Here is a 277,781-nt window from a genome sequence, read left to right as displayed (position 1 = left end):
TCTGACAACTCAACAAAATCGAAGTTCAAGAGATCGTAGCAAAACTTACGTCTAAATGAAGCCCTCGTTGCGGTGATCGTGAATCTCAACTCGGAATGAAAATCTAACGGTCGGATCGAGCGAATCGAACGGAAAAAAAAGCTTGAAAATCGATTTTCATGGCTTCCGGGAGAGAGAAATAGAGAGAGAGAGAGTATGGAGGAAGGAGAGGTATGGGGTGAGGTGATGGGTCAACCAAGTTGATGATATTAATAATAAAACCCCATCTTTTGCATTTCAGTCCTTTATTTTTCCAATCTTGCAAAGTAACCCCCTGCTAAATATCAAAACGATCCTCAATCACTAAAAACCCTGATTATTTTGATTAAACTCAATTAATATAAAATCGGGGCATTACACACTCACAATCAGGTTAATTCAAAGAATAATAGTGTGTAAGTGTTTAGATCAAAATTCATAATCATTAAAAGCATCAATCAACAGTCCATAGGCTAAATTCTCGCAACTCTTCTCCACTAGTATATTGGGCAACTGAGACTCGGTCAATAGGACTTAATCAGCTTATAATGTAAGGCTTGGCTCATGGCTACAATTGAAGGAATAAGAATTCAAAAATAAGGTGTAATTTATATTTATGCTCTAATTACGACTCCTTTTCATTCACAATTTCACACTTTTTTTCACTTCAGTGATTTTTTCAATTTTTTCTCGGCTTATTTTTCACAACTCTTTCAACCACATTTTTTTTAACTACTACCTCTTTGATTTTCCCTTTTCAATTCTTCCACCACACCATTCCATTTTCACAAATAAAACTAGGAGCATATAACAATTTAGCATTCTAATTACTCCCTTAAAGATAGGAATTAGTGTATAGGCTATTCAGGTAGTCAATGTAGGACCTTGAAATAATGAAGAATAGGGGTTTAATCACACGTTTACACGCATGCCATTCGATTTTCAAAAAGCTCAAACAAGGTACAAAGGATAACATATTAATAGGTAGCTTGAAAGGCTCAAACGAATTCAGAAAAATCGCCTAAACCATTCCTAATCTCAGTTATGCCCGTATTTTGCCTTGAAGAGTGTCCGAACTTGTTCTAGACAAGTCTCAATCCACAATTAAATCATACAAAATCAATCAGTGCAAAAATAACAATCATCAGCAGTAAACGATGATTTTCCAACAAATTTCAGATTTTTTCGTACCTCAATGTACTAATATACGTGCAGCTCAACTGGGCAACTAAGGAAAAATTATTCAATAAAATTCAGGCCCAAAAATTTCAAAGAACGCCTCAATCATATCTATGTCTGTATGTCTAAAAATTCAGATTTAAGTATTAATCACAGAGTATATAGGAAATTGTTCATTCATATGGTTCCATTTTTTCAAAAATATTTGTCAGATAGGTAGACAATCATGGATTTCAGTTATAGCACAAAAATTTTTTGTTTCATCATTGTCCATGCATCCAATTATTTCTCGACTCCTTTTCAACTCAACTCAACAAAAATAACAACTAAACTCAACAAAAATTTATCTATGAAGCACACAATAAAATTCAACTACAATATCAACCAACCAACTAATTCAAACAAAATGATTCATCCCCCAAACTTAATATAATCATTGTCCCTAATGATTAAAAACAATAAAAGAACAAGGGACTCATACCTTCGACACCGAGCATCAGTACCCGGCATCATCATCATCATCATCTCCATGGAAAGAAGGTGCAGCAGCAGCAGCAGCATCAGGTGACCACTGTGGAGGAGGTGGGTAAGGCACAACAGTGGGAGGATAATTCTGGGCAAGAGCTGCAGTGAAGTCATGCATGTATGTCATTTGCGCTCACATCATCTTCCACTGCTTCTTCATCTGAGCAAGCACGGCCTTAGAATCATCACGAGTAGAATACTCAGTGGCCGGATGCGTCGGTAGTGACATAGGTCCTTCCAAATGGGAAGGTGCATGCTGGCTCAAAGTGTGGTATTGGCTCAGAGGGCTGCGGTGGTTCAGCTGCCTGTTTAGAAGTACTGGCCGCTTTATTCTTCTTGTCCCGTCTCAGTGCACCAGTAATTCTTATAAGACCTCGAATTGGAAGAATCTGCTCCGTATCATCCCACAAAACACCGGATAACCGGCAAAGTTGAGTAATCAAGGACGAGTGGGGTAAACTGATAGTCAAAGAACCCCTAACTGCAGCAATAATAGATTCCTGAATCACCCTCCCAGCATCAACAGATTTTTCAGTCACAATGCAGTACACAACACCAGCTCTAACCTTAGTCACATCGGATGTATGCCCAGATGGCAACATTCAGGCAGCCAAAAACTCATGCCAATTATTTGGTTCTCTTCTAAGAAAGATGGATGAAAATGTAACAGCTTCATCCTTCGCATTCCTCTTCCATTCCGCCCCATCCTGACACAAAGTTTGAAGTACAAGATTATCTGAAAATGGCTCATTCTTGAATATCTGATACTCATCCTCTTCAATGTCCAAGTCCGGCATGCCATACAGACTATTAATCGTACTCCTATCGAAAGCCAACAATTTTTCTCGAAGTCGGACTTTCAGATTAATATCTTTGACCATCAAATTTGCATAGAACTCATGAATCAACGATATAACAGCATCCGGCGGACTCCTGAAAAATGTCTCCCAACCTCTTCTCTCAGCTTCAAGTAACGCCAGAGCATCACACTCTCTCAAGTTCATTCCCCTTTCTTTGTGCATCCCTCTCTCCATTACATCAAAGCAATACTCCTCTGCTGTGGCATTCCAAAATTTTTGTCGATCATAAGAACCAACAGAGGACGAAGAAAATGATCCCTTTCCTTTGGTTTTCGGTGGCATTGTAACTCAATAATTCAAATCAAATCAAATTCCTCAGACAATGCACTAAACTCCAAATAATTCCAGCAACGTTCAAATACAACTTTAACCAAAGAAATTCAACAAACACTTGGTATTCATGAAGAAAATGATATCGAAATTCACTGCATCAAACGTACTTTAAACCACAGCTCAGACAACCCAATAGCCTCAAATCACAACATTTATCACGGCTCAAATGTAATAGATAAAATTTCAGCTTTTGTACCGTTCAAGAAGAAAATTTTCCAAATCCTCCAAGATTTCCCTGTTTCTGGACGAGCGTAGATGGAGCAAGAACGAATTATGGGAATCTCTGCCTTGTAATGAAGATCAAAATCCTAGAGATGGTGATATTTTGTTGAGTGGAAGATTTACGATGGCAAGATCGTGCGAGAGTGTGAGATTTAAACAGAGCCTGGAAACGAGCAGACTTGAGTGGAGTGGGCTTTTAAATCTCTGAAGATATGTTGCGCGATAGCGCTTGTGTGGGAGCACTTGAGATGCGTGATAGCGCTGTAAGTGAGCGTGATAGCGCTTGCTGTAGCGCTTTTAGAGTGCGCGATAGCGCTTAAGTCGTGCTCAATTGACGTAGCGCGATAGCGCATGGATGAACGCTGTTGGTGCATAAGTTAAGCGAAACATGTGCGTGGGCGCTCAAGAGGGGTAGCGCGGGCGTGCCTCTTGTTCGCAACTTTCTTCAGAATATGGCGCGGGCACTCGGATTAATGGGGCGGGCGCGCCGCTTCCTCGATTTGAGTTTCTGAAGCCTGAAAATAAATTTGAAAATTAAGAAAAATTACGCTTCAAAATTTGATAATAAAATACTTAAAAAAACTAAAAAATTAAATAAACTGAAAATAAAAACAAATAAAATAAAAGAAAATGCTTGGGTTTCCGCCCAAGTAGCGCTTGGTTTTAAGTCGCCAGCCCGACTTTCACCGGTGTTAGATATTCCCTTTCTCTTTTACTCGCCAAATAAATTCCACGAACAGCCTTTTAAATTTTGCATTCTTGTTCTTCGTGGCTTTCTTTGTTGATGAACTTGGCGCTTTACTCTTTGAATCAACCTCAAAATCAGCTCTTGGACAACTCTCCAACTTCACAACCGGTTCAATTAAGCACAATTCTTCGATGGGTGGATTAGGTGTCTTCATGAATAAGTGGAAAATCACTCTCTCGCCTTCCACACCCATAGATAATTCACCCTTCTTGACTTCGATCTTGGTATCCGCAGTGGCCAGGAATGGTCTCCCCAATATCAGTGGCATATTTGTATCCTCCATCATATCTAGCACAACAAAATCTGCAGGAAAAATAAATTTATCTATTTTTACTAGAACATCTTCAATAATTCCAAGCGGATATGTAATCGATCTATCAGCCAACTGCAATGCGATCATTGTGGGCTTTACCTCACCAAGTCCTAAGCTTTTGAAAACAGACAAAGGCATTAAATTAATGCTAGCTCCTAGATCGCAAAGTGCATTATTAAAATAAGATGAACCAATAGTGCAAGGAATAATAAAACTCCCTGGATCCTTAAGTTTCTGTGGCATCTTCTTTTGTAGCACCGCACTGCACTCTTCCATTAAATTCACCACCTCGTTCTCTAGCAGCCTCCTCTTCTTGGACATATCCTCCTTGATGAACTTCGCATAATTCGGAATTTGCTCCAAAGCTTCAGCAAAAGGGATGTTGATGTGAATTTTCTTGAAAATCTCCAAAATTTGGAGAACTGCTCATCCAACGCCTTCTTCTTGAACCTCTGCGGGAGGGAAGTGGAGGCTTGTACATCGGTTTTGGCTCAGTTTTAAGCTCCTTCTATTCGAATTTCTTCTCAAATATCTCCTCTTCAATAGCAGGTTCTTGGACTCCAACTTCTTTCCCACTCCTCAACTCGATGGCATTGCACTGCTCCTTGGAATTTACCTCAGTGTTTCTTAGAAACTGGCCTCTGTTATTATCCTTCAGTGCGTTCTCCAACTGCCCTATCCATGGATTGAAGTACATCACCCATGTTGGCCATATGCGTCTCCAAGCTGTCAAGGCGAGACTCAGTTCTCGCCATCCTCTTACCTGATTCCTGCACAAAGGTACTAACAACGTCCTCCAACGAAGGCTTACCCTCACCCTTAATTGTGTTGTATCCCAGAGGAGGATTCAACACATTGTTATTGTTAGCATAAGAAATATTTCATGATTACGCATACTAGGGTGATAAGTATTAGGGACAGGATTACCTCTGTAAGCTCCATAACCTCGGTAGCCATTAGGATTGATATAATTAACTTCTTCTAGGGTATATGATCCTTCAACTCCAGTTGAATCTGCAACATGAATCTTATTCAAAGAAGCTACCTGTGTAGTCAGTGCAGATAATTGAGCGGTGATGGATGTGAGAGGATCCACTGCATACACTCCAGCTGGCTTCTTGACTCCCATACGCTCAGATGGCCATTGAAAACTATTAACTGTCATCTGTTCCAGCATATCATAGGCTTGAGCGGGGTCCTTTGCAAAAATAGTACCTCCAGAAGCAGAATCCACGTTCATCCTCTTAGGTTCATTCAGTCCGTTGTAAAACCACTCGATCTGTTCCCAATATGCAAAATTGTGGTTAGGACAACGTCTAAGTAATTCTTTGTACCTTTCCCATGCCTAGCAGAGCTGTTCAGAATCCATTTTCCGGAAGGTGCCGATCTCTATCTTCAATTGGGTAGACTTGGCAGGTGGAAAGTACTTTGCAAAAAATTTTCTGCCATCCCCTCCCAAGTAGTGATGCTTCCAAGTGGCAGTGATTGCAACCAACTTCTAGCTTGATCCCTGAGAGAAAAAAGAAACAAGTGTAAGCGAATAATATCCTCAGACACACCATTAATTTTTGCCATATCAGTTATCTCCAAGAATGTGCGTAGGTGTAGGTGGGGATCAGCAGTGGCGCTCCCATTAAATTGGTTTTGTTGAACCATGTTGATCAACGCCGACTTCGATTCAAAATTATTGGCGTTAATGGTCCATCGAGCAATGCCAGAATAGTGAGCCTGGATCGTCGGCCTGAAGTGATCTCTGATTGGCACCAGAGGAGCTTGTTGTGCATCTTCTTCAGCCATGTTCCTTAATTCTTCTCTTCTAATTCTTCTTAAAGCACGCGCAGTGCGCTCGATCTCCGGATCAAAAAGTAGAGAATTCGCACTTTGAGATCGTCGCACAGACTGCAATTAAAAATAAGAAGAAATTAATTAGTAACTTAAAAATAAAATAAAAAAACTCTAAATTAAAATCTAGACTAATTGGTAACAAGACTAAAAAATAATCAAAATTTACTCCCCGGCAACGGCGCCAAAAAATTGTTGTGAATAATTCTCGCAAGCGTACGAGTGTCAAGTTTTAATATAGTGTATGAATCAAGTGTCGATCCCACAGGGAGTAAAATGAAAATATTCAGTGCTTGTAATTAAAATAGTCTAAACTTTATCTAGAAAAATAAAATCTCAGAATTTTGCAGAAAAATAAATAATCAAACGAGATTTAAAAGCACACACACAACTTTAAAAAATAATCAATCAGAGAAAATTGGTCTAGAGGTATAGATTTCACCTGGTTCAACAACAATCAATCCTAATTAATTAATCTTCATGAATTCCAGTCAATTAATAGCCAAGAACACTTAAGTTTATTATTTCCCTCTCCCGAGAAACAAATAATTTTTATCAACTACAATTCAATTCCAATATCCCTTTTAAGAATTTATCGCAGTGATCTATCACAAAACAATGTTCTTTTTAAAAGCTCTGTTAAAATTATACACTCTCTCGAGCTATATAAATAATTAACAGTGTAGTTTCTAATGGTCCTATTCAAAATCTCTTATCCCGAGTGCCAGATTTCAAATAAATATAACAAATCAATTATTGATCAGATAATTGAAAATACAATCAATTCTAGAAAAAACAATTAATCTAGAAGAAACTCAATTCAATAAAATAAAAAATTCATGAAAGTGTCTACACCAGGTTCCATCCGACCTCTAGACTCTAAACAATTAGTTCATAATAAAATTCTGAATAAAACAAAACATGTTAAAAAATCCAAACATATTCAGAATAAAATAAATAAAAGATAAAAGAAACAAATTCGTCGTCGACTCCGTGTCCGGTCGATCGATCTCCGTGTTCGTTCTTCAATTAAAAGCTCAGAAATCCTTCCAGAAATCTCACAATCAAGCCCTTTCTCTGATTTGTACTTGTATTGTGTGTGTGGCGGCTCCCTTTCTCTCAGACTCAGATTTCTTTTTATACCGTTCAAGAAAAAGCCCACTCAAAAATAGCCCATAAAATACTTGCCTGAAATAATAAAAACACTCAGATTCGCGATCGGGGCGGGCGCTCAAATAGCGGCGCGGGCGCGCCTTAAGTTCGCTAAATTAATTCCCAAACTCTCCAGACTTTAGCGCGATTGCTCTTGCCCTCTTCTTCATCAGCGCTTCTTTAAGCGCTAACCATTAAGGCCCACTTAAGAATGCCCATTTAGCCCTTCTCGATCTTTTCTTCTCCTGACTTCTTTTCTTTCTTCTTTTATCAATTCTCTTTTTTTTTTTAATTCTTTTAATTCCTTTCTCCTCTCAACTTCTTATTTTTCTTCTCTTTTCCAAATAAAATCAATAAGTCTCTGCAACCACAAAAATAACAAAACTCCGCATAAATCTGCTCGAAACAAACAAGTAACAATTAAAATCATATATAAATTAAGTGTATAAAATACACTTATCAATACAACCGACTAAACAAATTTGATTATACAACTCAATCAAAATAATTAAGCCTAAAGGCAAATAAAAACCTACAGCTAATCCTGTTGTCTTCACTGGTCGCTGGTCTCTCCAAGCTACTAGGCGCACTACCTGCACCTGCATCTGCCCCGTCGAATGGGGTGTCTACACATACAGAAAATACTGTATGTGAGCGACGATGCTCAATACGAAAGTACGGGTAAACATACAAACATGATGCATCCAAATGAATATGACTGGGTATCCATATCTGGGATAACTGTATACATACTGCTCAAAAATTGGTTCCTAGTACATGAGTAGTAACACTTGAGGAATCAAACCCCTGGTCACACCTCTCATTCCTACCAGACGTGGACCGTGTTCTTTGGATTCCAGTGCCGGCTAACCCATCGGTCACGGGGCGCTCGGCATCAACCATCCAAATAGGGCTGAGCGACCCTACATGACTCATCTCAAAATATGTATAGGCTCAATATGATGTGAACATGATGCATAATAATCCATGAAAAACATAGCACATAAATGCAACACATAAGCAACCCGCTGGCTATCTCAGTCAGTACTTACGTACCTTACTATAGGTAGTCCTAGCAGTCCCACTCTAGGTTTCAAGCCTATCAACAGCTCTACAATGAAAATATCGATGCATAAATATTTAAGCTATAAAAGCCTTAACTAAGCTATTGCATACTCCTAAATATTTTAAGGATACCATAGCTATACCTGCGTCCGTCGTCAGCCCTCTGATGACGATTGCCTCAAAACTTAGGCACAGCTTTGCTACTAGCCCGGTAGCTCCTAGCCACTTTCGGATCGCCAATAGGATGCCTAGAAAGCCTAGAAATAGCCTAAAAGGACTAAGAAGCAAGAGGAAGAGAGGAATTGGTGCACTGAGAAATGATTTCGGCTGCCCCTTATATAGACAACGATCAGACCGTCCGATCACACGTTTGGAGCCTCCGATCTTGATCGGAGCGACCAAACTCCCTCAACCAACCACATGTCTATATTCTAGAGGATGCCTTCCGACACAAGATCAGAACCTCCGATCCACCTTTGGAGCATCCGAAGTCCCATTAGCGATGTCATCAATGACGTATTATTCTTGGACAGCTGGCCATGCAAGATCGAATCCTCCGAACTGAGTTCGGACCGTCTGAAATCTTCAGAGATTCCGATCCAAGTAACTTGGCTCGGTTCTTAGTTCGGATCGTCCGATCCCTCGGAAAATTCTCGGTTATTTCGAGTGTTCTGGATCCATTTCAGGACTTCGTTAATCCATCTGGAATTTCCTTAATCAGGTTTTAGTTAATTTAAACATGATCATTGGATTAATTACAAATAAATCCTTAATTCCGGATATGGTTCACTACATTCTCCCCCATCCTTAAAAGATTTTGTCCTCGAAATCTAGGGTAATTCCCAAGAACATACTAAAGATCGTTACTTGCGCGCCTGGTCGAATGGCTTTCGTCACACTCAAAATTGTTGTCACAATCCATGCAAGCTCCATTAATGTCGAGCCGCATTATAATCCCCAAACTCCTTATATGGCTCTTGCAGAAACTGAAAACCACTGCGCTACTTGACAAAAGTCAAACTTCTTTGGAACTAATGTATCGCAAAACTGATATGTCTTCTGTCCTTAAGGTGCATTCCTTAGAGATTCTTCTGTTGAGCTGACACTCGCAACTTTTTGGCACTGATCTCGTAATAATTGACCACGAGAAACTAGAACATAAATTCCTGCTTGCTCAAGATCACCATCCTGAGAAAAATCTTACACAGACGAATCCTAAGTCGAAACCTAACTTGTTCGCGACATTCTTTGAATCACTGACTAAAACCCAACCATCTATCGGTTCCAAAAGCTCTCATTGTAGAATACCCATCCCAACACCATCTTGATATAGCAACTAGTGAATCTCTCCTCAATAGAATTCAGTTCACATAAGGTTTATACTTTAACGTAACTGCTTATCAAGATTTCTAGACTGGTTCGTCCTTCCCATGCTCCTCTGAAGCAAAGAAGGGCTTTTAAAGCGATAATAGGAACTCAGACCACCAAAATTATTACTAATCACAGTTCACGTTCTCAGTATAAATCATCACTGCGCTCTGAAGAAAAGTATCATCACTTGCCAATCATGACACTAAGTCATCTCTTAACCATTGGCCTGTGAAGCCATACGCATACGTCGCAACGGTAATCATCGCATCTCTGATGAAATACATCATCTCGAACACAGGTTACTCACCTATGAATTTCAATCGATGGATTAGTCAAATTTCTCTATAAAATTCAGTTATCTATGGACATCCTCCTGATAGTTATACATACTGGCAATCGTTGTACACACATCAAGACTAAGGAAAGCTCCCACCAAATGCTCGACTGGAACAAACATTCCACAGTACACCGACATATGGAAATGCTTCCTATCCCGTCTCAAAATAGACAGTCATTTTCACCTGGTATAACTCATCTCGAAGTCTTTGATGAAACCATCATCGCTAATTCTATCTTTGCGAGATCTGACCAACTGCTTTGAAAGGAAACTAGTCCCAACGGGTTCAATATTCTCACTAACTCATGTTCTTGCTGAAACGCATCAGCCGTGACATGAAATGGAAAGGACAAAGATTCTTGACGAACACGTCACTCCTGGCACTAGCGTAATCCATCTAGTTACCAAGGACTTCAAAGAATACTCCTAGAGTTAACAGGATCGGAATAATCTTCACAACACATCGTGTATCTGACTTTTGTCTATTGCTGAAACACAATAACCTTGACAATTAGTCCTCAATCTTTAGACAAGATGCATTGTCCTTAATTTATTCTAGTATTTCAATGGCACAACACATAAGAATATTATGGGAAGATTAGTGGAAACAATCTTGATAGACTCTGAAAACCAAGTCTCAGTTATTATATCATACCACGATCAGAAAACTAATGTTCACTCGCTAATGTCTATCATAATCCTCAATTCTTGTTAGATCTCAACCCAACGGTATACTAAAATGTCATCACTGGAACACTTCATTAAATGTTCAGTTGGCAGTCTTAGAAAATTATTATCTAAAAGTAACATGGATTAAACACTTGATCTTTTCCTTTCTCAACCTGAGTATATTATTTCTAATATTAAGAAATAGTTTTAGATCAATTTTGGCTTGTTCCTAACAAGAAAACACAATCCTTGGAAACTACCCATTTCCCTGGCTTGTTCCTACTTCAAGTTATCACCTAACTTGACCATACAAGTCAATTTGCAATCATCCTCGATTAGCAGCAATCCCAAAAGATCCATCTCTGGAAATCCTAGAGATTCTCAATTTACCCAAATCGCCGACTAATCTGAGAATGTACCAAGTACTCATCTCCTAAGCACTAAGAGACGAAATACTATCCCATGTATTTCTCGATTTGCTGTATTCTAAATATCATTGATTGGATTCAACTTATCGATCTCGTCGATCTACTATGGCTCACACTTAGCTGGTCAGTGATAGTCGAATTAGACAACCACTGATTATCGAAACCTACATGGCTCGATCAATAACCTTGACTCAGCTGCTGACCGCTTAATTTTGTATTTACTAGCAAGTGCACTAGGTCAAGTAATAGTAAGTGGACAGAGAATCCAAGTATCGATCCCACAGGGAACGTCGTCAATTCTCAAAAATTAATTATTTTACTTAATCTAGACAAAGTCATAAAAACAATTTGACTTAAATAAAATAAGAATTTAAAGTAAAAACTTCTTAAGAAATAAGAATTAAAATAGTTTAAAGAAAAATTTAATTAAAACGAGGCAACCAAGACACACGTAGGTACCGAACAAATCATGTAACATGTAGCCGATTCAGGACTCAGATTTAATCTTAAATTACGGTGAATTCTCCTAACTTGTTCAAATGTCTATTTCTAGAACAATCAAACCTATTCTAATATTGACGGATTAATTTTTCGTAATTCTAATCAAATTCAAATGCATGAAGAACTGTGAGAATTCAATTTTCACCTAAAACCACACACTAAAACCAAATACTATTTCTAGTCGGTTTTACCATATGTCAATTATTAGAGTGATCGAAATCAATTCCTCCTCTGTCGACTTGAAATCTATTAACATGCAAGTGAACAATTGGCCAGATCATTCACAAGACAAATATAAATCTAATAATAAATAATATAATACCAAATATGAAAAATCCCAAACAAACATCCAAATTTTATACATAGATTTGTTCGGCCCAATCACGCTGTATTGGTTGAAGAAAATCTACTCAATAATTGAAAACAATAATTCAAAAATAAAAAGAAGAGGAAAAGAAAAGAAAAGAAAAGAAAAGAGAAATCTTCTCTCCCAAGCTTGTAGCCGCCTCTCTTGTGTTGCGCACGTTATGGAACCCCAAATCTGATGGAAAATTCGCTATATAAATGTCCAAGAATCCCCAAAAAATAATATCCATCCCGAGCAAGAGTTTCCAAAATTACAAATTCGATACGTGCATCTCGCTCGAGCGGTAACAATGTGCGCTTGAGCGAGCACTACTCTGCCCCGAGGATTTTTGATCACGTCTTTCTCGCTCGAGCGAGCATAAATTGCGCTCGAGCGAGTGCTTTTCTGCCCCGATAATTCTTTTCCGCATAGCCAATCCGCAGCTATGCAGCTTTCTTGCGCGATAGCGCTTAATCTTGCGCTATACATCAGTGTTTGAAGTGCTTCTAAGAGCTCTTCTTTAGCGTGATATCACTTCTTCTAGAGCCCTTTGTTAGAGCGATAGCACTAGTTTAGAGTTGTTCGTTAGAGCTCTTCGTTAGCAGCTCTGCTATTTAGCACTTGAAAGTCTTCTTCTTTCTTTTATTTTCTCTGAACTCTTTTGATTTCCATTTTTCCTACAAATAAAACTCAGAGAGTGAAATACATATGAATGGAATAAAATACATAAAAACAAACAAAACAATATGAATGCACACAAAATAGACATAAAAATATCACGAAATAATGCATACAAAATTCACTTATCAACACTCCCATACTTAACTCTTGCTCGCCCTCGAGCAAGACATATGACACAACAAAAACATAGGAAAAATTCATGGGAATTAGCCTCCGAGAAGTCACATGCACCAGATAAAATCACACATGCTCTCGATTTTCAATAATACACCATCGGTTTAGCGTGAACGTGTGTGTGTGCCATGTTATTCCAGTTACATGCAACTTAACAAGAATCTGTTTTACGACTGCTTAGCGACCTATGACATATCAGTGTATATTTCACAATCAAGTGTCTCTTCCTCTCAACAACCTCTAACACAAAACACCTCCCTTGAGATAAATTATGCCCCTCCGGATTTTAAATCCGATTTTTCTTATGCCCCAATAATTACCCGCAAACTTAGTTATAACTAGGATAGGATTAGAATTTCAATCCCCTAGTCTATAGCCCGGATGGAGCCACAATCCCATTGAACCCGCAAAATTAGCCATGGAAAAAAGATTAGGATTTCAATCATTTTCCAAGCCCGGATGGAATTGTTATTTTATTTATTTCAAATTTTAGATTTTTAAGTTTTTACCCTCATTTAATCCGCATACTTAGCCAAGAACAAATGAATTAGTATTTCAATTACTTGCTCATGACCCGGATGGAGTTAAATTTGTTTTCAAAAATTCATATCAATTAAAAATTTTCAAAAATTTTTTTGCGTCCAAGATCATAAGTGTAATGTCAGAAAATCATTGAAATTCAAAGGACAAAATCAAGATCACTAAACACCTAACGCCATGCAATGGTCAAACAAACACAAACATCATTAATGATATCGCTACACTTCACTGGTCTAACATGCGTGCTTAAAAATATTCACAGTTCAACCTACGGTTTCACATGTCAAGTCAAGAGAAAAAACAAAAAAATTTCACAAAATTCAACACTTCATATTCATCATTGGCTCCTATTCATCATCCTACTCAACAAACACGCACACAACAAAAAAATGATCTATAAGCAAATAATTTAACACACTACGAATGTAACACAAACATGCATAAAATAAAATAAACTAGTCTACCCCCCCACCCCCCCCACCCCCCATACTTATCCAAAGCATTGCCCTCAATGCTTCAGAACAATGAACAGAATGCAAAGACGAAAATAAACACAATGAAAACAAAAATAACACTCCCGTTTCTTCTTGCAGTAACACTTGGGGTGATAGCAACATACTAGGTATATCTGTCAGGCACGGAATACTTGAATGGAAAAGAAGCAAAAATAAAATAAAAATAAACATAAAACAAAAATAAAATAAAGAGCAAGGGAAAGAACATTGGGTTTGTGACGCCCGGGGCTGAGGAGGCGGGGAGTGATTGTCGGTGCCAAGAGGTTGCACGGACAATGAGTGGCTCCTGGTAGGCTTCAAGGCGGAGGGAGACATGGATGAAACGATCCAATTCCGGAATAAGAGGGATTCTGAGACTGTGTAGGTATGGGACTGCATAGTTGAGGAGGACTTAAAAAGATTTCATATGTACTACTCATATCAATAAGGTACATCTTCTTTTCGGGAGCTCATCACATAAAATCTCCAAAGTTAAGCGTTCTTGAATTGGGGCAAGTATAGGATGGGTGACCTCCTGGAAAGTTTCTCAGGGTGCATGTGAGTGAGGACATAAGACGTTGGTAAGACTCATCTTGATACAGTGGGTCGTTACAAATGATATAAAAGCCAAACTCTCTTAGTACGGTATGGTTCGGGGACGAACCAAACGACAGTTGGTGGGCATGTGATGCCCGGGGCTGAGGAGGCGGGGAGTGATCGTTGGTTCCAAGAGGTTGCACGAACAATAAGGGGCTCCTGGTAGGATTCAAGGCGGAGGGAGACATGGATGAATAGATCCCGTGCCGAAATGAGAGGGATTCTAAGACTGTGTAGGTATGGGACTGCATAGTTGAGGAGGACTTAAAAAGATTTCATATGTACTACTCATATCAAGAAGGTGAATCTTATTTTTGGGAGCTCATTACATAAAAACTTCAAAGTTAAGCATGCTTGACTTGTGTAAATTATAGGATGGGTGACCACCTAGGAAGTTTATCAGGGTGCATGTGAGTGAGGATATAAGCACGTTGGAAAGACTCGTCTTGATACAGTGGGTCGTTACAGGGTTGCCTCCCAGTCAGCGCTAAGTTTATAGTCTACATTCCGACTATCCAGTAGCAGCCATCAAAGAGCGGCTGCCGCCCATAGTAAGAATCATACGGCTCTATGTATGGGTCTTGATTTCATAGGCCCTCAATATTGGCGTGATATATGCAATTTAAGCTTGTCGGTCCAGCAATACTCTTCATGAATTGATTAGTTTGGAAGGAGACTCCGAGTCTAGGCTGAAGCTCATGGAGGATGCAATATCGTGGAGTTGGCGTCAATGGCAAGAATGGATCTTCTAGTGGTGTATATGTAAAAACCATTGACGAATTCAAGTCTTCCACATTGAATGTTTCTTTCTCCTCCACTGGCACCTTTGGCTCCTCTTCGCATGAAGATTCCTCAAACAATGTTTGCTCCTGATCTGGTGTAGTGACTTTATTCTCTTGACAGATCTCAAAAAATGTTTCTATAATAAGCACAATTTGTTTATCCAAAAGACTCAAATACTTGATGCGGCTTTCTAAGAACTTATTTATCTCTGTCTATTGTCGCATGATGTTCTCCAACTTAACCACATGACCATCAGAATGCCCTATACACTCTTCTTGATGCTTATATGGTTGGTTCACAAAATTTTTGGAGTTGAATTCTGGAGGATATTGGTGACTCCAACCCTGAAGTGAAGGATCATAATGCTAATGGTAGTCGAAATCTGCCATATCATTTAACAAGTACATAGAACCGTCGTAATATCTGTGAAAAAAGTGACTTCCAGTTGCCAAAGCTCCATAATCTACCCAAATTCTTGTTGGCTAATCCAAACCACAATAGAAAATCTGAGTTAGCGTGTAGTTTGAAAAATCAAGGTACCGAAATCTGTCTGCCAAATAATTGAATCTCCCCCAAGCAACATAGAATGGCTTCGAGTATTGCTGGCCAAAACTTGTTAATACCCGTCGATGATTCATCTTCAAGTACCTCACAATTAAAAGAGAATAAAATTAAAATTAAAAATTAAGAAAAGGAACGAAAAGATAGAAAAAAAATGTCTAGTCTCAAGCAAATAATCTATCCTAATTTTAGTGACCCTGCATTGAACCACCTACTAACTGGCAACTATGGCATGCATTAAACTTAAATAAACCATAAATACTTTAAACAAAGAAAAACGTGCGGAAACATAACCCATAATTTTACACAACAACGTAGTACAAAAAATCAAGGCTTAATACTGTAGTGATACAACCATATTGAAATAACTTAAAGTAAACATTATACAGCTACAACAAATTCCTGCTGTATAAACCCCTGAAAAGCTCCGGCTCCCCTAGTCCTACCTCGAACCACAAGCCCCGTCCATCCTGTGACCCGCCCCATGGAATGGGGTGTCCAAGATAACAACTAGGACGTGAGCGCTAATGCCTAGTACATAAACATGATTAAACATATGTATATGATGCATGCAACCGTGATTACTAGTAAAGGGTCATCTTATAAGTCATGCTCTGTACAGGTGCCACATGAGTGCTGTAACCTCGCAGATCAACCTCTGGGTACAACCATACTCATCTAGAACACCAGATTAGTCAGACATACATGTCCCCGCCGTCGCGATACTTCAATGACAGACTAACAAGTATAGAGCTGAGCGGCTCTATAGTCAGGTATAATAAGGTATAGGCTCAACGTGTATATGCACATGACATATGAATATGGAAAGCGATAAATCATATATCATGCCATATAATAATGCCAAATAAATGCAACACATAAACATGTATACTCGCTGAAAATCTCAGTCTATGTGTATGTACCTCTAGGCTAGTTCAATTCTAGTAGTATCCTAGGTTCCAAGACTATATTAAAAAGTTCACCATATCACTACGCAAGTTTTATAAGCCTTAACTAAGCTAATAAATACTCCCAAAACTTAAATAGATTATCGGATCATACCTTCGTCCGTAGTTAGCCCTTTGGAGATGCAAGTCCTGAATCACTATAACCATGCCTTGGTTATTTCAGAACCTTATTAAGTAGCGATAGGACCCTCTAATGTATATCTCACACTATAAAACTGGAAGAAGGAAACTCAGAATTCGTATCTAAAAATGACACGAATGAGCCCTATTTAAAGCCTTCACAATCGGTCAAGTTCGGATCCTCCGAACTCGGGTTTGGATCGTTCGATTCAGCTCCTGGCTTGCATGCGTGGCGCGTTGAGTTCGGACCATCCGATCGCCACTTTGGATCGTCTTAAGTGTCATATGCTTGACACATGTAAAATCCATGGCTAAGTCATCCTGCCTGGCTAAACTGAGGGAATTCGGACCATCCGATCACAACTTCGGATCGTCCGAACGTGCCTTCCATCCGAAGTCAACTTGGCCCTCTTTGGAGCTCCCGGACTACATAGTTCGGATCGTCCGATGTCCCATTCGGACCGTCCGAACTGGCCCAAATAATGGATGCCCAATTATTAACTCTGAAGCCCGATCAAGTCTTGGAATTGGTTAATTACTAACCCTTAATCTTGATTATCATATTATTATCTTAAAATAAAATCTGGGTTACTATATTCTCTCCAACTTTAGATATTTCGTTCGCGAAATAAAATATAAAGAAAAATTAAGATAACAATATGAAACAAAAACCATGTTTTATTACAGAAACATTAATTACATCATTACATGATAATCAAAAGTACAAATGAAACAACTCAGGATATTCTGCTCGCATACGGCTCTCTGTTCCCCAAGTTGCTTCTTCTATGCCTCGACGTTGCCACTGTACCATCACTAGACGCTTAGTTACTGTAGTGACCCTTACCTGGATCACCAACTAAATAGAACTTAGGCATGTATTTAACTTAATTAAATGGATATCAGAATAAAACTACGAAAACCATAAACATTATACAATCCCAAGTAAAAGAATCTATAAATACCCAAATATTATACAACCAGATCGAACAACTATATTAATCCAAATAACAACAGAAATAAACCTAGACGAAGCTCCAGCTGGCCAACCACTGCCTAGCCCCTCTTGGAACCACCCGCCTCGTCCAATCGCAAACCTGCCCCATGGAATAGGGTGTCCAGAAACACAGAGTACGAGACGTGAGCATAAAACGCTCAGTACGAGAGTATGAGTATACATGCATGCAAAGTGAACTCCCTATAAACTCATCAAGGATCAGATAACAGAGACAGACCGGGCCCTGGTATTTAGCTCGCTGTGCCGTCGCTTCAGGAGGTGGCTCCCATACCATAATACGAGTGGATATGCCAGACCCAAATCGATGGAAGTCCAACCACTAACAGAATAGGGAAAAACACTACTAACAGGCATCTCGAAGGAGATAGCTCAGTATGCAAATGAATGCAGCATAATCAATGAAATATAAACCATGCGGTCACATAATACATGCATACTCAGTCAGGATATCTCGAATAGTACTTCCGTACCTCAAATCAGTGCAAGCTCTACCAACTCTAGGTCCACGCCTATAGTCTGCTCTACACTGCCAAATGATACTACTATCATTATAGTGCTCTAAAAGCCTTAACTAAGCTATAGCATACTCCTAAATATTTATAGGAAGCAAAAGCTATAACTTCGTCCGTCGTTAGCCCTTTGATATCGATGCCTCCAGAACTTGGGCACAACTCCGCTACGACTATCGAACGCCTCGACGACTTCCGGGTCAAGCCTAGGAAGGCTAGAACAACTCGAATATGACTAGAGGAGAGAGGAAATTCGGAATCGGCAATTGAAAATGAATTCTCGGCCTTTTATTTATAGACAATGATCGGAACGTCTGAACCTCGATCGGAACGTCCGATCCTAACATCGGAGCTTCCGAAGATCCTGATCTGCCACGTGTCAAAATATCACTTGTTGACTTCGGATAGGGGTGATCGGAGCTTCCGATCCAACCACACGTAATGCCTGACGTAATACCATCGGAGCTTCCGATCCTGTTCGGAGCTTCCGAACTCTACCCAAGTAATTATGATTAATTCATTAATTACTGATTTTGGTTACGGGCTACTACATGAAATAGTGGGTGCCCGGATAGCCAACTTGTGGCTAAGGGCTTTTATGACTCTTTGTGTAAACAATCTTTGTTTAATATAATTTACATTTTATTAATGGCAATGACTTTATCTTTCTTCATATTGTTATATTGTGATATACTATTGTTGTTTTGATAAAGACTTTGAATATACTATAGTGTATGTAAGATGTGGTAGTACATGGGGATGACTATCATGAAACACATCTTATAGTCACTGTATATTCTAAACAGTTCCTAGTCGATTGAGCCGTCCGAAAATAAGAATAAGGATCGCTCGAGTTTGAGACTAGCATTTGCGATGCAGAGTACCGCGTTTCATTGGTAGGGAACATAGAGATGTTCGAAGCATGCAAATGGATATTCATATGGTGAATGATCGAACTACCCTATTCGGACTTTCCAAGTGGTTATCACTTATCGAGTGGATAAAGTCCGCGTTTTTGGTTGTACACCATTAGTCCTTATTACTTGAAACATCATTGAGACTCTATATGCTAGTACTGTGCTTTGACTCATTTACCGACTCTATGGGGGTCATCAGGTGTCGGGATTGGGTACAGTTACGACGCATATAGGAGTCGATGCTTTGTTGTCAAGGATTCACCACATACTTGCGAGTGTGGATATCCTATGCGATCTGAGGAGATATTAGTGTGACGAATCTCTGGACAGAGTACATGATGTGTTTTAGGTTACTTGGTGTTCCTAGTAACACATGCGATGTCACTAATAGATCTCCAAGATGTTATGCATAGTTATCGAATCTCGAACGACTCTCGATATACCAATGGTTGTTGATTCGATCGGGATATATGGTTGAAGGGATCGTACTATACGCTAACCAAAATCTACTGGTTCTTGCAGGCATTATCAGTAATACCTAGGGAATCATGGGGCGATGTTGCAAGACGCTCTTACCATGATTCGTTGGGTAAGTCGGAAATTGTTGTTCCGAGTCACAAGGAGTTGTGAGCCCACGGCTAGCTGTATTCCTGAACCATTGAGGGTTACACAAGTAATGGATTACTAAAACCCCGTAGAGATAGTTAAATTTAAAGAGTTAAATTTAATGAAAGAGAAATTGGATTTCTCAACTAAAGGGAGTGAAATTTCCTAAAATGACATAGTGATGGGCATTTTTGGAAATCACTGAATTCGGATTCAGAAAAAATTATCTTGGCTCTAAAAGATGCAGAAATGGTTTTTGTGCACATTGGTGAAATCAGTTTATCAATAGGAGTCACGATGAATTTTATATTAATTTCTATAACAACGGGTTTGGCTTGTTGGGCTTAAGTTATGGATTGTGGGCTTTAAGGAGTTAGAGTCCTGATACAATTATAACTAAAAATTATCTATAAATAGAGGTGTTGGGTTCGAAAATCAAACACTTTGTGTCTTATGATTTTCGAAATTACACTCTAAATATTCTAAGGGTTTTTCGAAATCCTTGTCCCTCCAGGAGAAAATTCAGACTTGTGATTTTTGTGAAAAATTACAATTCTGAATTAACAGATCATATCTGTTTATTCTCTACGCAAAACTTTTGATTGATTTCTAGTGCAGTCAATCAGAGGGTTTCTGTTTTCTGTTCGTGGACCTTATTCCGGTGATTGATCGTGACGCCATCGGTTCCCGGGATATACAAGAAGAGCAGATTAAATTCTGTTGGTGTCCATAATCTCGCTTCGAGATTGGAGGTAAAATATTTTATTAATTATTATTTATTTTACTTGTGTGATTTAATCGTTAAACGTTTTGATACCCATGATATGAAATTGTTTCATATCAAAGAAAAATAAAATTTTTAAACTTCCGCTGCACCGGGTATCGATTCAATTGATCTGAACACGGTTTTACAACAGTGGTATCAGAGCCAGGTTGCTTAGATCAAACGATTAAATTAATCGATTGTACAAAAATTTTTGGCCTCGGGTGTTTGAAACAAAACATATTTTTAAAAATCAAAAATTTTATTTTTCTGACGGGCAAGAAAAAGGGCAGCGATCCAGGGCAGCGCTCGGCACTGCCCAATAGGCAGCGGCGGGCTGCCCAGCCCGCGCCCGGTCAGGGCACGGGCTGCCCAGGATTGTCCCGGGCAGCCCGGAAAAATTAAAAATTGATTTTTGAAAATTTTGAATTTTTGAAATTCTAGTGTTTGATCCGATCGAAAAATGTTTTTGATAAGATCACGAGGCATCGGATCGAATTGTTCGAGTCCGAAATTTTTAAAATTGATTTTTGGATAAATTTGAATTTTTGGAAAATTTAAATATTTTATCCGTTAAATTGAATTTTGAAAATTGATTATTTTGGTACAATTGATGATAAGATGTGATCTTATGGATGGATAAGATAAAATATGATTTTATCTTTTAAATTATGATGCCACAGCATGTTTATCCAATTATTTAAATTTTGAATTTAAAATTGGATAATGGGATGATCGATTGCCATAACCAATTTTGTAGGTGTATGTTAGGAATTTACATTTGTCTTATTGTTGTTGGTGTTTATTAATGGGTTTGGTTTATAGCCCAATATGATTGTCATATGTAATAAAAGTGGGCCTGGTTTATGGCCCGTTCCCACCCCTAAAAATGTATCTCATATTTATCATCGAAATATATTGTAAATTTATTAGACTTAGTGGGAGACAAAGATTTGAAGAAATGGTGGGCCCAGCAGACAATAAAGACTGAAGAAATGTAAATTGGAAGCTCAACGTAATAGGATTGCATTGCATACCTGCATATTACCTAGGATTGGACTTAGACTCGTGATTGGCAACCACGGGTCGAATAGATAATGGGATCGATCATCCTTAAATAATATATGATATTATTGATGTATGCATGTTTAGAACAAATTGTATGAATCCCGCAAGCATACATAAAAATGAATGATGAGACAAATTTTCAAAATTAAAAATTCCTCATTTTAAATATGATTTAAAATTTATATCAAGATTAATAAAAGGGAATTTAAATATTGTTTAAATTTTCCTACCTTCTATCAACGATCAATGTATGAGATGCTACCCGCGGATATGGTCCGGCTCATATTATTGGGGGGGCCCGTTCGTCGGAAAACTGTACATTGGATCGACAAATGTTGTAAGTTGGGTGGAACTCCCATGGGATCGGCTCATATTATTGGGGGATCCACATGGCGACCGTCCATCACAACTTAATATTGATGGGTCATCTTGACATGTCACAATAAACGGCGTCATATTATTGGGCCCTTATTGGACATGAGGTAAATACATGGGGGTTACTTTGGAAGTAATTGGGCTCTACCTTTTGAAAATTATGGTTGGCTGATATTATTCGGGACTATGATTTGTCAATTGGACTCCATGTTCTCACTAAGGAAAAAGTTTTCCGTTTTCACTAGAGGGTGGTGAAATCGTTAAAATAGTGGGAGTGTAATTCATAAAATTAAAATTCGCCATATTTTATGTCTTAGTAAATTAATTAAACAATCACTGATTATTGTCTGTTTCCTTTTCAGTATATTGTTACAATGAATTCGCGTAATCCACTATTTGCAATTCTCGAACAAAACAAACTCACTGGCGCAAACTATACGGAATGGTTCCGTAAGTTAAAGATTATTCTCACTTCGGAAAAGGCTTTCTACGTGTTAGAGAAGCCGCCCCCGAAGGAAGCCCCGGCTAATACAAGTCCGGAAGAGTTGGCCAAACTTGATTTATGGTGGGACCATGATATCAAGGCCAAATGCTACATGCAGGCTTCGATGTCTGATGAACTCCAGAGGCGATTTGAGGATGCCGTGAATGCTGCTGATATTCACAAAGCACTCGAGGAGCTATTTGGAGCTCAGTCAAGGTCGGAGAGGTATGCCACTGTCAGAGAGCTCATGACAAGCCGCATGCGAGAGCGGACTTCTGTCCGTGAGCATGGGGTGCGCATGATTGGGCTCATTGAAAAGTTGGTAACACTCGACTTGACTTTGGAGCATGAACTCAGCTCGGACTTGTTACTCCTTTCACTTCCTTCATCGTATGACGGTTTTGTGGTGAACTTCAACATGAACAAGATAGAGGCCACCCTTGAAGAGATGGTCAATATGCTTATCACATATGAAGCCACACTAAAGAAGGATAAACCGGTACTCTTGGTTGGGTCCTCTTCTAACTCGAAGAAGGGGCCAAGTGGAAAGGGTAAGAAGCGTTCTGCCCCGCCCAAGAAGAGTGTACCGAATAAGAAGGGGAAGGCCAAGGTTTCATATGAGAAGAAGGATGAAAACGTTTGCCATTACTGCAAGAAGCCCGGTCATTGGAAACGTAACTACAAGGAATACCTCGATCAGTTGCGAACTGAAAAGGGTATGTTTTACATTGAAATAAATGTTTCTCTTAATACTTCTTCTTGGGTATTGGATACCGGATGTGGATCTCACATTTGCAATGATTTTCAGGTGATGACAAGAAGTCGTAAGCTAAGGATGGGTGAGACCCAACTGAGACTCGGGAATGGTTCAAGAGTCGAAGCCAAAGCGATAGGAGACATTTATTTAATTTTGCAAAACAATTTTAAGTTATTTTTGAGAGATGTTTTGTATGTTTCTGATCTGGTCAAAAACATTATTTCTATTTCTATGCTTGATAGAGATGGTTATTCTTGCAATTTTGTGAATGGGATTTGCAATATTTACAAGAATGAATGTTTGATTGGAAATGGACAACTTTAAAACGATCTATATAACTTAAAATTAAAAGACGTTTCAATGAATTATGTCGATAAACCGGTAACAACAAATAAAAGGAAAAACGATAGTCAAAACCCGGCAAATCTTTGGCATGCTAGGCTAGGTCATATTTCCTCAAGGAGGATGAACAAGCTAGTGGGAGAGGGCATGTTTGATATGTCTGATATTAACTCTCTACCTACTTGTGAATCCTGACTGAAAGGAAAAATAACTAAATCTCCATTCAAGGGGAAACCTGAGCGTAGTCAAAATCTGTTGGATTTGATCCATACAGATGTTTGTGGTCCATTTAGAATTGGTACTCAATTTGGCCACACCTACTTCATTACCTTTACTGATGATTATTCAAGGTATGGGTATTTATATTTAATGAAATATAAGTCTGAAGCATTTGAAAAGTTCAAAGAATTCAAGGCTGAAGTAGAAAACAAACTAGGCAAAAGTGTTAAGGCACTTCGATCGGATCGTGGTGGAGAATACTTAAGTGCCGAGTTTTTGGACTATCTAAAAGAGAATGGGATTCTCTCTCAGTGGACTCCTCCTATGACACCACAGCTGAATGGTGTTTCGGAGCGTCATAATAGAACCTTGTTGGACATGGTTCGATCCATGATGAGCTTCACTGAGCTCCCACCATTGTTTTGGGGCTACGCGCTTGAAACAGCGGTTTTGTTGTTGAACAACGTTCACACTAAAGCAGTAGATAAAACACCATACGAGTTATGGAATGGCAAAGCTCCTAAGTATTCGTACTTGAGGATTTGGGGATGTCCTGCTTACGTGAAGCAGACAGTGGGAGATAAGTTGGATAGTCGATCCATCTTATGTTATTTTGTGGGGTATCCGAAGAATTCAATCGGATATTATTTCTATCATCCTGCTGAAACAAAGGTGTTTGTTTCAAGGAATGCCACCTTCTTGGAGAAGGAATTCTTATTGGATAAGAAAGGAAAGATTATGGAACTCGAAGAAATTCGAGAAGAACCCGAAATACAAATTAACGATCCTACACCTCAAGAATCATCACAAGACACGCCTATTGCTAGAAGATCCGAGAGGACTTTTAGGCCTCCTGTTAGATATGGTCTTCTTCTTGAATGGGATCAAAGTGAACCCGATGTTGGATATGATCCAAGAAACTTCAAGGAAGCAATTTCTGATGCGGATTCTAATTTATGGCTTGAAGCAATGCAGTCGGAAATAGACTCGATGCATTCAAACCATGTTTGGTCTTTAGTAGATCCTCCTGATGGAATTGTTCCAATAGGATGTAAATGGATTTACAAAAGAAAACTTGGGCCTGATGGCAAGGTGTTGACCTATAAGGCACGATTGGTTGCAAAAGGTTATACTCAAAGACAAGGAGTTGACTATGATGAAACCTTTTCACCAGTCGCAATGTTCAAGTCCATAAGAATCCTAATTTCCATAGCAGCATGGTATGACTATGAGATATGGCAAATGGATGTGAATACTACATTTCTTAATGGAAACATTAAGGAAGAAATCTATATGATGCAGCCTGAAGGATTCACCTCCATGGGAAGCGAGCATAAGGTATGCAAGCTTCAGAGATCAATTTATGGTCTAAAACAAGCATCAAGAAGTTGGAACCAGAAATTTGATGAAACAATAAAGGATTTTGGTTTCATCAAGAACCCGGAGGAACCATGCGTGTACAAGAAAGTAGTTAAGGATGCGGTAACATTCTTAGTACTTTATGTTGATGACATCCTACTCATTGGGAATGACGTAGGGATGTTGCAGTCAACAAAGATATGGTTATCAGGTAGATTCTCGATGAAGGATTTGGGTGAGACATCCTATATTCTAGGGATACAGATCTATAGAGATGGATCTAAGAGAATGATAGGACTCACTCAAGCAACCTACATCGACACTATATTGAAAAGTTTTTCAATGGATGAGTCCAAGAGAGGACATCTACCTATGTGTCATGGAGTTTCTCTATCCAAGTCTATGTGTCCCAAGACTGACGAAGAGATAGAGAAAATGACACATATACCATATGCGTCAGCCATAGGTAGTATCATGTATGGGATGATATCTACTATACCGGATGTGGCCTATGCTCTGAGCGTCACGAGCAGATATCAAGCAAATCCAGGTCAAATGCATTGGAAAGCCGTGAAGGATATTCTTAAGTACTTGAGAAGAACTAAGAATATATTCATGGTTTATGGTGGAAGAGAATTGAATTTGGAAGGCTACACCGACTCTAGCTTCCAAAGTGACGTGGATGACTCGAAATCAACCTCTGGATTTGTATTCGTGCTCAATGGCGGTGCTGTCTCTTGGAAGAGTTCCAAGCAAGACACCACAGCGGATTCCACCACTGAGGCAGAATACATTGCAGCATCAGCTGCTGCTAAAGAGGCGGTTTGGATGAGGAAATTCATCCAAGAGTTGGGTGTGATTCCAGAATCTGTTGGTCCAGTCCCGGTGTACTGCGACAACACTGGTGCCGTTGCTCAGGCAAAGGAACCAAGGTCTCATCAAAGATCCAAACACATACTGAGGAAATACCTCATCATCCGGGAGATCGTGGAAAGAGGAGACATTACAGTCGAGAGAGTGGACTCTACAGACAATATCGCTGATCCGCTTACGAAGCCCTTGCCAGGACCATTGTTTGACAAACATAGCGAAGCAATGGGATTACGTAATATGACTAGTTGGCTTTAGGGCAAGTGGGAGATTGAAAGAGTGGGTGCCCGGATAGCCAACTTGTGGCTAAGGGCTTTTATGACTCTTTGTGTAAACAATCTTTGTTTAATATAATTTACATTTTATTAATGGCAATGACTTTATCTTTCTTCATATTGTTATATTGTGATATACTATTGTTGTTTTGATAAAGACCTTGAATATACTATAGTGTATGTAAGATGTGGTAGTACATGGGGATGACTATCATGAAACACATCTTATAGTCACTGTATATTCTAAACAGTTCCTAGTCAATTGAGCCATCCGAAAATAAGGATAAGGATCGCTCGAGTTTGAGACTAGCATTTGCGATGCAGAGTACCACGTTTCATTGGTAGGGAACATAGAGATGTTCGAAGCATGCAAATGGATATTCATATGATGAATGATCGAACTACCCTATTCGGACTTTCCAAGTGGTTATCACTTATCGAGTGGATAAAGTCCGCGTTTTTGGTTGTACACCAGTAGTCCTTATTACTTGAAACATCATTTAGACTCTATATGCTAGTACTGTGCTTTGACTCGTTTACCGACTCTATGGGGGTCATCAGGTGTCGGGATTGGGTATAGTTACGACGCATATAGGGGTCGATGCTTTGTTGTCAAGGATTCACCACATACTTGCGAGTGTGGATATCCTATGCGATCTGAGGAGATATTAGTGTGACAAATCTCTGGCCAGAGTACATGATGTGTTTTAGGTTACTTGGTGTTCCTAGTAACACATGCGATGTCACTAATAGATCTCCAAGATGTTATGCATAGTTATCGAATCTCGAACGACTCTCGATATACCAATGGTTGTTGATTCGATTGGGATATATGGTTGAAGGGATCGTACTGTACGCTAACAAAAATCTACTGGTTCTTGCAAGCACTATCAGTAATACCTAGGGAATCATGGGGCGATGTTGCTAGACGCTCTTACCATGATTCATTGGGTAAGTCAAAAATTATTGTTCCAAGTCACAACGAGTTGTGAGCCCACGGCTAGCTGTATTCCTGAACCATTGAGGGTTACACAAGTAATGGATTACTAAAACCCCGTAGAGATAGTTAAATTTAAAGAGTTAAATTTAATGAAAGAGAAATTGGATTTCTCAACTAAAGGGAGTGGAATTTCCTAAAATGACATAGTGATGGGCATTTTTGGAAATCCCTGAATTCGGATTCAGAAAAAATTATATTGAATCTAAAAGATACAGAAATGGTTTCTGTGCACATTGGTGAAATCAGTTTATCAATCGGAGTCACGATGAATTTTATATTAATTTCTATAACAACGGGCTTGGCTTGTTGGGCTTAAGTTATGGATTGTGGGATTTAAGGAGTTAGAGTCCTGATACAATTATAACTAGAAATTATCTATAAATAGAGGTGTTGGGTTCGAAAATCAAACACTTTGTGTCTTATGATTTTTGAAATTACACTCTAAATATTCTAAGGGTTTTTCGAAATCCTTGTCCCTCCCGGAGAAAATTCAGACTTGTGATTTTTGTGAAAAATTACAATTCTGAATTAACAGATCATATCTGTTTATTCTCTACGCAAAACTTCTGATTGATTTCTAGTGCAGTCAATCAGAGGGTTTCTGTTTTCTGTTCGTGGACCTTATTCCGGTGATTGATCGTGACGCCATCGGTTCTCGGGATATACAAGAAGAGCAGATTAAATTCTGTTGGTGTCCATAATCTCGCTTCGAGATTGGAGGTAAAATATTTTATTAATTATTATTTATTTTACTTGTGTGATTTAATCGTTAAACGTTTTGATACCCATGATATGAAATTGTTTCATATCAAAGAAAAATAAAATTTTTAAACTTCCGCTGCACCGGGTATCAATTCTAATTGATCTGAACACCGGTTTACCAACACTACATTCTCCCCCCCTTAAGATATTTCGTCCTCGAAATTAGATCTTAAGTACTAAATGTAATATAGAAATCAGAAACATTCTTTATTCAAATCAAACATTTACAGAGTTTGCAACTGAATACAACTTAAAGAATGAAATCAAATCAACTCAGGATGGTCTTCACGCATCCTGTCCTCAAGCTCCCAAGTAGCTTGCTCAGTGCCTTGGCGCTGCCACTGAACTAAAGCCAAAGGAATGAATTTGTTCCGCAAAACCTTATCCTTATAATCCAGGATACGAATAGGTTTCTCAACATAAGTCAAATCCTTGCTTACCTGAACCTCAGACCACTGCAAAATATGACACTCATCCGCCACATACCGTCGCAACAGAGATACGTGGAACACGTCGTGAATACCGGAAAGATGCGGTGGCAAGGCTAGTCGATAAGCCAAATCGCCAATGCTCTCCAAGATCTCAAACGGACCGATAAACCTGGGAGACAACTTGCCCTTAAGGCCAAATATGAGAATCTTGCGAAAAGGTGACACTCTCAGAAACACTTTCTCCCGGACATCGAACTGCAAAGTCCTACGCTTAGTGTTAGCATAGCTGGCCTGACGATCCTGTGCAGTCTTAATCCGTTTCTTGATCTGATCAACAATGTCTATCGCCTGCTGGATAAACTCCGGTCCCTCAGCCTGTCTCTCCCCCACTTCTTCCCAGAAGAGTGGAGTACGACAACGTCGCCCATACAACGCCTCAAAAGGTGTCATCCCAATGCTAGTATGATAGCTGTTGTTGTACGCGAACTCGATCAATGGCTAATGATCCTGCCAGGCTGAACCAAAATCCATGACGCACGCTCTAAGCATATCCTCCAAAGTACGGATAGTGCGCTCTAACTGACCATCAGTCTCCGGATGATAGGCAGTACTCAAACTGAGAGTAGTACCCATCGCACGCTGAACACTCCCCAGAATCTAGAAGTAAACCTGGGGTCCCAATCGCTGATAATGCTCACAGGCACTCCATGAAGTCGAACGATCTCCTGAATGTACAAGCGAGCCATACGATCCACATTTTACTCCCGGCTATAGGCAATGAAATGCGTTGACTTGGTGAGTCGTTCCACCACAACCCAAATAGCATCACAGTTCCTCGGGGATAACGACAAATGGGTCACAAAGTCCATTGTGATAAACTCCCATTTCCATTCAGGAATAGGCAGACTGTGAAGCAATCCTCCAGGTCGTCGGTGCTCTGCCTTGACCTGTTGACACACCAAACATCTCGAAACAAACTGATAAACACTGCGTTTCATTCCCTTCCACCAGAAATGAGTACGTAGATCCTTGTACATCTTGTTGCTCCCAGGATGAATACTCAACTTAGTGCGATGTGCCTGAGACAAAATCTCCTCTCGCAACTCTTCATCCTGCGGAATCACAAGCCTACCAGACAAACATAGAAAGCCATCTGACTGATAATGAAATCCAGACGAGCTACCCTCGTTAGCTAAACGAGCTAAATGCTGGGTCTTTGAATCAGACATCTGAGCTTCTCGAATCCGCGAATACAAAGCTGGCACAGATAATATCGCAAACATCTGGATACTCTGCATATCTTTCTTATGCTTGAAGGTATATCCCGAAGTACAACAGTCACTGATTGCACTAGACATCGAACAAGTCTGAAGTGCGGATAGTCGCACCTTGCGACTCAAAGCATCAGCGGTGAGATTAGCAGCTCCCGGATGGTACTTAATCTCGCAATCATAGTCCTTAAGCAAGTCCATCCAACGTCTCTGCCTCATGTTCAACTCCGCCTGAGTGAACAAATACTTGAGACTCTTATGGTCGGTGAAGATCTCAAATTTCTCGCCATACAGATAATGATGCCAGATCTTCAAAGCAAACACAATGGCTGCTAACTCCAAATCATGGACTGGGTAGTTGTCCTCGTGAAGCTTCAGCTGTCTAGAAGCGTATGCGATCACATGCCCATTCTGAGTCAGGACACAACCTAACCACTGAAGAGAAGCATCAGTGTACACCACATACCCTCCAGATCCTGACGGTAATGCCAACACTGGCGCAGAAGTCAACCGCCGTCGAAGCTCACAAAAATTCTCCTTACATTCGGAGGACCACTCGAAATCCACACCCTTGCGGGTAAGCTGCGTCAAAGGTCGAGCTAGTTGAGAAAAGTTCAGAATGAAGCGACGATAATACCCTGCTAGACCCAAAAAGCTACGGATCTCAGCAACTATCGTCAAACGCGACCAATTAAGTACCGCTTCAATCTTGCTTGGATCAACAGAAATCCCCTCCCTGGATATTATATGGCCAAGAAAGACCACTCGATCCATCCAAAACTCACACTTGCTTAGCTTGGCGTACAACCGCTCATCTCGAAGAGTCTGCAGTACCAACCGCAAGTGAGAAACATGATCTTCCGTATTACGCAAATACACCAAGATGTCGTCAATGAATACAACGACAAACTTGTCCAAATACTCCCTGAAGACGCGGTTCATCAGATCCATGAACATAGCCGGCGCATTAGTCAAACCAAATGGCATCACTAGGAACTCGTAATGCCCATAGCGAGTACGGAATGCAGTCTTGGCTACGTCCTGATCACGGACTCTCAACTGATGATACCCAGATCTCAAGTCAATCTTGGAGTAAACTGACGTGCCCTGCAGCTGATCAAACAAGTCATCAATACGAGGCAACGGATACTTGTTCTTCACAGTGACTCGATTCAGCTGCCGATAGTCAATGCACAGCCGCATCGACCCATACTTCTTCTTTACAAAAAGAACAGGAGCTCCCCAAGTAGATACACTAGGACGAATGTACCCCTTGTCCAAAAGATCCTGTAGCTGATTTTTCAATTCACGCATCTCTGACGGAGCCAGACGATACGGTGCTCGAGAAATAGGCGAAGTACCCGACATCAACTCTATGCCAAACTCGACTTCCGTAGCAGGAGGAAAACCCGGAATCTCATCAGGAAAAACATATGGGAATTCATCCACAACAGGAATACTCTCTATCCCAATGCTCTCAGCGGACAAATCAACTGCATAGATAAGGTAGCCTTCCCCGCCAGACTCTAGAGCTCGACAGGCTCTCAAAGCTGATACCAAAGGCATTGGAGGTCGCGCTCCCTCACCATAGAAAAACCAGCTCTCACTCCCTTCCGGATGAAAGCATACTAATCTCTGATAGCAGTCCACTAAAGCTCGATAGGTAGTCAACATATCTATTCCCAGAATGCAATCAAAGTCATCCATCGCCAGGACCATGAGATTCGCTAACAGAATGTTCCCTTCGAACTCTAAAGGGCAACCCATCACTAGACGCTTAGCCAAAGCAGATTGACCCGTCGGAGTAGAAACAGACATCACTACGTCTAGTGCAATACATGGTAACTTATGCCTCTTAACAAAATGTGCAAAAATGAAGGAATGAGATGCACTAGTGTCAATAAGTACAAGAGCAGGTATACCATAAAGCAGAAATGTACCTGCGATGACTTTCTCATTCTCCTCCACCGCCTAATCATGTCTCAGGGAAAACACCTAGCCAGAAGCTCGTGGCTTCAAATGAGAACTACCAGCAGGCTGTCCCTGCGTCCTCTGCTAAACGGTAGCTTGAGAACCAGATCCTGAACCAGAACCAGAACCTCCTCTCCCAGATAGAGGACAATCCCTCCGGATATGACCAGTCTCTCCACAACGGAAACAAGCTCCAGAAGCTCTATGGAAATGGTCGGATGGATGGTTCTTCCCACAGTGATCACACTTTCCCTTCTTACCGAAACGGACAACACCTCCAGAACCAGAGGAAGAAGTAGATCCACACTTCTTGAAAGATTGGGCATGGGGACCCAAAGAACTAGCAGGCCTCGACTGAGGGAAAGACCTATTCCGTCGAATGCTATCCTCCGCCTGGTGACAACGGCTCACCAAACCCTCGTAGGACATGTCGTCGCCAACCGCCACACGGTCATGGATCTCAGGGTTAAGGCCCTGAAGGAACAGATTATACTTCATCCCAGAGCTGTCAGCAATCTCGGGGCAATAGGATAGCAGACCAAAGAACTTTTTCTGATACTCATCAATAGACATGGCTCCCTGTCGCAGACTCAGTAGCTCACCTGCCTTCGACTGACGGAGTGCAGGAGGAAAATACAGATTCTGAAAAGCTGTGCGGAACTCGGCCCAGGTGGCCACTCCTCTCGCCGCAATAAAGGGTGCAGAAGTAAACCTCCACCACCTATGGGCTCGCCCATCCAAAAGATAGCCAAGGGTCTCCATCTTCTGCACCTCGGTGCAGTGGTAAGTCTGAAAAGTCATCTCCATACGGTCTAACCAGTTCTCCGCATCCTCCGAAGACTCACCTCCAACAAGGGGCTTAGGACCCATCTGCAGAAATTGTCGTACAGTGAAATGATCCTCATCACGACGACGATGATGACGGTCCCGACGACGCTCACGATCGTCATCTCCCCAGCGTCCACCTCCACTACCATGGCTACTCTGGTCATCGTAGTTTGCCATCTACAAAAGCACCTCACGGTTACCTTATGCAGAGTCTAAATCCTAAGAATACTATGCATGCTATGATACCATAAATGTAGTGACCCTTACCTGGATCACCTACTAAACAGAACATAGGCATGCAATTAACTTAATTAAATGGATATCAGAATAAAACTGCGGAAACCATAAACATTATACAATCCCAAGTAAAGGAATCTGTAAATACCCAAATATTATACAACCAGATCGAACAACTGTATTAATCCAAATAACAACATAAATAAACCTAGACGAAGCTCCAGCTGGCCAACCACTGCCTAGCCCCTCTTGGAACCACCCGCCTCGTCCAATCGCAAACCTGCCCCATGGAATAGGATGTCCAGAAACACAGAGTACGAGACGTGAGCATAAAATGCTCAGTACGAGAGTATGAGTATACATGCATGCAAAGTGAACTCCCTATAAACTCGAGGTCAAGGATCAGATAGCAGAGACAGACCGGGCCCTGGTATGTAGCATGTTGTGCCGTCGCTTCAGGAGGTGGCTCCCATACCATAATACGAGTGGATATGCCAAACCCAAATCGAAGGAAGTCCAACCACTAACAGAATAGGGAAAAACCCTACTAACAGACATCTCGAAGGAGATAGCTCAGTATGCAAATGAATGCAGCATAATCAATGACATATAAACCATGCGGTCACATAATACATGCATACTCAGTCAGGATATCTCGAACAGTACTTCCGTACCTCAAATCAGTGCAAGCTCTACCAACTCTAGGTCCACGCCTATAGTCTGCTCTACACTGCCAAATGATACTACTATCATTATAGTGCTCTAAAAGCCTTAACTAAGCTATAGCATAATCCTAAATATTTATAGGAAGCAAAAGCTATACCTTCGTCCGTCGTTAGCCCTTTGATGTCGATGCCTCCAAAACTTGGGCACAACTCCGCTACGACTATCGAACACCTCGACGACTCCCGGGTCAAGCCTAGGAAAGCTAGAACAACTCGAATATGACTAGAGGAGAGAGGAAATCCGGAATTGGCAATTGAAAATGAATTCTCGGCCTTCTATTTATAGACAACGATCGGAGCCTCCGATCATCGATCGGAACGTCCGAACCTCGATCGGAACGTCCGATCCTGAAATCGGAGCTTCCGAAGATCCTGATCTGCCATGTGTCAAAATATCACTTGTTGACTTCGAATAGGGGTGATCGGAGCTTCCGATCCAACCACATTTCATGCCTGACGTAATACCATCGGAGCTTCCGATCCTGCATCGGAGCTTCCGAACTCACCTTCGGAGCTTCCGAACTCTACCCAAGTAATTATGATTAATTCCTTAATTACTGATTTTGGTTACGGGCTACTACAGTTACTACCTCCTGCTCCAGCGGAGTAGATACAACTAAATCCATCTGCCTAATAATGGAATACATATGTATTAATCCCATTGGCTAGATGTTCCAAACGCTGAGTCTTAACATCAGATATCTGAGCATCTCTAATCCAAGAATACAATGCTGGCTCAGATAAAATAGTATACAAACGAATCTCATTTCTTCCTTTCTTGTGCTTGAGCATAAACTCAGTGAACAAAATTCCTAAATCGTGTGAGATAATTCACTAGTATGAAGTGCAGTAAGTCTAACCTGCCAACTCAAGGCATCAACAGTAAGATTAGCAGAACATGGATGATACTTAATCTCGCAATCATAGACTTTTAGTAAGTCCATCCAGCGTCTCTATCGCATATTCAACTCCTCTTGAGTGAATAAATATTTCAGACTCTTGTGATCCGTGAATATCTCAAACTTCTCGCCATAAAGATAATGCCTCCAAATCTTGAGAGCAAATACAATGGAGGCTTACTCGAGATCATGTATCGGATAATTCACCTCATGCATCTTCAGCTGTCTAGAAGCATAGGCTATAACATGCCCACTCTGTGTCAACACGCATCGTAGTCCCTGACCAGATGAATCAGTGTAGACAATATAACCTCTCGATCCAGAAGGTAGAGCTAGGACAGGTGTAGAAGTAAGACGTCTACGCAGCTTGTGAAATGAATCCTCACAGTCCGAGTACCATGTGAAGGCAATATCTTTCCGCGTAAGCTGTGTCAAAGTCCTGGCCAACTGTGCAAAATTCTCGATGAATCGACGGTAATAACCAGCTAGACCCAAAAAACTTCGAATCTCAGCAACCGTCATCGGACGAGACCAGTTCAGCACTGCCTCTATCTTACTTGGATCCACATATATTTCTTCACTTGAAATTACATGACTGAGAAACACTATTCGATCAAGCCAAAATTTACACTTGCTCAATTTTTCATGCAGCTTCTTCTCTCGTAATGTCTGTAAAACAATCCTCAGATGTTGTTCATGATCATTCCTGTCATGAGAATAGAACAGAATATCATCAATGAAAACGATGACGAATCTATCCAGATACTCCCGAAACACTTGATTCATCATATTAATAAAGACTGCTGGGGTATTCGTCAAACCGAAGGGCATAACCAGAAATTCATAATGCCCGTATCTGGTCCTGAAAGCAGTCGTAGCAATATCTGAATCTCTCACCCTCAGCTGGTGATATCCAGATCTCAGATCTATCTTAGAATAGATGGAAGTACCTTGTAATTGATCGAACATATCATCAATACGCGGAAAAGGATACTAATTCTTGATGGTGACACGATTCAACTGCATGTAATCAATACACAATCGCACGATCCATCCTTCTTCTTCACAAACAAAGCAGGTGCTCCCCACGGAGAAACACTCGGACAAATATATCCTTTATCAAGCAAATCCTGCAACTGCTGTTTCAATTCCCTCATCTCTGACGGCTCCAGATGATAAGATGCTCGGGATATAGGTGTCGTTCCTGGTATTAAATCAGTACAAAATTCCAGCTCACGAACCGGAGGAAAAACAGGAATTTCATTAGGGATTACATCAGGAAACTCACTGACAACCAATAACTGATCAATACTCGGACTACTTGTGGACATATCAACTCTATAAATGAGGTAGCCCTCCCCACCTGACTCTAAGACATGACATTCCCTCAGAGCCGACACAAGTGGCATCGGAGGCCGTGCTCCCTCTCCATAGAAATACCAGCTTTCACCCTCATCCGGATGAAACTGTACCATACGCTGATAACAATCCACAGTAGCGTGATACAAAGTCAGGACATATATTCCCAAAATATAGTCAAAATCTTCCATCGCAAAGATCATCAGATTAGCCGATAACACATGGACCTCAAACTCTATAATGCAACCCATCACTCTCATCGATATGGGGACTGTAAGGTATCAGATCAATGAATCGCTGCTGATACTCATCAATATTCATAGATCCCTGCCTCAGCGTAAGCAAATCCATAGATCGTGCTTGACGGACAGCTGGACAAAAATATAATTTCTGAAACAGCTGACGAAAATCCTCCCAAGTCACCCGTCCTCTCTCAATACGCGCCTGAGCTGCATTGGCATCCCACCATAAGAGTGCACATCCATCTAGAACAAACTCTAGAACCTCCATCTTCTTCTCCTCTGTACACTCGAAAGCACGAAAAGCACTCTAAATTCTGAACATCCAGTTCCTCACTTCCTCAGGATTCTCGCCACCCAACAAGGGTTTTGGTGCTATCTGCAGAATTTTATTGATTGTATAGCGATGTCTACCCTCCTGAGGATGATGTCAATCCTCATGATGATGGCGATGGTGACGATGCTGATGACCACCTCCCTGGCCAACACTAACATGACTCTCGTTACCTCCACCAGCCATTATCTGAAAAGATTTGCACATTGAAATCCCAAATGCGCAAAATCACTCACAAATTGGCTAAAAATCCCAAGTACTATACCCAAAATCTATGCATGCTTTGATACCAAAAATGTAGTGACCCTGCATTGAATCACCTACTAACTGTCAACTATGGCATGCATTAAACTTAATTAAAGCATAAATACTTAAACAAAGAAAAACGTGCGGAAACATAACACATAATTTTACATAACAGCTTAGTACAAAAGTTCAAGGCTTAATACTGTAGTGATACAACCATATTGAAATAACTTAAAGTAATCATTATACAGCTATAACAAATTCCTGTTGTATCAACCCCTGAAAAGCTCCGGCTCCCCTAGTCCTGCCTCGAATAACCAGCCCCGTCCATCCTGCAACCTTCCCCATAGAATGGGGTGTCCAAGAAAACAACTAGGACGTGAGCGCTAACGTCCACTACATAAACATGAGTAAACATATGTATGTGATGCATGCAACCGTGATGACTGGTAAAGGGTCATCTAATAAGTCATGCTCAGTAAAGGCGCCACATGAGTGATGTAACCTCGCGGATCAACCTCTGGGTACAACCATACACGTCTAGAACACCAGAGTAGTCAGACATACATGTCCCCACCATCGCGGTACTCTCAGTGACATACTAAAAAGTATAGAGCAAAGCGGCTCTATAATCAGGTATAACAAGGTATAGACTCAACATGTATATGCACATGACATATGAATATGGAAAACGATAAATCATATTTCATGCCAAATAATAATGCCAAATAAATGCAACACATAAACATGTATACTCGCTGGCAATATCAGTCAATGTGTACGTACCTCTAGGCTAGTTCAAGTCTAGTAGGATCCTAGGTTCCAAGCCTATATTCAAAAGTTCACCATATCACTACGCAAGTTCTATAAGCCTTAACTAAGCTAATAAATAATCCCAAAACTTAAATAGATTTCTGGACCATACGTTCGTCCGTAGTTAGCCCTTTAGAGATGCTAGTCCTGAATGACTATAACCACGCCTTGGTTATTTCAGAACCTTATTAAGTACCGATAGGTCCCTCTAGTGTATATCTCACACTATAAAACTGGAAGAAGGAAACTTGGAATTTGTATCTGAAAATGACACGAATGAGCCCTATTTATAGCCTTCAAAATTGGTCAAGTTCAGATCCTCCGAACTCAGGTTCGGATCGTCCGATCCAGCTCCTTGCTTGAATGCGTGACACGTCAAGTTTGGACTGTCCATTCGCCACTTCGGATCATTCAAAGTATCCTATTCTTGACACGTGTAAAATCAATGGCTAAGTCATCCTGCCTGGCTGGACTAAGGGAGTTCGTACCATCCGATCACCACTTCGGATCTTCCAAATGTGTCTTCCATCCGAAGTCAACTTGGCCCTCTTCGAAGCACCCGGACTGCATAGTTCGGATCGTCCGATGTCCCGTTTGGACCGTCCAAACTGGCCTAAATATTGGAAGCCCAATTCATAACTTTGAAGCCCGATAAAGTCCTGGAATTGGTTAATTACTAAACCTTAATCATAATTATCATATTATTATCTTAAAATAAAATCTGGGTTACTATACTAATATTAACCAAATAGTCCCCGGCAACGGCGCCAAAAACTTGGGCGCTTAATTTGAGATTTACTAGCAAGTGCACTAGGTCAAGTAATAGTATGTGGACATAGAGTCCAAGTATCGATCCCACAGGGACTGTCGTCAATTCTCAACAATTAACTATTTTACTTAATCTAGAAAAAATCATAAAAAGCAATTTTAATTAAATAAAATTAGAATTTAAAATAAAAACTTCTTAATAAATAAGAATTAAAATAGTTGAAAGTAAAATATAATTAAAACGAGGCAACCAAGACACAAGTAGGTACCGAACAAATCATGTAACATGTAGCCGATTCAGGACTGAGATTTAATCTTAAATTATAGTAAATTCTCCTGACTTGTTCAAATGTTTATTTCTAGAACAATCAAATCTATTCAAATATTGACGGATTAATTTTTTGTAATTCTAATCAAATTCAAATGCATGAAGAACTGTGAGAATTTAGTTTTCACCTAAAACCGCACACTGAAACTGAATACTATTTCTAGTCGGTTTGACCATATGTCAATTATTAGAGTGATCGAAATCAATTCCTCCTCTGTCGACTTGGAATCAATTAACATGCATGCGAACAATTTGCCAGATCATTCACAAGACAAATATAAATCTAATAATCAATAATATAAAACAAAATATGAAAAATCTCAAACAAACATCCAAATTTTTTACATAGATTTGTTCGGCCCAATCACGTCGTCTTGGTTGAAGAAAATCTACTCAATAATTGAAATAATAATTCAAAAATAAAAAGAAGAAGAAAAGATAAGAGAAATCTTCTCTACCAAGCTTGTAGTCGCCTCTCTTGTGTTGTGCACGTTCTGGAATCCCTAATCTGATGGAAAATTTGCTATTTAAATGTCCAAGAATCCCCAAAATATAATATCCATCCCGAGCAAGATTTTCCAAAATTACAAATTTTGTACGTGCGTCTCGCTCGAGCGGCAACAATGTGCGCTCGAGCAAGCACTACTCTGCCCCGAGGATTTCTGATCACATCTTTCTTGCTCGAGCGAGCATAACTTGTGCTCGAGCGAGTGCTTTTCTGCCCCGATAATTCTTTTCCGCATAGCCAATCCGCAGTTGCGCAGCTTTCTTGCGCGATAGCACTTTACCTTAGCGTGATAGCGCTTAATCTTGCGCTATACATCAGTGTTTGAAGAACTTCTAAGCGCTCTTCTTTAGCGCGATATCACTTATACTAGGGCCCTTCGTTAGAGCGATAGCACTAGTTTTGAGATGTTCGTTAGAGCTCTTCGTTAGCAGTTATGCTCTTTAGCGCTTCAAAGTTGGTAACGCTTAGTCGTACCACGCCCAAATTAACCCAACTCATTTCAACTAAATAAACATGTAGTAGCGAGAGTAGGGATCATTTCCACTTGAGATAAGTAGAAATTTATTGTTTTCTTAAAAATACTAAAATAAATAAAAGGGGATTTTGAGCTTTGAAATTAACTACTAAAGATTTAAATCAATTTAAAATTCTATTTTATCAACTATCATGCAAAATTAAATTATGAGAAATCAATCAATTAACAAGCCTTGGTATCGGTCGACTACACTCTTGAAATTATTCATTCGATCATCGATTCTCTAAAAATAATTAATTAACATTTGAATATTCATCATTGAAAACTTAATTCCTATCTCACCTTAATTTTAGTTAATTAGACACAAGCGTTCTAAATTATCCTTAACCAATGAATTAACCAAAATACAAGTGATTAAGATTTAAATCCAAAGTAGCATTCAAAACTAGTGAAATTGATGAAGCTTAACAACACAATCACAAGCGGTTGTATTTAATCTAGTCAATTGTTGTTACTACGAATTAACAAATTCACAAGCGGAAAATATCAATCGTAGTTGCTTTGCAAATTAGTTGATTCAAACAATTACGGATTTGAATTCTAATTTAACAGTAGATTGTATAGCGAAATCCTAGGGGGATCAATCCAAAAATCTCACATACAAGCATGAAATAATCCAAAACAACTTTTCATACTCAAATAAAAATAAAACAATGAAAATCTGAATCTCACAAGATGAATAAACTTCAAAGGGTTTGTCTTCCTCTACCAAGGATTAAAACATAGAAAAATTGAAGAAGAGATTAAATCTAAGAAAAAGGAAGATAAAAACTAGTCGCCAGATGTCTTCTCACGTACTTTGTCGTCCAAAGATCCCCTCATCTGATGTTTTATCTTCTATTTATATGGCTTGGAAATCCCACGAAATAAAGCCCAAAAATTCAAGGATTTTAATTCCCGAAAATTCCTATTTCTGAGTCTGTGCGATGCCTCGCTCGATCGGTTAAATGTTTCGGATCGACCGAGCAAATTTCTGTCCAAAAAAAATATTTTTTCAGCCTAGATCTTGCTCGATTGGTAAAAAATTACGGATCGAGCGAGCATGTTTCTGTCCAGCGCGCAGCGTTTTAAAAAATTTCATATCTGGAAATCTAGCCGTCGGATCGAGCCAAAAATTGGACAGCAGTTTCAAAACATCTTGAATTCAATGTGAACGGTGGAGATCGGATTTTGATCTCTCTAACATTAAAAATTAATTTTTGACCATTGCTGCTCCGTAATTCATTCTTGCGGCTATTCTCCTACTCCAAAATCTTCCTTTTTTTTGCCCTTTTCTTTCATCCTTTGCTCCATTTATTCTTTTTAACTTCATAAAATCACATACACTGAATAGGAACTATAAAATGAATTTAATCAATCAAAACGCACCTAATCCTCACAATTTAATCCAAGTAAATATAAGAAAATGTCGACATATCAAACTCCCCCATACTTAAACTTTTGCTCGCCCTCGAGCAAGTCATGCAAAAACAATATGAACACAAAAACATAAGCAAAGATGAATCATGAACATCACAGTCTCATAGAAGTTCCCACATACAAAACCAAATTACGAATACTCTCGATTTTCCATAATACACCATCAGTCAAGGGTGAACGTGCGTGTGTGTCATGTTATTCCAGCTACATGCAACTTCAAAAGACAGTTTCAAGACTGTTCTTCGACCTATGACACTTCAGTGTGACTATCATTATCAAGAGCTCCTTCGTCCCAACAATCCCTAAACAAAAACACGAATTTGTTGAGATTTATTACGCACCTTCGGATTTTGCACCCGATTTTCTTAAGCCCCAATAATTATCCGCAAACTTAGCTAAAAGTAAGATAGGATTCGAATTTTAATCCCCTCTTCTATAGCCCGGATGAAACTACAATCCCATTAGGTCCGCAAACTTAGCCATGGAAAAGTGATTAGAATTTCAATCGATTTCCAGGCCCGGATGGAATTTTTAATGATTTCCAAAAATTTTAAACTTTTAACCCCATTTATTTCGCTTACTTAGTCAAGAACAAGGAGACTAGGATTTCAATCCCTTGTTCATAACCCGGATGGAGCCAAATTTATTTTTCTCAAAAAATTTCATTAAAAAATTTTAATAGGTGCGCCCAAGATCGTACATGGAATGTCATAAAAATAATTAGAACTCAAAAGACACTATCAAGATCAACAAACAAGAATGCACACAAAATAGACATAAAATATCACGAAATAATGCATACAAAATGCACTTATCAGCTGCCACAAGTGAACTATTCCAAACACTTGGAATCGAATTAACTGCATCGGATATCTTACATCCATTTCTGGCGGTGTCAGATAACAGTTTAAAAATAGTCTATTAGCACAAGTCCTGCGCTATCCAAGAACTACTAACCGCTGTCGTGTCCACTAAAAGCGATCACCAAGGCGAACTAAACCCAAGAATATTTCGCGATCTATCAACCTAGATCATTTCCATCCCATGGAAAATCCTATGTTTAGTCTCGGAAGTCATCAGACGATACTTTGCGCAATCACTGGTAGAAATCCGACTACCTACTAGATCCATTGTCTAGTAATATCTCCTAGGTCAAACCTATCTGCTCAGAGCACTCACTCGTCAAGAAAATTCCTCCAAGACTGGTTCCGTTAGCAGAAAAACCCAAACCAATATCTCTGACAAAAGCCAAAGGATATCTAAGCCACCGATACTAAATCCTGTATCTATCCATATCAAGGTCATAACCCATCATGACTGTTACCAAAACTCTAAATTGAGTAGCCTTCCCACCGCCACCTCCTAAAGCACAAAGGCTTCCAGGTACATCGGCATAGGGTCGCGCCTCCTCACGTCTACTCCTGGTAATAATCCACAACTCTTCGTATTACTCGACACGACACCCTGATGAAAACCCATCATCACAAGGTCTAAACCTAAAGAGGTCAACGCAGTTAGTTGTTCTAAGGAAAACAACCTAGAATAATACTCATGTCTCCTGATGAATCACCTCATCACTGACACTAACCATAGTCAATCATAGGAAAACACCTAGACTAACCACATGTCAAGAAGTTACAATTGGCTTGCTCGAAACCTATGAGTTTCAACATTTGAACACTAATCAACTAATCATTGGATTAATCTCACAATAATACCTGTATTATCGTTTCAAATTATGTACAATTTCTTTATTACAATTCCATGTAATACAAATTCAGTATCCAAAATACAATGAAAAATGTACATCTAATAACTTGAAATGATACAACCAATGTATGATGATTCATTACAACTGAAATACTATTTACAACAACACAGTATTAAATCATCGTACTTGATCTTGATTTTGAGCATCAAGTTTCTCATTGACACGTGCATCAATGCTAGCATACTCCTGACCAGTCTCGTTGACACGACCCTTACACTACTTTAAATAATAATGCTATAAAATGCGGATTTTAAGAAAAATTAAAATTTAAAAAATTAAAAAAAAATTCATGACCTATTTGTTTATATGAAAACCCACTGTCAAAGACAACAAACAAAATAAAATAATACGACCAACAATACTAAATAACTAGACCGAGAAAGGAACGATAATCAAAGGAAAAGATTCGGCACTTCGAACTTCAAAAGATTAAGCAATTTCATATTTACATGCCTACAAATAATTCTATAAATCCATACAACATAATGAAAGTCCTTAAAATTTTTAAAGTAAACTTTTGCGAAAGACTAGCATAGGTCTGAGCGATGTGTCGTGCCCGCATCGCAGTCCACTCGATAGTCTTGCCCATCGATCTCTACAATAATCGCACCTGCACCAAGTAGATTTAGTGAGCCTAGGGGCCGAAAAAGAATATGGGAGAAATAACGAGTAATATATACATACATGCACACGCAAGTAAAAATAACTTGTACTAAAAATACTTTTGTTTTATGCCCTTACATTAAACAAAAATTTCTAAACAGAAAAAGAACATGAATATAACATATGCATGGCTAAGTCTGACATAATCATTGTAACTAAATAATCTGTACTGAAACATGGTCATAAATGATTTGAACTATAACTGTGAACTTAGATCCTTGAATTGTGACTCTGGTTTCGATCTAGATCATGGCTGCAGTGCACTATGCCGCAAGAAAGTCAGGATATCTCCCAAACCGTCTTGCCAATGTTTGGTATGGGAAGCCAAGATTTCTCTCAGCCCGTCCATACACGTCAGGTGTTAAAGGAAGCCAGAACGTCTCCTAGCCCGTCCATGCACGTCTTTCTGAGGTCACAACCAACTCACTTCGTTCAAAATATTTTCTTTCCTTCTTGATTCATGGACTTAGCACGCATATGTAGATGTAATGTACTTGAAAATATTTACTCAATGATCATGCAAAAGACTCAAACATGGATGACCGGGATGGTGATTTTGGAAGCAAAACAAGGATAGGATTCTAAACCATAGATTTGCTCTTAGGACATTCCGAGCGGTTCGCTCGTAAAACTTACAACTCACTCAATTCTTATTCAAAAGGATTTCGCTTGAAACCACAACTCCGTGAAACTTAGAACAAAATATAGAAGTCATCCTCGGGGTATTATTCTTATCCAATCATTTTATAAAAATTCATTTTCGGCCAGCAAGCTTACAATACAAAAATGTTGCGCCTCTCTAATCAAATGCCTAGAACCCAACCAAAACTTAACCGAATTAATTTCCGCTTGAACTGACATATTACCAACATCTTAGACTAATTCCAGACCTATATTCTAGGGATACAGATCTATAGAGATAGATCTAAGAGAATGATAGGACTCACTCAATCAACTTACATCGAAACCATATTGAAAAGGTTTTCAATGGATGGGTCCAAGAGAGGACATCTACCTATGTGTCATGGAGTTTCTCTATCCAAGTCCATGTGTCCCAAGACTGATGAAGAGATAGAGAAAATGACACATGTACCATATGCGTCAGCCATAGGTAGTATCATGTATGGGATGATATCTACCAGACCGGATGTAGCATTTGCTCTGAGTGTCACGAGCAGATATCAAGCTAATCCCGGTCAAATGCATTGGAAAGCCGTGAAGGACATTCTTAAGTACTTACAAAGGACTAAGAATATGTTCATGGTATATGGAGGAAGAGAACTAAAATTGGAAGGCTATACCGACTCTAGCTTCCAAAGTGACGTGGATGACTCGAAGTCAACCTCTGGATTTGTGTTCATGCTCAATGGCGGTGCTGTCTCTTGGAAGAGTTCCAAGCAGGACACCACAGTGGATTCCACCACTGAGGCAGAATACATTGCGGCATCAGCTGCTGCTAAAGAGGCCGTTTGGATGAGGAATTTCGTCCAAGAGTTGGGCGTCATTCCTGAAGTTGTTGGTCCAGTCCCGGTGTACTGTGACAACACGGGTGCCGTTGTTCAGGCAAAGGAACCAAGGTCTCATCAAAGATCCAAACACGTACTGAGGAAATACCACATCATACGGGAGATCGTGGAAAGAGGAGACATCACTGTCGAGAGAGTGGCCTCTGCAGACAATATCGCTGATCCACTTATTAAGCCCTTTCCAGGACCATTATTTGACAAACATCACGAAGCAATGGGTCTACGTAGTATGACTAGTTGGCTTTAGGGCAAGTGGGAGATTGAAAGAGTGGGTGGTCGGTGAGCCAACTTGTGGCTAAGGGCTTTGATGACTCTTTGTATAAACAATCTTTTGTTTAATATAATTTACACTTTTATAATGGCAATGACTTTATCTTTCTTCATATTGTTATATTGTGATATACTATTGTTGTTTTGATAAAGACCTTGAATATACTATAGTGTATGTAAGATGTGGTAGTGCATGGGGATGACTATCATGAAACACATCTTATAGTCACTGTATATTCTAAACAGTTCCTAGTCGATTGAGCCGTCCGTTAATAAGGATAAGGATCGCTCGAGATTGAGACTAGAATTTGCGATGCCGAGTACCATGTTTCATTGGTATGGAACATAGAGATGTTCAAAGCATGCAAATGGATATTCATACGATGAATGATCGAACTACCCTATCCGGACTTTCCAAGTGGTTATCACTTATCGAGTGGATAAAGTCCGCGGTTTTGGTTGTACACCATTAGTCCTTACTACTTGAAACATCATTGAGACTCTATATGCTAGTACTGTACTTTGACTCGTTTACCGACTCTATTGGGGTCATCAGGTGTCGGGATTGGGTACAGTTACGACACATATAGGAGTCAATGCTTTGTTGTCAAGGATTCACCACATACTTGCGAGTGTGGATATTCTATGCAATTTGAGGAGATATTAGTGTGAAGAATCTCTGGCCAGAGTACATGATGTGTTTTAAGAAATGGTTTCTTAGTAGCACATGCGATGTCACTATTTGATCTTCAAGATGTATTGCATAGTTATCGAATCTCGAATGACTCTCGATTTACCAATGGTTGTTGATTCGATCGGGATATATGGTTGAAGGGACCGTACTGTACGCTAACCAAAATCTATTGGTTCTTGCAGGCACTATCAGTGATACCTAGGGAATCATGGGGCGATGTTGCTAGGCGCTCTTACCATGATTCGATGGGCAAGTCGGAAATTGTTGTTCCGAGTCACAAGGAGTTGTGAGCCCACGGCTAGCTGTATCCCTAAACCATTGAGGGTCACACAAGTAATGGATTTTTAATCCCCGTTGAGATAGTTAAATTTAAAGAGTTAAATTTAATGAACAAAGAAGTGGGACTTCTTATTTAAGAGTAGAGGAGTAAGATTTCCTAAAATGACATAGGGATGGACATTTTTGGAAACCACTGAATTCGGATTCAGAAAATTTATCTTGACTCTAAAAGATGCAGAAATGGATTCTGTGAAATTGGTGAAATTGGTTTATCAATCTGAGTCACGATGTATTTTATATTAATTTCTGAACATGCGGGCTTTGCTTGTCAAGCTTGAACTTATGACTAATGGGCCCTAAGCTGTTAGCAGCCCACATTATAAATAAGTTATTGCAGTACAGAAATTACACAACAGAGGCTCACAATTTTCGAAAAACCCTAGCTGTGTTTTTAAAAGTGGCCGCCCCCTTTCTCCCCTCTCTGCTCGATAATTCCAGCCTGTGAATTTTGAATTTTCAGTCTGGTTTAACGGATCAAATTTGTTAATTCTCTTCGTAGAAACTTCTGATAGATTTTCTAGTGCAATCTATCAGAGGGATTAAATTTCCGTTCGTGGACCTGATTGAAGAATTGTTCGTCTATCAATTCCTGAGATATACAACAAGAGCAGAGTAATCTGTTGGTGTCCATAATCTCGTTTCGAGATTGGAGGTAAAAATTTAATTGTGATTTAATTTTTACACGCACAATTTAATCGTAAAGTTTTGATACCCATTATGGAATCGTTCCATATAAAAATTTTTAAACTTCCGCTGCACCGGTATCAATTCTGATTGATCTGATCACCGTTCTCCAACAATTATACACTCTCCCGAGCGATATAAATAATTAACAGTTATTCTCTATTGGTCCTATTCAAAATCTCCTCTCCCGAGTGCCAGATTTCAAATAAATATAACAAATCAATTATTGATCAGATAATTGAAAATACAATCAAATCTAGAAAAAAACAATTAATTTAGAAGAAACTCAATTCAATAAAATCAAAAATTCATGAAAGTGTCTACACCAGGTTCCATCCGACCTCTAGACTCTAAAAAATTAGTTCATAATAAAATTGTGAATAAAAAAAAACATGTTCAAAAATCCAAACATATTCAGAATAAAATAAAAGATATGAAACAAATCCGTCGTCAACGCCGTGTCCGATCTCTCGAACTCCGTCTTTGTTCTTAGGATAAAAGCACAGAAATCCTTCAGAAATTTCACACAGAAAGTCACGATCTCTTATGGGTGAATTGTGTGTGGCGGCTCTCTTAATCTGATAAAGAAATCTCTTTTATATCGTCCCACAAAAGCCCAAGAAAATAGAAACTTTCCTTTGCCGATAAAAATTCCCACATAAATTTTGCGACGCGCGGGCGCCTCTTACTCCCAGGCGGGCGCGCATGGCTCTCTGGAATTCAATTCTCACGCCTTCATGTGTCTTGCGCGATAGCGCCTCTCCTCCTTGTTTAGCGCTAACTTAAGCGCTGACAACATTGGCCCATTAAGAAGCCCATTTAACTCTCTTCTCTTGTCTGTTCGTTTCTTTTCCCTTTAATTTTCTTTTCTTTTCCAAATAATTCAATAATTCTCTGCAAGAACAAAAACAACAAAACACCCACATAAATCTTCTCGAAACAAACAATTAACAATTAAAATCATATACAAATTAAGTGTATAAAATACACTTATCAAATACCCCTAAACTTAAACTTTTGCTAGTCCCGAGCAAAACTATTCAAAACCAATTCTAAAAAAAAAATTCTACAACCAACAATAATAGTCAAGAAATATTATGGAGCAACGGTCTCAGCAATGATTTCAAAAATTCAAATCCAATCCCATCCAACCTACTAACACTTGAAAGTTTTAATCATAACCAAAATAACCGCATAAACTCACAATCTCCGCAACTCAAGTTCAAAACACCCTTATCCAAATTCAATTCAAATATTCATAGATCATGAGGACTTTTCAAGGTAGTATAGGATCAAAATATAGATATAAAATCAAAAAACTCACAAATAGGTAAATGCAAAGAATAAGAGTGTGTGCGTGTTTCGATCAAAATTCATAATGATTAAAAGCATCAATCAACAGTCCATAGGATAAATTCTCGCAACTCTTCTCCACTAGTATATTGGGCAACTGAGACTCGGTCAATAGGACTTAATCAACTTATAATGTAAGTCCTGGCTCACGGCTACAAAAAAAGGATAAGAATTCAAAAATAAGGAGTAAATGATGCTTAAACTCTAATCTCGACTCCTTTTCATTCACAATTTCACACTTAGTCTTTTTTCACTTCATTGATTTTTTCAACTTTCATCTTTTTAACTTTTTATACCAACAACTTTTTTTACAACTTTTTCAAACCCCTTTTCAACTTTCATTTTTTTCTTTTCTACTACCTCTTTTCATCTTTTCAATTCATCCACCACATCATTCCATTTTCACAAATAAAACTTGGAGCATATAACATTTTAGCATTCAAATTACTCCCTTAAAGGTAGAAATTAGTGTATAGGCTATTCAGGTAGTTAAAGTAGGACCTTAAAATAATGACGAATTGGGGTTTTATCACACGTTTACATGCATGCCATTCGATTTTCAATAAGGCTAAAACAAGGTACTAGGGATAAAATATATAAATAGGGTAGTTTGAAAGGCTCAAACGAATTCAGAAAAATTGCCTAAATCATCCCTAATCACAGTTTTGCACGTATTTTGCCTCGAAGAGTGTCCGAACTAGTTCTAGACAAGTCTCAATCCACAATTAAATCATACAAATTCCAATCAGTGCAGAAAAGATTAATCATCAGCAGTAAACGATGATTTTTTTCAACAAATTCAAATTTTTCGTACCTCATAGTACAAATATACGTGTAGGCTCAAATGGGCTACTAAGGATAAATTATTCAATAACAATCAGGCCCAAAAATTTTCAAACAATGCCTCAATCATATCTATGTCTGTATGTTTCAAAATTCAGATTCAAGTATTAATCATAGAGTATGTAGAAAATTGTTCATTCAATTGGTTCCATTTTTTCAAAAATATTTTGTCAGATAGGCAGACAATCATGGATTTCAGTTATAGCACAAAACAAAAAATTTTCATCATTGGCCATGCATCCATTTATTTCTCAACTTCTTTTAAAAACTCAACTCAACTCACAAAACAACTAAACTCAACAAAAAATAAATTTTATCTATGAAGCACACAATAAATTCAACTAATCAACTTTCAACCAAACAACTAAATCAAACACTGATTTCACCCCCCCCCCCCAACCTTAATGTAATCATTGTCCCTAATGATTAAAAACAATAAAAAGAACAAGGGACTCATACCTTCGAGACCGAGCATCAGGACTCGGCATAATCATCATCATTTTCATGGAAAGAAGGTGCAGCATCAACAACATCATCAGGTGACCAATGCGGAGGAGGTGGATAAGCACAACATGAACATCCAATTTAACCTTCGAAGAAAACATGCTCATGATTAAAACACAAAAATTGAAACCCAAAGCAATCGATCAAGGCAATATTGTGAGAAGCAGCACGAATGAAAGGACGAGCCGTGCCCGTAGGAGCTCGATAATTCATGGAAGTGAGCAAGTCATATGCACGTGAGTGCATAGAATTGAGCTGCTGTGATGACCGTTAATGCATGGAATTTCTGCTGAACAAGATAGTTTGTGCATGGTGTATGAGATTGTTGGTTGCTGATGCAATCACGCATGGATGAGTGCAGATGGTATGCTTAATGGCGCAATGAATAGGGCTGTAGATTTGCGCATCTGTGCATAGTTGATGCTCTGGTGGTATTTTTTTCGCATGGAGAGGAAACAGCTGGTAGCTCATGTATGCTTTGTTCAGTAGCGCGATTGCGCATGGAGAGGAAATAGCTAGGAGCGCGGTAGCGCTTAGAGACACGCAGATTAGGAATCCTCGGTGCCTGGGTGCTGCGCGATTGCGCTGAGAGTAGCGCGATTGGGGAGCGCCTTTGCTCTTGGTGCTGCGCTCTTGGAGAGTGCGATAGCGCATGAGGCCGCGCTAATGGAAAGAGATTGGTAGCGCGATAGCGCTTAGGTAGCAGCTCTTGGGCTTGCGCGGATGTGATGCGCGATAGCGCTTGTTGTTGCGTTGTTCGTAAATCAGTGAAATGAAGGGGAGGCGCGGGCGCTCGACTGGAGTGGCGCGGGCGCGCCTATTGCTAGCAAATTTCTTCAGGGTATGGCGCGGGCGCTCAATGTAATGGGGAGGGCGCGCCGCTTGCTCGAATTTGAGTTTCTGGAGCCTAAAAATTTTTTAAAAAAAATTTAAGAAAAATTAAGCTTCAAAATTTGAAAATAAAAAAAACTTAAAAAATATCTAAATAACAAAAATTAAATAACTGAAAATAAAAGAAAATAAAATAAAATGCTTGGGTTGCCTCCCAAGTAGCGCTTGGTTTAGAGTCGTCAGCCCGACTTTCACCGGTGTTAGATCTTCCCTTTCTCTTTTACTCGCCAAATAAATTCCACGAACCGCCCTTTAAATTTTTCTTTCTTGTTCTTCGTGGTTTTCTTCATCGATAAATTTGGCGCTTTGCTCTTTGATTCAACCTCAAAATCGGCTCTTGGACAGCTCTCCAACTTCACAACCGGTTCAATTAAGCACAATTCTGCTATGGGTGAATTGGGTGATTTCGTGAATAAGTTGAAAATCACTCTCTCGCCTTCCACACCCATTAATAATTCACCCTTCTTAACATCTATTTTGTCATCAGCAGTAGCCAAAAATGGGCGTCCAAAAATCAGCGGAGCACCATGATCCTCTTCAATATCCAAGATCACAAAATCCGCTGGGAAGATGAATTTATCCACCTTGACTAGAACATCTTCAACAATTCCTAGTCGATATGTAATGCTCCGATCCGCCAATTGCAATGAAATCTTAGTCGATTTCATGTCTCCCAAATCCAAGGCCCTGTAAATAGATAATGGAATTAAATTAATACTGGCCCCTAAATCACAAAGTGCAGTAGTAAAATGAGAACCACCAATAGAACAAGGAATAGTAAAACTCCTTGGATCTTTAAGCTTTTGTGACATCTTCTTTTGTAACACCACACTAAATTCTTCAGTCAAATTCACAATTTTATTCTCTAGCAGCCTCCTCTTCTTGGACATCATCTCCTTGATGAACTTCACATAATTTGGCATTTGCTCCAAAGCATCAGCAAAGGGGATGTTGATGTGAATTTTCTTGAAAAACTCCAAGAATTTGGAGAATTGCTCATCTAAAGCTTTCTTCTTGAACCTCTGCGGGTAGGGGAGTGGAGGCTTGTAAATTGGTTTCGGCTCAATTTCAGGCTTCTTCTCTTTCTCCTCGATTTCCTTCTCTCCAATTACAGCTTTTTCAGTCCCTTCAGTTGGCTGAATTTCTTCTCTATCAACTTGCTTCTCACTCCTCAACATGATAGCATTGCACTGCTCCTTGGGATTTACCTCTGTGTTGCTCGGGAACAGGCCTCTGTTATTATCCTTCAGTGCGTTCGCCAACTGCCCTATGCTAGTCTCCATAGATTGAAGTACAGCACCCATGTTGGCCATGTGCATCTCCAAGCTGTCAAGGCGAGACTAAGTTTTCGCCATCCTCTTACCTGATTCCTGCAAAAAGTTACTAACAACATCCTCCAAAGATGGCTTACCCTCTCCCTTAATTGTGTTGTATCCCGGAGGAGGATTCAACACATTGTTATTGTTAGCATAAGAAAATTTTTTATGATTACTCATATTAGGGTGATAATTATTAGGAACAGGATTACCTCTGTAAGCTCCATAACCTCGGTAGCCATTAGGATTGATATAATTCACATCTTCTGGGGTTTATGATCCTTCAACTCCAGTTGAATATGCAACATGAATCTTATTCAAAGAATCTACCTGTGTAGTCAGTGCAGATAATTGAGCAGTGATTGATGTGATAGGATCCATGGCATACACTCCAGCTGGCTTCTTGACTCCCATATGCTCAGATGGCCATTGGAAACTATTGACCATCATATGCTCCAGCATATCATAGGCCTGCACATGGTCCTTAGCAAAAATGGTACCTCCAGCCGCAGAATCCACATTTATCCTCGTAGGCGCATTCAGTCCATTGTAAAACCACTCGATCTGTTCCCAATCTGCAAAATTGTTGTTAGGACAACGTCTAAGTAATTCTTTGTACCTTTCCCATGCCTCGTATAGTTGTTCAGTGTCCATCTGCAGGAAGGTGCTGATCTCTATGTTCAACTGGGTGGACTTGGCAGGTGGAAAATATTTAGTAAGAAATTTTTCTGCCATCCCCTCCCAAGTAGTGATGCTTCCAAACGGCAGTGATTGCAACCAACTCCTTGCTTGATCCCTGAGAGAAAAAGAAAACAAGCGTAAACGAATAATATCCTCAGATACACCATTAATTTTTACCATATCGGTTATCTCCAAGAAGGCGCGTAGGTGTAGGTGAGGATCAGCAGTGGCGCTCCTATTAAATTTGTTCTGTTGAATCATGTTGATCAAAGCCGGCTTTAGCTCAAAATTATTTGCATTGATAGTTCCACGAGCTATTCCAGAATAGTGAGCCTGGATCGTCGGCCTGAAGTGATCTCTAATTGGCACCAGGGGAGCTTGTTGTGCTTCTTGTTCAGCCATTCTTTATATTTCTTCTCTTCTAGCTCTTCTTAAAGCACGTGCAGTTCGTTCGATATCCGGATCAAAAAGTAGAGAATTCGCAAATTGAGATCGTCGCATATACTGCAATTAAAAATAAGAAGAAATTAATTAGTAACATAAAATAAAATAAAATAAAAACTCCAAATTAAAATCTAGACTAATTAGTAACAAGACTAAACAAAATAAAAAATTACTCCCCTGTAACGGCGCCAAAAACTTGTTGTGAAAATTCCTCGCAAGCGTATGAGTGTCAAGTTTTAATATAGTGATAAAATCAAGTATCGATCCCACATGGAGTAATTTGTAAATATTCAGTGCTTGTAATTAAAATAGTCTAAACTTTATCTAGAAAATCAATATTTTTGAGATTTGCATAAAAATAAAATAATCAATGAGTTTAAAAGCACGAACACAACATTCAGATAAATATCAATCAGAGAAAAATGGTCTAGAGGTATAGATTTCACCTGGTTTCAACAACAATCAATCCTAATTAATTAATCTTCATGAATTCCAGTCAATTAATAGCCAAGAACACTTAAGTGTATTATTCCCTCTCCCGAGTGCCGAATAAAATATATCAACTACAATTAAATTCCAATATCCCTATTAAGAATCTACTTGCAGTGATCAATTCAAAACAATGTTCTTTTTTAAAAGCTGTGGGGACCCGGGTTGCTAATCTCATTTTAGGGCAATAAAAGATTAATTAACAATTAATCATGTAATAAAAAATTGTTCAAACCAAGAGGAAACAAAAATTTTTAATTTTTTTTTTAAAAAAAAACTCGGCCCTTCGCTCGATCGGGCAAACTTTGCCGATCGAGCGAGATAAATATTCAAACTCTCGGCCTGCACCCATTTTGGCCTCGCTCGATCGGTGAAATCTTACCGATCGAGCGAGCCCAAAATTTCAACCTTCTGTTGAGCAAAAAAAAGGCCTCACTCGATCGGTGAAATCCTACCGATCGAGCGAGCTGTGTTTCCAGAAAATCTGCAGGAAACACTCTTATTGTCAACCAAGGAACATGCATAAATATACTCTTTGATAAGCTACCAAATAATATAAATGCATTGACAAATAAATCCTAATATTCAATTACATCCATTCCTGAATATAAACTAGGATTCACATAAACATGTACAAGATTCCTTGTCTTCTAACATGTTTGTATACAATACATATCAGCTGCTTAAAACCCGAATCTCCACTTCTAATCTTTCAATCTCGTGCTATCCAAGTCACATCTGACTCGCTCATGCCCCCTACCTGATGCAATGCACGCATACAAACAAAGCAACAGCCGGATAACTCCGGTGAGAATAAATCTCAGTATGAACAACATGTATATACATCAAATAAACATGTGATAGTATATTTGTTCATCTCAATAACAAGCATATAAACTCATTCAAATCTTGAATGTCATAACATAACATGCTAGCATTTATAAACACATATTCTAAACCATAGAAATCTCTAGGTTAATGCAAAAATGCAATGCATGTGCCAAGGAATAGGCTATCAAATCTGATATCAATAAGCTTAGTTCTTGGGATCCCGGGGAAATAAAATCTTTAACCGACCACCGACTCTCCCAATCGAGGTGGTGTTAAATCTCTCAATTCCCCTGACTTTGGTGCAACTATAGTGAGTCATCTAGCTCTGGAAAAATAAATCTATATTCCGTGCCATGAGTCATCTGACTCTGGAAGTAAATCTACATTCCATGCCACTCACTACAGTTCTCCAAACGTCATCTGCACTCTAGGCCATTCTGCCCTCTGTGCTTTACTGGCTGGAGTTCAAGATAAATGCAACATGTTCTGTATGCATTAACTGCTATACAACACCTTGAACACAACAATCATATAATCATATGAACATATAATCATTCAACGATACCGACAAATCTGTAAGTATCACATGTAATACATAAAACATGTTCAATACAAAAAATACTATAAAGCAAAGAAGACAAGTAAACATTTACATAAATATTCTGGAAATTCAAGAAGATAGCTATCTTGAATAATCTATCACATCTATGTAAACGTAAACCATAACATATATGAAAACATGCATGTATGTGATTTTTGGCAACTCGATAAACAAAAGCAATCTCGAGTTATTCTGCCCATCTTCTTAATGTCTATTCATACCTGTCATTGCGATTCAAACATCTTGAATCTGTTGCCAAAGCTGATCATCTCAAAGCTAGCCAAATCGGCCATACAATCTGCTCATTTCAATCAGTGCTACTTGAAGGTATTCTTGATTCAACTTCAAACACTTCAAGTCATTCGAACTCAAACTCGTCGATTCAACTTCAATAATCTTCAATTCAAATCTGAAATAGATTATAACATCTTTAAACATCAATTTCCAATCTGAATCGATGTTTCTTTAAAGCTTATACAATTCAAATCTTGCTAATACGATCGGAATTCAAACCGACGTCGCAACTATTCGAGTTCGATAAATATTTCGATTCAAATATCATTATATCTTCATTCTAAACTCAATATCATATTCAATTCATTCACAATCAACTTGAATATGAGCTCTAGACCTTTAGAATGCATAGCAATTCAAAATCTTGAACCGGCGGCGTAACGATACGATTTCGATCTTTCCAAAAGCTTAAACATCATTTAGACAATCATCTAACTATCATAACATTCATAATTCAGCAGCCTATTCACGTGAATTGCAGCCCTCAAAATTTCAGAATTTCAAAAATTCTTTCAAAAATCGACAACATGTTCAAACGACGATCTTTTCTCGAGCCATCTTAGATATGCTATCGTCGTATATGCTAGAACATGTTTATACAATCAAATATGAATGATAACAACAACTTAAAATTCAAACATGGTATAACTTCATAAAACTTACGTCAAAACGTAGCACTCAGAGCTGTGATCGCAAATATACGATCAATCGGAAATTCTACCGGGCGGATCGATTTTTATCGGAGCTTTAAAAATTGAAATTGACTTTGGAACCCTTATTTCTCTTCTCTCTCGGTTCTTCTGATCATTCTGATTCCTTTTCTTTTCTTTACACGTTTTATATGGCAAGTTTCAAGGAAAATTGCATTTTGGTCCCAAAACTTTGGCCTAATTGCAATTCAGTCCCTGGACAAGCGATTTAATTCAATTTCAATCCTAAATAATTTAATAATATTAGAATTCAAGTCTAAACTCTAAATATTCTCCAATTAAATAGTCTCGGATTAAAATTAAATCATTTCGGACCTTATCGCATTTTAGTCCTTGAACTTCTCAATATTTGCAAATGGGTCCTTGCTCGGATGTCATCCTCAAATTAAATCCTTGATATTTATCATCTTGGAATTCACATCTTAAATTCCATAAATATCAATTCAAATATTTTTAATCTTTTAATTTAAGAATTCCGGATATTAAAATCTTAAAATCCAAAAAATCCTAAAATTAAATATTTCTGACCCGAAATTGAAATCTCTAATTTTCATAAATTTTTAAATTCATCTTTTCACTTTTATTCGGAATTTAAATCTTAAATCCCGTAATTAAGAACTTAATATTTTCGGGCCTTACAATTCCTCCCCTCTAAGGAATGATTTCGTCCTCGAAATCGCATTCGATCTTACTGCTGATTCTCGTAAGCTGTATAGCTGACTGAAGTAATACTGACTTCAATTCTCTGAGCTTTCAATATCTATTCTGATATCTTCTCTTCTATCGTATCTTAATCTTCTTTCTGATCACTTCTGCAAAACATATAATCACTGAGTCAACTTATATCTAAGTTGCTCTTTCTCGTGATCAAATTCTTCATCAGTTAATCTATCTTGCTTAACATCTTATCGACTTCTGTTGTATCTGAATTGAATGCATATACATATTTTAGCTGATATTCTTCAGCCAATGCATATGGATAACAATTCATCTATTCAAGTATTAATCCATAAGCTAGATCAAATACTCATAGGAATCAATTCTGAATCCTCTTTCTGAACCTAATGATGCTCGGAAAATAAATTCTTAACTGATCATTCTGTTCAGGCTTCAAATCTCTATCTGTTACTCATTTACTAGCTCTGTTCATGCTGCTCTATTCTTATTCTGTTCGAAGCAATCTTCACATTCTCTATCGTTTCTTGACTCATATCTGGTTTGATAGCTGATATTTCTGTAAGATTGTTTCAATATAAAGACAATTCTATGTTTCTGATCAATCAATCATCAAAATATTGTTTTTATATCTATCAAATAGCTGTCACAGGAATCATAGTAATCATGTGGCAAATAATCAATCAATTAGTACCGAATCTAGTACTATCGTTTTGAGAATATTCTCGTAAATCTGGATAATCACATCTGATAATCCACTAATCAGAGGATGGTATAATGAAATCTCATACAACCAAACACTCAGAACATCTGACAATCAATGCCACAATCTAGAAAACAAATCTAAAGTCTCTATCTCGACAATAGATTTCCATAATTCCTGTAATCTGATCATCTTGCTAAATGCATAACCAGTATCTCTTTATGTTTGTATCATATCTAATACAACATATTCATGAATCTGTCCAACTTTACTACACTCTAAACCGCAAAATCATGACGATTCATGTAGATTCACACTAAAGTCGTTCACAAAGTTGATCTGATTTCAACTCTTATGTAACTAATCTGTTACATAAACCACTTGAGTTCTTCTTTTCTGCTTCTTTTACTAGAATTTTCGTATTGGTACTGTTAATTATGTCGTATCTGTTTTCAGTTCTTCTTCCAATACTAATTTCCAAGTACTGACTACATGTAAGTCATACATGTTTAGACAACTGAATGGATATTAAATCTGTTGTCATATGCCTCTTTTAGAATCTGATATTTCATATCTAGAATATCTGGCATAATCAAACGATTAATCACCACAAACATTCATCTGTTCTGCTCTGCTGTCTTATCTCTTATCTTAATCTAGCGTTCTCAATCAATCTGTTGCTTTTATCCGTCCAAACTAATTCGAGTTTAGCTTGGATCACAACAATTCTGAATGTTTAAGTATTTGCCAAGCATAAATATTCAACAAGTACAGATCCATACCCAATAAATCCAGCAATTAGCTAAAACCCAGAAATCTTGCTAATAGTCTGAATCTGAATTTTTATCAGTTACAAGCCAAATTCGTCAAGATAAACGGAATATTCACATCAAATAATCAAGAATTCTCAAATTTCAAATCAAAGGAACTCGCTCCAGTCAAGGTCACCCAAAATCAAACATTTTGAATGACAAAACCTGCACAGTGAAAATAACTCACTTGCATATCAAAACTTAAAGCGAGTAAATCAAATCAGACTCTAGCAAAGGAATAAGAGTCAATCAAAATCGATCGAGGTCGAATACAAAAACCTCAGAATCGATAGCAAGAAATTCAAGAATAATGATTTCTATGATGGAATAGCTTCAGCAAAATTGAAGATAAAGCTCCACTGTAACTGATTTTTCTTATTCTCTATTGATATGAGTTCATTTATTAATTCTTACTTCTCAGCTGACAATAGTCGAATATACTCTTTTCGACCTAACTTATTGTCATAGAATTAATCATCATTTCGGTACTACATAACTCTTTTCTATGCAATCTGCTAGCTGTTTCTGAAGTTCTTCAGTTTAAGTAATGCTCTTCTATATGAGTTGCCATAATACTTTCGTACTAGACACCACTCTATATAGAACTGCATTCATGTCGTAGAAAGGTCGAAATATGTCATTGAACTATTTCTGTACATTCTAACCACTGACATAGCTGTCAATTCTAGGTTACTTCAGTACTAGTTCAATATATCGACTAGACTTCTACTGACATTCTTCCACGATCATCGTGATATAATCAGTACCAAAATAACAAAATCTACTTTCTTAAACTCATATCATAAATTGCTAGTCATGTCTATTTCTTTATCAGTGCACGGATTCAATCAACTGGTAACTCGTACTCAGTTATTGCATTAATATCTATAATGCATTCTAGCTTAATATCTCACGCCTGATATCAGCACATTCAATCTTATTTCCTCAATTCTTTATTTCATCTGCTATGACTTATCTTACAAATGTATTTCATCTACTCAAAGGCAAAATCTCAGCAAATACGATGAATAAAGGCTCATCAGATACGAATTATAGCATGTATGTTATGCAATCAATATATAAGCGGTTAACTAGAATTAACTCACTTACCTATAATATTCTTATCTGATACAACTTGAGCCTTATTTTCTGTACTTGCTTATTGCCTATGCAATTATCTGTCATTCAAATGTTCTCTTCATCTGTTTCAGCTAGGGGACTTATGCTTATATTTCTTCATCTACTGGTGTTTAAGCTGAATCAATCTTTGCTATTATTGTCACTATCTCTTGCTTCATAGCTATACTGCTATGAAAATTATATTGGAGGTGATGATCATAGGTTTTCACAATTACAGAGGCATGAATAAAAATTCAACCCTGCCTCGTACTACCGATTCACGATTTTGTTCTTCTTTTACTGGCTGAAAATCAACTTATGCTTCTATTATGCAAAGTTTACTGTTCTATCTTCTTTAGCATATACGGAAAGAAACAATTCTGTTTAATTACCTGCCAAACAATTTCAGTACTTCTTCTGGCAATTTCACCAACTTCTTGCTAAGTCCTAGAGTTGATATAAAATCAAGCTGAGTCTATGTTCATCTGAATATTCTTCTCTTGAACAACTGATCCAGCTCTTCAAATCAACTCATTTCTAGACATAGCATATTCTGTATCTTTCTGAGTTGATGATCAATAGCTTTGGAGTTGTTCAACTAACATAATCCTCAGTGCAATCGGTTCAAAACCTTACCTCAACACGGTTCTGTTCTATCTGAGGTTCTGTTCTGTCTGAGGTTCACATGCTATCTGCATAAGCTGTCTTATTCGATAACAGAAGCAATATATATGGCAGAGATTATATAAAAAAAATACAAGTGCAGTATAACATACATATAATCTCATGCTTCTGAATAGAACACATGCTTGAAAATTATCATGCTTTTCATATAAAACATGCTTGCAACGAATTCATTTATTCTGATGAATTCAAGAAATCATGCATACCTATCAGCATATAAGCATGTAATTTGCATATTGATAAAGCAAGCAGTGTTCAATCAAACAATCATCGTCGCATACAATTCTGTAAAGCAAGTAAAGCAAAATCATGCAATACTATAAATGCATGCGACTCAATCTACCCCTCTCAACTTCTATCTTAGTCCAAGACTTTATGCTCTGATATCACCTGTTGTGGGGACACGGGTTGCTAATCTCATTTTAGGGCAATAAAAATTAATTAACAATTAATCATGTAATAAAACATTGTTCAAACCAAGAGGAAACAAAAATTTATTTATTTTTTTTAAAAAAAAAACTCGGCCCCTCGCTCGATCGGGCAAAATTTGCCGATCGAGCGAGCTAAATATTCAAACTCTCGGCCTGCACCCATTTTGGCCTCGCTCGATCGGTGAAATCTTACCGATCGAGCGAGCCCAAAATTTCAACCTTCTGTTGAGCAACAAAAAGGCCTCGCTCGATCGGTGAAATCCTACCGATCGAGCGAGTTGTGTTTCCAGAAAATCTGCAGGAAACACTCTTATTGTCAACCAAGGAACATGCATAAATATACTCTTTGATAAGCTACCAAATAATATACATGCATTGACAAATAAATCCTAATATTCAAATACATCCATTCCTGAATATAAACTTGGATACACATAAACATGTACAAGATTCCTTGTCTTCTAACATGTTTGTATACAATACATATCAGCTGCTTAAAACCCAAATCTCCACTTCTAATCTTTCAATCTCGTGCTATCCAAGTCACATCTGACTCGCTCATGCCCCCTACCTGATGCAATGCACACATACAAACAAAGCAACAGCCGGATAACTCCGGTGAGAATAAATCTCAGTATGAACAACATGTATATACATCAAATAAACATGTGATAGTATATTTGTTCATCTCAATAACAAGCATATAAACTCATTCAAATCTTGAATGTCATAACATAACATGCTAGCATTTATAAAAACATATTCTAAACCATAGAAATCTCTAGGTTAATGCAGAAATGCAATGCATGTGCCAAGGAATAGGCTATCAAATCTGATATCAATAAGCTTAGTTCTTGGGATCCCGGGGAAATAAAATCTTTAACCGACCACCGACTCTCCCAATCGAGGTGGTGTTAAATCTCTCAATTCCCCTGACTTTGGTGCAACTATAGTGAGTCATCTAACTCTGGAAAAATAAATCTATATTCCGTGCCATGAGTCATCTGACTCTGGAATTAAATCTACATTCCATGCCACTCACTACAGTTCTCCAAACGTCATCTGCACTCTAGGCCATTCTGCCCTCTGTTCTTTACTGGCTGGAGTTCAAGATGAATGCAACATGTTCTGTATGCATTAACTGCTATACAACACCTTGAACACAACAATCATATAATCATATGAACATATAATCATTCAACGATACCGACAAATCTGTAAGTATCACACGTAATACATAAAACATGTTTAATACAGAAAATACTATAAAGCAAAGAAGACAAGTAAACATTTACATAAATATTATGGAAATTCAAGAAGATAGCTATCTTGAATAATCTATCCCATCTATGTAAACGTAAACCATAACATATATGAAAACATGCATGTATGTGATTTTAGGCAACTTGATAAACAGAAACAATCTCGAGTTATTCTGCCCATCTTCTTAATGTCTATTCATACCTGTGATTGCGATTCAAACATCTTGAATCTGTTGCCAAAGCTGATCATCTCAAAGCTAGCCAAATCGGTCATACAATCTGCTCATTTCAATCAGTTCTACTTGAAGGTATTCTTGATTCAACTTCAAACACTTCAAGTCATTCGAACTCAAACTCGTCGATTCAACTTCAATAATCTTCAATTAAATCTGAAATAGATTATAACATCTTTAAACATCAATTTCCAATCTGAATCGATGTTTCTTTAAAGCTTATACAATTCAAATCTTGCTAATACGATCGGAATTCAAACCGACGTCATAACTATTCGAGTTCGATAAATATTTTGATTCAAATATCATTATATCTTCATTCTAAACTCAATATCATATTCAATTCATTCACAATCAACTTAAATATGAGCTCTAGACCTTTAGAATGCATAGCAATTCAAAATCTTGAACCGGCGGCGTAACGATACGATTTCGATCTTTCCAAAAGCTTAAACATCATTTAGACAATCATCTAACTATCATAACATTCATAATTCAGCAGCCTATTCACGTGAATTGCAGCCCTCAAAATTTCAGAATTTCAACAATTCTTTCAAAAATCGACAACATGTTCAAACGACGATCTTTTCTCGAGCCGTCTTAGATATGCTATCGTCGTATATGCTAGAACATGTTATACAATCAAATATGAATGATAACAACAACTTAAAATTCAAACATGGTAGAACTTCATAAAACTTACGTCAAAACATAGCACTCAGAGCTGTGATCGCAAATATACGATCAATCAAAAATTCTACCGGGCGGATCGATTTTTATCGGAGCTTTAAAAATCGAAATTGGCTTTGGAACCCTTCTTTCTCTTCTCTCTCGGTTCTTCAGATCATTCTGATTCCATTTATTTTCTTTACACGTTTTATATGGCAAGTTGCAAGGCAAATTGCATTTTGGCCCCTGAACTTTGGCCTAATTGCAATTCAGTCCCTGGACAAGCGATTTAATTCAATTTCAATCCTAAATAATTTAAGAATATTAGAATTCAAGTCTAAACTCTAAATATTCTCCAATTAAAGAGTCTCGGATTAAAATTAAATCATTTCGGACCTTATCGCATTTTAGTCCTTGAACTTCTCAATATTTGCAAATGGGTCCTTGCTCGGATGTCATCCTCAAATTAAATACTTGATATTTATCATCTTGGAATTCACATCTTAAATTCCATAAATATCAATTCAAATATTTTTAATCTTTTAATTTAAGAATTTCGGATATTAAAATCTTAAAATCCGAAAAATCCTCAAATTAAATATTTCTGACCCGAAATTGAAATCTCTAATTTTCATAAATTCTTAAATTCATATTTTTACTTTTATTTGGAATTTAAATCTTAAATCCCGTAATTAAGAACTTAATATTTTCGGGCCTTACAAAAGCTCTGTTAAAATTATACATTCTCCCGAGCGATATAAATAATTAACAGTGTATTCTCTATTGGTGCTATTCAAAATCTCCTCTCCCGAGTGCCAGATTTCAAATAAATATAACAAATAAATTATTGATCAGATAATTGAAAAGACAATCAAATCTAGAAAAAACAATTAATCTAGAAGAAACTCAATTCAATAAAATCAAAAATTCATGAAAGTGTCTACACCAGGTTCCATCCGACCTCTAGACTCTAAAAAATTAGTTCATAATAAAATTCTGAATAAAAAAAAACATGTTTAAAAATCCAAACATATTCAGAATAAAATAAAAGATAAGAAACAAATCTGTCGTCGACGCCGTGTCCGGTCTCTCGAACTCCGTCTTTGTTCTTTAGATAAAAGCACAGAAATCCTTCAAAAATTTCACACAGAAAGTCACGATCTCTGATGTGTGTATTGTGTGTGGCGGCTCTCTTAATCTGATAATGAAATCTCTTTTATATCGTCCCACAAATAAGCAAGAAACATAGCTTAACCTCATAGACTTTTAGACTCCGCAACTCACGTTCACAACATTCTCCCCCAAACTCAATTCAAACATCTATAGATCATGAGGACTTTCAAGGTAACTCGGAATCAACATGAAGGGTATTAAATCGAAAACGCTCACAATGAAATTAGCTCAAGAAAGAATATAGTATGTGCGTGTTTTTATCAAAATTCATATTCATCAAAAATGTCAATCGACAATCCATAAGCTAAACTCTCACAACCCCTCTCCACTAGTATATTAGGCGACTGTGACTCGGTCCATAGGTCTTATTCGGCTTATAATGTAAGGCTGGACTTATGGCTACAAACGAAGGAAAGAATTCAAAGAGGGAGTAAAATATGATCTTATCCCTTAAATCCACTCCTTTTCATTCACATGGCAAACTCTTTTCATTCTTTCAACTCCATTTTTTTTTCTTTTTTCATTTTCAACTCGCCTTTTATTCACAGTTTTCTCTTTTTTTTTTCAAATTTCTTCCTTCCACCCAATCTATTTCTTTCTTTTATTTCTCATCCCCTCCACTACTACACTTCTTTCGATTTTTTCGTTGCACTTCTCAACACACTATCCATTTATTAGCATTCAAATCAAGAGTATAAAAATCAAACATGCAATTACTCCCTAAAGGTAGGAAATAGTGTTTAAGCTGCAGGTAGTAGTTGTAGGACCTTGAAATAATGTCGAATGAGGGTTTATCACACGTTTTCACGCATTCCATTCGTTTTCAATTAGGCTCAAAAGAGATACTAGGGACACAATGTATTAAGGGTGGCTTGAAAGGCTCAATCTAATTCAGAAAAATTGCCTATCTCATTCCTAAGTCACAGTATACCCGTATTGCGCCTCGAGGGATGTTCAAGCTAGTTCTAGATTAATCTCTCTCCACAATAACTCACATGAATTCAACCAGTGCAGAAAAAGAAGAATCACCAACAGTAAACGGTGATTTTGCACAACAAATACTCAGCAAATGCACCTCATGTGCTCATGTATATGTGAAAGCTCAAAGGTCACTTAAGGATATTGCATGAATTAATCAGTAAAGGCCCAAATGATCCAAACAACGCCTCAATCCTATCTATATCTGTCTGTTTCAAACTCAGGATCAAACAAAATTCACAGAGTATATAGGAGTTTGAAGTCCACTTGGTCAAAGTTTCAAAAAAAAATTTCGTAGGGACGCAGATATTCAAGGAGTCAATTTTTTTTTCCAATTAACACAACTAAAAATCATCATCGGCTATATTTCCACTTCTTAATTTTTTTCTCAAAAGTTATGCAACTCTTACAACTCAAGCAAACAAACAAACAAACTAACTCGACACAAAAACAACCACACTGACACTCAAATAAACAAGACAAAACACAATAAAATCCAACAACCTACTGAACTCCCCCCAAACTTAGGTACATACATTGTCCTCAATGATATGACAGTATAAAAAAATAGAAACAGGACATGTACCTCGGGTGATGACCATCAATGGTCACCACCATCACCATTAGGATGTGGATCAGTAGGAGGGTCAGTCGAGCCAAACATCGGAGGCCACTGTGTTCGCAGAGGTAGGAAGCTGGCACCATCAGGAAAGTAGTGCGGGAGAACAGCTGCAGAGAGGTCCATCATATAGTTCATAAAGATGCCAGACGTCTGCTGCATAGCTCGAATCTCCTCTCTTTGCAGCTGCTGCTCCTGTCGTGACAGTCGCACCTCCTCCTCTAGTCTAGTAAATCATTCAGTCGCATAAGGAGCCGACTGATGCTGGGGTGCCTGTGCTCTATGTGCTGCAGCTCTCTCTTCTCTCTGCTGCTGCTGCGCTGGAGTTACCAAGCGGGTGTTGCAGTCAAATGCAATGGCGGCGATGGGCTTCAAAATCTCCTCCGTGGGGCTCCAGTCCACCCCGGCCTCCTCACAAAGGTCACAAATAATAACAGGCAAGGCAAGACCATCACTCGTCTTTCCTTGCACCACGAGCAGAATAGTCTCCTGACAAACTAGTCCCAAATCAATGGACTTTCCCTCCACAATGCAATAGAGCAATAGATCTCGATCCCGTGTAACCTCGTGCTCATGGTCGGTCGGCTTCAGATGAGCGCAAATAAAGTTATACCACAGATTGACCTCATATTTGCAGTTCAATCTTCTTCAACTTTGATGGCATACCATCACGACCATAGCGCCACTCAGCCCTTGGTCGACAGATGCGACGAATAACAGCTTCGTAATCAATGTCACAGTTTTTGAATTCCAGATATTCATTGTGATACACCGAGGGAATCTTAAAAAGAGTATTGATGGAGTGAGAGTCGAATGGGACCATCTTCCCACGCACGAGTCCCTTCAACTGAACATGTTTCACTTTTAGGTTGGCGTAGAACTCTCTAACCAAAGGAACAACTGCATCCTGAGGTTGCTTCGCAAACTCCTGCCATTGTCGGGCAACAATTTCCCGACCAATACTCGTCGTAAAAGCACTTGGCTCAAAACCAACAGATGCATCGAATCCTCGCTCGGCTAGGATGTTCTTCCCAAGCCATTCTTGATAATATGCAGCAGCCTGGGCGTTCCAGAAACGCCTATTAGCTTTGGTAGGAGCGGGAGCAGAAGAAGAAGAAGCACCAAACTTAGTTTTCTTCTTGGGCGCCATCTATCAAACACTTGGGGTGCACTCCTGTAAACGTATTCAAATATGCCAATACACCACTCTTTTCTTCCCTCTAAACTTCAACAATACACACCAATATAACTTCACCACAATCACCAACCAAACAATTCACACATAATATTCCCCCCAAACTTCAACAAAATCCACACTTCACAACTTCACAATATTAATTTCGACTTGAAGAAGAGCTTCAAACCCGGAGATGAAAGCCAACACTTACCCAATATAAGATAGAACTCGATGTCCAACTTTGAAAAGCTCCAAACAATTCCCACGAACGAGATGAGCAACTCGACCCAAATTCATGCGTCTTTGATGGGTTAAGAGAAATTGGGGAAAGAATTTAGTGATAGGGATGTGCGATGTAGTAGACAATTTCTCAAAGAAGGAAACGATTTGGAGAGGAATATTGAGTGAGAGTGGGAGGGTTTTAGGGATTTATGGCTTTAGAATGTAGGATAGATGAGAAAGTGAAGATTGTATCGATCCTTGGATTCTTTAAAAACCCGTCGCGCGGCCGCTCAGTGTAGTGGGGTGCGCGCGCTTGCGCATCGCATAAAGTTTTTGATTCCGAGACGTTGGATCGTGCGGGCGCTCAGTGTAGTGGGGCGCGCGCGCTTGCGCATCGAGTTTCCACGAATTGGTGCCCAGGACTCGCGCCGGCGCTCAGTGTAGTGGCGCGCGCGCGCCTGCTTGACGTCTTTTTATATTTTCCGGAAATGATAAATCGCGCGGGCGCGCGGTTTGGTCGGGAGCCCGCTCCTGGCCTTCACAAAAAGTATGTTTTCTGACTTAGAATCTGAGCAGGCGCCCAGTGGAATGGGGCGCGCGCGCCTGGGCTTTGAATCTGCCCAATTTTGTGTGACAAAACATGTGGAAAAGTAAAACCAAATCAATTCTCAAGTCACGCAAAATTAGTACAGTAAAAACTAAAAAAATGACAAAAGAAACGAAAGAAACAGAGGTGCAAAGACGAAAAAAATAAAGATTTGGGATGCCTCCCAAACAGCGCTTGGTTTATAGTCGTCAGCCCGACTGGATGCTGTGAATTTAATCAATCTGTGGCGGATCATTGAGTGTGAGATCATGCGCATCCTCTTCCGCATTCTCTTGGACCCCTTCAAAATAATGCTTCAATCGTTGGCCATTCACCTTGAATGTTTTCACAGTTTCCAAGATTTTTATTTCCAATGCACCATGAGGAAAGACATCAATGATAACAAACGGGCCAATCCATCTAGAACGCAACTTACCTGGGAATAATCGAAGTCGTGAGTGATAGAGCAAAACTTTTTGACCGACTTCAAACACCCTTCTAGATATCATCTTGTCGTGGAACGCCTTTGTCTTTTCCTTGTAAATCTTTGAGCTCGCATATGAATCATTGCGTATCTCTTCTAGTTCTTGCAACTGCAGCTTTCTATGCGCTCCACTCTCATCCGTCTGCATATTGAAATTTTTAATAGCCCAGTAGGCTCGATTCTCCAATTCAACGGGCAGATGGCATGGTTTCCCAAAAATCAATCGATATGGGGACATCCCAATCGGTGTCTTGAACGCGGTTCTGTATGCCCACAGTGCATCATCCAAGCGCAAACTCCAGTCTTTTCTAGTAGGATTCACTGTCTTCTCCAACATGGCACACACGCACGTTCGCATTCGACTGAAGGTGTATCATTGATGATTGAGAGTAGCTATGAACTTATTTTGGATGAAAGTGGCTTTCTCTGAGGCTATATTATGCATGATCGTCCTTACTTACGTGTTTGTTTGTTGTTTCATTCTGTTTTTGCATGACTTGCTCGAGGGCGAGCAAGGATTAAGTGTGGGGGTATTTGATAGGTGTGTTTTAGTTGCATATTCTAAAGAATTTTTACTGTCGTTTAGCATGCATTTATTTAGTTGATTTAAGTATTTTGTTTATATTTCATGCATCATGTCTACATAACATGCTCCCGGATTTATTGTGTAGGAAACAACATTTTATGAAGAAAGTTTGGAGTGCAAAAGAATTGTAGAAAAGAAGCAAATAAAGAAGATGAAAAAGTAGAGCGGTTTGTTAGAGCTCTAACAAACCGCTCTACTTTTTCATCTTCTTTATTTGCTTCTTTTCTACAATTCTTTTGCACTCCAAACTTTCTTCATAAAATGTTGTTTCCTACACAATAAATCCGGGAGCATGTTATGTAGACATGATGCATGAAATATAAACAAAATACTTAAATCAACTAAATAAATGCATGCTAAACGACAGTAAAAATTCTTTAGAATATGCAACTAAAACACACCTATCAAATACCCCCACACTTAATCCTTGCTCGCCCTCGAGCAAGTCATGCAAAAACAGAATGAAACAACAAACAAACACGTAAGTAAGGACGATCATGCATAATATAGCCTCAGAGAAAGCCACTTTCATCCAAAATAAGTTCATAGCTACTCTCAATCATCAATGATACACCTTCAGTCGAATGCGAACGTGCGTGTGTGCCATGTTACCCCAGTTACATGCAACTTCAAAAGAACAAATTTTTAAGACTGTTCGCCGACCTATAACAATTAAGTGCAAGTCTCACTTCAAGTGCCCATTCCTTCCAATGACCTCTATATACATCCACCTCCATTGAGATAATGAATTACACACCTCCGGATTTTGCACCTGGTATTGCTTTAGCCCCAATAATTACCCGCAAACTTAGCTACAACTAAGGCAGGATTAGAATTTCAATCCCCTCGTCTATAGCCCGGATGGAGCATCAACCCCATTTTATCTGCATACTTAGCCTTGAATTTAATCTTTTAGGATTAGGATTTCAATCCTTTCTAGGCCCGGATGGAGTTGTATATAAATTTTTTCTTTTTTTTTTTTGCTAGGTGCGCCCAAGATCATAAGTGTCTTACTAGAGTCTCATCAAAATTCATAGAACACAATCAAGATCCACAAACCACCTATTGTCATGCAATGGTCCAACAGACATCCACGATATCTAATACATCGCTACACTTCACTGGTTAAACATGCGTGCTTAAGAATATTCAACAAACAACCTACGGTTTCTCAAATCCAATCAAGAGTTAAAATTTTTCAAAAATCATCATTTTTCAACTATCTCGTCATAGGCTAGAAAGGCTAGAAATCATCCTTTACTTATGCACACAAAACACTCATGAAACAATTTACGAACTAAATGCATGTATGCAACAAACACAATGCAAAACAAACAACAAAACACTGAATGCACCCCCCACACTTATCTAAAGCATTACCCTCAATGCTCTAGCATTAAAAACACAACACACAACACAAATAACAAAATGATAACGAGATGCAAAATTAAAACAGAACTCCCCTGGTTCAAGTGTTGGCATTGTCGTCCTCTTTGGCCTCAAGTTGAATATTGGAAGACTCCTATTGAAAATTGGATGGCAGATGGGGTGGCTAGGCTCCTGAAATAAAAAAAACAAAACAAAACAAAACAAAACAAATTAAAACAAAAATGAAATAAATGAAAAATACACTGGGTTGCCTCCCAGCCAGCGCTTGATTTTCAGTCATCGGCTTGACTCTCAGAAGCACTGCTCAAAGAGCGGCTGACGCCCAAAATAAGTGTCATATGACACCACAAATGGGTCTTGGTTCCATAAGCCCTCAAGCTTGGCCAGATATAAACAGTTAAAACTCGTCACCGCAACAACACTCCAAAGTAGCTGATAAACATGGGAAGAGAACGTCTCGGTGGGCTCTTGAAAACTAACATCTTTTGAGGCTGGTACAAATGGAAAGGAAGGATCTTGGGGATGTGTGTATGATAATACTATCGATGAGCTCATATCGATAGACTCTTGAATTCCGTCATCCTCAAACTCAAGTGGTAACATATTTCCATCATACACTATTTCTTCCAGAACATCTTCTTACTGCGGTTCAATAAGAAGAGAAGACTCAAACGCCTCTAAATCTTCAGCAGGAATTGATGCGCGCTCCCAATTTTGGTTCTCTGAGTCATCATCATTAAACCAAATTGGGTTGGTCAATGCTTGAGTATCTTGCTTCACTTCATGTTCTCGGTCTTCATGGACGAATGATCTCTTGATATTCTCCATGTGCTCCGTAAGGTCACATTTAGAATTTTTTAGAACTTCTATAGTTTCCACAGTCAATGCCACAAGCTTGCTCATGATATCTTTCAGCGAATGTAAAATCAACTGCGAACAACTTCCCTCCTCATTTTGAAGCTCGAATGGTTGGTCTTTAAAATCTGGGTATTGAGATTGTGAATACCAGTAATAGTCAAACTCTGCCATATCATCTAACAGGCGTCTCATGGTATCAGCATCTCGGCAAAATATTCATATACCGGTTGTGAAAGCTCCATCAATTACCCATCTTCTTGTCACTGCATCCAAACCACCAAGAAAATATGTTAGGAGAGAATAGTTAGAAAAATCACGATACCGGAAGATTGTTGCCAAATCCTTGAATCTCTCCCATGCTGCGTAGAATGGCTCTCCGTGTTGCTAGATAAAACTTGGGAATACTTGTTGATTTAACATCTCGAAGTATTACACCGCAATAATCCTCCTTCTCCTTGCAAAATTCTTTCTATCTCTAGGTCGTATGGAAATTCTTCTTCTTCCGAAGATTCACCTGCACGCACGAACAAACCAGAGTAGCACTAGGAGAAATAATAATAATAAAAAACAAAACACAAATAAATTAAACGCCTTTCCCCGGCAACAACGCCAAAATTTGGTAGCGCTTATCGTGTACGCCCAAATTACCCGACTCAATCAGATAAACAAATAATGCAGTAGTGTGAGTAGGGATCGTTCCCATGAGGAAAAGTAAATTTAAAAGTGTTCTTTAAAATAAAAGGGGGTTTTTGAAGTTGAGATTAACTACTAAAAACTTTAAGCAATTAAAATTCACTAGCATGCAAAACTAAAAAAATTAACTGAGGAAATCAATGAGAAACAAGCCTTGGTATCGGTCGACTACACCCTTGATATTCATTCATTCAATCATCGATTCACTAAAATAATAATTAATCTTATCAAATATTCATCATCGGAAATTTAATTCCTGTTTCACCTTAATTTTAGTTAACTAGACAACAGCAGTCTAAGTTAACCCTTACCCCATAAACTAACCCAATACCAGCGATCAGATTTAAATCCACGATAGCATTCAAACTAGTGAAACTGATAAAGCTAGACAACCCATACACAAGCAGATGAATTTAGCCTAGTCAATTATTATTCCTACGATTTAACAAATTCAACAGTAGAAAATATTAATCATAGTTGCTTCACAAATCAGAGGTTTCAAACAATTACGGATTTGAATTCTAATTTAGCATTCGATTGTATAATGAAATCCTAAGATGGCCAATCTAAAAATCTCATACACAAGCATATCAATCAATTCAGAATAATTCTTGATACTTGATAAAAATCAAACATTAAAAATCAAAATCTCATGAATAAGTAAAATCAAGGGCTTCGTCTACATCAACCAAGTATTAAAGTTTTTAGCCAACAATACTCATGAATTCTCTACAAAAATTCATGAGAGAAAATAAAAATAAGAAAAGATAGATGAAAACCTAGCCGTCCACAGAGAGTTCTTCGCGTTCTAAGCGTGTAGAATCCTCTGATAATCTCCCTAAAACTGACTTAAAAATCAAATAAAAGTCTAGAGCCTTAATTAAAAGAGTTTCCAAAATTACAACTTTTTCCCGCAATAGACTCGCGCGCTCGATCAGAGAAAATGTTAGGATCGAGCGCGCAAAACTGGGCAACCTTCTGCCTCGAAAATTCCTTGATCTCGCTCGATCCGGGACTTCCACCCGATCGAGCGCAAAACATTTGAGAATCCTACTGTCTTGAAAATTTCATGACCGCGCTCGATCTGGGAAAATGCCAGGATCGAGCGCATGCTTTCATGATGAAAAATCTGCTTCGCTGCTTTCTTTGGACGCATGGACGCACTTCGATTTCTTTAATCAAAACAATGTAATTCCTACACAATGAGTAAAAACTAAGTTAAGAAGCTCAATGCATGACATAAAGTAAAACTAAAATAAAACATGAATAATGACACAAAATGCATGCAAAACACTTAACAAAGCGACACTAAAAATGCAAACAAAAAACTACTATCAGGAAGTTTTCAAAAATGGTCTGCCTAACAAAATAGGACTATTATGATCACCGTTTTTCATGTCTAGCACATAAAAATCGGCAGGAAAAACCAACTCATTCAGTTGCACTAACACATCTTCGACTACTCCCCTAGGATATGCATTAGACCTATCAGCTAATTGTATGACAATTCCAGTCTTATTCAATGGGCCAAGTTTCAAGGATGCATAAATAGAGTATGACATAACATTAATTGATGCTCCTAGATCTAACATGGATTTTTCAAGTCTAATATTTCCTATAGTACATGGGATGGAGAACATACCTGGATCCTTGCATTCGGCGGGTAATTTTCTTTGGATCACTGCAGATACATTCTCACCTAATTCCACTTTCTGACAACCCTTCAATGTCTGTTTCCTCTTTGCTGTGCACAACTCCTTCAAAAACTTTGCTTATCGAGGTACCTGTTTAATAGCATCTAGCAATGGAATATTAACCTCACATCTATGAAAAGTTTCATAGAGCTCCTTAATCCCCTCACCTTTCCTAGAGTCCTTAAGTTCTAAGGGAAAATGGGCAACAGGCTTATATTCAGATAAAGGACGGAACTTACCTCTTGGCGCTTCATCTTTGGATGCTTTTTCTTCACTTACCTTTTGCTCTTCTTCTTCTTTTAGCTTCTCTTTGGGCTCAACCTCAACTTCTTTCTCCTTCACCTTCATTCCTTCCCAGTTCTTAGAGTTATTGCACTTGCGTTCTCTCTTGGGTTCACCACAGTTTGAGATGGAAGACTGCTGGAATTTTGTGCTTCCAGCTTGTTGATTGTTGTAGCGAGCTGTCCCATTTGAGTAGTTAAGTTTTGGATACTTGCCCGGGTGTCCTGTTGGAAGGTCAAAGTGTTAGTTGCAAGATCCTTAACTATCTTTTCAAGAAACTCACCTGGTGTAGGAATTTGAGGGCGCTGCTGTTGTGGTTGAAAGGGTGGCCTAAAAGCTTGATTTTGCGGTGGAGCCTGAGGTCCAGGTTGATTTTTTTGTTGATTCCCGTATCTAAGATTGGGATGATCCTTCCAACCAGAATTGTACGTGTTGGAATACGGATCATACTTCCGTTGTGGTGGTCCAGGAAATCCGCCAGTAGCGTTTACCTATTCAACTGAGTCCTCTTGAAGTGTAGGACACATATCAGTGGCGTGTCCTATTGCAGCGCAGATGCCACATGCCTTCGCAGTCTGTCCATTCCCTACAGCCATGTGACGCACAAGAGTCGTTAATTCAATTAATTGCTGGTCAAGGGAAGAGAAATTTACCTCGTTGTTTCTCCTGGGTGCATGATCAATTATGTTGGTGCCAAATTGCTGAGAATTGGCAGCCATATTTTCTATTAAGTTCCTTGCTTGCACCGGAGTTTTGTCCACAAAAACTCCTCCACTAGCCGCATCCAGCATACTCCTGTCATGAGGTAGTAAACCTTCATAGCAATATTGAATTAAGAGTTTTTCACTTATCTGATGTTGCGGGCAACTAGCGCATAGCTTTTTGAACCGTTCCCAATACTCGTGAAGTGATTCCCCCGTCATCTGCTTGATTCCATAGATCTATTTCCTGATGTTTTCTGCTCTCGACGCTGGAAAATATTTTTCGAGAAAAATTGTTTTCATGTCAGTCAAGACTGTGATCGATCCAGAGGGCAAGTATTATAGCCAATCCTTAGCAGCACTCTTCAAAGAGAAAGGAAAGGCTCGAAGTTGGATCTGCTCCTCTGTTACTCCATGTGGTTTCATGCTGGTGCATACGACATGGAATTCCATCAAGTGCTTGTGAGGATCTTCACCTGCAATATCATGAAAAGAAGGCAACAAGTGAATTAATCCATATTTCAATTCGAATATAGCATTACTTTCTAAGGGGGAAAAAGTAATGCATAAGGGTTGCTGATTCAAATCTGGAGTGCCCAATTGTCTGAGGCTCAGGTTCGCATTAGCAGCCATCTCTTCTTCTTCTTGTCTTTTACGAGCTTCTCGCCTACACCTGTACAAAGTCCTTTCCATTTCCGGGTCGTAGGGGACTTCTTCTTCAGATGAAGAATCACCTGAAAGCATGAACGATGGGAGAGGTACTAGAGATAAAGAAGAGACAGAGAGAGAGATAAAAAAAAAATTAAAAAGAACACAAAAAAAAAATTTAACACCGATCCCCGGCAACGGCGCCAAAATTTGGTAGCGCTTATCGTGTACGCCCAAATTACCCGACTCACTCAGATAAATAAAAACATGCAGTAGTGTGAGTAGGGATCGTTCCCACGAGGAAAGGTAAAATTCCGTGTTCTTTAAAAATACGAAAATAGTGAAAATGGGGTTTTTGGTTTGAAATTTACTCAATTATGAATGCAATTCTATCAATTACCAAACACAATTAAATCACAACGGAAAATTCAATAAGAGACAAGCCTTGGTTTTGGTCAACTACACCCTTGATATCATTCGTTCGATCATCGATTATCTAAAAATATTTAATCATGTTGAATATTCATCATTGGAAATTAAATTCCTGTTTCACCTTAATTGTAGTTAACTAGACACAAGCGTTCTAAGATAACCCTTACCAATGAATTAACCTAATACAAGCGATTAGATTTAAACCCACGATAGCATGCAAACTAGTAAAACTGATAAATCTAGACAACCCATACACAAGCGGATGAATTTAGCCTAGTCAATTATTATCCCTACAATTCCTAATCTCACAAGCAGACGATTATTAATTGCAGTTGCTTCACAAATCAGATAATTCAAACAATTACGGATTCAAACTCCAATTTAGCAATAGATTTTATATAAGAATTATCAGGTGATCAAGCTAATAATCAAATATACAATCATGAAATAAATCAGAATAATTATTGATACTCAACAATAATCAAATTCTGTAAAACATAAATCTCACGAATAAATTAATCAAGGGTTTCGTCTTCCTTAACCAAGTATTAAGAACTAGCCAACACAATTCATGAAGAACAAAATAAAAATAATAATAAAAGGCAGAATTCTCAGAAAAAACCTAGTCTTTGCAAGAGATAAATCTTCCACTCCAATTGAAAGTCTGCGTCTTTTCTTTTTAAAACTTAATAAAAGACTTATATCTTGGCAACAAATTGTCCAAAGATAAGCCTAGGAATTAAAACCAGAGTTTCCAAAGCATAAAACTCTTCCAAAAATAAGTCTGCGCACGATGGCGCATGCGCACAATGGAATGGCGCGGGCGCGTGGCTTCTTCACATCTTGCATTCTTCAGAGTGGCGCGAGCGCGCCAAATTCCTGCGCGGGCGCTCCACTCCCACACATAAATTCCTTGTTTGCTACAGACCATCGCGTGGGCGCTAGGTATTACTGCTCGAGATCGCCTGATGTACGCTTTTCACAATATTCAGAGCGGCACGGGCGCGCGATATTGATGCGCGGGCGCGCCTTCGCTTCGTATTTTCTTCTTCTCTTCATCTTTCAAGTCTTGATCTTTGATTTTTCTTCCATTCTTTCTAGCTTAAATCCATCAAATCAAATCCAAGGCTCTTCTTGCCTTCATCCAACAAAAACAACATAACATCACATAATACCTACCAATCAAACACAAGATTCAAGCTAAATACTAAGCAATATAAGCGCATAAAATGCACTTATCAATACCTATAGTGCGTATATCGGTTAAAGAGACGGAGACGCTCAAATTCCAAAATGGAGATGGTCTTTCGGGGCATTTTTCCCGTATGTCGCGCTGGGACCCACTGAAGCGGCCCGCGTCACCCAGATCGCACGTTCACATCGTATGATTCAGTTTATTGCATCTTTTATATCCGCGGATTGGACTGAAAGAGTTGGAAATAGGATGGCGAGAAATCAAAAGAACAAGAAGTACGAGTAAGAAATTAATGAAAAAAGGGGTGCAACACGAGGACTTCCCAAAGGGTCACCCATCCTAGTACTGTTCTCGCCCAAGCACGCTTAAATTCGGAATTCTGATGGGATCCGGTGCATTAGTGCTGGTATGATCGCACCTAACAGTGAATGAATTCTTTCTTATTTTGTCTCTCGAATTGCGGATCGGAGGAACAGGAGCTGCAGTTTCAAACGGACATAACTTTCGATCGGCTAAGAGTTAAGGGAGCTTCAGCCTGCTCACGCAAAGCTCCTCTCGATACCTACAGCAAGTATCTCGGTCTAAGATACGGAGATGCTCAAATTACAACCCGGAGATGGTCATTCGTGGCGTTTTTCCCGTAGGACGCGCTGGGTGTTGGACACTGGCGAGTTCCCAGACCAATTACGATTGATACCCGGTGCAGCGGAAGTTTAAAAATTTTTCATGGAACGTTTCCATGGTATGGGTATCAACCGTTCATCGATTGAATTACGTGTGTGTAAAATTTAAATAACAATTAAATAAATTTTACCTCAAATCTCGCAACGAGATTAATGGACACCAACAGAACAATTCTGCTCTTGTTGTCTCTCCCTGGAACCGATGAACGCCTTCAATCAGGTCCACGAACAGAGGTTTAATCCCTCTGATAGATTGCACTAGAAAATCTATCAGAAGTTTTCTGCGAAGAGAATACACGAATCTGATTCGTTATTCCTTACTGCGATTCAAAATCACAGACCGGAATTTTCTCGGGCAGAGCAAGGAAGGGGACGGCCGATTATCACTTTGAGAGGCTAGGGTTTTCGATTTTTGCTTCTCAAAATAATGAGCTATCGTGTGTAATTTCTGTACTGAAATAACTTATTTATAATGCAGGCCACTAACACCTTAGGGCCCATTAGTCATAAGCTGGGGCCCGACAAGCAAAGCCCGCTCGTTCAGAAATTAATATAAAATTCATCGTGACTCCGATTGATGAAACGATTTCACCAATGTGCACAGAAACCATTTCTGCACGTTTTAAAGTCAAAATAAATTTTCCTGAATCCGAATTCAGTGGTTTCCAAAAATGTCCATCCCTATGTCATTTTAGGAAATCCTACTCCCTTACTCTTATTTAAGAAGTCCAACTCCTTAGTTCATTAAATTTAACTCTTTAAATTTAACTATCTCAACGGGGATTAAAACTCCATTACACTGTGTGACCCTCAATGGTTCAGGGATACAGCTAGCCGTGGGCTCACAACTCCTTGTGACTCGGAACAACACTTTCCGACTTGCCCAACGAATCATGGTAAAGCGCCTAGCAACATCGCCCCATGATTCCCTAGGTATCACTGATAGTGCCTACAAGAACCAGTAGATTTTGGTTAACGTACAGTACGGTCCCTTCATACATATATCCCGATCGAATCAACAACCATTGGTATATCGAGAGTCGCTCAAGATTCGATAACTATGCAATGCATCTTGAAGATCAAATTAGTGACATCGCATGTGCTACTAAGAAACCATTTCTTAAATCACATCAAGTACTCTGGCCAGAGATTTGTCACACTAATATCTCCTCAGATCGCATAGGATATCCACACTCGCAAGTATGTGGTGAATCCTTGACAACAATGCATTGACTCCTATATGTGTCGTAACTGTACCCAATCTCGACACCTGATGACCCCCTCAGAGTCGGTAAACGAGTCAAAGCACAGTACTAGCATATAGAGTCTCCATGATGTTTCAAGTCGTAAGGACTAATGGTGTACAACCAAAACCGCGGACTTTTATCCACTCGATAAGTGATAACCACTTGGAAAGTCCGGATAGGGTAGTTCGACTATTCATCCTATGAATATCCATTTGCATGCTTCGAACATCTCCATGTTCCCTACCAATGAAACGTGGTACTCCGCATCGCAAATGCTAGTCTCAAACTCGAGCGATCCTTATCCTTATTATCGGACGGCTCAATCGACTAGGAACGGTTTTAGAATATACAGTGACTATAAGATGTATTTCATGATAGACATCTCCATGTTCTACCACATCTTACATACACTATAGTATATTCAAGGTCTTTATCAAACAACAATAGTATATCATAATATAACAATATGAAGTAATATAAAGTCATTGCCATAAAAGTGTAAATAATATTAAACAAAAGATTGTTTATACAAAGAGTCAACAAAGCCCATAGCCACACAGTTGGCTCACTGGGCACCCACTCTTACAATCTCCCACTTGCCCTATAGCCAACTAGTCATACTACGTAGACCCATTGCTTCGCGATGTTTGTCAAACAATGGTCCTGGAAAAGGCTTAGTAAGTGGATCAGCGATATTGTCTGCAGAGGCCACTCGTTCGACACTGATGTCTCCTCTTTCCACAATCTCCCGGATTATGTGGTATTTCCTCAGTACGTGTTTGGATCTTTGATGAGACCTTGGTTCCTTTGCTTGAGCAACGGCACCCGTGTTGTCGCAGTACACCGGGACTGGACCAACAAATTCAGGAATGACGCCCAACTCTTGGACGAAATTCCTCATCCAAACGGCCTCTTTAGCAGCAGCTGATGCTGCAATGTATTCAGCCTCAGTGGTGGAATCCGCTGTGGTGTCCTGCTTGGAACTCTTCCAAGAGACAGCACCGCCATTGAGCATGAACACAAATCCAGAGGTTGACTTCGAGTCATCCACATCACTTTGGAAGCTAGAGTCGGTATAGCCTTCCAGTTTGAGTTCTCGTCCTCCATAAACCATGAACATATTCTTAGTCCTTCGCAAGTACTTAAGAATGTCCTTCACGGCTTTCCAATGCATCTGACCAGGATTAGACTGATATCTGCTCGTGACACTCAGAGCAAATGCTACATCCGGTCTGGTAGATATCATCCCATACATGATACTACCTATAGCTGACGCATATGGTACATGTGTCATATTCTCTATCTCTGCATCAGTCTTGGGACACATAGACTTGGATAGAGAAACTCCATGACACATGGGTAGATGTCCTCTCTTGGACCCATCCATTGAAAACCGTTTCAATATGGTATCGATGTAGGTTGATTGAGTGAGTCCTATCATTCTCTTAGATCTATCCCTATAGATCTGTATCCCAAGAATGTAGGATGCCTCACCCAAATCCTTCATCGAAAATCTACCTGATAACCATATCTTTGTTGACTGCAACATCCCTACATCATTCCCAATGAGTAGGATGTCATCAACATAAAGTACTAAGAATGTCACCGCATCCTTAACTACTTTCTTGTACACGCAAGGTTCCTCCGGGTTCTTGATGAAACCAAAGTCTTTAATTGTTTCATCAAATTTCTGGTTCCAACTTCTTGATGCTTGTTTTAGACCATAAATTGATCTCTGAAGCTTGCATACCTTATGCTCGCTTCCCATGGATGTGTACCCCTCAGGCTGCTTCATATAGATTTCTTCCTTAATGTCTCCATTAAGAAAAGCAGTCTTCACATCCATTTGCCATATCTCATAGTCATACCATGCAGCTATGGCAATAAGGATTCTTATGGACTTGAACATTGCAACTGGTGAAAAGGTTTCGTCATAGTCAACTCCTTGCCTTTGAGTATAACCTTTAGCCACCAATCGCGCCTTGTAGGTCAATACCTTACCATCAGGCCCAAGCTTTCTTTTGTAGATCCATTTACACCCTATTGGAACAATTCCATCGGGAGGATCCACTAAAGTCCAGACTTGGTTAGTATGCATCGAATCCAATTCTGACTGCATAGCTTCAAGCCATAAATTCGAATCCGCATCAGAAATTGCTTCCTTGAAGCTTCTTGGATCACATCCAATGTCGGGTTCATCTTGACCCTCTTCAAGAAGAAGACCATATCGAACTGGAGGTCTAGAAGTCCTCTCGGATCTTCTAGGTGCAGGCGTGTCCAGCAATGGTTCCTGAGGTGTGGGATCGTTATTTTGTATTTCGGGTTCTTCTCGAACTTCTTCGAGTTCCATCATCTCGCCTTTCTTATCCAATAAGAACTCCTTCTCCAAGAAGGTGGCATTCCGTGAAACAAACACCTTTGTTTCAGCAGGATAATAGAAATAATATCCGATTGAATTCTTCGGATACCCCACAAAATAACACAAGCTGGATCGACTATCCAACTTATCTCCCACTGTCCGCTTCACGTAAGCTGGACATCCCCAAATCCTCAAGTACGAATACTTAGGAGCTTTGCCATTCCATAACTCGTATGGTGTTTTGTCCACTGCTTTAGTGTGGACGTTGTTCAACAACAATACCGCCGTTTCAAGCGCATAGCCCCAAAACGAAGGTGGAAGCTCAGTGAAGCTCATCATAGATCGAACCATGTCCAACAAAGTTCGATTACGACGCTCCGATACACCATTAAGCTGTGGTGTCATAGGAGGAGTCCACTGAGAGAGAATCCCATTCTCTTTCAGATAGTCCAAAAACTCGGTACTCAAGTATTCTCCACCTCGATCCGATCGAAGTGCTTTAATACTTTTACCCAGCTTGTTTTCTACTTCAGCCTTGAATTCTTTGAACTTTTCAAATGCTTCAGACTTATATTTCATTAAATATAAATACCCATACCTTGAATAATCATCAGTAAAGGTAATGAAGTAGGTGTGGCCATGTTGAGTCCCTACTCTAAATGGACCACAAACATCTGTATGGATCAAATCCAACAGATTTTGACTACGCTCAGGTTTCCCCTTAAAAGGGGATTTAGTCATTTTCCCTTTTAGGCAGGATTCACAAGTAGGTAGAGAGTTAATATCAGACATATCAAACATGCCCTCTCCACTAGCTTGTTCATCCTCCTTGAGGAAATATGACCTAGTCTAGCGTGCCAAAGGTTTGCCGGGTTTTGACTATCGTTTTTCCTTTTGTTTGTTGTCGCCGGTTTGTCAATACAATTTACTGGAACGTCTTTTAGTTTTAAATTATATAGATCGTTTTCAAGTTGTCCATTTCCAATTAAACATTCATTCTTGTAAATACTGCAAATCCCATTCACAAAATTACAAGAATAACCATCTCTATCAAGCATAGAAATAGAAATAATGTTTTTAATTAAATCTGGCACAAATAAAACATCTCTCAACAATAATTTAAAACCATTCTGCAAAATCAAACAAACATCTCCAATGGCCGTAGCTTCAACTCTGGAACCATTCCCGAGCCTCAGCTGGGTCTCACCCATTCTAAGCCTGCGACTTCTTGTCATCACCTGCAAATCATTGCAAATGTGAGAACCACATCCGGTATCCAATACCAAGAAGTTGTATTAAGTGACATGTTTATTTCGATATAGAACATACCCTTTGCAGTTCCCAACTGCTAAAGATACTCCTTGCAGTTGCGCTTCCAATGACCCGGCTTCTTGCAGTAATGGCAAACATCCTTGGATTTTCCATCGTTTGAAGCCTTTGTCTTTTGCTTCTTCTCGGGTTCCACTTTCTTGGGTGGGGCAGAACGTTTCTTGCCCTTCATACTTGGCCCCTTCTTAGCAGAAGATGAGGAGCCCACCAAGAAAGCTGGCTTATCCTTCTTAAGTGTGGATTCATATGTAACGAGCATATTGACCATCTCTTCAAGGGTGGCCTCTATCTTGTTCATATTAAAATTTATCACGAATCCATCAAATGAAGAAGGAAGAGATAGAAGCAGCAAGTCCACATTGAGTTCATGCTCCAACACCAAATCAAGGGTCGCTAACTTCTGTATGAGCCAAATCACTCGTACCCCATGATCACGGACCGAAGTCCCTTCACGCATGCGGCACGTCATCAACTCCTTAACAGTAGAGAACCTTTCAGCCCTCGACTGAGCCCCAAAAAGTTCCTTGAGTTGCGTGTGAATGTCAGCAGCATTCACCGTGTCCTCAAATCGCCTCTGGAGTTCATCAGACATCGAGGCTTGCATATAGCATTTGGTCTTGATGTCATGGTCGCACCATGCATCAAGTTTGGCCAATTCCTCCGGACTTATGTCAGCTGGTGCTTCCTTCGGAGGTGCTTTCTCTAACACGTAGAGCATTTTCTCCGAAGTTAAGACAATCTTCAACTTCCGGAACCATTCCGTATAGTTGGCGCCAGTCAGCTTGTTTTGTTCGAGGATCGAGAATAAAGGATTTCGCGAATTCATTGTATGAAATACTGAAAAGGAAAAACAGACATATATCAATGATTGTTTAACAATTTACTAAGACATAAAATAGGCGAATTTAATTTTATGAATCTCACTCCCACTATTTTAACGATTTCACCACCCTCTAGTGAAAACGGGAAACTTTTTCCTTAGTGAGAACATGGAGTCCAATTGACAAACTTATGGTCCCGAATAATATCAGCCAACCATAATTCTCAAAAGGTAGAGCCCAATTGCTTCCAAAGCAACCCCATGTATTTACCTCATGTCCAATAAGGGCCCAATAATATGACGCCGTTTAAAGTGACATGTCAAGATGACCCATCAATATTAAGTTGTGATGGACGGTCGCCATGTGGATCCCCCAATAATATGAGCCGATCCCATGGGAGTTCCACCCAACTTACAACATTTGTCGATCCAATGTACAGCTTTCCGACGGACGGGCCCCCCCAATAATATGAGCCGGACCGTATCCGCGGGTAGCATCACATACATTGACCGTTGATGGAAGGTAGGAACATTTAAACAATATTTAAATTTCCTTTATTTATCTTGATATAAATTTTAAATCATATTTAAAATGAGGGATTTTTATTTATAAAAATATTTGTCTCATCATATTTAATTTATTGCATGCATTGCCGGATTCACGCAATTTATGTCTAAACATGCATACAATCATAATATCACATATTATATAGGATGATCGATTCCATTTCTAATTGACCCGTGGTTGCCAATCACGGGTCTTAGTCCAATCCTAGGTAATATGCAGTATGCAAATGCAATCCTATTACATATGCTTCCAATTTACATTTCTTCAGTCTTCATTGTCTGCTGGGCCCACCATCTTCAAATCTTGATCTCCCACTATATCTAATGTATTTACAATAAATAACAATGACAAGTAGGGGATACATTTTTAGGGGGTGGGAACGGGCTATAAACCAAGCCCACTTTTATTACATATGACATTCATATCGGGCCATAAACCAGGCCCATTAATAAAACCAACAACAATAAAGACAAAATGTAAATTCCTAACATACACCTACAAAATTGGTCATGGCAATCGATCATCCTTATCCAATAACATTTAATTCAAAATTAATTTATTGGATAACATGCTGTGGCAATTCAAATTTAAACAAGATAAAATCATATTTTATATATAAAATCACATTTCACATATAAAATCATATTTTATCTCCATATCAAATAAAATCATATTTTATCTATAAAATCCAATTTTACAAATAAAATCATATTTTATCTAATATATCATAAGATCATATCTTATCATCAATTGTACCAAAATAATTGATTTCAAAATTCAATTTACGGATAAAATATTAAAATTTTCCAAAAATTCAAATTTATCCAAAATCAATTTTAAAATTTACGGACTCGAACAATTCGATCCGAAATCTCGTGAACCAATCAAAAACAATTTTTGACCGGACCAAAAATAAAATTTTAAATATTAAAATTAAAAATATAATTTTTCCCGCGGGCCGCCCGGGACACTCCCGGGCCGGCCCGCACCCGGGGCGCGGGCCGGGGGCAGCCCGGCTGCCCCCTTAGGGCAGCAACGTTTGCTGCCCTGGCGGCGCCTGGCGCCGCCGCTGGGCGGCGCCGTGCGTCGCCCTGGGCGGCGCCGAGCGCCGCCCCTGGGCGGCGACGGTCGCCGCCCTGGGCGGCGCCGTGCGCCCCCTTTGGGCGGCGCCGTGCGCCGCCCGGGGCAGCAACAATTGCTGCCCCACCGGGCAGCGATCCAATCGCTGCCCGGGTTTTGCCCCGAAAAAAAAATTTTTATTTAAAAATATTTATTTTGTTTCATAAACCGAGACTCAAAAATTTTGTACAATTGATTAATTCAATCGATTGATCTGAGCAACCTGGCTCTGATACCACTGTTGGACACTGGCGAGTTCCCAGACCAATTACGATTGATACCCGGTGCAGCGGAAGTTTAAAAATTTTTCATGGAACGTTTCCATGGTATGGGTATCAACCGTTCATCGATTGAATTACGTGTGTGTAAAATTTAAATAACAATTAAATAAATTTTACCTCAAATCTCGCAACGAGATTAATGGACACCAACAGAACAATTCTGCTCTTGTTGTCTCTCCCTGGAACCGATGAACGCCTTCAATCAGGTTAAACGAACAGAGGTTTAATCCCTCTGATAGATTGCACTAGAAAATCTATCAGAAGTTTTCTGCGAAGAGAATACACGAATCTGATTCGTTATTCCTTACTGCGATTCAAAATCACAGACCGGAATTTTCTCGGGCAGAGCAAGGAAGGGGACGGCCGATTATCACTTTGAGAGGCTAGGGTTTTCGATTTTTGCTTCTCAAAATAATGAGCTATCGTGTGTAATTTCTGTACTGAAATAACTTATTTATAATGCAGGCCACTAACACCTTAGGGCCCATTAGTCATAAGCTGGGGCCCGACAAGCAAAGCCCGCTCGTTCAGAAATTAATATAAAATTCATCGTGACTCCGATTGATGAAACGATTTCACCAATGTGCACAGAAACCATTTCTGCACGTTTTAAAGTCAAAATAAATTTTCCTGAATCCGAATTCAGTGGTTTCCAAAAATGTCCATCCCTATGTCATTTTAGGAAATCCTACTCCCTTACTCTTATTTAAGAAGTCCAACTCCTTAGTTCATTAAATTTAACTCTTTAAATTTAACTATCTCAACGGGGATTAAAACTCCATTACACTGTGTGACCCTCAATGGTTCAGGGATACAGCTAGCCGTGGGCTCACAAATCCTTGTGACTCGGAACAACACTTTCCGACTTGCCCAACGAATCATGGTAAAGCGCCTAGCAACATCGCCCCATGATTCCCTAGGTATCACTGATAGTGCCTACAAGAACCAGTAGATTTTGGTTAACGTACAGTACGGTCCCTTCATACATATATCCCGATCGAATCAACAACCATTGGTATATCGAGAGTCGCTCAAGATTCGATAACTATGCAATGCATCTTGAAGATCAAATTAGTGACATCGCATGTGCTACTAAGAAACCATTTCTTAAATCACATCAAGTACTCTGGCCAGAGATTTGTCACACTAATATCTCCTCAGATCGCATAGGATATCCACACTCGCAAGTATGTGGTGAATCCTTGACAACAATGCATTGACTCCTATATGTGTCGTAACTGTACCCAATCTCGACACCTGATGACCCCCTCAGAGTCGGTAAACGAGTCAAAGCACAGTACTAGCATATAGAGTCTCCATGATGTTTCAAGTCGTAAGGACTAATGGTGTACAACCAAAACCGCGGACTTTTATCCACTCGATAAGTGATAACCACTTGGAAAGTCCGGATAGGGTAGTTCGACTATTCATCCTATGAATATCCATTTGCATGCTTCGAACATCTCCATGTTCCCTACCAATGAAACGTGGTACTCCGCATCGCAAATGCTAGTCTCAAACTCGAGCGATCCTTATCCTTATTATCGGACGGCTCAATCGACTAGGAACGGTTTTAGAATATACAGTGACTATAAGATGTATTTCATGATAGACATCTCCATGTTCTACCACATCTTACATACACTATAGTATATTCAAGGTCTTTATCAAAACAACAATAGTATATCATAATATAACAATATGAAGTAATATAAAGTCATTGCCATAAAAGTGTAAATAATATTAAACAAAAGATTGTTTATACAAAGAGTCAACAAAGCCCATAGCCACACAGTTGGCTCACTGGGCACCCACTCTTACACTGGGACCCACCGAAGCGGCCCGCGTCACCCAGATCGCACGATCACATTAAGTCTATTGCATCTTTTCTATCCGAGGATTTGACTGAAAGAGTCGGAAATAGGACGGCGAGGAATCGGAAAAATAAGAAGTACGAGTAAGAAAAAAAAAATTCTAATGGGATCCGGTGCATTAGTGCTGGTATGATAGCACCCAACATTGAATGAATTCTTTATTGTTTTGTCTCTCGAATTGCGGATCGGAGGAACAGGAGCAGCAGTTTCAAACGGACATAACTTTCGATCTGCTAAGAGTTACGAGAGCTTCAGCCTGCTCACGCGAAGCTCTTCTCGATACCTACAGCGCGTATCTCGATCTAAGAGACGGAGAAGCTCAAATTCAAACCCGGAGATGGTCTTTGGGGGCATTTTTCCCGTAGGGCGCGCTGGGACCCACCTAAGTGGCCTGCGTCACCCAGATCGCACGTTCACGTCATGTGATTCAGTCTATTGCATCTTTTCTATCCGCGGATTTGACTGAAAGAGTCGGAAATAGGACGGAGAGGAATCGGAAGAACAAAATGTACGAGTAAGAAAAAAAGAAACTAATATAAAAAGGAGTGCAACACGAGGACTTCCCGGGGGGTCACCCATCCTAGTACTGTTCTTGCCGAAGCACGCATAACTTTGGAGTTCTGATGGGATCCGGTGCATTAGTGCTGGTATGATTGCTCCCAATTGTGAATGAATTATTTATTGTTTTGTCTCTCGAATTGCGGATCGGAGGAACAGGAGCTGCAGTTTCAAACGGACATAACTTTCGATTTGCTGAGAGTTATGGGAGCTTCAGCCTGCTCACGCGAAGCTCTTCTCAATACCTACAGCGCGCATCTCGGTCTAAGAGACGGAGAAGCTCAAATTCAAACCCAAAGATGGTCTTTGGGGGCATTTTTCCCGTAGGGCGCGCTGGGACCCACCGAAGTGGCTCGCGTCACCCAGATCGTACGTTCACGTCGTGTGATTCAGTCTATTGCATATTTTCTATCCGCGGATCTGACTTAAAGAGTCGGAAATACGACGGAGAGGAATCGGAAGAACAAGATGTACGAGTAAGAAAAAAAAGAAACTAATAAAAAAAAGGGGTGCAACACGAGGACTTCCCAGGGGGTCACCCATCCTAGTACTGCTCTTGCCCAAGCACGCATAACTTTGGAGTTCTGATGGGATCCGGTGCATTAGTGCTGGTATGATCGCACCCAAAAAAGAATGAATTCATTATTTTGTTGTCTCTCGAATTGCGGATCAGAGGAACAGGAGCTGCAGTTTCAAACGGACATAACTTTCGATCACCTGGGAGTTACTGAAGCTTTAGCCTGCTCACGCGAAGCTCCACTCGATACTTATAGCGCGTATATCGGTTAAAGAGATGGAGACGCTCAAATTCCAAAATGAAGATGGTCTTTCGGAGCATTTTTCCCATACGTCGCACTGGGACCCACTGAAGCGGCCCGCGTCACCCAGATCGCACGTTCACATCGTATGATTCAGTATATTGCATCTTTTCTATCCGCGGATTGGACTAAAAGAGTCGGAAATAGGACGACGAGGAATCGAAAGAACAAGAAGTACGAGTAAGATAAAAAGAAATTAATGAAAAAAAGGGTGCAACACGAGGACTTCCCAAGAGGTCACACATCCTAGTTCTGCTCTCGCTAAAGCACGCTTAACTTCGGAGTTCTGATGGGATCCGGTGCATTAGTGCTGGTATGATCGCACCCAACAGTGAATGAATTCTTTATTGTTTTGTCTCTCGAATTGCGGATCGGAGGAACAGGAGCTGAAGTTTCAAATGGACAAAACTTTCGATCGGCTAAAAGTTACGGGAGCTTCAGCCTACTCACGCGAAGCTCCTCTCGATACCTACAGCAAGTATCTCGGTCTTAGAGACGGAGACGCTCAAATTACAACCCGAAGATGGTCTTTCGTGGCGTTTTTCCCGTTGGGCGCGCTGGGACCCACCGAAGCGGCCCGCGTCACCTAGATCGCATGTTCACGTCGTGTGATTAAGTCTATTGCATCTTTTCTATCCGCGGATTGGACTGAAAGAGTCAGAATAGGACAGCGAGGAATCGGAAAAACAAGAAGTACGAGTAAGAAAAAAATAAATTAATGAAAAAGGGGTGCAACACGAGGACTTCCGAGGAGGTCACCCATCCTGGTACTGCTCTCGTCCAAGCACGCTTAACTTCAGAGTTATGATGGGATCCAATGCATTAGTGTTGTTGGTATGATCGCACCCAACAGTAAATGAATTCTTTATTGTTTTGTATCTCAAATTGCGGATCGGAGGAACAGGAGCTGCAGTTTCAAACGGACATAACTTTCGATCTGCTGAGAGTTACGGGAGTTTCAGCTTGCTCACGCCAAGCTCTTCTTGTAATGCCCCAAAAATTAATTATCGAATTAATTAGCAATTAAAATAATTATTGAGTTGATGAAATAATTATTATTGCTAATGAGATTATAGAGTGTATTTATAAAATACACATATCAATTAATCAATGAATTTGACTATTTCTGGATATCTGGTATTATTTGGCATTTTGAAATAATTATTGAGATATTGAAATAAAAATAATTATTTATGCCGGATAAATTGATTTGGAGAATATTTGACTGAGTTCACTGGTCAGAGTCTAAGTTGGACTTTTATTTTAATTTGAAAAATTATGAGTTCAATTGACTGGTCCAAGTCAATAATTTCGGATAATGATTTTAATAGATTTTGGGTTTGTGTACTAGAAAAATATCAGATTGAGGATTAATTTTACCAATTGTGTATCAAATAAATTAGTCCGAGATCCGAAAATATCGGGTTACTATAAATAGAAATACTCACACTGAGAAAACACGGATCAAGATTTTTTCCCCAATTTTTCCCATTTTCTCGACTTTACTGTAGCAGCTGTTGTTTTTTATTTTTCCGGCCATTCACCGGAGACCCGATCAATGATCTGAAAGGTAAGATTGTATCCAAGATCAAGATGAATCTATTGGTATAAAGAAATCGAAAATCCAACGGTTGGATCGCCGGGAAAATGAGAAATAACAGACGAGTTCTGCACAGAATTTTTGTGGGTACTGTAGAAGTCCACGTTTTTGATTTTTTTTTGGACATTCACCGGAGCTCCGATCAAAGATCCAGTCGGTCACTTTGTAGCCAACATCAAGAAAAAGCTATTGTTGTAAAAAAATCGATGATCGGACGGTTGAATCGCTGGAAAATTGACGTAGAACAGACGAAATTCGCGCAGGTACTATTCATCATCTTCTTCGTCGGAAAATTCGCGATTCGAGCTCATTTTTGTTGGTTTTAAGGCTATTAATCGATGCTATGAGGTGTGTAGAACATTTCCCAACCATAACCCGTCTGTTTTAGACCATTTCAGGCCAAGATCGGAGCTCAAAGACTTCGCCGGCGCCGCCCTGTTTTTCTCCGATCTACGGCGCGTCGGAACTCCATTCCGGGCGTGGCTTAGATGGTTGAGATCGTCTCATCAAGCTCAACAACCCTGCCAAATTTCATAATTTTTGGAGAAGTTTTGCATCGCCGCCGCCGGACCGCCTCGTCGCCGCCATCTTCTCCGGCGAGCCACCGGATTTCGACATATTACCCAATTTTGATCGTGTCGACGTGATGAATTCAAATATCCAAGTTTCGAGTTGAGATTCGAAACCGTGAAGCGGTGAGAACACAATAAAGTTTGCAATTTAGCGGTCAAAGTTTGACCAAAGTTGACCAAAGTTGACTTTTTGTATATTATGTGATTTTTCGCAGATTGGAAGCCATTCGAGGATAATTAGAGGTAGAAATCAGCAGTCTAGGGATTTGAGCTTTTCCAGATTTGGAAAACTGAGGTATGAGCTGATGTTGATTTCGAAGGGAATGAACACTCGAGCGAGATTGAGATTCTCGAGTTCCCGTTAAAATTACATACTTGCATGATTATTTGATAGTGATTGAATATATGCTCTTATATGATTTTGTATGAGCTAATAATTTAATTGATTAATTTTTGATATGAATTGAAAGACATGAATTTGTTTATATGATTTTGATTTGGAATATTGATGCATTTATTTGATCGAAAAACATGATTTTGCTTATTTGAAATTAATTCAATGAGTTTCGATATTATATTCATGATTTTGAATATATGAATTGAATGAGATGACATCTACGATATTTTGATGTCTGAATAAAGAGATTTGTTGTTTTAATTTGATTTAATTGCATCTGAATCATGTGCATTCATCTTGAGCCTAAATCCTTGATTTTGAAATGGGCTGAGTTGCCCCGATGCGAATTAGACGATTTGGGAGCTATATTTGAGTGGCCTAGGTTGTTGAGTTACGCCTAGAGACCCGAATACTCATTATAGTTGCACCAAAGTCTAGAGGTTTGAGACACGTGACACCACCTCGAGCGGGAGAGTCGGTGAGTTTGTTGCGTGATCTTGGCCTCGGGATCCCAACCGAAGTATCGAGTCTCCTTTGATTATCCGATTTGATAATCCCGATTTTTAAACACATGAATTTCATATTTATTTATCATCGAATAATGTTTATGTTATAACATGTTTTTGATATACTTATTTGATATTGCATGTTACATCGCTTATACTGGGATTTTATTCTCACCGGAGTTATCCGGCTGTTGTCTTGTTTTGTATGTGTACTTGACAACAGGTGGGGCAGGAGCTAGTCAGAGTCGGCATGGTTAGCTTGAGATCAAATGATAGACGTGAGGCGTCGGTTTAGAAGTTGAATAATTGTTCGAACTTGTAAAAAAAAAATAAATTTATTATTAGTGTCTTGACTTATTATTGCTTATTAATTTATTTACTTTTGATTAGATGATTAGAACCGAGGTCCTCACATTAAGTGGTATCAAAGACGATAAGATTCTTCGATTGAGTTAGAAGTGAGTGAGCGGGGTAGATCGAGTCCGTATGAATTTATTTCTTTTGCATGTGATTGATTTCAGTGTTTGATTACCTTAATTATATGCGAGCATGCTTTACTGATTCAAAATTATATGTTTACATGATTATGTGAATTGATTTTTTTAAAAAAAGCATGCATTATATGAAAAGAGTATCTGAACTGAAATAGAGATGAGAATTTGAACACTCATGCGATTACATGAGTATGATGATTAGAGGATGATCGAAACAGAGTTGATGATTTTGATATTACGAGATTTCTGATTACGTGATTATTTGAGATAATAATTTGTTAAGTCGATATGATGGAGATAACTAGTAAACCAGATTTGAATTGTGATGAAAGATTGCTCTCTCATGAAAATAGACGTTTTGGAAAGAATTTGATGTTCAAAAATTATTGAGCATGACTAGATTGTAGGTGAGATTATATATATGATATTCTGAATTATTATATCATTACCGTAATCAGCTATATCTCTCTGTTGAGAAAAGAGGGTATGCTCAAGAAATTGAGAATAAGAAATGTCGATAGATGAGATGATTTAGAATATGATTAGATGATGTCTATTTTGATTGATTAATGAATTCGTATGATATTTTGGGATGTATGCATGTGATTTAATGCAGGATTTTGTATGAGGTAGATAAAGATAAGACAAATCAAGATTTGATGAGATTGACTACAGATGTTGTGAGATTGACATGATAAAGATGATGTGTGTTCTTGAGGATATTGAATTTAAACCACTTCAAGTTATTGTGGCTAAGATTGATCGAGGTAAGAGTTGATATTTTAATTCTTAGCAATAATTGAATTGAATTTTGTCAGATAAACCTCTAGAGAGATCAGAGTTAGAATATCGATATTAAGAATTTCAGAATATTTCAGAATGAGGTCAGATTTGATAACCGATTGCATTGAACTGTTAAGAATTCTCGAGGTAAGAATTTTATTTATTTGATTTATTGAGGTAAAGAATGTGGGGGTAAGTTTTGAGAGAGTATTGTACAATGCTCTGAGATCGAAGTTAGATGTTTTCAAAACGCCCATTTTGAATATATGATTCGATTTATCAGAGATGATAAGCTTGAATTTTTGTTTGATATCACGAGATTGGGTAGAAGTGAATTAAGATCCAGAGGTACTCAGTAAGGACATTTGTTGATTATGTCTTTTGAGTTGATGTTTAAAATTATAGCATAATGAGATTGATAATGAATGAACAGACTGTGTCCGATTGCTTGGATCTATTGTGATTAGGTGTTGATAAATGATTGAATTATTGAGAATTGATCTAAGTTTGCGATATTTTTGAAAGTTATTTGTGAATGTAAGAATGTCAACACTCTTATGCTAAACTTTTGGGATAAGTAAGATTAATAGAATATTTTGAGAATTTGATTAGGTCCCAATTGACGATAACGACACTTTATTGATGTATAAAATATTGTTCTTTGGAAGAATGATGTTTTTATTGAGACTTAAGAAAACTTGTATGAATTTTTAGTATTGAATTGGTTTGAGTAGTTATTGTGATTGATACTTTGAAAAGATATGAATTTGAGAAATGTTGAGGAGAAAATTTTTTCCTATGGAATAAGAGGATGAAATTAGTGTATTTGGGATGACACCGAATTCAGTTACAGTTGAGCCTTCCTTCGATTAATCTGAAGATTCTTGAATCCTATTTTAGTTATGCATCATTGATTCGCATGACATTGACTTCGATAATTATTGTCATTCGGCATTGATTAAAATTCTGAGTTTGAATTTCATAAATTCGTAATTCTTGAGAACTTGAATTTTTCTTTCTGGACATTGATATTGATTCGGGATAGTTTCGATTATTTGATTCCTAAGTGATCTAGATTTATTTGATTGCGACATTCAAATATGCCTTAGGACTGAGTTCTAATCGATGACTGCGTGCGGATTCCTCTTGAGTGAGGCCACGTTGACAACCATGATTTTGGTTTGTATTGATATTGGGCATGATGTTGTACCCATTGACGGGTGATCACGTGATCTGATTATTATTGATAGATTGGCTCGCATTCTTGTTCATGGAGCCCTGATTTGATTCACTCTCCCTTAGTTGAAAAATGCAAGTGAGTTGTTTTCACTTAGCAGAGTTGGTTGTCCAGAATTCCCACAATTGATAATCATGATTTGAGCGATTTTCTTTGATATTAATTTGATTCTGACTTTGAGAGTTATTGATTATTTGATGCATATCTTCAGTATATATGATTTTGATTGGCTTGTAACTGATAGAGATTGATAGCACTATCTGAATTTAGTGTTTGACCAATCCAGATAAAGATTAAGTCCGAAGATAGTTCGATTTTTTTTGTATTTTGGGTGAAATTTTGAAACAAATTTGCAGTGGAATCGAATTAAGGTTTAAGAATATTTCAGATGATTCTGAAGAATTGTTAGGATTCACTCGATGAAACAGTGATAATGGAATTGTCTTATGAATCTTGGATTTTGTGATGATGATTTTGGGAAATTATGGAATTTTGCGGTAAAATTTTACATTGTTGAACTAAGAGCAGAATTTTGAATTCAGAAATAAGATGGAAGTCTCAGTGTTAGCAGAGATGTTTGAATCTCATTTTGTTATTCGAATTTACTTGCGTGAATTACTAGCACTTGAGATCAGAAAGAGCAAATTAGAAGAAGAAGAGACTTGAATTAGTGTGTCTGGTACCGAATAAGTTCCAATGCAGACAGATGATTTCCTGAGTATTGTGTTTCCAATGGATGAGATTAATTCGACCTTGTTGTGATTTATGATCGAATGAGAAATTTTGGGATTTAAACTTGCCTTGCTGATCGATTATTTGATTGATATTGGGAAGAATTTGAGGAGAATTGTCGAATTTTGAATTGTGATTGCTCCATGATTGCGAGAACAGATTGTGACTCGTAATATGAATATGTGATATTGCGAAACGATAGCGAAGAAAGGACTTTCCGATATTGAATTTTGGAATTTTGCGAAATATTGATTGATCGAATTTTTACTTGAAGACATTAGAGGAATACCGATTTGATTAATATTAACTCAGTATATGAGTTTGGGATATTAGGAACTGTCTGATTGACATAAGTTTTCTCTGAATTCTAAACTGTGTATTGAGCCTAGATTAAGATTGATCGATTGAACATTGAATTGTTTACTCGTTAAAGGATTTTGAAGTATCCTTGGTTGATCCATTATCAACTGACAGACAGATAAAATCTGATAACTAAATTTAGGTCAGAGTTAGATATTCAAGAAACTCTTTTTCCTCGCCTTATCAGAGTATAATATATTATTTTCAGACCGACAGACAACTAGAGCAGAATGTTCATGGTTTTGGGAGGATATTCCACGAGCCGTAGTGCTAGAGTTTGTAAGAGTGGGTGCCCAGTGAGCCAACTGTGTGGCTATGGGCTTTGTTGACTCTTTGTATAAACAATCTTTTGTTTAATATTATTTACACTTTTATGGCAATGACTTTATATTACTTCATATTGTTATATTGTGATATACTATTGTTGTTTTGATAAAGACCTTGAATATACTATAGTGTATGTAAGATGTGGTAGAACATGGAGATGTCTATCATGAAATACATCTTATAGTCACTGTATATTCTAAAACCGTTCCTAGTCGATTGAGCCGTCCGATAATAAGGATAAGGATCGCTCGAGTTTGAGACTAGCATTTGCGATGCGGAGTACCACGTTTCATTGGTAGGGAACATGGAGATGTTCGAAGCATGCAAATGGATATTCATAGGATGAATAATCGAACTACCCTATCCGGACTTTCCAAGTGGTTATCACTTATCGAGTGGATAAAGTCCGCGGTTTTGGTTGTACACCATTAGTCCTTACGACTTGAAACATCATGGAGACTCTATATGCTAGTGCTGTGCTTTGACTCGTTTACCGACTCTATGGGGGTCATCAGGTGTCGAGATTGGGTATAGTTACGACACATATAGGAGTCAATGCATTATTGTCAAGGATTCACCACATACTTGCGAGTGTGGATATCCTATGCGATCTGAGGAGATATTAGTGTGACAAATCTCTGGCCAGAGTACTTGATGTGATTTAAGAAATGGTTTCTTAGTAGCACATGCGATGTCACTAATTTGATCTTCAAGATGCATTGCATAGTTATCGAATCTTGAGCGACTCTCGATATACCAATGGTTGTTGATTCGATCGGGATATATGGATGAAGGGACCGTACTGTACGCTAACCAAAATCTACTGGTTCTTGTAGGCACTATCAGTGATACCTAGGGAATCATGGGGCGATGTTGCTAGGCGCTTTACCATGATTCGTTGGGCAAGTCGGAAAGTGTTGTTCCGAGTCACAAGGAGTTGTGAGCCCACGGCTAGCTGTATCCCTGAACCATTGAGGGTCACACAGTGTAATGGAGTTTTAATCCCCGTTGAGATAGTTAAATTTAAAGAGTTAAATTTAATGAACTAAGGAGTTGGACTTCTTAAATAAGAGTAAGGGAGTAGGATTTCCTAAAATGACATAGGGATGGACATTTTTGGAAACCACTGAATTCGGATTCAGGAAAATTTATTTTGACTTTAAAACGTGCAGAAATGGTTTCTGTGCACATTGGTGAAATCGTTTCATCAATCGGAGTCACGATGAATTTTATATTAATTTCTGAACGAGCGGGCTTTGCTTGTCGGGCCCCAGCTTATGACTAATGGGCCCTAAGGTGTTAGTGGCCTGCATTATAAATAAGTTATTTCAGTACAGAAATTACACACAACAGGTCATTATTTTGAGAGCAAAATTTCGAACCCTAGACCCTCTCAAAACCGATCGGCCGTCCCCTCCCTTTGCTCTGCCCGAGAAAATTCCGGTCTGTGATTTTGAATCGCAGTAAGGAATAACGAATCAGATTCGTTCAATCTCTTCGCAGAAAACTTCTGATAGATTTTCTAGTGCAATCTATCAGAGGGATTAAACCTCTGTTCGTGGACCTGATTGAAGGCGTTCATCGGTTCCAGGGAGAGACAACAAGAGCAGAATTGTTCTGTTGGTGTCCATTAATCTCGTTGCGAGATTTGAGGTAAAATTTATTTAATTGTTATTTAAATTTTACACACACGTAATTCAATCGATGAACGGTTGATACCCATACCATGGAAACGTTCCATGAAAATTTTTAAACTTCCGCTGCACCGGGTATCAATCGTAATTGGTCTGGGAACTCGCCAGTTTTCCAACAGTGGTATCAAAGCCAGGTTGCTCAGATCAATCGATTGAATTAATCAATTGTACAAAATTTTTGAGTCTCGGTTTATGAAACAAAATAAATATTTTTAAATAAAAAATTTTTTTTCGGGGCAAAACCCGGGCAGCGATTGGATCGCTGCCCGGTGGGGCAGCAATTGTTGCTGCCCCGGGCGGCGCACGGCGCCGCCCAAAGGGGGCGCACGGCGCCGCCCAAAGGGGGCGCACGGCGCCGCCCAGGGCGGCGACCGTCGCCGCCCAGGGCGGCGCACGGCGCCGCCCAGGGCAGCGCTGTGCGCTGCCCAGCGCAGCGCTGGGCGCTGCGCAGGGCAGCGCTCGGCGCTGCCCAGGGCGGCGCTCGGCGCCGCCCAGGGGCGGCGCTCGGCGCCGCCCAGCGGCGGCGCCAGGCGCCGCCAGGGCAGCAAACGTTGCTGCCCTAAGGGGGCAGCCGGGCTGCCCCGGCCCGCGCCCCGGGTGCGGGCCGGCCCGGGAGTGTCCCGGGCGGCCCGCGGGAAAAATTATATTTTTAATTTTAATATTTAAAATTTTATTTTTGGTCCGGTCAAAAATTGTTTTTGATTGGTTCACGAGATTTCGGATCGAATTGTTCGAGTCCGTAAATTTTAAAATTGATTTTGGATAAATTTGAATTTTTGGAAAATTTTAATATTTTATCCGTAAATTGAATTTTGAAATCAATTATTTTGGTACAATTGATGATAAGATATGATCTTATGATATATTAGATAAAATATGATTTTATTTGTAAAATTGGATTTTATAGATAAAATATGATTTTATTTGATATGGAGATAAAATATGATTTTATATGTGAAATGTGATTTTATATATAAAATATGATTTTATCTTGTTTAAATTTGAATTGCCACAGCATGTTATCCAATAAATTAATTTTGAATTAAATGTTATTGGATAAGGATGATCGATTGCCATGACCAATTTTGTAGGTGTATGTTAGGAATTTACATTTTGTCTTTATTGTTGTTGGTTTTATTAATGGGCCTGGTTTATGGCCCGATATGAATGTCATATGTAATAAAAGTGGGCTTGGTTTATAGCCCGTTCCCACCCCCTAAAAATGTATCCCCTACTTGTCATTGTTATTTATTGTAAATACATTAGATATAGTGGGAGATCAAGATTTGAAGATGGTGGGCCCAGCAGACAATGAAGACTGAAGAAATGTAAATTGGAAGCATATGTAATAGGATTGCATTTGCATACTGCATATTACCTAGGATTGGACTAAGACCCGTGATTGGCAACCACGGGTCAATTAGAAATGGAATCGATCATCCTATATAATATGTGATATTATGATTGTATGCATGTTTAGACATAAATTGCGTGAATCCGGCAATGCATGCAATAAATTAAATATGATGAGACAAATATTTTTATAAATAAAATCCCTCATTTTAAATATGATTTAAAATTTATATCAAGATAAATAAAGGAAATTTAAATATTGTTTAAATGTTCCTACCTTCCATCAACGGTCAATGTATGTGATGCTACCCGCGGATACGGTCCGGCTCATATTATTGGGGGGGCCCGTCCGTCGGAAAGCTGTACATTGGATCGACAAATGTTGTAAGTTGGGTGGAACTCCCATGGGATCGGCTCATATTATTGGGGGATCCACATGGCGACCGTCCATCACAACTTAATATTGATGGGTCATCTTGACATGTCACTTTAAACGGCGTCATATTATTGGGCCCTTATTGGACATGAGGTAAATACATGGGGGTTGCTTTGGAAGCAATTGGGCTCTACCTTTTGAGAATTATGGTTGGCTGATATTATTCGGGACCATAAGTTTGTCAATTGGACTCCATGTTCTCACTAAGGAAAAAGTTTCCCGTTTTCACTAGAGGGTGGTGAAATCGTTAAAATAGTGGGAGTGAGATTCATAAAATTAAATTCGCCTATTTTATGTCTTAGTAAATTGTTAAACAATCATTGATATATGTCTGTTTTTCCTTTTCAGTATTTCATACAATGAATTCGCGAAATCCTTTATTCTCGATCCTCGAACAAAACAAGCTGACTGGCGCCAACTATACGGAATGGTTCCGGAAGTTGAAGATTGTCTTAACTTCGGAGAAAATGCTCTACGTGTTAGAGAAAGCACCTCCGAAGGAAGCACCAGCTGACATAAGTCCGGAGGAATTGGCCAAACTTGATGCATGGTGCGACCATGACATCAAGACCAAATGCTATATGCAAGCCTCGATGTCTGATGAACTCCAGAGGCGATTTGAGGACACGGTGAATGCTGCTGACATTCACACGCAACTCAAGGAACTTTTTGGGGCTCAGTCGAGGGCTGAAAGGTTCTCTACTGTTAAGGAGTTGATGACGTGCCGCATGCGTGAAGGGACTTCGGTCCGTGATCATGGGGTACGAGTGATTTGGCTCATACAGAAGTTAGCGACCCTTGATTTGGTGTTGGAGCATGAACTCAATGTGGACTTGCTGCTTCTATCTCTTCCTTCTTCATTTGATGGATTCGTGATAAATTTTAATATGAACAAGATAGAGGCCACCCTTGAAGAGATGGTCAATATGCTCGTTACATATGAATCCACACTTAAGAAGGATAAGCCAGCTTTCTTGGTGGGCTCCTCATCTTCTGCTAAGAAGGGGCCAAGTATGAAGGGCAAGAAACGTTCTGCCCCACCCAAGAAAGTGGAACCCGAGAAGAAGCAAAAGACAAAGGCTTCAAACGATGGAAAATCCAAGGATGTTTGCCATTACTGCAAGAAGCCGGGTCATTGGAAGCGCAACTGCAAGGAGTATCTTGAGCAGTTGGGAACTGCAAAGGGTATGTTCTATATCGAAATAAACATGTCACTTAATACAACTTCTTGGGTATTGGATACCGGATGTGGATCTCACATTTGCAATGATTTGCAGGTGATGACAAGAAGTCGCAGGCTTAGAATGGGTGAGACCCAGCTGAGGCTCGGGAATGGTTCCAGAGTTGAAGCTACGGCCATTGGAGATGTTTGTTTGATTTTGCAGAATGGTTTTAAATTATTGTTGAGAGATGTTTTATTTGTGCCAGATTTAATTAAAAACATTATTTCTATTTCTATGCTTGATAGAGATGGTTATTCTTGTAATTTTGTGAATGGGATTTGCAGTATTTACAAGAATGAATGTTTAATTGGAAATGGACAACTTGAAAACGATCTATATAATTTAAAACTAAAAGACGTTCCAGTAAATTGTATTGACAAACCGGCGACAACAAACAAAAGGAAAAACGATAGTCAAAACCCGGCAAACCTTTGGCACGCTAGACTAGGTCATATTTCCTCAAGGAGGATGAACAAGCTAGTGGGAGAGGGCATGTTTGATATGTCTGATATTAACTCTCTACCTACTTGTGAATCCTGCCTAAAAGGGAAAATGACTAAATCCCCTTTTAAGGGGAAACCTGAGCGTAGTCAAAATCTGTTGGATTTGATCCATACAGATGTTTGTGGTCCATTTAGAGTAGGGACTCAACATGGCCACACCTACTTCATTACCTTTACTGATGATTATTCTAGGTATGGGTATTTATATTTAATGAAATATAAGTCTGAAGCATTTGAAAAGTTCAAAGAATTCAAGGCTGAAGTAGAAAACAAGCTAGGTAAAAGTATTAAAGCACTTCGATCGGATCGAGGTGGAGAATACTTGAGTACCGAGTTTTTGGACTATCTGAAAGAGAATGGGATTCTCTCTCAGTGGACTCCTCCTATGACACCACAGCTTAATGGTGTATCGGAGCGTCGTAATCGAACTTTGTTGGACATGGTTCGATCTATGATGAGCTTCACTGAGCTTCCACCTTCGTTTTGGGGCTATGCGCTTGAAACGGCGGTATTGTTGTTGAACAACGTCCACACTAAAGCAGTGGACAAAACACCATACGAGTTATGGAATGGCAAAGCTCCTAAGTATTCGTACTTGAGGATTTGGGGATGTCCTGCTTACGTGAAGCGGACAGTGGGAGATAAGTTGGATAGTCGATCCAGCTTGTGTTATTTTGTGGGGTATCCGAAGAATTCAATCGGATATTATTTCTATTATCCTGCTGAAACAAAGGTGTTTGTTTCACGGAATGCCACCTTCTTGGAGAAGGAGTTCTTATTGGATAAGAAAGGCGAGATGATGGAACTCGAAGAAGTTCGAGAAGAACCCGAAATACAAAATAACGATCCCACACCTCAGGAACCATTGCTGGACACGCCTGCACCTAGAAGATCCGAGAGGACTTCTAGACCTCCAGTTCGATATGGTCTTCTTCTTGAAGAGGGTCAAGATGAACCCGACATTGGATGTGATCCAAGAAGCTTCAAGGAAGCAATTTCTGATGCGGATTCGAATTTATGGCTTGAAGCTATGCAGTCAGAATTGGATTCGATGCATACTAACCAAGTCTGGACTTTAGTGGATCCTCCCGATGGAATTGTTCCAATAGGGTGTAAATGGATCTACAAAAGAAAGCTTGGGCCTGATGGTAAGGTATTGACCTACAAGGCGCGATTGGTGGCTAAAGGTTATACTCAAAGGCAAGGAGTTGACTATGACGAAACCTTTTCACCAGTTGCAATGTTCAAGTCCATAAGAATCCTTATTGCCATAGCTGCATGGTATGACTATGAGATATGGCAAATGGATGTGAAGACTGCTTTTCTTAATGGAGACATTAAGGAAGAAATCTATATGAAGCAGCCTGAGGGGTACACATCCATGGGAAGCGAGCATAAGGTATGCAAGCTTCAGAGATCAATTTATGGTCTAAAACAAGCATCAAGAAGTTGGAACCAGAAATTTGATGAAACAATTAAAGACTTTGGTTTCATCAAGAACCCGGAGGAACCTTGCGTGTACAAGAAAGTAGTTAAGGATGCGGTGACATTCTTAGTACTTTATGTTGATGACATCCTACTCATTGGGAATGATGTAGGGATGTTGCAGTCAACAAAGATATGGTTATCAGGTAGATTTTCGATGAAGGATTTGGGTGAGGCATCCTACATTCTTGGGATACAGATCTATAGGGATAGATCTAAGAGAATGATAGGACTCACTCAATCAACCTACATCGATACCATATTGAAACGGTTTTCAATGGATGGGTCCAAGAGAGGACATCTACCCATGTGTCATGGAGTTTCTCTATCCAAGTCTATGTGTCCCAAGACTGATGCAGAGATAGAGAATATGACACATGTACCATATGCGTCAGCTATAGGTAGTATCATGTATGGGATGATATCTACCAGACCGGATGTAGCATTTGCTCTGAGTGTCACGAGCAGATATCAGTCTAATCCTGGTCAGATGCATTGGAAAGCCGTGAAGGACATTCTTAAGTACTTGCGAAGGACTAAGAATATGTTCATGGTTTATGGAGGACGAGAACTCAAACTGGAAGGCTATACCGACTCTAGCTTCCAAAGTGATGTGGATGACTCGAAGTCAACCTCTGGATTTGTGTTCATGCTCAATGGCGGTGCTGTCTCTTGGAAGAGTTCCAAGCAGGACACCACAGCGGATTCCACCACTGAGGCTGAATACATTGCAGCATCAGCTGCTGCTAAAGAGGCCGTTTGGATGAGGAATTTCGTCCAAGAGTTGGGCGTCATTCCTGAATTTGTTGGTCCAGTCCCGGTGTACTGCGACAACACGGGTGCCGTTGCTCAAGCAAAGGAACCAAGGTCTCATCAAAGATCCAAACACGTACTGAGGAAATACCACATAATCCGGGAGATTGTGGAAAGAGGAGACATCAGTGTCGAACGAGTGGCCTCTGCAGACAATATCGCTGATCCACTTACTAAGCCTTTGCCAGGACCATTGTTTGACAAACATCGCGAAGCAATGGGTCTACGTAGTATGACTAGTTGGCTATAGGGCAAGTGGGAGATTGTAAGAGTGGGTGCCCAGTGAGCCAACTGTGTGGCTATGGGCTTTGTTGACTCTTTGTATAAACAATCTTTTGTTTAATATTATTTACACTTTTATGGCAATGACTTTATATTACTTCATATTGTTATATTGTGATATACTATTGTTGTTTTGATAAAGACCTTGAATATACTATAGTGTATGTAAGATGTGGTAGAACATGGAGATGTCTATCATGAAATACATCTTATAGTCACTGTATATTCTAAAACCGTTCCTAGTCGATTGAGCCGTCCGATAATAAGGATAAGGATCGCTCGAGTTTGAGACTAGCATTTGCGATGCGGAGTACCACGTTTCATTGGTAGGGAACATGGAGATGTTCGAAGCATGCAAATGGATATTCATAGGATGAATAATCGAACTACCCTATCCGGACTTTCCAAGTGGTTATCACTTATCGAGTGGATAAAGTCCGCGGTTTTGGTTGTACACCATTAGTCCTTACGACTTGAAACATCATGGAGACTCTATATGCTAGTGCTGTGCTTTGACTCGTTTACCGACTCTATGGGGGTCATCAGGTGTCGAGATTGGGTATAGTTACGACACATATAGGAGTCAATGCATTGTTGTCAAGGATTCACCACATACTTGCGAGTGTGGATATCCTATGCGATCTGAGGAGATATTAGTGTGACAAATCTCTGGCCAGAGTACTTGATGTGATTTAAGAAATGGTTTCTTAGTAGCACATGCGATGTCACTAATTTGATCTTCAAGATGCATTGCATAGTTATCGAATCTTGAGCGACTCTCGATATACCAATGGTTGTTGATTCGATCGGGATATATGGATGAAGGGACCGTACTGTACGCTAACCAAAATCTACTGGTTCTTGTAGGCACTATCAGTGATACCTAGGGAATCATGGGGCGATGTTGCTAGGCGCTTTACCATGATTCGTTGGGCAAGTCGGAAAGTGTTGTTCCGAGTCACAAGGAGTTGTGAGCCCACGGCTAGCTGTATCCCTGAACCATTGAGGGTCACACAGTGTAATGGAGTTTTAATCCCCGTTGAGATAGTTAAATTTAAAGAGTTAAATTTAATGAACTAAGGAGTTGGACTTCTTAAATAAGAGTAAGGGAGTAGGATTTCCTAAAATGACATAGGGATGGACATTTTTGGAAACCACTGAATTCGGATTCAGGAAAATTTATTTTGACTTTAAAACGTGCAGAAATGGTTTCTGTGCACATTGGTGAAATCGTTTCATCAATCGGAGTCACGATGAATTTTATATTAATTTCTGAACGAGCGGGCTTTGCTTGTCGGGCCCCAGCTTATGACTAATGGGCCCTAAGGTGTTAGTGGCCTGCATTATAAATAAGTTATTTCAGTACAGAAATTACACACAACAGGTCATTATTTTGAGAGCAAAATTTCGAACCCTAGACCCTCTCAAAACCGATCGGCCGTCCCCTCCCTTTGCTCTGCCCGAGAAAATTCCGGTCTGTGATTTTGAATCGCAGTAAGGAATAACGAATCAGATTCGTTCAATCTCTTCGCAGAAAACTTCTGATAGATTTTCTAGTGCAATCTATCAGAGGGATTAAACCTCTGTTCGTGGACCTGATTGAAGGCGTTCATCGGTTCCAGGGAGAGACAACAAGAGCAGAATTGTTCTGTTGGTGTCCATTAATCTCGTTGCGAGATTTGAGGTAAAATTTATTTAATTGTTATTTAAATTTTACACACACGTAATTCAATCGATGAACGGTTGATACCCATACCATGGAAACGTTCCATGAAAATTTTTAAACTTCCGCTGCACCGGGTATCAATCGTAATTGGTCTGGGAACTCGCCAGTTTTCCAACAGAGTTTGCACTAGTTGGCTAGATTCATGATTTGGTTGATTGTTCTGATTTGAACAAATACCAGAAGAGTTTAGAGATGATTCTTTTCGAATCAAGATACGATGAGTACTGCAAATTTTCTTCTCATTTCGAGAATGATGATTCTGAAATACATCAGCGATAGAGTACGATTTGACCTGATGTGGTCATAGATGTAAGAGAAAGCGATTATGATTCCGAATAGAATCAGAACAGTGCGAGACAGATGTGTCAGAGTTGTAAGTCTTGATTCAGACTTTAATAATGGAACAAGATTCGTTCCTTTATACTTTTGCGAGATGAGACTAAATTGAATGAGACTTTGAACTACTTTGATTGATCGATAACCGATGACAGATACAAATTACGTACCGAAAGAGAAGTAGTTCTAGAACAATTCAATTCTAGTTGTTTCAGTATAATGAGTTAAAGAAGGTCGAAGAAATCACTTAGAAGATAGAACATGCTATGAGTTAGAGATATCCGAATCTCTTTATTGCAATGAGATTGAGTACAGATTCTTTCAGATCTTTATCTGATGTGCTCAGATTGCATGCGATTTCGAGGACGAAATCAATTCTTAGAGGGGGAGAATTGTAACGCATCAAAAATTGATTATCGAATTAATTAGCAATTAAAATAATTATTGAGTTGATGAAATAATTATTATTGCTAATGAGATTATAGAGTGTATTTATAAAATACACATACCAATTAATCAATGAATTTGACTATTTCTGGATATCTGGTATTATTTGGCATTTTGAAATAATTATTGAGATATTGAAATAAAAATAATTATTTATGCCGGATAAATTGATTTGGAGAATATTTGACCGAGTTGACTGGTCAGAGTTTAAGTTGGACTTTTATTTTAATTTGAAAAATTATGAGTTCAATTGACTGGTCAAAGTCAATAATTTCAGATAATGATGTTAATAGATTTTGGGTTTGTGCACCAGAAAAATATCAGATTGAGGATTAATTTTACCAATTGTGTATCAAATAAATTAGTCCGAGATCCGAACGGTTGGATCGCCGGGAAAATGAGAAATAACAGACGAGTTCTGCACAGAATTTTCGTGGGTACTGTAGCAGTCCACATTTTTTATTTTTTTGGACGTTCATCGGAGTTTCGATCAAAGATCCGATCGGTCACTTTGTAGCCAACATCAAGACAAAGCTATTGTTGTAAAAATATCGATGATCAGACGGTTGGATCACTGGGAAATTGATGTAGAACAGACGAAATTCGTGCAGGTACTATTCATCATCTTCTTCGTCGGAAAATTCGCGATTCGAGCCCATTTTTGTTGGTTTTAAGGCTATTAATCGATGCTATGAGGTGTGTAGAACATTTCCCAACCATAACCCGTCGGTTTTAGACCATTTCAGGCCAAGATCGGAGCTCAAAGACTTCGCCGGCGCCGCCCTGTGTTTCTCCGATCTACGGCGCATCGGAGCTCCGTTTCGGGCGTGGCTTAGATGGTTGAGATCGTCTCGTCAATCTCAACAACCCTGCCAAATTTCATAATTTTTGGAGAATTTTTGCATCACCGCCGTCGGACCGCCGCGTCGCCGCCATCTTCTCTGGCGAGCCACCGGATTTCGACATATTACCCAATTTTGATCATCTCGACGTGATGAATTCAAATATACAAGTTTCGAGTTGAGATTCGAAACCGTGAATCGGTGAGAACACAATAAAGTTTGCAATTTAGCGGTCAAAGTTTGACCAAAGTTGATCAAAGTTGACTTTTTGTATATTATGTGATTTTTCGCAGATTGGAAGCCATTCGAGGATAATTAGAGGTAGAAATCAGCAGTCTAGGGATTTGAGCTTTTCCAGATTTGGAAAACTGAGGTATGAGCTGATGTTGATTTCGAAGGGAATGAACACTCGAGCGAGATTGAGATTCTCGAGTTCCCGTTAAAATCACATACTTGCATGATTATTTGATAGTGATTGAATATATGCTCTTATATGATTTTGTATGAGCTATTAATTTAATTGATTAATTTTCGATATGAATTGAAAGACATGAATTTGTTTATATGATTTTGATTTGGAATATTGATGCATTTATTTGATCGAAAAACATGATTTTGCTTATTTGAAATTAATTCAATGAGTTTCGATATTATATTCATGATTTTGAATATATGAATTGAATGAGATGACATCTACGATATTTTGATGTCTGAATAAAGAGATTTGTTGTTTTAATTTGATTTAATTACATCTGAATCATGTGCATTCATCTTGAGCCTAAATCCTTGATTTTGAAATGGGCTGAGTTGCCCCGATGCGAATAAGACGATTTGGGAGCTATATTTGAGTGTCCTAGGTTGTTGAGTTACGCCTAGCGACCCGAATAATCATTATAGTTGCACCAAAGTCTAGAGATTTGAGACACGTGACACCACCTTGAGCGGGAGAGTCGGTGAGTTTGTTGCGTGATCTTGTCCTCGGGATCCCAACCGAAGTATCGAGTCTTCTTTGATTATCCGATTTGATAATCCCGATTTTTAAACACATGCATTTCATATTTATTTATCATCGAATAATGTTTATGTTATATCATGTTTTTGATATACTTATTTGATATTGCATGTTATGTCGCTTATATTGGGATTTTATTCTCACCGGAGTTATCCGGTTGTTGTCTTGTTTTGTATGTGTACTTGACAACAGGAGGGGCAGGAGCTAGTCAGAGTCCCAGGGGGTCACCCATCCTAGTACTGCTCTTGCCCAAGCACGCATAACTTCGGAGTTCTGATGGAATCCGGTGCATTAGTGCTGGTATGATCGCAACCAAGAGTGAATGAATTCTTTATTGTTTTTCTCTCGAATTGCGGATCGGAGGAACATGAGCTGCAGTTTCAAACGGACATAACTCTCGATCGGCTAAGAGTTACAAGAGCTTCAGCCTGCTCACGCGAAGCTCCTCTCGATACCTACAGCAAGTATCTCGGTCTAAAAGACGGAGACTCTCAAATTACAACCCGGAGTTGGTCTTTAAAGGCGTTTTTCTCGTAGGGCGCGCTGGGACCCACTGAAGCGGCCCGCGTCACCCAGATCGCACGTTCACGTCGTGTGATTAAGTCTATTGCATCTTTTCTATCAGCAGATTGGACTGAAAGAGTCGGAAATAGGACGGCGGGGAATCGGAAACACAAGAAGTACGAGTAAGAAAAAAAGAAATTAATGAAAATGGGTGCAACACGAGGACTTCCCAGGGGATCACCCATCCTAGTATTGCTCTCGCCCAAGCACGCTTAACTTCGGATTTCTGATGGGATCCGGTGCATTAGTGCTGGTATGATCGTACCCAACAGTGAATGAATTCTTTATTGTTTTGTCTCTCGAATTGCGGATCGGAGGAACAGGAGCTGCAGTTTCAAACGGACATAACTTTCGTTCTGCTGATAGTTACGGGAGCTTCATCCTACTCACGCGAAGCTCTTCTCGATACCTACAAAGCGTATCTCGGTCTAAGAGATGGAGAAGCTCAAATTCAAACCCGAATATGGTCTTTTGGGGCATTTTTCTCGTAGGGCACGCTGGGACCTACCGAAGTGGCCCACGTCACCCAGATCGCATGTTCATGTCGTGTGATTCAGTCTATTGAAACTTTTCTATCCGCGGATTGGACTGAAAGAGTTGGAAATAGGACGGAGAGGAATCGGAAGAATAAGATGTATGAGTAAGAAAAAAAAAACTAATAATAAAAAGGGGTGCAATACGAGGACTTCCCAGGGGGTCACCCATCCTAGTACTGCTCTTGCCCAAGCACGCATAACTTCAGATTTCTGATAAGATCAGGTGCATCAGTGCTGGTATGATCGCACCCAACAGTGAATGAATTCTTTATTGTTTTTCTCTCGAATTGCGGATCACAGGAACATGAGCTGCAGTTTCAAATGGACATAACTTTCGATCGGCTAAGAGTTACGGGAGCTTCAGCCTGCTCACGCGAAGCTCCTCTCGATACCTACAGCAAGTATCTCGGTCTAAGAGGCGGAGACGCTCAAATTACAACCCGAAGATGGTCTTTTGGGGCGTTTTTCCCGTAAGGCGCTCTGGGACCCACCAAAGCGGCCCGCTTCACCCAGATCGCACGTTCATGTCATGTGATTAAGTCTATTGCATATTTTCTATCAGCGGATTGGACTGAAAGAGTCGAAAATAGGACGGCGAGAAATCTGAAAAACAAGAATTACGAGTAAGAAAAAAAGAAATTAAAGAAAAAGGGGTGCAATACGAGGACTTCCCAGGGGATCACCCATCCTAGTACTGCTCTCGCTCAAGCACGCTTAACTTCGGAGTTCTGATGGGATCCGGTGCATTAGTGCTGGTATGATCGCACCCAACAGTGAATGAATTCTTTATGGTTTTGTCTCTCGAATTGCGAATCGGAGGAACAGGAGCTGCAGTTTCAAACAGACATAACTTTCGATCGGCTAAGAGTTACGGGAGCTTCAACCTGCTCACGCGATGCTCCTCTCGATACCTACAGCAAGTATCTCGGTCTAAGAGACGGAGAAGCTCAATTTCAAACCCGAAGATATTCTTTGGGGGCATTTTTCCCGTAGGGCATGCTGGGACCTACCAAAGTGGCCCACGTCAACCAGATCGCACGTTCACGTCGTGTGATTCAGTCTATTTCATCTTTTCAATCCGCGGATTGGACTGAAAGAGTCGGAAATAGGACGGAGAGGAATCGGAAGAACAATATTTACGAGTAAGAAAAAAAGAAACTAATAAAAAAATGGGTGCAACACGAGGACTTCCCAGGGGGTCACCCATCCTAGTACTGCTCTTGCCCAAGCACGCATAACTTCAAAGTTCTGATGGGATCCTGTGCATTAGTGCTGATATGATCGCACCCAACAGTGAATGAATTTTTATTTTTTTGTCTCTCGAATTGCGGATCGGAGGAACAGGTGCTGCAGTTTCAAACGTACATAACTTTCGATCGGCTGAGAGTTACTGGAGCTTCAGCCTACTCACGCGAAGCTCCACTTGATACCTATAGTGCGTATCTCGGTTCAAGAGACGAAGACGCTCAAATGCAAAAATGGAGATGGTCTTTCGGGACATTTTTCCCGTATGTCGTGCTGGGACCCACCGAAGCGGCCCGCGTTATCCAGATCGCACGTTCACATCGTATGATTCAGTCTATTGCATCTTTTCTATCCGCGGATTGGACTGAAAGAGTCAGAAATAGGACGGCGAGGAATCGAAAGAACAAGAAGTACGAGTAAGAAAAAAAGAAATTAATGAAGAAAGGGGTGCAACACGAGGACTTCCCAAGGGGTCACCCATCCTAGTACTGCTCTCGCCCAAGCACGCTTAACTTCGAAGTTCTGATGGGATCCGGTGCATTAGTGCTGGTATGATCACACCCAACAGGAGCTGCAGTTTCAAACGGACATAACTTTCGATCGGCTAAGAGTTACGGGAGCTTCAACCTGCTCACGCGAAGCTCCTCTCGATACCTACTGCAAGTATCTCGGTCTAAGAGACGGAGAAGCTCAAATTCAAACCCGAAGATAGTCTTTGGGGGCATTTTTCCCATAGGGCATGCTGGGACCCACCGAAGTGGCCCACGTCAACCAGATCGCACGTTCACATCGTGTGATTCAGTCTATTGCATCTTTTCAATCCGCGGATTGGACTGAAAGAGTCGGAAATAGGACGGAGAGGAATCGGAAGAACAATATGTACGAGTAAGAAAAAAAGAAACTAATAAAAAAATGGGTGCAACACGAGGACTTCCCAGGGGGTCACCCATCCTAGTACTGCTCTTGCCCAAGCACGCATAACTTCAGAGTTCTGATGGGATCCTGTGCATTAGTGCTGGTATGATCGCACCCAACAGTGAATGATTTGTTTATTTTTTTGTCTCTCGAATTGCGGATCGGAGGAACAGGAGCTGCAGTTTCAAACGTACATAACTTTCGATCAGCTGAGAGTTACTCGAGCTTCAGCCTGCTCACGCGAAGCTCCAATTGATACCTATAGTGCGTATCTCGGTTCAAGAGACGAAGACGCTCAAATGCAAAAATGGAGATGGTCTTTCGGGGCATTTTTCCCGTATGTCATGCTGGGACCCACCGAAGCGGCCTGCGTTACCCAGATCGCACGTTCACATCGTATGATTCAGTCTATTGCATCTTTTCTATCCGCGGATTGGACTGAAAGAGTCGGAAATAGGACGGCGAGGAATCGAAAGAACAAGAAGTACGAGTAAGAAAAAAAGAAATTAATGAAGAAATGGGTGCAACACGAGGACTTCCCAAGGGGTCACCCATCCTAGTATTGCTCTCGCCCAAGCACGCTTAACTTCGAAGTTCTGATGGGATCCGGTGCATTAGTGCTGGTATGATCACACCCAACAGGAGCTGCAATTTCAAACGGACATAACTTTCGATCGGCTAAGAGTTACGGGAGCTTCAGCCTGCTCACGCGAAGCTCCTCTCAATACCTACAGCAAGTATCTCGGTCTAAAAGACGTAGACGCTCAAATTACAACCCGAAGATGGTCTTTCGTGGCGTTTTTCTCGTAGGGCGCGTTGGGACCCACCGAAGCGGTCCGCGTCACCCAGATCGCACGTTTTACATTAAGTCTATTGCATCTTTTCTATCCGCGTATTGGACTGAAAGAGTCATAAATAGGACGGCGACGAATCGGAAAAACAAGAAGTACGAGTAAGAAAAAAATAAATTAATGAAAAAGGGGTGCAACACGAGGACTTTCCAGGGGGTCACCCATCCTTGTAATGCTCTCGTGCAAGCTTGCTTGACTTCGGAGTTTTGATGGGATCCGGTGCATTAGTGCTGGTATGATCACACCCAACATTGAATGAATTCTTTATTGTTTTGTCTCTCGAATTGCGGATCGGAGGAACAGGAGCTGCAGTTTCAAACGGACATAACTTTCGATCTACTGAGAGTTACGGGAGCTTCAGCCTGCTCACGTGAAGCTCTTCTCCATATATACATCGCGTATCTCGGTCTAAGAGACGGAAAAGCTCAAATTCAAATCCGGAGATGGTTTTTGGGGGCATTTTTCCCGTAGGGCACGTTGGGACCCACCGAAGTGGCTTGCGTCACCCAGATCGCATGTTCACATCGTGTGATTCAGTCTATTGCATCTTTTCTATCCGCGGATTGGATTGAAAGAGTCAAAAATATGATGGAGAGGAATCGGAAGAACACGATGTATGAGTAAGAAAAAAAGAAACTAATAAAAAAAGGGTGCAACACGAGGACTTCCCAGGGGGTCACCCATCTTAGTACTGCTCTTGCCCAAGCACGCATAACTTCGGAGTTCTGATGGGATCCTGTGCATTAGTGTAGGTATGATCGCACCCAACAGTGAATGAATTCTTTATTTTTTTGTCTCTCGAATTGCGGATTAGAGGAACAGGAGCTGCAGTTTCATACGGACATAACTTTCGATCGGCTAAGTGTTACGGGAGCTTCAGCCTGCTCACGCGAAGCTCCTCTCGATACCTACAACAAGTATCTCGGTCTTAGAGACGGAGACGCTCAAATTACAACCCGGAGATGGTCTTTCATGGCGTTTTTCTTGTAGGGCGCGCTGGGACCCACCGAAGCGGCCCGCATCACCTAGATCGCACGTTCACGTCGTGTGATTAAGTCTATTGCATATTTTCTATCAGCGGATTGGACTGAAAGAGTCGAAAATAGGACGGCGAGAAATCTGAAAAACAAGAATTACGAGTAAGAAAAAAAGAAATTAATGAAAAAGGGGTGCAACACGAGGACTTTCCAGGGGATCACCCATCCTAGTAATGCTCTCGCTCAAGCACGCTTAACTTCGGAGTTCTGATGGGATCCGGTGCATTAGTGCTGGTATCATCGCACCCAACAGTGAATGAATTCTTTATGGTTTTGTCTCTCGAATTGCGAATCGGAGGAACAGGAGCTGCAGTTTCAAACGGACATAACTTTCGATCGGCTAAGAGTTACGGGAGCTTCAACCTGCTCACGCGAAGCTCCTCTCGATACCTACAGCAAGTATCTCGGTCTAAAAGACGTAGACGCTCAAATTACAACCCGAAGATGGTCTTTCGTGGCGTTTTTCTCGTAGGGCGCGTTGGGACCCACCGAAGCGGTCCGCGTCACCCAGATCGCACGTTTTACATTAAGTCTATTGCATCTTTTCTATCCGCGTATTGGACTGAAAGAGTCGGAAATAGGACGGAGAGGAATCGGAAGAACAATATGTACGAGTAAGAAAAAAAGAAACTAATAAAAAAAGGGGTGCAACACGAGGACTTCCCAGGGGTCACCCATCCTAGTACTGCTCTTGCCCAAGCACGCATAACTTCAGAGTTCTGATGGGATCATGTGCATTAGTGCTGGTATGATCGCACCCAACAGTGAATGAATTTTTTATTTTTTTGTCTCTCGAATTGCGGATTGGAGGAACAGGAGCTGCAGTTTCAAACGTACATAACTTTCGATCGGCTGAGAGTTACTGGAGCTTCAGCCTGCTCACGCGAAGCTCCACTTGATACCTATAGTGCGTATCTCGGTTCAAGAGATGAAGATGCTCAAATGCAAAAATGGAGATGGTCTTTCGGGGCATTTTTCCCGTATGTCGTGCTGGGACCCACCGAAGCGGCCCGCGTTACCCAGATCGCACGTTCACATCGTATGATTCAGTCAATTGCATCTTTTCTATCCGCGGATTGGACTGAAAGAGTCAGAAATAGGACGGCGAGGAATCGAAAGAACAAGAAGTACGAGTAAGAAAAAAAAAATTAATGAAGAAAGGGGTGCAACACGAGGACTTCCCAAGGGGTCACCCATCCTAGTACTGCTCTCGCCCAAGCACGCTTAACTTCGAAGTTCTGATGGGATCCGGTGCATTAGTGCTGGTATGATCACACCCAACAGGAGCTGCAGTTTCAAACGGACATAACTTTCGATCGGCTAAGAGTTACGGGAGCTTCAACCTGCTCACGCGAAGCTCCTCTTGATACCTACAGCAAGTATCTCGGTCTAAGAGACGGAGAAGCTCAAATTAAAACCCGAAGATAGTCTTTGGGGGCATTTTTCCCGTAGGGCATGCTGGGACCCACCGAAGTGGCCCACGTCAACCAGATCGCACGTTCACGTCGTGTGATTCAGTCTATTGCATCTTTTCAATCCGCGGATTGGACTGAAAGAGTCGGAAATAGGACGGAGAGGAATCGGAAGAACAATATGTACGAGTAAGAAAAAAAGAAACTAATAAAAAAAGGGGTGCAACACGAGGACTTCCCAGGGGGTCACCCATCCTAGTACTGCTCTTGCCCAAGCACGCATAACTTCAGAGTTCTGATGGGATCCTGTGCATTAGTGCTGGTATGATCGCACCCAACAGTGAATGAATTTTTTATTTTTTTGTCTCTCGAATTGCGGATCGGAGGAACAGGAGCTGCAGTTTCAAATGTACATAACTTTCGATCGGCTGAAAGTTACTCGAGCTTCAGCCTGCTCACGCGAAGCTCCACTTGATACCTATAGTGCGTATCTCGGTTCAAGAGACGAAGACGCTCAAATGCAAAAATGGAGATGGTCTTTCGGGGCATTTTTCTCGTATGTCGTGCTGGGACCCACCAAAGCGGCCCACGTTACCCAGATCGCACGTTCACATCGTATGATTCAGTCTATTGCATCTTTTCTATCCGCGGATTGGACTGAAAGAGTCGGAAATAGGACAGCGAGGAATCGAAAGAACAAGAAGTACGAGTAAGAAAAAAAGAAATTAATGAAGAAAGGGGTGCAACACGAGGACTTCCCAAGGGGTCACCCATCCTAGTACTGCTCTCGTCCAAGCACGCTTAACTTCGAAGTTCTGATGGGATCCGGTGCATTAGTGCTGGTATGATCACACCCAACAGGAGCTGCAGTTTCAAACGGACATAACTATCGATCGGCTAAGAGTTACGGGAGCTTCAGCCTGCTCACGCGAAGCTCCTCTCGATACCTACAGAAAGTATCTCGGTCTAAAAGACGGAGACGCTCAAATTACAACCCGAAGATGGCCTTTCGTGGCGTTTTTCTCGTAGGGCGCGTTGGGACCCACCGAAGCGGTCCGCGTCACCCAGATCGCACGTTCACATTAAGTCTATTGCATCTTTTCTATCCGCGTATTGGACTGAAAGAGTCAGAAATAGGACGGCGACGAATCGGAAAAACAAGAAGTACGAGTAAGAAAAAAATAAATTAATGAAAAAGGGGTGCAACACGAGGACTTTCCAGGGGGTCACCCATCCTTGTAATGCTCTCGTGCAAGCACGCTTGACTTCGGAGTTCTGATGGGATCCGGTGCATTAGTGCTAGTATGATCACACTCAACATTGAATGAATTCTTTATTGTTTTGTCTCTCGAATTGCGGATCGGAGGAACAGGAGCTGCAGTTTCAAACGAACATAACTTTCGATCTACTGAGAGTTACGGGAGCTTCAGCCTGCTCACGTGAAGCTCTTCTCCATATATACATCGCGTATCTCGGTCTAAGAGACGGAAAAGCTCAAATTCAAATCCGGAGATGGTTTTTGGGGGCATTTTTCCCGTAGGGCACGTTGGGACCCACCGAAGTGGCTTGCGTCACCCAGATCGCACGTTCACATCGTGTGATTTAGTCTATTGCATCTTTTCTATCCGCGGATTGGATTGAAAGAGTCGGAAATATGATGGAGAGGAATCGGAAGAACACGATGTACGAGTAAGAAAAAAAGAAACTAATAAAAAAGGGTGCAACACGAGGACTTCCCAAGGGGTCACCCATCTTAGTACTGCTCTTGCCCAAGCACTCATAACTTCAGAGTTCTGATGGGATCATGTGCATTAGTGTAGGTATGATCGCACCCAACAGTGAATGAATTCTTTATTTTTTTGTCTCTCGAATTGCGGATCAAAGGAACAGGAGCTGCAGTTTCATACGGACATAACTTTCGATCGGCTAAGTGTTACGGGAGCTTCAGCCTGCTCACACGAAGCTCCTCTCGATACCTACAGCAAGTATCTCGGTCTTAGAGACGGAGACGCTCAAATTACAACCCGGAGATGGTCTTTCATGGCGTTTTTCCCGTAGGGCGCGCTGGGACCCACCGAAGCGGCCCGCATCACTTAGATCGCACGTTCACGTCGTGTGATTAAGTCTATTGCATCTTTTATATCCGCAGATTGGACTGAAAGAGTCGGAAATAGGACGGCAAGGAATCGGAAAAAAAAGAAGTACGAGTAAGAAAAAAAGAAATTAATGAAAAATGGGTGCAACACGAGGACTTCCCAGGAGGTCAACCATCCTAGTACTTCTCTCGCCCAAGCACGCTTTACTTCGGAGTTCTTATCGCACCCAACAGTGAAAGAATTCTTTATTTTTTTGTCTCTCAAATTGCGGATCGGAGGAACAGGAGCTGCAGTTTCAAACGGACATAACTTTAGATCGGCTGAGAGTTACTGGAGCTTCAGCCTGCTCACTCAAAGCTTTACTCGATACCTATAGTGCGTATCTCGGTTAAAGAGACGGATACGCTCAAATTCCAAAATGGAGATGGTCTTTCGGGGCATTTTTCCCGTAAGTTGCGCTGGGACCCACCGAACCGCCCCGCGTCACCTAAATCGCACGTTCACATCGTATGATTCAGTCTATTGCATCTTTTCTATCCGCGGATTGGACTGAAAGTGTAGGAATTAGGACGGCGAGGAATCGAAAGAACAAGAAGTACGAGTAAGAAAAAAAGAAATTAATGAAAAAAAGGGTGCAACACGAGGACTTCCCAGGAGGTCAACCATCCTAGTACTACTCTCGCCCAAGCACGCTTAACTTCGGAGTTCTGATGGGATCCGGTGAATTAGTGCTGGTATGATCACACCCAACAGTGAATGAATTCTTTATAGTTTTTCTCTCGAATTGCGGATCGGAGGAACAGGGGCTGAAGTTTCAAACGAACATAACTTTCAATCGGCTAAGAGTTACGGGAGCTTCAGCCTCCTCACGCGAAGCTCCTCTTGATACCTACAGCAAGTATCTCGGTCTAAGAGACGGAGACGCTCAAATTACAACCCAGAGATGGTTTTTCGTGCCGTTTTTCCTGTATGGCGCGCTGGGACCCACTGAAGCGGCCCGCGTCACCCAGATCGCACGTTCACGTCGTGTGATTAAATCTATTGCATCTTTTCTATCCGCAGATTGGACTGAAAGAGTCGGAAATAGGATGGAGAGGAATCGGAAAAACAAGAAGTACGAGTAAGAAAAAAAGAAATTAATGAAAAAGGGGTGCAACACGAGGACTTCCCAGGGGGTCACCCATCCTCCTAGTACTGCTCTCGCCCAAGCACGCTTAACTTCGGAGTTCTGGTGGGATCCGATGTATTAGTGCTGGTATGATCGCACCCAACAGTGAACGAATTCTTTATTTTTTTGTCTCTCGAATTGCGGATCGGAGGAACAGGAGCTGCAGTTTCAAACGGACATAACTTTCGATCTGCTGAGTGTTACGGGAGCTTCAGCCTGCTCACGCGAAGTTCTTCTCGATACCTACAGCGCGTATCTCGGTCTGAGAGATGGAGAAGCTCAAATTCAAACCCGAAGATGGTCTTTGGGGGCATTTTTCCCGTAGGGCGTGCTGGGACCCACCGAAGTGGCCCGCAACATCCAGATCGCACGTTCACGTCGTGTATTTCAGTCTATTGCATCTTTTCTATCCACGGATTGGACTCAAAGAGTCGGAAATAGGACGGAGAGGAATCGGAAGAACAAGATGTACAAGTAAGAAAAAAAGAAACTAATAAAAAAAAAAGGGTGCAACACGAGGACTTCCCAGGGGGTCACCAATCCTAGTACTGCTCTTGCCCAAGCACGCATAACTTCGGAGTTCTGATGGGATCCGGTGCATTAGTGCTGGTATGATCGCACCCAACAGTGAATGAATTCTTTATTTTTTGTCTCTCGAATTTCGGATCAGAGGAACAGGAGCTGCAGTTTCAAACGGACATAACTTTCGATCGGCTAAGAGTTACTGGAGCTTCAGCCTGCTCACGCGAAGCTCTACTCGATACCTATAGTGCGTATATCGGTTAAAGAGACAAAGACGCTCAAATTCCAAAATGAATATGGTCTTTCGGGGCATTTTTCCCGTATGTTGCGCTGGGACCCACCGAAGCGGCCCGCATCCCCCAAATCGCACGTTAAAATCGTATGATTTAGTCTATTGCATCTTTTCTATCCGCGGATTGGACTGAAAGAGTAGGAAATAGGACGGAGAGGAATCGAAAGAACAAGAAGTACGAGTAAGAAAAAAAGAAATTAATGAAAAAAGGGGTGCAACACGAGGACTTCCCAGGGGGTCACACATCCTAGTACTACTCTCGCCCAAGCACGCTTAACTTTGGAGTTCTGATGAGATCCGGTGCATTAGTGCTGGTAAGATCTCACCCAACAGTGAATGAATTCTTTATTGTTTTGTCTCTCGAATTGCGGATCGGAGGAACAGGAGCTGCAGTTTCAAACGGACATAAATTTCGATCGGCTGAGAGTTACTGGAGCTTAAGCCTACTCACGCGAAGCTCCATTCGATACCTATACTGCATATCTCGGTTAAAGAGATGGAGACGCTCAAATTCCGAAAGGGAGATGGTCTTTCGGGGCATTTTTCCCGTATGTCGCGCTGGGACCCACCGAAGCGGCCCGCGTCACCCAGATCGCACGTTCACATCTTATGATTCAGTCTATTGCATCTTTTCTATCCGCAGATTGGACTGAAAGAGTCAGAAATAGGACGGCGAAGAATCGAAAGAACAAGAATTACGAGTAAGAAAAAAAGATATTAATGAAAAAAGGGGTGCAACACGAGGGCTTCCCGGGGGGCACCCATCCTAGTACTTCTCTCGCCCAAGCATGCTTAACTTCGAAGTTCTGATTGGATCCGGTGCATTAGTGCTGGAATGATCGAATCCAACAGTGAATGAATTCTTTATTGTTTTGTCTCTCGAATTGCGGATCGAAGGAATAGGAGCTGCAGTTTCAAACAGACATAACCTTCGATCGGCAAAGAGTTACGGGAGCTTCAACCTGCTCACGCGAAGCTCCTCTCGATACCTACAGCAAGTATCTCGGTCTAAGGGATGAAGACGCTCTAATTACAACCCGGAGATGGTCTTTCGGGGCGTTTTTCCCACAGGGCGCGCTGGGACCCACCGAAGCGGCCCGCATCACCCAGATCGCACGTTCACGTCGTGTGATTCAGTCTATTGCATCTTTTCTATCCGCGGATTGGACTGAAGGAGTCGGAAATAGGACGGAAAGTAATGGGAAGAACAAGATGTACGAGTAAGAAAAAAAGAAACAAATAAAAAAAGGGGTGCAACATGAGGACTTCCCGGGGGGTCAACCATCCTAGTGCTGCTCTTGCCCAAGCACGCATAAATTCGGAGTTCTGATGGGAACCGGTGCATTAGTGCTGGTATGATCGCACCCAATAGTGAATGAATTCTTTATTTTTTTGTCTCTCAAATTGCGGATTGGAGGAATAGGAGCTGCAGTTTCAAACGGACATAGCTTTCGATCGGCTGAGAGTTACTGGAGCTTCAGCCTGCTCACGCGAAGCTCCATTCGATACCTATAGTGCGTATCTCGGTTAAAGAGACGGAGATGCTCAAATTCCAAAACAAAGATGCTCTTTCGGGGCATTTTTCCCGTATGTCGTGCTGGGACCCATCGAAGCGGCCCGCGTCGCCCAGATCGCATGTTCACATCGTATGATTCAGTCTATTGCATCTTTTCTATCCGCAGATTGGACTGAAAGAGTCGGAAATAGGACGGCGAGGAATCGAAAGAACAAGAAATACGAGCAAGAAAAAAAAGAAATTAATGAAAAAAGGAGTGCAACACGAGAACTTCCCAGGGGGTCACACATCCTAGTACAGCTCTCGCCCGAGCACGCTTAACTTCGGAGTTCTGATGGGATCTGGTGCATTAGTGTTGGTATGATCGCACCCAACAGTGAATGAATTTTTTATTGTTTTGTCTTTTGAATTGCGGATCGGAGGAACAGGAGCTGCAGTTTCAAACGAACCAAACTTTCGATCTACTGAGAGTTACGGGAGCTTCAGCCTGCTCACGTGAAGCTCTTCTCGATACCCACAGCGCGTATCTTGGTCTAAGATACGGAGAAGCTCAAATTTAAACCCGAAGATGGTCTTTGGGGGCATTTTTCCCGTAGGGCGTGCTGGGACCCATCGAAGCAGCCCGCGTCACTCAGATCGCATGTTCACGTCGTGTGATTTAGTCTATTGCATCTTTTCAATCCGCGGATTGGACTGAAAGAGTCGGAAATAGGATTGAGGGGAATCGGAAGAACAGGATGTACGAGTAAGAAAAAAAAGAAACTAATAAAAAAAGGGGTGCAACACGAGGACTTCCCAGGGGGTCACCCATCCTAGTACTGCTCTTACCCAAGCACGCATAACTTGGGAGTTCTGATGGGATCCGGTGCATTAGTGCTGCTATGATCGCACCCAACAGTGAATGAATTCTTTATTTTTTTGTCTCTCGAATTGCGGATCGGAGGAACAGGAGCTGCAGTTTCAAATGGACATAACTTTCGATCGGCTGAGAATTACTGGAGCTTAAGCCTGCTCACGCGAAGCTCCACTCGATACCTATAGTGCGTATCTTGGTTAAAGAGACGGTGACGCTCAAATTCCAAAACGGAGATGGTCTTACGGGGCATTTTTCCCGTATGTCGCGCTGGGACCCAGCGAAGCGGCCCGCGTCACCCAGATTGCACGTTCATATCGAATGATTCAGTCTATTGCATCTTTTCTATGCACGGATTGGACTGAAAGAGTCGGAAATAGGACGGCGAGGAATCGAATGAACAAGAAGTACGAGTAAGAAAAAAAGAAAATATTGAAAAAAGGGGTGCAACACGAGGTTTTTTAAAGGGGTCACCCATCCTAGTACTGCTCTCACCCAAGCCTGCTTAACTTTGGAGTTCTGATGGGATCCGGTGCATTAGTGCTGGTATGATCGCACCCAACAGTGAATGAATTCTTTATTGTTTTGTCTCTCGAATTGCGGATCGGAGGAACAGGAGCTGCAGTTTCAAACAGACATAACTTTCTATCGGCTAAGAGTTACGGGAGCTTCAGCCTGCTCACACGAAGCTCCTCTCGATACCTACAGCAAGTATCTCGGTCTAAGAGACGGAGACGCTCAAATTACAACCCGGAGATATTCTTTCGGGGCTATTTCCCGTATGGCACGCTGGGACCTACCAAAGCGGCCCGCATCACCCAGATCGCACATTCACGTCGTGTGATTAAGTCTATTGCATCTTTTCTATCCGCGTATTGGACTGAAAGAGTCGGAAATAGGACGGAGAGGAATCGGAAGAACAAGATGTACGAGTAAGAAAAAAAGAAACTAATAAAAAAGGGGTGCAACACGAATACTTTCGAGGGGGTCACACATCCTAGTACTGCTCTCGCCCAAGCACGCTTAACTTTAGAGTTCTGATGGGATCCGGTGCATTAGTGCTGGTATGATCGCAACCAACAGTGAATGAATTCTTTATTGTTTTGTCTCTCGAATTGCGGATCGGAGGGACAGGAGCTGCAGTTTCAAATGGACATAAATTTCGATCGGCTAAGAGTCACGGGAGCTTCAGCCTGCTCACACGAAGCTCCTCTCGATACCTACAGAAAGTATCTCGGTCTAAGAGACGGAGATGCTCAAATTACAACCCGGAGATGGTCTTTTGGGGCATGTTTCCCATAGGGCGTGCTGGGACCTACCGAAGCGGCCCGCATCACCCAAATCGCACGTTCACATCATATGATTAAGTGTATTGCATCTTTTCTATCTGCGGATTGGACTGAAAGAGTCGGAAATAGGACGGAGAGGAATCGGAAGAACAAGATGTACGAGTAAGAAAAAAAGAAACTAATAAAAAAAAGGGTGCAACACGAGGACTTCTCAGGGGGTCACCCATCCTAGTACTGCTATTGCCCAAGCACGCATAACTTCGGATTTCTGATGGGATCCGGTGCATTAGTGCTGGTATGATCGCACCCAATAGTGAATGAATTCTATATTTTTTTGTCTCTCGAATTGCGGATCGGAGGAACAGGAGCTGCAGTTTCAAACGGACATAACTTTCGATCGGCTGAGATTTACTGGAGCTTCAGCCTGCTCACGCGAAGCTCTACTCGATACCTATAGTGCGTATCTCGGTTAAAGAGACGGAGACGCTCAAATTCCAAAATGGAGATGGTCTTTCGGGGTATTTTTCCCGTATGTTGCGCTGGGACCCACCGAAGCGGCCCGCATCACCCAGATCGCACGTTCACATTATATGATTCAGTATATTGGATATTTTCTATCCGCGGATTGGACTGAAAGAGTCGGAAATAGGACGGCGAGGAATCGAAAAAACTAGAAGTACGAGTAAGAAAAAAAGTAATTAATGAAAAAAGGGGTGCAACACGAGGACTTCCCAAGGGGTCACACATCCTAGTACTGCTCTCGCCTAAGCACGCTTAACTTCGGAGTTCTGATGGGATTCGGTGCATTAGTGCTGGTATGATCGCACCCAACAGTGAATGAATTCTTTATTGTTTTGTCTCTCGAATTGTGGATCGGAGGAACAGGAGCTGCAGTTTCAAACGGACATAACTTTCGATCTGCTGAGAGTTACGGGAGCTTCAGCCTGCTCACGCGAAGCTCTTCTCGATACCTACAGCGCGTATCTCGGTCTAAGAGACGGAGAAGCTCAAATTCAAACCTGGAGATGGTCTTTGGGGGCATTTTTCCCCGTAGGGCGCGCTGGGACCCAACGAAGTGGCCCGCGTCACCCAGATCACAAGTTCACGTCGTGTGATTCAGTCTATTGCATATTTTCTATCCGCAGATTGGATTGAAAGAGTCGGAAATAGGACGGAGAGGAATCGGAAGAACAAGATGTACGAGTAAGAAAAAAAAACTAATAAAAAAAGGGGTGCAACACGAGGACTTTCCAAGGGGTCACCCATCCTAGTACTGCTCTTGCCCAAGCACGCATAACTTCAGAGTTCTGATGGGATCCAGTGCATTAGTGATGGTATGATCGCACCCAACAGTGAATGAATTTTTTTTTTTGTCTCTCGAATTGCGGATCGGAGAAACAGGAGCTGCAGTTTCAAACGGACATAAATTTCGATCGGCTGAGAGTTACTTGAGCTTCAGCCTTCTCACGCGAAGCTCCACTCGATACCTATAGTGTGTATCTCGGTTAAAAAGATGGAGACGCTCAAATTCCAAAACGGAGATGCTCTTTCGGGGCATTTTTCCCGTATGTCGCGCTGGGACCCATCGAAGCGGACCGCGTCACCCAGATCGCACATTCACATCGTATGATTCAGTCTATTGCATCTTTTCTATCCACGGATTGGACTGAAAGAGTCGGAAATAGGACGGAGAGGAATCGAAAGAACAAGAAGTACGAGTAAGAAAAAAAAGAAATTAATGAAAAAAGGAGTGCAACACGAGGACTTCCCAGGGGGTCACCCATCCTAGTACTGCTCTAGCCCAAGCACGCTTTACTTCGGAGTTCTGATAGAATCCGGTGCATTAGTGCTGGTATGATCGCACCCTACAGTGAATGAATTCTTTATTGTTTTGTCTCTCGAATTGCGGATCGGAGGAACAGGAGCTGCAGTTCAAACGGACATAACTTTCGATCGGCTAAGAGTTACGGGAGCTTCTGCCTGCTCACGCAAAGCTTCTCTCGATACCTACAGCAAGTATCTCGGTCTAAGAGACAGAGACGCTCAAATTACATCCCAGAGATGGTCTTTTAGGGTGTTTTTCCCGTAGGGCGCGCTGGGACCCACTGAAGCGGCCCAGATCGCATGTTCACGTCGTGTGATTAAGTCTAAATGCATCTTTTCTATCCGCGGATTGGACTGAAAGAGTCGGAAATAGGACGACAAGGAATCGGAAAAACAAGAAGTACGAGTAAGAAAAAAAAAATTAATGAAAAAGGGGTGCAACATGAGGACTTCCCAGGGGGTCACACATCTTACTACTGTTCTCGCCCGAGCAAGCTTAACTTCGGAGTTCTGATGGGATTCGGTGCATTAGTTTTGGTATGATCGCACCCAAAAGTGAATGAATTCTTTATTGTTTGTCTCTCGAATTGCGGATCGGAGGAACAGGAGCTGCAGTTTCAAACGAACATAAATTTTGATCTGCTGAGAGTTACGGGAGCTTCAGCCTGCTCACGTGAAGCTCTTCTCGATACCCACAACATGTATCTCGGTCTAAGAGACGGAGAAGCTCAAATTCAAACCCGGAGAAGGTCTTTGGGGGCATTTTTCCCGTAGGGCGCGTTGGGACCCACCAAAATGGCCCGCATCACCCAGATCGCACGTTCACGTCGTGTGATTCAGTCTATTGCATCTTTTCAATCCGCGGATTAGACTAAAAGAGTCGGAAATAGGACGGAGAGGAATCGGAAGAACAGGATGTACGAGTAAGAAAAAAAGAAACAAATAAAAAAAGGGGTGCAACACGAGGACTTCCCAGGGGGTCACCCATCCTAGTACTGCGCTTACCTAAGCACGCATAACTTCGGAGTTTTGATGGGATCCGGTGCATTAGTGCTGCTATGATCGCACCCAACAGTGAATGAATTCTTTATTTTTTTGTCTCTCGAACTGCGGATCGGAGGAACAGGAGCTGCATTTTCAAACGGACATAACTTTTGATCGACTGAGAGTTACTTGAGCTTCAGCCTGCTCACGCGAAACTCCACATGATACCTATAGTACGTATCTAGGTTAAAGAGATGGAGACGCTCAAATTCCAAAACGAAGATGGTTTTACGGGGCTTTTTTCCCGTATGTCTCGCTGGGACCCACCGAAGCGGCCCGCGTCACCCAGATCGCACGTTCACATCGAATAATTCAGTCTATTGCATCTTTTCTATCTGCGGATTGGACTGAAAAAGTCGGAAATAGGACGGCGAGGAATCGAAAGAACAAGAAGTACGAGTAAGAAAAAAAAGAAATTAATGAAAAAAAAGAGTGCAACACGAGGACTTCCCAAGGGGTCACCCATCCTAGTACTGCTCTAGCCCAAGCACGCTTTACTTCGGAGTTCTGATGGGATCCGGTGCATTAGTGAAAGAGTGGGTGCCCGGTGAGCCAACTTGTGGCTAAGGGCTTTGATGACTCTTTGTATAAACAATCTTTTGTTTAATATAATTTACACTTTTATTAATGACAATGACTTTATCTTTCTTCATATTGTTTATTGTGATATACTATTGTTGTTTTGATAAAGACCTTGAATATACTATAGTGTATGTAAGATATGGTAGAACATGGGGATGTCTATCATGAAACACATCTTATAGTCACGGTATATTCTAAACTGTTCCTAGTCGATTGAGCCGTTCGATAATAAGGATAAGGATCGTTCGAGTTTGAGACTAGCATTTGCGATGCAGAGTACCACATTTCATTGGTAAGGAACATAGAGATGTTCGAAGCATGCAAATGGATATTCATACGATGAATGATCGAACTACCCTATCCGGACTTTCCAAGTGGTTATCACTTATCGAGTGAATAAAGTCCGCGGTTTTGGTTGTACACCATTAGTCCTTACTACTTGAAACATCATTGAGACTCTATATGCTAGTACTGTGCTTTGACTCGTTTACCGACTCTATTGGGGTCATCAGGTGTCGGGATTGGGTACAGTTACAACACATATAGGAGTCAATGCTTTGTTGTCAAGGATTCACCACATACTTGCGAGTGTGGATATCCTATGCGATCTGAGGAGATATTAGTGTGACGAATCTCTGGCCAGAGTACATGATGTGTTTTAAGAAATGGTTTCTTAGTAGCACATGCGATGTCACTATTTGATCTTCAAGATGTATTGCATAGTTATCGAATCTAGAACGACTCTCGATTTACCCATGGTTGTTGATTCGATCGGGATATATGGATGAAGCGACCGTACTGTACGCTAACCAAAATCTATTGGTTCTTGCAGGCACTATCAGTGATACCTAGGGAATCATGGGGCGATGTTGCTAGGCGCTCTTACCATGATTCGATGGGCAAGTCGGAAATTGTTGTTCCGAGTCACAAGGAGTTGTGAGCCCACGGCTAGCTGTATCCCTGAACCATTGAGGGTCACACAGAGTAATGGATTTTTAATCCCCGTTGAGATAGTTAAATTTAAAGAGTTAAATTTAATGAACAAAGAAGTTGGACTTCTTATTTAAGAGTAGAGGAGTAAGATTTCCTAAAATGACATAGGGATGGGAATTTTTGGAAATCACTGAATTCGGATTCAGAAAAATTTATCTTGACTTTAAAAGGTGCAGAAATGGTTTCTATGCACATTGGTGAAATCGGTTTATCAATCAGAGTCACGATGAATTTTATATTAATTTCTGAACATGCGGGCTTTGCTTGTCGGGCTTGAACTTATGACTAATGGGCCCTAAGCTGTTAGCGGCCTACATTATAAATAAGTTAATGCAGTACAGAAATTACACACAACAGGTCACAATTTTCAAAAAAACCCTAGTATTTTTCTCTAACAGTGGCCGCCCCCGTCCCCTCTGCTCAGGAAAATCCAGCCTGTGAATTTTGAATTACAGTCTGGTTTAACGGATCAAATTCGTTAATTCTCTTCGTAGAAACTTCTGATAGATTTTCTAGTGCAATCTATCAGAGGGATTAAATCTCTGTTCGTGGACCTGATTGAAGAATAATTCGTCCATCAGTTCCTGGGAGATACAACAAGAGCAGAGCAATCTGTTGGTGTCCATAATCTCGATTCGAGATTGGAGGTAAAAATTTATAATTGTTATTTAATTTTTACACACACAATTTAATCGTAAAGTTTTGATACCCATTATGGAATCGTTCCATATAAATTTTTAAACTTCCGCTGCACCGGGTATCAATTCTGATTGATCTGATCGCCGTTCTCCAACAGTGGTATCAGAGCCAGGTTGCTCAGATCAAGCGATTAAATTAATCGATTGTACAAAAAAATTTTTAAGCCTCGGTTTTTGAAACATAATAAATATTTTAAAAATAAAAAATAAAAAAAAATTTCGGGCAAAACCCGGGCAGCGATTGGATCGCTGCCCGGGTGGGGGGGGCAGCGATGGTCGCTGCCCAGCGCAGCGCTAGGCGCTGCGCAGGGCGGCGCACGGCGCTGCCCATGGGCAGCGATCGTCACTGCCCTAGGGGTAGCCGGGCTGCCCGGCCCGAGCCCTTTGGGGCGCGGGCAGCACGGGAGCGTCCCGGGCGGCCCGCGGAAAAATTAATTTTTTAATTTTAAAATTAAAATTTTAATATGTTAAAATTCTATTTTTGGTTCAATCGAAAATTATTTTTGATTGGTCCACGAGGCATCGGATCGAATTGTTCGAGTCCGAAAATTTTAAAATTGATTTTTGGATAAATTTGAATTTTTGGAAAATTTATAAATTTTATTCGTTAAATCAGATTTTATGAGATTAATTATTTTTGGTACAATTGATGATAAGATATGATCTTATGGATATATTGAGTAAAATATGATTTTATGTATAAAATTGGATTTTATAGATAAAATATGATTTTATTTGATAAAAAGATAAAATATGATTTTGTATGTAAAATAAGATTTTATATATGGAATATGATTTTATCATTTTAAATTTAAATTGCCATTGCATGTTATCCAATAAATTAATTTTGAATTAAATGTTATTGGATAAGGATGATCGATTGCCATGACCAATTTTGTAGGTGTATGTTAGGAATTTACATTTGTTTTTATTATTGTTGGATTTATTAATGGGCCTGGTTTATGGCCCAATATGAATTGTCATATGTAGTAAAAGTGGGCTTGGTTTATGGCCCGTGCCCACCCCTTAAAAATGTATCCCCTACTTGTCATTGTTATTTATTGTAAATACATTAGATTTAGTGGGAGATGAAGATTTGAAGACGAAGGTGGGCCCAGCAGACAATAAAGACGGAAGAAATGTAAATTGGAAGCACAATGTAATAGGATTGCATTGCATACCTGCATATTACCTAGGATTGGACTAAGACTCGTGATTGGCAACCACGGGTCGATTAGAAATGGAATCGATCATCCTATATAATATATGATATTATTGTTGTATGCATGTTTTAGACAAAATTTGTAAGAGTGGGTGCCCAGTGAGCCAACTGTGTGGCTATGGGCTTTGTTGACTCTTTGTATAAACAATCTTTTGTTTAATATTATTTACACTTTTATGGCAATGACTTTATATTACTTCATATTGTTATATTGTGATATACTATTGTTGTTTTGATAAAGACCTTGAATATACTATAGTGTATGTAAGATGTGGTAGAACATGGAGATGTCTATCATGAAATACATCTTATAGTCACTGTATATTCTAAAACCGTTCCTAGTCGATTGAGCCGTCCGATAATAAGGATAAGGATCGCTCGAGTTTGAGACTAGCATTTGCGATGCGGAGTACCACGTTTCATTGGTAGGGAACATGGAGATGTTCGAAGCATGCAAATGGATATTCATAGGATGAATAGTCGAACTACCCTATCCGGACTTTCCAAGTGGTTATCACTTATCGAGTGGATAAAGTCCGCGGTTTTGGTTGTACACCATTAGTCCTTACGACTTGAAACATCATGGAGACTCTATATGCTAGTACTGTGCTTTGACTCGTTTACCGACTCTGAGGGGGTCATCAGGTGTCGAGATTGGGTACAGTTACGACACATATAGGAGTCAATGCATTGTTGTCAAGGATTCACCACATACTTGCGAGTGTGGATATCCTATGCGATCTGAGGAGATATTAGTGTGATAAATCTCTGGCCAGAGTAATTGATGTGATTTAAGAAATGGTTTCTTAGTAGCACATGCGATGTCACTAATTTGATCTTCAAGATGTATTGCATAGTTATCGAATCTTGAGCGACTCTCGATATACCAATGGTTGTTGATTCGATCGGGATATATGGATGAAGGGACCGTACTGTACGCTAACCAAAATCTACTGGTTCTTGTAGGCACTATCAGTGATACCTAGGGAATCATGGGGCGATGTTGCTAGGCGCTTTACCATGATTCGTTGGGCAAGTCGAAAAGTGTTGTTCCGAGTCACAAGGAGTTGTGAGCCCACGGCTAGCTGTATCCCTGAACCATTGAGGGTCACACAGTGTAATGGAGTTTTAATCCCCGTTGAGATAGTTAAATTTAAAGAGTTAAATGTAATGAACTAAGGAGTTGGACTTCTTAAATAAGAGTAAGGGAGTAGGATTTCCTAAAATGACATAGGGATGGACATTTTTGGAAACCACTGAATTCGGATTCAGGAAAATTTATTTTGACTTTAAAACGTGCAGAAATGGTTTCTGTGCACATTGGTGAAATCATTTCATCAATCGGAGTCACGATGAATTTTATATTAATTTCTGAACGAGTGGGCTTTGCTTGTCGGGCCCCAGCTTATGACTAATGGGCCCTAAGGTGTTAGTGGCCTGCATTATAAATAAGTTATTTCAGTACAGAAATTACACAGAACAGGTCATAATTTTTGAGACAGGATTTTCGAAACCCTAGCCCCTCTCAAAACGTTTTCGGCCGCCTCTCCCTCCCTCTGCCCGAGAAAATTCCGGTCTGTGATTTTGAATCGCAGTAAGGAATAACGAATCAAATTCGTGTATTCTCTTCGCAGAAAACTTCTGATAGATTTTCTAGTGCAATCTATCAGAGGGATTAAACCTCTGTTCGTGGACCTGATTGAAGGCGTTCATCGGTTCCAGGGAGAGACAACAAGAGCAGAATTGTTCTGTTGGTGTCCATTAATCTCGTTGCGAGATTTGAGGTAAAATTTATTTAATTGTTATTTAAATTTTACACACACGTAATTCAATCGATGAACGGTTGATACCCATACCATGGAAACGTTCCATGAAAAATTTTTAAACTTCCGCTGCACCGGGTATCAATCGTAATTGGTCTGGGAACTCGCCAGTTTTCCAACAGTGGTATCAGAGCCAGGTTGCTCAGATCAAACGATTAAATTAATCAATTGTACAAAATTTTTGAGTCTCGGTTTTTGAAACAAAATAAATATTTTTAAATAAAAAAAAAAAAAATTTTCCGGGGCAAAACCCGGGCAGCGATTGGATCGCTGCCCGGTGGGGCAGCAATTGTTGCTGCCCCGGGCGGCGCACGGCGCCGCCCAAAGGGGGCGCTGGGCGCTGCGCAGGGCGGCGCTCGGCGCCGCCCAGGGGCGGCGCCAGGCGCTGCCCTAAGGGGGCAGCCGGGCTGCCCCGGCCCGCGCCCGGGTGCGGGCCGGCCCGGGAGTGTCCCGGGCGGCCCGCGGGAAAAATTATATTTTTATTAATTTTAATATTTAAAATTTTATTTTTGGTCCGGTCAAAAATTGTTTTTGATTGGTTCACGAGATTTCGGATCGAATTGTTCGAGTCCGTAAATTTTAAAATTGATTTTGGATAAATTTGAATTTTTGGAAAATTTTAATATTTTATCCGTAAATTGAATTTTGAAATCAATTATTTTGGTACAATTGATGATAAGATATGATCTTATGATATATTAAGTAAAATATGATTTTATTTGTAAAATTGGATTTTATAGATAAAATATGATTTTATTTGATATAGAGATAAAATATGATTTTATATGTGAAATGAGATTTTATATATAAAATATGATTTTATCTTGTTTAAATTTGAATTGCCACAGCATGTTATCCAATAAATTAATTTTGAATTAAATGTTATTGGATAAGGATGATCGATTGCCATGACCAATTTTGTAGGTGTATGTTAGGAATTTACATTTTGTCTTTATTATTGTTGGTTTTATTAATGGGCCTGGTTTATGGCCCGATATGAATGTCATATGTAATAAAAGTGGGCTTGGTTTATAGCCCGTTCCCAACCCCTAAAAATGTATCCCCTACTTGTCATTGTTATTTATTGTAAATACATTAGATTTAGTGGGAGATCAAGATTTGAAGATGGTGGGCCCAGCAGACAATGAAGACTGAAGAAATGTAAATTGGAAGCATATGTAATAGGATTGCATTTGCATACTGCATATTACCTAGGATTGGACTAAGACCCGTGATTGGCAACCACGGGTCAATTAGAAATGGAATCGATCATCCTATATAATATGTGATATTATGATTGTATGCATGTTTAGACATAAATTGCGTGAATCCGGCAATGCATGCAATAAATTAAATATGATGAGACAAATATTTTTATAAATAAAATCCCTCATTTTAAATATGATTTAAAATTTAAATCAAGATAAATAAAGGAAATTTAAATATTGTTTAAATATTCCTACCTTCCATCAACGGTCAATGTATGTGATGCTACCCGCGGATACGGTCCGGCTCATATTATTGGGGGGGCCCGTCCGTCGGAAAGCTGTACATTGGATCGACAAATGTTGTAAGTTGGGTGGAACTCCCATGGGATCGGCTCATATTATTGGGGGATCCACATGGCGACCGTCCATCACAACTTAATATTGATGGGTCATCTTGACATGTCACTTTAAACGGCGTCATATTATTGGGCCCTTATTGGACATGAGGTAAACACATGGGGGTTGCTTTGGAAGCAATTGGGCTCTACCTTTTGAGAATTATGGTTGGCTGATATTATTCGGGACCATAAGTTTGTCAATTGGACTCCATGTTCTCACTAAGGAAAAAGTTTCCCGTTTTCACTAGAGGGTGGTGAAATCGTTAAAATAGTGGGAGTGAGATTCATAAAATTAAATTCGCCTATTTTATGTCTTAGTAAATTGTTAAACAATCATTGATATATGTCTGTTTTCCTTTTCAGTATTTCATACAATGAATTCGCGAAATCCTTTATTCTCGATCCTCGAACAAAACAAGCTGACTGGCGCCAACTATACGGAATGGTTCCGGAAGTTGAAGATTGTCTTAACTTCAGAGAAAATGCTCTACGTGTTAGAGAAAGCACCTCCGAAGGAAGCACCAGCTGACATAAGTCCGGAGAAATTGGCCAAACTTGATGCATGGTGTGACCATGACATCAAGACCAAATGCTATATGCAAGCCTCGATGTCTGATGAACTCCAGAGGCGATTTGAGGACACGGTGAATGCTGCTGACATTCACGCGCAACTCAAGGAACTTTTTGGGCTCAGTCGAGGGCTGAAAGGTTCTCTACTGTTAAGGAGTTGATGACGTGCCGCATGCGTGAAGGGACTTCGGTCCGTGATCATGGGGTACGAGTGATTTGGCTCATACAGAAGTTAGCGACCCTTGATTTGGTGTTGGAGCATGAACTCAATGTGGACTTGTTGCTTCTATCTCTTCCTTCCTCATTTGATGGATTCGTGATAAATTTTAATATGAACAAGATAGAGGCCACCCTTGAAGAGATGGTCAATATGCTCGTTACATATGAATCCACACTTAAGAAGGATAAGCCAGCTTTCTTGGTGGGCTCCTCATCTTCTGCAAAGAAGGGGCCAAGTATGAAGGGCAAGAAACGTTCTGCCCCACCCAAGAAAGTGGAACCCGAGAAGAAGCAAAAGACAAAGGCTTCAAACAATGGAAAATCCAAGGATGTTTGCCATTACTGCAAGAAGTCGGGTCATTGGAAGCGCAACTGCAAGGAGTATCTTGAGCAGTTGGGAACTGCAAAGGGTATGTTCTATATCGAAATAAACATGTCACTTAATACAACTTCTTGGGTATTGGATACCGGATGTGGATCTCACATTTGCAATGATTTGCAGGTGATGACAAGAAGTCGCAGGCTTAGAATGGGTGAGACCCAGCTGAGGCTCGGGAATGGTTCCAGAGTTGAAGCTACGGCCATTGGAGATGTTTGTTTGATATTGCAGAACGGTTTTAAATTATTGTTGAGAGATGTTTTATTTGTGCCAGATTTAATTAAAAACATTATTTCTATTTCTATGCTTGATAGAGATGGTTATTCTTGTAATTTTGTGAATGGGATTTGCAGTATTTACAAGAATGAATGTTTAATTGGTAATGGACAACTTGAAAACGATCTATATAATTTAAAACTAAAAGACGTTCCAGTGAATTGTATTGACAAACCGGCAACAACAAACAAAAGGAAAATCGATAGTCAAAACCCGGCAAACCTATGGCACGCTAGACTAGGTCATATTTCCTCAAGGAGGATGAACAAGCTAGTGGGAGAGGGCATGTTTGATATGTCTGATATTAACTCTCTACCTACTTGTGAATCCTGCCTAAAAGGGAAAATGACTAAATCTCCTTTTAAGGGGAAGCCTGAGCGTAGTCAAAATCTGTTGGATTTGATCCATACAGATGTTTGTGGTCCATTTAGAGTAGGGACTCAACATGGCCACACCTACTTCATTACCTTTACTGATGATTATTCTAGGTATGGGTATTTATATTTAATGAAATATAAGTCTGAAGCATTTGAAAAGTTCAAAGAATTCAAGGCTGAAGTAGAAAACAAGCTAGGTAAAAGTATTAAAGCACTTCGATCGGATCGAGGTGGAGAATACTTGAGTACCGAGTTTTTTGGACTATCTAAAAGAGAATGGGATTCTCTCTCAGTGGACTCCTCCTATGACACCACAGCTTAATGGTGTATCGGAGCGTCGTAATCGAACTTTGTTAGACATGGTTCGATCCATGATGAGCTTCACTGAGCTTCCACCTTCGTTTTGGGGCTATGCGCTTGAAACGGCGGTATTGTTGTTGAATAACGTCCACACTAAAGCAGTGGACAAAACACCATACGAGTTATGGAATGGCAAAGCTCCTAAGTATTCGTACTTGAGGATTTGGGGATGTCCTGCTTACGTGAAGCGGACAGTGGGAGATAAGTTGGATAGTCGATCCAGCCTGTGTTATTTTGTGGGGTATCCGAAGAATTCAATCGGATATTATTTCTATTATCCTGCTGAAACAAAGGTGTTTGTTTCACGGAATGCCACCTTCTTGGAGAAGGAGTTCTTATTGGATAAGAAAGGCGAGATGATGGAACTCGAAGAAGTTCGAGAAGAACCCGAAATACAAAATAACGATCCCACACCTCAGGAACCATTGCTGGACACGCCTGCACCTAGAAGATCCGAGAGGACTTCTAGACCTCCAGTTCGATATGGTCTTCTTCTTGAAGAGGGTCAAGATGAACCCGACATTGGATGTGATCCAAGAAGCTTCAAGGAAGCAATTTCTGATGCGGATTCGAATTTATGGCTTGAAGCTATGCAGTCTGAATTGGATTCGATGCATACTAACCAAGTCTGGTCTTTAGTGGATCCTCCCGATGGAATTGTTCCAATAGGGTGTAAATGGATCTACAAAAGAAAGCTTGGGCCTGATGGTAAGATATTGACTTACAAGGCGCGATTGGTGGCGAAAGGTTATACTCAAAGGCAAGGAGTTGACTATGATGAAACCTTTTCACCAGTCGCAATGTTCAAGTCCATAAGAATCCTAATTGCCATAGCTGCATGGTATGACTATGAGATATGGCAGATGGATGTGAAGACTGCTTTTCTTAATGGAGACATTAAGGAAGAAATCTATATGAAGCAGCCTGAGGGGTTCACATCCATGGGAAGCGAGCATAAGGTATGCAAGCTTCAGAGATCAATTTATGGTCTAAAACAAGCATCAAGAAGTTGGAACCATAAATTTGATGAAACAATAAAAGATTTTGGTTTCATCAAGAACCCGGAGGAACCTTGCGTGTACAAGAAAGTAGTTAAGGATGCGGTAACATTCTTAGTACTTTATGTTGATGACATCCTACTCATTGGGAATGATGTAGGGATGTTGCAGTCAACAAAGATATGGTTATCAGGTAGATTTTCGATGAAGGATTTGGGTGAGGCATCCTACATTCTTGGGATACAGATCTATAGGGATAGATCTAAGAGAATGATAGGACTCACTCAATCAACCTACATCGATACCATATTGAAACGGTTTTCAATGGATGGGTCCAAGAGAGGACATCTACCCATGTGTCATGGAGTTTCTCTATCCAAGTCTATGTGTCCCAAGACTGATGCAGAGATAGAGAATATGACACATGTACCATATGCGTCAGCTATAGGTAGTATCATGTATGGGATGATATCTACCAGACCGGATGTAGCATTTGCTCTGAGTGTCACGAGCAGATATCAGTCTAATCCTGGTCAGATGCATTGGAAAGCCGTGAAGGACATTCTTAAGTACTTGCGAAGGACTAAGAATATGTTCATGGTTTATGGAGGACGAGAACTCAAACTGGAAGGCTATACCGACTCTAGCTTCCAAAGTGATGTGGATGACTCGAAGTCAACCTCTAGATTTGTGTTCATGCTCAATGGCGGTGCTGTCTCTTGGAAGAGTTCCAAGCAGGACACCACAGCGGATTCCACCACTGAGGCTGAATACATTGCAGCATCAGCTGCTGCTAAAGAGGCCGTTTGGATGAGGAATTTCGTCCAAGAGTTGGGCGTCATTCCTGAATTTGTTGGTCCAGTCCCGGTGTACTGCGACAACACGGGTGCCGTTACTCAAGCAAAGGAACCAAGGTCTCATCAAAGATCCAAACACGTACTGAGGAAATACCACATAATCCGGGAGATTGTGGAAAGAGGAGACATCAGTGTCGAACGAGTGGCCTCTGCAGACAATATCGCTGATCCACTTACTAAGCCTTTGCCAGGACCATTGTTTTGACAAACATCGCGAAGCAATGGGTCTACGTAGTATGACTAGTTGGCTATAGGGCAAGTGGGAGATTGTAAGAGTGGGTGCCCAGTGAGCCAACTGTGTGGCTATGGGCTTTGTTGACTCTTTGTATAAACAATCTTTTGTTTAATATTATTTACACTTTTATGGCAATGACTTTATATTACTTCATATTGTTATATTGTGATATACTATTGTTGTTTTGATAAAGACCTTGAATATACTATAGTGTATGTAAGATGTGGTAGAACATGGAGATGTCTATCATGAAATACATCTTATAGTCACTGTATATTCTAAAACCGTTCCTAGTCGATTGAGCCGTCCGATAATAAGGATAAGGATCGCTCGAGTTTGAGACTAGCATTTGCGATGCGGAGTACCACGTTTCATTGGTAGGGAACATGGAGATGTTCGAAGCATGCAAATGGATATTCATAGGATGAATAGTCGAACTACCCTATCCGGACTTTCCAAGTGGTTATCACTTATCGAGTGGATAAAGTCCGCGGTTTTGGTTGTACACCATTAGTCCTTACGACTTGAAACATCATGGAGACTCTATATGCTAGTACTGTGCTTTGACTCGTTTACCGACTCTGAGGGGGTCATCAGGTGTCGAGATTGGGTACAGTTACGACACATATAGGAGTCAATGCATTGTTGTCAAGGATTCACCACATACTTGCGAGTGTGGATATCCTATGCGATCTGAGGAGATATTAGTGTGATAAATCTCTGGCCAGATTAATTGATGTGATTTAAGAAATGATTTCTTAGTAGCACATGCGATGTCACTAATTTGATCTTCAAGATGTATTGCATAGTTATCGAATCTTGAGCGACTCTCGATATACCAATGGTTGTTGATTCGATCGGGATATATGGATGAAGGGACCGTACTGTACGCTAACCAAAATCTACTGGTTCTTGTAGGCACTATCAGTGATACCTAGGGAATCATGGGGCGATGTTGCTAGGCGCTTTACCATGATTCGTTGGGCAAGTCGGAAAGTGTTGTTCCGAGTCACAAGGAGTTGTGAGCCCACGGCTAGCTGTATCCCTGAACCATTGAGGGTCACACAGTGTAATGGAGTTTTAATCCCCGTTGAGATAGTTAAATTTAAAGAGTTAAATTTAATGAACTAAGGAGTTGGACTTCTTAAATAAGAGTAAGGGAGTAGGATTTCCTAAAATGACATAGGGATGGACATTTTTGGAAACCACTGAATTCGGATTCAGGAAAATTTATTTTGACTTTAAAACGTGTAGAAATGGTTTCTGTGCACATTGGTGAAATCATTTCATCAATCGGAGTCACGATGAATTTTATATTAATTTCTGAACGAGTGGGCTTTGCTTGTCGGGCCCCAGCTTATGACTAATGGGCCCTAAGGTGTTAGTGGCCTGCATTATAAATAAGTTATTTCAGTACAGAAATTACACAGAACAGGTCATAATTTTTGAGACAGGATTTTCGAAACCCTAGCCCCTCTCAAAACGTTTTCGGCCGCCTCTCCCTCCCTCTGCCCGAGAAAATTCCGGTCTGTGATTTTGAATCGCAGTAAGGAATAACGAATCAAATTCGTGTATTCTCTTCGCAGAAAACTTCTGATAGATTTTCTAGTGCAATCTATCAGAGGGATTAAACCTCTGTTCGTGGACCTGATTGAAGGCGTTCATCGGTTCCAGGGAGAGACAACAAGAGCAGAATTGTTCTGTTGGTGTCCATTAATCTCGTTGCGAGATTTGAGGTAAAATTTATTTAATTGTTATTTAAATTTTACACACACGTAATTCAATCGATGAACGGTTGATACCCATACCATGGAAACGTTCCATGAAAAATTTTTAAACTTCCGCTGCACCGGGTATCAATCGTAATTGGTCTGGGAACTCGCCAGTTTTCCAACAAAATTTTGTGAATCCGGCAAGCATACAAAATTTTAAAATGATGAGACAAATTTTCAAAATTAAAATCCCTCATTTTAAATATGATTTAAAATTGATATCAAGATAAATAAAGGAAATTTAAAATTGTTTAAATGTTCCTACCTTCCATCAACGATCAATGTATGAGATGCTACCCGCGGATACGGTCCGGCTCATATTATTGGGGGGGCCCGTTCGTCGGAAAGCTGTACATTGGATCGACACATGTTGTAAGTTGGGTGGAACTCCCATGGGATCGGCTCATATTATTGGGGGATCCACATGGCGACCGTCCATCACAACTTAATATTGATGGGTCATCTTAACATGTCACAATAAACAGTGTCATATTATTGGGCCCTTATTGTACATGAGGTAAAAACGTGGAGGTTGCTTTGGAAGCAATTGGGCTCTACCTTTTGAAAATTATGGTTGGCTGATATTATTCGGGACCATAGTTTGTCAATTGGACTCCATGTTCTCACTAAGGAAAACAGTTTTCCGTTTTCACTAGAGGGTAGTGAAATCGTTAAAATAGTGGGAGTGAGATTCATAAAATAAATTTCGCCTATTTTATGTCTTAGTAAATTAATTAAACAATCACTGATATTTGTCTGTTTCTTTTCAGTATTTCATAAAGATGAATTCGCGTAATCCACTTTTCTCGATCCTCGAACAAAATAAATTGACTGGCGTAAACTATACGGAATGGTTCCGTAAGTTGAAGATTGTCTTGACTTCGGAGAAGATGCTCTACGTGTTAGAAAAATCTCCTCCGAAGGAAGCACCAGCTGACGTATGTCCGGAAGAGTTAGCCAAACTTGATACATGGTGGGACCATGATATCAAGGCCAAATGCTATATGCAAGCCTCGATGTCTGATGAACTCCAGAGGCGATTTGAGGACACCGTGAATGCTGCTGACATTCACGTACAACTCAAGGAACTTTTTGGGGCTCAATCGAGAGCTGAAAGGTTCGCTACTGTAAAAGAGCTAATGACGTGTCGCATGCGTGAAGGGACTTCGGTCCGTGATCATGGGGTACGAGTGATTTGGCTCATACAGAAGTTGGTAATGCTTGATTCGGTGTTGGAGCATGAACTCAACGTGGACTTACTACTTCTATCTCTTCCTTCTTCGTTTGACGGATTTGTGGTGAATTTCAATATGAACAAGATAGAGGCCTCCCTTGAAGAGATGGTCAATATGCTTGTAACATATGAATCCACTTTAAATAAGGATAAACCGGCTTTCTTGGTGGGCTCCTCTTCTTCTGCTAAGAAGGGGCCAAGTACAAAGGGTAAGAAACGTTCTGCCCCACCCAAGAAAATTGAACCCGAGAAGAAGTACAAGAAAAAGGCTTCAAACATGGAAAAGTCCAAGGATGTTTGCCATTACTGCAAGAAGCCCGGTCATTGGAAGCGTAACTGCAAGGAATATCTAGAGCAGTTGCGAACTGCGAAGGTTATGTTCTATATTGAAATAAATGTTTCACTTAATACTACTTCTTGGGTATTGGATACCGGATGTGGATCTCACATTTGCAATGATTTGCAGGTGATGACAAGAAGTTGCAGGCTTAGAATGGGTGAGACCCAGCTGAGGCTCGGAAATGGTTCCAGAGTTGAAGCTAAAGTTGTGGGAGATATTTATTTAATTTTGCAGAACGGTTTTAAGTTACTTTTGAGAGATGTTTTATTTGTTCCAGATTTGATTAAAAACATTATTTCTGTTTCTATGCTTGATAGAGATGGTTATTCTTGCAATTTTGTGAATGGGATTTGCAATATTTACAAGAATGAATGTTTGATTGGAAATGGACAACTTGAAAACGATCTATATAACTTAAAATTAAAAGACGTTCCAATAAATTATGTTGATAAACCGGTAACAACAAACAAAAGGAAAATCGATAGTCAAAACCCGGCAAACCTTTGGCATGCTAGGCTAGGTCATATTTCCTCAAGGAGGATGAACAAGCTAGTGGGAGAGGGCATGTTTGATATGTCTGATATTAACTCTCTACCTACTTATGAGTCCTGCCTGAAAGGAAAAATGACTAAATCTCCTTTTAAGGGGAAACCTGAGCGTAGTCAAAATCTGTTGGATTTGATCCATACAGATGTTTGTGGTCCATTTAGAATTGGTACTCAATATGGCCACACCTACTTCATTACCTTTACTGATGATTATTCAAGGTATGGGTATTTATATTTAATGAAATATAAGTCTGAAGCATTTGAAAAGTTCAAAGAATTCAAGGCTGAAGTAGAAAACAAGCTAGGTAAAAGTATTAAAGCACTTCGATCGGATCGAGGTGGAGAATACTTAAGTACCGAGTTTTTGGACTATCTGAAAGAGAATGGGATTCTCTCTCAGTGGACTCCTCCTATGACACCACAGCTGAATGGTGTATCGGAGCATCGTAATCGAACTTTGTTGGACATGGTTCGATCCATGATGAGCTTCACTGAGCTTCCACCTTCGTTTTGGGGCTATGCGCTTGAAACGGCGGTATTGTTGTTGAACAACGTCCACACTAAAGCAGTGGACAAAACACCATACGAGTTATGGAATGGCAAAGCTCCTAAGTATTCGTACTTGAGGATTTGGGGATGTCCTGCTTACATGAAGCAGACAGTTGGAGATAAGTTGGATAGTCGATCCACCTTATGTTATTTTGTAGGGTATCCGAAGAATTCAATTGGATATTATTTCTATCATCCTGCTGAAACAAAGGTGTTTGTTTCAAGGAATGCCACCTTTTTGGAGAAGGAGTTCTTATTGGATAAGAAAGGCGAGATGATGGAACTCGAAGAAATTCGAGAAGAACCCGAAATACAAAATAACGATCCTACACCTCAGGAACCATTGATAGACACGCCTATACCTAGAAGATCCGAGAGGACTTCTAGACCTCCTATTCGATATGGTCTTCTTCTTGAAGGAGATCAAGATGAACCCGATGTTGGATGTGATCCAAGAAACTTCAAAGAAGCAATTTCTGATGCGGATTCAAATTTATGGCTTGAAGCTATGCAGTCGGAAATAGATTCGATGCATACAAACCAAGTTTGGTCTTTAGTAGATCCTCCCGATGGAATTGTTCCAATAGGGTGTAAATGGATCTACAAAAGAAAGCTTGGGCCTGATGTTAAGGTATTGACCTACAAGGCGCGATTGGTGGTGAAAGGTTATACTCAAAGACAAGGAGTTGACTATGATGAAACCTTTTCACCAGTTGCAATGTTCAAGTCCATAAGAATCCTTATTGCCATAGCTGCTTGGTATGACTATGAGATATGGCAAATGGATGTGAAGACTGCATTTCTTAATGAAGACATTAAGGAAGAAATCTATATGACGCAGCCTGAGGGATACACATCCATGGGAAGCGAGCATAAGGTATGCAAGCTTCAGAGATCAATCTATGGTCTAAAACAAGCATCAAGAAGTTGGAACCAGAAATTTGATGAAACAATAAAGGATTTTGGTTTCATCAAGAACCCGGAGGAACCATGCGTGTACAAAAAAGTAGTTAAGGATGCTGTGACATTCTTAGTACTTTATGTTGATGACATCCTACTCATTGGGAATGACGTAGGGATGTTGCAGTCAACAAAGATATGGTTATCAGGTAGATTCTAGATGAAGGATTTGGGTGAGGCATCCTATATTCTAGGGATACAGATCTATAGAGATAGATCTAAGAGAATGATAGGACTCACTCAATCAACCTACATCGACACCATATTGAAACGGTTTTCAATGGATGGGTCCAAGAGAGGACATCTACCCATGTGTCATGGAGTTTCTCTATCCAAGTCTATGTGTCCCAAGACTGATGAAGAGATAGAGAAAATGACACATGTACCATATGCGTCAGCCATAGGTAGTATCATGTATGGGATGATATCTACCAGACCGGATGTAGCATTTGCTCTGAGTGTCACGAGCAGATATCAAGCTAATCCCGGTCAAATGCATTGGAAAGCCGTGAAGGACATTCTTAAGTACTTAAGAAAGACTAAGAATATGTTCATGGTGTATGGAGGAAGAGAACTAAAATTGGAAGGCTATACCGACTCTAGCTTCCAAAGTGACGTGGATGACTCGAAGTCAACCTCTGGATTTGTGTTCATGCTCAATGGCGGTGCTGTCTCTTGGAAGAGTTCCAAGCAGGATACCACAGCGGATTCCACCACTGAGGCAGAATACATTGCAGCATCAGCTACTGCTAAAGAGGCCGTTTGGATGAGGAATTTCGTCCAAGAGTTGGGCGTTATTCCGAAAGTTGTTGGTCCAGTCCCGGTTTACTGTGACAACACGGGTGCCGTTGCCCAGGCAAAGGAACCAAGGTCTCATCAAAGATCCAAACACGTACTGAGGAAATACCACATCATCCGGGATATTGTGGAAAGAGGAGACATCACTGTCGAAAGTGTGGCCTCTGCAGACAATATCGCCGATCCACTTATTAACTCCTTGCCAGGACCATTATTTGACAAACATCGCGAAGCAATGGGTCTACGTAGTATGACTAGTTGGCTTTAGGGCAAGTGGGAGATTGAAAGAGTGGGTGCCCGGTGAGCCAACTTGTGGCTAAGGCCTTTGATGACTCTTTGTATAAACAATCTTTTGTTTAATATAATTTACACTTTTATTAATGACAATGACTTTATCTTTCTTCCTATTGTTATATTGTGATATACTATTTTTGTTTTGATAAAGACCTTGAATATACTATAGTGTATGTAAGATGTGGTAGAACATGGGGATGTCTATCATGAAACACATCTTATAGTCACTGTATATTCTAAACTGTTCCTAGTCGATTGAGCCGTCTGATAATAAGGATAAGGATCGCTCGAGTTTGAGACTAACATTTGCGATGCAGAGTACCACGTTTCATTGGTAAGGAACATAGAGATGTTCGAAGCATGCAAATGGATATTCATACGATGAATGATCGAACTACCCTATCCGGACTTTCCAAGTGGTTATCACTTATCGAGTGGATAAAGTCCGCGGTTTTGGTTGTACACCATTAGTCCTTACTACTTGAAACATCATTGAGACTCTATATGCTAGTACTGTGCTTTGACTCGTTTACCGACTCTATTGGGGTCATCAGGTGTCGGGATTGGGTACAGTTACAACACATATAGGAGTCGATGCTTTGTTGTCAAGGATTCACCACATACTTGCGAGTGTGGATATCCTATGCGATCTGAGGAGATATTAGTGTGACGAATCTCTGGCCAGAGTACATGATGTGTTTTAAGAAATGGTTTCTTAGTAGCACATGCGATGTCACTATTTGATCTTCAAGATGTATTGCATAGTTATCGAATCTAGAACGACTCTCGATTTACCAATGGTTGTTGATTCGATCGGGATATATGGATGAAGGGACCGTACTGTACGCTAACCAAAATCTATTGGTTCTTGCAGGCACTATCAGTGATACCTAGGGAATCATGGGGCGATGTTGCTAGGAGCTCTTACCATGATTCGATGGGCAAGTCGGAAATTGTTGTTCCGAGTCACAAGAAGTTGTGAGCCCATGGCTAGCTGTATCCCTGAACCATTGAGGGTCACACAGAGTAATGAATTTTTAATCCCCGTTGAGATAGTTAAATTTAAAGAGTTAAATTTAATGAACAAAGAAGTTGGACTTCTTATTTAAGAGTAGAGGAGTAAGATTTCCTAAAATGACATAGGGATGGGCATTTTTAGAAATCACTGAATTCGGATTCAGAAAAATTTATCTTGACTTTAAAAGGTGCAGAAATGGTTTCTATGCACATTGGTGAAATCGGTTTATCAATCAGAGTCACGATGAATTTTATATTAATTTCTGAACATGCGGGCTTTGTTTGTCGGGCTTGAACTTATGACTAATGGGCCCTAAGCTGTTAGCGGCCTACATTATAAATAAGTTATTGCAGTACAGAAATTACACACAACAGGTCACAATTTTCGAAAAAAACCCTAGTATTTTTCTCTAACAGTCGCCGCCCCCCTCCCCTCTGCTCAGGAAAATCCAGCCTGTGAATTTTGAATTACAGTCTGGTTTAACGGATCAAATTCGTTAATTCTCTTCGTAGAAACTTCTGATAGATTTTCTAGTGAAATCTATCAGAGGAATTAAATCTCTGTTCATGGACCTGATTGAAGAACAGTTCGTCCATCAGTTCCTGGGAGATACAACAAGAGCAGAGCAATCTGTTGGTGTCCATAATCTCGATTCGAGATTGGAGGTAAAAATTTATAATTGTTATTTAATTTTTACACACACAATTTCATCGTAAAGTTTTGATACCCATTATGGAATTGTTCCATATAAATTTTTAAACTTCCGCTGCACCGGATATCAATTCTGATTTATCTGATCGCCGTTCTCCAACAATTAGTGCTGGTATGATCGCACCCTACAGTGAATGAATTCTTTATTGTTTTGTCTCTCGAATTGAGGATTGGAGGAACAGGAGCTGCAGTTCAAACGCACATAACTTTCGATCGGCTAAGAGTTACGGGAGCTTCAGCCTGCTCACGCAAAGCTTATCTCGATACCTACAGCAAGTATCTTGGTCTAAGAGACGGAGACGCTCAAATTACAACCCAAAGATGGTCTTTTGGGGCGTTTTTCCCGTAGGGCGTGCTGGGACCCACCGAAGCGGCCCGCGCCACCCAGATCGCATGTTCACATCGTGTGATTAAGTCTAATTGCATCTTTTCTATCCGCAGATTGGACTGAAAGAGTCGAAAATAGGACGACAAGGAATCGGAAAAACAAAAAGTACGAGTAAGAAAAAAAAATTAATGAAAAAGGGGTGCAACATGAGGACTTCCCAGGGGGTCACACATCTTAGTACTGCTCTCGCCGAACACGCTTAACTTTGGAGTTCTGATGGGATCCGATGCATTAGTGTTGGTATGATCGCACCCAACAGTGAATGAATTCTTTATTGTTTTGTCTCTCGAATTGCGGATCGGAGGAACAGGAGCTGCAGTTTCAAACGGACATAAATTTCGATCTGCTGAGAGTTACGGGAGCTTCAGCCTACTCACGTGAAGCTCTTCTCGATACCCACAGCGCGTATCTCAGTCTAAGAGATGGAGAAGCTCAAATTCAAACCCGGAGATGGTCTTTGGGGGCATTTTTCCCGTAGGGCGCGCTGGGACCCACCGAAGTGGCCCGCATCACCCAGATCGCAAGTTCACGTCGTGTGATTCAGTCTATTGCATCTTTTCAATCCGTGGATTGGACTAAAAGAGTTGGAAATAGGACGGAGAGGAATCGGAAGAATAGGATGTACGAGTAAGAAAAAAAGAAACAAATAAAAAAAGGGGTGCAACACGAGGACTTCCCAGGGGGTCACCCATCCTAGTACTGCGCTTACCCAAGCACGCATAACTTCGGATTTTTTATGGGATCCGGTGCATTAGTGCTGCTATGATTGTTGGAACACGGTCGTTCTCCGGATCAAAAAGAAAGTGATACCCGTTGCAGCGGAAGTTTTAAAATTTTATATGGAACGATTCCATATGGTATCAAATTCCTACGATTAAAATTGATAACATAAAATTTAAACAATGTAAATTTTATCTTAAAATCTCGAAACGAGATTATGGACACCAACAGATTAAACTGCTCTTGATGTATATCCCAGGAACTGATGAACGAACGTTTCTTCAATCAGGTCCACGAACAAAAATTTAATCCCTCTGACAGACTGCACTAGAAAGTCTATCAGAAGTTTCTACGATGAGATAGAACATATATGATCTGTTAAATCAGTCTGCAAATTCAAAAATTCACAGACTGGATTTTCGAACACTGTGAGAGAGGGGGGCGGCCGAAATCCTTGAGAGAGAGCTCTCTAGGTTTTCAAAATTATGAACTTGTGTTGTTTAATTTCTGTACTACAATAACTTATTTATAATGTGGGCTGTTAACAGCTTAGGGCCCATTAGTTATAAGTTCAAACCTGACAAGCAAAGCCCGCATGTTCAGAAATTAATATAAAATTCATCGTGACTCAGATTGATAAACCAATTTCACCAATGTGCACAAAAACCATTTCTGCATCTTTTAAAGTCAAGATAAATTTTCTGAATCCGAATTCAGTGATTTCCAAAAATGTCCATCACTATGTCATTTTAGAAAATCTTACTCCCTCTACTCTTAAATAAGAAGTCCCACTTCTTTATTTACTAAATTTAACTCTTTAAATTTCATTATCTCAACGGGGATTAAAAATCCATTACTTGTGAGACCCTCAATGGTTCAGGGATACAGCTAGCCGTGGGCTCACAACTCCTTGTGACTCGGAACAACAATTTCCGACTTGCCCATCGAATCATGGTAAGAGCGCCTAGCAACATCGCCCCATGATTCCCTAGGTATCATTGATAGTGCCTTCAAGAACCAATAGATTTTGGTTAGCGTACAATACGGTCCCTTTATCCATATATCCCGATCGAATCAACAGCCATTGGTAAATCGAGAGTCGTTCGAGATTCGATAACTATGCAATGCATCTTGAAGATCAAATAGTGACATCGCATGTGCTACTAGGAAACCAAGTAACCTAAAACACATCATGTACTCTGGCCAGAGATTCGTCACACTAATATCTCCTCAGATTGCATAGGATATCCACACTCGCAAGTATGTGGTGAATCCTTGACAACAAAGAATCGACTCCTATATGTGTCGTAACTGTACCCAATCCCGACACCTGATGACCCCAATAGAGTCGGTAAACGAGTCAAAGTACAGTACTAGCATATAGAGTCTCAATGATGTTTCAAGTAGTAAGGACTAATGGTGTACAACCAAAACCGCGGACTTTATCCACTCGATAAGTGATAACCACTTGGAAAGTCCGGATAGGGTAGTTCGATCATTTATCATATGAATATCCATTTGCATGCTTTGAACATCTCTATGTTCCATACCAATGAAACGTGGTACTCGGCATCGCAAATGCTAGTCTCAATCTCGAGCGATCCTTATCCTTATTAACGGACGGCTCAATCGACTAGGAACTATTTAGAATATACAGTGACTATAAGATGTGTTTCATGATAGCCATCCCCATGTGCTACCATATCTTACATACACTATAGTATATTCAAGGTCTTCATCTAAACATCTTATAGTATGTCACAACATAATAATATGATAAAAGATAAAGTAAACGCCATTATAAAAGTGTAAATTATATTAAACAAAATATTGTTTATACATAGAGTCATAAAAGCTCTTAGCCACAAGTTGGCTCACCGGGCACCCACTCTTTCAATGATCGCACCCAACAGTGAATGAATTCTTTATTTTTTTATCTCTCGAATTGCAGATAGGAGGAACAGGAGCTGCATTTTCAAACGGACATAACTTTCAATCGACTGAGAGTTACTGGAGCTTCAGCCTGCTCACGCGAAGCTCCACTTGATACCTATAGTGCGTATCTCGGTTAAAGAGACGGAGACGCTCAAATTCCAAAACAGAGATGGTCTTATGGGGAATTTTTCCCGTATGTCGCGCTGGGACCCACCGAAGCGGCCCGCGTCACCCAGATCGAACGTTCACATCGAATGATTTAGTCTATTGCATCTTTTCTATCCGTGGATTGGACTGAAAGAGTCGGAAATAGGACGGCGAGGAATTGAAAGAACAAGAAGTATGAGTAAAAAAAAAAGAAATTAATGAAAAAAGGGGTGCATCACGAGGACTTCCCAAGGGGTCACCCATCCTAGTACTGCTCTCGCCCAAGCCCGCTTAACTTCGAAGTTCTAATGGGATCCGGTGCATTAGTGCTGGTATGATCGCACCCAACAGTGAATGAATTCTTTATTGTTTTGTCTCTCGAATTTCGGATCGTAGGAACAGGAGCTGCAGTTTCAAACGGACATAACTTTCGATCGGCTAAGAGTTACGGTGTAGTGACCGGTATCCAGAATGGATGATTAATGAGTAATTAATCATGTAATCATGTTTAAGATTAAGTAAAACATGATTAAAGAAATTCCAAATGGGTTAACAGAGTCCAGAAATGGATTCAGGACACTCAAAATAGCCAAGAAGGTTCCAAGGGTTCGGATGGTTCGGAAGCTCCAAACCAAGTCAGGAGGCTCCGAACTGGATCGGAGGATCCGAACTCAGGATCGGAGGCTCCGAAGTGGATCGGAAGCTCTGTCGATGAGATCGGATGTTCCGATCGGGACCAGGGCACGTGTCAACACTGACATCAGCAAAGTGACGTCATGGCTGGTGTAATATTGGGCGATCGGACGCTCCGAAGATGGGATCGGAGGTTCCGATCGTGTTCGGACGTTCCAAACCGGGTTCGGAGGCTCCGAACTCTGTCTATAAATAGGGGGCCGAGATTTCATTTTCAACTCGCACCTCTCCTTTTCCTCTCTCAATTCCTAGGCCTTCTAACTCAGATCTAGGGAGTTCTAGGCATCCTATTGGGAATCCAGAAGTGGCATAGCGATCCAGGCGTCGTAGCGGAGCTGTGGCCTAGTTTTGAGGCAATTGTCATCAGCGGGCTAACAACGGACGCAGGTATAGCTATGGTCTCCTTAAATTATTTAGGAGTATACAATAGTTTAATTAAGGCTTTTAGAGCTTAATTATTGATGCATGGGTATTTGCATCGTAGAGCTGATATAGGCTTGGAACCTAGAGTGGGACTGCTAGGACTGCCTGTAGTAAGGTACGTAAGTACTGACTGAGATAGCCAGCGAGTTTTTCATGCTTATATGTTGCATTTGTGTGTCATATTATTATGCAGCATGTGCATATCATATTGTTTCTGTCCATCTTGTGAGATGAGCCATGTAGGGCCGCAAATCCCTGTCTGGACGGGTGATGTATAGTGATCAGTGACTGACGGGTCATGGGTGATTAGCATCTGGGGACACGGTCCACGTCCTATAGGAATGAGCAGTGTACACAGGGTTTGCTCCCCGGGTTGTACCACTCATGTCCTAGGTGCCTTTACTGAGACGTTGTATACAGTTATCCCAGATATGGATACCCTATCATTTGCATGCATCATATTTGTATGTTTTACCCAGTGCTTTCGTATTAAGCTTAGAGCTCACGTCTAGTCTTTTCTGTGTATCTGGACCCCCTATTTGACGGGGCAGGTGTAGGTGCCGGATTGAGCACCAGGAGCTTGGAGTAGCCAGTGACCAGTGAAGACAGCAGGATTAGCTGTAGGTTTTGCCTTTAGGCTATTTATTCGATTTGGTTGTATAAATCGAATTGGTTTAACCGGTTGTATTCTGCCGGTCTGTTTTTATTTAAGTTTTCCGCAGCGATTTATTTAATGCATGTTTAATTATGCTCCTGACTCTGATTAGGTAGCGGATCCGGGTAGGGTCGCTACATTTATTGGTATCAGAGCATATGCATGCAAGAGACTTGGGATATAGTAATGAGACTTTGGGGTTATCCTTATAGGATTGATGAGACCTTGGAAGAGGTGATGATGCGGCAATTATTTTTCCCAGAGACTATCATCATCGATAAGATTTCTAAAGAATTAGCTTATGGGATTCCAGCAAGTGCGGATAGGAGCAAGGAATCGTGTCCGAGTTTTCAAGATTTCTACTCAGGTGGATCCTAGTTTTGGATCGAGTACCGGATGCCAGAGGCAGTGGTATAGTATTGGTGGGGACTTACTTGATGCTTGCATCTGTACAGTCATTACCATGATGACACTACTCTGAAGATTCTCCAGTCGTAGTTGGAGAGATTTTCGTGCGGAACATAGTTTTGCCGGTATGCTTGTATCGATGCGATCGGTAGGCACACGGGAAACTTCATGTTCAAAAGCATGATATGAATACAAGAAGAACGCTGATGGTAGATCGTGAGAAGAAGGGGTCGACTGACATGCACTGACGCAGAGCATAGCTGGTTAGCTATCACGAGCCATTTCTCCGGAGTTCTTCGTAGGAGGACATGTAGAGAGACTTGGTCGGGAGTATGCTTGTATCGATGCGTGTGTCGATTAGAAGCTTCATGCTCAAAAAACAAGATTAGTACGATGATTTAAATACTGTATTGATGTAGTTGTAAACAGTATTTCAGTTGTAAAGAATAATCATACTTTGGTTGTATCATTTCAAGTTCGATTGTACATTTCATTGTATTTTGAATACTGTATGTATTACATGAGATTGTAATAAATAGAATTGTACATAACTTGAAATAAGTGATACATGTTTTATTTAATCCAGCAATTCATGGATGATTGCATGATTGTGCAGAAGTTTGGATTGGGTTTAGTTGATTAGCGTTCAACTATTGTAGCTCATGGTATTTGAGTGGGCCAACTGTGACTGTTTGACTTGCGGTTAGTCTAGGCATTTTCCTAGGATCGACCCAGTTAGTCAGTGGACTATGTTAGTGCCAGCGATGAGTGGACTCATCTGGAGGCATTAAGGGTATTGTTCGGTTTAGAACATTGGGCTTTGTTCTAGGTTGTTTCTTGGAACAGTAGGCTGTTTGACCTTCGTTGGGTTGAGACTTGTGATGATGGGTTTTCATCGGGATACCAGGTCCAGTATATGCCAAGAGTTGTGGACTATGACCAGGACTAGACGTGATGGGGCGCGACCCTATGCGAGTATTACTCTGGGAGTCCTTGTACTTCAGAGGTTATCTGGGAGCCTTCGTGCTTCAGGAGATTGTGGTGGGAAGGCTACTCAGTCTAGGGATTTGGTGACAGTTACGACGAGGTATGACCTTGGATTAGATATTAGGTTTGACATCGATGGTTCGATATCGTCTGGTGTGCCAGAGATATTGATTATGTTCTGCTATGGGAACCAGTCTTGGAGGGATTTCCTTGACGAGTGTGTACCTTGAGTAGATAGGTATTAACCTTTGAATTACTGCTAGACGTGTGGATCTAGTAGGTGGATGGATTTCTACTAACGATGAATAGGGGTTGTCATCAGAGTTGTGGTTAGAATTTCCTTGTGATAGGAATTATCCAAGATATTGGATGGGATGTTGTTACGAGACTTTGACTCGAATACGAGGACTACTCCTTGATGATTGGCTTCATCAGTATTGGATTATATCAGACGCTAAGGATTGTATATGACTATTTAAGATGTGAGGGAAGCATGGCCTATGATCGTGAAACCTTGGTGGTTGTCCAGGTGGGTTATTGAGGTAAGCTACCTTAGTCTTGAATTGTTGCACAATCTTTACAAGGGAAATGATCAGGAGAGTGTTCGAAGATTGTGGAAATCTTTGGGATTATTTAGTTATTCTTCTTGGACTTGACGAGCCGTGGTGTTCATTCTGAATGAACAAGGTAAGGATAGTGAGTCCAGTGGTTGCGCTAAGTATTGTCTGATATTTTCCGAGGTTGAGCATAGGATTTTCCATGGGATGTAATGGGCTTAGTTTATCTTGATGTTTGCCTTGGGTGAACAAGACAACGATTAGTAGTGCTAAAGTGGCACGGGATCTGTGCTAGTGACTACTAGTGGTTATTGGCTAACTCTATCAGAGTTAGGATGATTAAGTTCAGAATACGAAGCAGCGGTTAGTAGTGCTCAAAAAGGCGCAGGACTTGTGCCAAGTAAACTATTTATGTACTGTGATTTGACACCATTTGGAAATGGTTCTTTGCGGCAGCTGAGTCATAGTTATTGACCGAGCCATGTAGGTTGAATGATCAGTGGTCGTCTGACCAGATGTGTGCAAGCATCAGTAGTTCGATGAGATCGATAGAGTAATCCAATCAGTGATGGTTTGGATATAGCAATCGAGAAATACTTGGGATAGTATTTTATTGCTTAGTTCTTAGGAGATGAGTACTTGGTATAGTCTCAGAGCATTCGACAATTTGGATGATTTAGAATCTCTAGGGTTGCCAGAGACTAATATACCGAAAGATTGCAACTGACTGGTATGGTCAGGAAAGGATCATGTTGTTGTTTCATGTGAGAGTTTTCCATTAAACAACAATAGTGAAGAGTGTCAACCGGAAATTTCGATGAAGTGTTCCTGTGAGGACATCTATGTATACCGTTGTGTTTGGATCCGACGAGTAGTTAGAAATGCTAATGGACATTAGCAAGGAACGTTAGTTGTCTAATCGTGTGGTGTGACAATAGCTGGGATCTAATTCTCGAGATCTAGCAGGATGTGTCACTAGTCTTCCAGCGAGTGATGTGTGATATGTGACTAAGATAATCAAGGATCGACTTAGTAGCCAACGAGGTTTGACTATGGGGTCGAAGATTTCGCAAGATCGTGACGGATCGAGTTGTTCTTTCGAGTCAGTGAGTCACATCTATGCAGACTGTTTGTCAAAGAATATTGCGTTGTAGAAATAAACGACAATCAGAGACACATTGTGTGGCAAGTTACTTCGAGCACAAGTGTTTTCCAGGATTGACTAGGGAATTGACGAATTAGATCGTTTAGTGCTGAGACTAATGCGTTCGGCAAGGGAGCGGTTTGACTATTGAGAATCCGTTGGGATTTAGTTCCAGGATCAGTATGTTCAACCTTGGGAGGTTGGTATGAGCTGATGGTATTATCAGAGACTCTGAGTTGAGTTATACTAGGTGCAATGACTTTCTAGTTTCGAGACGGAATAGGAAGCGTTTCCATATGTCTGTGCACTGTGGAATGTCCCAGTCGACCATATTGGTGGGAGCTTGCCTTAGTCCTGATGTGTGTACAGTGATTGCGAGTATGTATAACTAACCAGAGGATGTCTATCGATTAAATTCATGAGGTGAATAACCTATGATCGAGATGATGTAGATCATCAGAGGCGTAATGACTTCTATTACAATGTATGCGTGACTTCGCAGGCCAATGGCTAGGAGATGACGTAGCGTCATGAATTGCAAGTGATGATAGTTATCATCAGGGCACAGTGTCGAGGTTATACTAAGAAACGTGGACAGCAGAATGTACTAGACATGATGGTTTAAGTTCACAGTATTCCTTGGGAAGCCGGTTGTGCTTCAGGGAGAGTGGGGAGGGTAACCAGTCTAGGGAACATTGCGAACAATTACTTTGAAGTATAGACTTGAGTCCACTGGATTATCTTAAGCGAAATTCATGTTAGAATGTGTCAGCACAGTGTTGGGAAAAGTGTTTCCAAACTAGAGGTGTTGAGCACCGAGAAATTTTAAAACCATTAGATGGTTAGATTCGATAAGTAATTCGACGAATGTCGTAAGCCAGTGAAGTTATGACTTGGTCTTTGTCAGTATAAGATTTCCTTTGAGACGATAATCTTGATCAAATGGATGTTTGCATCCTTCGTGATCAGTGAGATCGTGGTTACGACAGAGGACGTACCAGTGTTGTGATACGTTATTGTCAAGGAATATTGGTTGCCATCAAGTAACGCAGTGGTTTAAAGCTAGGAGAATGCTAATTGGTTTAGCATTTATGCAGATGGCAGATAACTCGACGGGAGTCTGAGTGTGTCGGAGGATATTTCGATCAGACACTCGAGCAAGGGTCTTTAATATGTTCTCGAGGTTCTACCCTAGATTTCGAGAACGAAATCTTTTAAGGGGGGGAGAATGTAGTGACCCGTATCCAGAATTGATGATTAATGAGTAATTAATCATGTAATCATGTTTAAGATTAAGTAAAACATGATTAAGGAAATTCCAAATGGGTTAACGGAGTCCAGAAATGGATTCAGGACACTTAAAATAGCCAAGAAGGTTTCGAGGGTTCGGATGGTTCGGAAGCTCCGAACCAAGTCAGGAGGCTCCAAACTGGATCGGAGGATCCGAACTTAGGATCGGAGGCTCCGAAGTGGATCGGAAGCTCCGTTGGTGAGATCGGATGTTCCGATCGGGACCAGGGCACGTGTCATTGCTGACGTCAGAAAAGTGACATCATGGCTGACGTAATATTGGGCAATCGGATGCTCCGAAGATGGGATCGGAGGTTCCGATCGTGTTCGGACGTTCCGAACCGGGTTCGGAGGCTCCGAACTTCGTCTATAAATAGGGGGCCGAGATTTCATTTTCAACTCGCACCTCTCCTTTTCCTCTCTCAATTCCTAGGCCTTCTAACTCAGATCTAGGGAGTTCTAGGCATCGTATTGGGAATCCAAAAGTGGCATAGCGATCCAGGCGTCGTAGCGGAGCTGTGGCCTAGTTTTGAGGCAATTGTCATCAGCGGGCTGACAACGGACGCAGGTATAGCTATGGACTCCTTAAATTATTTAGGAGTATACAATAGTTTAATTAAGGCTTTTAGAGCTTAATTATTGATGCATGGGTATTTGCATCGTAGAGCTGATATAGGCTTGTAACCTAGAGTGGGACTGCTAGGACTGCCTGTAGTAAGGTACGTAAGTACTGACTGAGATAGCCAGCGGGTTTTTCATGCTTATATGTTGCATTTTTGTGTCATATTATTATGCAGCATGTGCATATCATATTGTGCCTCTCCATCTTGTGAGATGAGCCATGTAGGGCCGCTCAGCCCTGTCTGGACGGGTGATGTCTAGTGACCAGTGACTGACGGGTCATGGGTGATTAGCATCTGGGGACACGGTCCACGTCCTATAGGAATGAGCAGTGTACATAGGGTTTGATCCCCGGGTTATACCACTCATGTCCAAGGCGCCTTTACTGAGCAGTTGTATACAGTTATCCCAGATATGGATTCCCTATAATTTGCATGCATCATATTTGTATGTTTTACCCAGTTCTTTTGTATTGAGCTTAGAGCTTACGTCCAGTCTTTTCTGTGTATCTGGACCCCCCATTTGACGGGGCAGGTGTAGGTGCAGGATTGAGCACCAGGAGCTTGGAGTAGCCAGTGACCAGTGAAGACAGCAGGATTAGCTGTAGGTTTTGCCTTTAGGCTATTTATTCGATTTGGTTGTATAAATCGAATTGGTTTAACCGGTTGTATTCTTCCAGTCTATTTTTATTTAAGTTTTCCGCAGCGATTTATTTAATGCATGTTTAATTATGCTCCTAACTCTGATTAGGTAGCGGATCCGGGTAGGGTCGCTACATACGGGAGCTTCAGCCTGCTCACACGAAGCTCCTCTCGATACCTACAGCAAGTATCTCGGTCTAGAAGACGGAGACGCTCAAATTACAACTCGGATATGGTCTTTCGGGGTGTTTATCCCATAGGGCGTGCTGGGACCCACCAAAGCGGCCCGCGTCACCCAGATCGCACGCTCACGTCGTGTGATTAAGTCTATTGCATCTTTTATATCCGCGGATTGGACTGAAAGAGTCGGAAATAGGACGACGAGGAATCGGAAAAACATGAAGTACGAGAAAGTAAAAAAAAATTAATGAAAAAGGGGTGCAACACGAATACTTCCCAGGGGGTCACACATCCTAGTACTGCTCTCGCCCAAGCACGCTTAACTTCAGAGTTCTAATGGGATCTGGTACATTAGTGCTGGTATGATCGCAACCAACAGTGAATGAATTCTTTATTGTTTTGTCTCTCGAATTGCGGATCGGAGGAACAGGAGCTGCAGTTTCAAACGGACATAACTTTCGATCGGCTAAGAGATACGGGAGCTTCAGCCTGCTCACATGAAGCTCCTTTTGATACCTACAACAAGTATCTCGGTCTAAGAGACGGAGACGCTCAAATTACAACCCGGAGATGGTCTTTCGGGGCATTTTTCCCGTAGGGCACGCTGGGAACTACCGAAGCGGCCCGCATCACCCAGATTGCACGTTCACATCGTGTGATTAAGTCTATTGCATCTTTTCTATCCGCGGATTGGACTGAAAAGTCGGAAATAGGATGGAGAGGAATCGGAAGAATAAGATGTACGATTAAGAAAAAAAGAAACTAATAAAAAAAGGGGTGCAACACGAGGACTTCCCAGGGGGTCGCCCATCCTAGTACTGCTATTGTCCAAACACGCATAACTTCGGAGTTATGATGGGATCCGGTGCATTAGTGCTGGTATGATCGCACACAATAGTGAATGAATTCTTTATTTTTTGTCTCTCGAATTGCGGATCGGAGGAACAGGAGTTGCAGTTTCAAACGGACATAACTTTCGATCGGCTGAGAGTTACTGGAAATTCAGCCTGCTCACGCGAAGCTCCACTCGATACCTATAGTGCGTATCTCGGTTAAAGAGATGGAGACGCTCAAATTCCAAAACAGAGATGGTCTTTTGGGGTATTTTTCCCGTATGTCGCGCTGGGACCCACCGAAGCAGCCTGCATCACCCATATCGCACGTTCACATCGTATGATTCAGTATATTGCATCTTTTCTATCCGTGGATAGGATTGCAAGAGTCGGAAATAGGACGGCGAGGAATCGAAAGAACTAGAAGTACGAGTAAGAAAAAAAGTAATTAATGAAAAAAGTGGTGCAACACGAGGACTTCCCAGGGGGTCACCCATCCTAGTACTGCTCTCGCCCAAGCACGCTTAATTTTGGAGTTCTGAAGGGATCCGGTGCATTAGTGCTGGTATGATCGCACCAAACAGTGAATAAATTCTTTATTGTTTTGTCTCTCGAATTGCGGATAGGAGGAACAGGAGCTGTAGTTTCAAATGGACATAACTCTCGATCTGCTGAGATTTACGGGAGCTTCAACCTGCTCACGCGAAGCTCTTCTTGATACCTATAGCCCGTATCTCGGTCTAAGAGATGGAGAAGCTCAAATTCAAACCTGGAGATTGTCTTTGGGGGCATTTTTCCCGTAGGGCGTGCTGGGACCCACCGAAGTGGCCCGCGTCACCCAGATCGCACGTTCACGTCATGTGATTCAGTATATTGCATCTTTTCTATCCGCGGATTGGATTGAAAAATTCAAAAATAAGACGGAGAGGAATCGGAAGAACAAGATGTACGAGTAAGAAAAAAAGAAACTAATAATAAAAGGGGTGCAACACGAGGACTTCCCGGGGGGTCACCGATCCTAGTGCTGCTCTTGCCCAAGCACGCATAAATTCGGAGTTCTGATGGGATTCGGTGCATTAGTTCTGGTATGATCGCACCCAACAGTATATGAATTCTTTATTTTTTTTGTCTCTCGAATTGCGGATCGAAGGAACAAGAGCTGCAGTTTCAAACGGACATAACTTTCGATCGGTTGAGAGTTACTGGAGCTTCAGCCTGCTCACGCGAAGCTTCACTCGATACCTATAGTGCGTATCTTGGTTAAAGAGACGGAGACGCTCAAATTTCAAAATGGAGATGGTCTTTTGGGGCATTTTTCCCGTATGTCGCGCAGGGACCCACCGAAGCGGCCAGCGTCACCCAGATCGCACGTTCACATCGTATGATTCAGTCTATTGCATCTTTTATATTCGCGGATTGGACTGAAAGATTCGGAAATAGGACGGCGAGGAATCGAAAGAACAAGAAGTACGAGTAAGAAAAAAAGAAATTAATGAAAAAAGGGGTGCAACACGAGGACATCTCAGGGGGTCACCCATCCTAGTACTGCTCTCTCCCAAGCACGCTTAAATTCGGAGTTCTGATGGAATCTGGTGCATTAGTGTTGGTATGATCGCACCCAACAATGAATGAATTCTTTATTTTTTTGTGTCTCGAATTGCGGATCGGAGGAACAGGTGCTGCAAATTCAAACGGACATAACTTTCGATCTAGTGAGAGTTACGGGAGCTTCAGCCTGCTCACGTGAAGCTCTTCTCGATACCCACAGCGCGTATCTCAGTCTAAGAGACGGAGAAGTTCAAATTCAAACCCAGAGATGGTATTTGGGGGCATTTTTACCATAGGGCGCACTGGGACCCACCAAAGTGGCCCGCGTCACCCAGATCGCACGTTCACGTCGTGTGATTCAGTCTACTGCATATTTTCTATCCGCGTATTGGACTGAAAGAGTCGGAAATAGGACGGAGAGGAATCGGAAGAACAAGATGTACGAGTAAGAAAAAAAGAAACTAATAAAAAAAGGGTGCAACACGAGGACTTCCCAGGGGGTCACCCATCCTAGTACTGCTCTTACCCAAGCACGCATAACTTCGGAGTTCTGATGGGATACGGTGCATTAGTGCTGCTATGATCGCACCCAACAGTGAATGAATTCTTTATTTTTTTTGTCTCTCGAATTGCGGATCGGAGGAACAGGAGCTGCAGTTTCAAACGGACATAACTTTCGATCGGCTGAGAGTTACTGGATCTTCAGCCTGCTCACGCGAAGCTCCACTCGATACCTATAGTGCGTATCTCGGTTAAAGAGATGGAGATGCTCAAATTCCAAATGGAGATGGTCGTTCGGGGAATTTTTCCCGTATGTCGCGCTGGGACCCACGGAGGCGGCCCGTGTCACCCAGATCGCACGTTCACATCGTATGATTCAGTTTATTGCATCTTTTCTATCCGAGGATAGGATTACAAGAGTCGGAAATAGGACGGCGAGGAATCGAAAGAACAAGAAGTACGAGTAAGAAAAAAAGAAATTAATGAAAAAAGGGGTGCAACACGAGGACTTCCCAGGGGGTCACCCATCCTAGTACTGCTCTCGCCCAAGCACGCTTCACTTCGGAGTTCTGATGGGATCCGGTGCATTAGTGCTGGTATGATCGCACCCAATAGTGAATGAATTCTTTATTGTTTTGTCTCTCGAATTGCGGATCGGAGGAACAGGAGCTGCAGTATTAAACGGAAATAACTTTCGATCGGCTAAGAGTTACGGGAGCTTCAGCCCGCTCACACGAAGCTCCTCTCGATGCCTACAGCAAGTGTCTCGGTCTAAGAGACGGAGACGCTCAAATTACAACACAGAGATGGACTTTCGGGGCGTTTTTTGGTAGGGCGCGCTGGGACCCACGGAAGCGGCCCGCGTCACCCAGATCGCACGTTCACGTCGTGTGATTATGTCTATTGCATCTTTTCTATCCGCGGATTGGACTGAAAGAGTCGGAAATAGTACGGCGAGGAATTGGAAAAACCCGAAGTACGAGTAAGAAAAAAAGAAATTAATGAAAAAGGGGTGCAACACGAGGACTTCCCAGGGGGTCATCCATCGTAGTACTGCTCTCTCCCAAGCACGCTTAAATTCGGAGTTCTGATGGAATCTGGTGCATTAGTGTTGGTATGATCGCACCCAACAATGAATGAATTCTTTATTGTTTTGTGTCTCGAATTGCGGATCGGAGGAACAGGTGCTGCAAATTCAAACGGACATAACTTTCGATCTGCTGAGAGTTACGGGAGCTTCAACCTGCTCACGTGAAGCTCATCTCGATACCCACAGTGCGTATCTCAGTCTAAGAGACGGAGAAGCTCAAATTCAAACCCGGAGATGGTCTTTGGGGGCATTTTTACCGTAGGGTGCGCTGGGACCCACCAAAGTGGCCCGCGTCACCCAGATCGCACGTTCACGTCGTGTGATTTAGTCTATTGCATATTTTCTATCCGCGTATTGGACTGAAAGAGTCGGAAATAGGTTGGAGAGGAATCGGAAGAACAAGATGTACGAGTAAGAAAAAAAGAAACTAATAAAAAAATGGTGCAACACGATGACTTCCCAGGGGGTCACCCATCCTTGTACTGCTCTTACCCAAGCACGCATAACTTCGGAGTTCTGATGGGATCCGGTGCATTAGTGCTGCTATGATCGCACCCAACAATGAATGAATTCTTTATGTTTTTGTCTCTCGAATTGCGGATCGGAGGAACAGGAGCTGCAGTTTCAAACGGACATAACTTTCGATCGGCTGAGAGTTACTAGATCTTCAGCCTGCTCACGCGAAGCTCCACTCGATACCTATAGTGAGTATCTCGGTTAAAGAGATGGAGATGCTCAAATTCCAAATGGAGATGGTCGTTCGGGGCATTTTTCCCGTATGTCGCGCTAGGACCCACTGAGGCGGCCCGTGTCACCCAGATCGCACGTTCACATCGTATGATTCAGTCTATTGCATCTTTTCTATCCGTGGATAGGACTGCAAGAGTCGGAAATAGGACGGCGAGGAATCGAAAGAACAAGAAGTACGAGTAAGAAAAAAAGAAATTAATGAAAAAAGGGGTGCAACACGAGGACTTCCCAGGGGGTCACCCATCCTAGTACTGCTCTCGGCCCAAGCACGCTTCACTTCGGAGTTCTGATGGGATCCGGTGCATTAGTGCTGGTATGATCGCACCCAATAGTGAATGAATTCTTTATTGTTTTGTCACTCGAATTGCGGATCGGAGGAACAGGAGCTGCAGTATTAAACGGAAATAACTTTCGATCGGCTAAGAGTTACGGGAGCTTCAGCCTGCTCACACAAAGCTCCTCTCGATGCCTACAGCAAGTATCTCGGTCTAAGAGACGGAGACGCTCAAATTACAACCCAGAGATGGACTTTCGGGGCGTTTTTTGGTAGGGCGCGCTGGGACCCACGAAAACGGCCCGCGTCACCCCAATCGCACGTTCACGTCGTGTGATTAAGTCTATTGCATCTTTTCTATCCGCGGATTGGACTGAAAGAGTCGGAAATAGGACGACGTGGAATTGGAAAAACCAGAAGTACGAGTAAGAAAAAAAGAAATTAATGAAAAAGGGGTGCAACACGAGGACTTCCCAGGGGGTCATCCATTCTAGTACTGCTCTCGCCGAAGCACGCTTAACTTTGGAGTTTTGATGGGATCCGGTGCATTAGTACTGGTATGATCGCACCCAAGAGTGAATGAATTCTTTATTTTTTTGTCTCTCGATTTGCGGATCGAAGGAACAGGAGCTGCAGTTTCAAACGAACATAACTTTCGATCTTTTGAGAGTCACGGGAGCTTCAGCCTGCTCATGCGAAGCTCTTCTCGATACCTACAGCGCGTATCTCTGTCTAAGAGATGGAGAAGCTCAAATTCAAACCCGGATATGTTATTTGGGGGCATTTTTTCCGTAGGGCGCGCTGGAACCCACCGAAGTGGCCCGCGCCAGATCGCACGTTCACGTCGTGTGATTCAGTTTATTGCCTCTTTTCTATCCGTGGATTGGACTGAAAGAGTCGAAAATAGGACGGAGAGGAATCGTAAGAACAAGATGTACGAGTAAGAAAAAAATAAACTAATAAAAAAAGGGGTGCAACACGAGGACTTCCCAGGGGGTCACCCATCCTAGTACTGCTCTTGCCCAAGCACGCATAACTTCGGAGTTTTGATGGGATCCGGTGCATTAGTGCTGGTATGATCGCACCCAACAGTGAATTAATTTTTTATTTTTTTGTCTCTCGAATTGTGGATCGGAGGAACAGGAGCTGCAGTTTCAAACGGACTTAACTTTTGATCGGCTGAGAGTTACTAGAGTTTCAGCCTGCTCACGCAAAACTCCACTCGATACCTATAGTGTGTATCTCGGTTAAAGAGACGGAGACGCTCAAATTGCAAAACGGAGATGGTCTTTCGGGGAATTTTTCCCGTATGTTGCGCTGGGAGCCACCAAAGTGGCCCGCGTCACCCAGATCGCACGTTCACATCGTATGATTCCGTCTATTGCATCTTTTCTATCCAAGGATTGGACTGAAAGAGTCGGAAATAGGACGGCGAGGAATCGAAAGAATAAGAAGTACGAGTAAGAAAAAAAAATTAATGAAAAAAGGGGTGCAACAAGAGGACTTCCCAGGGGGTCACCCATCCTAGTACTTCTCTAACCCAAGCACGCTTGAATTCGGAGTTCTGATGGCATCCGGTGCATTAGTGATGGTATGATCGCACCTAACAGTGAATGAATTCTTTATTGTTTTGTCTCTCGAATTGCTGATCGGAGGAACAGGAGCTACAGTTCAAACGGACATAACTTTCGATCGGCTAAGAGTTACGGGAGCTTCAGCCTACTCGCCCGAAGCGTCTCTCGATACCTACAGCAAGTATCTCGGTCTAAGAGATGGAGACGCTCAAATTACAACCCGGAGATGGTCTTTTGAGGCGTTTTTCCCGTAGGGCGCGCTGGGACCCACCGAAGCGGCCCGCGTCACCCAAATCGCACGTTCACGTCGTGTGGTTAAGTCTAATTGCATCTTTTCTATCCACGGATTAGGCTGAAAGAGTCGGAAATAGGACGGCGAGGAATCGAAAAAACAAGAAGTACGAGTAAGAAAAAAAAATTTTTGAAAAAGGGGTGCAACACGAGGTCTTCCCAGGGGGTCACCCATCCTAGAACTGCTCTCGCCCAAGCACGCTTAAATTCGTAGTTTTGATGGGATCCAGTGCATTAGTGTTGGTATGATCGCACCCAACAATAAATTAATTCTTTATTGTTTTGTCTCTCGAATTGCGGATCGGAGGAACAGGAGTTGCAGTTTCAAACGGACATAACTTTTGATCTGCTGAGAGTTACGGGAGCTTCAGCCTGCTCACGTGAAGCTCTTCTCGATACCCACAGCGCGTATCTCGGTCTAAGAGACGGAGAAGCTCAAATTCAAATCCGGAGATGGTCTTTGGGGGCATTTTTCCCGTAGGGCATGCTGGGACCCACCAAAGTGCCCCGCGTCACCCAGATCGCACGTTTACGTCGTGTGATTCAGTCTATTGCATATTTTCTATCCGCTTATTGGACTGAAAGAGTCAGAAATAGGACAGAGAGGAATCGGAAGAACAAGATGTACGAGTAAGAAAAAAAAACTAATAAAAAAAGGGTGCAACACGAGGACTTCCCAGGGGGTCACCCATCCTAGTACTGCTCTTACCCAAGCACGCATAACTTCGAATTTCTGATGGGATCCGGTGCTGTGAGGACCCGGATTCTAATCATCTAATCAAAATGAAGCTATCAATCATCCACAACAAGCCAAGGCTTAAAGCCAAAAAAAAAAAAAATATATTATTTTATTTTTTTTTAAAAGGGCATGCACGGACCCCGGACACCTTATGTGCCTGGGTCCGTGCATTAAACTGCACAAAACCAACTTCTGCATAAATAATGCACGGACTCCGTGCAGCCTCCGTGCCCAGGTCCGTGCCCAACATAACAAAATCAACAATTTTCTGTCTTGGAACGAACCCACACGGACCCATACACGGATCTAGGCACGGGGTCCGTACATGAACAATTCCGGAACACTAAAAAAATGCGAAGGTATACGGACCCTTACCCGGACCTAAGCACGGGGTCCGTGCCCTGAAATTTTCCAGAAAAATAAAACTTCAACAGCAGAACATGCAATCCAACTCCACCTCAAATCATAAATATCAACATAAAACATGCATAAATTCAGTACATGATAGTTCTAAGGTTGTACAAAAACCAATCTAGTAGAACATACATCAACCTAAGTTCTACAAACCAAAATACAAGTACAACGAGATTGAAATCAAATTTAGACATTCTAAACCAAGCCCTCACTCTATCATTTCCCAACTCGATCTAGTCATGCTTCCTGTGACTCGAACCTTCATAACCTGTTATCAAGCACACATAAAAACAAGACAACAGCCGGATAACTCCGGTGAGAATAATATTCCAAGTAAAAGAGACAAACAGGCAGCATCAACTAATAACTCAAATATGAAATGAAATCAACTAGACATGCAATTCATGTAGTAATTCAACAACATGAATATAATAACCATACAATTCAAAATGCATTAAAATGCAATGCATGTCATCGGGGTTTAAGATTGTTTAAATCGGATACTCAAAGGAATTTCGTTTTCGAATCGTCGGTTGGGATCCCGAGGCCAAGATATCACCACAACTCACCGACCCTCCCTTTCGAGGTGAATGTAGTACATCTTGTGCCTCTAGACTTTGGAGCACTATAATGAGTTATTTTAAAATCACAGCCATTGGATAACTCGACCAATGCCACTCAATTATAGCCCCCAAATCGTCTAATCAAAAACTGGCAACTTAGCCATTCAATTCTCGAATCAAAAGAGGCTCAATATGAATGCATATGGAAATCGGAATACATTTACACCATTCAATTCAAGTACGCAGTCAATCAAAACAATTAAACATGCATGTATGTGATTTTAGGGACTCGAGAGTTAATCAAAAACTCGAGTATTCATCCCTTTGAACTCGATGTCATCATTTACCTTTTCTTCGATTCAATTGGTGCTCCAAATCTGGAATTCAACACCAATAATAATTTCTCAATCAATATTCATTCAACTATTCAAGTCAATCAATATTCGAAATAAAATTCAATACAAATCGTTCTTCAACTTCCAATGAATCAACCTTCAATTCTTGTTCAAGCCCAACTAACTTCAACCAAATCTGAAATGAAGATTAATATAGGCCCGTTATCAACTTCTCTATTCAAACAAAACCCAAATCGATCAATTCAAATGAGACGATATTCAAAACTCAAACCGGCGGCATAACGGCTATAAATTCAAATATCCGGAAATACAATAATCAATATATCCATCCAAACAACTCATAAAAACAATCATTCCTCCAATTAAAATCAATCCCAACCAATCTCAAAACACCCATTTTTGAATTAACCTTCAAAAATTCATAATAAATCCAAACTTCGTTCTTTTTCCTAACCGACTTCGAATACACGATCTATGCTAGCCCAAGAACAACATATCCAAAAATCATTCGATTCCAACAACATCCGAAAAATAAATTATGTCCGATCGAAGAAATACTTACGTTAAAATGAAGCCCTTGTTGCCGGGATCGCGAAACCACCTTCGAAATAAAAATCTACCGGTCGGATCGAGCACAAAATCGATGGAGAAAGCTTGGAGATGGGCGGCTATGGAGGTTGGGGTTCTCGGTTCTTGTTGGGAGAGGAAGAGGAAGAAAATAAATGGGTGTTGACTAGTCAACCCACTAACTCCAACATTATATATATATATTCCATTTTGCACTTTGGTCCCCAAACTTCTCCAATAATTGCAATTCAAACCCTAATCAAGTATCAATTAAGTCCTCAAATTTCTTAATTTCCAATTATCAATATTTATTTCTTAAAATCTCGGTTATGCTAATTTTGGGGCGTTACAATTCTCCCCCTCTAAGAATTGATTTCGTCCTCGAAATCGAACACGATTCAATCTCAAAAGATAATTCCAAAACTGTAAAGAATTCTCATCGCAAAATTAATTCCGGTAGTTGATGCTTTCAATCGGACTCTGTATCCCAAATCTCTTCTTCAAATTCATATCGGCTCAACCACACTGTCACAACTGAATCGGTTTGTTTCGGATTGGCTTCACAGTTCGGTCGTAAATCAGAATCGGTCAAAGCAACTCGACGTCTCATAATATTCAATCTCGTAAGTCGAAGAACATAACAAATATCTCTTCATAATTTCTTAAGGATAAATCGATCTCGGAGTCAACTCCTCTATTTTCTCATTTTAGACAAGGTTCTGAAAGAAGAATTCCACTGAATTAGCTGGTTCCTCTGATCCAAATATAAATATCTGCATATGAATTCCAAATGCTTCGCCTATCTATTCTGAGTTGTCGTTATTCTCATTTGACTAACAAAAGTCACCTTCATTCTTGTCAGAATAAACTTCGTCTGCTCATTCAAAATTCGAATCAAATCTGGTCCCAACTCAGGTGACTCAGAAAATCATCCCAATTCAAGTGAGATTTTCATTTCCTATAGAATAATTCGTCGAATGATACTATCAAAATATTCGTTTAATAGTTAATTGTCGTACTAATTCTTCACAAAATTCAAGGATTCTGCCAACTAGTGCTAAGTCAAGCACTACGGCTCGCATCATAATCTCTAAAATCAGAATCATCTATTCTGATTATCAGTCGTTCTGAGGATAATAGATGTACTTGGATGCATTCAATAACAAAAACTTCTTCAAAATCTATGCCCAATATAAGCAATTTATCAAGGATCTCGGTCTGAAATGACCAAATTCGGATATCCAAACAATCTGACAAAATATCTAACGGAGTATCTATAATCTGATTCTGTCTGGGAGTAATTCTGTGCGGATACAATAGCAGTTTTCATCACTCGATCAAACGATACTCAACTCGAATCTCAAACTCAGACTTATCGGTAGCTTCGAAACAAAATGTGTCGAAACGTAATCATATTCCATTCTAAATCAGAATAAATTGTACAATAGCACGTCGGGTAATTCTATCTACTTTCGACTGCTGAAAGTTAAGAACATCGAAACATATACTTCGAACGTCATTCCTGATCTGTCTTCCTGAATCCGATTCTTCAAATCCTCAGCATCTTTCGGTCATCTGACTGAATACTGTATAGACTTCAACGTGCCAATCTCAAGAATCATTGTCTCAATCAAAAATATGTGGCAGAACCATAATGATTACTCTCGAATAAGGCATCAACACTGAATTGAAACTCAAACGGTGCCCAGATCTGACTTTCTTCATCGAACTCCAAAAAAAATCGAATTAGATTCTATACTTCCTAGGTCTTTCTCAATCAATTCGGATTTTGTTCGGAACAAAGATTCTGATAGACCTTCTATTGGCTTCGACTTTTAAATTAAAACTTCGGAAATCATCGATCAAAATAGAATTACTGATAGTAGATAAAATACGAACAGATCTTTTGGCTCAACACATTTGTTGCTGCATTAAATTTATCCCGGATCGAATCGGCTTTCATAGTCAAAATCATTCAACAGAATAAATCATCTCTTCTATCACATAATCAGTTCACATCGCTAAACCAATACTTCAATTCTAATATCAGAAAGGATTATGGAAATATCCTCATAAGAAAATGACACTAGATATTTGTAAGGCCCAAAAATATTAAATTATTAATTATGAGATTTGAGAATTAAATTCCATATTATGGGCTAATATTGATTTGAGAAGTTATGAAAATGATAAATTTAATTTCCGAGCCAAAAATATTTAATTTGAGAATTTACGAATTTTGAGAATTAAATTCCGAGAATTCTTAAATTAAGAGAATAAATATTCGATTTGAATATTTATGGAATTTAAGATTAAATTCCATGTTTCGAGAATTAAAGAAGATTAATTTTGACAATACAACTCGATCAAGGACTGATTTGTAAATATCAAAGTTGAAGGGCTCGAATGCAAAAGGCCGGGATTATTTGATTAATCCAAATTTATTTAATTTTAATCCGAGAATATTTAATTTGGGAATATTTAGAGTTTTGATTTAAATTCTAATATTCTTAAATTATTTAGGATTGAAATTGAATTAAAAAGAAGGCCGAGGACTGAATTGCAATTACTGAAGACTTGAGGGACTAACTTGCAATTTATTCAATATCTATCCGATTTAATCAGATTTCTCAGCATGTACACGTGCATATGTTAAAATGAATTCAGAATTGAGAGTTGAGAAAGCCGAGACCTTCGATTCCTTTTTCTTTCCAATTTTCAAAACCCCGTAACTATTGATCCGATCGTCCGATTTTGATTCCGAAAGATGTTCTGGAATCCTTGCGACGAGAAATTCAATTTGATGTAAGTATTGTGAGGTTTTTGATAGATTTTTAAATCATTATATTTGATAGATCAGATGTTGAGCATGAATATTGGTTTTCAATGGTTTATGTAGTTCCGTATCGATGTCGAATCGGTTATTTGATGTCGTATGAATTCCAATGATTTTTTAAAGCATGTATCTCGAATGTATACTTCTGATATGCTGCGAATATGATGTTATGTTGCTGATATGTTGATTAGAAGCCATAATTGAAGTTGAAAATGGTTTCGATATTTTGTCGGTTGCCGATTTTTAATCGCTACGCCGTCGATTCGTGTTTTGAGACTAGTTTGATAGCTGATTATCGAGATGAGATGTTCTTTGATATGTTGATGATTATAGATGTTGGTATGAAGAGTTGAATGATAATGTACGGATATGAAAATCTGTATTAATGGAGTTGAAATTAGAAATGAATTCAATATCGTAACGATTCCCGATTGTCAATCTCTATGATGCTCGGTTATGTTTTGAAACCATACTGATAGTCTACGATTGAGCCAATGATCTTGGGATTGTATACTGATTTTGTTACATGGTAATCTTTACATTTCAGACGTGCTACGAGCTCAATCAACTCAAGAGGTCGGATTGTGAACCGAGGAAGTTCGCTTGAGGTTTGAAATGAATTTGATTGAAGCTGTGTTGATGATTTTGACTCGATTCTGAAATGAATGAATTGAACGAAGCTTGATGTGAATGTTTTGAGGTTGCAGTTAAGATTTGAAGAATTCATAACAGAAGAATACGAAGGTAAAAGTGGACTACTACTTGAATGGGATTATAACTCGAGATGGTTTGTATCGAGTTCCCTAAATCACATTCTGAAATGCATATGTAGTGGCTTCAAAGTCTAGAGAAGTAAGATAAGTAGCCCCACCTTGATTGGGAGAGTCGATGGTTAGCTATGATATATTCTTCTCGGGATCCCAACCGACGAGATAAGAGATAAACCTTGTTTTAAAACATGCATTGTTTTTATTTATATCATGAGCTTGATATATGTTTATATGCATGTTTAGTTGCTTTTACTGGGAAATATATTTCTCACCGGAGTTATCCGGCTATTGTTATGTTGTATGTGTCATGGCAATAGGCGGGAGTGGAACAGGGCAAAGGAGATATTGAAGAACAAGGGATGAGAGAATAGCGTGATGATCCGAGTTTAGATGTTTGTGTGAGCTGTCAATGTTAGAGCTGAGTCCAAAAACATGAGTATGTTATAGCTACTTGTGCCAAGACTTGTTGGTTATCAAGTTGTTATCTTACTGATGTATATAGGATTGGAAATGATGTTGTAAATCCTTAAAACAACATGATGTAGCAATGCTTCTTGCATGTTTGTGAGCCTTTATTATTATGATTGTAAGGCCTTGTTATGATCTAGTTCCATCAATTGTATAGCATGTTGGAATGCATGTTAGTTGTTGATATTGATTAGATCATGTGTGAACTGAAGCTAGATGTAAATGCATGAAGGAACTCATTCTTGACAGCAAAAGTTTCTCCTGTTATTTTCCTGGAAATGAGCTCGCTCGATCGGTGCAATGTCACGGATCGAGCGAGGCTCTGGATTTGGAAACAGAAAGTTGAGCATATTTGGCTCGCTCGATCGGTGAAATGTCACGGATCGAGCGAGGCCAAAACTAGAACACACCCGAGAGATTGAGCTGCAGGGCTCGCTCGATCGGTAGCTTTTCATCGATCGAGCGAGGTGCTCATTTAAAAAAAAAAAAATTTTACTTTGTTTAGACTTTGATTCTTTGTCTATTAATTACAATGATTTGATTAATGAGAGATTAGAACTCGGGTCGTCACAACAGGTGGTATCAGAGCGTAAGTTCTTGGACTGAGATAGAAGCTGAGCGGGGTAGATTGAGTCACATGCATTTATAGTATAGCATGATTATGCCTTACCCGATTTTATGAGACGATGATTTGATAAATTGCATGTGAGCATGATCTATATTCGAAATTCAACTTCCTGATTTACTGATTTGTAAATTTTTGGAATTTTTTTTTTACCGTTTTGATTATACGATTTTTATCGGGTGATGTAAGCACCCATAATTGAATAGAACAGTGTTCTTTGGGTGATGTAAGCACCCTAGATTGAACAGAATGGTATGGTCAGACTAAACAGAACAGAATGGTATTGCTCAGCTGAATGAAGTATCTCTGATTGAAAAGAACATAATATCAGCAAATGAATAGATGATGTTGTAGGTAACGGTTGGCTTGAAGAACTTGGCTAGTTGTTCAAATATCTGAAAGATTCAGATGAATATCGGATCAGATTGATTGAATACCAACTTCGAAACCTAGCAATCAACTGGTGGATTGTGATAAAGAAATGATGAAAAGGCAGAGGTATGTTGATTGTTGGTAAGTGCCTAGAACATAATTTTGTTTATAGTTCTTTGCCACAACAGATAGAAAGGATGAGAAAGAAAAATATACCCTGTTGAAGATGAATAATGATTTAAGAGAATGAAATTGTAGTCATGCAAGAGTATGTGAGATACTCACAACTTTATCTACAATTTTTATTCTAGAACAGATATGAAGTGCATGATATGAAAATAAATCTTTAACTCTAGCGAATCGAGATGGATTAGTCTGATTCTGAATGCAGAGTATATTAGAAATTATTACACTAATTGTGGAGGAAGATATACGATCAAGCAGTATAAAGAAGATTTAGGTATATGTGTTAGAATCTGTTCAAAGAAATATAGATTCTAAGAAGATTCGAATGAAGAACAAATAGCAGAAGTATACAGAGGATCAGAATAACATTGCACCTGAGAGACTTACAGGTAACCTGTTTATGTTGTAGGTGCAATAGATATATGATAACTGAAGGCTTATTATATGATTACCTCTGTATCAGAAAAGAGATTTTGTGAATTGAACTGAAGAATGGAACTATTGTTTCGATGAACTAAAACTGAACATGATTTTGTTCATATTGAAATATCTGTTTATGTTGCATGGGAGATTATGATACGATAATCGAATACAGATTAGCAGAAGAATTGATGATAAGAAGTGATAAAATTAGATCAGCAAGAACATAAAGTGCATATGAATATGATAATCTAATATAGAATCTCGAATTAAGATTCTGTGATTTCGGTTTGATATGATATATGATTACAGAAATATTCCGGAATCAGTAGATTCGATGCACGAGATATGTTCAAGATCTAAATCAGCATTGTTAGGTATGCAATGCATAGAGATTACATATATGTTCCAGTAAGATTTTTGACTTTAGTTTAAGTTGTGAACTGGAATTCAATAGTGAATTGATGAATTTATGAATTACCAACTTGATGAGATTATGAACTGAATATTAATCTTGAGGTTTAGAAAATAAATGATGATATGAAAATCAGTTACAGATTAGTCTTTTCTTTGATTATGCTGAATCGAATACATCAATTGGACATATAATTCTTGAAATATTTGATTTCGAGTGGCTCTCCTTGTTTTGTTCATAGAGCCTGAGTGATTTACTCATTCTGAGTTATGTGATGCAAGTGAGTTTTTTTCACTTTGCAGAGTTTGTTATCCAGAAGATTTGATTTTTGGATGACCTTGATTGAGGGATTTTCTCAATCTTGATTTAATTCTTTTGATTTTGAGAATTATTGATCCTTTGATGATATTTCAGCGTATTTTAAGATTGTTAGCTCGTAACTGATAGAAGAATTTGAATATGATCCATGATTTTTTTGGTTAGATGATATGAATTTTCGGTATTTGGAAAAGAAGTGAGAAATGAAATAGGCATTGATCGATTGATTTTAGATTTCTGTGTATTTTGGTTTGAGTATATTCAGACGAATATATCACCAATCAGAATGATTTTGATTAGAAGTATGCCAAAACTGTTCAGAAGATGAAAGAAACACAGAAAGTAAACTGAAGTGATGAGAATTCAGTAAAGAATTCCAGATTGAGATATGAATTGAAGCCTCAGATCCGAATGAATGAATTCTATTATGATTGATTATTTGATTGTGTCTGATAGTTCCGAAAAAAGATATCAGAACATAAAGAATTGCGTAGCAATGAATTCAATATTCATTCGATAATTGTTTTATCAGAAGATAAAGCAAATAGAAGTAACAGAATTAGTACATTTTCGAAGTTAAATGTACCGAGAGTTTCCGATGAATTTGAAGATCGTTCACCAGATGAGTTCAGTGATAGTTTGGAAACTCCCAAAACTTGAAACGAGATTATAATTTGAAAGAATATTTTGTGAAACTACCATGATGAAACAGTATAGATGGGGTAAACAGGTGGTAGTTATGAATAAATTGTTTGACAGTACTATATACGATGATCTGTCTGTATGATCAAATCACTTAATTGTGATTAGATTCGTTGCAAGATGAACAGTAAGCCAAGAAATAATGTTTCAAATTGAAACATTGGGTTTACTATTAAATTATAATACAGATGATCCGAAGAATTTGAGTACTTGTTGTGGTAAAGGTACAGTATATTATCCTTGAATTGGAGGAATAGTCGAAGAAGATGAATTGAATTTTGGAGAATGAATTTTTTTTATTTGATATAATACCGATTATCAACAGCTCTGGATACTTTGACATCTGTGATTATAGCATATTATACTTTAATTTATAGATAGTCCGAATAGACTAATCAGATTTTGCAGAATACATTGTATGAGATGTGCATAACAACTATCTATTCAGATCTATGAAGAAGATAGAGATATGATGAAAGTACAGGAATGATTAAAATCTATTGTCAGAATTAAGACTTTAGATTTATTCGATAGAATGTGGCATCGATTGATTGATTGATGTTCTGAGAATTGGTTATATGTGATTGCATTATACCATTCTTCAATTGATGGATTATCTGAGTCGATTTTCCAGATATTGAGAATATTCTCAGAACTTTAATACCTGATTCAGTATTACTGGACTTGATGTGTTTCCACTTAATGATTATAATTCCTGTAACAGCTATTGAGCCGATTTTGAAATAATTCTATGCTGATATGATGGAAAGAAATCTGATTTCGTTTTGTTGAAATGATACTACTGAAGTATATGACATCAGATCAGATATGATTTGTCGATATCCGGTCAGATTTGATTTGGGAACACAAAGATGATAAATAGGAATCTGTATGAAACGAGAATAATGAAGATGAGTCAGAGTAAATAATTGAATGATAGTTATAATTTTGAAGCTGAAACTGATTCGTTAAGCGAAAGAGTTATTTTTGAAACATCATTCAATTCAGAATTGAGAAAGAACATAGTTGTTTTACAAATTTAGAATATGAAGTTGAATACGGATATTGAAGCAACGAAATGAATGATATCGTAGACTTGATATGTTCTATACAGAACATTGAATGATATTCAGAAAGAAACAAGTCGACACAAATACTGAACTTCATTGAATAAGATGTCAGATGGAATTGACGATGGGAAAGATTTATTCTTTTCAGCTTGATACAATGAATCTGAATTGTTTCACGTATCTAAAGTAAGGAAGTATTGATAGATTTCTTCTGTGTACTTGAATCAGACAAGAGGAATAATGAAAAGATTCTGAGGTAAGTCGAATATTCGACAGATTCTTGATTTAGAATAGAAACAACTCAGAGAGAATTCTTTTCAATACTTAGAATACAACTGAACAGATTAGAGTTAGATTATTGAAGTGAGAATAACTTCAGATAATCATTTAGTCTCTCAGACTTGATATTTGGTTCGACTACGATTTCGAGGACGAAATAATTTCTTAGAGGGGAGGAATTGTAAGGCCCAAAAATATTAAATTATTAATTATGGGATTTGAGAATTAAATTCCATATTATGGGCTAATATTGATTTGAGAAGTTATGAAAATGATAAATTTAATTTTCGAGCCGAATATATTTAATTTGAGAATTTACGGATTTTGAGAATTAAATTCCGAGAATTCTTAAATTAAGAGAATAAATATTTGATTTGAATATTTATGGAATTTAAGATTAAATTCCGTGTTTCGGGAATTAAAGAATATTAATTTTGACAATACAACTCGATCAAGGACTGATTTGCAAATATCAAAGTTGAAGGGCTCGAATGCAAAAGGCCGGGATTATTTAATTAATCCGAATTTATTTAATTTTAATCCGAGAATATTTAATTTGGGAATATTTAGAGTTTTGAATTAAATTCTAATATTCTTATATTATTTAGGATTGAAATTGAATTAAAAAGAAGGCCGAGGACTGAATTGCAATTACTGAAGACTTGAGGGACTAACTTGCAATTTATTCAATATCTATCCAATTTAATTAGATTTCTCAGCATGTACACGTGCATATGTTAAAATGAATTCAGAATTGAGAGTTGAGAAAGCCGAGACCTTCGATTCCTTTTTCTTTCCAATTTTCAAAACCCCGTAACTATTGATCCGATCGTCCGATTTTGATTCCGAAAGATGTTCTGGAATCCTTGCGACGAGGAATTCGATTTGATGTAAGTATTGTGAGGTTTGTGATAGATTTTTAAATCATTATATTGGACAGATCAGATGTTGAGAATGAATATTGGTTTTCAATGGTTTATGTAGTTCCGTATCGATGTCGAATCGGTTATTTGATGTCGTATGAATTCCAATGAGTTTTTACAGCATGTATCTCGAATGTATACTTCTGATATGCTGCGAATATGATGTTATGTTGCTGATATGTTGATTAGAAGCCATAATTGAAGTTGAAAATGGTTTCGATATTTTGTCAGTTACAGATTTTTAATCGATACGCCGTCAATTCGTGTTTTGAGACTAGTTTGATAGCTGATTATCGAGATGAGATGTTCTTTGATATGTTGATGATTATATATGTTGGTATGAAGAGTTGAATGATAATGAACGGATATGAAAATCTGTATTAATGGAGTTGAAATTAGAAATGAATTCAAAATCGTAACGATTCCCGATTGTCAATCTCTACGATGCTCGGTTATGTTTTGAAACCATACTGATAGTGTACGATTGAGCCAATGATCTTGGGATTGTATACTGATTTTGTTACATGGTAATCTTTACATTTCAGACGTGCTACGAGCTCAATCAACTCAAGAGGTTGGATTGTGAACCGAGGAAGTTCTCTTGAGGTTTGAAATGAATTTGATTGAATCTGTGTTGATGATTTTGACTCGATTCTGAAATGAATGAATTGAACGAAGCTTGATGTGAATGTTTTGAGGTTGCAGTTCAGATTTGAAGAATTCAGAATAGAAGAATACGAAGGTAAAAGTGGACTACTACTTGAATGGGATTATAACTCGAGATGGTTTGTATCGAGTTCCCTAAATCACATACTTATTTGCTTAATTGCTTTTCTATGCTCTTCTATGATTTATTGAATGAGTATTAGATGTTAATGAATTCTCTTGTGATGATATATATTGCATTCATCTTGAAAGACTTATTCTTTGATTTTGAAATGAACGAAAACGTTCGAATAGACGATTTGAGGGATTATATATGTATGGCCTGGGTGGTTGACGTAGCCTAGCGTCTGAAATGCATATGTAGTGGCTTCAAAGTCTAGAGAAGTAAGATAAGTAGCCCCACCTCGATTGGGAGAGTCTGTAAGAGTGGGTGCCCAGTGAGCCAACTGTGTGGCTATGGGCTTTGTTGACTCTTTGTATAAACAATCTTTTGTTTAATATTATTTACACTTTTATGGCAATGACTTTATATTACTTCATATTGTTATATTGTGATATACTATTGTTGTTTTGATAAAGACCTTGAATATACTATAGTGTATGTAAGATGTGGTAGAACATGGAGATGTCTATCATGAAATACATCTTATAGTCACTGTATATTCTAAAACCGTTCCTAGTCGATTGAGCCGTCCGATAATAAGGATAAGGATCGCTCGAGTTTGAGACTAGCATTTGCGATGCGGAGTACCACGTTTCATTGGTAGGGAACATGGAGATGTTCGAAGCATGCAAATGGATATTCATAGGATGAATAGTCGAACTACCCTATCCGGACTTTCCAAGTGGTTATCACTTATCGAGTGGATAAAGTCCGCGGTTTTGGTTGTACACCATTAGTCCTTACGACTTGAAACATCATGGAGACTCTATATGCTAGTACTGTGCTTTGACTCGTTTACCGACTCTGAGGGGGTCATCAGGTGTCGAGATTGGGTACAGTTACGACACATATAGGAGTCAATGCATTGTTGTCAAGGATTCACCACATACTTGCGAGTGTGGATATCCTATGCGATCTGAGGAGATATTAGTGTGACAAATCTCTGGCCAGAGTACTTGATGTGATTTAAGAAATGGTTTCTTAGTAGCACATGCGATGTCACTAATTTGATCTTCAAGATGCATTGCATAGTTATCGAATCTTGAGCGACTCTCGATATACCAATGGTTGTTGATTCGATCGGGATATATGGATGAAGGGACCGTACTGTACGCTAACCAAAATCTACTGGTTCTTGTAGGCACTATCAGTGATACCTAGGGAATCATGGGGCGATGTTGCTAGGCGCTTTACCATGATTCGTTGGGCAAGTCGGAAAGTGTTGTTCCGAGTCACAAGGAGTTGTGAGCCCACGGCTAGCTGTATCCCTGAACCATTGAGGGTCACACAGTGTAATGGAGTTTTAATCCCCGTTGAGATAGTTAAATTTAAAGAGTTAAATTTAATGAATAAAGAAGTTGGACTTCTTAAGAGTAAGGGAGTAGGATTTCCTAAAATGACATAGGGATGTACATTTTTGGAAACCACTGAATTCGGATTCAGGAAAATTTATTTTGACTTTAAAATGTGCAGAAATGGTTTCTGTGCACATTGGTGAAATCGGTTCATCAATCGGAGTCACGATGAATTTTATATTAATTTCTGAACGTGCGGGCTTTGCTTGTCGGGCCCTAACTTATGACTAATGGGCCCTAAGGTGTTAGTGGCCTGCATTATAAATAAGTTATTTCAGTACAGAAATTACACACAACAGGTCATAATTTTTGAGACAGGATTTTCGAAACCCTACCCCTCTCAAAAACGTTTTCGGCCGACCCCTCCCCTCTGCCCGAGAAAATTCCGGTCTGTGATTTTGAATCGCAGTAAGGAATAACGAATCAAATTCGTGTATTCTCTTCGCAGAAAACTTCTGATAGATTTTCTAGTGCAATCTATCAGAGGGATTAAACCTCTGTTCGTGGACCTGATTGAAGGCGTTCATCGGTTCCAGGGAGAGACAACAAGAGCAGAATTGTTCTGTTGGTGTCCATTAATCTCGTTGCGAGATTTGAGGTAAAATTTATTTAATTGTTATTTAAATTTTACACACACGTAATTCAATCGATGAACGGTTGATACCCATACCATGGAAACGTTCCATGAAAAATTTTTAAACTTCCGCTGCACCGGGTATCAATCGTAATTGGTCTGGGAACTCGCCAGTTTTCCAACAGTGGTATCAAAGCCAGGTTGCTCAGATCAATCGATTGAATAATCAATTGTACAAAATTTTTGAGTCTCGGTTTATGAAACAAAATAAATATTTTTAATAAAAAAAAAAATTTTTTTCGGGGCAAAACCCGGGCAGCGATTGGATCGCTGCCCGGTGGGGCAGCAATTGTTGCTGCCCCGGGCGGCGCATGGCGCCGCCCAAAGGGGGCGCACAGCGCCGCCCAAGGCGGCGACCGTCGCCGCCCAGGGCGGCGCACGGCGCCGCCCAGGGCAGCGCTGTGCGCTGCCCAGCGCAGCGCTGGGCGCTGCGCAGGGCAGCGCTGGGCGCTGCGCAGGGCGGCGCTCGGCGCCGCCCAGGGGCGGCGCTAGGCGCTGCCCTAAGGGGGCAGCCGGGCTGCCCCCGGCCCGCGCCCCGGGTGCGGGCCAACCCGGGAGTGTCCCGGGTGGCCCGCGGGAAAAATTATATTTTTATTAATTTTAATATTTAAAAATTTTATTTTTGGTCCGGTCAAAAATTGTTTTTGATTGGTTCACGAGATTTCGGATCGAATTGTTCGAGTCCGAAAATTTTAAAATTGATTTTGGATAAATTTGAATTTTTGGAAAATTTTAATATTTTATCCGTAAATTGAATTTTGAAATCAATTATTTTGGTACAATTGATGATAAGATATGATCTTATGATATATTAGATAAAATATGATTTTATTTGTAAAATTGGATTTTATAGATAAAATATGATTTTATTTGATATGGAGATAAAATATGATTTTATATGTGAAATGTGATTTTATATATAAAATATGATTTTATCTTGTTTAAATTTGAATTGCCACAGCATGTTATCCAATAAATTAATTTTGAATTAAATGTTATTGGATAAGGATGATCGATTGCCATGACCAATTTTGTAGGTGTATGTTAGGAATTTACATTTTGTCTTTATTGTTGTTGGTTTTATTAATGGGCCTGGTTTATGGCCCGATATGAATGTCATATGTAATAAAAGTGGGCTTGGTTTATAGCCCGTTCCCACCCCCTAAAAATGTATCCCCTACTTGTCATTGTTATTTAATTCTAAATACATTAGATTTAGTGGGAGATCAAGATTTGAAGATGGTGGGCCCAGCAGACAATGAAGACTGAAGAAATGTAAATTGGAAGCATATGTAATAGGATTGCATTTGCATACTGCATATTACCTAGGATTGGACTAAGACCCGTGATTGGCAACCACGGGTCAATTAGAAATGGAATCGATCATCCTATATAATATGTGATATTATGATTGTATGCATGTTTAGACATAAATTGCGTGAATCCGGCAATGCATGCAATAAATTAAATATGATGAGACAAATATTTTTATAAATAAAATCCCTCATTTTAAATATGATTTAAAATTTATATCAAGATAAATAAAGGAAATTTAAATATTGTTTAAATGTTCCTACCTTCCATCAACGGTCAATGTATGTGATGCTACCCGCGGATACGGTCTGGCTCATATTATTGGGGGGGGCCCGTCCGTCGGAAAGCTGTACATTGGATCGACAAATGTTGTAAGTTGGGTGGAACTCCCATGGGATCGGCTCATATTATTGGGGGATCCACATGGCGACCGTCCATCACAACTTAATATTGATGGGTCATCTTGACATGTCACTTTAAACGGCGTCATATTATTGGGCCCTTATTGGACATGAGGTAAATACATGGGGGTTGCTTTGGAAGCAATTGGGCTCTACCTTTTGAGAATTATGGTTGGCTGATATTATTCGGGACCATAAGTTTGTCAATTGGACTCCATGTTCTCACTAAGGAAAAAGTTTCCCGTTTTCACTAGAGGGTGGTGAAATCGTTAAAATAGTGGGAGTGAGATTCATAAAATTAAATTCGCCTATTTTATGTCTTAGTAAATTGTTAAACAATCATTGATATATGTCTGTTTTTCCTTTTCAGTATTTCATACAATGAATTCGCGAAATCCTTTATTCTCGATCCTCGAACAAAACAAGCTGACTGGCGCCAACTATACGGAATGGTTCCGGAAGTTGAAGATTGTCTTAACTTCGGAGAAAATGCTCTACGTGTTAGAGAAAGCACCTCCGAAGGAAGCACCAGCTGACATAAGTCCGGAGGAATTGGCCAAACTTGATGCATGGTGTGACCATGACATCAAGACCAAATGCTATATGCAAGCCTCGATGTCTGATGAACTCCAGAGGCGATTTGAGGACACGGTGAATGCTGCTGACATTCACACGCAACTCAAGGAACTTTTTGGGGCTCAGTCGAGGGCTGAAAGGTTCTCTACTGTTAAGGAGTTGATGACGTGCCGCATGCGTGAAGGGACTTCGGTCCGTGATCATGGGGTACGAGTGATTTGGCTCATACAGAAGTTAGCGACCCTTGATTTGGTGTTGGAGCATGAACTCAATGTGGACTTGCTGCTTCTATCTCTTCCTTCTTCATTTGATGGATTCGTGATAAATTTTAATATGAACAAGATAGAGGCCACCCTTGAAGAGATGGTCAATATGCTCGTTACATATGAATCCACACTTAAGAAGGATAAGCCAGCTTTCTTGGTGGCTCCTCATCTTCTGCTAAGAAGGGGCCAAGTATGAAGGGCAAGAAACGTTCTGCCCCACCCAAGAAAGTGGAACCCGAGAAGAAGCAAAAGACAAAGGCTTCAAACGATGGAAAATCCAAGGATGTTTGCCATTACTGCAAGAAGCCGGGTCATTGGAAGCGCAACTGCAAGGAGTATCTTGAGCAGTTGGGAACTGCAAAGGGTATGTTCTATATCGAAATAAACATGTCACTTAATACAACTTCTTGGGTATTGGATACCGGATGTGGATCTCACATTTGCAATGATTTGCAGGTGATGACAAGAAGTCGCAGGCTTAGAATGGGTGAGACCCAGCTGAGGCTCGGGAATGGTTCCAGAGTTGAAGCTACGGCCATTGGAGATGTTTGTTTGATTTTGCAGAACGGTTTTAAATTATTGTTGAGAGATGTTTTATTTGTGCCAGATTTAATTAAAAACATTATTTCTATTTCTATGCTTGATAGAGATGGTTATTCTTGTAATTTTGTGAATGGGATTTGCAATATTTACAAGAATGAATGTTTAATTGGAAATGGACAACTTGAAAACGATCTATACAATTTAAAACTAAAAGACGTTCCAGTAAATTGTATTGACAAACCGGCGACAACAAACAAAAGGAAAATCGATAGTCAAAACCCGGCAAACCTTTGGCACGCTAGACTAGGTCATATTTCCTCAAGGAGGATGAACAAGCTAGTGGGAGAGGGCATGTTTGATATGTCTGATATTAACTCTCTACCTACTTGTGAATCCTGCCTAAAAGGGAAAATGACTAAATCTCCTTTTAAGGGGAAGCCTGAACGTAGTCAAAATCTGTTGGATTTGATCCATACAGATGTTTGTGGTCCATTTAGAGTAGGGACTCAACATGGCCACACCTACTTCATTACCTTTACTGATGATTATTCTAGGTATGGGTATTTATATTTAATGAAATATAAGTCTGAAGCATTTGAAAAGTTCAAAGAATTCAAGGCTGAAGTAGAAAACAAGCTAGGTAAAAGTATTAAAGCACTTCGATCGGATCGAGGTGGAGAATACTTGAGTACCGAGTTTTTGGACTATCTAAAAGAGAATGGGATTCTCTCTCAGTGGACTCCTCCTATGACACCACAGCTTAATGGTGTATCGGAGCGTCGTAATCGAACTTTGTTGGACATGGTTCGATCCATGATGAGCTTCACTGAGCTTCCACCTTCGTTTTGGGGCTATGCGCTTGAAACGGCGGTATTGTTGTTGAATAACGTCCACACTAAAGCAGTGGACAAAACACCATACGAGTTATGGAATGGCAAAGCTCCTAAGTATTCATACTTGAGGATTTGGGGATGTCCTGCTTACGTGAAGCGGACAGTGGGAGATAAGTTGGATAGTCGATCCAGCTTGTGTTATTTTGTGGGGTATCCTAAGAATTCAATCGGATATTATTTCTATTATCCTGCTGAAACAAAGGTGTTTGTTTCACGGAATGCCACCTTCTTGGAGAAGGAGTTCTTATTGGATAAGAAAGGCGAGATGATGGAACTCGAAGAAGTTCGAGAAGAACCCAAAATACAAAATAACGATCCCACACCTCAGGAACCATTGCTGGACACGCCTGCACCTAGAAGATCCGAGAGGACTTCTAGACCTCCAGTTCGATATGGTCTTCTTCTTGAAGAGGGTCAAGATGAACCCGACATTGGATGTGATCCAAGAAGCTTCAAGGAAGCAATTTCTGATGCGGATTCGAATTTATGGCTTGAAGCTATGCAATCAGAATTGGATTCGATGCATACTAACCAAGTCTGGACTTTAGTGGATCCTCCCGATGGAATTGTTCCAATAGGGTGTAAATGGATCTACAAAAGAAAGCTTGGGCCTGATGGTAAGGTATTGACCTACAAGGCGCGATTGGTGGCTAAAGGTTATACTCAAAGGCAAGGAGTTGACTATGACGAAACCTTTTCACCAGTTGCAATGTTCAAGTCCATAAGAATCCTTATTGCCATAGCTGCATGGTATGACTATGAGATATGGCAAATGGATGTGAAGACTGCTTTTCTTAATGGAGACATTAAGGAAGAAATCTATATGAAGCAGCCTGAGGGGTACACATCCATGGGAAGCGAGCATAAGGTATGCAAGCTTCAGAGATCAATTTATGGTCTTAAACAAGCATCAAGAAGTTGGAACCATAAATTTGATGAAACAATAAAAGATTTTGGTTTCATCAAGAACCCGGAGGAACCTTGCGTGTACAAGAAAGTAGTTAAGGATGCGGTGACATTCTTAGTACTTTATGTTGATGACATCCTACTCATTGGGAATGATGTAGGGATGTTGCAGTCAACAAAGATATGGTTATCAGGTAGATTTTCGATGAAGGATTTGGGTGAGGCATCCTACATTCTTGGGATACAGATCTATAGGGATAGATCTAAGAGAATGATAGGACTCACTCAATCAACCTACATCGATACCATATTGAAACGGTTTTCAATGGATGTGTCCAAGAGAGGACATCTACCCATGTGTCATGGAGTTTCTCTATCCAAGTCTATGTGTCCCAAGACTGATACAGAGATAGAGAATATGACACATGTACCATATGCGTCAGCTATAGGTAGTATCATGTATGGGATGATATCTACCAGACCGGATGTAGCATTTGCTCTGAGTGTCACGAGCAGATATCAGTCTAATCCTGGTCAGATGCATTGGAAAGCCGTGAAGGACATTCTTAAGTACTTGCGAAGGACTAAGAATATGTTCATGGTTTATGGAGGACGAGAACTCAAACTGGAAGGCTATACCGACTCTAGCTTCCAAAGTGATGTGGATGACTCGAAGTCAACCTCTGGATTTGTGTTCATGCTCAATGGCGGTGCTGTCTCTTGGAAGAGTTCCAAGCAGGACACCACAGCGGATTCCACCACTGAGGCTGAATACATTGCAGCATCAGCTGCTGCTAAAGAGGCCGTTTGGATGAGGAATTTCGTCCAAGAGTTGGGCGTCATTCCTGAATTTGTTGGTCCAGTCCCGGTGTACTGCGACAACACGGGTGCCGTTGCTCAAGCAAAGGAACCAAGGTCTCATCAAAGATCCAAACACGTACTGAGGAAATACCACATAATCCGGGAGATTGTGGAAAGAGGAGACATCAGTGTCGAACGAGTGGCCTCTGCAGACAATATCGCTGATCCACTTACTAAGCCTTTGCCAGGACCATTGTTTGACAAACATCGCGAAGCAATGGGTCTACGTAGTATGACTAGTTGGCTATAGGGCAAGTGGGAGATTGTAAGAGTGGGTGCCCAGTGAGCCAACTGTGTGGCTATGGGCTTTGTTGACTCTTTGTATAAACAATCTTTTGTTTAATATTATTTACACTTTTATGGCAATGACTTTATATTACTTCATATTGTTATATTGTGATATACTATTGTTGTTTTGATAAAGACCTTGAATATACTATAGTGTATGTAAGATGTGGTAGAACATGGAGATGTCTATCATGAAATACATCTTATAGTCACTGTATATTCTAAAACCGTTCCTAGTCGATTGAGCCGTCCGATAATAAGGATAAGGATCGCTCGAGTTTGAGACTAGCATTTGCGATGCGGAGTACCACGTTTCATTGGTAGGGAACATGGAGATGTTCGAAGCATGCAAATGGATATTCATAGGATGAATAGTCGAACTACCCTATCCGGACTTTCCAAGTGGTTATCACTTATCGAGTGGATAAAGTCCGCGGTTTTGGTTGTACACCATTAGTCCTTACGACTTGAAACATCATGGAGACTCTATATGCTAGTACTGTGCTTTGACTCGTTTACCGACTCTGAGGGGGTCATCAGGTGTCGAGATTGGGTACAGTTACGACACATATAGGAGTCAATGCATTGTTGTCAAGGATTCACCACATACTTGCGAGTGTGGATATCCTATGCGATCTGAGGAGATATTAGTGTGACAAATCTCTGGCCAGAGTACTTGATGTGATTTAAGAAATGGTTTCTTAGTAGCACATGCGATGTCACTAATTTGATCTTCAAGATGCATTGCATAGTTATCGAATCTTGAGCGACTCTCGATATACCAATGGTTGTTGATTCGATCGGGATATATGGATGAAGGGACCGTACTGTACGCTAACCAAAATCTACTGGTTCTTGTAGGCACTATCAGTGATACCTAGGGAATCATGGGGCGATGTTGCTAGGCGCTTTACCATGATTCGTTGGGCAAGTCGGAAAGTGTTGTTCCGAGTCACAAGGAGTTGTGAGCCCACGGCTAGCTGTATCCCTGAACCATTGAGGGTCACACAGTGTAATGGAGTTTTAATCCCCGTTGAGATAGTTAAATTTAAAGAGTTAAATTTAATGAATAAAGAAGTTGGACTTCTTAAGAGTAAGGGAGTAGGATTTCCTAAAATGACATAGGGATGTACATTTTTGGAAACCACTGAATTCGGATTCAGGAAAATTTATTTTGACTTTAAAATGTGCAGAAATGGTTTCTGTGCACATTGGTGAAATCGGTTCATCAATCGGAGTCACGATGAATTTTATATTAATTTCTGAACGTGCAGGCTTTGCTTGTCGGGCCCTAACTTATGACTAATGGGCCCTAAGGTGTTAGTGGCCTGCATTATAAATAAGTTATTTCAGTACAGAAATTACACACAACAGGTCATAATTTTTGAGACAGGATTTTCGAAACCCTACCCCTCTCAAAAACGTTTTCGGCCGACCCCTCCCCTCTGCCCGAGAAAATTCCGGTCTGTGATTTTGAATCGCAGTAAGGAATAACGAATCAAATTCGTGTATTCTCTTCGCAGAAAACTTCTGATAGATTTTCTAGTGCAATCTATCAGAGGGATTAAACCTCTGTTCGTGGACCTGATTGAAGGCGTTCATCGGTTCCAGGGAGAGACAACAAGAGCAGAATTGTTCTGTTGGTGTCCATTAATCTCGTTGCGAGATTTGAGGTAAAATTTATTTAATTGTTATTTAAATTTTACACACACGTAATTCAATCGATGAACGGTTGATACCCATACCATGGAAACGTTCCATGAAAAATTTTTAAACTTCCGCTGCACCGGGTATCAATCGTAATTGGTCTGGGAACTCGCCAGTTTTCCAACAGAGTCGGTGGTTAGCTATGATATCTTCTTCTCGGGATCCCAACCGACGAGATAAGAGATGAACCTTGTTTTAAAACATGCATTGTTTTTATTTATATCATGAGCTTGATATATGTTTATATGCATGTTTAGTTGCTTTTACTGGGAAATATATTTCTCACCGGAGTTATCCGGCTATTGTTATGTTGTATGTGTCATGGCAATAGGCGGGAGTGGAACAGGGCAAAGGAGATCTTGAAGAACAAGGGATGAGAGAATAGCGTGATGATCCGAGTTTAGATGTTTGTGTGAGCTGTCAATGTTAGAGTTGAGTCCAAAAACATGAGTATGTTATAGATACTTGTACCAAGACTTGTTGGTTATCAAGTTGTTGTCTTGCTGATGTATATAGGATTGGAAATGATGTTGTAAATCCTTAAGACAACATGATCTAGCTTAATCTTTATTGTATAACAATGCTTCTTGCATGTTTGTGAGCCTTTATTATTATGATTGTAAGGCCTTGTTATGATCTAGTTCCATCAATTATATAGCATGTTGGAATGCATGTTAGTTGTTGATATTGATTAGATCATGTGTGAACTGAAGCTAGATGTAAATGCATGAAGGAACTCATTCTTGACAGCAAAGGTTTCTCCTGTTATTTTCCTGGAAATGAGCTCGCTCGATCGGTGCAATGTCACGGATCGAGCAAATCTGGATTTGGAAACAGAAAGTTGAGCATATTTGGCTCGCTCGATCGGTGAAATGTCACGGATCGAGTGAGGCCAAAACTAGAACACACCCGAGAGATTGAGCTGTAGGGCTCGCTCGACCGGTAGCTTTTCTCCGATCGAGCGAGGTGCTCATTTTAAAAAAAAAAAAAAAATTTTACTTTGTTTAGACTTTGATTCTTTGTCTATTAATTACAATGATTTGATTAATGAGAGATTAGAACTTGGGTCGTCATAATATTTCAATCAATAAGATCGCTACGAGTTCAAATTCCAGAATCAGACATTGAGTCTCAAACGTCTTTGGTTGCCTCAAAGTATAAGCCATCACATGCTTCCTCTGAATAGGAATAGATTCCAAATCTCGATAAGAAATATGATGTACTTAAGATCATCAGTATAGAAAGAACAAATAATACTGATCTCATAAGATTTGGTTCAGACGAAAAAAAGACGCTTCATTCGGTTAACTAAGCAATCGGCTTCACAAACGATAAGAATTCCTCGATAAATCTGCTATTGGAACTCGATAGACTCGTAAATATTCAAATATCATTCATTGATCTAGATCTCGGCCCAAATCATAACAGCTTCGATTTTTCGGTGATCAGCAGAAATCTCGTCTCCAGAGATAAAATAATCGTCAGGACATCTCGATCCTGTCAAGATTCGTACTTCGACAAAATATCAAATACTGCTCGGCTCGCAAAATCTGTAAAAAATTCTCAAATACTCAGAAATATCGGTGCTACTCTTTGAATAAATAAGAAAATCATCGGTCGAAATAATCATGAACTCAGCTAGTTACATCTGGAGGATTCGGTTCGTAAGATTCATAAATGCTGCAGTAACACCTAGCAATTCAAATAGCGTGGCAAAATTCAAAGTGGTCATACCTCGTTCTGAATTCGGTCTCTGGACATCTTTCTTTTCAATTTCTCAGCTGATGATATCCTTGTCTCTAATCAGAGCTGAATTCAATCGAAATAATTCAGAGGCATTCCGAGAATCTCATTCGGAATAACATCAGCAAACTCCTCTGGTATAACAACCAATTCGGGCTGAATTTTCAGAACATCAACTGCCATTATCGATAACTCCTTCGCAATTTCTATAACAAACGGTCATCAATAGAACAAATATCAAAGGAAACTTTGAATCGAGAATCCTTACCGAAAGGTTTCCATTCAGATACCAGTTCGAATCGGATCTTGATTGTTATCTGAAATCAACTCCTCGATTGCCCTATACTCAGTTAAACATCTATATAGGCAATATAATCAAATTATGATAACTTAATACAATACTGCTCAGTTCAATCAAGTTCTCATCAAATCGAAGTTCAAAATTTTCGGACTAACCTCGAAGAAAACCATTCATCATCTCAAAAACAAATGATAGCAACAACAATAATCAAAAGCTTGGAAGACATAGTTGCATCATAATAAATTACTCAATAAGAAGGTGAGGAGCTCATCAATATTTATAGATTCGAAAGAAAAGAAAAACTCATAATCGACGGTTACATGCTATGTGATCATCAATTGCAGCCTGAGTCTGTTTTCTGAAAAGAGCGAGGACTACGTAATGTTTCCTCGGACATTGATTCAAATTCTGAATAATTCCAATGGGTTCTGTTGTGGTGGTTTAAGAGAATGAACATTTTGAGGTCGCTCAAAACCACGTTGAGGACAATCCTAACATAGTTTCTGGGATGATGACAGGTATGCCAACTTCCTCGAATACCATGGCACTGTTCACTGGGTTGTCGACCTCAAAAACTGCTGCAAGTCACATCTGAATATCCTGAATTCTGTCCTAAGCCGATCTGTTTTCGAATCACTGGAACTAGAAGAACCGTTCCCCGGTTCCTTGAATTGTTTTCCCTTTGGTTGTAGATGATCTCTTGTGATGTTACTTCGATATCTGGTCGATCGCTGGATCGGACTTTCAAATCTGATACATCACTAGTCGAATTCGGTGGTCATTGGTGTCATCCAAGGAATCAAACATCTGATTGATCTCTTCTAACCAGCTTTCACATTCTAAGAAATTCTCAGCACTCTTCAGAGTCGGCATATTAAATAATTGAAACCTCATCAGTAAGATTCCATCGGTGTCAGAGTAATATCCATCAAATCAGTCACAGTACTATTCTATTCAATCGGGATTCGGGCTGGTACATTTTTATTCAATAATCATCGAAAGTCATATCTCATATTCATGAGAATTAGGACACATAATATCTCATAAACTCAATTCATAGTTCGGTGTCCATCAATCTCTGTTCGATTAACTCATTCCAGCTCAAGAGAACTCGGATTCAATCGGAATTTAATTACAGTTCATATCTCAAGCAATTCATTCTTTTCAATTAAAATCACATAATCATGTAATTCAAGTAACTCATAAATAATAAAGCATGCTTTCAATTAAATCAAATAATCATGCTTCGAAAATTAAATCACAACTCATGTAATTAAATTAACTCGAGAATTGAAAAATCATGCTCGCATAGAATTCAATTAATCAATTCAATAAGTCAATCACATGCGAGAATTCAATTCATGCGGACTCGATCTACCCCGCTCACTCTAATTCAATCCAAGATCTTATCTTTCTGATACCACTTAATGTGAGGACTCGGATTCTAATCATCTAATCAAAATGAAGCTATCAATCATCCACAACAAGCTAAGGCTTAAAGCCAAAAAAAAAAATAATAATAATTTATTATTTATTTTTTAAAAGGGCATGCACGGACCCCAGACACCTTCTGTGCCTGGGTCCGTGCATTAAACTGCACAAAACCAACTTCTGCATAAATAATGCACGAACTCCGTGCAGCCTCCGTGCCCGGGTCCGTGCCCAACATAACAAAATCAACAATTTTCTGTCTTGGAACGAACCCACACGGACCCATACACGGATCTAGGCACGGGGTCTGTGCATGAACAATTCCGGAACACTAAAAAAATGCGAAGGTATACGGACCCTTACCCGGACCTAAGCACGGGGTCCGTGCCCTGCTATTTTCCAGAAAAATAAAACTTCAACAGCAGAACATGCAATCCAACTCCACCTCAAATCATAAATATCAACATAAAACATGCATAAATTCAGTACATGATAGTTCTAAGGTTGTAAAAAAACCAATCTAGTAGAAAATACATCAACCTAAGTTCTACAAACCAAAATACAACAAGTACAACGAGATTGAAATCAAATTTAGACATTCTAAACCAAGCCCTCACTTTATCATTCCCCAACTCGATCTAGTCATGCTTCCTGTGACTCGAACCTTCATAACCTGTTATCAAGCACACATACAAACAAGACAACAGCCGGATAACTCCGGTGAGAATAATATTCCCAGTAAAAGAGACAAACAGGAAGCAACAACTAATAACTAAAATATGAAATGAAATCAACTAGACATGCAATTCATGTAGTAATTCAACAACATGAATATAATAACCATACAATTCAAAATGCATTAAAATGCAATGCATGTCATCGGGGTTTAAGATTGTTTAAATCGGATACTCAAAGGAATTTCATTTTCGAATCGTCGGTTGGGATCCCGAGGCCAAGATATCACCACAACTCACCGACTCTCCCTTTCGAGGTGAATGTAGTACATCTTGTGCCTCTAGACTTTGGAGCACTATAAAGAGTTATTTTAAAATCGCAGCCATTGGATAACTCGACCAATGCCACTCAATTATAGCCCCCAAATCGTCTAATCAAAAACTGGCAACTTAGCCATTCAATTCTCGAATCAAAAGAGGCTCAATATGAATGCATATGGAAATCGGAATACATTCATACCATTCAATTCAAGTACGCAGTCAATCAAAACAATTAAACATGCATGTATGTGATTTTAGGGACTCGAGAGTTAATCAAAAACTCGAGTATTCATCCCTTTGAACTCGATGTCGTCATTTACCTTTTCTTCGATTCGATTGGTGCTCCAAATCTTGAATTCAACACCAATAATAATTTCTCAATCAATATTCATTCAACTATTCAAGTCAATCAATCTTCGAAATAAAATTCAATACAAACTATTCTTCAACTTCCAATGAATCAACCTTCAATTCTTGTTCAAGCCCAACTAACTTCAACCAAATCTGAAATGAAGATTAATATAGGCCCGTTATCAACTTCTCTATTCAAACAAAACCCAAATCGATCAATTCAAACGAGACGATATTCAAAACTCGAACCGGCGGCATAACGGCTATAAATTCGAATATCCGGATATACAATAATCAATATATCCATCCAAACAACTCATAAAAACAATCATTCCTCCAATTAAACTCAATCCCAACCAATCTCAAAACACCCATTTTCGAATTAACCTTCAAAAATTCATAATAAATCCAAACTTCGTTCTTTTTCCAAACGACTTCGAATACACGATCTATAATAGCCCAAGAACAACATATCCAAAAATCATTCGATTCCAACAACATCCGAAAAATAAAGTATGTCCGATCGAAGAAATACTTACGTTAAAATGAAGCCCTTGTTGCCGGGATCGCGAAACCACCTTCGAAATAAAAATCTACCGGTCGGATCGAGCACAAAATCGATGGAGAAAGCTTGGAGATGGGCGGCTATGGAGGTTGGGGTTCTCAGTTCTTGTTGGGAGAGGGAGAGGAAGAAAATGAATGGGTGTTGATTAGTCAACCCACTAACTCCAACATTATATATATATATTCCATTTTGCACTTTGGTCCCCAAACTTCTCCAATAATTGCAATTCAAACCCTAATCAAGTATCAATTAAGTCCTCAAATTTCTTAATTTCCAATTATCAATATTTATTTCTTAAAATCTCGGTTATGCTAATTTTGGGGCGTTACAGGTGCATTAGTGCTGCTATGATCGCACCCAACAGTGAATGAATTCTTTATTTTTTTGTCTCTCGAATTGCGGATCGAAGGAACAGGAGCTGCAGTTTCAAACGGACATAACTTTCGATCGGCTGAGAGTTACTGGAGCTTCAGACTGCTCACGCGAAGCTCCACTCGATACCTATAGTGTGTATCTTGGTTAAAGAGATGGAGATGCTCAAATTCCAAAACGGAGATGGTCGTTTGGGGCATTTTCCCCGTATGTCGCGCTAGGACCCACCGAGGCGGCCCGTGTCATCCAGATCGCACGTTCACATCGTATGATTCAGTTTATTGCATCTTTTCTATCCGCGGATTGGACTACAAGAGTCGGAAATAGGACGGAGAGGAATCGAAAGAACAAGAAGTACGAGTAAGAAAAAAAGAAATTAATAAAAAAAGGGGTGCAACACGAGGACTTCCCAGGGGGTCACCCATCCTAGTACTGCTCTCGCCCAAGCACGCTTCACTTCGGAGTTCTGAAGGGATCCGATGCATTAGTGCTGGTATGATCGCACCCAATAGTGAATGAATTCTTTATTGTTTTGTCTCTCGAATTGCGGATTGGAGGAACATGAGCTTCAGTTTTAAACGGACATAACTTTCGATCGGCTAAGAGTTACGAGAGCTTCAGCCTGCTCACACGAAGCTCCTCTCGATACCTACAGCAATTATCTCGGTCTAAGAGACGGAGACGCTCAAATTACAACCCCGGGATGGACTTTCGGGGCGTTTTTCCGATAGGGCACGCTGGGACCCACCGAAGCGGCCCGCGTCACCCGGATCGCACGTTCACGTAGTGTGATTAAGTCTATTACATCTTTTCTATCCACGGATTGGACTGAAAGATTAGGAAATAGGACGGCGAGGAATCGGAAAAACAAGAAGTACGAGTAAAAAAAAAAGAAATTAATGAAAAAGGGGTGCAACACGAGAACTTCCCAGGGGGACACCCATCTTAGTACTGCTCTCGCTCAAGCACGCTTAACTTCGGAGTTCTGTTGGGATCCGGTGCATTAGTACTGGTATGATCGCACCCAACAGTGAATGAATTCTTTATTGTTTTGTCTCTCGAATTGCGGATCGGAGGAACAGGAGCTGCAGTTTCAAACGGACATAACTTTCGATCTGCTGAGAGTCACGGGAGCTTCAGCCTTCTCACGCGAAGCTCCTCTCAATACCTACAGCGCGCAACTCGGTCTAAGAGATGAAGAAGGTCAAATTCAAAGCCGGATATGGTCTTTGGGGGCATTTTTCCCGTAGGGCGCGCTGGGACCCACCGAAGTGGCCCGCGTCACCCAGATCACATGTTCACGTCGTGCGATTCAGTCAATTGCATCTTTTCTATCCGTGAATTGGACTGAAAGAGTCGGAAATAGGACGAAGAGGAATCGGAAGAACAAGATGTACGAGTAAGAGAAAAAGAAACTAATAAAAAAAAGGGGTGCAAGACGAGGACTTTCCAAGGGGTCACCCATCCTAGTACTGCTCTTGCCCAAGCACGCATAACTTCGGAGTTCTGATGGGATCCGGTGCATTAGTGCTGGTATGATCGCACCCAACAGTGACTGAATTCTTTATTTTTTTGTCTCTCGAATTGCGGATCGGAGGAACAGGAGCTGCAGTTTCAAACGGACATAACTTTCGATCTGCTGAGAGTCACGGGAGCTTCAGCATGCTCACGCAAAGCTCCTCTCGATACCTACAGCGCGTATCTCGGTCTAAAAGATGAAGAAGATCAAATTCAAAGCCGGATATGGTCTTTGGGGGCATTTTTCCCGTAGGGAGCGCTGGGACCCTCCGAAGTGGCCCGCGTCACCCAGATCACATGTTCACGTCGTGCGATTCAGTCTATTGCATCTTTTCTATCCGTGAATTGGACTGAAAGAGTCGGAAATAGGATGAAGAGGAATCGGAAGAACAAGATGTACGAGTAAGAGAAAAAGAAACTAATAAAAAAAGGGGTGCAAGACGAGGACTTCCCAGGGGGTCACCCATCCTAGTACTGCTCTTGCCCAAGCATGCTTAACTTCGGAGTTCTGATAGGATCCGGTGCATTAGTGCTGGTATGATCGTACCCAACAGTGAATGAATTCTTTATTTTTTGTCTCTCGAATTGTGGATCGGAGGAACAGGAGCTGCAGTTTCAAATGGACTTAACTTTCGATCGGCTCAGAGTTACTGGAGCTTCAACCTGCTCACGCGAAGCTCCACTCGATACCTATAGTGCGTATCTTTGTTAAAGAGATGGAGACGCTCAAATTCCAAAACGGATATGGTCTTTCGGGGCATTTTTCCCGTATGTTGCGCTGGGACCCACCGAAGCGGCCCACGTCACCCAGATCGCACGTTCACATTGTATGATTCAGTCTATTGCATCTTTTTCTATCCGTGGATTGGACTGAAAGAGTCAGAAATAGGACGGCGAGGAATCGAAAGAACTACAAGTACGAGTAAGGAAAAAAGAAATTAATGAAAAAAGGGGTGCAACACGAGGACTTCCCAGGGGGTCACCCATCCTAGTACTGCTCACTCCCAAGCACGCTAAACTTCGGAGTTTTGATGGGATCCGTTGCATTAGTGCTGGTATGATCGCACCCAACAGTGAATGAATTCTTTATTGTTTTTCTCTCGAATTGCGGATCGGAGGAACAGGAGCTGCAGTTTCTAATGGACATAACTTTCGATCGGCTAAGAGTTACGAGAGCTTCAGCCTGCTCACGCGAAGCTCCTCTCGATACCTATAGAAAATATCTCGATCTAAGAGACGGAGACACTCAAATTAAATCCTGGAGATGGTCTTTCGAGGCGTTTTTCCCGTAGGGCGCGCTAGGACATACCGAAGCGGCCCGCGTCACCTAGATCGCACGTTCACGTCGTGTGATTAAGTCTATTGCATATTTTCTATCCGCGGATTGGACTGAAAGAGTCGGAAATAGGACGGCGAGGAATCGGAAAAACAAGAAGTACGAGTAAGAAAAAAAGAAATTAATGTAAAAGGGTTGCAACACGAGTACTTGCAAGGGGGTCACCCATCCTAGTACTGCTATCACCCAAGCATGCTTAACTTCGGAGATCTGATGGGATCCGGTGCATTAGTGCTGGTATGATCGCACCCAACAGTGAATGAATTCTTTATTTTTTTGTCTCTCGAATTGCGGATCGGAGGAACAAGAGCTGCAGTTTCAAACGGACATAACTTTCGATCGGCTGAGAGTTACTGGAGCTTCAGCCTGCTCACGCGAAGCTCCACTCGATACCTATAGTGCGTATCTTGGTTAAAGAGATGGAGACGCTCAAATTCCAAAACTGATATGGTCTGTCGGGGCATTTTTCCCGTATGTCGCGCTGGGACCCACAGAAGCGGCCCGCGTCACCCAGATCACACGTTCACATAGTATGATTCAGCCTATTGCATCTTTTCTATCCGCGGATTGGACTGAAAGAGTCAGAAATAGGACGGCGAGGAATCGAAAGAACTAAAAGTACGAGTAAGGAAAAAAGAAATTAATGAAAAAAGGGGTGCAACACGAGGACTTCCCAGGGGGTCACCCATCCTAGTACAGCTCAAGCCCAAGCACGCATAACTTCAGAGTTCTGATGGGATCCGGTGCATTAGTGATGGTATGATCGCACCCAACAGTGAATGAATTCTTAATTTTTTTGTCTCTCGAATTGCGGATCGGAGGAACAGGAGCTGCAGTTTCAAACGGACATAACTTTCGATCGGCTGAGAGTTACTGGAGTTTCAGCCAGCTCACGCAAAGCTCCACTCGATAACTATAGTGCGTATCTCGGTTAAAGACACGGAGACGCTCAAATTCAAAAACGGAGATGGTCTTTCGGGGAATTTTTCCCTTATGTCCGCTGGGACCCACCGAAGCGGCCCGCGTCACCCAGATCGCACGTTCACATCGTATGATTCAGTCTATTGCAACTTTTCTATCCGCGGATTGGACTGAAAGATTCGGAAATAGGACGTCGAGGAATCGAAAGAACAAGATGTACGAGTAAGAAAAAAAGAAATTAATGAAAAAAGGGGTGCAACATGAGGACTTCCCAGGGGGTCACCAATCCTAGTACTACTCTCGCCCAAGCGCGCTTAACTTCGGAGTTCTAATGGGATCCGGTGCATTAGTGCTGGTATGATCGCACCCAACAATGAATGAATTCTTTATTGTTTTGTCTCTCGAATTGCGGATCGGAGGAATAGGAGCTGCAGTTTCAAATAGACATAACTTTCGATCGACTAAGAGTTACGGGAGCTTCAGTCTGCTCATGCGAAGCTCCTCTCGATACCTTCAGCAAGTATCTCGGTCTAAGAGACGGAGACGCTCAAATTACAACCCGAAGATGGTCTTTTGGGGCGTTTTTCCCGTAGGGCGAGCTGGGACCCACTGAAGCGGCCCGCGTCACCCAGATCGCACGTTCACGTCATGTGATTAAGTCTAATTGCATTTTTTCTATCCGCGGATTGGACTGAAAGAGTCGGAAATAGGACGGCGAGGAATCGGAAAAACAAGAAGTACGAGTAAGAAAAAAAAGAAATTAATGAAAAAAGGGTGCAACACGAGGACTTCCCAGGGGGTCACCCATCCTAGTACTGCTATCGCCCAAGAACGCTTATATTCTGAGTTCTGATGGGATCCGGTGAATTAGTGCTGGTATGATCTCAACCACAGTGAATGAATTCTTTATTGTTTTGTCTCTCGAATTGCTGATCGGAGGAATAGGAGCTGCAGTTTCAAATGGACATAACTTTCGATATGCTGAGAGTTACGGGAGCTTCAGCCTGCTCACGCGAAGCTCTTCTCGATACCTATAGCGCGTATCTCGGTCTAAGAGACGAAGAAGCTCAAATTCAAACCCGGAGATGGGCTTTGGGGGAATTTTTCCCGTAGGGCACGCTGAGACCCACCGAAGTGGCACGCGTCACCCAGATCGCACGTTCACGTCGTGTGATTCAATCTATTGCATCTTTTCTATCCGCGGATTGGACTGAAAGAGTCGGAATTAGGACGGAGAGGAATCGGAAGAACAAGATGTACGAGTAAGAAAAAAAATAAACTAATAAAAAAAGGGGTGCAACACGAGAACTTCCCAGGGGGTCACCCATCCTAGTACTGCTCTTGCCCAAGCACGCATAACTTCGGAGTTTTGATGGGATCCGGTGCATTAGTGCTGCTATGATCGCACCCAACAGTGAATGAATTCTTTATTTTTTTGTCTCTCGAATTGCGGATCGGAGGAAAAGGAGCTGCAGTTTCAAACGGACATAACTTTCGATCGGCTGGGAGTTACTGGAGCTTCAGCCTGCTCACACGAAGCTCCACTCGATAACTATAATGCGTATCTCGGTTAAAGAGATGGAGATGCTCAAATTCCAAAATGGAGATGGTCTTTCGGGGCATTTTTCTCGTAAGTCGCGCTGGGACCCATCGAAGCGGCCCACGTCACCCAGATCGCACGTTCACATCGTATGATTCAGTCTATTGCATCTTTTCTATCTACGGATTGGACTGAAAGATTCGAAAATAGGATGGCGAGGAATCGAAAGAACAAGAAGTACGAGTAAGAAAAAAAGAAATTAATGAAAAAAGGGGTGCAACACGAGGACTTCCTAGGGGGTCACCCATCCTAGTACTGCTCTCACCCAGGCGCGCTTAACTTCGGAGTTCTGATGCGATCCAGTGCATTAGTTCTAGTATGATCGCACCTAATAGTGAATGAATTCTTTATTGTTTTGTCTCTCAAATTGCGGATCGGAGGAACAGGAGCTGCAGTCTCAAACGAACATAACTTTCGATCGGCTAAGAGTTACGGGAGCTTCAGCCTGCTCACGCGAAGCTCCTCTCGATACCTACAACAAGTATCTTGGCCTAAGAGACGGAGACGCTCAAATTACAACCCATAGATGGTCTTTCGTGGCGTTTTTCCCGTAGTGCACGTTGGGACCCATCGAAGCGGCCCGCGTCACCCAGATCGTACGTTCACATCGTATGATTCAGTCTATTGCATCTTTTCTATACGCGGATTGGACTGAAAGAGTCGGAAATAGGACTGCAAGGAATCGGAAAAACAAGAAGTACGAGTAAGGAAAAAAAGAAATTAATGAAAAAAAGGGTGCAACACGAAGACTTCCCAAGGGGTCACTCATCCTAGTACTGCTCTCGCCCAGGCACGCTTAACTTCGGAGTTCTGATGGGATCTGGTGCATTAGTGCTGGTATGATACACTCAATAATGAATGAATTATTAATTGTTTTGTCTCTCGAATTGCGGATCGGAGGAACAGGAGCTCTAGTTTCAAACGGACATAACTTTCGATCGGCTAAGAGTTACGGGAGCTTCAGCCTGCTCACGCGAAGCATCTTTCATTTTTCCCGTAGGGCGTGCTAGGACCTATCGAAGCGGCCCGCGTCACCCATATCGCACGTTCACGTCTTGTGTCTCAGTCTATTGCATCTTTTATATTCGTGGATTGGACTCAAAGAGTCGGAAATAGGACGACGAGGAATCGAAAGAACAAGAAGTACGAGTAAGAAAAAAAGAAATTAATGAAAAAAGGGTGAAACACGAGGACTTCCCAGGGGGTCACCAATCCTAGTACTTCTCTCGCCCAAGCGCGCTTAACTTCGGAGTTCTGATGGGATCCAGTGCATTAGTGCTGGTATGATCGCACCCAACAGTGAATGAATTTTTTATTGTTTTGTCTCTCGAATTGCGGATAGGAGGAACAGGAGCTGCAGTTTCAAACGGACATAAATTTCGATCGGCTAAGAGTTACGGGAGCTTCAGCCTGCTCATGCGAAGCTCCTCTCGATACCTACAGCAAGTATCTCGGTCTAAGAGACGGAGACGCTCAAATTACAACCCGAAGATGGTCTTTCGGGGCGTTTTTCTCGTAGGGCGCGCTGGGACCCACCTAAGAGGCCCGCGTCACCCAGATCGCACGTTCACGTCGTGTGATTAAGTCTATTGCATCTTTTCTATCCGCGGATTGGACTGAAAGAGTCGGAAATAGGACGGCGAGGAATCGGAAAAACAAGAAGTACGAGTAAGAAAAAAAGAATTAATGAAAAAGGGGTGCAACACGAGGAGTTCACAGGGGGTCACCCATCCTAGTACTGCTCTCGCCCAAGCTCGCTTAACTTCAGAGTTCTGATGGGATCTGGTGCATTAGTGCTGGTATGATCGCACCGAACAGTGAATGAATTCTTTATTGTTTTGTCTCTCAAAATTCCGGATCGGAGGAACAGGAGCTGCAGTTTCAAACGGACATAACTTTCGATCTGCTGAGAGTTACGGGAGCTTCAGCCAGCTCACGTGAAGCTCTTCTCGATACCTACAGCGCGTATCTCGGTCTTTGAGATGGAGAAGCTTAAATATAAACCCAGATATGGTCTTTGGGGGCATTTTTCCCGTAGGGCGCGCTGGGACCCACCAAAGTGGCCCGCGTCAACCAGATCGCACGTTCACGTCGTGTGATTCAGTATATTGCATCTTTTCTATCCGCGGATTGGACTGAAAGAATCGGAAATAGGATGGAGAGGAATCGGAAGAACAAGATGTACGAGTAAGAAAAAAAGAAACTAATAAAAAAATGGGTGCAACACGAGGACTTCCCAAGGGGTCACCCATCCTAGTACTACTCTTTCCCAAGCACGCATAACTTCGGAGTTCTGATGGGATTCGGTGCATTAGTAGTGGTATGATCGCACCCAACAGTGAATGCATTCTTTATTTTTTTGTCTTTCGAATTGCGGATCGGAGGAACAGGAGCTGCAGTTTCAAACGGACATAACTTTCGATCGGTTGAGAGTTACTGGAGCTTCAGCCTGCTCACGCGAAGCTCCGCTCGATACCTATACTGCGTATCTCGGTTAAAGAGATGGAGATGCTCAAATTCCAAAATGGAGATGCTCTTTCGGGGCATTTTTCCCGTATGTCGTGCTGGGACCCACCGAAGCGGCCCGCGTCACCCAGATCGCACGTTCACATCATATGATTCAGTCTATTGCATCTTTTCTACCCGCGGATTGGACTGAAAGAGTCGGAAATAGGACGGCGAGGAATCGAAAGAACACGAAGTACGAGTAAGAAAAAAAGAAATTAATGAAAAAAGGGGTGCAACACGAGGACTTCCCAGGGGGTCACCCATCCTAGTACTACTCTTACCCAAGCACGCATAACTTCGGAGTTTTGATGGGATCCAGTGCATTAGTGCAGCTATGATCGCACCCAACAGTTAATGAATTCTTTATTTTTGTGTCTTTCGAATTGTGGATCGGAGGAACAGGAGATGCAGTTTCAAACGGACATAACTTTCAATCGGCTGAGAGTTACTGGAGCTTCAGCCTGCTCACGCGAAGCTCCACTCGTTAAATATAGTGCGTATCTCGGTTAAAGAGATGGAGACGCTCAAATTCCAAAACGGGGATGGTCTTTCGGGGCATTTTTCCCGTATGTCGCACTGGGACCCACCGAAGTGGCCCGCGTCACCCAGATCGCACGTTTACATCGTATGATTTAGTCTATTGCATCTTTTCTATCCGCGGATTGGACTAAAAGATTCGGAAATAGGACGGCGAGGAATCGAAAGAACAAGAAGTACGAGTAAGAAAAAAATAAATTAATGAAAAAAGGGGTGCAACACGAGGACTTCCCAGGGGGTCAACCATCCTAGTACTGCTCTCGCCCAGGCGCGCTTAACTTCGGAGCTCTGATGGGATCCGGTGCATTAGTGCTGGTATGATCGCACCCAAAAGTGAATGAATTCTTTATTGTTTTGTCTCTAAAATTGCGGATCGGAGGAACAAGAGCTGCAGTTTCAAACGGACATAACTTTCGATCGGCTAAGAGTTAGGGAGCTTCAGCCTGCTCACGCGAAGCTCCTCTCGATACCTACAGCGCGTATCTCGGTCTTTGAGACGGAGAAGCTCAAATTCAAACCCGGAGATGGTCTTTGGGGGAATTTTTCAAGTAGGGCGCGCTGGGACCCACCGAAGTGGCCCGCGTTACCCAGATCGCACGTTCACGTCGTGTGATTCAGTCTATTGCATCTTTTCTATCCGCGGATTGGACTGAAAGAGTCGGAAATAGGACGAAAAGGAATCGGAATAACAAGATGTACGAGTAAGAAAAAAAGAAAATAATAAAAAAATGGGTGCAACACGAGGACTTCTCACGGGGTCACCCATCCTAGTACTTCTCTTGCCCAAGCACGCATAACTTTGGAGTTCTGATGGGATCCGGTGCATTAGTGCTGGTATGATCGCACCCAACAGTGAATGAATTCTTTATTTTTTTGTCTCTCAAATTGCGGATCGGAGGAACAGGAGCTGCAGTTTCAAACGGACATAACTTTCGATCGGCTGAGAGTTACTGGAGCTTCAGCCTGCTCACGCGAAGCTCCACTCGATACCTATACTGCGTATCTCGGTTAAAGAGATGGAGACGCTCAAATTCCAAAACGGAGATGCTCTTTCGGGGCATTTTTCCCGTATGTCGTGCTGGGACCCACCGAAGCGGCCCGCGTCACCCAGATCGCACGTTCACATTGTATGATTCAGTCTATTGCATATTTTCTATCCGCGGATTAGACTGAAAGAGTCGGAAATAGGACGGCGAGGAATCGAAAGAACAAGAAGTACGAGTAAGAAAAAAAGAAATTAATGAAAAAAGGGGTGCAACACGAGGACTTCCCAGTGGGTCACCCATCCTAGTACTGGTCTTGCCCAAGCACGCATAACTTCGGAGTTCTGATGGGATCCGGTGCATTAGTGCTGCTATGATCGCACACATCAGTGAATGAATTCTTTATTTTTTTGTCTCTCGAATTGCGGATGGGAGGAACAGGAGCTGCAGTTTCAAACAGACATAACTTTCGATCGGCTGAGAGTTACTGGAGCTTCAGCCTTCTCACGCGAAGCTACACTCGATAACTATAGTGCGTATCTCGGTTAAAGAGATGGAGACGCTCAAATTCCAAAACGGAGATGGTCTTTCGGAGCATTTTTCCCGTATGTCGCGCTGGTACCCACCGAAGCGGCACGCGTCACCCAGATCGCACGTTCACATCGTATGATTCAGTCTATTGCATCTTTTCTATCCGTGGATTGGACTGAAAGAGTCGGAAATAGGATGGCGAGGAATTGAAAGAACAAGAAGTACGAGTAAGAAAAAAAGAAATTAATGAAAAAAGGGGTGCAACACGAGGACTTCCCAGGGGGTCACCCATCCTAGTACTGCTTTCGCCTAGGCGCACTTAACTTCGGAGTTCTGATGGGATCCGGTGTATTATTGCTGGTATGATCGCACCCAACAGTGAATGAATTCTTTATTGTTTTGTCTCTCGAATTGCGGATCGGAGGAATAGGAGCTGCAGTTTCAAACGGACATAACTTTCGATCGGCTAAGAGTTACGCGAGCTTCAGCCTGCTCACGCGACGCTCCTCTAGATACCTACAGCATGTATCTCGGTCTAAGAGACGGAGACACTCATATTACAACCCGAAAATGGTATTTCGTGGCGTTTTTCCCGTAGGGCGTGCTGGGACCCACCGAAGCGGCCCGAGTCACCCAGATCGCACGTTCACATCGTATGATTCAGTCTATTGCATCTTTTCTATCCGAGGATTTCTCGCCCAAGCACGCTTAACTTCGGAGTTCTGATGGGATCCGGTGCATTAGTGCTGGTATGATCGCACCCAACAGTGAATGAATTCTTTATTGTTTTGTCTCTCGAATTGCGGATCAGAGGAACAAGAGCTATAGTTTCAAACGGACATAACTTTCGATCGGCTAAGAGTTACGGGAGCTTCAGCCTGCTCACGCGAAGCTCCTCTCGATACCTACAGCAAGTATCTTGGTCTAAGAGACGGAGACGCTCAAATTACAACCCGAAGATGGTCTTTCGGGGCGTTTTTCCTGTAAGACGTGCCGGGACCCACCGAAGCGGCCCGCGTCACCCAGATCGCACGTTCACGTCGTGTGATTAAGTCTATTGCATCTTTTCTATCCGAGGATTGAACTGAAAGAGTCGGAAATAAGACGGCGAGGAATCGGAAAAACAAGAAGTACGAGTAAGAAAAAAAGAAATTAATGAAAAAAGGGTGCAACACGAGGATTTCCCAGGAGGTCACCCATCCTAATACTGCTCTCGCCCAAGCACGCTTAACTTCGGAGTTTTGATGGAATCCGGTGCATTAGTGCTGGTATGATCACACCCAATAGTGAATGAATTCTTTATTGTTTTGTCTCTCGAATTGCGGATCGGAGGAACAGAAGCTGTAGTTTCAAACGAACATAACTTTCGATCTGCTGAGAGTTACGGGAGTTTCAGCCTGCTCAGGCGAAGCTCTTCTCGATACCTACAGCTCGTATCTCGGTCTAAGAGACGGAGATGATCAAATTCAAACCGGAGATGGTCTTTGGGGGCATTTTTCCCGTAGGGCACACTGGGACCCACCGAAGTGGCCCGCGACACCCAGATCGCACGTTCACGTCGTGTGATTCAGTCTGTTGCATCTTTTCTATCCGCGGATTGAACTGAAAGAGTCGAAAATAGGACGGAAAGGAATCGAAAGAACAAGATGTACGAGTAAGAAAAAAAGAAACTATAAAAAAAGGGGTGCAACACGAGGACTTTCCAGGGGGTCACCCATCCTAGTAATACTCTTGCCCAAGCACGCATAACTTCGGAGTTCTAATGGGATCCGTTGCATTAGTGCTGGTATGATCGCACCCAAAAATGAATGAATTCTTTATTTTTTTGTCTCTCGAATTGCGGATCGGAGGAACAGGAGCTGCAGTTTCAAACGGACATAACTTTCGATCGGCTGAGAGTTACTGGAGCTTCAGCCTGCTCATGCGAAACTCCATTTGATACCTATAGTGCGTATCTCGGTTAAAGAGACGGAGACGCTCAAATTACAAAACGGAGATGTTCTTTCGGGGCAATTTTCCCGTATGTCGCATTGGGACCAACCGAAGAAGCCTGCGTCACCCAAATCACACGTTCATATCGTATGATTCAGTCTATTGCATCTTTTCTATCCACGGATTGGACTGAAAGAGTCGGAAATAGGACGGCGAGGAATAAAAAAAACAAGAAGTACGAGTAAGAGAAAAAGAAATTAATGAAAAAAGGGGTGCAACACGAGGACTTCCCAGGGGATCACCCATCCTAGTACTGCTGTAGCCCAAGCATGCTTAACTTCGGAGTTCTGACGGGATCCGGTACATTAGTGCTGGTATGATCCACCCAACAGTAAATGAATTCTTTATTGTTTTGTCTCTCAAATTGCGGATCGGTGGAACAGGAGCTGCAGTTCAAACGGACATAACTTTCGATCGGCTAAGAGTTACGGGAGCTTCAGCCTGCTCACGCGAAGCTCCTCTCGAAACCTACAGCAAGTATCTCGGTCTAAGAGACGAAGACGATCAAATTACTACCCGGAGATGGTCTTTCGGGGCGTTGTTCCCGTATGGCATGCTGGGACCCACCGAAGCGGCCCGCGTCACCCAAATCGCACGTTCACGTCGTGTGATTAAGTCTAATTGCATCTTTTCTATCCGTGGATTGGACTGAAAGAGTCGAAAATAGGACATAGAGAATTCGGAAAAACAAGAAGTACGAGTAAGAAAAAAAAAATTAATGAAAAAGGGGTTCAAGACAAGGACTTCCCAGGGGGTCACGCTTAACTTCGGAGTTCTGATGGGATCCAGTGCATTAGTGATGGTATGATCGCACAATTAGTGAATGAATTCTTTATTGTTTTGTCTCTCGAATTGCGGATCGGAGGAACAAGAGCTGCAGTTTCAAACGGACATAACTTTCGATCTGCTGGGAGTTACGGGAGCTTCAACCTGCTCAAGTGAAGCTCTTCTCGATACCCACAGCGCGTATCTCGTTTTAAGAGACGGAGAAGCTCAAATTCAAACCCGAAGATGGTCTTTGAGGGAATTTTTCCCGTAGGGCGCACTGGGACCCAGCAAAGTGGCACGCGTCACCCAAATCGCACGTTCACGTCGTGTGATTCAGTCTATTGCATCTTTTCTATCCGCGGATTGGACTGAAATAGTCGAAAATAGAACGGAGAGGAATCGGAAGAACAAGATGTACGTGTAAGAAAAAAAGAAACTAATAAAAAAAGGGGTGCAACACGAGGACTTCCCAGAGGGTCACCCATCCTAGTATTGCTCTTACCCAAGCACGCATAACTTCGGAGTTCTGAAGGGATCCGGTGCATTAGTGCTGCTATGATCGCACCCAACAATGAATGAATTCTTTATTTTTTTTTCTCTCGAATTGCGGATCGCAAGAACAGGAGCTGCAGTTTCAAACGGACATAACTTTCGATCGGCTGAGAGTTACTGGAGCTTCAGCCTACTCACGCGAAGCTCCACTCGATACCTATATTGCGTATCTCGGTTAAAGAGACGAAGACGCTCAAATTCCAAAATGGAGATGGTCTTTCGGGGAATTTTCCCGTATGTCGCGCTGGGACCCACCAAAGCGGCTCGTGTCACCCAGATCGCATGTTCACATCGTATGATTCAGTTTATTGCATCTTTTCTATCCGAGGATTGGACTGCAAGAGTCTGAAATAGGACGGCGAGGAATCAAAAGAACAAGAAGTACTAGTAAGAAAAAAAAGAAATTAATGAAAAAAGGTGTGTAACAAGAGGACTTCCCAGGGGGTCAGCTATCCTAGTACTGCTCTCGCCCAGGCACGCTTAAATTTGGAGTTCTGATGGGATCTGGTGCATTAGTGCTGGTATGATCGCACCCAACAGTGAATAAATTCTTTATTGTTTTGTCTCTCGAATTGCGGATCGGAGGAACAGGAGCTGCAGTTTCAAACGGACATAACTTTTGATCGGCTAAGAGTTACGGGAGCTTTAGCCTGCTCACACGAAGCTCCTCTCGATACCTACAGAATGTATCTCGGTCTAAGAGACGGAGACGCTCAAAGTACAACCCGGAGAAGGTCTTTCGGGGCGTTTTTCTCGTAGGGCGTGCTGTGACCCATCAAAGCGGCCCGTGTCACCCAGATCGCACGTTCACGTCATGTGATTAAGTCTATTGCATTTTTTCTATCCGCGGATTGGACTGAAAGAGTCGGAAATAGGATGGTGAGGAATCGGAAAAACAAGAAGTACGAGTAAGAAAAAAAGAAATTAATGAAAAAGGGGTGCAACACGAGGACTTCCCAAGGGGTCAACCATCCTAGTACTGCTCTCGCCCAAGCACGCTTAACTTCGGAGTTCTGATGGGATCCGGTGCATTAGTTCTGGTATGATCGCACCCAACAGTGAATGAATTCTTTATTGTTTTGTCTCTCGAATTGCGGATCGGAGGAACAGGAGCTGCAGTTTCAAACGGACATAACTTTCGATCTGCTGAGAGTTACAGGAGCTTCAGCCTGCTCACGCGAAGCTCTTCTCGATACCTACAGCGCGTATCTCGGTCTAAGAGATGGAGAAGCTCAAATTCAAACCCGGAGATTGTCTTTGGGGGCATTTTTCCCGTAGGGTGCGCTGGGACCCACCGAAGTGGCCCGCGTCACTCAGATCGCACGTTCACATCGTGTGATTCAGTCTATTGCATCTTTTCTATCCGCGGATTGGACTGAAAGAGTCGGAAATAGGACGGAGAGGAATCGGAAGAACAAGATGTACGAGTAAGAAAAAAAGAAACTAATAAAAAAAGGGGTGCAACACGAGGACTTCCCGGGGGGTCACCCATCCTAGTGCTGCTCTTGCCCTAGCACGCATAACTTCGGAGTTCTGATGGGATCCGGTGCATTAGTGCTGGTATGATCTCACCCAACAGTGAATGAATTCTTTATTTTTTTGTCTCTCGAATTGCGCATCGGAGGAACAGGAGCTGCAGTTTCAAACGGACATAACTTTCGATCGGCTGAGAGTTACTGGGGCTTCAGCCTGCTCACGCGAAGCTCCACTCGATACCTATAGTGCGTATCTTGGTTAAAGAGACGGAGATGCTCAAATTCCAAAACGGAGATGGTCTTTCGGTGCATTTTTTCCATATGTCGCGCTGGGACCCACCAAAGTGGCCCGCGTCACCAAGATCGCACGTTCACATCGTATGATTCAGTCTATTGCATCTTTTCTATCCGCGGATTGGACTGAAAGATTCGGAAATAGGACGGCAAGGAATCGAAAGAACTAGAAGTACGAGTAAGAAAAAAAGAAATTAATGAAAAAAGGGGTGCACCACGAGGACTTCCCAGGGGGTCACCCATCCTTGTACTGCTCTCGCCCGAGCACGCTTAACTTCGGAGTTCTGATGGGATCCGGTGCATTAGTGCTGGTATGATCGCAACCAACAGTGAATGAATCATTTATTATTTTTATCTCGAATTGCGGATCGGAGGAACAGGAGCTGCAGTTTCAAACGGACATAACTTTCGATCGGCTAAGAGTTACGAGAGCTTAAGCCTGTTCACGCGAAGCTCCTCTCGATGCCTACAGCAAGTATCTCGGTCTAAGAGACGGAAACGCTCAAATTACAACCCGGAGATGGTCTTTCGGGGCATTTTTCCCGTAGGGTGCGCAGGGACCCACCAAAGCGGCCCGCGTCACCTAGATCGCACGTTCACGTCGTGTGATTAAGTCTATTGCATATTTTCTATCCGCTGATTTGACTGAAAGAGTCGGAAATAGGACTGCGAGGAATCGGAAAAACAAGAAGTACGCATAACTTTGGAGTTTTGATGGGATCCGGTGCATTAGTGCTGGTATGATCGCACCCAACAGTGAATGAATTCTTTATTTTTTTGTCTCTCAAATTGCGGATCGAAGGAACAGGAGCTGCAGTTTCAAATGGACATAACTTTCGATCGGCTGAGAGTTACTGGAGTTTTAGCCTGCTCACGCGAAGCTCCACTCGATACTAATCGTATCTCGTTTAAAGAGACAGAAACGCTCAAATTCCAAAACGGAGATGGTCTTTTGGGGCATTTTTCCCGTATGTCACGCTGGGACCCACCAAAGCAGCCCGCGTCACCCAGATCGCACGTTCACATCGTATGATTCAGTCTATTTAATCTTTTCTATCCGCGGATTGGACTGAAAGAGTCGGAAATAGGACGGCGAGGAATCGAAAGAACAAGAAGTACTAGTAAGAAAACAAGAAATTAATAAAAAAAAGGGTGCAACACGAGGACTTCCCAGGGGGCCAGCCATCCTAATACTGCTCTTACCCAAGCGCGCTTAACTTCGGAGTTCTGATGGGATCCGATGAATTAGTGCTGGTATGATCGCACCTAATAGTGAATGAATTCTTTATTGTTTTGTCTCTCGAATTGCGGATCCGAGGAACAGGAGCTTCAGTTTCAAACAGACATAACTTTCAATCACCTAAGAGTTACGGGAGCTTCAGCCTGCTCACGCGAAGCTCCTCTCGATACCAACAGCAAGTATCTCGGTCTAAGAGACAGAGACGCTCAAATTACAACCCGGAGATGGTCTTTTGGGGCGTTTTTCCCATAGGGCGCGCTGGGACCCACCGAAGCGGCCCGCGTCACCCAGATCGCATGTTCACGTCGTGTGATTAAGTCTAGTTGCATCTTTTCTATCCGTGGATTGGACTAAAAGAGTCAGAAATAGGACGGCGAGGAATTGGAAAAACAAGAAGTACGAGTAAGAAAAAATGAAATTAATGAAAAAGGGGTGTAACACGAGGACTTCCTAGGGGGTCACCCATCCTAATACTGCTCTCGCCCAAGCATGCTTAACTTTGGAGTTTTGATGGGATCCGGTGCATTAGTGCTTGTATGATCGCACCCAATAGTGAAAGAATTCTTTATTTTTTTGTCTCTCGAATTGCGGATCGCAGGAACAGGAGCTTCAGTTTCAAACGGACATAACTTTCGATCTGCTTAGAGTTACAGAAGCTTCAGCCTGCTCACGCGAAGCTCTTCTCGATACCTACAGCGCGTATCTCGGTCTAAGAGACGGAGAAGCTCAAATTCAAGCGCATATCCCCAAAAGGATGGAGGCAACTCCGTGAACCCCATCATAGACCGAACCATGTCCATCAAAGTCCAGTTACGATGTTCTGAAACACCATTCAACTGAGGTGTACCAAGAGGAGTCCACTGTGAGAGAATCTCATTCTCCCTAAGATACTCTTGGAATTAAGCACTAACGTACTCACCACCTCGATCCGATCGAAGTGCCTTGATGCTTCGTCCCAATTGTTTCTCCACTTAATTTTGAATTCTTTGAACCTTTCAAAAGCTTCAGATTTGTATTTCATTAAATACACATTTCCATACCTAGAGAAATCATTGGTAAAGGTGATGAAGTAGGAATGTCCGTGCTTAGTGGTGATGCTAAGTGGACCACACACATCTGTATGGATCAAATCTAACAGTCCTTTGGCCCGCTCCACATGGCCCTTAAGGGGAATTTTGGTCATCTTTCCTTTTAGAAAGGGTTCACAAGTAGTAAGAGAATTAATATCAGACATATCAAACATGCCTTTTCCCACTAGCTTGTTCATCATTCTTAAAGATATATGACCTAATCGAACATGCCATAAGTGTGCCGGATTTAGAGTATCTTGTTTTCTTTTGGATGTTTTTGATATCTCTTGGAAATTATACATAGGAATATCTTTCAATTTTAAATTATAGAGATCGTTTTCCAATTGTCCTGTACCAATTAAACATTCATTCTTGTAAATATTGCAAACACCTTTGCCAAATAAACAAGAATATCCATCTTTATCAAGCATAGAAATGGAAACAATGTTTTTCACAAAATCTGGTACAAACCAAACATCTCTCAAAATTAACTTAAAATCATTGTCCAACAATAAGTAAACATCTCCAATAGCTTTGGCAGCAACTCTTGCCCCATTGCCCATCCTCAAGAAGGTCTCACCATCCCTAAGTCTCCTACTTCTTGCCATCAACTGTAAATCATTACAAAGATGTGAGCCACAGCCGGTATCCAATACCCAAGAAGAAGAGTTAAGTGAAATGTTCACTTCAATGTAGAACGTATCATTTCCAGAACCATTTTGGTCGAGATATTTTTTGCAGCTACGCATATAATGTACATGCCGAAGCAGGCGTGCTTGCTCATCAAAGAGCTCTTTGAGATGCAAATGAATGTCAGCAGCATTCTTAGCATCCTCAAAACGCCTCTGCAGTTTATCGGACATAGAACCCAGCATATAACACTTAGTTTTCAAGTCATGGTCACACCAATCCTTGTAAATCTGTAGCTCCACAGGGCTACATCCAGTCGGAGCCTTAGCAGGGGGCGACTTTTCAAGTGCATATGCAATCTTTTCCGAGTTTAAGATAATTTTCAGATTTCTTAGCCAATCGAGGTAATTTGGACCAGTCAGTATATGTTTGTCGAGTATTGCAGATAACGGATTGCGAATTGATGACATTGTCAAAAACTTTGTACTGAAAAATAATAACAGATAAATGTCAATAACTATTTTAAAATATTTAATAAGATATAAAGTATGGAGTTTAACTTTATAAATTTTTACTCCCACTATTTTTGACATTTTACTACCCTTTAGTGAAAACTTGAAACTCCTTTCCTCAGTAGGTACATAAGGTCCAATTAGCCAATCATGATCCCAAATAATATCAGCCAATCATAATTTTTAAAAGGTAGTTTCCAATTGCATCTCCATGCAACCCTTACGTAAACTTTTGTCTCACGCTTGATTAGGACCCAATAATATGACGTCGTTCATCTTTACGTGTCAAGCCTTACCCATAGATATCGAACCTTAATGGACGGTCGCCATGAGTTCCCCCAATAATATGAGACAAAGTCATGGGAGTTCCACGTAGTTCACATCACAATGTTAATAGATGTCATAGCTTTCCGACATCCAAGCGCCCCCAATAATATGAGCCGAGCATTGAATACGATAGCGTTCATCATGCATCCATTGTCGATGGAATACATGGAAATTATAAACAAATTTATAATTCCCATTTTCGGGCTTGATATAAATTTTGAATCTAATTCAAAATGAGGGTTTTTAATTTTGAAATGGTCTCATCGTTAATTTTAAAAACTCGCCATGTTTAATCATATGTTTGCCGGATTCATGCTACTTTGTTATTATAAAATAATAACGCACATACTCATTATTTATAATATATCATGCATATTTTATAAACAGTAAATTAACAAGGATGATCAATCGCCCCAAAACTATTTGGCCCGTGTGAGCCAAACCCGGGTCTAGGTCCAATTCCTAGGGAATGCATGGGATGCAAATGCAACAATTACATAAGCTTCCAATATTTACATGTCTTGGATCTTCATAATTCATCATGGCCCACCATCTTCCAATCCTGAGCTTCCACTATCAAATATTTATATTAAAATATCCATGGCAAATAGGGATACATCTCATGGGGTGGGAACGGGCCATAAACCAAGCCCAGTTTATAATTTGATAATTATTACAACCATTCAACACAAAATATCTTAGCATACACCTAGCAAATTGGTCTTGGGCTTTTGATCATCCTTCATGCATAATATCACATATCATACACCATCAATTAATTATCAAAATAATCAATTGATTAAATATTATATTTCTTGGTTCAATCACTAACCACCACAATTATAAATTAAATTAACAAAATAAACAAACACCTTTATTTACTTTCTAATTAATTTATTTATAATCGAATTTTTTGTAAATCACCATTTACTATAAATAATCAAAGTCCCACTTTAATTATTTATTTTATGAGAAAATACACAATTTTTAAAATTTCAATTTTTCATAAAAATATCAACTTTTACAATCTCAACAACTTAGGGCTTATGACACTTGGATATCACAAAACATCTTTTGGAAACCAAATTCGTCATAGTCGTTGCCGGAGCACCGTCGCCTGATTCCGGCCAACCCAAAAAAAAATATTTTTTTTATTAAAAGTGAGCTGCCCCTGCTGCCCGAAATGGGCAGCAACATTTTATAAAAAGATTTTTTCCAAAAAACAGCCCCAAATTGATAGATCTTGATTTTCTCATGCGGTTAGAAATTGACCTCAACATAATATCAAACAAATGCTACACAAAAGAGTAACCTAGGCTTTGATACCACTGTAGGTGATCGGTTAACTCGTGCCCGGAAACGCAGCGGAAATATTAAAATTTTTAACAAAAGAGATCCGAGCACTTTTGTAGCATTCAAAATTAAACAACCATAAGGTGTTTAGATGTTTTACCTATCAATCTCAAAGATTGATTTATGGCTCCAACCAAGTTGATAAACAACTAGGCTCTTGAAGTGGTAGATAATATCTACAAGCTTCCAAAGCACACCTTGCTCAAAATGGATTCAACACTTCAAGCCTTCGAATTGGGTCCAAGACTAGACGATCTAGATCCGCTCTAAATATGCACTAGAATATTTAGAGAATTTTGCATTGACATTTTCCTTTTCTTCTTCCTCAAAAATTGAAAGAAAACCTGGAGAATATTGTCAAGAAGTGTTCGGCCACTTCTCCAAATTGGAATGAATAATGTGTGTATATTATTCATAATAATATATTAAAGGTAAAGGATTAAATGGATACAATTAAACCATGCGTAAGAAAAGTGCAAGACTTGCATGGAAAATTGCAACCCTTCTTCCAACCCTTCAAATTCCATCACACATATATATAACATGAATATATATATATATTTCGAATATATATATAATATATAAACATGATTTTGAACATATTTAATTTAATTAAACATTAAACTTAATCCCAATTAAGTTTAAATAATTAATTAAATCTAACTTGAACTCATTCAAGTCCACTAGTATATAATTATTCAACACTATATTAATTTGAGCTCTACTAGACTCAATAGTGTTTAATTAATTCAACACTTGAATTAATTTAATTATTTGTACATTACAAAGTCTACTAGTGTTAAATTAATTCAACTCTAGAATTAATTAATTAAGTTCAAAATAATAGATTAGAAAATCAACATTTTCCCAAACTAATTATTTTAAGTCAACTTTTAATCTTGGAACACATTCACAAATTAAAATTTACTTTTCATTTAATCTCCAATTTAGAAGTCAAACTTCTAATTTATTTTACTTATAAAGGAGTAATCTCCAATTTAGAAGTCAAACTTCTAATTTATTTTACTTATAAACTCCTTTATAAGTTGTTCAACACATTGAACTAATTTTAATCTCAACGGGACCTAGAAAGCTAGTACTTGTGTGACACTCAATGGTTTACTGATACAACTAGTAGTGGGTTCACATCTCCATGTGATTCGGGATCAACAAGTCCCCTATGTGAGCATACCCCATATAGCTCCATTCTTATTGATCAACTCCTTTATAATAAGAACGTCAGAAAACTCAAGTCTGATAGTACCCAACCAGTCATTTTAAGCATCTAGCAGCATCACTTACATGACTCCCTAGGTATCTGTGGGTACCTGGGTTGCTAATCTCATCTTAGGGCAATTAACGATTAATAAACAATTAATCGAACAATAAAAGAATATTCAAACCAAGAGCTAAATTTTTATTATTAATTTTTTTTAAAAAAAACTGAGCACCTCGCTCGATCGTGTAAATTCACCCGATCGAGCGGGCAAGAAAGTCCAGCTCTCGGGTCTGAATCCATATTGGTCTCGCTCGATCGGTGAACTTCTACCGATCGAGAGGCCAAGAAAAATGGATTTCTCTGCTTGCAAAATACAGGCCTCGCTCGATCGGTGAAGTTCACCTGATCGAGCGGGCACCCTATTCAGAAAATAACAATGTAACTTTGCTGTACAATTTGATTCCAAATCTCATACCAACTTCATATAAACTTCTCAACTTGATTCTAGATAATTTACATGCATTCAAACTAATATCAAGTGATCTAAAATACATGAATTCTCAAGTATAAATCAATACTTGGCAAAAACAACATATACAAAGGTTCTTGATTTCTAACATGTTTATCAAATCATAAATACATGTCATCTGCTTAAAACCCAAATCTCCACTTCTAATCTTTCATTCTCGTGCAATCCAAGTCCACTCTAACTTGCTCATGCCCCAACCTGATGCAATGCACACATATAAACAAAGCAACAGCCGGATAACTCCGGTGAGAATAAATCTCAGTATGAAAGACATGCATATACATCATTAAAGCATATGGAATCTATATGCCATAAAACTCTAAAATCATAAAACATGTAATAACATGTAGATCATAGAATCATCATCGACTCTTAAATTCTTACACATAACGATTCATCTAAAGCAATAGCATATAAAGCATAATAAAACATTCATATCTAGAATGGCATATCACAACATGCTAGCATTGATAACTGCATATTCTAAACCATAGAAAACTCTAGGTTAATGCATAAATGCAATGCATGTGCCAAAGAATAGGCTATCAAATCTGATACCAATAAGCTTAGTTCTTGGGATCCCGGGGAATAAAATCTTTAACTAACCACCGACTCTCCCAATCAAGGTGGTGTTAAATATCTCAATTCCCCTGACTTTGGTGCAACTATAGTGAGTCATGTAGCTCTGGATATAAATCTATATTCCGTGCCATGAGTCATCTGACTCTGGAAGTAAATCTATATTCCATGCCACTCAACTACAGTTCTCCAAACGTCATATGCACTCTAGGATATTCTGCCCTCTGTGCTATTCAAGGTAGGGTTCAAGATGAATGCAACATAATCTGTATGCATTAAATAAGCTAACACATCTTGAACACACAATTCAAACATCATGCAAGGCAATAATAAGAAATATATCACTTAACACACTTAGACAAATAAGTATGTGATTTTAGGAAAACTCGAAAACCACCACGTTCTCGAGTTGTTCTACCTGGCGAGGATAATGTCGAATCATACCTTTCATCGCGATTCAAACATCTTGAATATTTTGCCAATGCTGAGTATCTCAAAGCTAGCCAAATCAGTCATACAATGCTGCTCATTTCAATCAGTGCTACTTGAAGGTATTCTTGATTCAACTTCAAACACTTCAAGTCATTCGAACTTGAACTCGTCGATTCAACTTCGATAATCTTCACTTCAAATTTCAAAACGTAGCACTTGGAGCTGTGATCGCAAATATATGTTCAATCGGAAATTCTACTGGGCGGATCAAAAGATATCGGAGTTGGAAATCTCAAAATTGGCTTGGAACCCTTTTCTCTTCCTCTCTCGGTTTCTTGCTGGGTTTCTGATCACTTTCTTGTCTTTACACGTTTTCAATATCAAGTTGCAAGTAGAATTGCATTTTGGTCCCTAAACTTTGGCATAATTGCAAATTAGTCCCCGGACAAGCAATTTAATTCAATTTCAATCCTAAATAATTTAAGAATAATAGAATTTAATTCTAAACTCTAAATATTCTCAAATTAAATATTCTTGAATTAAAATTAAATCATTTCGGAACTTATTGCATTTTAGTCCTTGAAATTCAATATTTACAAATGGGTCCTTGCTCGGATTTCATCCTCAAATTCAATATTTGATATTTATCATCTTGGAATTCACATCTTAAATTCCATAAATATCAATTCAAATATTTTTAATCTTTTACTTTAAGAATTTCGGATATTAAAATCTTAAAATCCGAAAATTCTCAAATTAAATATTTCTGACCCGAAATTGAAATCTCTAATTTCCATATTCTTAAATTCATCTTTTCACTTTTATTCGAAATTTAAATCTTAAATCCCGTAATTAAGAACTTAATATTTTTGGGCCTTACAGTATCAAATGATAATGCCTTCAAGAACCAATCAATTATGGTTAGCGTACAGTACGGTCCCTTCAACTCATATATCACGACCAATTCGACAACCATTGGTTTATCGAGAGTTGTCATTGAATCGATAACTATGTGTCATGCCGTAGTTGCATCGAAGGTGTAATTCAAGAAACCCCTTTCTTAATTACCACCTACTCTGATCAGAGATTTCAAGCTACGTATGCATGAGATTACATAGGATATCCATATTTGTAGGTAAGCTCTGAATCCCCGACTACAATGCATTGACTCCTATATGTCTCGTCACAACACCCAACAGTGCCACCTGATGACCCCAGATGAGTCGGTAAATAAGTCAAAGTGAAGAACTAGCATATAGAGTCTCCATGTTGTCCCGGGTCATAAGGACTAATGGTGTACAACCATAAACTAGGACTTCTCCACTCGATAAGTGAGAACCACTTGGAAAATCCTTTAGGAAGGGTTGTTCAGTGCACTCTACAAGGAGCACCTATTTGCATGCTTGGACATCTCCATGTCCCCTACCAATGAAAAATGGTACTCACATCGCAAATACTAGTCTCAAGCTCGAGCGGCCTTTATCCTTCTTTATGGTGGCTGAATCGACTAGGAACATTTTAGAATATACAGTATTCCAAATATGAGTTTCATGATAGTCATCACATGACCATCTCATATTCTTTCTACTATTTGTATATTCAAGTGCTTTATCTATGCAGCTTGCATGGGTATACAGACAAAGATTTGCCAAATTAAATAATGTCAAATATTATTAAAATAAAGATTGTCATACAAGAGTTCTCTCAAGGACCATCGGCCAACACATTGGCTCGACGGGCACCTACTCTAACAAAGTCCTCGTGTTGCACCCTTTTTTCATTAATTTCTTTTTTTATTACTCGTACTTCTTGTTCCTACGATTCCTCGCCGTCTTATTCTGACTCTTTCAGTCCAATCCACGGATAGAAAAGATGCAATAGACTGAATCACACGACGTGGACATGCGATCTGGGTGACGCGGACCGCTTTGGTGGTTCCCAGCGTGCCCTACGGGAAAAACGACCCAAAAAACCATCTTCGGGTTGGAATTTAAGCTTCTCCGTCTCTTAGACTGAGATGCGCATTGTAGGTATCAAGACGAGCTTCGTGTTTGAAAGGGCAGCGCCTGTTCCCCTGATCCGCAATTCGAGAGACAAAACAAAATAGAATTCATTCACCGTTAGGTGCGTTCATACCAGCACTAATGCATCGGATCCCATCAGAACTCCGAATTTAAGCGTGATTGGGAGAGAGCAGTACTAGGATGGGTGACCCCCTGGGAAGTTCTCGTGTTGCACCCCTTTTTCATTAATTTCTTTTTTATTACTCATACTTATTGTTCCTCCGATTCCTCGCCGTCCTATTCCCGACTCTTTCAGTCCAATCCGCGGATAGAAAATATGCAATAGACTGAATCACACGACGTGAACGTGCGATGTGGGTGACGCGGGCCACTTCGGTGGGTCCCAGCGCGCCCTACGGGAAAAATGACCCGAAAGACAATCTATGGGTTGAAATTTGTGCGTCTTCGTGTAGTGACCCTTACCTGGATCACCTACTAAACAGAACTTAGGCATGCAATTAACTTAATTAAACGGATATCAGAATAAAAATGCGGAAACCAAATACAAAATACAATCCCAAGTAAAGGAATCTGTAAATACCCAAATATTATACAATCATATCGAACAGCTGTATCAATCCAAATTACAACAGAAATAAACCTAGGCGAAGCTCCAGCTGACCAACCACTGCCTAGCCCCTCTTGTATCCACCCGCCTCATCCAATCGCAAACCTCACCCATGAAATAGGGTGTCCAGAAACATAGAGTACGAGACGTGAGCATAAAATGCTCAGCACGAGAGTATGAGTATACATGCATGCAAAGTGAACTCCCTATAAACTCGAGGTCAAGGATCAGATAACAGAGACAGAACGGGCCCTGGTATGTAGCACGCTGTGTCGTCGCTTCAGGAGGTGGCTCCCATACCATAATACCAGTGGATATGCCGGACCCAAATCAATGGAAGTCCAACCACTAACAGGATAGGGAAAAACCCTTCTAACAGACATCTCGAAGGAGATAGCTCAGTATGCAAATGAATGCAGCATAAATAAATGATATATAAACCATGAAGTCACATAATACATGCATACTCAGTCAGGATATCTCGAACAGTACTTCCGTACCTCAAATCAGTGCAAGCTCTACCAACTCTAGGTCCACGCTTATAGTCTGCTCTACACTTCCAAATGATACTACTATCATTATAGCGCTCTAAAAGCCTTAACTAAGCTATTGCATACTCCTAAATATTTATAGGAAGAAAAAGCTATACCTTCGTCCGTCGTTAGCCCTTTGAGGTCGATGCCTCCAGAACTTGGGCACAACTCTGCTACAACTATCAAACACCTCGACGACTCCCGGGTCAAGCCTAGGAAGGCTAGAACAACTCGAATATGACTAGAGTAGAGAGGAAATATGGAATTGGCAATTGAAAGTGAATTCTTGGCCTTCTATTTATAGACAACGATCGGAACGTCCAAACATCGATCGGACCATCCGATCCTGCCATCGGGGCTTTCAAAGATCCTGATCTTCCACGCATCAAAATATCACTTGTTGACTTCGGATAGGGGTGATCGGAGCTTCCGATCCTGCATCGGAGCTTCCGATCCTGTTCGGAGATTCCGAACTCACCTTCAGAGCTTTTGAACTCTTCCCAAGAATAATGATTAATTCCTTAATTACTGATTTTGGTTACGGGCTACTACATTCTCCCCCACTTAAGATATTTTGCCCTCGAAATCAGATCTTAAGTACTGAATGTAATACAGAAATCAGATACATTCTTTATTCCAGTTAAACGCTTACAGAGTTTACAACTGAATACAACTTAAGAATGAAATCAAAACAACTCAGGATGGTTTTCACGCATCCTGTCCTCAAGCTCCCAAGTAGCTTCCTCAGTGCCTCGGCGTTGCCACTGAACTAAAACCAGAGGAATGACTTTGTTCCGCAAAACCTTATCCTTATAATCTAGGTTACGAATAGGTTTCTAAACATAAGTCAAATCCTTGCTTACCTGAACCTCAGACCGCTGCAGAATATGAGACTCATCCGCCACATACCGTCGCAACAGAGATACGTGGAACACTTCCTGAATACTGGAAATATGCGGTGGCAAAGCTAGTCGATAAGCCAAATTGCCAATGCTCTCATAGATCTCAAACGGACCGATAAACCTGGGAGACAACTTGCCCTTAAGGCCAAATCTGAGAATCTTGCGGAAAGGTGACACTCTCAAAAACACTTTCTCTCCGACATCGAACTGCAAAGGCCTACGCTTAGTGTTAGCATAGCTGGCCTGACGATCCTGTGCAGTCTTAATCCGTTTCTTGATCTGATCAACAATGTCTATCGCCTGTTGGATAAACTCCAGTCCCTCAGCCTGTCTCTCCCCAACTTCTTCCCAGAAGAGTGGAGTACGACAACGTCGCCCGTACAATGCCTCAAAAGGTGTCATCCCAATACTAGTATGATAGCTGTTGTTGTACGCGAACTCAATCAATGGCAAATGATCCTGCCAGGCTGAACCAAAATCCATGACGCACGCTCTAAGCATATGCTCCAAAGTACAGATAGTGTTCTCTGACTGACCATCAGTCTCCGGATGATAGGCAGTACTCAAACTAAGAGTAGTACCCATCGCATGCTGAACACTCCCCCATAATCTAGAAGTAAACCTGGGGTCTCGATCGCTGACAATGCTCACAGGCACTCCATGAAGTCGAACGATCTCCTGAATGTACAACCGAGCCATACGATCCACATTGTACTCCCGGCTATAGGCAATGAAATGCGCTGACTTGGTGAGTCGGTCCACCACAACCCAGATAGCAACACAGTTCCTCGGGGATACCGGCAAATGGGTCACAAAGTCCATTGTGATAAACTCCCATTTCCATTCAGGAATAGGCAGACTGTGAAGCAATCCTCCAGGTCTTCGGTGCTATGCCTTGACATGTTGACACACCAAACATCTTGAAACAAACTGATAAACACTACGTTTCATTCCCTTCCACCAGAAACGAGTACGTAGATCCTTGTACATATTGTTGCTCCCAGGATGAATACTCAACTTAGTGCGATGCGCCTGAGACAAAATCTCCTCTCGCAACTCTTCATCCTGCGGAATCACAAGCCTACCAGACAAACACAGAAAGCCATCTAATTGATAATGAAATCCAGACGAGCTACCCTCGTTAGCAAGATGAGCTAAACGCTGGGTCTTTGAATCAGACATCTGAGCATCTCGAATCCGTGAATACAAAGCTGGCTCAGCTAATATCGCAAACATCTGGATACTCTGCATACCTTTCTTATGCTTGAAGGTATATCCTGAAGTACAACAGTCACTGATCGCACTAGACATCGAACAAGTCTGAAGTGCGGATAGTCGTACCTTGTGACTCAAAGCATCAGCAGTGAGATTAGCAACTCCCGGATGGTACTTAATCTCGCAATCATAGTCCTTAAGCAAGTCCATCCAACGTCTCTGCCTCATGTTCAACTCCGCCTGAGTGAACAACTACTTGAGACTCTTATGGTCGGTGAAGATCTCAAATTTTTTGCCATACAGATAATGACTTGTTGACTTAGGATAGGGGTGATTGGAGCTTCCGATCCTGATCGGAGCTTCCGATCCTGTTCGGAGCTTCCGATCCTGTTCGGAGCTTCCGAACTCACCTTCGGAGCTTTTGAACTCTTCCCAAGAATAATGATTAATTCCTTAATTACTGATTTTGGTTACGGGCTACTACATTCTCCCCCACTTAAGATATTTTGCCCTCGAAATCAGATCTTAAGTACTGAATGTAATACAGAAATCAGATACATTCTTTATTCCAGTTAAACGCTTACAGAGTTTACAACTGAATACAACTTAAGAATGAAATCAAAACAACTCAGGATGGTCTTCACGCATCCTGTCCTCAAGCTCCCAAGTAGCTTCCTCAGTGCCTCGGCGTTGCCACTGAACTAAAACCAGAGGAATGAATTTTTTCTGCAAAACCTTATCCTTATAATCCAGGATACGAATAGGTTTCTCAACATAAGTCAAATCCTTGCTTACCTGAACCTCAGACCGCTGCAGAATATGAGACTCATCCGCCACATACCGTCGCAAGAGAGATACGTTGAACATGTCGTGAATATTGGAAAGATGCGGTGGGAAAGTTAGTCAATAAGCCAAATCGCCAATGCTCTCAAAGATCTCAAACGGACCGATAAACCTGGGAGACAACTTGCCCTTAAGGCCAAATATGATAATCTTGCGGAAAGGTGACACTCTCAAAAACACTTTTTCCCCGACATCGAACTGCAAAGGCCTACGCTTAGTGTTAGCATAGCTGGACTGATGATCCTGTGCAGTCTTAATCCGTTTCTTGATATGATCAACAATGTCTATCGCCTGTTGGATAAACTCCGGTCCCTCAGCCTGTCTCTCCCCCACTTCTTCCCAAAAGAGTGGAGTACAACAACGTCGCCCGTACAATGCCTCAAAAGGTGCCATCCCAATACTAGTATGATAGCTGTTGTTGTACGCGAACTCAATCAATGGAAAATGATCCTGCCAGGCTGAACCAAAATCCATGACGCACACTCTAAGCATATCCTCCAAAGTACGAATAGTGCGCTCTGACTAACCATCAGTCTCCGGATGATAGGCAGTACTCAAACTGAGAGTAGTACCCATCGCACGCTGAACACTCCCCCATAATCTAGAAGTAAACCTGGGGTCTCGATCGCTAACAATGCTCACAGGCACTCCATGAAGTCGAACGATCTCCTGAATGTACAACTGAGCCATACGATCCACATTGTACTCCCGGCTATAGGCAATGAAATGCGTTGACTTGGTGAGTCGGTCCACCACAACCCAGATAGCATCACAGTTCCTTGGGGATACCGACAAATGGGTCACAAAGTCCATTGCGATAAACTCCCATTTAGATTCAGGAATAGGCAGACTGTGAAGCAATCCTCCAGGTCGTCGGTGCTCTGCCTTGACCTGTTGACACACCAAACATCTCGAAAAAAACTGATAAACACTACGTTTCATTCCCTTACACCAGAAACGAGTACGTAGATCCTTGTACATCTTGTTGCTCACAGGATGAATACTCAACTTCGTGCGATGCGCCTGAGACAAAATCTCCTCTCGCAACTCTTCATCCTGCGGAATCACAAGCCTACCAGACAAACACAGAAAGCCATCTAACTGATAATGAAATCCAGACGAGCTACCCTCGTTAGCTAGATGAGCTAAATGCTGGGTCTTTGAATCAGACATCTGAGCATCTCGAATCCGTGAATACAAAGCTGGCTCAGATAATATCGCAAACACCTGGATACTCTGCATACCTTTCTTATGCTTGAAGTTATATCCTGAAGTACAACAGTCACTGATCGCACTAGACATCGAACAAGTCTGAAGTGCGGATAGTCGCACCTTGCGACTCAAAGCATCAGCAGTGAGATTAGCAACTCCCGGATGGTACTTAATCTCGCAATCATAGTCCTTAAGGAAGTCCATCCAACGTCTCTGCCTCATGTTCAACTCCGCCTGAGTGAACAAATACTTGAGACTCTTATGGTCGGTGAAGATCTCAAATTTTTTGCCATACAGATAATGACTTGTTGACTTTGGATAGGGGTGATTGGAGCTTCCGATCCTGATCGGAGCTTCCGATCCTGCATCGGAGCTTCCGATCCTGTTCGGAGCTTCCGAACTCACCTTCGGAGCTTTTGAACTCTTCCCAAGAATAATGATTAATTCCTTAATTACTGATTTTGGTTACGGGCTACTACATTCTCCCCCACTTAAGATATTTTGCCCTCGAAATCAGATCTTAAGTACTGAATGTAATACAGAAATCAGATACATTCTTTATTCCAGTTAAACGCTTATAGAGTTTACAAATGAATACAACTTCAGAATGAAATCAAAACAACTCAGGATGGTCTTCACGCATCCTTTCCTCAAGCTCCCAAGTAGCTTCCTCAGTGCCTCGGCGTTGCCACTGAACGAAAACCAGAGAAATGACTTTGTTCCGCAAAACCTTATCTTTATAATCCATGATACGAATAGGTTTCTCAACATAAGTCAAATCCTTGCTTACCTGAACCTCAGACCGCTGCAGAATATGAGACTCATCCACCACATACCATCGCAACAGTGATACGTGGAAAACGTCGTGAATACTGGAAAGATGTGGTGGCAAAGCTAGTCGATAAGCCAAATCGCCAATGCTCTCAAAGATCTCAAACGGACCGATAAACCTGGGAGACAACTTGCCCTTAAGGCCAAATCTGAGAATCTTGCGGAAAGGTGACACTCTCAAAAACACTTTCTCCCCGACATCGAACTGCAAAGGCCTACGCTTAGTGTTAGCATAGCTGGCCTGACGATCCTATGCAGTCTTAATCCGTTTCTTGATCTGATCAACAATGTCTATCGCCTGTTGGATAAACTCCGATTTCTCAGCCTGTCTCTCCCCCACTTCTTCCCTGAAGAGTGGAGTACGACAACATCGCCCGTACAATGCCTCAAAAGGTGCCATCCCAATACTAGTATGATAGCTGTTGTTGTACGCGAACTCAATCAATGGCAAATGATCCTGCCAGGCTGAACAAAAATCCATGACGCACACTCTAAGCATATCCTCCAAAGTATGGATAGTGCGCTCTGACTGACCATCAGTCTCCGGATGATAGGCAGTACTCAAACTGAGAGTAGTACCCATCGCACGCTGAACACTCCCCCATAATCTAGAAGTAAACCTGGGGTCTCGATCGCTGACAATGCTCACAGGCACTCCATGAAGTCGAACAATCTCTTGAATGTACAATCGAGCCATACGATCCACATTGTACTCCCGGCTATAGGAAATGAAACGCGTTGACTTGGTGAGTCGGTCCACCACAACCCAGATAGCATCACAGTTCCTCGGGGATACCGGCAAATGGGTCACAAAGTCCATTGTGATAAACTCCCATTTCCATTTAGGAATAGACAGACTGTGAAGCAATCCTCCAGGTCGTCGGTGCTCTGCCTTGACCTGTTGACACACCAAACATCTCGAAACAAACTGATAAACACTATGTTTCATTCCCTTCCACCAGAAACGAGTACGTAGATCCTTGTACATCTTGTTGCTCCCAGGATGAATACTCAACTTAGTGCGATGCGCCTGAGACAAAATCTCCTCTCGCAACTCTTCATCCTGCGGAATCACAAGACTACCAGACAAACACAGAAAGCCATCTAACTGATAATGAAATCCAGACGAGCTACCCTCGTTAGCTAGATGAGCTAAATGCTGGGTCTTTGAATCAGACATCTGAGCATCTCGAATCCGTGAATACAAAGCTGGCTCAGATAATATCGCAAACATCTGGATACTCTGCATACCTTTCTTATGCTTGAAGTTATATCCTGAAGTACAACAGTCACTGATCGCACTAGACATCGAACAAGTCTGAAGTGCGGATAGTCGCACCTTGTGACTCAAAGCATCAGCAGTGAGATTAGCAACTCCCGGATGGTACTTAATCTCGCAATCATAGTCCTTAAGCAAGTCCATCCAACGTCTCTGCCTCATGTTCAACTCCGCCTGAGTGAACAAATACTTGAGACTCTTATGGTCGGTGAAGATCTCAAATTTTTTGCCATACAGATAATGACTTGTTGACTTCGGATAGGGGTGATTGGAGCTTCCGATCCTGATCGGAGCTTCCGATCCTGTTCGGAGCTTCCGAACTCACCTTCGGAGCTTTTGAACTCTTCTCAAGAATAATGATTAATTTCTTAATTACTGATTTTGGTTACGGGCTACTACATTCTCCCCCACTTAAGATATTTTGCCCTCGAAATCAGATCTTAAGTACTGAATGTAATACAGAAATCAGATACATTCTTTATTCCAGTTAAACGCTTACAGAGTTTACAACTGAATACAACTTAAGAATGAAATCAAAACAACTCAGGATGGTCTTCACGCATCCTGTCCTCAAGCTCCCAAGTAGCTTCCTCAGTGCCTCCGCATTGCCACTGAACTAAAACCAGAGAAATGACTTTGTTCCGCAAAACCTTATCTTTATAATCCAGGATACGAATAGGTTTCTCAACATAAGTCAAATCCTTGCTTACGTGAACCTCAGACCGCCGCAGAATATGAGACTCATCCGCCACATACCGTCGCAACCGTGATACGTGGAAAACGTCGTGAATACTGGAAAGATGTGGTGGCAAAGCTAGTCGATAAGCCAAATCGCCAATGCTCTCAAAGATCTCAAACGGACCGATAAACCTGGGAGACAACTTGCCCTTAAGACCAAATCTGAGAATCTTGCAGAAAGGTGACACTCTCAAAAACACTTTCTCCCCGACATCGAACTGCAAAGGCCTACGCTTAGTGTTAGCATAGCTGGCCTGACGATCCTATGCAGTCTTAATCCGTTTCTTGATCTGATCAACAATGTCTATCGCCTGTTGGATAAACTCCGATTTCTCAGCCTGTCTCTCCCCCACTTCTTCGCTGAAGAGTGGAGTACGACAACATCACCCGTACAACGCCTCAAAAGGTGCCATCCCAATACTAGTATGATAGCTGTTGTTGTACGTGAACTCAATCAATGGCAAATGATCCTGCCAGGCTGAACAAAAATCCATGACGCACACTCTAAGCATATCCTCCAAAGTACGGATAGTGCGCTCTGACTGACCATCAGTCTCCGGATGATAGGCAGTACTCAAACTGAGAGTAGTACCCATCGCATGCTGAACACTCCCCCATAATCTAGAAGTAAACCTGGGGTCTCGATCGCTGACAATGCTCATAGGCACTCCATGAAGTCGAACGATCTCTTGAATGTACAATCGAGCCATACGATCCACATTGTACTCCCGGCTATAGGAAATGAAATGCATTGACTTGGTGAGTCGGTCCACCACAACCCAGATAGCATCACAGTTCCTCGGGGATACCGGCAAATGGGTCACAAAGTCCATTGTGATAAACTCCCATTTCCATTTAGGAATAGACAGACTGTGAAGCAATCCTCCAGGTCGTCGGTGCTCTGCCTTGACCTGTTGACACACCAAACATCTCAAAACGAACTGATAAACGCTATGTTTCATTCCCTTCCACCAGAAACGAGTACGTAGATCCTTGTACATCTTGTTGCTCCCAGGATGAATACTCAACTTAGTGCGATGCGCCTGAGACAAAATCTCCTCTCGCAACTCTTCATCCTGCGGAATCACAAGACTACCAGACAAACACAGAAAGCCATCTAACTGATAATGAAATCCAGACGAGCTACCCTCGTTAGCTAGATGAGCTAAATGCTGGGTCTTTGAATCAGAGATCTGAGCATCTCGAATCCGTGAATACAAAGCTGGCTCAGATAATATCGCAAACATCTGGATACTCTGCATACCTTTCTTATGCTTGAAGTTATATCCTGAAGTACAACAGTCACTGATCGCACTAGACATCGAACAAGTCTGAAGTGCGGATAGTCGCACCTTGCGACTCAAAGCATCAGCAGTGAGATTAGCAACTCCCGGATGGTACTTAATCTCGCAATCATAGTCCTTAAGCAAGTCCATCCAACGTCTCTGCCTCATGTTCAACTCCACCTGAGTGAACAAATACTTGAGACTCTTATGGTCGGTGAAGATCTCAAATTTTTTGCCATACAGATAATGACTTGTTGACTTCGGATAGGGGTGATTGGAGCTTCCAATCCTGATCGGAGCTTCCGATCCTGCATCGGAGCTTCCGATCCTGTTCGCTTGAGCAGGCTGAAGCTCCCGTAACTCTCAGCCGATTGAAATTTATGTGTGTTTGAAAGTGCAGCGCTTGTTCCTCCAATCCGCAATTCGAGAAACAAAACAATAAAGAATTCATTCACTGTTGGGTGCGATCATACCAGCCCTAATGCATCGGATCCCATCAGAACTCCGAACTTAAATGTGCTTGGGCGAGAGCAGTACTAGGATGGGTGACCCCTTGGGCAGTCCTCGTGTTGCCCCCTTTTTTCATTTATTTCTTTTTTTATTTCTCGTATTTCTTGTTCCTCTGATTCCTCGCCGTCCTATTCCCGACTCGATCACTCCAATCCGCGGATAGAAAATATGCAATAGACTAAATCACATGATGTGGACGTGCGATTTGGGTGACTCGGGCCGCTTCGGTGGGTCCCAGCGCGCCGTAATGGAAAAATAACCCGAAATACCATCTCCGGGTTGGATTTTGTACGTCTCCGTCTATTATACCGAGATGCGCGCTATATGTATCGAGACGAGCTTCGCGTTAGCAGGCTGAAGCTCCCGTAACTCTCAGCCGATCGAAAGTTCTGTCCGTTGGAAAGGGCAGCTCCTGTTCCTCCGATTCACAATTCGAGAGACAAAACAATAAAAAATTAATTCACTGTTGGATGCGATCATACCAACACTAATGCATCGGATCCCATCAAAACTCCGAAGTTATGCGTGCTTGGGCGAGATCAGTACTAGGATGGGTAACCCCCTGGAAAGTCCTCGTGTTGCACCCCTTTTTCATTAATTTGTTTTTTTATTACTCGTACTTATTGTTCCTCCGATTCCTCCTCGTCCTATTCCCGACTCTTTCTGTCCAATCCGCGGATAGAAAAGATGCAATAGAATGAATCACACGACGTGGACGTGCGATGAGGGTGACGCGGGCCGCTTCGGTGGGTCCCAGCATGCCCTACGGGAAAAATTACCCGAAAGACAATCTACGGGTTGAAATTTTTGCGTCTTCATCTCTTAGACTGAGATGCGCACTAGGTATCGAGACAAGCTTCGCGTGAGCACGGTGAAGCTCCCGTAACTCTCAACCGATCGAAAGTTATGTCTGTTTGAAAGTGCAGCGTCTGTTCCTCCGATCCGCAATTCGAGAGACAAAACAACAAAGAATTCATTCACTATTGGGTACGATCATACCAACACTAATGCACCGAATCCCATCAGAACTTCGAAGTTAAGCGTGCTTGGGCGAGATCAGTACTAGGATGGGTGACCCCTTGGGAAGTCCTCGTGTTGCACCCCTTTTTCATTAATTTTTTTTTTTATTACTCGTACTTATCGTTTCTCCGATTCCTCGCCGTCCTATTCCCGACTCTATAAGTCCAATCCGCGGATAGAAAAGATGCAATAGACTGAATCACACGACGTGGACGTGCGATCTGGGTGACGCAGGCCGCTTCGGTGGGTCCCAGAGCACCCTACGGAAAAATGATCCGAAAGACCATCTCCGGGTTGGAATTTTTTGCGTCTCCATCTCTTAGAACGAGATGCGCGCTGTAGGTATCGAGATGAGCTTCGCGTGAGCAGGTTGAAGCTCCCGTAACGCTCAGCCGATCGAAAGTTATGTCCGTTCGAAAGTGCAGCGCCTGTTCCTTCGATCCGCAATTCGAGAGACAAAACAACAAAGAATTCATTCACTGTTGGGTGCGATCTTACCAACACTAATGCACCGGATCCCATCATAACTCCGAAGTTAAGCGTGATTGGGCAAGAGCAGTACTATGATGGGTGACCCCCTGGGATGTCCTCGTGTTGCACCCCTTTTTTCATTAATTTTTTTATTAATCGTATTTATTGTTCCTCCGATTCCTCGCCGTCCTATTCCTGACTCTTATAGTCCAATCCTCGGATAGAAAATATGCAATAGACTGAATCACACGATGTAGACGGGCGATCTGGGAGACGCGGGCCGCTTCGGTGGGTCCCAGCGCGCCCTACTGGAAAAACGACCCGAAAGACCATCTCCAGGTTGGAATTTGTGTGTCTCCGTCTCTTAGAACGAGATGCGTGCTATGGTTATCGAGACGAGATTCGCGTGAGCAGGTTGAAGCTCCAGTAACTCTCAGTCGATCAAAAGTTATGTCCGTTTAAAAGTGTAGCGCCTGTTCCTACGATCCGCAATTCGAGAGATAAAACAACAAAGAATTCATTCACTGTTGGGTGCGATCATACCAGCATTAATGCACCCAATTCCATCAGAACTCCGAAGTTAAGAGTGCTTGGGCGAGAGCAGTACTAGAATGGGTGACCCCTTGGGAAGTCCTCGTGTTGCACCCCTTTTTCATTAATTTCTTTTTTTATTACTCGTACTTCTTGTTCCTCCGATTCCTTGCCGTCCTATTCCCAACTCTTACAGTCCAATCCTCGGATAGAAAAGATGCAATAGACTTAATCATACGACGTGGACGTGCGATGTGAGTGACGCGGGCCGGTTCGGTGGGTCCCAGCGGGCCCTATGGGAAAAATGACCCGAAAGACCATCTCTGAGTTGGAATTTGTGTGTCTCCGTCTCTTAGACCGGGATGCGCACTATAGGTATCGAGACGAGCTTTGCATGAGCTGGGTGAAGCTCCCGTAACTCTCAGCCGATCGAAAGTTATGTCCGTTTGAAAGTGCAACGGCTGTTCTGGGAAGTCATCGTGTTGCACCCCTTTTTCATTAATTTCTTTTTTTTATTACTCGTACTTCTTGTTCCTCCGATTCCTCTCCGTCCTATTCCCAACGCTTACAGTCCAATCCTCGGATAGAAAAGATGCAATAGACTGAATCACATGACGTGGACGTGCGATGTGGGTGACGCGGGCCGCTTAGGTGGGTCCCAGCGTGCCCTACGGGAAAAACGACCAAAAGGACCATCTCCAGGTTGGAATTTGTGCGTCTCCGTCTATTTGACCGGGATGCGCACTATAGGTAATGAGACGAGCTTCGCGTGAGCAGGGAGAAGCTTCCGTAACTCTCAGCCGATCGAAAGTTATGTCCGTTTGAAAGTGCAGCGCCAGTTCCTCCGATACGCAATTCGAGAGACAAAACAACAAAGAATTCATTCACTGTTGGGTGTGATCATACCAGCACTAATGCACCGGATCCCATCAGAACTCCGAAGTTAAGCATGCTTGGGCGAGAGCAGTACTATGTTGGGTGACCCCCTAGGAAGTCCTCTTGTTGCACCCCTTTTCATTAATTTCTTTTTTTTATTACTTGTACTTCTTGTTCCTCCGATTCCTCTCCGTCCTATTCCCGACTCTTACAGTCCAATCCTCGGATATAAAAGATGCAATAGACTGAATCACACGACGTGGACGTGCGATCTGGGAGATGCGGGCCGCTTCGGGGGGTCCCAGCGCGCCCTACGGGAAAAACGATCCAAAAGACCATCTTCGGGTTGGAATTTGTGCGTCTCCGTCTCTTTGACCGAGATGTGTGCTATAGGTATCGAGATGAGCTTCGTATGAGCAGGCTGAAGCTCCCGTAACTCTCAGCCGATCGAAAGTTATGTGCGTTTGAATGTGCAGCGCTTGTTCCTCCGATCCGCAATTCGAGAGACAAAACAATAAAGAATTCATTCACTGTTGGGTGTGATCATACCTGAACTAATGCATCGGATACCATCAGAACTCCGAACTTTAGCGTTCTTGGGCGAGAGCAGTACTAGGATAGGTGACCCCCTGGGAAGTCCTCGTGTTGCACCCATTTTTCATTTATTTCTTTTTTTATTACTCGTACTTCTTGTTCCTTCGATTTCTCGCCATCCTATTCCCGACTCTTTCAATACAATATGCGGATATAAAATATGAAAATACTGAATCACACAATGTGGACGTGCGATCTATGTGATGCGGGCCGCTTTGGTGGGTCCCAGCGTGCCCTACGGGAAAAACGACCGGAAATACCATCTATGGGTTGGAATTTGTACGACTTCGTCTCTTATACCGAGATGCGCGCTATAGGTATCGAGACGATATTCGCGTGAGCAGGCTGAAGCTCCCGTAACTCTCAGCCGATCGAAAGTTATGCCTGTTTGAAAAGGCAGCGCCAATTCCTCCGATCCGCAATTCGAGAGACAAAACAATAAAGAATTCATTCACTGTTGGGAGCGATCATACCAGAACTATTGCATCGGATCCCATCAGAACTATGAAGTTATGTTTGCTTGGGCGAGAGCAGTACTAGGATGGGTGACCCCCTGGGAAGTCCTCGTGTTCCACCCCTTTTTCATTAATTTCTTTTTTTATTACTCGTACTTATTGTTCCTCCGATTCATCGTCATCCTATTCCCGACCCTTTTAGTCCAATCCGCGGATATAAAAGATGCAATAGACTGAATCACATGACGTGGACGTGCAATGTGAGTGACGCGGGCCGCTTTGGTGGGTCCCAGCACGCCTTACGGGAAAAATGACCCAATAGAAAATCTACAGGTTGGAATTTGTGCGTCTTCGTCTGTTAGACCGAGATGTGCGTTATATGTATCGAGACGAGCTTTGAGTGAGCAGGGTGAAGCTCCCGTAACTCTAAGCCGATCGAAAATTATGTCCGTTTGAAAGTGCAGCGCCTGTTCCTCCGATCCGCAATTCGAGAGGCAAAACAACAAAGAATTCATTCACTGTTGGATACGATCATACCAGCACTAATGCACTGGATCCCATCAGAACTCCGAAGTTAAGCGTTCTTGGGCGAGAGCAGTACTAGGATGGGTGACCCCTTGGGAAGTCCTCGTGTTGCACCCCTTTATCATTAATTTCTTTTTTTTATTACTCGAACTTCTTTTTCCTCCGATTTCTCGCCGTCCTATTCCCGACTCTTTCAGTCTAATCTTTGGATAGAAAAGATGCAATAGACTAAATCACACGACGTGGATGTGCGATCTGGGTGACGCGGGCCGATTCGGTATGTCCCAGCGCGCCCTACGGGAAAAACGAACCGAAATACCATCCCCGGGTTGGAATTTGAGCGTCTCCGTCTCTTAGACCAAGATGTGCGCTGTAGGTATCGAGACGAGCTTCGCGTGAGACGTGCGATCTGGGTGATGCGGGCCGCTTTGGTGGGTCCCAGCGCGCCCTATGGGAAAAATGACCTGAAAGACCATCTCCGGGTTAGAATTTCAGATTCTCCGTCTCTTAGACTAAGATGCACGTTGTAGGTATCAGGTCGAGCTTTGCGTTTGAAAGTGCAGCGCCTGTTCCTCCGATCCGCAATTCGAGAAACAAAACCATGAAGATTTCATTCACTGTTGGGTGCGATCATACCAGCACTATTGCATCGGATCCCATCAGAACTCCGAATTAAAGCATGCTTGGGCGAGATCTGTACTAGGATGGGTGACCACCTGGGAAGTCCTCGTGTTGCACCCTTTTTAATTAATTTCTTTTTTATTACTCGTACTTCTTGTTCTTCCGATTCTTCTCCGTCCTATTCCCGACTCTTTCAGTCCAATCCACGGATAGAAATGATGCAATAGACTGAATCACATGATGTGGACGTGCGATCTGGGTGACGCGGGCCACTTCAGTGGGTCCCAGCGCGCCCTACGGGAAAAACGACCCGAAAGACCATCTCCGGGTTGGAATTTGTGCGTCTCCATCTCTTAGCCCGAGATGCGCGTTGTAGGTATCGAGAAGAGCTTCGCGTGAGCCCCGTAACTCTCAGCCGATCAAAAGTTATGTCCGTTTGAAAGTGCAGCCCCTGTTCCTTCAATCCGCAATTCGAGAGACAAAACAACAAAGAATTTCCTCCTGGGAAGTCCTCGTGTTGCACCCCTTTTTCATTAATTTCTATTTTTATTACTCGTACTTCTTGATCCTCCGATTCCTTGCCGTCCTATTTTCCTGACTCTTTCAGTCCAATCCGCGGATAGAAAAGATGCAATAGACTGAATTACACGATGTGGACGTGCGATCTGGGTGACGCGGGCTGCATCGGTGGGTCCCAGCGCGCCCTACGGGAAAAACGACCCAAAAGACCATCTTCGGGTTGAAATTTGTGCGTCTTCGTCTCTTAGACTGAGATGCGTGCTATAGATATCGAGACGAGCTTCGCATGAGCATGCTGAACCTCCCGTAACTCTCAGCCGATCGAAAGTTATGTCCGTTTGAAAGTGAAGCGTCTGTTAATCCGATCCGCAATTCGAGATACAAAGCAACAAAGAATTCATTCTTCGTCGGGTGCGATCATACCAGCACTAATGAACCGGATCCCATCAGAACTCCGAAGTTAAGCGCGCTTGGGCAAGAGCAGTACTAGGATGGGTGACCCCTTGGGAAGTCCTCTTGTTGCACCCCTTTTTCATTAATTTCTTTTTTATTACTCGTACTTTTTGTTCCTCCGATTCCTCGCCTTCCTATTCCCGACTCTTACAGTCCAATCCTCGGATAGAAAAGATGCAATAGACTTAATCACATGACGTAGACGTGCGATCTGGGTGATGGGGGCGCTTCGGTGGGTCCCAGCGCGCCCTACGGGAAAAACGACCCGAAATACCATCTCCGGGTTGGAATTTGTGCGTCTCCGTCTCTTAGACCGAGATGCGCGATGTAGGTATCAAAACGAGTTTCACGTGAGCAGGCTGAAGCTCCCGTAACTCTCAGCCGATCGAAAGTTATGTTCGTTTGAAAGTGCACCGCCTGTGCCTCCGATCCGTAATTCGAGAGACAAAATAACAAAGAATTCATTCACTTTTGTGTGCGATCATACCAGCACTAATGCACCATATCCCTTCAGAACTTCGAAGTTAAGCGTGCTTGGGCGAGAGCAGTATTAGGATGGGTGACCCCCTGGGAAGTCCTCGTGTTGCACCCCTTTTTTATTAATTTATTTTTTTATTACTTGTACTTCTTGTTCCTCCGATTCCTCGCCGTCCTATTTCCGACTCTTTCAGTCCAATCCACGGATAGAAATGATGTAATAGACTGAATCATATGATGTGGACGTGCGATCTAGGTGACGCGGGCCGCTTCGGTGGGTCCCAGCACACCCTACGGGAAAAATGCCCCGAAAGACCATCTCCGTTTTGGAATTTGAGCGTCTCCGTCTCTTTAACCGAGAGACGCAGTATAGGTATCGAGTGGAGCTTTGCGTAAGCAGGCTGAAGCTCCAGTAACTCTCATCCGATCGAAAGTTATGTCCGTTTGAAACTGCAGCTCCTGTTCCTCCGATCCGCAATTCGAGAGAAAAAAAAAGAATTCCTTCACTGTTGGGTGCGATCATACCAGCACTAATGCATCGGATCCCATCAGAACTCCGAAGTTATGCGTGCTTGGGCAAGAGCAGTACTAGGATGGGTGACCCCTGGGAAGTCCTCGTGTTGCACCCATTTTTTTATTAGTTTCTTTTTTTCTTACTCGTACATCTTGTTCTTTCGATTCCTCTCCGTCCTATTTACGACTCTTTCAGTCCAATTCACGGATATAAAAGATGCAATAGACTGAATCACACGACGTGAACGTGCGATCTGAGTGACACGGGCCACTTCAGTGGGTCCCAGCATGCCCTACGGGAAAAATGCCCCTAAAGACCATCTTCGGGTTTGAATTTGAGTTTCTTCGTCTCTTAGACTGAGATACACGCCATAGGTATCGAGAAGAGCTTCGCGTGAGCAGGCTGAAGCTCCCGGAACTCTCAGCAGATCGAAAGTTATGTCCGTTTGAAATTGCAGCTCTTGTTCCTCCGATCCGCAATTCGAGAGACAAAATAATAAAGAATTCATTCACTGTTGGGTGCGATCATACCAGCACTAATGCACCGGATCACATCAAAACTCCGAAGTTAACCGTGCTTGGGCGAGAGCAGTACTAGGATGGGTGACCCCTCGGGAAGTCCTTGTGTTGCACCCCTTTTTCATAAATTTCTTTTTTTCTTACTCGTATTTGAATTTGAGCTTCTCCGTCTCTTAGACTGACATACGCGTTGTAGGTATCGAGAAGAGCTTCGCGTGAGCAAACTGAAGCTCCCGTAACTCTCAGCAGATCGAAAGTTATGTCCGTTTGAAACTGCAGCTCCTTTTCCTTCGATCCGCAATTCGAGAGACAAAACAATAAAATATTCATTCATTGTTGGGTGCGATCATTCCAGCACTAATGCACCGGATCCCATCAGAACTCCGAAGATAAGCGTGCTTGGGCGAGAGCAGTACTAGGATGGGTGACCCCCTGGGAAGTCCTCGTGTTGCATCCCTTTTTCATTAATTTCTTTTTTTCTTACTCGTACTTCTAATTCTTCCGATTCCTCTCCGTCCTATTTCTGACTCTTTCAGTCCAATCCGCGGATAGAAAAGATGCAATAGACTGAATCATACGATGTGAACGTGCGATCTGGGTGATGCGGGCCGCTTCGTTGGGTCCCAGCGTGACATATGGGAAAAATGCCCCGAAAGACCATCTCCGTTTTGGAATTTGAGCGTCTCCATCTCTTTAACCTAGATACGCACTATAGGTATCGAGTGGAGCTTCGCGTGAGCAGGCTGAAGCTCCAGTAACTCTCAGCCGATCGAAAGTTATGTCCGTTTGAAACTGCAGCTCCTGTTCCTCCGATCCGAAATTCGAGAGACAAAAAAATAAAGAATTCATTCACTATTGGGTGCGATCATACCAGCCCTAATGCACCGGATCCCATCAGAACTCCGAAGTTATGCGTGCTTGGGCAAGAGCAGTACTAGGATGGGTGACCTCCTGGGAAGTCCTCGTGTTGCACCCCTTTTTTAATTAGTTTCTTTTTTTCTTACTCGTACATCTTGTTCTTCCGATTCCTCTCAGTCCTATTTCCGACTCTTTCAGTCCAATCCACGGAAAGAAAATATGCAATAGACTGAATCACACGACATGAACGTGCGATCTGGGTGACACGGGCCACTTCGGTGGGTCCCTGCGCGCCCTATGAGAAAAATGCCCCCAAAGACCATCTCCGAGTTTGAATTTGAGCTTCTCCGTCTCTTAGACCGAGATACGCGCTGTAGGTATCGAGAAGAGCTTCGCGTGAGCAGGCTGAAGCTCCCGTAACTCTCAGCAGATCGAAAGTTATGTCTGTTTGAAACTGCAGCTCCTATTCCTCCGATCCGCAATTCGAGAGACAAAAAAATAAAGAATTAATTCACTATTGGGTGCGATCATACCAGTACTAATGCACCGGATCCCATCAGAACATCGAAGTTAAGCGTGCTTGGGTGAGAGCAGTACTAGGATGGGTGACCCCTTCGGAAGTCCTCGTGTTGCATCCCTTTTTCATTAATTTTTTTTTTCTTACTCGTACTTCTTGTTTTTCGATTCCTCGCCGTCCTATTTCCGACTCTTTCAGTCCAATCCGCGGATAGAAAAGATGCAATAGACTTAATCACACGACGTGAACGTGCGATCTGGGTGACGCAGGCTGCTTCAGTGGGTCCCAGTGCGCCCTATGGAAAAAACGCCCCGAAAGACCATCTCCGGGTTGTAATTTGATCGTCTCCGTCTCTTAGACCGAGATTTTTGCTGTAGGTATCGAGAGGAGCTTCGAGTGAACAGGTTGAAGCTCCCGTAACTCTTAGTCGATCGAAAGTTATGTCTGTTTGAAACTGCAGCTCCTGTTCCTCCGATCCGCAATTCGAGAGACAAAAGAATATAAATTAATTCATTATTGGGTGCGATCATACCAGCACTAATGCACCGGATCACATCAGAACTCCGAAGTTATGCGTGCTTGGGCGAGAGCAGTACTAGGATGGGTGACCCCTTGTGAAGTCCTCGTGTTGCACTCTTTTTTTCATTAATTTTTTTTTTCTTACTCGTACTTCTTGTTCTTTCGATTCCTCGCCGTCCTATTTCCGACTCTTGCAGTCCAATCCGCGGATAGAAAAGATGCAATAAACTTAATCATACGATGTGAACGTGCGATCTGGGTGACGCGGGTCGCTTCGGTGGGTCCCAGTGCGACATACGGGAAAAATGCCCCGAAAGACCATATCCATTTTGGAATTTGAGCGTCTCCATCTCTTTAACCGAGATACGCAATATAGGTATCGAGTGGAGCTTCGCGTGAGCAGGCTGAAACTCCAGTAACTCTCAGCCGATCGAAAGTTATGTTCGTTTGAAACTGCAGCTCCTGTTCCTCCGATCCGCAATTCGAGAGACAAAAAAATAAAGAATTCATTTACTGTTGGGTGCGATCATACCAGCACTAATGCACCGGATCCCATCAGAACTCCGAAGTTATGCGCGCTTGGGCAAGAGCAGTACTGGGATGGGTGACCCCCTGGGAAGTCCTCGTGTTGCACCCTTTTTTTTATTAGTTTCTTTTTTTCTTACTCGTACATCTTGTTCTTCCGATTCCTCTCCGTCCTATTTCCGACTCTTTCAGTCCAATCCGCGGATAGAAAAGATGCAATAGACTGAATCACAGGACGTGAACGTGCGATCTGGGTGACGCGGGCCACTTCGGTGGGTCCCAGCACGCCTTACGGGAAAAATGCCCCCAAAGACAATCTCCGGGTTTGAATTTGAGCTTCTCCATCTCTTAGACCGACATACGCGTTGTAGGTATCGAGAAGAGATTCGCGTGAGAAAGCTGAAGCTCCCGTAACTTTCATCAGATCGAAAGTTATGTCCGTTTGAAACTGCAGCTCTTGTTCCTCCGATTCGCAATTCGAGAAACAAAACAATAAAAATTCATTCACTATTGGGTGCGATCATACCAGCACTAATGCACCGGATCCCATCAGAACTCCGAAGTTAAGCGTACTTGGGCGAGAGCAGTACTAGGATAGGTGACCCCCTGGGAAGTCCTCGTGTTGCACCCCATTTTTAATTAATTTCTTTTTTTCTTACTCGTACTTCTTGTTCTTTCGATTCCTTGCCATCCTATTTCCGACTCTTGCAGTCCAATCCGCGGATAGAAAAGATGCAATAAACTTAATCATACGATGTGAACGTGCGATCTGGGTGACGCGGGCCGCTTCGATGGGTCCCAACGCGACATACGGGAAAAATGCCCCGAAAGACCATCTCCATTTTGGAATTTGAGCGTCTCCGTCTCTTTAACCGAGATATGCACTATAGTTATCAAGTGGTACTTCGCGTGAGCAGGCTGAAGCTCCAGTAACACTCAGCCGATCGAAAGTTATGTCCGTTTGAAACTGCAGCTCCTGTTCCTCCGATCCGCAATTCGAGAGACAAAAAAATAAAGAATTCATTCACTGTTGAGTGCGATCATACCAGCACTAATGCACCGGATCCCATTAGAACTCCAAAGTTATGCGTGCTTGGCAAGAGCAGTATTAGGATGGGTGACCCCCTGGGAAGTCTTCGTGTTGCACCCTTTTTTTTATTAGTTTCTTTTTTTCTTACTCGTACATCTTGTTCTTCCGATTCCTCTCCATCCTATTTCCGACTCTTTCAGTCCAATCCGCAGATAGAAAAGATGCAACAGACTGAATCACAAGACGTGAATGTCTGATCTGGGTGACTCGGGCCACTTCGGTGTGTCCCAGCATGCCCTACGGGAAAAATGCCCCAAAGACAATCTCCGGGTTTGAATTTGAGCTTCTCCGTCTCTTAGACTGACATACGCGTTGTAGGTATCGAGAAGAGCTTCGCGTGAGCAAGCTGAAGCTCCCGTAACTCTCAGCAGATCGAAAGTTATGTCCGTTTGAAACTGAAGCTCCTTTTCCTTCGATCCGCAATTCGAGAGACAAAACAATAAAATATTCATTCATTGTTGGGTGCGATCATACCAGCACTAATGCACCGGATCCCATCAGAACTCCGAAGATAAGCGTGCTTGGGCGAGAGCCGTACTAGGATGGGTGACCCCCTGGGAAGTCCTCGTGTTGCATCCCTTTTTCATTAATTTCTTTTTTTCTTACTCGTACTTCTAATTCTTCCGATTCCTCTCCGTCCTATTTCTGACTCTTTCAGTCCAATCCGCGGATAGAAAAGATGCAATAGACTGAATCATACGATGTGAACGTGCGATCTGGGTGATGCGGGCCGCTTCGTTGGGTCCCAGCATGACATATGGGAAAAATGCCCCGAATGACCATCTCCGTTTTGGAATTTGAGCGTCTCCATCTCTTTAACCTAGATACGCACTATAGGTATCGAGTGGAGCTTCGCGTGAGAAGGCTGAAGCTCCAGTAACTCTCAGCCGATCGAAAGTTATGTCCGTTTGAAACTGCAGCTCCTGTTCCTCCGATCCGAAATTCGAGAGACAAAAAAATAAAGAATTCATTCACTATTGGGTGCGATCATACCAGCCCTAATGCACCGGATCCCATCAGAACTCCGAAGTTATGCGTGCTTGGGCAAGAGCAGTACTAGGATGGGTGACCTCCTGGGAAGTCCTCGTGTTGCACCCCTTTTTTAATTAGTTTCTTTTTTTCTTACTCGTACATCTTGTTCTTCCGATTCCTCTCCATCCTATTTTCGACTCTTTCAGTCCAATCCACGGAAAGAAAAGATGCAATAGACTGAATCACACGACATGAACGTGCGATCTGGGTGACATGGGCCACTTCGGTGGGTCCCAGCGCGCCTTATGAGAAAAATGCCCCCAAAGACCATTTCCGGGTTTGAATTTGAGCTTCTCCGTCTCTTAGACCGAGATACGCGCTGTAGGTATCGAGAAGAGCTTCGCGTGAGCAGGCTGAAGCTCCCGTAACTCTCAGCAGATCGAAAGTTATGTCCGTTTGAAACTGCAGCTCCTATTCCTCCGATCCGCAATTCGAGAGACAAAAAAATAAAGAATTAATTCACTATTGGGTGCGATCATACCAGTACTAATGCACCGGATCCCATCAGAACATCGAAGTTAAGCGTGCTTGGGTGAGAGCAGTACTAGGATGGGTGACACCTTGGGAAGTCCTCGTGTTGCATCCCTTTTTAATTAATTTTTTTTTTCTTACTCGTATTTCTTGTTTTTCCGATTCCTCGCCGTCCTATTTCCGAATCTTTCAGTCCAATCCGCGGATAGAAAAGATGCAATAGACTTAATCACACGACGTGAACGTGCGATCTGGGTGACGTAGGCTGCTTCAGTGGGTCCCAGAGCACTATGGAAAAAACGCCCCGAAAGACCATCTCCGGGTTGTAATTTGATCGTCTCCGTCTCTTAGACCAAGATACTTGCAGTAGGTATCGAGAGGAGCTTCGAGTGAACAGGCTAAAGCTCCCGTAACTCTTAGTCGATCGAAAGTTATGTCTGTTTGAAACTGCAGCTCCTGTTCCTCCGATCCGCAATTCGAGAGACAAAACAATATAAATTAATTCATTATTGGGTGCGATCATACCAGCACTAATGCACCGGATCACATCAGAACTCCGAAGTTATGCGTGCTTGGGCGAGAGCAGTACTAGGATGGGTGACCCCTTGTGAAGTCCTCGTGTTGCACTCTTTTTTTCATTAATTTTTTTTTTCTTACTCGTACTTCTTGTACTTTCGATTCCTCGCCGTCCTATTTCCGACTCTTACAGTCCAATCCGCGGATAGAAAAGATGCAATAAACTTAATCATACGATGTGAACGTGCGATCTGGGTGACGCGGGTCGCTTCGGTGGGTCTCAGCGCGACATACGGGAAAAATGCCCCGAAAGACCATATCCATTTTGGAATTTGAGCGTCTTCGTCTCTTTAACCGAGATACGCAATATAGGTATCGAGTGGAGCTTCGCGTGAGCAGGCTGAAGCTCCAGTAACTCTCAGCCGATCGAAAGTTATGTTCGTTTGAAACTGCAGCTCCTGTTCCTCCGATCCGCAATTCGAGAGACAAAAAAATAAAGAATTCATTTACTGTTGGGTGCAATCATACTAGCACTAATGCACCGGATCCCATCAGAACTCCGAAGTTATGCGCGCTTGGGCAAGAGCAGTACTAGGATGGGTGACCCCCTGGGAAGTCCTCGTGTTGCACCCTTTTTTTTATTAGTTTCTTTTTTTCTTACTCGTACATCTTGTTATTCCGATTCCTCTCCGTCCTATTTCCGACTCTTTCAGTCCAATCCGCGGATAGAAAAGATCCAATAGACTGAATCACAGGACGTGAACGTGCGATCTGGGTGACGCGGGCCACTTCGATGGGTCCCAGCACGCCTTACGAGAAAAATGCCCCCAAAGACAATCTCCGGGTTTGAAATTGAGCTTCTCCATCTCTTAGACCGACATACGCATTGTAGGTATCGAGAAGAGCTTCGCGTGAGCAAGCTGAAGCTCCCGTAACTTTCATCATATCGAAAGTTATGTCCGTTTGAAACTGCAGCTCCTTTTCCTCCGATCCGCAATTCGAGAGACAAAATAATAAAATATTCATTCATTGTTGGGTGCTATCATACCAGCACTAATGCACCGGATCCCATCAGAACTCCGAAGATAAGCGTGCTTGGGTGAGAGCAGTACTAGGATGGTTGACCCCCTGGGAAGTCCTCGTGTTGCAACCCTTTTTCATTAATTTCTTTTTTTCTTACTCGTACTTCTAATTCTTCCGATTCCTCTCCGTCTTATTTCCGACTCTTTCAGTCCAATCCGCGGATAGAAAAGATGCAATATACTGAATCACATGACGTGAACGTGCGATCTGGGTGACGCGGGCCACTTCGGTGGGTCCCAGCGCGCCATACGGGAAAAATGCCCCGAAAGACCATCTCTATTTTGGAATTTGAGCGTCTCCATCTCTTTAACCGAGATACACAATATAGGTATCGAGTGGAGCTTCGCGTGAGCAGGCTGAAGCTCCAGTAACTCTCAGCCGATCGAAAGTTATGTCCGTTTGAAACTGCAGCTCCTGTTCCTCCGATCCGCAATTCGAGAGACAAAAAAATAAAGAATTCATTCACTGTTAGGTTCGATCATACCAGCACTAATGCACCGGATCCAGTCAGAACTCCGAAGTTATGCGTGCTTGGGCAAGAGCAGTACTAGGATGGGTGACCCCCTGGGAAGTCCTCGTGGTGCACCCTTTTTTTTATTAGTTTCTTTTTTTCTTACTCGTACATATTGTTCTTCCGATTCCTCTCCGTCCTATTTCCGACTCTTTCAGTCCAATCCGCGGATAGAAAAGATGCAATAGACTGAATCACAGGATGTGAACGTCCGATCTGGGTGACGCGGGCCACTTCGGTGGGTCCCAGCACGCCTTACGGGAAAAATGCCCCCAAAGACAATCTTCGGGTTTGAATTTGAGCTTCTCCATCTCTTAGACCGACATACGCGTTGTAGGTATCGAGAAGAGCTTAGCGTGAGCAAGCTGAAGCTCTCGTAACTCTCAGCAGATCGAAAGTTATGTCCATTTGAATCTGCAGCTCCTTTTCCTCCGATCCACAATTCAAGAGACAAAACAATAAAATATTCATTCACTGTTGGGTGCGATCATACCAGCACTAATGCATCGGATCCCATCAAAACTTCGAAGTTAAGTGTGCTTGGGCGACAGCAGTACTAGGATGGGTGACCCCCTGGGAAGTCCTCGTGTTGCACCCATTTTTTAATTAGTTTCTTTTTTTCTTACTCGTACATCTTGTTCTTCCGATTCCTCTCCGTCCTATTTTCGACTCTTTCAGTCCAATCCACGGAAAGAAAAGATGCAATAGACTGAATCACACGACATGAACGTGCGATCTGGGTGACGCGGGCCACTTCGGTGGGTCTCAGTGCGCCCTATGAGAAAAATGCCCCCAAAGACCATCTCCGGGTTTGAATTTGAGCTTCTCCTTCTCTTAGACCGAGATACGCGCTGTAGGTATCGAGAAGAGCTTCGCGTGAGCAGGCTGAAGCTCCCGTAACTCTTAGCAGATCCAAAGTTATGTCCGTTTGAAACTGCAGCTCCTATTCCTCCGATCCGCAATTCGAGAGACAAAAAAATAAAGAATTCATTCACTATTAGGTGCGATCATACCAGTACTAATGCACCGGATCCCATCAGAACTTCGAAGTTAAGCGTGCTTAGGCGAGAGCAGTACTAGGATGGGTGACCCCTTGGAAGTCTTCGTGTTGCATCCCTTTTTCATTAATTTTTTTTCTTACTCGTACTTCTTGTTTTTCCGATTCCTCGCCGTCCTATTTCCGACTCTTTCAGTCCAATCCGCGGATAGAAAAGATGCAATAGACTTAATCACACGACGTGAACGTGCGATCTGGGTGACGCAGGCCGCTTCAGTTGGTCCCAGTGGGCCCTATGGGAAAAACGCCCCGAAAGACCATCTTCGGGTTGTAATTTGATCGTCTCCATCTCTTAGACCGAGATACTTGCTGTAGGTATCGAGAGGAGCTTCGAGTGAACAGGCTGAAGCTCCCGTAACTCTTAGCCGATCGAAAGTTATGTCCGTTTGAAACTACAGCTCCTGTTCCTCCGATCCGCAATTCGAGAGACAAAACAATATAAATTAATTCATTATTGGGTGCGATCATACCAGCACTAATGCACCAGATCCCATCAGAACTCCGAAGTTATGCGTGCTTGGGCGAGAGCAGTACTAGGATGGGTGACCCCTTGGGAAGTCCTCGTGTTGCACTCTTTTTTTCATTAATTTCTTTTTTTCTTACTCGTACTTCTTGTTCTTTCGATTCCTCGCCGTCCTATTTCCGACTCTTGCAGTCCAATCCGCGGATAGAAAAGATGCAATAAACTTAATCATACGATGTGAACGTGCGATCTGGGCGACGCGGGCCACTTCGGTGGGTCCCAGCGCAACATACGAGAAAAATGCCCCGAAAGACCATCTCCATTTTGGAATTTGAGCATCTCCGTCTCTTTAACCAAGATACGCAATATAGGTATCGAGTGGAGCTTCGCGTGAGCAGGCTGAAGCTCTAGTAACTCTCAGCCGATCGAAAGTTATGTCCGTTTGAAACTGCAGCTCCTGTTCCTCCGATCCGCAATTCGAGAGACAAAAAAATAAAAAATTCATTCACTGTTGGGTGCGATCATACCAGCACTAATGCACCGGATCCCATCAGAACTCCGATGTTATGCGTGCTTGGGCAAGAGCAGTACTAGGATGGGTGACCCCCTTGGAAGTCCTCGTGTTGCACCCTTTTTTTTATTAGTTTCTTTTTTTCTTAATCGTACATCTTGTTCTTCCGATTCCTCTCCATCCTATTTCCGACTCTTTCAGTCCAATCCGCGGATAGAAAAGATGCAATAGACTGAATCACAGGACGTGAACGTGCGATCTGGGTGACGCGGGCCACTTCGGTGGGTCCCAGCACGCCCTACGGGAAAAATGCCCCCAAAGACAATCTACGGGTTTGAATTTGAGCTTCTCCGTCTCTTAGACCGACATACGCGTTGTAGGTATCGAGAAGAGCTTCGCGTGAGCAGCTCCCGTAACTTTCAGCAGATCGAAAGTTATGTCCATTTGAAACTGCAGCTCCTTTTCCTCCGATCCGCAATTCGAGAAACAAAACAATAAAATTTTCATTCATTGTTGGGTGCGATCATACCAGCACTAATTCACCGGATCCCATCAGAACTCTGAAGTTAACCGTGCTTGGGCGAGAGCCGTACTAGGATGGGTGACCCCCTGGGAAGTCCTCGTGTTGCATCCCTTTTTCATTAATTTCTTTTTTTCTTACTCGTACTTCTAATTCTTCCGATTCCTCTCCGTCCTATTTCTGACTCTTTCAGTCCAATCCGCGGATAGAAAAGATGCAATAGACTGAATCATACGATGTGAACGTGCGATCTGGGTGATGCGGGCCGCTTCGTTGGGTCCCAGCATGACATATGGGAAAAATGCCCCGAAAGACCATCTCCGTTTTGGAATTTGAGCGTCTCCATCTCTTTAACCTAGATACGCACTATAGGTATCGAGTGGAGCTTCGCGTGAGCAGGCTGAAGCTCCAGTAACTCTCAGCCGATCGAAAGTTATGTCCGTTTGAAACTGCAGCTCCTGTTCCTCCGATCCGAAATTCGAGAGACAAAAAAATAAAGAATTCATTCACTATTGGGTGCGATCATACCAGCCCTAATGCACCGGATCCCATCAGAACTCCGAAGTTATGCGTGCTTGGGCAAGAGCAGTACTAGGATGGGTGACCTCCTGGGAAGTCCTCGTGTTGCACCCCTTTTTTAATTAGTTTCTTTTTTTCTTACTCGTACATCTTGTTCTTCCGATTCCTCTCCATCCTATTTCCGACTCTTTCAGTCCAATCCACGGAAAGAAAAGATGCAATAGACTGAATCACACGACATGAACGTGCGATCTGGGTGACATGGGCCACTTCGGTGGGTCCCAGCGCGCCTTATGAGAAAAATGCCCCCAAAGACCATCTCCGGGTTTGAATTTGAGCTTCTCCGTCTCTTAGACCAAGATACGCGCTGTAAGTATCGAGAAGAGCTTCGCGTGAGCAGGCTGAAGCTCCCGTAACTCTCAACAGATCGAAAGTTATGTCCGTTTGAAACTGCAGCTCCTATTCCTCCGATCCGCAATTCGAGAGACAAAAAAATAAAGAATTAATTCACTATTGGGTGCGATCATACCAGTACTAATGCACCGGATTCCATCAGAACATCGAAGTTAAGCGTGCTTGGGTGAGAGCAGTACTAGGATGGGTGACCCCTTGGGAAGTCCTCGTGTTGCATCCCTTTTTCATTAATTTTTTTTTCTTACTCGTACTTGTTTTTCCGATTCCTCGCCGTCCTATTTCCGAATCTTTCAGTCCAATCCGCGGATAGAAAAGATGCAATAGACTTAATCACACGACGTGAACGTGCGATCTGGGTGACGCAGGCTGCTTCAGTGGGTCCCAGAGCACTATGGAAAAAACGCCCCAAAAGACCATCTCCGGGTTGTAATTTGATCGTCTCCGTCTCTTAGACCGAGATACTTGCAGTAGGTATCGAGAGGAGCTTCGAGTGAACAGGCTAAAGCTCCCGTAACTCTTAGTCGATCGAAAGTTATGTCTGTTTGAAACTGCAGCTCCTGTTCCTCCGATCCGCAATTCGAGAGACAAAACAATATAAATTAATTCATTATTGGGTGCGATCATACCAGCACTAATGCATCGGATCACATCAGAACTCCGAAGTTATGCGTGCTTGGGCGAGAGCAGTACTAGGATGGGTGACCCCTTGTGAAGTCCTCGTGTTGCACTCTTTTTTTCATTAATTTTTTTTTTCTTACTCGTACTTCTTGTTCTTTCGATTCCTCGCCGTCCTATTTCCAACTCTTACAGTCCAATCCGCGGATAGAAAAGATGCAATAAACTTAATCATACGATGTGAACGTGCGATCTGGGTGACGCGGGTCGCTTCGGTGGGTCTCAGCGCGACATACGGGAAAAATGCCCCGAAAGACCATATCCATTTTGGAATTTGAGCGTCTTCGTCTCTTTAACCGAGATACACAATATAGGTATCGAGTGGAGCTTCGCGTGAGCAGGCTGAAGCTCCAGTAACTCTCAGCCGATCGAAAGTTATGTTCGTTTGAAACTGCAGCTCCTGTTCCTCCGATCCGCAATTCGAGAGACAAAAAAATAAAGAATTCATTTACTGTTGGGTGCGATCATACCAGCACTAATGCACCGGATCCCATCAGAACTCCGAAGTTATGCGCGCTTGGGCAAGAGCAGTACTAGGATGGGTGACCCCCTGGGAAGTCCTCGTGTTGCACCCTTTTTTTTATTAGTTTCTTTTTTTCTTACTCGTACATCTTGTTATTCCGATTCCTCTCCGTCCTATTTCCGACTCTTTCAGTCCAATCCGCGGATAGAAAAGATGCAATAGACTGAATCACAGGACGTGAACGTGCGATCTGGGTGACGCGGGCCACTTCGATGGGTCCCAGCACGCCTTACGAGAAAAATGCCCCCAAAGACAATCTCCGGGTTTGAAATTGAGCTTCTCCATATCTTAGACCGACATACGCATTGTAGGTATCGAGAAGAGCTTCGCGTGAGCAAGCTGAAGCTCCCGTAACTTTCATTAAATCGAAAGTTATGTCCGTTTGAAACTGCAGCTCCTTTTCCTCCGATCCGCTATTCGAGAGACAAAATAATAAAATATTCATTCATTGTTGGGTGCTATCATACCAGCACTAATGCACCGGATCCCATCAGAACTCCGAAGATAAGCGTGCTTGGGCGAGAGCAGTACTAGGATGGTTGACCCCCTGGGAAGTCCTCGTGTTGCAACCCTTTTTCATTAATTTCTTTTTTTCTTACTCGTACTTCTAATTCTTCCGATTCCTCTCCGTCCTATTTCCGACTCTTTCAGTCCAATCCGCGGATAGAAAAGATGCAATATACTGAATTACATGACGTGAACGTGCGATCTGGGTGACGCGGGCCACTTCGGTGGGTCCCAGCGCGCCATACGGGAAAAATGCCCCGAAAGACCATCTCCATTTTGGAATTTGAGCGTCTCCATCTCTTTAACCGAGATACACAATATAGATATCGAGTGGAGCTTCGCGTGAGCAGGCTGAAGCTCCAGTAACTCTCAGCCGATCGAAAGTTATGTCCGTTTGAAACTGCAGCTCCTGTTCCTCCGATCCGCAATTCGAGAGACAAAAAAATAAAGAATTCATTCACTGTTAGGTTCGATCATACCAGCACTAATGCACCGGATCCAATCAGAACTCCGAAGTTATGCGTGCTTGGGCAAGAGCAGTACTAGGATGGGTGACCCCCTGGGAAGTCCTCGTGGTGCACCCTTTTTTTTATTAGTTTCTTTTTTTCTTACTCGTACATCTTGTTCTTCCGATTCCTCTCCGTCTTATTTCCGACTCTTTCAGTCCAATCCGCGGATAGAAAAGATGCAATAGACTGAATCACAGGATGTGAACGTCCGATCTGGGTGACGCGGGCCACTTCGGTGGGTCCCAGCACGCCTTACGGGAAAAATTCCCCCAAAGACAATCTTCGGGTTTGAATTTGAGCTTCTCCATCTCTTAGACCGACATATGCGTTGTAGGTATCGAGAAGAGCTTAGCGTGAGCAAGCTGAAGCTCCCGTAACTCTCAGCAGATCGAAAGTTATGTCCATTTGAAACTGCAGCTCCTTTTCCTCCGATCCACAATTCAAGAGACAAAACAATAAAATATTCATTCACTGTTGGGTGCGATCATACCAGCACTAATGCATCGGATCCCATCAGAACTTCGAAGTTAAGTGTGCTTGGGCGACAGCAGTACTAGGATGGGTGACCCCCTGGGAAGTCCTCGTGTTGCACCCATTTTTTAATTAGTGTCTTTTTTTCTTACTCGTACATCTTGTTCTTCCGATTCCTCTCCGTCCTATTTCCGACTCTTTCAGTCCAATCCACGGAAAGAAAAGATGCAATAGACTGAATCACACGACATGAACGTGCGATCTGGGTGACGCGGGCCACTTCGGTGGGTCTCAGCGCGCCCTATGAGAAAAATGCCCCCAAAGACCATCTCCGGGTTTGAATTTGAGCTTCTCCGTCTCTTAGACCCAGATACGCGCTGTAGGTATCGAGAAGAGCTTCGCGTGAGCAAGCTGAAGCTCCCGTAACTCTTAGCAGATCCAAAGTTATGTCCGTTTGAAACTGCAGCTCCTATTCCTCCGATCCGCAATTCGAGAGACAAAAAAATAAAGAATTCATTCACTATTGGGTGCGATCATACCAGTACTAATGCACCGGATCCCATCAGAACTTCGAAGTTAAGCGTGCTTAGGCGAGAGCAGTACTAGGATGGGTGACCCCTTGGGAAGTCTTCGTGTTGCATCCCTTTTTCATTAATTTTTTTTTCTTACTCGTACTTCTTGTTTTTCCGATTCCTCGCCGTCCTATTTCCGACTCTTTCAGTCCAATCCGCGGATAGAAAAGATGCAATAGACTTAATCACACGACGTGAACGTGCGATCTGGGTGACGCAGGCCGCTTTAGTGGGTCCCAGTGGGCCCTATGGGAAAAACGCCCCGAAAGACCATCTTCGGGTTGTAATTTGATCGTCTCCGTCTCTTAGACCGAGATACTTGCTGTAGGTATCGAGAGGAGCTTCGAGTGAACAGGCTGAAGCTCCCGTAACTCTTAGCCGATCGAAAGTTATGTCCGTTTGAAACTGCAGCTCCTGTTCCTCCGATCCGCAATTCGAGAGACAAAACAATATAAATTAATTCATTATTGGGTGCGATCATACCAGCACTAATGCACCAGATCCCATCAGAACTCCGAAGTTATGCGTGCTTGGGCGAGAGCAGTACTAGGATGGGTGACCCCTTGGGAAGTCCTCGTGTTGCACTCTTTTTTTCATTAATTTCTTTTTTTCTTACTCGTACTTCTTGTTCTTTCGATTCCTCGCCGTCCTATTTCCGACTCTTGCAGTCCAATCCGCGGATAGAAAAGTTGCAATAAACTTAATCATACGATGTGAACGTGCGATCTGGGCGACGCGGGCCACTTCGGTGGGTCCCAGCGCAACATACGAGAAAAATGCCCCGAAAGACCATCTCCATTTTGGAATTTGAGCATCTCCGTCTCTTTAACCAAGATACGCAATATAGGTATCGAGTGGAGCTTCGCGTGAGCAGGCTGAAGCTCCAGTAACTCTCAGCCGATCGAAAGTTATGTCCGTTTGAAACTGCAGCTCCTGTTCCTCCGATCCGCAATTCGAGAGACAAAAAAATAAAAAATTCATTCACTGTTGGGTGCGATCATACCAGCACTAATGCACCGGATCCCATCAGAACTCCGATGTTATGCGTGCTTGGGCAAGAGCAGTACTAGGATGGGTGACCCCCTTGGAAGTCCTCGTGTTGCACCCTTTTTTTTATTAGTTTCTTTTTTTCTTAATCGTACATCTTGTTCTTCCGATTCCTCTCCATCCTATTTCCGACTCTTTCAGTCCAATCCGCGGATAGAAAAGATGTAATAGACTGAATCACAGGACGTGAACGTGCGATCTGGGTGACGCGGGCCACTTCGGTGGGTCCCAGCACGCCCTACGGGAAAAATGCCCCCAAAGACAATCTACGGGTTTGAATTTGAGCTTCTCCGTCTCTTAGACCGACATACGCGTTGTAGGTATCGAGAAGAGTTTCGCGTGAGCAAGCTGAAGCTCCCGTAACTTTCAGCAGATCGAAAGTTATGTCCATTTGAAACTGCAGCTCCTTTTCCTCCGATCCGCAATTCGAGAGACAAAACAATAAAATTTTCATTCATTGTTGGGTGCGATCATACCAGCACTAATGCACCGGATCCCATCAGAACTCTGAAGTTAACCGTGCTTGGGCGTGAGCAGTACTTGGATGGTTGACCCCCTGGGAAGTCCTCGTGTTGCACCCCTTTTTTATTAATTAATTTTTTCTTACTCGTACTTCTAATTCTTTCGATTCCTCTTTGTCCTATTTCCGACTCTTTCAGTCCAATCCGCGGATAGAAAAGATGCAATAGACTTAATCACACGACGTGAACGTGCGATCAGGGTGACGCAGGCCACTTCAATGGGTCCCAGCGCGCCCTACGGGAAAAATGCCCCGAAAGACCATCTCCGGGTTGTAATTTGAGCGTCTCCGTCTCTTAGACCGAGATACTTGCTGTAGGTATCGTGAGGAGCTTCGTGTGAACAGGCTGAAGCTCCCGTAACTCTTAGCCGATCAAAAGTTATGTCCGTTTGAAACTGCAGCTCTTGTTCCTCCGATCCGCAATTCGAGAGACAAAACAATAAAAATTCATTCACTATTGGGTGCGATCATACCAGCACTAATGCACCGGATCCCATCAGAACTCCGAAGTTAAGCGTGCTTGGGCGAGAGCAGTACTAGGATAGGTGACCCCCTGGGAAGTCCTCGTGTTGAACCTCTTTTTTAATTAATTTCTTTTTTTCTTACTCGTACTTCTTGTTCTTTCGATTCCTCGCCGTCCTATTTCCGACTCTTGCAGTCCAATCCGCGGATAGAAAATATGAAATAAACTTAATCATACGATGTGAACGTGCGATCTGGGTGACGCTGGCCGCTTCGATGGGTCCCAGCGCGACATACGGGAAAAATGCCCCGAAAGACTATCTCCATTTTGGAATTTGAGCGTCTCCGTCTCTTTAACCGAGATATGCACTATAGGTATCGAGTGGAGCTTTGCGTGAGCAGGCTGAAGCTCCAGTAACACTCAGCCGATCGAAAGTTATGTCCGTTTGAAACTGCAGCTCCTGTTCCTCCGATCCGCAATTCGAGAGACAAAAAAATAAAGAATTCATTCACTGTTGGGTGCGATCATACCAGCACTAATGCACCGGATCCCATCAGAACTCCAAAGTTATGCGTGCTTGGCAAGAGCAGTACTAGGATGGGTGACCCCCTGGGAAGTCCTCGTGTTGCACCCTTTTTTTTATTAGTTTCTTTTTTTCTTACTCGTACATCTTGTTCTTCCGATTCCTCTCCATCCTATTTCCGACTCTTTCAGTCCAATCCGTAGATATAAAAGATGCAATAGACTAAATCACAAGACGTGAACGTCCGATCTGGGTGACTCGGGCCACTTTGGTGGGTCCCAGCATGCCCTACGGGAAAAATGCCCCCAAAGACAATCTCCGGGTTTGAATTTGAGCTTCTCCGTCTCTTAGACTGACATACGCGTTGTAGGTATCGAGAAGAGCTTCGCGTGAGCAAGCTGAAGCTCCCGTAACTCTCAGCAGATCGAAAGTTATGTCCGTTTGAAACTGCAGCTCCTTTTCCTTCGATCCGCAATTCGAGAGACAAAACAATAAAATATTCATTCATTGTTGGGTGCGATCATACCAGCACTAATGCACCGGATCCCATCAGAACTCCGAAGATAAGCGTGCTTGGGCGAGAGCAGTACTAGGATGGGTGACCCCCTGGGAAGTCCTCGTGTTGCATCCCTTTTTCATTAATTTCTTTTTTTCTTACTCGTACTTCTAATTCTTCCGATTCCTCTCCGTCCTATTTCCGACTCTTTCAGTCCAATCCACGGATAGAAAAGATGCAATAGACTGAATCATACGATGTGAACGTGCGATCTGGGTGACGCGGGCCGCTTCATTGGGTCCCAGCGTGACATATGGGAAAAATGCCCCAAAAGACCATCTCCGTTTTGGAATTTGAGCGTCTCCATCTCTTTAACCTAGATATGCACTATAGGTATCGAGTGGAGCTTCGCGTGAGCAGGCTAAAGCTCCAGTAACTCTCAGCCGATCGAAAGTTATGTCTGTTTGAAACTGCAGCTCCTGTTCCTCCGATCCGCAATTCGAGAGACAAAAAAATAAAGAATTCATTCACTATTGGGTGCGATCATACCAGCCCTAATGCACCGGATCCCATCAGAACTCCGAAGTTATGCGTTCTTGGGCAAGAGCAGTACTAGGATGGGTGACCTCCTGGAAGTCCTCGTGTTGCACCCCTTTTTTAATTAGTTTCTTTTTTTCTTACTCGTACATCTTGTTCTTCCGATTCCTCTCCGTCCTATTTCCGACTCTTTCAGTCCAATCCACGGAAATAAAAGATGCAATAGACTGAATCACACGACATGAACGTGCGATCTGGGTGACACGGGCCACTTCAGTGGGTCCCAGCGCGCCCTATGAGAAAAATGCCCCCAAAGACCATCTCCGGGTTTGAATTTGAGCTTCTCCGTCTCTTAGACCGAGATACGCGCTGTAGGTATCGAGAAGAGCTTCGCGTGAGCAGGCTGAAGCTCCCGTAACTCTCAGCAGATCGAAAGTTATGTCCGTTTGAAACTGCAGCTCCTATTCCTTTGATCCGCAATTCGAGAGACAAAAAAATAAAGAATTCATTCACTATTGGTTGCGATCATACCAGTACTAATGCACCGGATCCCATCAGAACATCGAAGTTAAGCGTGCATGGGTGAGAGCAGTACTAGGATGGGTGACCCCTTGGGAAGTCCTCGTGTTGCATCCCTTTTTCATTAATTTTTTTTTTCTTACTCGTACTTCTTGTTTTTCCGATTCCTCGCCGTCCTATTTTTGACTCTTTCAGTCCAATCCGCGGATAGAAAAGATGCAATAGACTTAATCACACGACGTGAACGTGCGATCTGGGTGACGCTAGCTGCTTCAGTGGGTCCCAGTGCGCCCTATGGGAAAAACGCCCCGAAAGACCATCTCCGAGTTGTAATTTGATCATCTCCATCTCTTAGACGGAGATACTTGCTGTAGGTATCGAGAGGAGCTTCGAGTGAACAGGCTGAAGCTCCCGTAACTCTTAGTCGATCGAAAGTTATGTCTGTTTGAAACTGCAGCTCCTGTTCCTCCGATCCGCAATTCGAGAGACAAAACAATATAAATTAATTCATTATTGGGTGCGATCATACTAGCACTAATGCACCGGATCACATCAGAACTCCGAAGTTATGCGTGCTTGGGCGAGAGCAGTACTAGGATGGGTGACCCCTTGGGAAGTCCTCGTGTTGCACTCTTTTTTTCATTAATTTCTTTTTTTCTTACTCGTACTTCTTGTTCTTTCGATTCCTCACCGTCCTATTTCTGACTCTTGCAGTCCAATCCGCGGATAGAAAAGATGCAATAAACTTAATCATACGATGTGAACGTGCGATCTGGGTGACGCGGGCCGCGTCGATGGGTCCCAGCGCGACATACGGGAAAAATGCCCCGAAAGACCATATCCATTTTGGAATTTGAGCGTCTTTGTCTCTTTAACCGAGATACGCAATATAGGTATCGAGTGGAGCTTCGCGTGAGCAGGCTGAAGCTCCAGTAACTCTCAGTCGATCGAAAGTTATGTTCGTTTGAAACTGCAGCTCCTGTTCCTCCGATCCGCAATTCGAGAGACAAAAATATAAAGAATTCATTTACTGTTGGGTGCGATCATACCAGCACTATGCACCGGATCCCATCAGAACTCCGAAGTTATGCGTGCTTGGGCAAGAGCAGTACTAGGATGGGTGACCCCCTGGGAAGTCCTTGTGTTGCACCCTTTTTTTTATTAGTTTCTTTTTTTCTTACTCGTACATCTTGTTCTTCCGATTCCTCTCCGTCCTATTTCCGACTCTTTCAGTCCAATCCACGGATATAAAAGATGCAATAGACTGAATCACAGGACGTGAACATGCGATCTGGGTGACGCGGGCCACTTCGGTGGGTCCCAGCACGCCCTACGGGAAAATTGCCCCCAAAGACAATCTACGGGTTTGAATTTGAGCTTCTCCGTCTCTTAGACTGACATACGCGTTGTAGGTATCGAGAAGAGCTTCGCGTGAGCAAGCTGAAGCTCCCGTAACTTTCAGCAGATCGAAAGTTATGTCCGTTTAAAACTGCAGCTCCTTTTCCTCCGATCCGCAATTCGAGAGACAAAACAATAAAATATTCATTCATTATTGGGTGCGATCATACCAGCACTCATGCACCGGATCCCATCAGAACTCTGATGTTAATCGTTCTTGGGCGAGAGCAGTACTTGGATGGGTGACCCCCTGGGAGTCCTCGTGTTGCACCCTTTTTTCATTAATTTCTTTTTTTCTTACTCGTACTTCTAATTCTTTCGATTCCTCTCCGTCCTATTTCCGACTCTTTCAGTCCAATCCGCGGATAGAAAAGATGCAATATACTGAATCACATGACGTGAACGTGCGATCTGGGTGACGCGGGCCACTTCGGTGGGTCCCAGCGCGCCATACGGGAAAAATGGCCCAAAAGACCATCTCCGTTTTGGAATTTGAGCGTCTCCTTTTCCTCTGATCCGCAATTCGAAAGTTATGTCCGTTTGAAACTGCAGATCTTGTTCCTCCGATCCGCAATTCGAGAGACAAAAAAATAAAGAATTCATTCACTGTTAGGTTCGATCATACCAGCACTAATGCACCAGATCCAATTAGAACTCCGAAGTTGTGCGTGCTTGGGCAAAAGCAGTACTAGGATGGGTGACCCCCTGGGAAGTCCTCATGGTGCACCCTTTTTTTATTAGTTTCTGTTTTTCTTACTCGTATATCTTGTTCTTCCGCTTCCTCTCCGTCCTATTTCCGACTCTTTCAGTCCAATCCGCGGATAGAAAAGATGCAATAGACTGAATCACAGGACGTGAACGTGCGATCTGGGTGATGCGGGCCACTTCGGTGGGTCCCAGCACGCCTTACGGGAAAAATTCCCCCAAAGACAATCTTCGGGTTTGAATTTGAGCTTCTCCATCTCTTAGACCGACATACGCGTTGTAGGTATCGAGAAGAGCTTAGCGTGACCAAGCTGAAGCTCCCGTAAGTCTCAGCAGATTGAAAGTTATGTCCATTTGAAACTGCAGCTCCTTTTCCTCCGATCCACAATTCAAGAGACAAAACAATAAAATATTCATTCACTGTTGAGTGCGATCATACCAGCACTAATGCATCGGATCCCATCAGAACTCCGAAGTTAAGTGTGCTTGGGCGACAGCAGTACTAGGATGGGTGACCCCCTGGGAAGTCCTCGTGTTGCACTCGTTTTCCATTAATTTCTTTTTTTCTTACTCGTACTTCTAATTCTTCCGATTCCTCTCCGTCCTATTTCCGACTCTTTCAGTCCAATCCACGGATAGAAAAGATGCAATAGACTGAATCACACGACGTGAACATGCAATCTGGGTGACGCGGGCCACTTCGGTGGGTCCCAGCACGCCCTACGGGAAAAATTCCCCCAAAGACCATCTCCAGGTTTGAATATGAGCTTCTCCGTCTCTTAGACCGAGATACGCGCTGTAGGTATTACGAAGAGCTTCGCGTGAGCAGGATGAAGCTCCCGTAACTCTCAGCAGATCGAAAGTTATGTCCGTTTGAAACTGCAGCTCCTGTTCCTCCGATCCGCAATTCGAGAGACAAAAAAATAAAGAATTCATTCATTGTTGGGTGCGATCATACCAGTACTAATGCACCGGATCCCATAAGAACTTCGAAGTTAAGCGTGCTCGGGCGAGAGCAGTACTAGGATGGGTGACCCCTTGGGAAGTCCTCGTGTTGCACCCGTTTTTCATTAATTTCTTTTTTTCTTACTCGTACTTCTAATTCTTCCGATTTCTCTCCGTCCTATTTCCGACTCTTTCAGTCCAATCCACGGATAGAAAAGATGCAATAGACTGAATCACACGACGTGAACGTGCAATCTAGGTGACGCGGGCCACTTCGGTGGGTCCCAGCACGCCCTACAGGAAAAATGCCCCCAAAGACCATCTCCGGGTTTGAATTTGAGCTTCTCCGTCTCTTAGACTGAGATACGCGCTGTAGGTATCGAGAGGAGCTTCGTGTGAACAGGCTGAAGCTCCCGTAACTCTTAGCCGATCGAAAGTTATGTCCGTTTGAAACTGCAGCTCCTGTTCCTATGATCCGCAATTCGAGAAAAAAAACAATAAAAATTCATTCACTATTGGGTGCGATCATACCAGCACTAATGCACAAGATCCCATCAGAACTCCGAAGTTAAGCGTGCTTGGGCGAGAGCAGTACTAGGATTGATGACCCTCTGGGAAGTCCTCGTGTTGCACCACTTTTTCATTAATTTCTTTTTTTCTTACTCGTACTTCTTGTTTTTCTGATTCCTCAACGTCCTATTTCCGACTCTTTCAGTCCAATCCGCGGATAGAAAAGATGCAGTAGACTTAATCACACGACGTGAACGTGCGATCTGGGTGACGCAGGCCGCTTCAGTGGGCCAAGCGCGCCCTACGGGAAAAACGCCCCGAAAGACCATCTCCGGGTTGTAATTTGAGCGTCTCCGTCTCTTAGACCGAGATAATTGCTGTAGGTATCGAGAGGAGCTTCGTGTGAAAAGGCTAAAGCTCCCGTAACTCTTAGCCGATCGAAAGTTATGTCCGTTTGAAACTGCAGCTCCTGTTTCTCCGATCCGCAATTCGAGAGACAAAACAATAAAAATTTATTCACTATTGGGTGCGATCATACCAGCACTAATGCACTGGATCCCGTCAAAACTCCGAAGTTAAGCGTGCTTGGGCGTGAACAGTACTAGGATGGGGGACCCCCTGGGAAGTCCTCGTGTTGCACCCCTTTTTTTATTAATTTTTTTTTCTTACTCGTACTTCTTGTTCTTTCGATTCCTCTCCGTCCTATTTCCGACTCTTGCAGTCCAATCCGCGGATAGAAAAGATGCAATAAACTTAATCATACGATGTGAATGTGCGATCTGGGTGATGCGGGCCGCTTCGGTGGGTCCCAGCGCGACATACGGGAAAAATGCCCCAAAAGACAATCTCCGTTTTGGAATTTGAGCGTCTCCGTCTCTTTAACCAAGATACGTACTATAGGTATCGAGTGGAGCTTCGCGTGAGCAGGCTGAAGCTCCAGTAACTCTCAGCCGATCGAAAGTTATGTCCGTTTAAAACTGCAGCTCCTGTTCCTCTGATCCGCAATTCGAGAGACAAAAAAATAAAGAATTCATTCACTGTTGGGTGCGATCATACCAGCAGTAATGCACCGGATCCCATCAGAACTCCGAAGTTATGCGTGCTTGGGCAAGAGCAGTACTAGGATGGGTGACCCCCTGGGAAGTCCTCGTGTTGCACCCTTTTTTTTATTAGTTTCTTTTTTTCTTACTCGTACATCTTGTTCTTCCGATTCCTCTCCATCCTATTTCCGACTCTTTCAGTCCAATCCACGGATATAAAAGATGCAATAGACTGAATCACAGGACGTGAACATGCGATCTAGGTGACGCGGGCCACTTCGGTGGGTCCCAGCACGCCCTACGGGAAAATTGCCCCCAAAGACAATCTACGGGTTTGAATTTGAGCTTCTCCGTCTCTTAGACTGACATACGCGTTGTAGGTATCGAGAAGAGCTTCGCGTGAGCAAGCTGAAGCTCCCGTAACTTTCAGCAGATAGAAAGTTATGTCCGTTTAAAACTGCAGCTCCTTTTCCTCCGATCCGCAATTCGAGAGACAAAACAATAAAATATTCATTCATTATTGGGTGCGATCATACCAGCACTAATGCACCGGATCCCATCAGAACTCTGATGTTAATCGTGCTTGGGCGAGAGCAGTACTTGGATGGGTGACCCCCTGGGAGTCCTCGTGTTGCACCCTTTTTTCATTAATTTCTTTTTTTCTTACTCGTACTTCTAATTCTTTCGATTCCTCTCCGTCCTATTTCCGACTCTTTCAGTCCAATCCGCGGATAGAAAAGATGCAATATACTGAATCACATGACGTGAACGTGCGATCTGGGTGACGCGGGCCACTTCGGTGGGTCCCAGCGCGCCATACGGGAAAAATGCCCCGAAAGACCATCTCTGTTTTGGAATTTGAGCGTCTCCTTTTCCTCCGATCCGCAATTCGAAAGTTATGTCCGTTTGAAAATGCAGCTCCTGTTCCTCCGATCCGCAATTCGAGAGACAAAAAAATAAAGAATTCATTCACTGTTAGGTTCGATCATACCAGCACTAATGCACCAGATCCAATTAGAACTCCGAAGTTATGCGTGCTTGGGCAAAAGCAGTACTAGGATGGGTGACCCCCTGGGAAGTCCTAATGGTGCACCCTTTTTTTTATTAGTTTCTGTTTTTCTTACTCGTATATCTTGTTCTTCCGCTTCCTCTCCGTCCTATTTCCGACTCTTTCAGTCCAATCCGCGGAGAGAAAAGATGCAATAGACTGAATCACAGGACGTGAACGTGCGATCTGGGTGATGCGGGCCACTTCGGTGGGTCCCAGAACGCCTTACGGGAAAAATTCCCCCAAAGACAATCTCCGGGTTTGAATTTGAGCTTCTCCATCTCTTAGACCGACATACGCGTTGTAGGTATCGAGAAGAGCTTAGCGTGAGCAAGCTGAAGCTCCCGTAACTCTCAGCAGATTGAAAGTTATGTTCATTTGAAACTGCAGCTCCTTTTCCTCCGATCCACAATTCAAGAGACAAAACAATAAAATATTCATTCACTGTTGAGTGCGATTATACCAGCACAAATGCATCGGATCCCATCAGAACTCCGAAGTTAAGTGTGCTTGGGCGACAGCAGTACTAGGATGGGTGACCCCCTGGGAAGTCCTCGTGTTGCACCCGTTTTCCATTAATTTCTTTTTTTCTTACTCGTACTTCTAATTCTTCGGATTCCTCTCCGTCCTATTTCCGACTCTTTCAGTCCAATCCACGGATAGAAAAGATGCAATAGACTGAATCACACGACGTGAACATGCAATCTGGGTGACGCGGGCCACTTCGGTGGGTCCCAGCACGCCCTACGGGAAAAATGCCCCCAAAGACCATCTCCAGGTTTGAATATGAGCTTCTCCGTCTCTTAGACCGAGATACGCGCTGTAGGTATGAAGAAGAGCTTCGCGTGAGCAGGATGAAGCTCCCGTAACTCTCAGCAGATCGAAAGTTATGTCCGTTTGAAACTGCAGCTCCTGTTCCTCCGATCCGCAATTCGAGAGACAAAAAAATAAAGAATTCATTCATTGTTCGGTGCGATCATACCAGTACTAATGCACCGGAACCCATGAGAACTTCGAAGTTAAGCGTGCTCGGGGGAGAGCAGTACTAGGATGGGTGACCCCCTGGGAAGTCCTCGTGTTGCACCCGTTTTTCATTAATTTCTTTTTTTTTCTTACTCGTACTTCTAATTCTTCCGATTTCTCTCCGTCCTATTTCCGACTCTTTCAGTCCAATCCACGGATAGAAAAGATGCAATAGACTGAATCACACGACGTGAACGTGCAATCTAGGTGACGCGGGCCACTTCTGTGGGTCCCAGCACGCCCTACAGGAAAAATGCCCCCAAAGACCATCTCCGGGTTTGAATTTGAGCTTCTCCGTCTCTTAGACTGAGATACGCGCTGTAGGTATCGAGAGGAGCTTCGTGTGAACAGGCTGAAGCTCCCGTAACTCTTAGCCGATCGAAAGTTATGTCCGTTTGAAACTGCAGCTCCTGTTCCTACGATCCGCAATTCGAGAGAAAAAACAATAAAAATTCATTCACTATTGGGTGCGATCATACCAGCACTAATGCACAAGATCTCATCAGAACTCCGAAGTTAAGCGTGCTTGGGCGAGAGCAGTACTAGGATTGATGACCCTCTGGGAAGTCCTCGTGTTGCACCACTTTTTCATTAATTTCTTTTTTTCTTACTCGTACTTCTTGTTTTTCTGATTCCTCACCGTCCTATTTCCGACTCTTTCAGTTCAATCCGCGGATAGAAAAGATGCAGTAGACTTAATCACACGACGTGAACGTGCGATCTGGGTGACGCAGGCCGCTTCAGTGGGCCAAGCGCGCCCTACGGGAAAAACGCCCCGAAAGACCATCTCCGGGTTGTAATTTGAGCGTCTCCGTCTCTTAGACCGAGATAATTGCTGTAGGTATCGAGAGGAGCTTCGTGTGAAAAGGCTAAAGCTCCCGTAACTCTTAGCCGATCGAAAGTTATGTCCGTTTGAAACTGCAGCTCCTGTTTCTCCGATCCGCAATTCGAGAGACAAAACAATAAAAATTTATTCACTATTGGGTGCGATCATACCAGCACTAATGCACCGGATCCCGTCAAAACTCCGAAGTTAAGCGTGCTTGGGCGTGAACAGTACTAGGATGGGGGACCCCCTGGGAAGTCCTCGTGTTGCACCCCTTTTTTTATTAATTTTTTTTTTCTTACTCGTACTTCTTGTTCTTTCGATTCCTCTCCGTCCTATTTCCGACTCTTGCAGTCCAATCCGCGGATAGAAAAGATGCAATAAACTTAATCATACGATGTGAATGTGCGATCTGGGTGATGCGGGCCGCTTCGGTGGGTCCCAGCGCGACATACGGGAAAAATGCCCCAAAAGACAATCTCCGTTTTGGAATTTGAGCGTCTCCGTCTCTTTAACAAAGATACGTACTATAGGTATCGAGTGGAGTTCGCGTGAGCAGGCTGAAGCTCCAGTAACTCTCAGCCGATCGAAAGTTATGTCCGTTTGAAACTGCAGCTCCTGTTCCTCTGATCCGCAATTCGAGAGACAAAAAAATAAAGAATTCATTCACTGTTGGGTGCGATCATACCAGCACTAATGCACCGGATCCCATCAGAACTCCGAAGTTATGCGTGCTTGGGCAAGAACAGTACTAGGATGGGTGACCCCCTGGGAAGTCCTCGTGTTGCACCCTTTTTTTAATTAGTTTTTGGGTAGAAAAGATGATCGTGAACTAGAAAAGATGTTTCACTCCGAAGTTAAGCGTGCTTGGGCGTGAACAGTACTAGGATGGGGGACCCCCTGGGAAGTCCTCGTGTTGCACCCCTTTTTTTATTAATTTCTTTTTTTCTTACTCGTACTTCTTGTTCTTTCGATTCCTCGCCGTCCTATTTCCGACTCTTTCAGTCCAATCCGTGGATAGAAAAGATGCAATGGACTTAATCACACGACGTGAACGTGCGATCTGGGTGACGCAGGCCGCTTCAATGGGTCCCAGCGCGCCCTACGGGAAAAACTCTCCGAAAGACCATCTCCGGGTTGTAATTTGAGCATCTCCGTCTCTTAGACCGAGATACTTGCTGTAGGTATCAAGAGGAGATTCGCGTGAGCAGGCTGAAGCTCTCGTAACTCTTAGCCGATCGAAAGTTATGTCCGTTTGAAACTGCAGATCCTGTTCCTCCTATCCGCAATTCGAGAGAAAAACAATAAAGAATTCATTCACTGTTGGGTGCGATCATACCAGCACTAATGCACCGGATCCCATCAGATTTCCGAAGTTAAGCGTGCTTGGGCGAGAGCAGTACTAGGATGGGTGACCCCCTAGGAAGTCCTCGTGTTGCACCCCTTTTTTCATTAATTTATTTTTTTCTTACTCGTAATTCTAATTCTTTCGATTCCTCTCCGTCCTATTTCCGACTCTTTCAGTCCAATCTGCGGATAGAAAAGATGCAATAGACTGAATCATACGATGTGATAGTGCGATCTGGGTGACGCGGGCCGCTTCGATGGGTCCCAGCACGACATACGGGAAAAATGCTCCGAAAGACCATCTCCGTTTTGGAATTTGAGCGTCTCACTCTCTTTAACCTAGATACACACTATAGGTATCGAGTGGAGCTTCGCGTGAGCAGGCTGAAGATCCAGTAACTCTCATCCGATCTAAAGTTATGTCCGTTTGAAACTGCAGCTCCTATTCCTCCGATCCGCAATTCGAGAGACAAAAAAATAAAGAATTCATTCACTATTGGGTGCGATCATACCAGCACTAATGCACCGGATCCCATCAGAACTCCGAAGTTATGTGTGCTTGGGCAGGAGCAGTACTAGGATGGGTGACCCCCTGGAAAGTCCTTGTGTTGCACCCCTTTTTTAATTAGTTTTTTTTTCTTACTCGTACATCTTGTTCTTTCGATTCCTCTCCGTCCAATTTCCGACTCTTTCAGTCCAATCCACGGATAGAAAAGATGCAATAGACTGAATCACACGATGTGAACGTGACATCTGGGTGACGCGGGCCACTTCGGTGGGTTCCAGCACGCCCTACGGGAAAAATGCCCCCAAAGACAATCTTTGGTTTTGAATTTGAGTTTCTCCGTCTTTTAGACCGACATACGCGTTGTAGGTATCGAGAAGAGCTATGCGTGAGCAAGCTGAAGCTCCCGTAACTCTCAGCAGATCGAAAGCTATGTCCGTTTGAAACTGCAGCTCCTTTTCCTCCGATCCGCAATTCGAGAGACAAAACAATAAAATATTCATTAACTGTTGGGTGCGATCATACCAACACTAATGCACCGGATCCCATCAAAACTCCAATGTTAAGCGTGCTTGGGTGAGAGCAGTACTAGGATGGGTAACCCCCTGGGAAGTCCTCGTATTGCACCCCTTTTTCATTAATTTCTTTTTTTCTTACTCGTACTTCTAATTCTTTCGATTCCTCTCCGTCCTATTTTCGACTCTTTCAGTCCAATTCGCGGATAGAAAAGATGCAATAGACTGAATCATACGATGTGAAAGTGCGATCTAGGTGACGCGGGCCGCTTCGGTGGGTCCCAGCGCGACATACGGGAAAAATGCCCCGAAAGACCATCTCCGTTTTGGAATTTGAGCGTCTCCGTCTCTTTAACCTAGATACGCACTATATGTATCTAGTGGAGCTTCGCGTGAGCAGGCTGAAGCTCCAGTAACTCTCAGTCGATCGAAAGTTATGTCCGTTTGAAATTGCAGCTCCTGTTCCTCCGATCCGAAATTCGAGAGACAAAAAAATAAAGAATTCCTTCACTATTGGGTGTGATCATACCAGCACTAATACACCGGATCCCATCAGAACTCCGAAGTTATGCGTGCTTGGGCAAGAGCAGTACTAGGATGGGTGACCCCCTGGGAAGTCCTCGTGTTGCACCCCTTTTTTAATTAGTTTTTTTTTTCTTACTCGTACATCTTGTTCTTCCGATTCCTCTCCGTCCTATTTCCGACTCTTTCAGTCCAATCCACGGATAGAAAAGATGCAATAGACTGAATCACACGACATGAACGTGCGATCTGGGTGACGCGGGCCACTTCGGTGGGTCCCAGCGCGCCCTACGAGAAAAATGCCCCCAAAGACTATCTCCGGGTTTGAATTTGAGCTTCTCCGTCTCTTAGAACGAGATAGGCGCTGTAGGTATCGAGAAGAGCTTCGCGTGAGCAGGCTGAAGCTCCCGTAACTCTCAGCAGATCGAAAGTTATGTCCGTTTGAAACTGGAGCTCCTGTTCCTCCGATCCGCAATTTGAGAGACAAAAAAATAAAGAATTCATTCACTATTGAGTGCGATCATACCAGTACTAATGCACCGGATCCCATCAGAACTCCGAAATTATGCGTGCTTGGGCGAGAGCAGTACTAGTATGGGTGACCCCTTGGGAAGTCCTCGTGTTGCACCCCTTTTTCATTAATTTCTTTTTTTCTTACTCGTACTTCTTATTTTTCCGATTCCTCGCCGTCCTATTTCCGACTCTTTAAGTCCAATCCGCGGATAGAAAAGATGCAATAGACTTAATCACACGACGTGAACGTGCGATCTGGGTGACGCAGGCCGCTTCAGTGGGTCCCAGCGCGCCCAACGGGAAAAACGCCCCGAAAGACCATCTCCGGGTTGTAATTTGAGCGTCTCCGTCTCTTAGACCGAGATACTTGCTGTAGGTATCGAGAGGAGCTTCGTGTGAATAGGTTGAAGCTCCCGTAACTCTTAGCCGATCGAAAGTTATGTCCGTTTGAAACTGCAGCTCCTGTTCCTCCGATCCGCAATTTGAGAGACAAAACAATAAAAATTCATTCACTATTGGGTGCGATCATACCAGCACTAATGCACCGGATCCCATCAGAACTATGAAGTTAAGTGTGCTTGGGCGAGAGAAGTACTAGGATGGGTGATCCCCTGGGAAGTCCTTGTGTTGTACCCTTTTTTTCATTAATTTCTTTTTTTCTTACTCGTACTTCTTGTTCTTTCGACTCCTCGCCGTCCTATTTCTGACTCTTGCAGTCCAATCCGCGGATAGAAAAGATGCAATAAACTTAATCATACGATGTGAATGTGCGATCTGGGTGACACGGGCCGCTTCGGTGGGTCCCAGCGCGACATACGGGAAAAATACCCCGAAATATCATCTCCGTTTTGGAATTTGAGTGTCTCCATCTCTTTAACCGAGATATGCAATATAGGTATCGAGTGGAGCTTCGCGTGAGCAGGCTGAAGCTCCAGTAACTCTCAGCCGATTGAAAGTTATGTCCGTTTGAAACTGCAGCTCCTGTTCCTCCGATCCGCAATTCGAGAGACAAATAAATAAAGAATTCATTCACTGTTGGGTGCGATCATACCAGCACTAATGCACCGGATCCCATCAGAACTCCGAAGTTATGCGTGCTTGGGCAAGAGCAGTACTAGGATGGGTGACCCCCTGGGAAGTCCTCGTGTTGCACCCTTTTTTTTATTAGTTTTTTTTTTCTTACTCGTACATCTTGTTCTATCCATTCCTCTCCGTCCTATTTCCGACTCTTTCAGTCCAATCCGCGGATAGAAAAGATGCAATAGACTTAATCACAGGACGTGAACGTGCGATCTGGGTGACGCGGGCCACTTCGGTGGGTCCCAGCATGCCCTACGTGAAAAATGCCCCCAAAGACAATCTCCGGGTTTGAATTTGAGCTTCTCCGTCTCTTATACTGACATACGCATTGTAGGTATCGAGAAGAGCTTCGCGTGAGCAAGCTGAAGCTCTCGTAACTCTCAGCAGATCGAAAGTTATGTCCGTTTGAAACTGCAGCTCCTTTTCCTCCGATCCGCAATTCGAGAGACAAAACAATAAAATATTCATTCACTGTTGGGTGCGATCATACCAGCACTAATGCACCGGATCCCATCAGAACTCTGAAGTTAAGCATGTTTGGGCGAGAGCAGTACTAGGATGGGTGACCCCCTGGGAAGTCCTCGTGTTGCACCCCTTTTTCATTAATTTCTTTTTTTCTTACTCGTACTTCTAATTCTTTTGATTCCTCTCCGTCCTATTTCCGGCTCTTTCAGTCCAATCCGCGGATAAAAAAGATGCAATAGACTGAATCATACGATGTGAACGTGCGATCTGGGTGACGCAGGCCGCTTCGGTGGGTCCCAGCGTGACATACGGGAAAAATGCCCCGAAAGACCATCTCCGTTTTGGAATTTGAGCGTCTCCGTCTCTTTAACCTAGATACGCACTATAGGTATCGAGTGGAGCTTCGCGCGAGCAGGCTGAAGCTCCAGTAACTCTCAGCCAATCGAAAGTTATGTCCGTTTGAAACTGCAGCTCCTGTTTCTCCGATCCGCAATTCGAGAGACAAAAAAATAAAGAATTCATTCTTTGTTTGGTGCGATCATACCAGCACTAATGCACCGGATCCCATCAGAACTCCGAAGTTATGCGTGCTTGTGCAAGAGCATTACTAGGATGGGAGACCCCCTGGGAAGTCCTCGTGTTCCACCCTTTTTTTTATTAGTTTCTTTTTTTCTTACTCGTACATCTTGTTCTTCCGATTCCTCTCCGTCCTATTTCCGACTCTTTCAGTCCAATCCGCGGATAGAAAAGATGCAATAGACTGAATCACAGGACGTGAACGTGCGATCTGGGTGACGCGGGCCACTTCGGTGGGTCCCAGCACGCCCTACGGGAAAAATGCCCCCAAAGACAATCTCCGGGTTTGAATTTGAGCTTCTCCGTCTCTTAGACTGACATACGCGTTGTAGGTATCGATAAGAGCTTCGCGTGAGCAAGCTGAAGCTCCCGTAACTCTCAGCAGATCGAAAGTTATGTCCGTTTGAAACTGCAGCTCCTTTTCCTCCGATCCGCAATTCAAGAGACAAAACAATAAAATATTCATTCATTGTTGGGTGCGATCATACCAGCACTAATGCACCGGATCCCATCAGAACTCTGAAGTTAAGCGTGCTTGGGCGAGAGCAGTACTAGGAAGGGTGACTCCCTGGGAAGTCCTCGTGTTGCACCCCTTTTTCATTAATTTCTTTTTTTTCTTACTCGTACTTCTAATTCTTTCGATTCCTCTCCGTCCTATTTCCGACTCTTTCAGTCCAATCCGCGGATAGAAAAGATGCAATATACTGAATCACATGACGTGAACGTGCGATCTGGGTGACGCGGGCCACTTTGGTGGGTCCCAGCGTGCCCTACGGGAAAAATGTTAGAGTAGGTGCCCGTCGAGCTAATGTGTTGGCCGATGGTCCTTGAGAGAACTCTTGTATGACAATCTTTGTTTTAATAATATTTGACATTATTTAATTTGGCACATCTTTATCTTTATACCCATGCATGCTGCATAGATAAAGCCCTTGAATATACAAATAGTAGAAAGAATATGAGATGTTCATGTGATGACTATCATGAAACTCATATTTGGAATACTGTATATTCTAAACTGTTCCTAGTCGATTCAGCCGCCATAAAGAAGGACAAAGGCCGCTCGAGCTTGAGACTAGTATTTGCAATGTGAGTACCATGTTTCATTGGTAGGGGACATGGAGATGTCCAAGCATGCAAATAGGTGCTCCTTGTAGAGTGCACTGAACAACCCTCCCTAAAGGATTTTCCAAGTGGTTCTCACTTATCGAGTGGAGAAGTCCTAGTTTATGGTTGTACACCATTAGTCCTATAACCCGGGACAACATGGAGACTCTATATGCTAGTGCTTCACTTTGACTTGTTTATCGACTCATCTGGGGTCATCAGGTGGCAATGTTGGGTGTTGTGACGAAACATATAGGAGTAAATGCATTGTAGTCGGGGATTCACCGCTTACCTACGAGTATGGATATCCTATGTTATATCATGCATACATAGCTTGAAATCTCTGATCAGAGTAAGTGGTAATTAAGAAAGGAGTTTCTTGAATTACACTTTCGATGCAACTACGGCATGAAACATAGTTATCGATTCAATGACAACTCTCGATAAACCAATGGTTGTCGAATCGGTCGGGATATATGAGTTGAAGGGACCGTACTGTACGCTAACCATAATTGATTGGTTCTTGCAGGCACTTTCATTTGATACCTAGGGAGTCATGTAAGCAATGCTGCTAGATGTTTACATGACTGGTTGGGTACTATCAGACTTGAGTTTTCTGACGTTCTTATTATCAATGTGTTGATTAATAATAATGGAGCTATCTAGGGTATGCTCATATAAGGGACTTGTTGATCCTGAATCACATGGAGATGTGAACCCACTGCTAGTTGTATCAGTGAACCATTGAGGGTCACACAAGTACTAGCTTTCTAGATCCCGTTGAGATTAAAATTAGTTCATTGTGTTGAACAACTTATAAAGGAGTTTATAAGTAAAATAAATTAGAAGTTTGACTTCTAAATTGGAGAATGAATGGAATGAGTAACTTTTAATTTGTGAATGTGTTCCAAGATTAAAAGTTGACTTAAAATAATTAGTTTATGAAAATGGTGATTTTCTAAACTATTATTTTGAACTTAGTTAATTAATTCAAGTGTTGAATTAATTTAACACTAGTAGACATTTTAATGTACAAATAATTAAATTAATTCAAGTGTTGAATTAATTAAACACTATTGAGTCTAGTAGAGCTCAAATTAATATAGTGTTGTATAATTATTGATACTAGTGGACTTGAATGGGTTCAAGTTAAATTTAATTAATTGATTAAACTTAAATGGGTTTAGGTTTAATAATTAATTAAAAATAAGTTCAAATTACATTTAAATATATATATTTATATATGTATATATATATAGGCGTGTATATATATATATATATGATATATATATGTGTGTGTATGGAATTTGAAGGGTTGTAAGATGGTTTGCAATTTTTCATGCATGCCTTGCAATTTTCCATGCATGGCTTAATTGTACTCATTAATCCCTCTCCTTTAATATATTATTTGGAATAATATATACACACAATACAATTCATTCCATTCCAAGATAGTGAAGTGGCCGAACACTCCATTGCAATTTTCTCCAAATTTTTCCTTTCATTTTGAGGGAGAATTAAAATGATATCTCAATGAAAAATCCTCTAAATATTCTAGTGCATATTTAGAGTGGATTTAGATCGTCTAGTCGTGGACCTAATTCGGAGGCTCGAATAGTTGAATCCATATTGAGCAAGGAGTGCTCTTGGAAGCTTGTAGATTGAGTCTACCATTTTTCAAGAGCCTAGTTGTTTATCAACTTGGTTGGAGCCATAAATCAATCTTTGAGATTGATAGGTAAAATTCTAAACACCCTATGGTTGTTTAATATTTGAATACTACACAAGTGCTCGAATTTCTTTTATTAAAAAATTTTATATTTCCGCTGCGTTTCCGGGCACGAGTTAACCGATCCCCTTCAGTGGTATCAGAGCCTAGGTTACTCTTTTGTGTAGTATTTGTTGGATATTATGTTGAGGTCAATTTCTAACCGCATGAGAAAATCAATATTTTAACATTTAGGGAAAATTTTATAAATTATTTTTTTTTATTTTCGGGCAGCCCTTGGGCTGCCCGAAGGTGTCACGGCTGCCCCATATTTTTAATAAAAAAAATTTTTTGGCCGGAATCCGGAGACGGAGTTTCGGTGACGAATATGACGACTTGAGTTTTTCAAAAGGTGTTTTGGAATATCATGTGTCATAGGGCCTAAATTGTTAAATATATTATAGTTGATTTTTATGAAAAATTAAACTTTATAATATGTGATTTTTCTCATAAAATAAATAGTTAAAGTGTGACTTTGATTATTTATAGTAAATTGTGATTTACAAGAAATTCAATTATAAATAAATTAATTTGAAAGTAAACAAAGGTGTTTGTTTATTTTGTTAATTTATTTTATAATTGTGGTGGTTAGTGATTGGACCAAGATATATAATATTTGATCAATTAATTATTGAGATAATTAATTGATGGTGTATGATATGTGATATTGTGCTTGAAGGATGATTAAAAGCCCAATACCAATTTGCTAGGTGTATGCTAGGATATTTTGTGTTGAATGGTTGTAATAATTATCAAATTACAAAGTGGGCTTGGTTTATGGCCCGTTCCCACCCCATGAGATGTATCCCTATTTGCCATGGATATTTTCATGTAAAATATTTAATAGCGGAAGTTAAAGATTGGAAGATGGTGGGCCATGATGAATTATGAAGATTCAAGACATGTAAATATTGGAAGCTTATGTAATTGTTGCATTTGCATCCCATGCATTCCCTAGGAATTGGACCTAGGCCCGTGTTTGGCTCACACGGGCCAAATAGTTTTTGGGGCGATTAATCATCCTTATTAATTAGTATGTGCTTTATTATTTTATAATAACAAAGTTGCATGAATCCGGCAAACATACGATCAAACATGGCAATCTTTAAAATTAATGATGAGACCTTTTCAAAATTAAAAACCCTCATTTTGAATTAGATTCAAAATTTATATCAAGCCCGAAAAGGGGAATAATAAATTTGTTTATAATTTCCATGTCTTCCATGGACAATGGATGCATGACGAACGCTACCCGTATTCAATGCTCGGCTCATATTATTGGGGGGGCTTGGATGCCGGAAAGCTGTGACATCCATTGACATGGTGATGTGAACTACGTGGAACTCCCATGACTTCGGCTCATATTATTGGGGGAACTCATGGCGACCGTCCATTAAGGTTCGATATCGATGGGTAAGGCTTGACACGTAAAGATGAACGACGTCATATTATTGGGTCCTAATCAAGCGTGAGACAAAAGTTTACGTAAGGGTTGCATGGAGATGCAATTGGAAACTACCTTTTAGAAATTATGATTGGCTGATATTATTCGGGATCGTAATTGGCTAATTGGACCTTATGTACCTACTGAGGAAAGGAGTTTCCCGTTTTTACTAGAGGGTAGTAAAAATGTCAAAACAGTGGGAGTAAAAAATTTATAAAGTTAAAGTCCATACTTTATATCTTATTAAATATTTTAAAATAGTAATTGACATTTATCTGTTATTATTTTTCAGTACAAGTTTTGACAATGTCATCAATTCGCAATCCGTTGTCTGCAATACTCGACAAACATTTACTGACCGGTCCAAATTACCTCGATTGGCTAAGAAATTTGAAAATTGTCTTAAACTCGGAAAGGATTGCATACACACTTGATGAGTCGCCCCCTGATGCGGCTCCGACTGATTGTAGCCCTAAGGAGCTACAGACTTACAAGGATTGGTGTGACCATGACTTGAAAGCCAAGTGTTATATGCAGGCTTCTATGAATGATGAGCTTCAGCGACGTTTTGAGAGTGCAAATCATGCTGCTGACATTCATTTGCATCTCAAAGAACTCTTTGGTGAACAAACACGCCCACTTCGACATGCGATTGTCAAGGAGCTAATCACTTTGCGCATGCGAGATGGGGCTTCGGTCCATGAGCATGGCCTGAAGTTGATTGGGCTCGTGGAGAAACTCGTTAGCATGGATCTTGTGCTACCAACTGAGTTGACCACAGACGTGTTGCTCTTGTCACTGCCTAGCTCATTTGATCCTTTTGTGGTGAATTTCAACATGAACAGGTTAGATCCAACCCTTGAGGAGTTGGTTAACATTCTTGTTACGTTTGAATCCACAATCAAGAAAGAGAAGCCGGTTCTTTATGTGGGATCTTCATCTGGTTCAAAGAATAGACCACATGGGAAGGGAAAGAAGCGTTCCTTCCATGCTCCCAAAAAGAACGTGCCCTTGAAGAGGCAAGCTCCGAGTCCCGTTGTGGTAGCCACACCAGTTAAGGCTAACAAGACTAATGACGTCTGTCATCACTGTAAGAAACCTGGACATTGGAAGCGTAATTGCAAGGAATATCTTGACCAGAATGGTTCTGGAAAAGGTATGTTCTACATTGAAGTAAACATTTTACTTAACTCTTCTTCTTGGGTATTGGATACCGGCTGTGGCTCACATCTCTGTAATGATTTGCAGGTGATGGCAAGAAGTAGGAGACTCAGAGATGGTGAGACCTTCTTGAGGATGGGCAATGGGGCAAGAGTTGCAGCCAAAGCTATTGGAGATGTTTACTTATTGTTGGACAATGATTTTAAATTATGTTTGAGAGATGTTTTGTTTGTACTAGATTTGGTGAAAAACATTGTTTCCATTTCTATGCTTGATAAAGATGGATATTCTTGTTTATTTGGCAAAGGTGTTTGCAATATTTACAAGAATGAATGTTTAATTGGTACAGGACAATTGGAAAATGATCTCTATAATTTAAAATTAAAAGATATTCCTATGTATAATGTCCAAGAGATATCAACAACATCCAAAAGAAAACAAGATACTCTAAATCCAGCACACTTATGGCATGCTCGATTAGGTCATATATCTTTTAAAAGGATGAACAAGCTAGTGGGAGAAGGCATGTTTGATATGTCTGATATTAATTCTCTTACTACTTGTGAACCCTGTCTAAAAGGAAAGATGACCAAAATTCCCTTTAAGGGCCATGTGGAGCGAGCCAAGGGACTGTTGGATTTGATCCATACAGATGTGTGTGGTCCACTTAGCATCACCACTAAGCCCGGACATTCTTACTTCATTACCTTTACCGATGACTTCTCTAGGTATGGGTATGTGTATTTGATGAAATACAAATCTGAAGCTTTTGAAAAGTTCAAAGAATTCAGAAATGAAGTAGAAAAACAATTGGGACAAAGCATCAAGGCACTTCGATCGGATTGAGGTGGTGAATACTTGAGTACTGAATTCCAAGAGTATCTTAGGGAGAATGGGATTCTCTCACAGTGGACTCCTCCTGGTACACCTCAGTTGAATGGTGTTTCAGAACGTCGTAATTGAACTTTGATGGACATGGTTCGGTCTATGATGGGGTTCACGGAGTTGCCGCCATCCTTTTGGGGATATGCACTTGAGACAGCGGCACTGTTGTTGAACAATGTCCATTCAAAGGCAGTTGATAAGACACCATATGAGATATGGATGGGAAAATCTCCAAAGTATTCTTATCTAAGAATATGGGGATGCCCTGCTTATGTGAAGCAGATAGTGGGAGATAAATTGGATGCTCGATCCATTTTATGCTACTTCGTGGGATATCCAAGGAATTCGGTTGGATATTATTTCTATCATCCCAAAGAAACAAAGGTGTTTGTTTCTAGGAATGCAACCTTCTTGGAGAAGGAATTTCTATTGGATAGAAAATGGGAGATGATAGAACTCGAAGAAGTTCGAGAAACACCCACGATTGTGGAACCCACACCCGAACAGCCAAGAGAGGAGACACTAGCCCCTAGAAGATCCGAGAGGATCTCAAGACCACCTATGAGGTATGGTCTGCTTCTTGAAGAGGGCCAAGATGATCCTGACCATGGATGTGATCCAAGGACCTTCAAGGAAGCATTGTCTGATGCCGATTCATCCAAGTGGCTTGAAGCTATGGAATCTGAGATGAATTCCATGTATTCGAACCAAGTGTGGAATCTTGTGGATCCACCTGAAGGAATTGTTCCTATAGGGTGTAAATGGATTTACAAGAGGAAGCTTGGAAGGATGGGAAGGTTCTGACCTTCAAGGCTCGATTGGTGGCAAAAGGTTATACTCAAAGGCAAGGAGTTGACTTTGAAGAAACTTTTTCTCCAGTCGCAATGTTCAAGTCCATAAGGATATTGCTTGCCATTGCCGCATGGTATGACTATGAAATATGGCAGATGGATGTGAAGACAACTTTTCTTAATGGGGATATTAAGGAAGAAATTTACATGTCTCAACCTGAAGGGTTCACATCTATCGGAAGTGAGCATAAAGTATGAAAACTTCAGAGATCTATCTATGGTCTCAAACAGGCATCTAGGAGCTGGAACCTCAGATTTGATGGTACAATCAAAGAGTTTGGGTTTACTAAGAATCCTGAGGAACCATGTGTGTATAAGAAGGTCAGTGGGAGTTCTGTGACATTCCTGATACTTTATGTTGATGACATTCTACTCATTGGGAATGATGTAGGAATGTTGCAATCAACTAAAGTATGGTTATCGAGTAAGTTCTCGATGAAGGACTTGGGTGAAGCATCTTTTGTATTGGGAATACAAATCTATCGGGATAGATCAAAAAGATTGCTTGGTCTCACCCAGTCCACATACATTGATACCATCGTGAAGAGGTTCTCGATGGATGAGTCTAAAAGAGGACATCTACCAATGTGTCATGGCGTGTCTCTATCCAAGTCCATGTCTCCCAAAAATGATGCAGAGATAGAGACGATGACACGCATTCCATATGCATCTGCAATTGGTAGTATCATGTATGCGATGATATCTACACGTCCTGATGTGGCCTTTGCACTTAGTGTTACAAGTAGATATCAATCGAACCCTGGTCTTCCACACTGGAAAGCTGTGAAAGACATTCTCAAGTATTTGAGAAAGATTAAGAATATGTTCTTGGTTTATGGGGGTGGAGAACTAAAATTGGAAGGCTATACCGACTCTAGCTTCCAAAGCGATGTTGATGATTCGAAGTCAACTTCCGGTTTTATATTCATGCTCAATGGTGCTGCTGTTTGTTGGAAGAGTTCCAAGCAAAATAGCACTGCGGATTCAACCACTGAGGCAGAATATATTGCTGCATCCGATGCTGCAAAGGAAGCTGTTTGGATTAGGAATTTCGTTCAAGAGTTGGGCGTTATTCCTAATGGAGTTGATCCAGTCCCGGTGTACTGCGACAGCACTGGTGCAGTTGCTCAGGCAAAAAGAACCAAGGTCTCATCAGAAATCCAAACATGTACTGAGAAAATACCACATCATCCGGGAAATTGTGGAACGAGGAGATGTCTTGTTAGACAGAGTCGCCTCCGCAGATAATGTTGCTGATCCACTAACTAAGCCTTTACCAGGACCATTGTTCGAAAAGCATCGCGAATCAAGGGGTTTGAAGAATATGGGTAGTTGGCTCTAGTGCAAGTGGGAGATTGTTAGAGTAGGTGCCCGTCGAGCCAATGTGTTGGCCGATGGTCCTTGAGAGAACTCTTGTATGACAATCTTTGTTTTAATAATATTTGACATTATTTAATTTGGCACATCTTTATCTTTATACCCATGCATGCTGCATAGATAAAGCCCTTGAATATACAAATAGTAGAAAGAATATGAGATGGTCATGTGATGACTATCATGAAACTCATATTTGGAATACTGTATATTCTAAACTGTTCCTAGTCGATTCAGTCGCCATAAAGAAGGATAAAGGCCGCTCGAGCTTGAGACTAGTATTTGCGATGTGAGTACCATGTTTCATTGGTAGGGGACATGGAGATGTCCAAGCATGCAAATAGGTGCTCCTTGTAGAGTGCACTGAACAACCCTCCCTAAAGGATTTTCCAAGTGGTTCTCACTTATCGAGTGGAGAAGTCCTAGTTTATGGTTGTACACCATTAGTCCTATAACCCGGGACAACATGGAGACTCTATATGCTAGTGCTTCACTTTGACTTATTTACCGACTCATCTGGGGTCATCAGGTGGCAATGTTGGGTGTTGTGACGAAACATATAGGAGTCAATGCATTGTAGTCGGGGATTCACCGCTTACCTACGGGTATGGATATCCTATGTTATATCATGCATACGTAGCTTGAAATCTCTGATCAGAGTAAGTGGTAATTAAGAAAGGAGTTTCTTGAATTACACTTTCGATGCAACTACGGCATGAAACATAGTTATCGATTCAATGACAACTCTCGATAAACCAATGGTTGTCGAATCGGTCGGGATATATGAGTTGAAGGGACCGTACTGTACGCTAACCATAATTGATTGGTTCTTGCAGGCACTATCATTTGATACCTAGGGAGTCATGTAAGCAATGCTGCTAGATGTTTACATGACTGGTTGGGTACTATCAGACTTGAGTTTTCTGACGTTCTTATTATCAATGTGTTGATTAATAAGAATGGAGCTATATAGGGTATGCTCATATAAGGGACTTGTTGATCCTGAATCACATAGATATGTGAACCCACTGCTAGTTGTATCAGTGAACCATTGAGGGTCACACAAGTACTAGCTTTCTAGATCCCGTTGAGATTAAAATTAGTTCATTGTGTTGAACAACTTATAAAGGAGTTTATAAGTAAAATAAATTAGAAGTTTGACTTCTAAATTGGAGAATGAATGGAATGAGTAACTTTTAATTTGTGAATGTGTTCCAAGATTAAAAGTTGACTTAAAATAATTAGTTTATGAAAATGGTGATTTTCTAAACTATTATTTTGAACTTAGTTAATTAATTCAAGTGTTGAATTAATTTAACACTCGTAGACATTTTAATGTACAAATAATTAAATTAATTCAAGTGTTGAATTAATTAAACACTATTGAGTCTAGTAGAGCTCAAATTAATATAGTGTTGTATAATTATTGATACTAGTGGACTTGAATGGGTTCAAGTTAAATTTAATTAATTGATTAAACTTAAATGGGTTTAGGTTTAATAATTAATTAAAAATAAGTTCAAATTACATTTAAATATATATATTTATATATGTATATATATATAGGCGTGTATATATATATATATATGATATATATGTGTGTGTATGGAATTTGAAGGGTTGTAAGATGGTTTGCAATTTTCCATGCATGCCTTGCAATTTTCCATGCATGGCTTAATTGTACTCATTAATCCCTCTCCTTTAATATATTATTTGGAATAATATATACACACAATACAATTCATTCCATTCCAAGATAGTGAAGTGGCCGAACACTCCATTGAAATTTTCTCCAAATTTTTCCTTTCATTTTGAGGGAGAATTAAAATGATATCTCAATGAAAAATCCTCTAAATATTCTAGTGCATATTTAGAGTGGATTTAGATCGTCTAGTCGTGGACCTAATTCGGAGGCTCGAATAGTTGAATCCATATTGAGCAAGGAGTGCTCTTGGAAGCTTGTAGATTGAGTCTACCATTTTTCAAGAGCCTAGTTGTTTATCAACTTGGTTGGAGCCATAAATCAATCTTTGAGATTGATAGGTAAAATTCTAAACACCCTATGGTTGTTTAATATTTGAATACTACACAAGTGCTCGGATTTCTTTTATTAAAAAATTTTATATTTCCGCTGCGTTTCCGGGCACGAGTTAACCGATCCCCTTCAGTGGTATCAGAGCCTAGGTTACTCTTTTGTGTAGTATTTGTTGGATATTATGTTGAGGTAAATTTCTAACCGCATGAGAAAATCAATATTTGAACATTTAGGAAAAACGGTGTTCAGATCAATCAGAATTGATACCCGGTGCAGCGGAAGTTTTAAAATTTTATATGGAACGATTACATATCATGGGTATCAAAACTTTACGATTAAATTGTGCGTGTAAAAATTAAATAACAATTAAATTTTTACCTTGAATCTCGAAACGAGATTATGGACACCAACAGATAACTCTGCTCTTGTTGTATATCCCAAGAACTGATGGACGAACAATTCTTCAATCAGGTCCACGAATAGAATTCGAATCCCTCTGATAGATTGCACTAGAAAATCTATCAGAAGTTTCTACAAAGAGAATTAACGAATTTGATCCGTTAAACCAGACTGCAAATTCGAAATTCACAGGCTGGAATTTTCGAACAGAGAGAGGAGAGGGGGCAGCCACACCTAGAGAGAACAGCTAGGGTTTTCGAAAATTTTGTGACCTCTATTGTGTAATTTCTGTACTGCAATAACTTATTTATAATGTGGGCTGCTAACAGCTTAGGGCCCATTAGTCATAAGTTCAAGCCTGACAAGCAAAGCCCGCATGTTCAGAAATTAATATAAAATTCATCGTGACTCAGATTGATAAACCAATTTCACCAATGTGCACAGAAACCATTTCTGCATCTTTTAAAGTCAAGATAAATTTTCTGAATCCGAATTCAGTGATTTCCAAAAATGTCCATCACTATGTCATTTTTGGAAATCTTACTCCCTTTTCTTTTAAATAAGAAGTCCCACTTCTTTATTCACTAAATTTAACTCTTTAAATTTAATTATCTCAACGGGGATTAGAAATCCATTACTTGTGTGACCCTCAATGGTTCAGGGATACAGCTAGCCATGGGCTCACAACTCCTTGTGACTCGGAACAACAATTTCCGACTTACCCATCGAATCATGGTAAGAGCGCCTAGCAACATCGCCCCATGATTCCCTAGGTATCACTGATAGTGCCTGCAAGAACCAATAGATTTTGGTTAGCGTATAGTACGGTCCCTTCATACATATATCCCGATCGAATCAACAACCATTGGTAAATCGAGAGTCGTTCGAGATTCGATAACTATGCAATACATCTTGAAGATCAAATAGTGATATCGCATGTGCTACTAGGAAACCAAGTAACCTAAAACACATCATGTACTCTGGCCAGAGATTCCTCACACTAATATCTCCTCAGATTGCATAGGATATCCACACTCGCAAGTATGTGGTGAATCCTTGACAACAAAGCATCGACTCCTATATGTGTCGTAACTGTACCCAATCCCGACACCTAATGACCCCAATAGAGTCGGTAAACGAGTCAAAGTAAAGTACTAGCATATAGAGTCTCAATGATATTTCAAGTAGTAAGGATTAATGGTGTACAACCAAAACCGCGGACTTTATCCACTCGATAAGTGATAACCACTTGGAAAGTCCGGATAGGGTAGTTCAATCATTCATCATATGAATATCCATTTGCATGCTTTGAACATCTCTATGTTCCATACCAATGAAACGTGGTACTCGGCATCGCAAACGCTAGTCTCAATCTCGAGCGATCCTTATCCTTATTAACGGACGGCTCAATTGACTAGGAACTGTTTAGAATATACAGTGACTTTAAGATGTGTTTCATGATAGCCATCCCCATGTGCTACCACATCTTACATATACTATAGTATATTCAAGGTCTTCATCTAAACATCTTATAGTATGTCACAACATAATAATATGATAAAAGATAAAGTAAATGCCATTATAAAAGTGTAAATTATATTAAACAAAAGATTGTTTATACATAGAGTCATAAAAGCCCTTAGCCACAATTTGGCTCACTGGGCACCCACTCTTTCAATCTCCCACTTGCCCTAAAGCCAACTAGTCATACTACGTAGTCCCATTGCTTCGCGATGTTTGTCAAATAATGGTCCTGGCAAGGGCTTAGTATGACTCCAGTCCCACCATTTATCAAGTTTGGCGAACTCTTCCGGACTTATATCAGCTGGTGCTTCCTTCGGAGGAGATTTTTCTAACACGTAGAACATCTTCTCCGAGGTCAAGACAATCTTCAACTTACGGAACTATTCCATATAGTTTGCGCCAGTCAGTTTGTTTTGTTCGAGAATAGAGAATACTGGATTGTGCGAATTCATCTTAATGAAATACTGAAAAGAAACAGACAATAATTAGTGATTGTTTAATTAATTTACTATGACATAAAATAGGCGAAATTTATTTTATGAATCTCACTCCCACTATTTTAACGATTTCACTACCCTCTAGTGAAAACGGGAAACTGTTTTTCTTAGTGGGAACATGGATTCCAATTGACAAACTATGGTCCCGAATAATATCAGCCAAACATAATTTTCAAAAGGTAGAGCCCAATTGCTTCCAAAGCAACCTCCACGTTTTTACCTCATGTCCAATAAGGGCCCAATAATATGACGCCGTTTATTGTGACACGTCAAGATGACCCATCAATATTAAGTTGTGATGTACGGTCGCCATGTGGATCCCCAATAATATGAGCAAATCCCATGGGAGTTCCACCCAACTTACAACATGTGTCGATCCAATGTACAGCTTTCCGACGAACGGGCCCCCCCAATAATATGAGTCGGACCGTATCCGCGGGTAGCATCTCATACATTGATCGTTGATGGAAGGTAGGAACATTTAAACAATATTTAAATTTCCTTTATTTATCTTGATATCAATTTTAAATCATATTTAAAATGAGGGATTTTAATTTTGAAAATTTGTCTCATCATTTAAAATTTGTATGCTTGCGGGATTCATACAATTTAGTCTAAACATGCATACAACGATAATATCATATATTATATTTTAGGATGATCGATTCCATTACTAATCGACCCGTGGTTGCCAATCACGAGTCTAAGTCCAATCCTAGGTGATATGCAATTATGCAATGCAATCCTATTACATTGTGCTTCCAATTTACATTTCTTCAGTCTTTATCATTGCTTGCTGGTCCCACCTCCATCTTCAAAAACTCCCACTATTTCTAGTGAATTTACAATAAATTACTATGACAAATAAAGGGATACATTGTAGGGGTGGGAACGGGCCATAAACCAGGCCCATTAATAAAACCCAACAATCAATAATAAAGTCAAATGTAAACAACCTAACATACACCTATAATATTGGTCATGGCAATCGATCATCCTTATCCAATAATATTTAATTCAAAATTAATTTATTGGATAACATGCAATGACAATTAAATTAAAAAGGATAAAATCATATTCCATATATAAAATCTTATTTTACATACAAAATCATATTTTACCTTTTTATCAAATAAAATCATATTTTACATATAAAATCCAATTTTATACATAAAATCATATTTTACTCAATATTTCCATAAGATCATATCTTATCATCAATTGTACCAAAAATAATTAATTTCATAAAATCTGATTTAACGGATAAAATCAATAAATTTTCCAAAAATTCAAATTTATCCAAAAATCAATTTTAAAATTTTTGGACTCGAACAATTCGATCCGACGCCTCGTGGACCAATCAAAAACAATTTTCAATCGGACCAAAAATAGAATTTTAACATATTAAAATTTTAATTAAAAATAAAAATTAATTTTCTCGGGCCGCCCGGGACGATCCCGAGCAGCCCGCGCCCCAAAAGAGGCTCGGGCCGGGCAGCTCGTCGCTGCCCCTTGGGCAGCGACGATCGCTGCCCATGACAGCGCCGTCCCAAGGGCAGCGAGTCCGTCGCTGCCTAGGGCAGCGCCATGGGCAGCGATTTGATCACTGCCCAGGG

At 41.4% G+C, this 277,781-nt stretch overlaps 2 protein-coding genes, 133 non-coding genes and 29 pseudogenes across 135 annotated transcripts; 76 read left to right on the top strand and 88 right to left on the bottom strand.

The window, feature by feature from the left end:
- Positions 1-34,690: 34,690 nt before the first annotated feature.
- On the bottom strand, positions 34,691-36,631 carry LOC140862449 (uncharacterized). Its single transcript, XM_073265473.1, has 5 exons — positions 36,619-36,631; positions 36,107-36,393; positions 35,603-35,979; positions 35,105-35,219; positions 34,691-34,939 (listed from the first exon to the last, which is right to left on the bottom strand). The coding sequence occupies exons 1-5, from the start codon at positions 36,629-36,631 to the stop codon at positions 34,691-34,693; spliced, it is 1,041 nt and encodes a 346-aa protein (XP_073121574.1).
- A 30,911-nt stretch (positions 36,632-67,542) lies between these two features.
- LOC140862448 (uncharacterized) lies at positions 67,543-68,130 on the bottom strand. Its single transcript, XM_073265472.1, has 2 exons — positions 67,791-68,130; positions 67,543-67,745 (listed from the first exon to the last, which is right to left on the bottom strand). The coding sequence occupies exons 1-2, from the start codon at positions 68,128-68,130 to the stop codon at positions 67,543-67,545; spliced, it is 543 nt and encodes a 180-aa protein (XP_073121573.1).
- An 8,442-nt stretch (positions 68,131-76,572) lies between these two features.
- LOC140868133 (5S ribosomal RNA) lies at positions 76,573-76,691 on the bottom strand. Its single transcript, XR_012145565.1, has one exon. It is a non-coding gene; the product is annotated as a 5S ribosomal RNA (ribosomal RNA).
- A 10,402-nt stretch (positions 76,692-87,093) lies between these two features.
- LOC140869170 (5S ribosomal RNA) lies at positions 87,094-87,212 on the bottom strand. The gene has a single exon (XR_012146558.1). It is a non-coding gene; the product is annotated as a 5S ribosomal RNA (ribosomal RNA).
- Positions 87,213-87,615: 403 nt separating this feature from the next.
- Positions 87,616-87,734, bottom strand: LOC140870485 (5S ribosomal RNA). Its single transcript, XR_012147444.1, has one exon. It is a non-coding gene; the product is annotated as a 5S ribosomal RNA (ribosomal RNA).
- A 401-nt stretch (positions 87,735-88,135) lies between these two features.
- On the bottom strand, positions 88,136-88,254 carry LOC140869141 (5S ribosomal RNA). The gene has a single exon (XR_012146530.1). It is a non-coding gene; the product is annotated as a 5S ribosomal RNA (ribosomal RNA).
- A 399-nt stretch (positions 88,255-88,653) lies between these two features.
- Positions 88,654-88,775, bottom strand: LOC140869661 (5S ribosomal RNA; annotated as a pseudogene).
- An 18,507-nt stretch (positions 88,776-107,282) lies between these two features.
- Positions 107,283-107,401, bottom strand: LOC140869784 (5S ribosomal RNA; annotated as a pseudogene).
- A 398-nt stretch (positions 107,402-107,799) lies between these two features.
- Positions 107,800-107,918, bottom strand: LOC140868533 (5S ribosomal RNA). The gene has a single exon (XR_012145946.1). It is a non-coding gene; the product is annotated as a 5S ribosomal RNA (ribosomal RNA).
- A 401-nt stretch (positions 107,919-108,319) lies between these two features.
- On the bottom strand, positions 108,320-108,438 carry LOC140869028 (5S ribosomal RNA). The gene has a single exon (XR_012146421.1). It is a non-coding gene; the product is annotated as a 5S ribosomal RNA (ribosomal RNA).
- A 399-nt stretch (positions 108,439-108,837) lies between these two features.
- Positions 108,838-108,956, bottom strand: LOC140869373 (5S ribosomal RNA). Its single transcript, XR_012146754.1, has one exon. It is a non-coding gene; the product is annotated as a 5S ribosomal RNA (ribosomal RNA).
- Positions 108,957-109,357: 401 nt separating this feature from the next.
- LOC140869093 (5S ribosomal RNA) lies at positions 109,358-109,476 on the bottom strand. The gene has a single exon (XR_012146484.1). It is a non-coding gene; the product is annotated as a 5S ribosomal RNA (ribosomal RNA).
- A 400-nt stretch (positions 109,477-109,876) lies between these two features.
- On the bottom strand, positions 109,877-109,995 carry LOC140868401 (5S ribosomal RNA). Its single transcript, XR_012145820.1, has one exon. It is a non-coding gene; the product is annotated as a 5S ribosomal RNA (ribosomal RNA).
- Positions 109,996-110,345: 350 nt separating this feature from the next.
- LOC140868441 (5S ribosomal RNA) lies at positions 110,346-110,464 on the bottom strand. The gene has a single exon (XR_012145859.1). It is a non-coding gene; the product is annotated as a 5S ribosomal RNA (ribosomal RNA).
- Positions 110,465-110,865: 401 nt separating this feature from the next.
- LOC140870419 (5S ribosomal RNA) lies at positions 110,866-110,984 on the bottom strand. The gene has a single exon (XR_012147382.1). It is a non-coding gene; the product is annotated as a 5S ribosomal RNA (ribosomal RNA).
- A 342-nt stretch (positions 110,985-111,326) lies between these two features.
- On the bottom strand, positions 111,327-111,445 carry LOC140869742 (5S ribosomal RNA; annotated as a pseudogene).
- Positions 111,446-111,845: 400 nt separating this feature from the next.
- LOC140868824 (5S ribosomal RNA) lies at positions 111,846-111,964 on the bottom strand. The gene has a single exon (XR_012146225.1). It is a non-coding gene; the product is annotated as a 5S ribosomal RNA (ribosomal RNA).
- Positions 111,965-112,364: 400 nt separating this feature from the next.
- LOC140868640 (5S ribosomal RNA) lies at positions 112,365-112,483 on the bottom strand. Its single transcript, XR_012146047.1, has one exon. It is a non-coding gene; the product is annotated as a 5S ribosomal RNA (ribosomal RNA).
- A 394-nt stretch (positions 112,484-112,877) lies between these two features.
- On the bottom strand, positions 112,878-112,995 carry LOC140868974 (5S ribosomal RNA). The gene has a single exon (XR_012146369.1). It is a non-coding gene; the product is annotated as a 5S ribosomal RNA (ribosomal RNA).
- Positions 112,996-113,395: 400 nt separating this feature from the next.
- LOC140868390 (5S ribosomal RNA) lies at positions 113,396-113,514 on the bottom strand. Its single transcript, XR_012145809.1, has one exon. It is a non-coding gene; the product is annotated as a 5S ribosomal RNA (ribosomal RNA).
- A 350-nt stretch (positions 113,515-113,864) lies between these two features.
- LOC140868270 (5S ribosomal RNA) lies at positions 113,865-113,983 on the bottom strand. The gene has a single exon (XR_012145695.1). It is a non-coding gene; the product is annotated as a 5S ribosomal RNA (ribosomal RNA).
- Positions 113,984-114,384: 401 nt separating this feature from the next.
- LOC140869690 (5S ribosomal RNA) lies at positions 114,385-114,503 on the bottom strand. Its single transcript, XR_012146800.1, has one exon. It is a non-coding gene; the product is annotated as a 5S ribosomal RNA (ribosomal RNA).
- Positions 114,504-114,844: 341 nt separating this feature from the next.
- On the bottom strand, positions 114,845-114,963 carry LOC140869546 (5S ribosomal RNA; annotated as a pseudogene).
- Positions 114,964-115,362: 399 nt separating this feature from the next.
- Positions 115,363-115,481, bottom strand: LOC140869185 (5S ribosomal RNA). Its single transcript, XR_012146573.1, has one exon. It is a non-coding gene; the product is annotated as a 5S ribosomal RNA (ribosomal RNA).
- An 891-nt stretch (positions 115,482-116,372) lies between these two features.
- Positions 116,373-116,491, bottom strand: LOC140868109 (5S ribosomal RNA). The gene has a single exon (XR_012145542.1). It is a non-coding gene; the product is annotated as a 5S ribosomal RNA (ribosomal RNA).
- A 399-nt stretch (positions 116,492-116,890) lies between these two features.
- On the bottom strand, positions 116,891-117,012 carry LOC140868349 (5S ribosomal RNA). The gene has a single exon (XR_012145771.1). It is a non-coding gene; the product is annotated as a 5S ribosomal RNA (ribosomal RNA).
- A 403-nt stretch (positions 117,013-117,415) lies between these two features.
- Positions 117,416-117,534, bottom strand: LOC140868201 (5S ribosomal RNA). Its single transcript, XR_012145627.1, has one exon. It is a non-coding gene; the product is annotated as a 5S ribosomal RNA (ribosomal RNA).
- A 400-nt stretch (positions 117,535-117,934) lies between these two features.
- LOC140868480 (5S ribosomal RNA) lies at positions 117,935-118,053 on the bottom strand. Its single transcript, XR_012145896.1, has one exon. It is a non-coding gene; the product is annotated as a 5S ribosomal RNA (ribosomal RNA).
- A 401-nt stretch (positions 118,054-118,454) lies between these two features.
- LOC140869602 (5S ribosomal RNA) lies at positions 118,455-118,572 on the bottom strand (annotated as a pseudogene).
- A 401-nt stretch (positions 118,573-118,973) lies between these two features.
- Positions 118,974-119,092, bottom strand: LOC140869668 (5S ribosomal RNA; annotated as a pseudogene).
- A 402-nt stretch (positions 119,093-119,494) lies between these two features.
- Positions 119,495-119,613, bottom strand: LOC140868462 (5S ribosomal RNA). Its single transcript, XR_012145879.1, has one exon. It is a non-coding gene; the product is annotated as a 5S ribosomal RNA (ribosomal RNA).
- Positions 119,614-120,015: 402 nt separating this feature from the next.
- On the bottom strand, positions 120,016-120,134 carry LOC140869001 (5S ribosomal RNA). Its single transcript, XR_012146395.1, has one exon. It is a non-coding gene; the product is annotated as a 5S ribosomal RNA (ribosomal RNA).
- Positions 120,135-120,535: 401 nt separating this feature from the next.
- LOC140869064 (5S ribosomal RNA) lies at positions 120,536-120,654 on the bottom strand. Its single transcript, XR_012146456.1, has one exon. It is a non-coding gene; the product is annotated as a 5S ribosomal RNA (ribosomal RNA).
- A 399-nt stretch (positions 120,655-121,053) lies between these two features.
- LOC140869331 (5S ribosomal RNA) lies at positions 121,054-121,172 on the bottom strand. Its single transcript, XR_012146710.1, has one exon. It is a non-coding gene; the product is annotated as a 5S ribosomal RNA (ribosomal RNA).
- Positions 121,173-121,573: 401 nt separating this feature from the next.
- On the bottom strand, positions 121,574-121,692 carry LOC140868765 (5S ribosomal RNA). The gene has a single exon (XR_012146166.1). It is a non-coding gene; the product is annotated as a 5S ribosomal RNA (ribosomal RNA).
- Positions 121,693-122,093: 401 nt separating this feature from the next.
- LOC140868367 (5S ribosomal RNA) lies at positions 122,094-122,212 on the bottom strand. The gene has a single exon (XR_012145788.1). It is a non-coding gene; the product is annotated as a 5S ribosomal RNA (ribosomal RNA).
- A 400-nt stretch (positions 122,213-122,612) lies between these two features.
- Positions 122,613-122,731, bottom strand: LOC140869122 (5S ribosomal RNA). The gene has a single exon (XR_012146512.1). It is a non-coding gene; the product is annotated as a 5S ribosomal RNA (ribosomal RNA).
- A 399-nt stretch (positions 122,732-123,130) lies between these two features.
- LOC140868094 (5S ribosomal RNA) lies at positions 123,131-123,249 on the bottom strand. Its single transcript, XR_012145527.1, has one exon. It is a non-coding gene; the product is annotated as a 5S ribosomal RNA (ribosomal RNA).
- Positions 123,250-123,639: 390 nt separating this feature from the next.
- Positions 123,640-123,758, bottom strand: LOC140869720 (5S ribosomal RNA; annotated as a pseudogene).
- Positions 123,759-124,158: 400 nt separating this feature from the next.
- LOC140869518 (5S ribosomal RNA) lies at positions 124,159-124,277 on the bottom strand (annotated as a pseudogene).
- A 403-nt stretch (positions 124,278-124,680) lies between these two features.
- Positions 124,681-124,799, bottom strand: LOC140869643 (5S ribosomal RNA; annotated as a pseudogene).
- Positions 124,800-144,194: 19,395 nt separating this feature from the next.
- On the bottom strand, positions 144,195-144,312 carry LOC140869521 (5S ribosomal RNA; annotated as a pseudogene).
- A 404-nt stretch (positions 144,313-144,716) lies between these two features.
- LOC140869812 (5S ribosomal RNA) lies at positions 144,717-144,832 on the bottom strand (annotated as a pseudogene).
- Positions 144,833-147,087: 2,255 nt separating this feature from the next.
- LOC140867957 (5S ribosomal RNA) lies at positions 147,088-147,206 on the bottom strand. The gene has a single exon (XR_012145395.1). It is a non-coding gene; the product is annotated as a 5S ribosomal RNA (ribosomal RNA).
- Positions 147,207-154,714: 7,508 nt separating this feature from the next.
- Positions 154,715-154,833, bottom strand: LOC140868521 (5S ribosomal RNA). The gene has a single exon (XR_012145935.1). It is a non-coding gene; the product is annotated as a 5S ribosomal RNA (ribosomal RNA).
- A 400-nt stretch (positions 154,834-155,233) lies between these two features.
- Positions 155,234-155,352, bottom strand: LOC140869535 (5S ribosomal RNA; annotated as a pseudogene).
- A 400-nt stretch (positions 155,353-155,752) lies between these two features.
- On the bottom strand, positions 155,753-155,871 carry LOC140870404 (5S ribosomal RNA). The gene has a single exon (XR_012147368.1). It is a non-coding gene; the product is annotated as a 5S ribosomal RNA (ribosomal RNA).
- A 401-nt stretch (positions 155,872-156,272) lies between these two features.
- LOC140869731 (5S ribosomal RNA) lies at positions 156,273-156,391 on the bottom strand (annotated as a pseudogene).
- A 402-nt stretch (positions 156,392-156,793) lies between these two features.
- LOC140869441 (5S ribosomal RNA) lies at positions 156,794-156,912 on the bottom strand (annotated as a pseudogene).
- A 400-nt stretch (positions 156,913-157,312) lies between these two features.
- Positions 157,313-157,431, bottom strand: LOC140869169 (5S ribosomal RNA). Its single transcript, XR_012146557.1, has one exon. It is a non-coding gene; the product is annotated as a 5S ribosomal RNA (ribosomal RNA).
- A 401-nt stretch (positions 157,432-157,832) lies between these two features.
- Positions 157,833-157,951, bottom strand: LOC140868835 (5S ribosomal RNA). The gene has a single exon (XR_012146236.1). It is a non-coding gene; the product is annotated as a 5S ribosomal RNA (ribosomal RNA).
- Positions 157,952-158,350: 399 nt separating this feature from the next.
- Positions 158,351-158,469, bottom strand: LOC140869305 (5S ribosomal RNA). Its single transcript, XR_012146684.1, has one exon. It is a non-coding gene; the product is annotated as a 5S ribosomal RNA (ribosomal RNA).
- A 400-nt stretch (positions 158,470-158,869) lies between these two features.
- LOC140869529 (5S ribosomal RNA) lies at positions 158,870-158,988 on the bottom strand (annotated as a pseudogene).
- Positions 158,989-159,388: 400 nt separating this feature from the next.
- LOC140869826 (5S ribosomal RNA) lies at positions 159,389-159,508 on the bottom strand. Its single transcript, XR_012146819.1, has one exon. It is a non-coding gene; the product is annotated as a 5S ribosomal RNA (ribosomal RNA).
- A 399-nt stretch (positions 159,509-159,907) lies between these two features.
- Positions 159,908-160,026, bottom strand: LOC140868891 (5S ribosomal RNA). The gene has a single exon (XR_012146290.1). It is a non-coding gene; the product is annotated as a 5S ribosomal RNA (ribosomal RNA).
- Positions 160,027-160,423: 397 nt separating this feature from the next.
- Positions 160,424-160,542, bottom strand: LOC140868029 (5S ribosomal RNA). Its single transcript, XR_012145466.1, has one exon. It is a non-coding gene; the product is annotated as a 5S ribosomal RNA (ribosomal RNA).
- A 399-nt stretch (positions 160,543-160,941) lies between these two features.
- LOC140869593 (5S ribosomal RNA) lies at positions 160,942-161,060 on the bottom strand (annotated as a pseudogene).
- Positions 161,061-161,458: 398 nt separating this feature from the next.
- Positions 161,459-161,577, bottom strand: LOC140869409 (5S ribosomal RNA; annotated as a pseudogene).
- A 28,485-nt stretch (positions 161,578-190,062) lies between these two features.
- Positions 190,063-190,181, bottom strand: LOC140869821 (5S ribosomal RNA). The gene has a single exon (XR_012146814.1). It is a non-coding gene; the product is annotated as a 5S ribosomal RNA (ribosomal RNA).
- A 400-nt stretch (positions 190,182-190,581) lies between these two features.
- LOC140867973 (5S ribosomal RNA) lies at positions 190,582-190,700 on the bottom strand. Its single transcript, XR_012145411.1, has one exon. It is a non-coding gene; the product is annotated as a 5S ribosomal RNA (ribosomal RNA).
- A 402-nt stretch (positions 190,701-191,102) lies between these two features.
- Positions 191,103-191,221, bottom strand: LOC140868426 (5S ribosomal RNA). The gene has a single exon (XR_012145845.1). It is a non-coding gene; the product is annotated as a 5S ribosomal RNA (ribosomal RNA).
- Positions 191,222-191,622: 401 nt separating this feature from the next.
- Positions 191,623-191,741, bottom strand: LOC140868797 (5S ribosomal RNA). Its single transcript, XR_012146198.1, has one exon. It is a non-coding gene; the product is annotated as a 5S ribosomal RNA (ribosomal RNA).
- Positions 191,742-192,142: 401 nt separating this feature from the next.
- LOC140868886 (5S ribosomal RNA) lies at positions 192,143-192,261 on the bottom strand. The gene has a single exon (XR_012146285.1). It is a non-coding gene; the product is annotated as a 5S ribosomal RNA (ribosomal RNA).
- Positions 192,262-192,660: 399 nt separating this feature from the next.
- On the bottom strand, positions 192,661-192,779 carry LOC140869389 (5S ribosomal RNA). Its single transcript, XR_012146769.1, has one exon. It is a non-coding gene; the product is annotated as a 5S ribosomal RNA (ribosomal RNA).
- Positions 192,780-193,180: 401 nt separating this feature from the next.
- LOC140868852 (5S ribosomal RNA) lies at positions 193,181-193,299 on the bottom strand. The gene has a single exon (XR_012146252.1). It is a non-coding gene; the product is annotated as a 5S ribosomal RNA (ribosomal RNA).
- Positions 193,300-193,699: 400 nt separating this feature from the next.
- On the bottom strand, positions 193,700-193,818 carry LOC140868054 (5S ribosomal RNA). Its single transcript, XR_012145489.1, has one exon. It is a non-coding gene; the product is annotated as a 5S ribosomal RNA (ribosomal RNA).
- Positions 193,819-194,220: 402 nt separating this feature from the next.
- Positions 194,221-194,339, bottom strand: LOC140869511 (5S ribosomal RNA; annotated as a pseudogene).
- A 401-nt stretch (positions 194,340-194,740) lies between these two features.
- Positions 194,741-194,859, bottom strand: LOC140868595 (5S ribosomal RNA). The gene has a single exon (XR_012146004.1). It is a non-coding gene; the product is annotated as a 5S ribosomal RNA (ribosomal RNA).
- Positions 194,860-195,260: 401 nt separating this feature from the next.
- LOC140869282 (5S ribosomal RNA) lies at positions 195,261-195,379 on the bottom strand. Its single transcript, XR_012146662.1, has one exon. It is a non-coding gene; the product is annotated as a 5S ribosomal RNA (ribosomal RNA).
- A 402-nt stretch (positions 195,380-195,781) lies between these two features.
- On the bottom strand, positions 195,782-195,899 carry LOC140869306 (5S ribosomal RNA). The gene has a single exon (XR_012146685.1). It is a non-coding gene; the product is annotated as a 5S ribosomal RNA (ribosomal RNA).
- Positions 195,900-196,225: 326 nt separating this feature from the next.
- Positions 196,226-196,344, bottom strand: LOC140868477 (5S ribosomal RNA). Its single transcript, XR_012145893.1, has one exon. It is a non-coding gene; the product is annotated as a 5S ribosomal RNA (ribosomal RNA).
- A 399-nt stretch (positions 196,345-196,743) lies between these two features.
- Positions 196,744-196,862, bottom strand: LOC140867873 (5S ribosomal RNA). The gene has a single exon (XR_012145312.1). It is a non-coding gene; the product is annotated as a 5S ribosomal RNA (ribosomal RNA).
- A 402-nt stretch (positions 196,863-197,264) lies between these two features.
- On the bottom strand, positions 197,265-197,383 carry LOC140869404 (5S ribosomal RNA; annotated as a pseudogene).
- Positions 197,384-197,784: 401 nt separating this feature from the next.
- Positions 197,785-197,903, bottom strand: LOC140869103 (5S ribosomal RNA). The gene has a single exon (XR_012146493.1). It is a non-coding gene; the product is annotated as a 5S ribosomal RNA (ribosomal RNA).
- Positions 197,904-198,304: 401 nt separating this feature from the next.
- LOC140870387 (5S ribosomal RNA) lies at positions 198,305-198,423 on the bottom strand. Its single transcript, XR_012147351.1, has one exon. It is a non-coding gene; the product is annotated as a 5S ribosomal RNA (ribosomal RNA).
- Positions 198,424-198,823: 400 nt separating this feature from the next.
- Positions 198,824-198,942, bottom strand: LOC140868047 (5S ribosomal RNA). Its single transcript, XR_012145482.1, has one exon. It is a non-coding gene; the product is annotated as a 5S ribosomal RNA (ribosomal RNA).
- Positions 198,943-199,343: 401 nt separating this feature from the next.
- LOC140868806 (5S ribosomal RNA) lies at positions 199,344-199,462 on the bottom strand. Its single transcript, XR_012146207.1, has one exon. It is a non-coding gene; the product is annotated as a 5S ribosomal RNA (ribosomal RNA).
- Positions 199,463-199,863: 401 nt separating this feature from the next.
- LOC140868667 (5S ribosomal RNA) lies at positions 199,864-199,982 on the bottom strand. Its single transcript, XR_012146074.1, has one exon. It is a non-coding gene; the product is annotated as a 5S ribosomal RNA (ribosomal RNA).
- A 789-nt stretch (positions 199,983-200,771) lies between these two features.
- LOC140869823 (5S ribosomal RNA) lies at positions 200,772-200,890 on the bottom strand. The gene has a single exon (XR_012146816.1). It is a non-coding gene; the product is annotated as a 5S ribosomal RNA (ribosomal RNA).
- A 399-nt stretch (positions 200,891-201,289) lies between these two features.
- Positions 201,290-201,408, bottom strand: LOC140868837 (5S ribosomal RNA). Its single transcript, XR_012146238.1, has one exon. It is a non-coding gene; the product is annotated as a 5S ribosomal RNA (ribosomal RNA).
- Positions 201,409-201,809: 401 nt separating this feature from the next.
- On the bottom strand, positions 201,810-201,927 carry LOC140869608 (5S ribosomal RNA; annotated as a pseudogene).
- Positions 201,928-202,816: 889 nt separating this feature from the next.
- Positions 202,817-202,935, bottom strand: LOC140869239 (5S ribosomal RNA). The gene has a single exon (XR_012146623.1). It is a non-coding gene; the product is annotated as a 5S ribosomal RNA (ribosomal RNA).
- Positions 202,936-203,336: 401 nt separating this feature from the next.
- On the bottom strand, positions 203,337-203,455 carry LOC140869627 (5S ribosomal RNA; annotated as a pseudogene).
- A 400-nt stretch (positions 203,456-203,855) lies between these two features.
- LOC140869419 (5S ribosomal RNA) lies at positions 203,856-203,974 on the bottom strand. Its single transcript, XR_012146775.1, has one exon. It is a non-coding gene; the product is annotated as a 5S ribosomal RNA (ribosomal RNA).
- Positions 203,975-204,375: 401 nt separating this feature from the next.
- Positions 204,376-204,494, bottom strand: LOC140868955 (5S ribosomal RNA). The gene has a single exon (XR_012146351.1). It is a non-coding gene; the product is annotated as a 5S ribosomal RNA (ribosomal RNA).
- A 401-nt stretch (positions 204,495-204,895) lies between these two features.
- Positions 204,896-205,014, bottom strand: LOC140870411 (5S ribosomal RNA). The gene has a single exon (XR_012147374.1). It is a non-coding gene; the product is annotated as a 5S ribosomal RNA (ribosomal RNA).
- Positions 205,015-205,838: 824 nt separating this feature from the next.
- On the bottom strand, positions 205,839-205,957 carry LOC140869504 (5S ribosomal RNA; annotated as a pseudogene).
- A 401-nt stretch (positions 205,958-206,358) lies between these two features.
- LOC140869378 (5S ribosomal RNA) lies at positions 206,359-206,477 on the bottom strand. The gene has a single exon (XR_012146758.1). It is a non-coding gene; the product is annotated as a 5S ribosomal RNA (ribosomal RNA).
- An 8,225-nt stretch (positions 206,478-214,702) lies between these two features.
- On the top strand, positions 214,703-214,821 carry LOC140869216 (5S ribosomal RNA). The gene has a single exon (XR_012146602.1). It is a non-coding gene; the product is annotated as a 5S ribosomal RNA (ribosomal RNA).
- Positions 214,822-224,509: 9,688 nt separating this feature from the next.
- On the top strand, positions 224,510-224,628 carry LOC140869249 (5S ribosomal RNA). Its single transcript, XR_012146633.1, has one exon. It is a non-coding gene; the product is annotated as a 5S ribosomal RNA (ribosomal RNA).
- Positions 224,629-225,028: 400 nt separating this feature from the next.
- LOC140869428 (5S ribosomal RNA) lies at positions 225,029-225,147 on the top strand (annotated as a pseudogene).
- Positions 225,148-225,545: 398 nt separating this feature from the next.
- On the top strand, positions 225,546-225,664 carry LOC140868045 (5S ribosomal RNA). The gene has a single exon (XR_012145480.1). It is a non-coding gene; the product is annotated as a 5S ribosomal RNA (ribosomal RNA).
- Positions 225,665-226,064: 400 nt separating this feature from the next.
- Positions 226,065-226,183, top strand: LOC140869270 (5S ribosomal RNA). The gene has a single exon (XR_012146652.1). It is a non-coding gene; the product is annotated as a 5S ribosomal RNA (ribosomal RNA).
- Positions 226,184-226,580: 397 nt separating this feature from the next.
- Positions 226,581-226,699, top strand: LOC140868478 (5S ribosomal RNA). The gene has a single exon (XR_012145894.1). It is a non-coding gene; the product is annotated as a 5S ribosomal RNA (ribosomal RNA).
- A 775-nt stretch (positions 226,700-227,474) lies between these two features.
- Positions 227,475-227,593, top strand: LOC140868312 (5S ribosomal RNA). The gene has a single exon (XR_012145736.1). It is a non-coding gene; the product is annotated as a 5S ribosomal RNA (ribosomal RNA).
- A 400-nt stretch (positions 227,594-227,993) lies between these two features.
- On the top strand, positions 227,994-228,112 carry LOC140869474 (5S ribosomal RNA; annotated as a pseudogene).
- Positions 228,113-228,511: 399 nt separating this feature from the next.
- Positions 228,512-228,630, top strand: LOC140869739 (5S ribosomal RNA; annotated as a pseudogene).
- Positions 228,631-229,030: 400 nt separating this feature from the next.
- On the top strand, positions 229,031-229,149 carry LOC140868207 (5S ribosomal RNA). Its single transcript, XR_012145634.1, has one exon. It is a non-coding gene; the product is annotated as a 5S ribosomal RNA (ribosomal RNA).
- Positions 229,150-229,654: 505 nt separating this feature from the next.
- LOC140868713 (5S ribosomal RNA) lies at positions 229,655-229,773 on the top strand. The gene has a single exon (XR_012146117.1). It is a non-coding gene; the product is annotated as a 5S ribosomal RNA (ribosomal RNA).
- Positions 229,774-230,581: 808 nt separating this feature from the next.
- On the top strand, positions 230,582-230,700 carry LOC140868541 (5S ribosomal RNA). Its single transcript, XR_012145954.1, has one exon. It is a non-coding gene; the product is annotated as a 5S ribosomal RNA (ribosomal RNA).
- Positions 230,701-231,098: 398 nt separating this feature from the next.
- On the top strand, positions 231,099-231,217 carry LOC140868439 (5S ribosomal RNA). Its single transcript, XR_012145857.1, has one exon. It is a non-coding gene; the product is annotated as a 5S ribosomal RNA (ribosomal RNA).
- Positions 231,218-231,613: 396 nt separating this feature from the next.
- On the top strand, positions 231,614-231,731 carry LOC140868576 (5S ribosomal RNA). Its single transcript, XR_012145987.1, has one exon. It is a non-coding gene; the product is annotated as a 5S ribosomal RNA (ribosomal RNA).
- Positions 231,732-232,132: 401 nt separating this feature from the next.
- On the top strand, positions 232,133-232,251 carry LOC140868208 (5S ribosomal RNA). Its single transcript, XR_012145635.1, has one exon. It is a non-coding gene; the product is annotated as a 5S ribosomal RNA (ribosomal RNA).
- Positions 232,252-232,472: 221 nt separating this feature from the next.
- Positions 232,473-232,591, top strand: LOC140869016 (5S ribosomal RNA). Its single transcript, XR_012146409.1, has one exon. It is a non-coding gene; the product is annotated as a 5S ribosomal RNA (ribosomal RNA).
- Positions 232,592-232,991: 400 nt separating this feature from the next.
- On the top strand, positions 232,992-233,110 carry LOC140867876 (5S ribosomal RNA). The gene has a single exon (XR_012145315.1). It is a non-coding gene; the product is annotated as a 5S ribosomal RNA (ribosomal RNA).
- Positions 233,111-233,511: 401 nt separating this feature from the next.
- On the top strand, positions 233,512-233,630 carry LOC140868748 (5S ribosomal RNA). The gene has a single exon (XR_012146150.1). It is a non-coding gene; the product is annotated as a 5S ribosomal RNA (ribosomal RNA).
- A 397-nt stretch (positions 233,631-234,027) lies between these two features.
- On the top strand, positions 234,028-234,146 carry LOC140867879 (5S ribosomal RNA). Its single transcript, XR_012145318.1, has one exon. It is a non-coding gene; the product is annotated as a 5S ribosomal RNA (ribosomal RNA).
- Positions 234,147-234,546: 400 nt separating this feature from the next.
- Positions 234,547-234,665, top strand: LOC140867971 (5S ribosomal RNA). The gene has a single exon (XR_012145409.1). It is a non-coding gene; the product is annotated as a 5S ribosomal RNA (ribosomal RNA).
- Positions 234,666-235,065: 400 nt separating this feature from the next.
- LOC140869478 (5S ribosomal RNA) lies at positions 235,066-235,184 on the top strand. The gene has a single exon (XR_012146780.1). It is a non-coding gene; the product is annotated as a 5S ribosomal RNA (ribosomal RNA).
- A 401-nt stretch (positions 235,185-235,585) lies between these two features.
- LOC140869569 (5S ribosomal RNA) lies at positions 235,586-235,703 on the top strand (annotated as a pseudogene).
- A 400-nt stretch (positions 235,704-236,103) lies between these two features.
- LOC140869443 (5S ribosomal RNA) lies at positions 236,104-236,222 on the top strand. The gene has a single exon (XR_012146777.1). It is a non-coding gene; the product is annotated as a 5S ribosomal RNA (ribosomal RNA).
- A 400-nt stretch (positions 236,223-236,622) lies between these two features.
- Positions 236,623-236,741, top strand: LOC140867875 (5S ribosomal RNA). Its single transcript, XR_012145314.1, has one exon. It is a non-coding gene; the product is annotated as a 5S ribosomal RNA (ribosomal RNA).
- A 401-nt stretch (positions 236,742-237,142) lies between these two features.
- On the top strand, positions 237,143-237,261 carry LOC140869075 (5S ribosomal RNA). Its single transcript, XR_012146467.1, has one exon. It is a non-coding gene; the product is annotated as a 5S ribosomal RNA (ribosomal RNA).
- A 396-nt stretch (positions 237,262-237,657) lies between these two features.
- Positions 237,658-237,776, top strand: LOC140867877 (5S ribosomal RNA). The gene has a single exon (XR_012145316.1). It is a non-coding gene; the product is annotated as a 5S ribosomal RNA (ribosomal RNA).
- A 400-nt stretch (positions 237,777-238,176) lies between these two features.
- On the top strand, positions 238,177-238,295 carry LOC140868278 (5S ribosomal RNA). Its single transcript, XR_012145703.1, has one exon. It is a non-coding gene; the product is annotated as a 5S ribosomal RNA (ribosomal RNA).
- Positions 238,296-238,696: 401 nt separating this feature from the next.
- Positions 238,697-238,815, top strand: LOC140868247 (5S ribosomal RNA). The gene has a single exon (XR_012145674.1). It is a non-coding gene; the product is annotated as a 5S ribosomal RNA (ribosomal RNA).
- Positions 238,816-239,215: 400 nt separating this feature from the next.
- On the top strand, positions 239,216-239,334 carry LOC140869388 (5S ribosomal RNA). Its single transcript, XR_012146768.1, has one exon. It is a non-coding gene; the product is annotated as a 5S ribosomal RNA (ribosomal RNA).
- A 401-nt stretch (positions 239,335-239,735) lies between these two features.
- On the top strand, positions 239,736-239,854 carry LOC140868919 (5S ribosomal RNA). The gene has a single exon (XR_012146317.1). It is a non-coding gene; the product is annotated as a 5S ribosomal RNA (ribosomal RNA).
- Positions 239,855-240,255: 401 nt separating this feature from the next.
- Positions 240,256-240,373, top strand: LOC140869102 (5S ribosomal RNA). The gene has a single exon (XR_012146492.1). It is a non-coding gene; the product is annotated as a 5S ribosomal RNA (ribosomal RNA).
- Positions 240,374-240,769: 396 nt separating this feature from the next.
- On the top strand, positions 240,770-240,888 carry LOC140870344 (5S ribosomal RNA). Its single transcript, XR_012147309.1, has one exon. It is a non-coding gene; the product is annotated as a 5S ribosomal RNA (ribosomal RNA).
- A 401-nt stretch (positions 240,889-241,289) lies between these two features.
- Positions 241,290-241,408, top strand: LOC140868231 (5S ribosomal RNA). Its single transcript, XR_012145658.1, has one exon. It is a non-coding gene; the product is annotated as a 5S ribosomal RNA (ribosomal RNA).
- A 394-nt stretch (positions 241,409-241,802) lies between these two features.
- On the top strand, positions 241,803-241,921 carry LOC140867978 (5S ribosomal RNA). Its single transcript, XR_012145416.1, has one exon. It is a non-coding gene; the product is annotated as a 5S ribosomal RNA (ribosomal RNA).
- Positions 241,922-242,321: 400 nt separating this feature from the next.
- LOC140867874 (5S ribosomal RNA) lies at positions 242,322-242,440 on the top strand. The gene has a single exon (XR_012145313.1). It is a non-coding gene; the product is annotated as a 5S ribosomal RNA (ribosomal RNA).
- Positions 242,441-242,841: 401 nt separating this feature from the next.
- On the top strand, positions 242,842-242,960 carry LOC140868706 (5S ribosomal RNA). The gene has a single exon (XR_012146110.1). It is a non-coding gene; the product is annotated as a 5S ribosomal RNA (ribosomal RNA).
- A 392-nt stretch (positions 242,961-243,352) lies between these two features.
- LOC140868251 (5S ribosomal RNA) lies at positions 243,353-243,471 on the top strand. The gene has a single exon (XR_012145678.1). It is a non-coding gene; the product is annotated as a 5S ribosomal RNA (ribosomal RNA).
- Positions 243,472-243,871: 400 nt separating this feature from the next.
- On the top strand, positions 243,872-243,990 carry LOC140867936 (5S ribosomal RNA). Its single transcript, XR_012145375.1, has one exon. It is a non-coding gene; the product is annotated as a 5S ribosomal RNA (ribosomal RNA).
- Positions 243,991-244,391: 401 nt separating this feature from the next.
- LOC140867883 (5S ribosomal RNA) lies at positions 244,392-244,510 on the top strand. The gene has a single exon (XR_012145322.1). It is a non-coding gene; the product is annotated as a 5S ribosomal RNA (ribosomal RNA).
- A 400-nt stretch (positions 244,511-244,910) lies between these two features.
- Positions 244,911-245,029, top strand: LOC140869320 (5S ribosomal RNA). Its single transcript, XR_012146699.1, has one exon. It is a non-coding gene; the product is annotated as a 5S ribosomal RNA (ribosomal RNA).
- A 401-nt stretch (positions 245,030-245,430) lies between these two features.
- On the top strand, positions 245,431-245,549 carry LOC140868336 (5S ribosomal RNA). The gene has a single exon (XR_012145759.1). It is a non-coding gene; the product is annotated as a 5S ribosomal RNA (ribosomal RNA).
- Positions 245,550-245,950: 401 nt separating this feature from the next.
- On the top strand, positions 245,951-246,069 carry LOC140868150 (5S ribosomal RNA). Its single transcript, XR_012145580.1, has one exon. It is a non-coding gene; the product is annotated as a 5S ribosomal RNA (ribosomal RNA).
- Positions 246,070-246,466: 397 nt separating this feature from the next.
- Positions 246,467-246,585, top strand: LOC140870342 (5S ribosomal RNA). Its single transcript, XR_012147307.1, has one exon. It is a non-coding gene; the product is annotated as a 5S ribosomal RNA (ribosomal RNA).
- A 401-nt stretch (positions 246,586-246,986) lies between these two features.
- Positions 246,987-247,105, top strand: LOC140868230 (5S ribosomal RNA). Its single transcript, XR_012145657.1, has one exon. It is a non-coding gene; the product is annotated as a 5S ribosomal RNA (ribosomal RNA).
- A 401-nt stretch (positions 247,106-247,506) lies between these two features.
- On the top strand, positions 247,507-247,625 carry LOC140870366 (5S ribosomal RNA). The gene has a single exon (XR_012147330.1). It is a non-coding gene; the product is annotated as a 5S ribosomal RNA (ribosomal RNA).
- Positions 247,626-248,023: 398 nt separating this feature from the next.
- Positions 248,024-248,142, top strand: LOC140867872 (5S ribosomal RNA). Its single transcript, XR_012145311.1, has one exon. It is a non-coding gene; the product is annotated as a 5S ribosomal RNA (ribosomal RNA).
- Positions 248,143-248,543: 401 nt separating this feature from the next.
- On the top strand, positions 248,544-248,661 carry LOC140868949 (5S ribosomal RNA). The gene has a single exon (XR_012146345.1). It is a non-coding gene; the product is annotated as a 5S ribosomal RNA (ribosomal RNA).
- Positions 248,662-249,062: 401 nt separating this feature from the next.
- Positions 249,063-249,181, top strand: LOC140867969 (5S ribosomal RNA). The gene has a single exon (XR_012145407.1). It is a non-coding gene; the product is annotated as a 5S ribosomal RNA (ribosomal RNA).
- Positions 249,182-249,581: 400 nt separating this feature from the next.
- Positions 249,582-249,699, top strand: LOC140869054 (5S ribosomal RNA). The gene has a single exon (XR_012146447.1). It is a non-coding gene; the product is annotated as a 5S ribosomal RNA (ribosomal RNA).
- A 401-nt stretch (positions 249,700-250,100) lies between these two features.
- On the top strand, positions 250,101-250,219 carry LOC140868654 (5S ribosomal RNA). The gene has a single exon (XR_012146061.1). It is a non-coding gene; the product is annotated as a 5S ribosomal RNA (ribosomal RNA).
- Positions 250,220-250,617: 398 nt separating this feature from the next.
- Positions 250,618-250,736, top strand: LOC140867917 (5S ribosomal RNA). The gene has a single exon (XR_012145357.1). It is a non-coding gene; the product is annotated as a 5S ribosomal RNA (ribosomal RNA).
- Positions 250,737-251,137: 401 nt separating this feature from the next.
- Positions 251,138-251,255, top strand: LOC140867950 (5S ribosomal RNA). Its single transcript, XR_012145388.1, has one exon. It is a non-coding gene; the product is annotated as a 5S ribosomal RNA (ribosomal RNA).
- Positions 251,256-251,656: 401 nt separating this feature from the next.
- Positions 251,657-251,774, top strand: LOC140868685 (5S ribosomal RNA). The gene has a single exon (XR_012146091.1). It is a non-coding gene; the product is annotated as a 5S ribosomal RNA (ribosomal RNA).
- A 337-nt stretch (positions 251,775-252,111) lies between these two features.
- Positions 252,112-252,230, top strand: LOC140869796 (5S ribosomal RNA; annotated as a pseudogene).
- Positions 252,231-252,630: 400 nt separating this feature from the next.
- LOC140867987 (5S ribosomal RNA) lies at positions 252,631-252,749 on the top strand. Its single transcript, XR_012145424.1, has one exon. It is a non-coding gene; the product is annotated as a 5S ribosomal RNA (ribosomal RNA).
- A 400-nt stretch (positions 252,750-253,149) lies between these two features.
- LOC140870442 (5S ribosomal RNA) lies at positions 253,150-253,268 on the top strand. Its single transcript, XR_012147403.1, has one exon. It is a non-coding gene; the product is annotated as a 5S ribosomal RNA (ribosomal RNA).
- Positions 253,269-253,667: 399 nt separating this feature from the next.
- Positions 253,668-253,786, top strand: LOC140868909 (5S ribosomal RNA). Its single transcript, XR_012146307.1, has one exon. It is a non-coding gene; the product is annotated as a 5S ribosomal RNA (ribosomal RNA).
- Positions 253,787-254,184: 398 nt separating this feature from the next.
- Positions 254,185-254,303, top strand: LOC140870491 (5S ribosomal RNA). The gene has a single exon (XR_012147450.1). It is a non-coding gene; the product is annotated as a 5S ribosomal RNA (ribosomal RNA).
- Positions 254,304-254,702: 399 nt separating this feature from the next.
- Positions 254,703-254,821, top strand: LOC140867999 (5S ribosomal RNA). Its single transcript, XR_012145437.1, has one exon. It is a non-coding gene; the product is annotated as a 5S ribosomal RNA (ribosomal RNA).
- A 401-nt stretch (positions 254,822-255,222) lies between these two features.
- LOC140867984 (5S ribosomal RNA) lies at positions 255,223-255,340 on the top strand. The gene has a single exon (XR_012145421.1). It is a non-coding gene; the product is annotated as a 5S ribosomal RNA (ribosomal RNA).
- A 337-nt stretch (positions 255,341-255,677) lies between these two features.
- On the top strand, positions 255,678-255,796 carry LOC140869767 (5S ribosomal RNA; annotated as a pseudogene).
- A 401-nt stretch (positions 255,797-256,197) lies between these two features.
- LOC140868277 (5S ribosomal RNA) lies at positions 256,198-256,316 on the top strand. Its single transcript, XR_012145702.1, has one exon. It is a non-coding gene; the product is annotated as a 5S ribosomal RNA (ribosomal RNA).
- A 400-nt stretch (positions 256,317-256,716) lies between these two features.
- LOC140869194 (5S ribosomal RNA) lies at positions 256,717-256,835 on the top strand. Its single transcript, XR_012146581.1, has one exon. It is a non-coding gene; the product is annotated as a 5S ribosomal RNA (ribosomal RNA).
- Positions 256,836-257,236: 401 nt separating this feature from the next.
- Positions 257,237-257,355, top strand: LOC140869070 (5S ribosomal RNA). The gene has a single exon (XR_012146462.1). It is a non-coding gene; the product is annotated as a 5S ribosomal RNA (ribosomal RNA).
- Positions 257,356-257,753: 398 nt separating this feature from the next.
- LOC140870305 (5S ribosomal RNA) lies at positions 257,754-257,872 on the top strand. Its single transcript, XR_012147272.1, has one exon. It is a non-coding gene; the product is annotated as a 5S ribosomal RNA (ribosomal RNA).
- Positions 257,873-258,271: 399 nt separating this feature from the next.
- LOC140870377 (5S ribosomal RNA) lies at positions 258,272-258,390 on the top strand. Its single transcript, XR_012147341.1, has one exon. It is a non-coding gene; the product is annotated as a 5S ribosomal RNA (ribosomal RNA).
- A 532-nt stretch (positions 258,391-258,922) lies between these two features.
- Positions 258,923-259,041, top strand: LOC140869120 (5S ribosomal RNA). The gene has a single exon (XR_012146510.1). It is a non-coding gene; the product is annotated as a 5S ribosomal RNA (ribosomal RNA).
- Positions 259,042-259,442: 401 nt separating this feature from the next.
- Positions 259,443-259,561, top strand: LOC140870516 (5S ribosomal RNA). Its single transcript, XR_012147474.1, has one exon. It is a non-coding gene; the product is annotated as a 5S ribosomal RNA (ribosomal RNA).
- A 399-nt stretch (positions 259,562-259,960) lies between these two features.
- LOC140868939 (5S ribosomal RNA) lies at positions 259,961-260,079 on the top strand. Its single transcript, XR_012146335.1, has one exon. It is a non-coding gene; the product is annotated as a 5S ribosomal RNA (ribosomal RNA).
- A 400-nt stretch (positions 260,080-260,479) lies between these two features.
- LOC140870374 (5S ribosomal RNA) lies at positions 260,480-260,598 on the top strand. Its single transcript, XR_012147338.1, has one exon. It is a non-coding gene; the product is annotated as a 5S ribosomal RNA (ribosomal RNA).
- Positions 260,599-260,998: 400 nt separating this feature from the next.
- On the top strand, positions 260,999-261,117 carry LOC140868519 (5S ribosomal RNA). Its single transcript, XR_012145933.1, has one exon. It is a non-coding gene; the product is annotated as a 5S ribosomal RNA (ribosomal RNA).
- A 399-nt stretch (positions 261,118-261,516) lies between these two features.
- On the top strand, positions 261,517-261,635 carry LOC140868618 (5S ribosomal RNA). The gene has a single exon (XR_012146026.1). It is a non-coding gene; the product is annotated as a 5S ribosomal RNA (ribosomal RNA).
- A 401-nt stretch (positions 261,636-262,036) lies between these two features.
- Positions 262,037-262,155, top strand: LOC140870279 (5S ribosomal RNA). Its single transcript, XR_012147248.1, has one exon. It is a non-coding gene; the product is annotated as a 5S ribosomal RNA (ribosomal RNA).
- A 400-nt stretch (positions 262,156-262,555) lies between these two features.
- On the top strand, positions 262,556-262,674 carry LOC140870293 (5S ribosomal RNA). The gene has a single exon (XR_012147261.1). It is a non-coding gene; the product is annotated as a 5S ribosomal RNA (ribosomal RNA).
- A 400-nt stretch (positions 262,675-263,074) lies between these two features.
- LOC140869477 (5S ribosomal RNA) lies at positions 263,075-263,193 on the top strand (annotated as a pseudogene).
- A 401-nt stretch (positions 263,194-263,594) lies between these two features.
- Positions 263,595-263,713, top strand: LOC140870257 (5S ribosomal RNA). The gene has a single exon (XR_012147227.1). It is a non-coding gene; the product is annotated as a 5S ribosomal RNA (ribosomal RNA).
- The last annotated feature ends 14,068 nt before the right edge of the window (positions 263,714-277,781 follow it).

Source organism: Henckelia pumila, chromosome 4 (assembly GCF_033568475.1).
Source record: "Henckelia pumila isolate YLH828 chromosome 4, ASM3356847v2, whole genome shotgun sequence".
In the NCBI taxonomy this organism is placed as follows: domain Eukaryota; kingdom Viridiplantae; phylum Streptophyta; class Magnoliopsida; order Lamiales; family Gesneriaceae; genus Henckelia; species Henckelia pumila.
The sequence above is the reverse complement of the archived record's forward strand: the minus strand, read 5'-3'. Positions and strand labels throughout refer to the sequence as shown.

What these genes read in the sequence shown, in the direction of transcription:
- LOC140862448 (XM_073265472.1), bottom strand. Translation starts at nt 68,130, where the DNA reads ATGTTGGAGAAGACAGTGAATCCTACTAGAAAAGACTGGAGTTTGCGC. An exon ending in TAGAAGGGTGTTTGAAGTCG is followed by an intron (nt 67,746 to 67,790) that starts GTCAAAAAGTTT and finishes GATTATTCCCAG; the next exon opens with GTAAGTTGCGTTCTAGATGG.
- LOC140862449 (XM_073265473.1), bottom strand. An exon ending in GTGATGGGTTGCATTATAGA is followed by an intron (nt 35,980 to 36,106) that starts GTTTGAGGTCCA and finishes CGTATGGTACAG; the next exon opens with TTTCATCCGGATGAGGGTGA. An exon ending in GAATAGTGTTTCTCAGTCAT is followed by an intron (nt 34,940 to 35,104) that starts GTAATTTCAAGT and finishes ACTTTGACACAG; the next exon opens with CTTACGCGGAAAGATATTGC.